At 39.9% G+C, this 268,214-nt stretch overlaps 3 protein-coding genes across 4 annotated transcripts; 2 read left to right on the forward strand and 1 right to left on the reverse strand.

Moving 5' to 3' along the window:
• Window positions 1-2,253: 2,253 nt before the first annotated feature.
• On the forward strand, window positions 2,254-124,369 carry STK3 (serine/threonine kinase 3). The gene is made up of 11 exons (XM_050315215.1): window positions 2,254-2,389; window positions 9,269-9,349; window positions 9,772-9,900; window positions 13,721-13,835; window positions 30,007-30,171; window positions 30,591-30,758; window positions 61,508-61,645; window positions 63,506-63,631; window positions 73,547-73,739; window positions 84,450-84,625; window positions 122,422-124,369. Exons 1-11 carry the CDS (start codon window positions 2,367-2,369, stop codon window positions 122,578-122,580), a joined length of 1,473 nt encoding a protein of 490 aa, XP_050171172.1. The 5' UTR covers window positions 2,254-2,366; the 3' UTR covers window positions 122,581-124,369.
• A 12,982-nt stretch (window positions 124,370-137,351) lies between these two features.
• KCNS2 (potassium voltage-gated channel modifier subfamily S member 2) lies at window positions 137,352-141,743 on the reverse strand. 2 transcript variants are annotated; one of them, XM_050315191.1, is made up of 2 exons: window positions 141,083-141,743; window positions 137,352-140,486 (listed from the first exon to the last, which is right to left on the reverse strand). In XM_050315191.1, the coding sequence occupies exon 2, from the start codon at window positions 140,447-140,449 to the stop codon at window positions 139,016-139,018; it is 1,434 nt and encodes a 477-aa protein (XP_050171148.1). In that variant the 5' UTR covers window positions 140,450-140,486; window positions 141,083-141,743; the 3' UTR covers window positions 137,352-139,015. The 2 variants fall into 2 exon arrangements, with proteins under 2 accessions (XP_050171148.1, XP_050171158.1); XM_050315201.1 differs by lacking the exon at window positions 141,083-141,743 and adding an exon at window positions 140,870-140,923.
• Window positions 141,744-199,011: 57,268 nt separating this feature from the next.
• On the forward strand, window positions 199,012-245,965 carry NIPAL2 (NIPA like domain containing 2). Its single transcript, XM_050315224.1, has 11 exons — window positions 199,012-199,116; window positions 216,987-217,055; window positions 220,147-220,318; window positions 229,181-229,240; window positions 231,250-231,371; window positions 235,746-235,842; window positions 239,597-239,732; window positions 242,132-242,220; window positions 244,012-244,075; window positions 245,394-245,488; window positions 245,800-245,965. The coding sequence occupies exons 1-11, from the start codon at window positions 199,012-199,014 to the stop codon at window positions 245,892-245,894; spliced, it is 1,104 nt and encodes a 367-aa protein (XP_050171181.1). The 3' UTR covers window positions 245,895-245,965.
• Window positions 245,966-268,214: the final 22,249 nt, after the last annotated feature.

Consider the following 268,214-nt stretch of genomic DNA (forward strand, 5'->3'; position numbering starts at 1 on the left):
CTGCTTCACCAAGTTATAAAACCAGGTTACCTAATTTTTTCTGTTTCTTGTTTTTTTTACGCACTTTTCTTCAATGGCATAGATGGAGGACACTCCTGCCACCCTTTTCCTCAGTTACTGAGTAGTCAGGGTATTTTTTGGATATGAGGATTGTGGTATTCAATAGTTTTGAATGAACAGAGAGAATATCTAAATCTGCTATTCTTCAACGGATTTTCTCTAGATGTGCTCTTGTCAGCTGTTGTTTAAGGGGGAGGTACGAGTGGCAGATTAGACTGTTTAGCCTAAATTTTCCAGAGAAATAAGTATTTGTGTGAATGGGTAGAGGGAGCACTTCTTGGCTCCCTTTCTTTGTATTGCTGTTACAACTAGAATATAGTACCTGTATTTTTTTTTTCTAAGAATCCTTTACCCTGCTTTAATGTACAGTTTGTGGCAGATTCGGCTTGAGAGGGGAAAGCAAAACCTGCCTCCCCTGAAACAACCTGGACAAAATATTGCCTTAAAAATTTGTGTTATAGGATGTGGAGACAGCCTCTGCATTCCATGAGTATTACAGCCAAAAAGGGATGTTGGACCTGTTTCACTAGGTGAAACTGGTGAACTGTAAATAATAACTGGTCAGTGGGTATAGCCAAATACACTGTAAAACCAAGCTGCACACTAGTCACATGGTATTTGCTATCAGCCTGACCTCACCTGTCCTAGAACTGGGAGATGGGAAGTTTTGTGGTTCTTCCCCACCACTTTCTAAGGCACTCATACCATACTGCATCTGAGGCATCTGCTGGCTGCTTCTGGGTGGTTTTTCTTTGGCACATCCTACAAACTGTTGTCTATGGTATGGGCGCATCTGGCAGTCCTGCTGGTGAGCCACTCTGGCTTGTGGGATGATACTTGGGAGAGCTCTGCATTAATTTGTTGTGCAAAGAACGATGTTCTATTGCAGTTTTTCCATGACTCAGAAAAACAAAGAAACCTAAAAGGTCATATGGTGGTGTGTGATTTGTTTTATGGGTTCATTCAATATTGCCATTGTGCATTTGGCTCCACCACAGTGAGTCAACTGGGTTGGATTGACTCAGACAAAGTAGAAGACTTGCACAACAGTAGGATTTCAGTCATTCAAAATTCCCTTGCTAATGCACATCAAAGAGATGAAATTAGGTATGGAGTGCACATTTTTTTAGGGGTGTTGTAATACTTGTATATTTAAAATCAGTTTGAAGTGGAAATTGGGCATCTCAATATTTTTATGGAACTTGCTAAAGTGTTTTACTACCTCAAACTTCCATTAGTTAGACAAATAAACCTACTGTCAGGAAAGAATATAGAAAATGGCTTGAACATTTAAGCTTTTCTTGTATTAACTTGACTGGATCTACTTGGATACAACAGATCCAAGTACACGAGCAGCAGCAGGTCAGAAGTTGTAATGCAGTGAAATTGCAGTAACTGTCACAGGGTGCTCTGTGGCCTATAATCTGCTTCTTGAATAATATCGTGACAGCTTCCCCCGGCCTTGCAGGGCGACTCGTGTGCTCAAGCGCCAAGCGCTCAAGCGCCAGCACTTCACACCTCCGAGCTCTGCCGTGCCACCCGAGCGGGGCAGCTGCCCCGTCCTGCCGTGACTTCAGGCTTTCCCCTAGCAAGCTCTGGAGCCAGCTGCCCACGAAGACACCCCCTTTCCGCGGAGGGGCTGGCGCGGCTCCTCGCCCCGCGCCCACAGGCGGGTGAGAGGCGCGGCCGCCCCGAGGCCACGACGGTGTCTGCGGGGAAGAGCCGCCCTCAGGCAGCGGCGCTGCCCCGGGCTGCCCTTGCCCGGCAGCGCAGCTCCCGGTCCGGGAGATGCCATGCACAGGCGGGACAGCGCCGCGGGGCTCCCGCCCGGCCCGGCCCGGCCCGGCCCAGCCCCTCCCCGAAGGGCCCCCCGCGGGCGGGGAGGGAGGGGACCCCCGAGGACTACACCTCCCGGCGTGCCCTGCGGGCCGCCGCGCGGGGCGTGCCGGGAGCTCGGGCGCACCGCCGCCTCCATGTTCTCCCCTCCCGCCGCGGCACCGCCCTCTCCGCCCGGGGGGCGGGGCCGCCTCCCACCGCCTCTCTGAGCGACGTCCGTCCTGCCCTATCAACGCCGGCGCCGGCGCGGCGGTAGCCAATGGGCGGCGCGGGGGGCGGGCCCCGCCGCGGCCGGAGGTGGCGGTGGCGGCGGGGCGGGAGCGCGGCCGGCGGAGGGCGCGGGCCGGGAGGGAGGGCGGCGAGACCGCTCCGAGCTGCGCGGGCCGGGAGAGAGGGCGGCGAGCCCGCTCCGAGCTGCGCGGGCTTCGGGGGCTCGGCCGGCAGCCCCGGGGGGCGGCAGCGCCGGCGGCATGGAGCAGGCAGCGCCCAAGAGGTAACGACCCTCCCCCTGTGGCCTCTCTCCCGCCAGGGAGCGGGGCGAGGCCTCGGTGCCGGGGCTGTGAGAGGGCGGCGGGACAGGGAGGGTGCTGAGCCCAGCCCGGCAGCCGCAGGGTTGTGTCGCGCTGGGGAGGGTCTGCGGTGCGGGAGCGTCCCGAAGTGCTCGCCCCGGTCAATGCCCAGGTGGAGGCGAACCCTCTGAGGCTGGTTGAGTTACGAGGGGAACGTTCTTAATGTGAAATGAGGGAAATTTGGTCACCAAACAGAGCGCTCTGTGTGCTGGGGGTCTGCGCACTCGGTAGTTCAGGTCTCTGGCAGGAGTCAGCCAGCACAAGTAGTTTCTCTTTCCATGCTGGAAAGTGCCCTGTGCCCTGCTGCTGGAGGGATGGATGCTTGTGGGGGTGGGCAGTGCATAGTTGCAAATGCAAATCAGGGAGTGGGAAGACGCAAAAATCAAGAGTATTCTCACAGTAGATGTATTTTCTGAAATACGTAGGCTATCAGGTCATATTAGCTACTGTGTCTGGTGGTTTTGTTTTCTTTTTTTGATGATTTGCCATACGACTTCTTAGTACGCAAAATAATTTTACTTTAATTGTATTGAATTTAAAGGTAATCATATATTTCGATTTGAACAATCCTTTCTTGGGTATAGTTGTAGACTACACAGGATTTAGTTGTGTTGTATACAGAATATAGGTAGACAATTTACATATATACTTACTGTTTTAGAGCTCTAATTTTACTTTAGCTTCCTGATAACGTAGTGAAAAATCTAGGGACTACACGATATAAATTTGTGGTAGTGGATAATAAACCAGTTTTTACGTTCTACTTTAAAACATTTACATTCTACTTCTAGAGCCTTTAAGATCCTTTAAAAGCAGCTTCCTGCAGGATGACAGGACTGGAGAAGAATGCAGTCTTGAACTTCCGATAGTTTCTCCTCTAACAGTACATTAAGTGACAGTATCTACTACAAAAAATTTTGACCAAGAATTGGTTTGTAGTTGCTGTGTTAGGGTGGTGTTGGCAGGCAATGGGATGAGGAGGGACAGGCCTACACTGTAAGTTCAGCCTGACAGTCCTGTATGTCTCAAATAAAGGAAGTAGGACAGGCACCAGCAAGGGTTTAGGAAAAGAAACAAAAATGTCTGGGTAATAGTCGATGTCACCAGCACCAGTGCAAAACTTGGGATCTGGTGATATGAAAGGATTGAAAATCAAACTGCAGAGTTAGCATGACCTAAAAGATGTTTTTGGGAAGATATGGGATTTGCTATGACCTTATTGTCTAGCTGGAGGTGTTGTGTCTGGCCTAACTGAAAGTGAGAAATTGTTTAAATCTTTAGATTCAGTCAGGAATAATTAGAAAACCAATGAGGGAACATCCAAACTCTGACAAATTTTTATAATTCACATGCTTTATGAAGCTTATTTGCTGAAGTTTGAATGTGATGAGAATTCAGTGAGTTTGGTTCTTTAGAGGAAGAAAAGATTTGAACTCAGTTTTTCATAAGAACTCAGGTTTGCATAAGATTTGAACAAAGTTTTTCATAAATGTGCAAATATATCCCCTTTACCTGTTGTTTTTTACAGTTTTCTGATTGTTGGCATTCCCAGCTATTCTTCTAGACCACCCCCTTCTTCTGCAAGTCCAGAAGGGGTGCAGATTATTTTTTGTAGGATGACTTTTTGATGCTGTCCTTGGTTGCAGGAGTGGCTTGAAGTGGACACACAGTGTTTACTTGGCAAAACAGATGAGAGCAGTAGAATTCATTACTTTGGTGCCCCTTGTCCATAGGAGCAGTTACTGGCAGGGATCTGTTGGCATCATACTTGTGGTGCAAGAGGTCCATTTAGAGGTAGGAAGAATCTCAGCACTTCAAAGCTGCATGGATGACCTAGAATCTCAGTGTTTCCTTAGAGACATAGGGCACTTTTATCCCCTCTTCTCTGTAAGGAACACACAGTCTGCTTGTGTTGTTGTGTAAATCTTTAAAACAGCCCTCTGGGAAGTAGCAGTGATGATGCCCAAGTGACAGTCCCATGCAAGGTGATGCCCATTGTGACTTTTCATGGGGGATGGTGTCAAAACAACTAGCTTTTCTTCTTTGACCAATGTACTGCAACAGTAACAGAGGACTTCTAAGGAGGAGTCCTTTTCAGAATAATTTTTTTTTGCTCTAAAAAATAGTTTAGAGCAGGTGTTCTGATTTTATGCTGAAGAGAATTTGTGCAGTAGTTGACACTATTTTCTCACATCTGAATTTCTAACTATACTTTGGATCTGATTTATACTTTTTTATCACACTAAAAAGGACATTCTCTCTTGAAATAGTTACAGAATTTGTCTTGTAACTTTCCTCTCATTGTTTTTCTGTATATGTTGGCATATTCACGTATGAGGAGATAGGTTGCATACAAAGGAAAAGCAAACTAGTTAGAGACAGAATTCTCTCAAATACATAGTTCTTAATCTTGCCTATTTCTTGCACACTGTTGCCAAATAAAAGGCTGCTTAACAAATATGGGGAGTGTTAATTAAGGTTATCCAACCCTTACTTTGAACTTGAGCAATTTAATTTTCACTGAAGTATAACTTTTCAGGTTTTGTGGGAAGAGGAAAAACTTGTTCTTAGAATATAAACTGTCTGTGAAAAAAAAAATAGTTTTTAATGCTTCTGGCAATGGACACATTGACAGTTGTCAAGTTCCTCCTGAAAATGATGGGACAAAAATGTACGTTTGTTTGGGTTTTATTGATGGAAAGCTGAATGTAAGCACACTGTGCAATGCTGTAGAATGTCTTAATCTTGCTTCTGTTTGTGTGAATGGTGTAAAGCAATGTCTCAAGGCTTTCATATGGCACTTCTACTTCTGATGAATGCAGTGATTTCTCTTACTACCTTCTCTTTTATTATATCAATATAATTGATCCCAGCCATTCGTTTTAAATGTTTCAGTGTGCTAGCTCTTCTGCAAAGTAAACCACATATATTCATGTTTCATGGAGCAGCTGTCCAGTTTTCCGTAACTCATGACGGTAATTGACGGTGTTCTGGTCTTTATTTCTGCTTTATTCTTCTTTTGAATCTCCTGGGTTTTTTTATGCCTACTTCAGTTGCATATCACCAATTTATTGTGTAAAATCTATGTATAATGACTGTAGGACACTAAACTCATACTTAATTTTTTCCATGTTAAGGCAGGAAGTCTTAATCTTTTTGCTATATGGCAGTTCTGGTCTTTATGCTGGGATTGGTGCCTCTTACTATTTCTCAGTTTTTCTGCATTTACTTTTGTGAAGTTTTGCTCATGTACTCAATGACACATAAGATTCTGGTCAGGCTAAGTATTAATGTTTACTCCTATCAACTGGATTTATAAAAGTAAAATTATTTGCTAGGATGTATTTTTCTTGTTGAGGGACTAGTTGTTACATAGAAAGTCAAACCTCCTTGGAACAAGAAAATATTTTTGACAGCTCTTGTCCCAGAGTTGCAGTTTAGTTAGTCCTTCTGATTTTGGGAACAGTTTTCCATCTGGAAGACCTCTAAAATAGCTCATACTCACTGCCTGATGATTGTCTAGAGAAAAGGAAACTAGAATGACTTTCTGCCCTCTCTGCTACAGAACTTCTCTGCATCTCCTTTAGACTTCTTCATATATACATATGTGTGTGTATTTATATATACACACACATATGTATATAAATATATGGCATTTGTGTCCTGTTGCCAGAAGAAAACAGTGCTTGAATTTACTGATTTATTTATTCTGTTTTAAATGTTTGTGTTATGAAAGTAGGGGATGAATGAGGGAGAGAGGAATAAGACACTCTTTCTTTCTGTCCCATTGTTCTTGAGCCCTTTGTCTCTTCATTTGTGCCTCCTGACCTCTCCTCCCATACCCCCAGTAATGAAGCTGATTCTGAAGTCTTAGCTGTGTTTCTCTATCCCTAGTTTTAGTTGCTTGTTTTTAACCAACAGTATATTTCTAGTCTCATCTCTTTGCATTCTGCTTGGTGCTTTACAGCCAGTTACACTGCTTGCCACCTTCTTCCTTGTTTCTCACAAAGTTTTCATAAATGCTTTCTTTATTGCAACCCTTCGGGGTATATCGTGTGCTGCTCTGTAGTTCAAGAGCTGAATATTCTATAAACATCTAGAAACAGAAATCATTAAACAGTCTGAGTCATTAGGATATTTCTATGGCTGAAGGAATTGTGGTGTTAATACCATCACTTGAACACGACACAGTGTTTGTGAAGAAGTGTGAGGTGCTTTGAGCAGTGTATTTGGTGATGACATTCCTGAGGTTGACATACCTTTCTTTCTGTAAATAGGTTTTGTATTTAGCTGTTAAGTACAATTTGGTCTCATAAAATGTTTGTCAGAGTTAAGTATCATGAAAATAACTTTAAAACTACTTCTTTGGTCACCTGGTTGCCTCTTAAGTACTATGGATAATCTGTTATTTGACAGTGACATTGGTTTTGATCAGTTTATGGCTGTGACTGTTTCCATAACTTTTCTCAGGGCACTCCCAATGCCTTGGCATTAATGGTGCTGTTGGAGACATTTTTGGTATGGATTTTTTGTTTCTCTTTCTAATTCTAGCTTATTTTGGTGAGTAGGTGGAAGTGTACTCTTTGTAGGCATCTCCGGTCAGGGTTACTGTATGTTTTCCCTTTTCTTGCTGTTCCTAAAAAGTTCAGTCCCTCTGCTGTTCTGTTACGTACATCTTCTTGTAAGCAGCCCTTCAGTCAAGCGAGAGACTCAACTAAAGCTCATGCTTTTTATTTTTTGGGGCTCTGCTTGTATCATAAACATACTTAGTGTGCTTTTTGTTGTGGGAATGCAGAGGAGGATTACAGCAACTTACTCTTGAATGCTGCCTTTAAGGCTGCATATAGCCTGTTCAGAGGGGAACAAATTTTATACAAAGAATCAAAGTTAATTATTTGTTACTTTAATATTTATCTGCAAAATATTTTTTCTTCTTTTGTCTCCACTGACACTTGTTCAGTAATGAAATACATGCTTCCCTCCTGCAAGATTTAAATTCTATCTTTCTGTTTTCTATTGTCAAACCAGCAGAGTGAGAGACCAAAAAACCCCAGAGTTTTGTTCTTGTGTTCGATTTGTAGGTCACTTTTGCAGACTTTATATAACTGTTCTTACTTGAATTTTCAGCTGTTTTGCTTCATTTTCATGTATTGTGCCTTTCCTCTGCTGTGAAGATTTTTATTTTCCCTAAACACACACGCTTTCCAGCTTCCTACCTGTTTGCTGTAGCAAAATACATGGTCTTTACTGTAGCTCATGCACCTTTCCTTACTGACTGTGGATGCTTTTTGTAAATGTGTCCACCTTTGTGCCTCCTCCTTGCCATTGCTTCCCTTGTTTAACACCAATCCATGTGACCTGTGTGCTTTTACAGTTATTTTAAAATTTTGTCTTTACTTACATGGTTGGCAATTAGAAGTCTCTTCTGACTCAGAGATTCCCTCACTAGTCCTTTCACTTTAATTTTTAATAATTCTGTATATCAAAGAGTTGCATCGCCTGATATGAAAGAGTTTCTCTTTCATCAGTATTCTTACCATATTAAGATCTGTGAATCTTTTCTGTCCATGCCCTCCTCCCTTCTATTTTGTGTTAATTTCCAGTAAAGTGTTGTGAGATAATATTTTCCCTAAGTTCTCAATGATCTGCTGTGTTTCAAAGTTGTTGTTTTTTTTTTTTTCCTTTTCCTCCTCTTGCACATGGAATGCATTGTCTATATCTGACGTTACAGCACCAACTATTCTTCAACTCATCTTCTGCTTTAACAGTACCCTTGGGTATCACGTAGGGTTAACTTGTTATTTCAATCTTGCACCAAAATTCCCTATAACTTTTAGGGTGAAAGATTTACATGTTACAGCCAACCTGCCTTGCTGCAATGTAAATATCTGTGGTTACATTCGTTTGTGGTTTTACTTTTCTGTGCTACGTTCAGTGTGTTGGCTCTATTGCAAGCTTGCAACCAAGTTGTGTTCTGAGATCTGCCAGAGTCTGGGGTGCTGGATAGATGGGCATGCTGGAAACTGGCAAAGGCTGGGACTGCTTGTGAAGGACAATGAATAGTGCTGAGAGGGAGTTGAAGGTGCTGGAAGAAATCATTGGGTGTGCTGAGGGGTTTGAGACTGTGTGAGAGAGAACTAAGGGCAAAATACGGTGGTGTTATGTAATTAGAGATTTTGTTGCACCTGTCCCTCTGTACATTCACAGAGATGCAAGAGGGGCTGCCCCAACAACTCTTACAGTGCTCAGCTGTTGGAATTTTGGTGTTCTGCTACCACCTGAGAAGGGGAAGTCCTACCACATGCTTCCAAAATCATCTTTACTTGGAGTTCTGCTTTTAGCAATGTCATTCACTTGCTTATGAGTGGTACAGTTTAAAAAAGTGAATACTTCGTGTGGGTGAAGGATTTCTTTATGCTTCCTTAGATAACAACATGGCATTCTCTAGGCAATAATGGGCATGTCGTTTGCTGGCTGCTTTTGATGGAAGGTGAACTCTACTGTGTCCTTTATCTGTTTCTACTTTAGCAAAGGAAGTGGTTTGGACAGTGAACCCATCCCATGCCACTTTGAATAGAGCAAACATTAGTGGGAAAGTAATAATGACAAAAGTTGTCATAACTTTATCCATCTTATATTATGGTTAAATAAAATTTTATTGCTACACATCAATTAAGTATTTTCTTTTCATTGAAATATATTTTTCTTTATAATTTTTTTTCTGTCTGCTCACTTGTGTGAAAATTTGCTTGAGTTTTGTCTTCCTCTTCCAAACAAACAAATGATTTTTGTCTTTCTTTTAGCAAACTGAAAAAGCTAAGTGAAGACAGTTTAACTAAGCAGCCTGAAGAAGTCTTTGATGTTCTGGAGAAACTTGGTGAAGGGTAAGTGCAGCTATTTATAAGAGGATTGGATCAGAGGGAAACAGTACATAAAGCATATGTTGGAATATTGTGTTACAGAGAGAGTAACTGTAAATGTCCTAAGGAGTAGTTCTAAAGACAAGTTTTAATAATAAAGCAAATGCATGCATCAGTAGATTTCCACAGTCCTCAAATATTTTATGCATTTTTGATGTCTGTTGTTTGTTAACACTGCAAAGGTGCTTGCATCTGTACTGGAATTAGATACTCTAAATATTGGCCAAGATGCATTCCTTCAGAGGCACATCTTCCTGAGGTTCCAGCATCCTGAAAAAACCCTGAAACTTCTGCATGAATGTATGACTTCTGTGACTTTTCGTGCATAATGGAAATGAGAAGCAGTTTGTCTTGTTTTTAAATAATGTTTCCTCTCTTATTTCTAGGTCTTATGGTAGTGTGTTTAAAGCAATACACAAAGAGTCTGGGCAAGTTGTAGCAATTAAACAGGTCCCTGTGGAGTCAGATCTTCAAGAAATAATTAAAGAAATCTCTATAATGCAACAATGTGACAGGTAGGTATGACATTTCTGTTCCCTTTAAGAGTCTATGTGAAAATGTATTTGTACTTGTGCATACAGCTGAAATATATGCAGCTGCAAACTTTTTTTCATGAAAAAGTGAATTGTACAACACAGGCTTTTAATTAAAAGAACCACTTTGCAGACTTCCTCCTGTCCTTACTTTGGATTGAAGGAAGTACAAATAGTGTACAGAACAGAAACTGTGGAAAGAATAAATACTCACCTCTGCTTGGAATTCTCTATGCTTGCTTCCTTTACTTGCACTGTCAAGCGTGAAGGTTACTGTTTCCTATAAATGTCTTTGTGAATTCTGAGTTAATCTGTTTCAGAAGATGAATAAAGATGTTTCTAACACAAAATTAATGGCTAGCAGTTAACTTTTCTTGGTTGCCATTTTTTGTGCAGGAACATACATTTTAAAAGGTGAACAGTCTTGTAGTAGTTCTGGTGGACTCTTGTTCATAAATAACATATCTTATGATGGCTTGTCTTGTAGAATTGGAGGCCTTGACATCAAGCATCTTCAAGGTTGCAGAAGTTAATTTGCATTTCCTGTAATCTGTGGAGTTTTGGGCTGTAACTTCAAAATCAGATTTTCTAGAGTCAGTTTGAATTCATGTCTGATCAGTGGTATGAAAGTCTGTTTTTGTAACTTGAAGTGCAACCAGAAAATGTTTTGTACTCTAGTTAGGCAAAGCTTTCATTAAAACACTAATTACTTTAGTCATTAACTTGGTGAATTGTATCATAGCAAGTGGTCTGTTACTTCTCAATTGTGTTTGTGCTTTTGTGGTGTGTCTTTTTGAAGTTCTGTCTTTAACTGAAAAATCTGCTCTTGTTTCACAGTGATCAGTACTCATCTCAAATTAAAAGCTAATCCTTTTAATACAGTCTGAATTAATTCAGATTTGCTACTGAGTGTTATACTGAGGTGTTACATGAAGCTTGACTGCACTGCTCCACAGCATCTTGATTGTACTGTTCCACAGGGTCATGAAGGAGGAGAGAAATTTCAAATATTTATCCTTAAATATAGGGATAGAGACCTCAGAGTACATTGTATCTAGCACATGAGAATGCGGTTGTTCTTCAAATGTTTTTAGAACTTCTACCTACAAGTCTGATCTGAGCATTTGTGACTGTTGAAAGCAGTGGACCTTGTAATTCATTCTTTTCTTTCATTGACTGCTCTCAATGCTGGAAACTTGTTGATTGTGTAGACAGGGGAATGAGAGGAAGAGGAGGGATTTGTGGCTTCTTTTTTTTCCCTCACACATTCCACAAAGATGTCTGGTAAAATTATTTCAGGTGATAGTAAAGGAATTTGGGACCCTTGAGTTTTTTGAGGGACCACTCTTAATCCGTTTCATCCCAATGAGACTATTCTTTTGTCTGGCCAGCCAAGTGGAGTTTTGTAATGGGTACAGATGAAAAAGGAAGCAGCAATCTTGTTTGTCTGCTTAATTGTGGAACTAGATTTGATGCCCAGAGTAGGTCCTCAACTCTTTCTGTACACTGAAAAAGAGTTAAAATATGTTTGTTTTGGTTCTTGTTGCTGTGCTCTTAAATGAAGCAGGGGGGGTGTAAAAATAATTATTTCCACTTAGATGAAGGAAGACATAAGTTGGAAAATGGTACCTTATAAATTCTCATAAAGACTTCTATCACTGACCCCACGTCAACCCTTAGTTGCTGCACAGGATTGAGCCATGTGAGCTGCCTGGAAGCAGTGGTGAAGATTGTAGTTTGTGTATGTCTGCAAGTACTAGACCAGGATTGAAATAAATACTTAAAACAAATGTCTGTAAAATATACTGACAGAGAAAAGAAGTGGTGACGCTGGAGAATTTTCTAAAAGTTTAATCTGTTTTTCCGTACTGTGCTTCTTGTGACACTTTCATTCATGTGTTAGGTGAGCCTCCTCAGCCTTATTTTTGTGTCCTCTGTTCTGTCCCTCTTTTCTCTGCCCTTGTTCTTTGTTTCCTGGTTTTCTTTGAACAATATACTTCATTTAGTATCTACTGGACATGTACTGTCGTGTGAATTTTTTTAAGACTTCAGAATTTCAGAACACAAACTCTTCCTTCACTGGACAAGCTGCAGCCATTCTCTGGTTAAAAAGGAAGTTTGGGCTGCAGATCTGCCTCATGTTCTTGTATAGGTGTCACGTGCCTTTGTGCAAATGCAGTGCTGTGCAGTACTGATGGGAGGGATGACACGCTTTTTAGTACTTGATTTTCACTTGGGATGATTCTGCAGATATTACAGGAAGGTACTGAGTTGTTGCAGCATCTCAAATAAAAGATGATTAAATCTTAGCACTTTAGTCTTTTGTTCTTCTCCATGCTCATTTCTAGCACTAATTGTGCTTCATGTACTGAAGCTCTTCTAAGGGGAAAAACATGTATTCCAAGACAAGCAGTTGATCTGGAAAAGTATGGTCTATATAATTAACTGGGACAAGGCTTTAAGTAAATGTGAACAGTGTTTTGAGACTGCACACTTGATGTTTTGAAAAGGTCACCTTATCCTGATTGATAATACCCATTTTTTGCTAGGAATAGGAACACAGTGTAAATCTGGCAAGAGACTGTCAGAAAAATCAGTGGGTTTTCTTCAGAAGTAATAGTAGCCTTCCTCACTTAATGAATTTTTAAGGAGCAGGATCAATATGTTGTACTTGTAAATGGTAGGCATTTTGATTAGTTAGGAGGAGACTGACCCGCCTTGCCTTCTGTAGAGGCAAGTTCCTTTAGTACTAACAGTTGCTCTTAAATGAAGTAGTTTGCTGATAGTTTTGACCTATCTTTTGTAAAGATAGCACCATGTTGCAGGAGGCAGCCATAGGTCCTCTCTTTTTACTGTATCAGTTTTCTAACTAAGAGTGTTGCTACCAGACATGCTGATTCTAAAATATAATTCCTTACTCCAAAACCAAATGGTCTTTGATTCACAATGTAGGTGTTCTGATGAGAAACCACTGTCTGAAATCTCAGTATCTTACTTTCCAAGTTTGTGGGAGATGGATGGCAATTGACCTGTAATCTCCGTTGTTCAAGTTCTTGCAAAAAAACCCTACTCCAAACCTTCAGTCTTTTGTTTCCATAAATATACCTTCTAATAACTCTTCTGAATCATGAACCTTGTTAGGTTTATCACATCTGTTTCTACCTTTCTTTTGCTGGTGACTCCAAGGAAACCTTATGTCAAGTCACAAATGCTGAGTAGTGAAGCAATATGTTCTGTTTATGACAATACTATCCCTTCACATGAATTTGAAAATGCATTTGCGAATCCAGAAGTCTTGTTCAAACCAGTGAGTCTACCTCTGTGCTGGAAATAAGTTCATGCTTGCAAACCTGTGAAAACATGGATCAGCTTCCATGTTATTTTGCTCAGGAGACAAGAAAACAAGGCAGTCTTTTTAAGAAGGAAAACATTCGATAGCTTTGTTAGATATTGAATGGAAGACTTAAAAATTGAGAGACCTTAGAGGAGGGAAAAACAAAGGTTTTTGGCAGAAGACTAATCTTTGGTAAAACTATTTGAAGATTGCTGGAAACTTGTTTTTATATATATATATATATATATATATATGGTATGTCATAGTGCCTTTATAATTTTCTTAAGTAGTCAGATTGTGCTCTAGCAAGGCATTGGTTAAGCTAATTACAACTTTAAAATGTATGTGATTACACTTGCTCTTTAGCTTGTTAGTGTGTGGCAAACTGTAATTTGTAACAACAGTTGTACTAATGAATTTTTTTCTACTGCTTAATTAATCTATTTATGTAACTTTTTTTTCGTCTAGTCCCTATGTTGTCAAGTACTATGGCAGCTATTTTAAGAACACAGATCTATGGATTGTTATGGAATATTGTGGAGCTGGCTCTGTTTCGGACATAATTAGACTGCGTAATAAAACGGTGAGTTTGTTTTTTTTAATTACTTAATTTTTTAAATTACTTACTTACTAAAATAAAATTGTGAATTAAGTGTAGAAGCCACAGTAGAAGTTGGAGTTATGAGACAAGATCTTGACTGATGCCAAGGGACCAGTCTGTGCCTTGGTTCCTCAGGAAACAAGCTCATGCGGTTGCTGACTATCTTTGTGTGTTCCTCTGCGGAGTGATCATCAGCAGAAGCAAAAGCATTTTGAATTATGAAGATCTTGTGAGTTTCTTGAAAATTACTGCTTTGTTCAAGGCAAAACTGTGGCTTCTTCCCCTTACTCCTTTCACCTCACAGTCTGTCAGCAGGCCCCTTAGTGCATGCGAGGTTTTGAAACAGGCATAAGATTGTCTTGTTCTCACTCAGTAATGAGGGAGCATGAGAAGTAACTAGCATTACTTAAGGAATGAGAAGGGAAGAGATTTCCATTGAAGAATGTGAGAGGGAACCAAAATGAGTTATTTTAAAGTGTCTTAGTGCATTTATAACAGCAGTAATGTAGAGGAAGCCTGTAGGAAGCAGGTTTTGTTATTTCTAATCAAGAAACAGCTTCTCTGAAAAGTGTTCTATTGTAGGTGTCAAACAATCTGTAGTTTCTTTGAGTCCTTTGTTTTCAGTAGTGGGCTGTATAGTGAGGTATTCCTTTTACCAGCAAGTACTCCGAGGTGACACTCTACTTGCTGAGCTTCACGTTTTGTAACTGCACCCTGCACCTTGCACCATACTTGGGAGCAGAGTGGAAAAGTGGAGGAGAGAAAATCAGTGTTTAAGCTTAGAAAATAAGACAAAACAGAAAATGGAATTAGGTTTGTTAGGAAGAGGAGGTGATGTCCAGCCCCTTTGGAAAAGGTGGCTTGTGTTGGTGCTGCTGTAATTTTCAAGTGATGATAGGAGACAAGCCAAAACTGATGGAAGATTTCTGGAGTTTTGCAGCCTTTAAAATTAGTGTTCTTGTTCTTGCAGTTGTATGTTATCCAGGAATCAGTAGCTCTGATAAGAGATGGTGCAAACTACTGCAGAATTAAAAAAAAAAGAAACAAAAAGCTTCCAATAAACGAAACACATTTAGAACATGATTTAGGAAAAAAGGAGGAAACTTTGTGTGTGCATTGATAGAAAATGCTTGAATTTTTATTTAAGAAAAGGTGTGCATATGTATGTCTGTATATTAAATAAATCAGGCTATCTAGTTTCTCTTATATGTATTTTAGGATATTGGCATAGCAGATTTATTAAAGATTTGAGGGGAAGAGATATTTGAGTCTTGGAACAAATGCATACTGATGATCAGACAAACTGCCTCTTCTACTGCTGTTTGTGGTTAAAGTGAATATGATAAAATATCATGAATTCTTTTTTAAGAAACAGAATAATCAGTAAATACATGGATATGTTTGATAAAGCTGCTATATCTTTTGTAAAGGCAAGTCATGCTGTGTGTGGCTAGTAGAGTTCTATAAAGTTGGTGGGGACACAATTAGTGCTGCTTGGTGTAAAGTTGGTCTGGATCTACTGAAGGGTTTTTGGACAGACTGCCACACCAGAGGCTCTTCAAGAAAATACACCTGTAATGGAGTAAACGGGGAAGTTCTGTCATGGGTGGGTAATTGTTTTAAATTTAGAAAAGAGGGTATAAGTGGTCATTTTGGGCCTACTGCATAGGTCTGTGCTATCTTCTTTCAGAAAGAGGGTAGAAATACTGATGAGAGAGGTTATATTCCTAGTGGTTAAAACTGGGAAAGACTTGAAAGGCTTTGTGGTACTGGGAAAATAAGCACGAGTAAATGTGAAAAAATACATTTGTCTTGGTGAGAGGGCTGAATTCTTTATGTTCAGATTCATAAGCACTTCAGCTTAACGTTTAGAAATAGTTGAGTAAGTAAAGTGGTTGTCAAAGATTACAATAGTACTGAGGACTTAGCAGAACTATGCAAGTTAGAGGAAGCTGACGAGTAAAGAATACTTCTGTAGAAGGAGATACCAAATGCATTTGGATACTTTTGTACTGAGAAGAGGTACCTGGAAGGAGAAATGTGGTGAAAGACTTTGAAAATCATGAGTAGCTCAAAGAAAGTAAGGTATGGGTATCTTACTGTTATTACAAACCAATAGATCCCTTGTGATAGTAGATGCAAAGCAAAAATTCTTTCTTTGCACATGATGATGAGGTCCACTGTATAGTTATAGAAGTTCACGTAGAGGTTAGAAGTTGGTTTTCAAAAGGCAGATAAATGAGACAAGGAAAAAAAGACTGTGACTGCGTGCAAATATTTAATGGCCGGGACAGGAAATCCATGTGCTTCGGATCTCCGGGAAGGTGAAGCAGGCAACTGTCACAGTTTGACATGTGCTTACATTCAGACAGGCTAGCAGGCTAGACAGAATTTTAGTTCTGGCTTAGGATATGGGGTGTTCTGGTGCCTATAACAAAAAAAAGCAAAGCAAACTTCTCCATTTCTCACTTGCAGTGCCTACGTCTTGCAAGTTTTGGAAGATATAGGCAGCGGCTTTGGACTTGTTTGTGTTCTCTTGCTCTTTGTGGAACAGTGGGCTCACCACCCAGATTGCTGTGTGATAGGAAGCTTGTGACTGTGTTACTGAAATGAGGCTTAGAGTACTTGAGCATTCTGTTGATGACCTTGCATTTTAGATATTTATTTATTTTTAAAATGGAAACAAGAAGTGGTTTCATAAGAAAAAAAGTGTCTTCACTTGCAAGCAAGGAGACAATTGATTCTTATTTTGTCAGAATATTTACTGAGTATGGTCAGACACATGGGGTTATGTCTTCTGTAACTTTCTTAAGCTGTCAGATGATGACTGTGGCTGGGCCAAGGAAAGGTTTATTTCCTGCTTCTTCATATGTAAGGAAAAGAAACAAGGTCACTATCATTTGGACTTGATGATCTTGATCTTAAAGGTCTCTTCCAACCTAAATGATTTTCTGATCATATCAAATTAAGTAATAGGAAAAGGTGGATATCTCCTCATATTTGAGGAGGAGACATTAATACAAACACATGTGTTTGCCTTTGTTGCTTGTCTCTAAGAATTTACTCACCTTCTTTTTCTGTAGCTGTGGTTCCCGTACTTTCTTAGAAGTTGTTTATCTAGAAAGTGAATTCTGGGCTTTGCTCTAATGGACCAAAGCCAAGGGAAGCAGAATTCAAAGCTGGGGAAATTTTTAGTGACTGTTGGGAGCCTATTCACGCAGAGAAGTTTTCAGCTTGACAGGAGAAGGGTCTTGCCCAAGAGGCCCAAGCCACTACTCTGAAGTTAAATGGACCCCTGGAATTCTGCCTGTATGCCAGGCAGATCAGCAGCACTTTAGCAAGTTTATGATGCCTGTTAGCTCATCTGAGGTGTGGTGTTCATCAGTCCAAGGCAACAAAGCTTAGATCTAGTTTTATCTGCTTTTCTCAGAGACTGGTTTGGGAAGTACTTGTGTCTTGTACAGTCGAACTGTGGGCTACTGCCAGAATGGGCAGTTCTGCTGTTATCTCTGACTGATGTTATCTATGACTGATGTGTTCCTGCCTTTTCCATGCCTCAGATGCAGTGCTTGTGTGTGGCTGCAGGGTGATCCTGGGTATGCTTGATGATGTGACTGGGGGAACTTTTTCCTCTCTAGTCTATCTTCCCCACCCATTCACATGAGCTAACTCAGGACTTAAAATGCCAGCACAGTGTCTTGATCTGATGTAAGAGAGACATTGGGAATGAGCAGTGGGGAAAGGGAAGGAAAAGAAGGTATGAGACTGACTTTTCCAGTGGCAGCTTGCAATAGAATGAGGTAATTACAATGTGAAGCGACACTTGAAGTCATGCTGGCATATGGGGGAATGTTTACACACCACCAACCATGCCCTCTCTAATGATAATTTAGAGTGCACTTGATCATCTACTGATGGTGATCAACTGAGTCATTCTAATCTTGACTCTTCTGGGGACCAAATTCAAAAGTTGACAGTAGCATACCATGTGGTGGCTATAGAGTAGGTTTGACAAAATCATCTTATTTGTGTCAGTATTGTGACAAGTGACAAGTATAACAATGTACTATTGTATAGGTAGTATGCTGTTGGGCCCAGGGTTCTGCATTTATATCTGAAATCACTTCCTTTATATGCCAATTTATTTGACAGATACATTACCCCATGTATTCTTAATGATTGTCTTCTGCCATATTTTCTTAGCTGATTACTTTTTTCATGTGTTTAAGCTCCAGTAAATCAAATGAATAGTGTATCTGAATCTCTAGATGCTGTGTTTGAATGTCCTCCTGGTTTTGCTTTCTCTGTATGCTACCATAAGGATGCAAGGTAAATCTTTTGTTATCTCTCTGGACTGAAGGCATTTTGCTCATGTGGATGCTGTTTTGCAGTTTTAAGCAGTCATGTTTCTCAGTAATTTCACAGTTAAAATAGTTTCAGTCTGTAGGCCTTTACCGCACTGAAGCACATGTGGTTAACGGCTGTAAATCAGTTATCTGAAGTCTAATAACTCTTACATTTTTTTTTGTTTAAGTAGCATTTATTGCAGTATAACTTCCTCAGTTGACCCCACATGGGTTAATTAGTAGCCAGACAGTCTATACACAAAGACTGACACTTCTTCTGTGCTGGCTACCTTGCTTAATTGATCTTGGTGACCATGGGCAAGTCCGTCCTGGATATGCTGCTGACCGTGTTCTGTCAGTCAGCCTTCCAGGATGTGAATCGAGTCAATGGACCAGTCAGCTTTGTTACTGTTCAGAGGCTGATCTTTAGGCCAACACTCTTCAAGTACTTTTCTGTGCAGCCAGGCTGTGAAAATCGAGGAAAGAAGTTGATTACAAATGTTGTGGCTTATTCTGTGTCTAGCCTTACAAAGCAAAGTAATTTACCTTCAGTTATGCAACACAGATATTCTTCAGTGCTTGTCTAATAAAATCCTTACTATGGCTCTGAATGGTTGACTGTTACATAAATACTGAATGGAACTATCTTAATTTTGGGGAATTATTTTTCCTTAGTTCTTTAGGGTAACATTGTAAGTTCCTTAAAAAATGGGTTGTAGTGTTTGAATCTCAGAATGGTAGACCTTTCTTTTAGACTTGCAGTAAAATTATATTCATCTGCTTGGAAATTAGCTCATAGGAGAAAATTTTCATCTCACTGAAAATAAGTATTTGTCTGTGTGCCAGAAATAAAGATGCATGTTATACATTGGCTGATTCTTGTGAAAGAAGAGGAAGTTCAAGCTACACTGTTATTCATCTGTTTCCAAAATAACTGTGTATATATTACATGCACATACAGTTGACCAAAAAAGTATTCAGAAGTTGGGAAGTTTCAGAATGAAGATTGACTGTGCAGCATCCTCTGGTACATGTGCAGTGGGAAACACTAATTGCCTGCTCTTCCCCCTTTTTCTATAGGACTCTGTTAGCAGACCATGCTCACTCAGTGAGGAATAATATAGTAGTAAAATAATACATGCTCTCAAGTCTGGTGTTTATTTGCAAAATACTATAGCAGTTGCTCTGAAGACAGAATTATCTTTCCCCAGACTTTACTTAACCTTTATCTTTTCATTAAAATAAATACTGTTGTTAACTAGTGCTGTGAACATCTGCAGGTCAGTTGTAAGGAGAATTGGCTTCCCTGATGATTTTGGTAGTTTCCTACCTATATTACACAAGGTAGGTACATAAAATGTTGGAATTCATTTTGTGGGCAGTCTTAAAACTGTTGATACCCACATAATAAAAAAAGGTCAACATCATGTAATTCACTGACTTTCTGTTTTAAAGTGTGTTTCTTGGAAGAAAGCTTACAAAATAGTTCTTCAGTTCTAATGGCTGTATTTACTGGGTTTCACAATCGCAGAATCACAGAATATTCTGAGTTGGAATGTTTACAGTTGCTACTGATCTCTCAGTAGCAGTTGGGTCACTGCTAAAAGCTGAGAGAAGCTATAATATGTTGAGGGAGAGATAGAATTTTCACTTTCTTTTCTGAATATGCAGCTAGACAGTCTGTACAGATCAACAGCTCTCCTTTCACTCCCCACCCTCCCCCAAGTTTCAGAAGACAAATTCATGGAACTTCTTAGGAGAATGGCAGAAGTTGCATCTGTGGTTCAAAGTCAGTTACTCTTTTTAGAATTACTTAATTACTTAATCTGAGCAGCAGCTTTTTTTTCTCCTCTTGTAAATAAGTCTTGGTATTGCCAGTTTTATGTTGCTGAAACAATAAAATGACCATGTAAACAAAGACTATAAGGAAATTTATAATAAAGTCTTCCAGTAAGAGATAGTTGCATAAATGAATGTTTAATCAGGTCAGTCATCTGTTGGTATCCTATATACAGCTCGCGTGGCAAAACACACAAAGTTTTATTCCTGTTATAATAAAGGGTTGAAGTTAAACCTTATTGCCTTCCCCCACTGCTCTTTCCCCTCAAAGAACCTCATCACTGTTTACCTTGGAGAGCCAGAACTATCAGCTGAATTTTTAATGTATTTCCCATTTGAGTCAACCTCTCTGCATATAAAGGTATAATCTAGGCAATAAAATGTGTTTCAATTCAAGGAATTAAGCCAAGTTTCACAGTCTTTCATATATGTTTTATTTTACAGTAAAAAATCTGTGTTTAAAGTTGGGATGGATTTATTGCTGTATACCATTGTGGTGAGGAAGTGGAGGAAATGTAGAAAAACTGCACGTAAAAGAAAGGTTACTCTTTTGAAATTGTATGTTTATTTTAGAGGTGCTGAGGAAAGAGGTGAACAGTGTGCCAGGGGTTTGGAACAAGTGATAATTTTACTTTGGAAGGGACCTTTGGAAGTCATCTATTTGAATCTGCTGTTCCAAGGAAGGGTAATTTTGAAGTCCAGTTAGTGTGCAGCATCTTGTTCAGCTCAGTTTTAACAGGCTGAAAAGGGGGAGATAGAACAGTCTTTCTCTCCAGCCCTGTGAACTTCTTTCTTCTTGTATCCTCTATGAGGATATTTTTGCTTTATCTGCCCTTTAAATTGTTTGAAATTGCATTGAAATATCTGCTCTTCTTCAAACAAGACAAATCATGCTCCGTCATCTTGGTACATCACATGTTCTAGCCCCCAGTGCTGCACCCCCCAGGCAGTTTTTCTTCTACATCTTCAGGATTCCTCAGATTTAGCTAAAAACAAGTATTATTGGAGACTACCAACAGGCTTTGTAAAGCCAAACTAAATGCCATTCACAGCTCTCTTCATCCTCATAGGAAAGTGACCAGGTTAATTTGGCACAATTTCCTTCTGGTCGACTTGTGCTGGCGGTTTCCAACCTTTTTACCCTTTGTGGGTCTAAAAATTAACTTCTGTGAGGATCCACCCTGTAATATCCTGTGGACTAAGAATGAGCTGACCAACCTGTAATTCTTCAGGTCATTCTTCCTGCCCTTTTTGAAGGTGAGGGTATCATAAGGGACAGCCTGATTGCTGTAACTTAGTAAGGCTGATAAGAAGTAGCCTTGAATTGGCATTAGCCAACTTCTTGACAGCTTTGGATGTGTCTCATTTACTCCCATGGACTTGTGTTTGTCCAGTTTAATAGAATAATTCCTAACTTGCTGCACTTTGCTAGTAAACAGAGACAACTGAGAGCCAGAGAAACCCTACTAAAAACTGATGCAGAGATGTTTAGGAGATTTCTGCATATTTTGTCAAAAGATTGACCACTCCATTTAGCATCAGGACATTTTTTTTTGTTTTGTTTTGTTTTGTTTCCTTTTTTCCCTACATATAGACCAATACAAGCTCTTTGTGTTATTTGTTTTACAGCCCAGTTGCAAGTTCACCCTAGCCTGGGCCTTCTTAATTCTGCTCCTTAGTATCCAGGCAGTGCTTCTTTATTTGTCTTTAGTAATCTGTTCCTGCTTTTCATATGCTTTCCTTTTTACACTTCAGCTCAATCAGGAGTTCTTAGTTCATTCAAGATGGCCTCCTGCTGTGTTTACTTGTTATCTTGCATGTCAGGAAGGACTTCTTTCATACTTGGAGGAGGTTGCCCTTTATACTGAACTAGCTCTGCAAGGTCCCATTACTCTTTAGGGCAGGTTGCCTGACATCCCACTGACTAGTTCCTTTAACAAGCTGAGGTTTGGTATCTGGAGATCTGGTTCTGCTATTTTCTTTTATTGCTTCCCTCCATAACTTAACCCCCACCATCTCATAGTTGCTTGCCAAGGCTACCTCTGCAGTTTTGTTGTTGTTGTTTTTTTGGGGTTGTTTTTTGTTTTTTGTTTTTTTGTAGTAACCTGTCATGTTGCTTTCCCAGCAGGTGTTGAGGTGTTTGACACAATGGCCTGTGATCAGAGGTCTCTCCCAGTGCTGAGGATGACTTCACCTACTTTATCTCTTTGGGTGATTTGCAGCAAATGTCATGGTGGCATCCACCATCTGGATGGCACCCACATCACCATTTGGCCTACTCTTCTGATTTTAACATACAAGCTCTCAACAAGTTTAAAGTCTATATCAGAGCTGCATGTTTGTAGTGCTCAAGCCTGCCTATCCTTCCCACTTGTTGCTTGTGAGGAGCCTGTATCCATCTGTCACAGCATGCTAGTTGTGTGAGCCCTCCCTCTGTGTCTCTAATTCCAGTGACATCTCAGCTGTGCACAGGCTGGCAGTTCTTCCTGTTTGCATCACAGACTGTATACTTTTGTACACAGGGTTTCAGTTCTACCCTCTGCCTTACTTCCTCTTAAAGGGAGCGAGAAAACCTTTGGAATCCCATGTGATATATGCTTCCTCATTCTCTGTTCCTCCACTTGCCTGAAGGCTTTGCTTTCTGTTCCCTGGTGAACCTTGTTTTAAAGCTCTTCCCACTAGGTTAGCAAAGATACTCTTGACCTCCTTTGTCAGGTAGATCCTGTTTCTTCCCAGTAGTCCTCATTCCTCTGAGGATCCTGTGTTAATAAAAACACTATTGCTTTTTGGCTATTAGCAGGCCTACTGGAAGGTGGTGATCTGTAGATGCTTCTGCTTGAGGCTTTACCCTTGTCTGGTGGGATCAAGACTACCATGCTGATCCTTGTTTGCTTATACAGGTTGTCCAAGGTTTCTCTTGGTGATGCTGTCAGGACCGGGGGAATGGTATGAGCAGGCGTGTAGTTTGTGAGCCAAGTGATCAGTTTGCAAATGTGTTTTATATAATGATAAAGTTGATTTTAAACAGTGACAACAGATTAGTTCTTCATGTTGGAAAGGTTGTATTGTTTTAGTGAACCTGTGGTAAGGACTTCATTGAAGTTCTAGACCTTATTCACAGTGCTTTGTCTGGAAAGGGCTTTGAACAACCAAACTGTCTAAATTGGTGCTGATCACAACTGTGTGTAGACATGACAAATGCATGTTGTTGTGCTAGTGAATCATAGTTAAATCTGTTTCTCATGTTAGCTGCGCTTAGTACAGTGCTGAAGAGGCTCTCTACTTCTCTGCATTACTTCTAAGGTTCTGCTCAACATCTGGTTCAGTACTTCATAGATGTCTTAGAGCAAGCTGGAACTTGGTAGTGAAGAATAAGGGCTGAAGAGTCTAGCTTTCATATTCTGATCAGTTCTTGATCCCCTTATGTCTGTGTATGTCAGCTAATGTTAAACATTGACCATGAGATGTGCTTAATATTTCCTGAAATAGTTTTCCATATGACCCAGTAGATATGTTTTAGATAATTTTACATTGCTGCTAGGCTCTAGTAATTTTCAAATTTCAGATAGAAGACTGATGTATTAGCACTGTCTTTAATTATCTAACATAAAATGCTAATTTAATGAGAAGATGGGGTCTGTTGCATATTATATTTAAGAAAAATTACTGAGATTGCATAATCAAAAATAAAAATCTGAAAAAATACCAACACTGATCATCACCTGTGCAGTGAATATTTGTTGTTATGTCTATTACAGCATATTTTCTGTAAGATTTTACATGCGGCTTGACTTGGGTTCAGTAAAAAAGAATAACTCTTGCTGCATCCCTTCATATGATCCTATGCCTAAGTTGTTATACTCGAGTAAAACTGGTAATTTTCCTATGATAGTGAGTTCTTGTTCCACCCTTTACAATAATATTGAGGTGTCTCCATGATATAATATAGGAGCAAGTAGAGATTATCTGAAAGTCTTAAACCAAATCTTGTTACCATAAGTAATTTAGATGATATGGTTTGGTATCTCACTCAAAGACAGGTTGTGATTTTGTTTGAAGAGCACTGTCTTCACACAGAGCCTGCAGATCTCACTATAAAACAGAGCTGAAATGTAGTTGTTCTGAAAGGGAAGCGATTTCATGAGAGTGTAGTCTCACTGAAGTTTGTAGCAGGCAGTGGGAATTAGAATCTAACACTGACTTCAGGCTAGAGCTGCAACCCTAACAGTTCTTTCTCCTTGAAGCTTTCTGCCTTAATTCCTAAGTTATATGTCAAATATTACAAGTGGGAATAGTATCATTGTAATTGTCATCTCTCCTCCCCTGCTTATTTGCTCACCTTCCTGCATCTCAGGTTTTTAGTTAGTCCAATTTCTTCTTCACATAAATGAAGGAGAGCTGTGTGATTATGATAAGATGGGTGATGTTCAAGATTCACAGCTTCTGGTGGAAGAATTCCTCCTTTATGTGCTATGAGTGTGGACCTACCCAGTGTGTTTAACCTACTCAGGCTGTTTAGATGCAGTAAGCTGATACTTCCTGGAAGCATCAGGCTTAATGTGCATGTGTTAGTGTAAAAAGAGCAGCTGGGAATGGACTTAGGCAGTGAAAGCAATTCAGCTGACCCAGACCCCTTTAGAGGGGCCCTCAGGAAGGAGAAAGACTGTGAGCAGAGAACCTGTAGATGAGTTGTCCCAACAGCTGCGTGGATTAGGTGGTGTGTGATAGATTGTGTAAGCGCACCCTTAAGTCTCCCTTGTGCGTGGCATCCATAACCAGTTAGACATAAATATGTGGATTAACTGGTCTCTTAGTAGATGTGGAACACCTGAATTTGCTGCCATCTGTTTTGCTCCAAATTTTGATTTTAAAATGCCTAATGTTTTTATGTGGGCTGTAGAGTTGTTCACCTTTATAATTCACATTCCTTTTAATACATAACCTGCATGTGGTTTTGATGATGAAGGATTAGATGTTGCTCCATGGCTGACTCATATTTAGAGGGTAGGACCAACCCATCAAAGGGACAGAGCATACAGAATTAGAACAGCTAGCAATTATAACAAGCAGCTGAATGTTCCTCAAGATTTTAAGTGAGGATCTTAACACAAATAGAAATCAGAAACAAAGCAGAAAGATTATGACTGTGAAATTATATTAAGATGCAAGGTATAGAGCATGCTGCGTTGATGGAAGAATGACACTTTGTGTTTAAAAGCTCAGAATAAAATAAAACAACTCTTTTACAGGAAACATATTGCCCACACAGTTTGATCAGGAACAGTATGGTATAAGTACAATACATCCAGATCAGGATAGCAACACTGACTGGAACATATTTTTACTATTAAAGTAATAGTAATTAGTAATAGTAATTAGTAATAGTTGTGTTTCTTCTGTTTGTTCTCTCTGGTGTTTATCAGTGGCATTACTTGTATGTCAGTGTAAAACTACTATTAGAATTAGTACTGGGTGTTGAGGAGATGGCAAGTTGTGTGGTGTGACAAAGCATGTTATGGGCTGATTCTCTACTTGGTTGTTTGTAAGTTGAAAGTCATTTGAAGGCACACAGACACTCCACTACGTATGTAGCTAGTTTTAACCATACTTATGAAGACAGGCTCTGATTTAGGGAAAAAAAGGGAGGAGGCATAATTAGGAAGTATTTTGATGTGGATTTTAAGAGTTTATTTGTGGTTTTGTAAGATTTTTTGAATAAATGAATAGTTGGAGAAACTTTGGATCTCTTTTTATGTACTTTGGTTCCTAGTTTCTTCCATCAGTTGGTAGGCTCAAAAAGTGTGTCTGCCTCCATTTATTCTCCCAAATTCCATCAGGTTTGCATTAGTTTATGTACCAACCAGTCTCTATATGATGTAAAGAAAAATTATGTTTTGTTGTATTTAAAAAAAAAAAGAGAAAAATATTTTTATCTATTTCCCAAAAGATAATTTTTTTCCTGTCTTGTAAATGTGAAGACATAAAACATTGATGCATTTACGTAATCTATCTTCAGGGGTATGTCTTTTTAATACAAGTTTAGAATGATGGAATGCATTGTAAAATCCAAATGATGTTAACTGCTATGCTCATCACAGGGAAAAAGTAGAATAGAATAGAATACAGTATTTCAGTTAATAATAATGGCCAGTCTTCGCGAGCGAAGATTTGGGGAAGGTCTTTACACCTTCCAGCCTGCGCATTGGATTTTTTAGGTGAGACACAGTGTGCGCGGAACTGAGCCCACCCTTTAATCCTAAGGTTCATCTGCCGGGGCCAAGCGAGCTTGGACGGTGGCAGCGAGGTCCTTAGGACATAGATGGGTTGCCTTTAAGGGCTGACGAGCCCCACCTGCCCGGGAGTGGCCCTGACCGGGAAAGTATTTCAGTTAGAAGGGTCCTAAAATGATCATCTTGTCCCACTTCCTGACCAGTTCAGGGCTGACCAAACACATGTTGTTAAGGGCATGGTCCAAATGTTTCTTATACTCTGACAAGCTTGGCTTATCCACCTCCTCTGGGAAGCCTGTTCCATTGTTTGACCATCCCCTCAGTAAAGAAATGCTTCCTAATGTCCAGTCTAAGCCTCCCCTGGCGCAGTTTTTGAACCATTCCCACATATCCTGTCCCTGCATACCAGGGAGAAGAGCTCAGCACCTCCCTCTCCAATGTCCCCTCCTCAGGAGGCTCTAGAGAGCAGTGAGGTCATCCGTCTGGTTCTCCAAACCAGACAAGCCCAAAGTCCTCAGTCCCTTCTCACAGGACATTGCCTCCAGCTCTTTCACCAGCTTTGTTACCCTCCTCTGGACACAACCTTGTTTAATTTAAGGTGAGGCCGCAGCACCGCTGTTACAGCGTGGCAGTCACCTCTGTTGACTGGTTGGTGTTGCCCAGTTTGATGCACTCCAGGAGGTGTTTGCCCTCTGGGCTGCCTGGGCACACTCCTGACTCCTACTGAGTCTGCTGCTGACCAGCACCTCCAGATCCCTTCCTGCAGGCTGCTCTCCGGTAAATCCTCTACCAGCTTATATTTGTGCCAAGCATTACTCCATCCCAAGTGCAGAATACGGCATTCAGTCTTGTTAAATTTTATGTCATTAATCATTGCCCAGTGCTCCAATCTGTCTGGATCCCTCTGCAAGGCTTTTGTCCAAACAGCATCTCCGAGTTTGATATCCTCAGCGAATTTGCTAATGGTGCATTCATTCAACTTCTGCATCCATATCACTGATAAAAATAATAAACAGAGCTGGCTCTAGAATTGAGCCCTGAGATACCTCACTGGTGACAGGTTGCCAGCCAGATGTAGCCCCATTCACTACAACCCTTTGAGTACTGCCCCTCAGCCTCCAGCTTGCTGTATACCTGCTCGTCTTGGAGAAGGATGCTGTGAGGGACGGTATCAAAAGCCTGTGTATCTTGATGTTTAAATACTACTTTCTTTTGTAACACTTAGTCATGCTAGGGTATTCCTTTGCTGATGGTTCCCAGGTGCATCAGGTTGCAGTACTCTAGAACTCTCTTCTGGTTTGATAGATTCTCACTCCGTAGATTCTTTGTTAGCCTCTTGGTTCCGGTGTTCTGTTAGCCTCTCCAAGAGCTAGATTTTGCCATGTAGCTGCAGAAGCACTTTTCCCTCTAGAGATGATCCAGAGATCTCCATGTGGTTTAACCACTAATTTTTCAAGAATTAAAGCTAGGGATTTACCTCCTTTGGAACACAACATATTGCAGAAAGATCTTGGCAGTGTCCTCTAGGCACAATTTCTCGTAATACTTGTTTCTAGATGAAAGTGAACAGTAAGTTGTATGCCTGTCTTGCTACACATTTGTCAGTGCTCAGGATGATTTTTTGTTGCATGTTCAGGATTAACTGCATGGAAGTATTTGAAGATTCAGGACATTTTATTTTTCCTAACTTGGGTGTATTTGGCAAAGCTCTGGCAGAAAGTGTTAACACTCCGCATGTCTTAAACCATTCTTGATACGGTGTTTGTTAATAGCAAGAGTATAAATTGCCTGTAGTATGAGTCTGCAGATGATCACAGTTTTAGTGATTCATTATGGAATTATTAGCTCATGTAATGAGAATTGTCTCCTTCTGCAAATATCCTTTTGACCATGCTTCAGTTTATCTTACGGTTGATTTAAAGTCCCTTCTTGCTTGACTCAAGAACAGGTATATGGTTTTACGCCCATGGCACAATGCCAGGAAAACCATCTTATTTGAGCTGTGTATAACAGTTCTCCTGCCATGCAGTCCTTTGAAACAGCATAGCAGTCAGCATAAAGTAGCACAAATAAAGGCTTTGAGCAGTGTGCTGCTGAATAGAAACACTGAAAGATCTCAGAGGTAAATGGCAGGCAAGGAATGCACAATGTGCAGCAGAGGCGGTAACTGCTTGGCTTGGAGCTAATGCCACCATCAATTGCATCCTCTGCTTGCATAGGGCAAGGTTTATAAAAGTCACTGGGACTCTTTGGGTATAACAACATGTGTACTTATTTGGAAAGCAGTGCCAGTTTGAGCAGCTCCTACTCTGTTTCATCCTTATCATAGAATCATGAAATCAGTCGGGTTGGAAAAGACCTCCGAGATCATCAAGTCCAACCCTTGATCCAACACCACCGTGGGTACTAGACCATGGCACTAAGTGTCATTTAAATCTGGGAACTGATTTGTTGGAAAAATAATTTGGCAGATGGATTTGTTTTTAACTGGGATCTGCTACAGTTGTTCAGTCGAAGGACTGACACGCAGTGGGAATTACTGCTGATGGTTGCAGTGAAGGGAGGAATTGGAGCTTGGCACTGCTGTTTAAATACATGTATGTGTAACTGTGCCCTTGGGCTCCACACCCAGTTTTATGACACTGGATAGAACCTGGAGTAGGTAAGTGGTTCTGTTTGTTAAATAATTAAAACTTGTTGTGAGCAGCTCAAGTGCAGATAATTTTGCTGACTAATATTTTTTTTCTTTCTGTTGAGTCATTCTTTTGGTTGGGAGTGATCATGAGTGGGTTTTTTGTTTCTTATGGGCTTTTGGTGGTGGTTGTTTTTCGGAGGGAGGTGTGAATGTATACCAATGCTTTTAAAACTGAAACTGGAAGGATTTGCTATTGCTTAATTTAATTTAATTTCTGTGTAGGATTGGAAAAGTAGAGAAAGAGGGGAAAAATGCAACCTAGCATTGCAGCCAAATTAGAGTATTCATCTTCTGTTTTGCAGTTTCTTGCATTTCTAAGAATGTGTCAAGTTCATTTGCTTGGTTCATATATTAAAGCATCACTGTACTGTAATTAAATGGCATTTCAGTTATATGAATACGTTCTTTGTATTTCCTTAAGAAATTGCATCACATGGAATTAATTATGTTTGTGTGTTTTGCTTTTAATCTAGAATAAATGTTGATGAAAATCTGAGCAGTGTTCTCAGGGGGTCTGCTACCTGAAAAAGAGGCTCTTACTGTTTCTTTGATAACACTTGTTCAGGAGCTTATGTATCCCTATTGTGTTGATCTAAAGCAATGAGGATAAACAACTGCTGACTGATGACTTACTCAATAGTGGTGTGTTGTTTATAAAGCCAACAAATGAAAGTATATCTCAAATTTATTTCACTATGTTGTGTTTTCTTTGGTAATGAAATGTCTGTCAACTTGTTTCCACTGGACTTGCAGCTTATTCTATCATTTGTGGTGGCATATGATTCTGCAACATATTAAAGTTAAGAGAAGCATTTTGGACTGTCAAGTCTACACATCTTTTTTTATAGTAGGTGTTTAATGATTGATTTTTTAATGATTTTGTTTTGTGTTTTATAAGTGAAGTTTTTCTGGTCTGCTAAAACAAAAAAAAAGCTAAACATCATATTATTTATCATAATCATTATGAAGTGATAATGTTTTAAATAGTTCAAATATATAGACCTTATGTATATACTGGAAAATTGTTTTATGTTTTCTTGCAGCTAACAGAAGATGAAATTGCAACTATTCTGAAATCTACTCTTAAAGGACTTGAATACTTGCACTTTATGAGAAAAATACATAGAGATATAAAAGCTGGAAACATCCTTCTTAACACTGAGGGACATGCAAAATTAGCTGATTTTGGTGTGGCTGGCCAGTTAACAGTAAGTACCTGTACAAAGATACTTTAAAAATGCTTTAGTACTCCTAACCATGTTCTTTTACCTTTGTCTCCTGCCTTGAATTTTGTGTCTGAGAAGTGACTAGTGGTAGTGGCAGAACTAACATTCCTTATCATGGTGAACTTTTAGTATATTGCAGGGCTATAATTGTTTTTGTAAACCAGTGTTACAAAGTTACGTCAAGTGCTTGATGATCTCACTTTAAATTTTAGTTTGTGGTTTATGATTATTCCACCTATTTGGCCTCTGTAGGATGATGGGCTGGATCTGTTTGGTCTTAATCGGAAGTCACTGCCATTTGACCTTTGGGTGGCTAATTTAACTTTTAGATATAGAATTGATATCAAAATTATCTGAAAATAAGCGTCTCTGTTTTAATTGCATAAATAATATAATTACAGGATACAATGGCAAAACGTAATACTGTTATAGGAACTCCGTTTTGGATGGCTCCTGAAGTAATACAAGAGATTGGTTATAACTGTGTGGCAGACATCTGGTCCCTTGGTATCACTTCAATAGAGATGGCTGAAGGAAAACCTCCATATGCTGATATTCACCCAATGAGGGTAAGTGTGTGTGCTGGTGTTTTTTGTTTGTTGTATTTTAAAAAATCCCTGCAGACTCACAAAATGCTTAAAAAACCTAATAGTGGAAGCATAAAACTGTATGTTTATGAATGGACATTTTAAGACTGACAATTTTTACTTTCTGTGTTGCTTCCTATTTACTCACTTGCCTGTGTTTTAACGCTTTTCTGTAAGGTTTCAGAGTGCCTTTATCTCCACTTGAGAGGGAGTTAAAGCAGTAAGCATTTCATTGGCTTGAAGGCAAAATACAGGGCCTTGTGCATACTGTATCTGCACTTGGAAAGTTCCACCACCAAGAGTCCATCCTCCTTTGAAAGGCAGTTTTGAAATAAAGGTGACCTAAAGAAGGATTCAGAATTGTCCTATGTAAGTGGTGCTAATATTAGTAACATCTGACAGCTTTTATTTATTAGTGACTCTTAAGTCTCTTACTGAATTAGTTTATTAGTTTATTTTTTAAAATAAAATGTAAATAGAATTAATCACTTGGTGAAGTTCATGGGGAACAATGTTTATCTAGGAATAACTTGCCACTGTTAGTCAGGCTTTTATTATTTTTGTAATGAGCTATAGAATAGCTATGATGATTGCACTGGGCATCAATAAACATTCCATTCTTAAATTTTTTATATCTAAAGCCCATTTTGTATTAATAAGGCACTTTATATGGCCTCAAGTGTATCTTTTTTCAAAAAATTCTTTGTAATTGGCTGCTAAAATGGCATGCATACTAGATTATTTTATTCAGTTTCCTTTTGCTGGTGCCTCATATATCAGGATCTTAATATAAGGAAACCACCACTATTGAAAGAAGAGGTCCTGTTCATATGTGATTACGGTAGGGTGTTGCTTATATGAGTTGAAGTGTATTTAGTGCTGCTGGGTTATTGATTTTTGTTTGTGGGGTTCTTGGTTTTTGGTTGTTTGTGCTCTTTGGAGCAGGGATGATTCCTGAAATTTCGTGGCAATGTGCATCTCTGTTAAAACTAGTTAGTGTTTTGCAATTTAGAAACATAACATAATTTTGTAAGCAAATTTTAGTAGGTTTCCTGCACCATACTTTTTTTTTGTGTAATTAACTGTTTTTAAATTACTGAAAATACTCAGATGAAATCTGTGAAGAAAATAAGTATCTCTGAAGCTTGTTTTTGATGGGAATTTAAGATGAAATAACATAAAAATAACATTTTGAAGAATGATTGAAAAATTAAACTGGTTATCAGGTGGCTGTGATTTCTGGTTATAATTTTTTAATGGCCAGTCTTCGTGAGCGAAGATCCGGGGAAGGTCTTTCCACCTTCCAGCCTGCGCATTGGATTTTTTAGGTGAGACACAGTGTGCGCGGAACTGAGCCCACCCTTTAATCCTAAGGTTCATCTGCCGGGGCCAAGCGAGCTTGGACGGTGGCAGCGAGGTCCTTAGGACGTAGATGGGTTGCCTTTAAGAGCTAACGAGCCCCACCTGCCCGGGAGTGGCCCTGACCGGGAATCGAACCCGTGTCTCAGCAGTGATAGCGCAGCGCCTTTACCACTAGACCACCAGGGGCTCCTATTTCTGGTTATACTTCTAATGAAAATGTCTTAATGACATCTCAGTAACATCACTATATAGTTGCACTAACTGTTGAAAGGTGAGGACTGCATAATCAGTGAGGATTTTTATGTGCACGACAATAGCTGCTTATAAATCAAAGGTCACTGAGTTTGAATGCTTGTGGATCTGTTCAATTCTTGCAATCAAGTGAGTGCTATCTAAGGCCAAAGCAATTTAACATGACAATTCTGGATTACATAGAACATGCGTTCTTGTTAATAAATTACGTTATGGTTTTTAAGGGCTTGTATGCAGTTAGTGCTCTTTTGTATATTTGATACCTACAGTTTTTCTTAATTTTTATTAGTGAGTTGTTACAGTGGTTAACAAGAAATACACAGATTTAGGTTGCAATAGATTTCCTGGTGTCATATGATACAACTTCACAGGACTTTTGGGCATATGTAGATGCTTTCCTACTTTGTTTTAGTTATGACACAGAATTGATACAGGCAAACATGAAAGCTTGGGCAAATTTTCATTGCTTTTTCTAGATGTTGCTTGAGTTCTGTGGTGTTTATGTAAGGCACAATTTTGTTGCCTGAGAATGCACAGTGAAATTACCGTGTGCACTATTTTGCTATAGGCTGGTTGGCACTACCACAAAGGTAATGCATTGCCAGTAGGCCATTTCCTTGTCAACTGCATTTACAGCTTAATAGAAATATTACATGACTTCTTTAAACAAGTGTTTTGGCAGGGAGGAAATAGCAGATTCATGCAAACAAGCATAGCTTCCTCTGCCTAACCACACTCTAACTACTCTAAAGAATTGTACTTGTTTCAGCTGGGAAAGAAGAAGTGGGGGGTGCAAAATGGAATTTTGGGGGTGAGGGGAAGAAAAAGCAGGTTTTTTTCTGTTTAGGTGTTCCTGTAGTAGTATATTTGACTGCCTAAGTATCATCAATGCTATTTCACTTGTTTCTGCTGCAAATCTGAGTTCAGCAGGACCTGTAGTTGTCACACTTGGTTTGAGACTCAAAGGTCAAGACCACTTGCCAGCTCAGTAGTTCTAATGCTTTATTCACCAAAGAATTATGAAATGCCTCACAGATTCTATGAGTCTGTTTCTGCTTTTGCTAATGATGAAAAGTGAAACTTCTTTATTTTCTACATTTGGGGTTTTTTTCCAAAGAAGGAGTGTTTTCAAATAGTTTTAAAGGAGGGAAAAATACAGACATCCTTAAAGTTACCCTAAAACATGGTGATACAACCACTAGAAATAGCAAGGAATTTGCTGATAAGTCAAAAACTCACTCAAACTTAGCTAATTTAACCCATCTAACAGGGCTAAAAGCATGTTGATTGCAGTAGACTGTGCAGCAGCCAGGGTTAATGTGTCTGGCAGTGTTTGCATCTGCCTTTGATTGCTCTGCTGGGATGAGCACTTAGGAATTTATAGTGGAGCTAATTAAAGGGGACTTCAGTTTGGTTCTAGAGCAAGACTCAATCTCTACTCTGAAGCTGCAGTGATGTTTTAACAGCTCCTGTGTTCCCCATTGACTGCAGCATGTATGCTGTCCTGTAGTGATAAGGTATTTGTCTTAACAGTGTCAAAATTTGATTCAAACCATTAACTGTTTTGTTCAGTCACTCCTCATCATATGCTATCTGTCCTTTTTAGTTTCTAAATTACTTTTTTTTTTAGTCTGTAGTGAAAGCATAGCGACTGGCACTGTTTTGCTATAGTAGTTGTGATGTTGCTTTTTTGCTGAAAATTGGTAACATTCTTTTGAAATATTCTCAGTCTTTGCTAATCAACCCATGATCTCAAATTATCATGTAAGGTTGTTCCTGGTGGAAGATTATTTAAGCTGCAGAGTTTTATTTGATCCATCTTCTGCTGATATTTGGCTTTTTTAACAAGTAACTTAATAACTCTTTGCTATAAAACTAATCTTAAGAATGACTGTTTTTTGAGGTCCTTTCTCTGGACCACCATTACCAAAATTTTTCCTTATGTTCATACAATGAATGAATCAGTTATTCCTGCAAGGCTGAGGATCAAGTGTGGGCTGCTGGTGTTAGAGACAGCCTGTCCTTAGCCAGGAGTTCCTGAGCTTTCTGTTAAGCAAGCACTCACTTGGAGTTGGACAAAGTAATTAATGCTCTGAAAAGTTAACCTGGTAGAAAACTGCTAGAACTGAGCTGGAGAAGTTGTGGGAGTCTCTAGGTGGACAGGAAAAATGGGTTGAGGGGAGTTAATGCTTTTGAGACCTATAGACGTACTATAGTACTGGAGACCCGGGTTCGATTCCTGGTCAGGGCCACTCCCGGGCAGGTGGGGCTCGTCAGCCCTTAAAGGCAACCCACCTACGTCCTAAGGACCTCGCTGCCACCGTCCAAGCTCGCTTGGCCCCGGCAGATGAACCTTAGGATTAAAGGGTGGGCTCAGTTCCGCGCACACTGTGTCTCACCTAAAAAATCCAATGCGCAGGCTGGAAGGTGTAAAGACCTTCCCCGGATCTTCGCTCGCGAAGACTGGCCATTATTAGTACTGCAAAGTGTGTTTTATAAAATTTGCTCTTTGCAAGGTCAACAGTTAGTGACAGCTTGGTGTGCTTCAAATAAATGCTGGTAGCTCACTTAAAAAGGAGAAGGAAAAAAAAGGCACCCCCCCTCCACCTCTTTTCTTTCATGCTTATCAAACATCTGCAATAATTCATGTTGCTGTGGTATGGAAGAAGCTGGTGGTAGATGTGTTTTTCAACACCTCACAGTATTGGTTTTTGTTTCTTTATGGTGAACTCTTTTGGAAGTGGACATGTGGGCATCACATGTTTTTAAGTGAATTGGAGAAAGCCAATTTGAACTGCTTCCATTTGCCTTAAGTCCAGTCATGATACTTATTTTTCCATGGCACTTACCCAGATTATCCATGCCTCCTGCTTAGCCCGTGTCATTTCCACCCTGGACTAATCTGTTTGTAATAACCTTTTACTCCTGATGTATCTTGTAGCAATCTACCATTTCCCAGTTTTTTATTCTCGACATATTGCATTAAAACTGGAGATTGAAGTGAGAATTATTGCTCTGTAAAGCTGTGAGAAAAAAGGAGGTGTCAGTTGGAACATATCAGTCAGATTGGGACCAGTTTTTCAGCCATTGAGAAAATGGTTTCCTGTATGCCTTTTGTGCCAGAAGTTGAGGAGAGGAAAAAATTAAAAACATTTCTGGTGATGTCAGTTGTCTTTCTGTGTAGTCACTCCTGCATTTCTTCTCTTCAGCAGGTGGTGTTATCAGTTTATTATTTTCTCTGAGAGTTCACCTATCTTATCTCAGCATTACTGCTTTTAAATTCAAGTAGGTTTGTAAAAGTATATTATATGGTTTTCTTATTTTAGTGCCTTTGCTTATCTTTAGAAAAGACTTTGAATTAACTTTTAAAAGTCCTTTACCTTTTAAGAACTTTCTGTGAGATACTTTGTTAATTTATAACTTGAGATCTTACCTGCTGTATCAAGATAGAGTGAGCTAATATTTAAAGAGTTTAAAATATGGATATTTAATTGTACATTACTGCTCATTATTTTACTGCTCTTCTAAATCTGGTGGAAGAATGACAGTGAGCTACAATGATACCAGGGGCATGTATTTGCAGTGGGGGCCTAAGACACTGATGTGATATGGTTGAAGCAGCTTGGAGAAGCATGTGTTTTGGCTGCAGGTTTTTCAAAGAGCTGTTGGAAGACCTTTGGACCTCTCTAGGCCTTTAAATGGAATTTTTCCATTTGCTTGAAACAGATCTAAATGCAGGTGATGGCTGCAAAGGAGTGGTATTCCTACCTTTCCCATACACTTTCAACACCCTTTTCTGCTGGAATGAGCATTTAGGTGGCCACATGATGAACTGAATCAGAAAATGAATCCATCTGAAAACTAACCAAGTAACAAGAAGTAGCTTTCACTAATGTTATTAATGTGGTACTTGAATTAGATGGGCTGGATGGCTGGAACTGGTAGAATTGGGTCATCTACTTTTGGCCATCAGCCAAATTGACAGAAGATAATTGCAAAACCAGAGTCTCAGCTGGCCATTTGTAAATTTATTATGATCAAAACTTAATAATTATTTAGGGAAACTCCTGCATACATAAACTGTAGCTGTAGGTGCAGTGCTACCATGCTGGTTTTGCTGCTCTGGATTGTTTTAACATTTGAATGCAGAGTCTGAGGGAAAGGAAGGGGAATCCTCTTCCTTTTTCTGCAGACTGCGGAGCTTCTCTGATGATGGCCCTTAAAAATGCTGACATTTTTGTAGCTGTTCTTCCTATCCTTTTGGACTTTTTCTGGTTGAGCATATCAATAAGATTAGACAGGTTACAGAAGAACTTCATGGGGGAAACTGCCAGTGGCCCTCAGTTTGCGTGCAGCTGAAGGCAGGTGTTGCTTCATAATATATTCGCCTCTGTGGTACTATTTATAGCCAAAATTTTAAATAGATGTTATAACTTTATTCAAGGAAAAAAAATGAGCACAATTAATTCCAGACAGTATTTGTCTCACAGAAAATAAAGTATATAGATTAAGGGAAAAAAAAAGTAAAAGAAAAAGAAAAAGCCAGTGTCAACTCTAAGGAAGTGTGACTTAGTTTTTTTAAGGGTTCTTAAAAAAGGAAAACGTTAAATTTTCATTAAAATATGCTGCTACTTCAAATCAGTAAGTAACCTGTTCACCTACTTTGATCAAAATGTGAATAATCATATGACTTTTTTTTGTGTGAATGAAACACCAAACCAGATGAGACAATACTATCAGCAGTACATGAAAAAAAAAAAAGGTACCAAATGCTTTTTTATTCAAGATTTATTTCACTTGTCAAAAGAAACTTATTTATTTATTTCTTTTAAATGAATGATCAATGTTTATAGTGTTTAAACAGACCTCCTCTTTACCTCAGCTGGTGTAGTAAGTTATTGCTGAGGTGCAGACCAGTTCCCAAAACCCTGTTCATGATTTGACTCCTTTCAACAAGGCTTCTGGAATGGACAGATGATAAATGTCAGGCAAATTAAAATGTCTGTGCATCTTCCATTTCTTGTGAGCAATTACCTGATGTGATACCTAAATGAAATATTTTCATAGAATTTGTTAGAACTTTAATATCTAGACAGTAGATGTACTGATCACCAGGGGAATTGCTCTTTCTGTGAGTTAGGATGACAGTTAGTACTTGCTGTAATTGTGATGAGAATTGGACTTGGTTGCTTCTTTTTTTTGTCAGCGTTCCTTAACTGGTATGTAAAAGCATGTTTTGTGGGGGTTGTTGTATGTTAACTTGAGGAAATACATTTCTAAATTTTCTGGAATACAATTAAGGCAACTATTAACTATTACAGTAATGTCATTTTTAATAGGTGATGAGACAGTTTTTAGGTACTTGGTAATGAGACCCGGGTTCGTTTCCCGGTCAGGGCCACTCCCGGGCAGGTGGGGCTCGTTAGCCCTTAAAGGCAACCCACCTACGTCCTGAGGACCTCGCTGCCACCGTCCAAGCTCGCTTGGCCCCGGCAGATGAACCTTAGGATTAAAGGGTGGGCTCAGTTCCGCGCACACTGTGTCTCACCTAAAAAATCCAATGCGCAGGCTGGAAGGTGGAAAGACCTTCCCCGGATCTTCGCTCGCGAAGACTGGCCATTATAATTGTTAGTTTAACATTATTTTTTGTTGCAGTTGAGTTATTTTTAGCAGTGAACTGAAAAGTAAATGAAGGACAAACTGTGGTCCTGCAGAAAAATCATGATTTGTCAAAGTTGCGCTTGTGGCTCCTGGATAAGGAACTCATAGAGGTGCAGAGATCCTGCTCTGTAAATTATTCTTTTTCATTTCAAGATATATACGGTTCTCCAAACTGAAAGTTATGATTTATGATTTTAGTTAAAATGTACTTGGTGTTCACTTACGTATATTTGCTGATTTCAAATGCTTTCTTCCTCTAGCTCCTATTGTTTGTGAAAATGCTGAGTATAGATACAGACATAGTACTTCTGAATGTAACTTCTTTTTTAGTATTTAATTCCTGCGGGATTAATGGAGACAGTGAATTTCAAAAGGATTTAATTTATTTATTTGTTTGTGATCAACCCGTCTATGGATTTATTGTAGAGGAGACAAGAACCGAGGCAAGTGCCCCCAGGATATAATCTAGTTTCTTGTGACACAGAAATATAATTTATTCCAATTTTTCAACATACCTAGCATAAAATTTTAAAGAAAATTCCTATATACCAAGCATGACTTAGGCAAGAAAGACAAATAATGTAAAAGAAATAGTATGTGAGTTGTGAATTGTCCTCGGATACTGCAGAGAAGTTTAGTGGTATCTGGTTGCAAAAAATATGAAGTGTAACCTGTGATATTTTACTTATTTTTTTAAATTGCAATTGATAGTTCATTGCTTGACTTTATCAGATTAAGTTACATGTACTGAGCCTCTGAGAGAATGATGTTCAACCTCGGCAGTGTCCGGTTTCCAAGACCTGACAGCTTGTTATGCCAAGGGATAGAATGCTTAATATCAGCCCATTTCATGTGAAAGGGGGGTGCTTGTAATACTATTTTGAAAGCAAGATAGGAAAAATACCATTTGTTCTCTGGGGAAACTTACTGATGATAAAAATTGTCTCCCTAATACCCCAGGGAACTTTTTGAAGAGGTTTTGCCACATGGCTTCCCAAGGAAAAGATTGAGGGATCTCCCTGGTTTACAGGACTCCTGAATGATACAACATTAGCATTGATACATACCCTATGAAAACATTAGAATACTTGAGATGTGTTTGATGATTAAATAGGATGACAACCTATTCTTGTCCATATTAATGCTTTTGAAAAAGTCTACAGTCTAATGTGTATAATTGTTACCTTCCTATAGGTACTCTTCTTTTTTCTTCCATCTCCCTATCTTTTTTTTCCCTTCAGTAAAGAGGTGTTGTGGAAGTTCACACAGTAGAACTGTTGCAATATAAATAAAGTGCAGTTACAAGTATTTGTAGGTACAAAATCTGACATAAATGTTTCACAGTGGTTTAGTGAATACATCTTTACTCCTTCACATCACTAGAATTTTTTTATATCACTAGAAATTTTGGAAATAGAATAAATGTTTATTACTGCCAAAAGTATAAATTCTTCACATATTTTAATGATATCAAGTTTACTGGTTGCATATGTGTGCAAAAAGGAAATGTTAATCTGTCATGTGTAATAAAGTAGCAGAAGCAGAGAATATTTGAAATTTGTACTGGAACTGGAGTTTAATTTGAATTAAATGGAAAACATTTATTTCATTCTCCTAAATGAGGATTTAATTAAAATTAAATTAGTTCATCTTTTTAGACTTACCCTTGAATAGGAAATTTGAAACGTGCTTCAGTTGATGGTTGGTTTTCTCTGATTAATCACTTTCAAAGTAAGTGGAGGATCAGTACAGTAATTTCATAATTACACACAAGTGAGTTAACTTGAAACTTTAACTAAAATAACTGTAAAAGAAGTTTGATCTTGGTTAGTTTCATGTAATGCTGTGCATCTTCTCTGAATGATTCAGATTTGTAGAAGTGCTAATTTAAAGAAAGGACCATACTATTGATACTACCCATTTAATTATGAGACACTTCAGTAGGGAAATGTTTGGCCAGGAAATACTGTTTTTCAGAGAACAGTAAGCAGAGGTTGAGTGAAACCATAAAATTAATGGAAATATTCTTGATGACTGGAGGGAGCGTTGCATCAAGCCTTACATCTGTAAGCATTGTTAAAGATTGTTTGATAGAATTGTTAATGCAGGTAAAGCCTGGAATGTATTGGCCAGACCCAGTGTGGCAGCAGTGTGCCAGACCCAGGTTAACAGCATCCTCTGTGGCTGAGCTGGCTGCTTCCTCCTTGGACAAATGTTACAAACAAACAAGCAAATAAACCCCCACCAAAAAGCTTATTCAGAAGTTTTGAATTACTGCATTTGCTCAGGCTGCAAAGCAAAATGATTTTGCAACTTGAAGATCTCCAGAAAATATTATTTGAAGTAGGTGATTCGTGGGAAATCATTGAGATGCGTTAAAAGTAGAATCACAATTTTAACACAAGACTTTTTTAATCAACTTGACGGTCACTGTTATTTGAAAAAAAAGTACCTTTCCATCATTTCTACATGTCATTGTATGCTGAATTTATTCAGTTTCTTTTTAGCTTGCCCTATGGACTTGGAAAACTACTTAGCAAGATGTTTATGCACAACTTTAGGAGAATTTATTTTACTTTATTTTTGCAGGATATTGTAAAATATACCACAGATTTCAAAACTTTTAAATGTAGAGCTATATATATTTCCTAGAGATGCTTCTATTTATTTTTATTTTTTTTATCTTTCAAGTTCCAGGATTAGCACAGAATATTCAAGATTAATTTTTATTCAAGGGTCTGGCAGCTAGCTTCATTGAAGAGAAGGGAATTTGTATATTGCTTTTAACTGAAATAGGTCTATTTGGATTCTTTTACGTGATTAATGTCTTGTTTAGCCATAAAAGAACTCGGTAAATAATTTTAAGACATTCTTGGAAGCTTGAATTAATGTTTATCTATTGAAATGAATTGTATGTTCATTTTTTCTTAAACATCTTTTCTGTCAGTATGGCTATTTGACTTGGAGGAAGTGCTTTAGAAACTTGACTGCTGTATTGCCAAATTCTATCATACTACCATTTTTGAAAGCAAAAATGTATTTACTTGGGTTTTAGTTAAAGGGATATTTGATTTTTTTTAATCGCGTGGGAGAGAACCGCAATCAGATTAGGAGGAAAATATTAAGCTTCTGTTGCAACTTACCATAAGATTTTTATATGCTTTAAGTCTATACTGGTGGTTTACTTTGTAAAAAAATCTAAAAAACTGCTTAGATTGAAAGGAAGGTAAAATTTGGAATGGAGAAAGACTATATGTACTCTGTTTCTGTCATGGTATTATATTGCCTTAAAATGTACACGAGGTACTTTTTAAAAAGGATGATGCGTATTTAATGGAGAAATTTATTTATTTAAAAGGAAGGGTTGCCAATCAGTCTAAATTTGTTTCAGTTAAAACTTGATGGTCTAAAGACAACTTATAATCCTTTTCTTGTTATAAAGTATTGTCAAATTTGTAGTAGTATCAGTTAAGTTTATGGAAACTTTGTTTTAAGGTGGTTTAAAATAGAACTAAATCTTTAATTTGTATTTGATGGCACCTGTTTTCATTTTGTTTCCCTGGCAACACCAGTGGTATCAAAAATTGCCCATAGACCACCCTGGTGTTAGAGAAGAATGAAACCAGCCTGGCTTTTTTGTTTCAACCTTTTATTTTACCGACTAAATACTTAGGCACAAATCTTTAGCGCACAGTCAGTACTTTGTGAACTAACTCAAATGATTTGGATATGCAATTTAGGATTTTTTTTTTTTTTAATTAGAATTTTCTGTACTAGTGCCAGTTTGTGTTGTTCTGCCATTTTGAAAATGCATTGAGATATAGGAAGTATTTTCTATACCCTGTGGCTGAAAAGGCTGTGTTTGAAAGCTGTATTGACTACCTGTAGAAAAGTTCATAGTTCTTTTGTAACATAGTCTGGTTTTAAAGCTTTACGGATCCAAGTTTTTATTCCAAATATAAGTTCTAATTATTTGGGAACATGGGAAAGAAATAAAGCCAACACGAGTGTTACCTCCAGATTCTACTTTCTTCTGTACCTCTTTATCATGTCTGAAATTTCACATTGATTATGAAAATTACCTATACAGCATTCCAAACATCACAAATCTTAAGGCATTATCAGTTTGTGTTTCAGAAAGTGAACACGGACATAATTCTTGCAAATACCATTTATCATTACTTGTTTGGCTGAAAAATTCTGTTTTACTGACAAAAACCTCCTCTGCAATGTATGTTCCTGAATTCCATGGTATATTATTGATATTTAAAAAAAAAGGTTGATATTCTGCTGGAGCAAATCAGATTTATAGTGAGAATTACAGAAACACTGTAGAGTCTGGGAAGTTTCAGGTGTCTTACATTTTCCATTCTCTACCAGAAATTTATAATAATTTTACAAGATAATGAAGTAATCTGTTCTCAGAAAAGAGAAAGCCTCTGATGGAATTCAAGGGAATTTTGGCCCCTGCAGTACTTCCCAGTGTCCTGGTGCTAGGACCGAAGGCTTGGCAATAGAGGTGGCAGCCCAGTGTTCTTGCTGCTGCTGCTCCTGTTTTCATGCTATGAAAATGTAAAACAGGTAGCATCAGTAAGTACAGGATTTATGGGCAAACTGATATGTGTGTGTTGAAAATGACATTTGTTTCAAGCAAGATGTTGCTTGTGAAATATAACAATCATGACCCTAAAGAGGGAGACAGAGAGAATGTCTACATTGGGCAGCTACATACAGACAAGTGAACCTTGCCTGTACTGTCCTCCTTTTGCGTTTTTCCAAGAGTTTCTCCAGAGCAACTGTGTGTGCACTCTAAATGTCTTGCTTTTTTTTATTGTTTCTCTGAATAATAATATTACTAATTTGTACAAACTGTGTTTTTTGCAATTCAGAAGTGGTTAGGATTTGATTTTTGGGAATGAACGTGAGCGTGTGCATGTTCATAACTTGTAAAACATGCTCTTGTCAAACAGATTAATTAAATTATTTAAAGAAATTGGGACAAAGTTTTAGAAATTGATCTTTCTAACAGTCATGTGAATTGCCACTTATAAATTGTGACTCTAGAGCAACTGGTTGCATTACCACTTGACTGGTGTGAAAAGATATGGAGTGTGAAGTAGCTGAAGGTTCTTTCTAGACTGGAAATACTACAGAAAGCTGATGGTGCTAGAGAAAGGTCTTACGGCTGTAGCCCTGGAAGAACAGTAGGACACTAAAAGCCAAAGTGCACGTCTTTCTGGATGGGTGTTGGAAAGTTGGTGGGTGCTCAGGTGGCTGTGCTGTCAGAGGACATGACTTGGCTCCAGCTCAGGAGCAGTGCCCTCTGTTCACGTGCATCTGTATCCAAAGTAAGATACATGGCCTCTGAGCTTGTTTAGCGGTTTACCTCTCTCTGGGGAAGAGATACCTTCTGTTTCAGGCTGTAATTCATAACCTTTCATACTGCATTCATTCAAAGTGCCTGGACTGAGTGTGGGCACAGAAGTGCATTTAACTAAGTGGCTAAAGCATGTGCTGCAGCATTTCTACTGCTGGCTTGTTGACTTTATGCAAGTTGAGGTTCTATTAAGATTTGGTTCAGCATAAAGTTAGCTGATGCAAAGCTTAGCCTATTAAGTTTCTCTTTTAAATTAATCGACTGGAGGAGGCAGTGTATTCTTTCGCAGTGATTCTAGTCAGTTATGATTCCTGAAGCTGCTTTAGTGTTGTCTGAAAAGGGCTCTGACAAAAATCAACTGGATTAGCATGCTCATAATCTAAGAGTTTGTTCTTGAGCCCTTAGTACTTTATCCTTTTCTCATAGATGAAGTCAGTGGGTATAATGTTCATTTTCGTAAACCATTACGGGTCGTACATGTCCTCCAGGTATTGTTTCATGCTCTGAGTGTATTCTTTTCTCACAGCTGTTTGATAGTCTAGTTAGCTGTTCCCTTGATTACTTACCTATATTCAGAAAATAGAAACATTGCTAGCTCAGCTTTCTTTCACACCTCAAGGGAACTTATTTTCTATAAAATTTAGGTTTACTGTTACAGAAAAACGTCTGCCATGAACATCATAGTTACGTTTGTGATGCAGTTGACTGACACGTGGTGACTAGAAGGAAACTGGCAACCCTGGCATTGACACAGGAACTTTTTTTTTTTTGCATTTTGTGACGTTACTTAGATCAAAATATTCGTCGTGATGAATGTTGCCAAAATAAGTAATTTCCAGAATTTCAGCAATTGATAAAAGTCTCCACATTTTTTGGTTTCCTTTGACAGTTGCATTTTTATAAATGGCCTCTCAGAGTGACTTTAAAGGCAGTAAAGTGGATTACTGGGGGCCAAGACACCAAATCTGGAGCTAAAAACAACCACTGAAAATATCTCCCTTTGTACTTAAATTGGAGAATTGTTACCTAGGCTCTACTGCAGTAGTGTACAAGAAAGATGATGTGACTTCTGCATTATTCCCTTCTCCAGCTTTGTTGTGTTTTCGTGATACGGATTAAAAACTCTCTTAGGTCCAGCGATCATGAAGTTATACAGTCTTTAATAAACAAAATTTTTTTAGTTTTTGTGTTTCACTGTTTATTTGTAAACATCCAGAGAATTTTAGTATTTTGTTTGTAAGAATTCTACTATGCTTTTGACATGGAAATGGTAGCTTTTGGTTGCTGTTGAGACTTCAGAATTTATTAACAAATAAAGATTATCATCTGTAAGAGAAATTTGTTCTACAGAGTAAAACATTATGTTTCTAATGCCTTTGCATTTCAGATGGTGATGGTTTAAATTATGACACCAGTCCTGTGCCTTAGGGCTTGCAATTCTGTAACTTTTTTCAGATGCATCAACTAAGCATTGCCTAATTTGTTATGAAATTGAAAGAAAAGTTGTTCAATAATTCTGACTAAGTTGTACTGCTAACATCTGTTTCATATAAAATACTGGTAATATGATAAGAATTGAAAGAATTGTGTGATTACTGGTTTCAAATAACCATTCCAGTGATGGTCAACCAAAGATGGCTTTTCTTTCCTTGAGAGTCATTTATATGTCTGGGGTGTTAAGTCCGAATGGCAGAGGAAGCTGATGCTCGGTGGCATGCAAAGGCAAGTTATGTTGGTTTTGGATGCTCTTCTTTACAGAACCTCTGGCAAATTTATGATTCAAGTTATTTTTTCACTTACTGAATTTATCATTAAGTGTATTTATAATTTAACTAAGGAAATTGCTTCACTAAAAGAAATGAAGGTGACTACTTGTTATGGACAGTTAAAATATGTATGCTTGGGTTTTTTATTTTTAATAAGTATTTTTAATACATAAACAATGGTTCTCAAAAAAGAAAAGAAAGATTTTTTGTCATTTGGCAGATGCAGGGTGTGTTCTGAAATTGGAGAGTATTAGATGGCTGTTTTGAGCCAGAGTAATGGTGGCTGGTCCCCCACCATAAGTTAGGGTCAAATTTTGATACATAGTCTGTGTTGTTAAGGTCAGGCAAGATATGCTCAGAAGTTTTGTCTTTTTTCCCTGATTTCCACATGAATTTTCATCTCCACCTTCCTTATCCCTGGTGCTTTGGCTAGGCAAAGGGGAACTCTCCAGCAGGCAAGGATGAAAAAGTAAGTAAAGCCAGCATTATATCTCTGAAGGCATTCAGAATGCCTAAAGAGGCATTATATCTCTGAAGGATTTTATCCTAGATTTATTCTGTCTAAAAATTTTGCTGCTGTTTTTAAGGTGTTTAATGTGTGCTTGAATTTCAACTCAGGCAGTTGACTTGCATGTCTTTTCTCTTTACATGGTTCTCTTCTAAACCATTGCCCGTGTCAGTCTGACATAGTAAGGCATTACAGCTCAGCAGTCTGTAACAGGCAAGTTGACACTTGCTCTCTTTAGTTTTCTGTGTAAAGGAAGGGTGGAAGAATCCCTCATCTCCCTTTCCTTTTTTATGTCAGCTGATTTAGGATTGTCTATGGAGTTTGCTACTGCTTAAAACAAAGGGCTACTTAAAATAAGTGAATAATTTCTTCAAGTCAGTGCTCTTTGTAGTGGTTGGATAGTTTGTTTAATCATCTTTATGCCATTTCTAGTTATGTTGTTTTTGTTCCCTTAAACTTATTGAAGGCTTGTTCCCTTCTTCAGTGGGCATGTCATTTATGGACAAAGAAGATAATTCACTGCACATGGGACTTGGTGGCCTTGGTTACGTAGTGCCTGGGGCTGTGCTGCAGGAAAGACCCTTTGGAGTGTGCTGTGCTGTTTTTGAATTATTGCTTGAGAGCACCACCCCACATAGCTTCTTGTAAGGAGCCAAGAGAAACTACCAGAGCAATAATCAAGATACCACCCTCTGTACTTTCTGATCATGCTGTCTGTTCTAGGGAAATCTTTGCTTTACCACTTACACTCAGTGCTCTCAGGCTGAGTGCCATGTCTTCAAGAAGCATGCCCAACCTTTCTCTACCTGAAGTTAAACCCAGTAGATTTCAGCAACTTTCCAGCTCTTACTGTCTTCCAATTCATTGGCTCTCATTAATCATTTGTGCAGTCTGGTGTTATGCTACGTGTGTAGGGTTGCAGAAGGAAGACTTAAGCTCTGAATACAGTGATAGAGGAAAGACGGTTCCAGAAAAACATGGCACTCTTAATGCAGTCTTATGGTAGCCCAGTTTTATATTAGCATATTGCTTTGGCCTGGACGAGTGGACTGTATTCTGGAATCTGCTCCTCTAGCTCGTAACTAACCTTGACAATCTGAGACTCAGGTTGCCTGATGCAGCTTCAACATCTGCCTGTTATAACACAACAATGACATCTACCTCTCATGGTTCACATCAGAAACTTTAGACATTGGAGCACCTCTGTGGCCTGAGGACATTGTATATACATATGACCAAGAGGAGTGATCTCATAAGAGGGATTGCTTTCTCTCAGTCTTTGTGGAGATGGTTATAGGAATTAGCTTATTGTTTTCTTACGTTGGCATTCTAACCAGCTGATACTTTTTTCAAAATTGTATGCATCCCTCAGCTAACATAGATGTCATTTGTGCTTTATTTTTCTATTTGTGTATGAACATCTCTTGCCTCTATTGTCTCTACTGCAAGGGAGCTCTTCAGATGCTATTATCTCAGGTTGGATAGAGGAATTTCTGTGAAGCTGCTTGGGTGGAATGAATACATACAATTAGAGCTAGAGAGAGGTGAGATCTTAATTGTTTTCAAAGTGTGCCTTTCTCAGATCTGCAAAGCCTTCAACTTGGTAGTTCCATATGTGTGCTGTAATGTATTGTGCCATTCAAAGGCTGTTTAAGCAAGATGAGTCTTGAAGATGCTTTTTGAGATGTTTTTCATGTGAACTATGCAGTTTACTCAGTGAATAGTTATCATATTGCTGGAGGAGCCAGCAGTATAAATGCTAACATATCATTTGAAGGAGAGGAAAGGCTATTTACATGTAACTGTATATGACTGCCGTGTCTTGAAGAACTTTCCCCCTTCTGCCCTGTGGTATTTTTTGTATAAACTGGGGACAAGCTGCTAGGAATTAAGGGTATGATATGGCCCATTTATATGATATCAGCATTTCTAGTTGCTGCTTCAACTATTGCTATATTGTTTGCATACTTGAGTGATTGCAACAGCCACATTGCTAAACTGTAATTTTTTTCAGTAATATAGACTGTAAATTTTTGTCCCCAAAACTGTTCGTGAAGGAATGTTATTTCTGTGTGTACCTATAGTAAGAGAACTCTACTTTCACTTGCCTTTTTTTCTCGTCAGTGTCAGTAGGGAAGGTGTGATATGTGCCTTTGAATGGAACAAAAGACAATAGGTAATCCAGACCCTAATAAAAATTTAGAAAATATGATTAATAAGTGTTTGGACAGGGTAGTACAACTCACTCAAACCCAAAACCTATGAAATGGTGTGAAATATGCTAGGTTAAATAATTTGGGAGTCTTGGTAGATGTTTGTTATTTTTTTTATCTTCTCCCTTCAGGTTTGTTTAAAATTTGGTTTAAGCAAAGGAATATAGATGCAAGGCCAATTCACACCATTGTGGATCTTTTCTCTCAGCATCTTGTATCTTTCTGGCATCCAAATGTTACATCCTATGCCATGAACTTTTTTTCTTAATTATGAAGACTTTTACTTTTCTATGTCCTTGATCCCGTGGAGTGATGTCATGTGCATGCAACTAAGCAGTTTATCTGCTTGATTTCTGTGCATTTCCTGTAGGGTGTGCAGTATTTGGAAGATGATGGCCAAGACTGGAGGACATCTAATTAGCGTTGGATACCATTAACATAATGCATTTTAATTAGCCCGTGTTGCATTATACTCTTTCCTGTATTGGATGAAATTTGTTAAAAGCTGAGCAGATTGTGTTGGGAGGAATTAGAGATGGGTACAAAACCTTGAGATGATACAAGTAATAACTAACTTATATTCTTCAGTGTGTTATAAAATAAACAACTAATGGGGCTAGTATTTTATAATATGTATTACATTTTACTTTAGCAGTTGATAATACTGTTTGAGAGGTGGATAACTTCTGACATGATTAGAAAGAATATAATTGACCGATTTACAGTCAGTTGCACTAAGTCTAAATGGATTTTTTTGCTTAATAGCATAGGTCTTAATTACCATTTTATAGTTAGAGTTTTTTTCAAAAGAGAATCAGTCCTTGATCACAACTAAGACATTAACAAAGATGTACTGTTTTCTTGTTTTTTGGAGATAAGTTTAAGGGTTTTTCTACTTCTCTGGAACTAGTTTCTCTGCATTATCAGTACAGGTTATTGTATGGCTAATTACATGGAAGTTCAGGTTCATTTAAGAATACAAATGTTTTTACAGAAATAGAAGAGGCTTTAGACCATTATTATTTTTAGTGCTCACTAGATCTACAGAGCGATGGTTTTCTTTTTTACTGTGGTGTGTTCAAATGAACAGGCTTGAAAAGGTTAGTTAACCACTGGGGATATTAAAAATAAATTGGAAACTAAATCATTTATACTTCTTATAATATTAAAAATGTGGGTTTTTAAATTGGGTGGAGAAAGAGGAAACAACAAAAACTTCTGGTGAATCTGTTCATATCTATCACCTCGGGGGGAAAGAGGTGGCTTTTAAATTAGTGCATTTCAATATGAGAAATCTAGAAGGCATACAAGAAAAAAAGTTAGTTTTTAGCTTCAGTTCGGTGTTTGATGTTAGTCAAAATGTAATTCAAACAATTGTGTTCTGTAGCCACTGTATGACCTACCCAGCAGCAATCAACCCCCCTCTTTTTTTTTGGGGGGGGGGAGAAGCCAATTGGCCCATGTTTAGCTTACTAAATGTCATCTGGATTCAGTAAAAAGCAAGTGACCTGCATTGAATTAGTGTAATTGTAATACAAACAGAACATCTCATAGTTTTGGTCTTATACAGGAAAAGAGAACGTTGGAGAGATTTTTCAGTCTGATAAATAAAACTGAAGATAAAGAGAGTCAACTTTGGCTCACAGTTCATTTTACCTTTTTACTGTCTCCTTTTAAAAAAATTATTGGCATTTGAATTTTCTGCATACATTTTCTCTTTGGAATATTTTCAGTTTTGGAAGAATCTTCCTTAGAATGTATGTTGTGTCAGTTATTGAATCATGAACAATCATTGCCAGTTACAGTTTCCTCAGATGCAATGCCATTTCAGAGAGGTATTTTTTTTATCTATCTGGCTTGTCCAGAATTTGGTATATTGTTTTACCTCTGTCATTTGATAGGATTGCTTTTGAATTCCATTATGTAGTTTATATTTTTCACTTTCTGTTCCAGAGAGCAATGATTACACCTACCAAGCTAACAAAGTGCCATGAAGAACTGAAGTATCAGTTCCAGCAGTATATTTGAATTTTAACTCTCAACTATGGTCTTGTAGCTGTAAAATGTACTTTGATTTGAAAGGGATGTTAGTTTTTTTAAATGTAAGTTGTGTAAGTAATACTGTGCCTTGGTTATATTTCTCTTTTTTTCATTTGGTTATTCAAATGTCCGGATTTTACTTTATGGTGCCTCCCACTGCATTTGTCTGCATCATGGCCTATGGAGTACAAAAAATACTTTTACTCTAGCAACTAAATTTCCTTACAGGGAAGGATGTGGCCAATTATGACAGTAATCTAACAATGGAATTTAAGGGATTACAGTGTAAATTGTATTTATTTGAAGCTATTAGGGAGAATATTGGAAATACTAGCTAAACAAGAACAGTAACACTGTTCTCTGTATATACCTGGCAGCTGGGAAAGCAACACCACTGAGTCTTGTATTTTCTTAAATATCCTTGAGTGTCAGTGGAGCAGAGACAGGAGAAGAAGTTTTCATTCTTTTCTGGAAGGTAGGTCAGGTTTTAAGATGTAAGAACTCAGTTACTCTTTCGTAGACTACAAAATCTTCTGTATAAAATTAGTTGTTTCCATTATTTCAGTGGGATGTTGGCATTTAGTATCTAGAATTTTGCAGTCTGTCAGTTTAATTTTAGTTCTTCATTTGAACACTGTGAGTGGGTCGGTTTTCTTTGTGCTGGTGGTTGGCTTTTGCTGCCACCTGTTCAGCTACTGCCATTGTAAGAGGTGAAGTGGGAAGCAGCAACCATTGTTATAAGCATTGTTCCTTTGTGTTTCATGTTTCTTGCTCATTCTGTTTCTGTAGCTAGGTGACCAAACATATTTTTTTCTTTTTTTTTTAAGCTTTATTTTTTTAGTTAATTTTTAATTCTAAAGTCAACTTTGGATATCCCAGTGACTTGTCAGCTACTAGATTTTTAAATGCACAGTGTGCAGATTATTTTTTTAGCAAGACTCTACTGCAGTTGAGACATGTCTAGATGAAATTCCCACTTTCTTTTGTGCAAACTGTAACCTTGCAAAGTATTGACTCTTTAAATGTAAGACTTTACATAATCCACATAAAATCAGAGGCAGGAGAGTTGTTGCAAGGGAGAGAGTGCAACTTGGGAAGAGGATGCAGCTGGAGTTTCATTTTAATTTCATTTCATCTTTGTGTAATGCACTCATCCATTAAATTTTCAGGTTAAAATATGGGGAAAATACTGTGTCTTATCAAGCTGCATGATTTGTTAGAGCACAAGGCAAATGGGTAGGTGGTGATGGTGAAAAAGACTTTTGAAACACATGCCTGGATTTTTATCATAAAATTCTGGAATGGTGTTTTTCTGTATTTTTTGATATAATAAAGTGACAAGTTCTGGAACTTCTCAGGTGGTTTGTGGACAGCTTTCCTACTATGTGACCTGAATATTCATTGTTAAAATTTAAACTCACTAGCTTTTCTCTGTAGACTTTGTCCCTCTTTGAACTGGCAATTAACATGTTGGAGACTGTTACCATGTTTCTCACTATAATTACCTCCTCTTTAGACTAAGCAATCCTAATTCATTCAATATTTTCCTGCAGTGTGTTTTTTAAATATCTAAGCACTATAGTTGCTGTGTTTTAAACCAGCTTCAGTTAGTTCACATCCCTGAAAGTGAACACAATACTGCTGCTGGAGAGCTAACATACCCTGAATGAAGAACTACCACATATTTCCTGAATGCCTTCTATCATTACTACTGTGATTATGTCACAGGTTTCACGTTTAACATCCAGTATGTTTACTGCAGCTTTTTCTCACAAATATAAGTTACTCGCTCCTTGACTCTTCTATTAGTAAATATAACTGCAAATGCAATTTTTCCACTTATGTCTCATTAAATGTTAGTATGTTTCTGGATGTACTCACTGCCTCATTTTCTCAGAAAATACTGTGGAAAGAAGAGAAAATGTTCTGTTATTAAAGTAACCTTTATTATTGACGTTTTCTTGGAGGGACAGTAAGTTTCATATTCTGGGTAGAAACTTAGAACCTTGTAGGCATTATGAACTTTCTATGAACTTTCAAGATAGTACTGAATCAGGAGTAAACAAATGATGGTGTAAGAAGAGTAAATTAATCTTAAGAATATTCCCTGGATTTGGTCATACAATGTGCAGTTCCTGAAACATTTCCTTGTTTTGTAACTGATAAGAAAGTAGTTGTTAAAGTTCAGTGCTGAAAAAAAGAAGAAGTTGTTCAGGTTCAAGATGGTGTTCTTGATCTCTTGGATTCTGTGAAAGGAGTGATAACACAGTGATTAAGTGATAGCAGGATGCTTCTGTCTGAGAGAGCTATCAGCATTCATGAAGACATCTTTTGATTCCTGGACAGCTGTGTGACTGGGAAATATCCCTTAGTCAGTGAATTGCCTAGCTCTTGAGCCAGCATCTATCCTAATGTACAATTTGGTTCTGAGAAACTGCTGAATGTTGACACTCTCTGAGGGTTGGCCTGAAGTGGCCCCAGCTCTCTGTTATGGTGATTTCCTCACAAAGAGGAGGTGTTGCTCATCACTATCAAAAGGAATTTTTCTCCTATACAACAAAGTTTAAAAATACTTTTTTCCCAAGTCTGTGTGAAGAAGTTTAAATCACTACAACTTCTTTTGATTTAAAGACAGTTAATTATCTATTTATTTTTTTTCTACCTGAAGTCCTTTCTTCACAAAGATTTCTTTCCCTCAAAAAAAATTTAAAAACTCACATGCACACACTGTGCACATTCTTCTTTCTTCTCCTGATTAAATGTATTTTGCTCATCCACTGCTGAAGTTGAGGGTGCTTTTCAGAATAATAGTAAGGAATTAATTTGCAGGTCATTTAGGTTTTCCTTTTGGTGGGTGAAATTATTGGAAATACTGTCCTAGATGGTGACTGAATGCTGCGGTTCCTTTCAGCTGTTTGAAACTCTTTTGTTTTTTGTAAGACTTACTGACTTTCATTGTCTTGTTTTCTGGTACCATTTGGATTTTTTTAGTAATCAAGATTTAAAAACTTTCTTTCTATGTCCCAGGACACAAAAATATGTAGACTTGTTGTTATTGTGGATGTGAACTTTCAATAAAATGTTAAGTACTTATACTGTTAAGTACCTATGTGGGATTATTTGCAAGTTAGGTATTTTTCTCTAAAAATTCCTGTACTTGTCAGTTAAAAAAAAACCAAACAACAAAACCTGGTGTGATGGTTCGGACCTGGCTCCCTGTCAAATGCCCGAACCCACAGCAGCAATTCCCCCCCTTCCCTTCTTTCCCCAGGGCGAAGAACTATGCAAACTGAAGAATCTGAAATCAAGCTAGTTATATAAAAATATGTATTTTATGTATATTACAGTTATATACAATTAAGATGCTATGTACACAGCAAAAGGGAATCCAAACACCCCCCTGAAGAGATAGGGAAAGGGGAAAAAGGGACAAAAGGGGACAAAAAGGGACGCCAAACAGATATATGCAATCAAACCCAAGAACTAGCAAAATAACTGGTAAAACAAATCTCACCACTTCCCTTAGAAAAATAGGATTGGCAGACACGGCCAACACTCTCTGAACCCCCACGTGTCAGGCCAGCGGTCGCTGCAGGCCTCAGCCTTAGATAAGCGAGACCAACGCAAGGACCTACAGTTCCCAAACCTCACCAGAAGGGAAGAGAGCGAAGGCCTCTCCTCCCTTCGTATTTATACCCCGATTTACATAAAACTCATATGGAATACTGGGAACACTGCCCCTTCCTTGGTTACAAACTGGTCACCAAGGAAGGCCTAGATTAAAACTACCACACCTGGGTAGTTTAAGTACAAAATCTCGAGTAGCCTGAAATTATTTTTGTTTACAGTGAATACCTTTCCTTGAAAAATGGTGTAATTTCACTTACCTAAAACAGTCTTCCCTTCCTTTTCAAAAAAAACCCCAAGAAAATAACAAAAAACCCTAGTGAAGCCAAAGAACAGTTAAAAAACTTTCATGAGATTGTAGCAATGAAAAATAAAGCATGGAAATAATTGCAGACTTTGGAAAGGCATTTGTTGCCTTCCTTCAAAGGCTTGTGGTCCAAGTTGTAGGAAGGGAGAATTTTGAGGATCAGGTTTCTGTGTTCTGTTCAAACATTACTACCATCAATGACTTCACAACCTTGCAGATGAGATGGAACTTGAATGTTAAATCTCTAAAGTAAAAGGAAATGAGAGGACAATGTTCAGTTGAATGGCAGAATTCAGGAATATTTTGTGTTGAAGAGCTGGGCTCTGGAAATGAAAATAGCTCTACTGGATAGAAACATCTGAGCTCTATTCCATTTTAAAGTACATGATGGAAAATTGGGACAAGATAATAGTAGAAAACTCCAGGCAAAAGTAATGAAGAGTTCTCCAAATCACAGGGAATTTTTCTTAATATTTTGGAAGAAAATGTGGAGAAACATTGATAGGTCTACTGGACTGTAAGGGAGAGGAAGAAGAAAGAAGCAAACACAAGCAGTTCACTGCAGATAACAAAGATGTTTCTTTGCGTACAACTCCATCAAGTAATTTTTGAGTAGCTTCCAGATATCTTTGGATAAGTCATGGCTTATGAGAGGTCAAGAAACTTTAGAAAATGAAGCAAAGCAATGGATAAATTGGTAAGAGCAGCACGCTGAGGAAAGATTGGTGGTAATAAATGTTTTTATTACTTATCTGACAAAAGGGTTTGATAATGAGCAGGCATATATGCAGGTGACATGATCCTTTTAGCTGAGTTAGCAGCTTTGTCTTGATAATGGGATAGCAGCCAGTGCAATAAATTCTGCCTTTTAAATATACCAGTGCAGGATATGGTAGTAGTTTAAAGTTATTAAATGTGGTAGGATTGAAAAATCAGTTGTATAAGTAAGCTGGTTTAAAAGCAGTTATAAAAAATCCAAACTGAATGGCCTTAGAATACCAGCTTCTTCAAACTGTTGTCACAGAACAAATTACCTTTAATATTCTTTTGAAATGTAACACAATTTTTTAGAATTGAAGAGTATGCCAGGTTGGAAGGGATCCATGGGAATCATTGAGTACAACCTTTAGTTGAAAGACTAATTCAGAGGTGAATCTTGAGCCACCATTCTGTTGCATGGTGGTACTAACAAGACAAGGGTTGATTCTTTTCAGTAGATTACAGTTGCACTTAGTATTGCAAAATGTTTGAGATTGGTATCTTTACATTCTTGACCTGTTGTAACACTGTCAAAATATTATGAGCTTCCCAGTAATAATAAATATACAGGTCAATGTAAATGGCTTATCTTTCAGTAACTCATCTTTGCTGTTAAGCATGTGATTATTCTTCCATTATGTATCTTTTCTTTGTGTTTATTACTTTATTACTTTACATCTTAAGTGAATCATGCATTGCTTTGATCAGCAAAGGTCATTATTCCAGAGGGAAGCTTATGACAATGAATGGCTGTTAAGCCACTGGTAACAGTTATGGTTTGTTTTATTTTTTTTCCCCTGTGGTGATTTATTTTATTTTTAAATGCTCATAGTGTTAATATGTGTCATTTCATAATAATTCAAATGTAATATTTATCTTATGTAGTGTTGTGTACATGATTTAATGCGTGCTCACTACAAAAAACTATCAAGTGAGCACAGTAGGATTGCGTGTTAAATTTCACATACATTTCCCCTCATTAGGCTTTAAAATTCCATATCAGTTATTGTTTGTCTAGAAGCTCTCTGGACTAAATCTCCACTTATCCCTTCCTGCACTTAGTCCTATGTTGATAATGCTGGTGAGAATCAACTTGGATCAGGCCTGGATAGATGTCTGATGGAAGCAGATCTATTTGTAGTTCTGCACAAAAGGTATGACTACACTAGATGATCTTCATCAACATCTATTTGTAGGTGGGAGGAGGAAGCTGGGGATTTTTAGGGGGCTTCTAACAGTGAAATTTATTATCTGCTCTGAAGCAGATGGTAAACTGATTTCCTTGACTTTAAACACGAAGTGTTGTTCAGTAACTTTGTTTTTCATATTTGTTGTTACAGTATCGTAGTTCTGAATTAAGAGCCACAGACCCAACAAACAAATAAAAAAAACCAAAAAGCCACACCAAGAAAAAATGCTCAACAAAACAAACCCAATGTAGAACCTGCTAGTATCTGACCCTTCTCCATGCTGGTGTTTAATGTATTTTGACGTTTGTTTCCTGTAGTAGATTGATAAACTAAGTAGTATAGTTGTGGTGTCAAAAACTGTGAAGTTACAAGCTAGTGTTGTGTATCTTTACGCTTCCTATAAAAATAAAGTTTCTGTCTGTAGATTCTAGCAATGGAGCTTGAAAATAATAAAAATGGCACAGTATAAAAATCTTTGCTATCTCCTTGTAGTGGGTAGACCCTGGCCAGATGCCGAGGACCCACTAAAAGTCTCTCTCCCTCTGCAACTGGACAGAGGAGAGAGAAAAAAAAACAGCTGAGGATTTATGAGTAGAGGTAAGGGCTGGGAGAAGTCATTTACTGATCACAGGCAAAACAAGTCAGAGTGGGGATAATACTTAAATTTATTACTAACAGGATAAGAGTCAAAGAGTGAGAAATAAGTTGTAAAAACACCACCCCAACCCTCCTTCCTTCTCAACTCTCCCTCGTCCCCCCCACAGCAGTGCAGGGGGGATGGGGAAGTGGGGGGTTTGCAGTCAGTTGTTGTTTCCCATGGGGTGCAGTCAGGTCTCTCACCCTGATGGTCCTCCATGGTCTACAGGGGGACAACCTGTGTCTCCATGGTCTTACCACAGGCTACGGGGTTGGGGCACAGCTCTGAGTTCTTCCCCTGCTTCCATGGGGTCCCTCCCACAGAAGACAGTCCTTGATGGACCACCCTTTGGGCAGGAGTTCTTCCCAGTCTGCTGTCCCGTGGGTCACTCCTCCATGGGGTGCAGTCCTTCCTGGATAAGGTGGACCAACGTGGGTCCCCCACAGGGCCAGGAGTCCCACCTGGGAAAAACTTGCTCCAGTGTGGTTTTTCCTCTCCATGGGTCACAGGTCTCCAGCAGGACCCTGCTCCATCCTGGGCCTCCCACAGGGTAATAGCCTCCTTTATGCATCCACCTGCTCCAGCATGGGCTCCTCCATGGACTGCAAGGGGGTCTCTGCACCCCAATAGTCCTTCATGGGCTGCAGCAGCCTTAGCCCTGCTCTTAGTCCTTCCCCTGCTCCCTGGGGGAGGGGAAGGGGCTCTGTCCCCCTCCTCCTGCACTGACCTTGGTGTCTGTGTTGTTATCCCATGTTCTCACTCTGCTATTCCTGGGCTGGAATTTTCTTCTGCACAACACTCCTCTGTCCTTAAGTATGTTATCATAGAGGTGTTACATGCTTGCTCATTTGCTCGACCCTGGCCAGCAGCAGGAAGTCTGTCCTGGAGCCAGCTATCGTTGGTTCCATAGGAGCAGGGGAAGCTTCTGGCAGCTTCTAACAGAAGTCACCCTTGTAGCCCCCCACGCTACCAAAACCCAGCCACAGAAACCCACGGCACTCCTTCAGTAGCATTCATGATACCAGGCAAATAATAACAGTAAAAGTTATACTTCTGATTTTCTGCTTTTTATTACAAGTAATTAATTTCAACTAAGCAATAGAGGTAAGTTATTCAGGAGCTAAAACCCAAAAGACATAGTACCTCTACCAAATTATTGTTGATCACTTAATGTGTTTGTGGGCTATGCAGAATACAAATGTATTACCCTGACTGACAGGAAGAATGAGCTGCAAGGATTTTCTGATTAGGAATTTCCAAGTGTGGTGCATGAGCGTCTCATTTTTCTTTTGGCGTTTCCTAATTCATCATCATCACCATAATTACATTTTCACGCCAATAAAACTGTCAGTAAAAGAACCTTCATGGAAAAAATGCCCTGTTTTTAGCCTGGGCTTAATTTAAAATACTAAACCCTTTAAGAATAATAAAAAGAACATTGTACTGACTTGCACAGTTCTGCTCTCATTTAAGACTGGTCCTCAGTCTGGTATTCAACTTAACTGTAACTGCTGGTGATTGGGCAGGTACATGCTACCAGGCAACAGGTATGGTAGAAACTGTGATGGGTTATCTAATGTCCAGTTTAGATGTGGCCCTAAAAGCTGCCTTGGATGAACTTTCCACCCCTTTTGTCATGCATAAATTATAGTCTGCCTTGCGTTCTGGTTTCACTGCAGAGTGTAGGATTTACCTTGGACCACTGTGGGAAGGATGATTCAAAGGGCTCAACATTCAGAGGTGGAAGGGCCAGTTCAGAACAAATTTAGAATGGGCTATTTTATTATAGGCAGGTGAAGACAAACACAGATTAAGTTACCATGATCCCTCAGGCCTGAGTTCTGACATCTTGCAGCTTAGAGATTTTTTTATTTTTATTTTTTTTTAAATATGATTGAATGGTTAAAACTGAAGACTGTGTCATGGAATCTAATGCCTTGGACGTATATTTGATGTGTTACTCATATAAGACTTGTCAATCTGTGTTAGAAGTGGAAGGAAGTGTGGAAGGTGGTGTTGAAGGTGGGAGAGAGAAAAGAATTGGCCCCAGTTCTTTCATAGTATGTCAGAGCCTGCCCCCTCTGTTTCACAATTTTGTCCTAATATTTCCTGCAGTTGTTACTGCCAGTTCAGCCCATGTAATTGGGTGGATGGTAGCTTGTATTTGATTTTTCTTTTAAGCAACACTTGCCTAACACTAGCTCTGTGAGCACTGTCATCAGCCCTACTGTGAGAGCTAGACTAATACCAATAGCTGTGGGAAAGTTTTGAGAAAATAAGGAGTGGAAGCAAAAAAATACTACAAGTAATAGTTTGAGAAAACACAGGGACTGGAAAAATCTAGGGTGAGATGAAAGAAGCATAAAAAAACCCAAACTCTTAGGTTTCCCACTTCCATTGGCACCTATGGAACAGAGTGACTGAAATAGTTTTGTTCTAAAGGAGTATAGAGTTGTTTTAGGATAGAAAAGATCTGTTTGACAAGAAATGGAAGCAAAAAAGAGGAAAAAATTTCTGTCAGATACATGTTTTGTTTTTATTCCTGGAGATTTGGGACTAGCTTTATAATTCTCCAGTGATTGCTTTGCAAGCTTCTTGGAAGGAAACAAAGTAGTTGAAAGCTGAATCATAGACTGTTTTGAAAGAGAGAGGGAGCTTAACTTTTATGCAGAGAAATATGGAAGCCAAAATGATTTTGTTAGAGAGGGAAGATGGAACTGAAAACTAGCATTTTAGGCTGGTTAAGGAAAGCAGTGCTGAGAGCTGGAGGGAGAGGTGCACACTAGCAAGAACATGACATGACTACCAAGTTGGACTAAATATTTGGAGTAAGTAGTTTCTGTGTGTTTTCTTGTATTACAAAACTGCATTTAATTTTTTTTCCAGGTAACACAACTCATGTGGCTTGGCAAGATTTTAAAAAAGTCTACAGTTTAAGCATTTCATAAATATACATGTTTCTGAAGTAGGTATTTCCAGCGAACATACAAAGTATAAATGTGGATTTAGGACTCTAAGACTTGAATATCTTCCTTTGTGAATTTTACAGTCTACCGTAGATTCATGAATTCCCTCTTTTTTCTCATTGTCCTTTGTGAATTACAAAGTCACTTTGCTGTGGTTCTTAACTGCTTTGTAGTTCACGAAAATAATTGGTAAAGGCAGACGTTTTTCCTAGAACTCTGGAGCTGAGTAGGACTCTGTAAGCTTTGCTTACCTGTGGGAGATAGGTCAGTGTTTATTATCAAATAAGAGGTACACATTTTGACACCAGATAAACAGAAGTTCCTAGTCTTCTGTTACAGCTGTGTGTTTTCAATAGCTACTGCAGAGTGAGCTGTTAAGAGTAGCTGAAGATAAGATCAAAAGTCATCAGTTCAAAGTTCAGAAAAAATCGTTAATTTCAAGGACAGAAACAGCTGAATTTGTTAGCCACAGCTTTATGCCAGAAGCACTTTACTTGTCCTGACAATCTTGCATCATAAGTGAAGTAGATAAGGCCAATTACCGAGTGCCACTTTTCCTCTCTTGAGTCCATATAGTAGTTTGGCACAGCTGCCCACTGAAAATATAAACTTATTTTAGCATACATCTTAATTAAACAAAATGACCAGGTCTTTTCTTGTGATTTTTGTGTTGGGCAGATAATGAAATGGGTTTTGTAAACGCTTAAGTGTTTGAATTGAAGCAACTATTCAGTACTGAACGAATTTTTCACTAGAATTATAGAAAACAGTTTTTGCATCATTTTGCGTGGATTCTACTTAGCTTTGGAATATGAGAAGAATTTTTGAATGAGAGTTTGAATGAGTTCAGCCAATTTTCAAGGGCAGTCAGACTTCTTAAGAAGTTACAGATAAAACCTCGTGAAGTTCCCTCTGCCTTTTTCCTGTGTTTCACACAGACTGAAGCTTCTGGTGTCTCTACTATGTTAAAAGTGTGCATAATCTCCCATGTCAGTGTTTTCCCCTTTTCTGCATATGCTTCTAGAAAAACAGATGAAGAACTTTTAATTTTTAGACTTTTTAGTCCCTGTGACTTTGGAAAATGTGGTTGAAGGGAACCTGGGTTTAGAAGTAAATAATAGCCTATTGTTTGTGTCAATAGACCTAGCTCTGAACAGTGTGTTGCTGTTATGTGTAAGTCTTAAGTGATGATACTGAATGCATTTGAGGTATTACAGACAGAAATTTAAAATTTTTCCTTGTTTTGCAGTAGTCTGTCAGAATTGTATGGCTTTTTTTTCATCTAAAAGTGTAAATTTATAATTAGAGGAAAACATGGAAAGAATCATATAGAAAATGGAACAATATGTATATAATCTTAGGTAGGATAAACTTTTTTTATATAGCATGAATGTTTTTTACTAGTTGAAAAATCTGTGTGCATATGGTTCTTGACAGAAGAAATTTTTATTATGTAGGTAAAATGTTTCCTTTTCAATTTCATGTAAATTCTTAGTGCTAGCAGACAAGTTACTTCATTATTTATGTTATTTTTTAAGTGTTGTCTTAGGTATTGTAGCATATATTTCTAAATGTTACTTGGAAAAGCAAGTTTTAAAGCTTCCTCTGATGAATTATGAATGCAAAAGGAAGTAGTAATCTTCCCAAATTTCCTAAGCAATTCTCATAACTAGATGCAGTTACGAGAGGAGAAGGTGAGCTTGGCTTTTCACAGCAACTTCATATGTGTTTGTTTAAACAAGCAGTGCTGTCATTTCTACTAAGAATTTCTGAAAGAATATAATAATCTCTTGAGATTGATGAATTGCAATAGATTAAATAATGAGTCTTGTGCTCGATGGGGTACCGTTTAAATAGAGAAAATCTAATGGGAAGTAGCTACATTAGTAGCAGATGGATTTACTTCCTGAATCTTGATCTGAGTGGAAATCCTCGCTTACTTAAAATTTGTCTTACAGATTCTTAGCCTGATAAGAAAGTTGGATAAAGCAGTTTTTTTTTTTCTTGGCTTCAGTGCTGTGATGATGTGTTTTGTTTAAACTTGCTATTGTTTGATTTTTATCTAGGCTATTTTTATGATTCCTACAAATCCCCCTCCAACCTTCCGGAAGCCAGAACTCTGGTCCGATGAATTCACTGATTTTGTGAAGAAATGCTTAGTGAAAAATCCTGAACAAAGAGCTACAGCAACCCAGCTGCTACAGGTCAGTAGTTAAGTTACTGAGGAAAGGCAAGTTTTATAGCTTTTTTTTTCCCCTTCAATCCAGAACTGTTCTGAAAATTTCTAAGGGCAAATTTTATTTTAACTATTATCATACCTTATTTCTTTTCCACTTTGTGGTCTTTTCTCTGTCAGCTCCTGTATCTCTACCCCTGTTTTATTTCTTCTTTGCTGCTTCTAAAAATTCATTGCTCTTTATATAGTTTAGGGCTGGTCCTTGCTGTTAAAATTGGACCCTTGCTTTGTGGTTAGAGGCCCTCGATGGATCTCAGAATTTAGACAAATGTTAAGTAAAAGAATTGAGCCCAAGTTACCCTCCGTGTAGACCACCCATGGAGGACATTCAATCTTTCCTTCTGGTCATGTCAAATTAAGCAGACAGGTTGCTCTGTGTCTTAGAAGGGTCCAATGCAAATGGACAGTCTAATGAGTTTGGTTTTGGGCTGAGTTATACCAGGTGGGCACTTTTAAATGTGAGATGCAGTTGGCAGTGTGGACCTTTGGAGCCAAGGCACGGTATGCCAGGCTTTTTCTTGCTGCGAAGCTCTCATGCTGGATTTATTCTGTGTTGACCTAGCAATAGCAGCCTTGAAAATTTAAATTCCAGTGAACTCCACTACAAGGATGAACATAAAAATTTTTCAAAGTATTTTCCGGTAATAGGTCTATCAAATTCAAAAGTCATGTTATGAATATTTAATTCTTTGCACTGCAAAACAGCAAGAGGTAGACTACAGGTGAGTAAAAATGATAGGTTTCCGTGTGATGTATGAATCAGTACTTGAGACCTTCAAGATTTGAAGTTCATATAGTTAGCTTAATACCAGCATCTGGGCAGAAGAGATTTGCATTACTGTACAAGGAAGGAGGAACAAACAATAAAAAACTTCAGTGTGGAGTTTCTTTCCACATACCTACTGACTAGAAAACCAAATATTATGTTCATCACAAGTACATGTTGCCTTTTTCCCCAGCTGGAATTTGGAGCATGTGTGATGGAGCTGGAGGTGCTGTATCTGTGAGTGGGAATGAAAGTACTGCTTGTGGGGAAAAGGTTACAGAAGAAAAAGAGAGTTATTGAATTAATAAATCAAGGGAGAAGTTAGATAATAGGTATAGGATACAAAGCTTCATCAATTCTGTTCTTCATGGAACCATTTTTTGATATTTAATGACGTATTTCTGAGGTGCTTAGTTATGTTTTGCCTAAATTGTATTTGCATATAATGATGCAAAAATCAGATTTTTTTCTAACAGTGGGTGTTTATTACACAGAAAAATGAATGTAAATGATATCATGCAAATGTTGTCTTAAAGGAAGAAGTGATGTTTTAAATGGCTGTGAATTGAAAATGAATCTTCCTACTAAAAGTAAGGTTCCACATTTCAGCATCATAGATCAAGAAATATTTTATGACATAGAAAGTGTAGGTTTGTTTAAATGAGCAACCATAGTTGAACTGCTGAGAGTCACTAATTTATGCTCTGCGTTTGTTAAGATAAATTAAATTCTGTAACAGAATATCTGAAAAACTTCCTTTTCCTGTGTCAGATCATCACCATTCTATTTACTGTTTACTGCACATTTCTTTTGAGAAGTTATATCCTTAATTATAAAACATTTGTTAAATTATTGTATTTCCCGAGGTTTGCAGTATTTAAAAATAGTTAAAGTAAAAATTTAGTCATGAAATAGCTAAAATATGTTGGATGTTGTTTTGGTATAATTTTAATTATTGTGTAAAGTACGTTACTGTTTATCACTGAAGTCTGTGGTGTTGAGTAGTACTCACAACTACTGTAATCATATTACATATTTTAATGATTTTTTTTTTTTCTCTAGCATACATTTATTAAGAATGCTAAGCCAGTTTCAATTTTAAGGGACCTGATAACAGAAGCTATGGAGATAAAGGCAAAGCGACATGAGGAACAGCAGAGAGAACTAGAAGAGGAGGAAGAAAATTCGGTGTGTACCTGTTTTCCTGTAACTATTTGTACTTCACAGATAAGTTGCCGTTTCTCCTCTACTTCCTGTAGTTGTGTTCAAATACTTTTCTTTACCAGTTTTCTGTGTGGTTTTAAGCCTACAAATTCTGAGTATTCCACTCTTAATTATGAGTAATGCTTCTGCTGTGAGTAATGCCATATGAGCCAACTTTCAGCACTATTTCATGAGATGTCCTAGTAAAAAGTGTTTTCTAGGGAGTGAGAAAAGAAACCATATCAAACTTTCAACTGTTCAAGCTAACATTAAAAAAACCCAAAAACTCTTAAGGTTCCACTTTCACAGGTGGACTTCTAGGCAAGTAGTTTAGTTTTCAGTTCAGGGCACGTGGGTTTTTTTCTTTGTGTGTTCCTTTGGTTTTTTGGGGGTTGTTTGTGTTTGTTTTGGGCTTTTTGTTTTTTTTTTTTTTGTAAAGTCTAATGCACAGACTAGTTAGTCACAACACAGTAAGTAGCAATTGCAATGTGGTTTGAACCAAGTTGCGCCTGTAATGTGAAAATGGTGAGAGAACTTCATTCTTCAGGTGAGGTCGTTAGCATATGTTTGAGGAGAGAAGCAGGTCATGTGATAAGTAGATTGTGTTTAGAATGGTTTGGCAATTCTAAAGTCCGTGTTCCTGGCATTATTACTCTTCCTACATGGTTTATTTCAGGGCAGCCTTGTGCAATGCAGCAGTATGTGCTTCAAAGAGAAGTGTGTTACCACACATGCAATGAGAACCAAGGTATTCAGGAAATAGGACATGGAGAAGATGGAGACTGGAATGTTAGTAGAGAACTTACAGCTTTAAGCAAACAGAAAAGAGGAGTGCAGTAATGCAGTTTACCCTATAGCAAGTTGTAGAATCCTTGTTACAGAGTGGTATGTGATGATCTATAAGTAGAAATACTTTTCAAGCAGATTATGTGGAGTGTTTTGTATCTCCAGCAGTCTATGTGGTCTTCTGTTTGCTGCATGTTTCTCTCTTCTAGGAGTATGTTCTAAGAGTATTGATAGCTTGGGTTTATAAACGTGGTTTCCTCTGGATTGTACTTGCTTAGCCAGTAATAAAACAGGCAGGGATGGTTGGGATTATTTTTTTTTATGTTACGAAACTTTCCTGTGTATGACTTGATGTATGGAGTTGATGTTTGTGACTTGACTTATTGAATAGTTGATCTCTGAAGAGACTGATTTTTTACTGCCATAAAAAACTAATGTCTTTACTAGCTTCCTTTCATTCCTACTATTGCCTTCTGAACTGTAGACCTCAAATGCTTGGGCATTCTTGATGTCTTTTGCATTAATCCAAAATTAGGCATGACATCTGATTAGTCTGAGCTTTGGATGCAGAATCAGATTGCCAGGCACAGTCCGTGCCAGTCAGTATGTGGTGTACACCTCCCTCTCCCACTACTGGATATAGGGAAGGGTATAACACAGGTTTGGTTCACCTCAGCTGAAGAAGCAATTAGGAACTCCTCATGCTTCTTGCATGAGTACAGAAGTCAGAATGTAACACAGCACTTTGCATTCCACCACCCCCTCACTCTCTCCCTCCATGCTTCCACCCATTCAGTGTTTAGTATAAGGGAACCTGAAATCCAGGACCGAGGCAGGAATCTCCTATTTGTGTTGCCATTGCAGAAGTTGGGAATTTTGCCATGTACTTTTGTGGTGCAGTCACGGAATACGTTATGAGTAAAAAAAGGCAGCAAGACTCTGCTTGTCACTGAGTGTAGAAGGTAACTGTGTCAAATCTGAAAATAACAGAAGTATCTTTGATTAGCAGGGCTGAGGGAGCAGAATCACAGCGTGGTTGAGTTTGGCAGGTACCTCTGGAGGTCATCTCTTGTCCAGCCCCCCTTAAGCAGGGCCACAGGGAGCTGGCTGCCCTGGACAGTGTCTAGATGGCTTTTGAATATCTACATGGAGGGAAACTCCCCAACCTCCCTGTGCAGCTTATGCCAGTGCTTGGTCACCCTCACATTAAAAAACTGTTTCCTGCTGTTCGTAGGGAACCTCCTGTGTTTCGTTGTGTACCAGTTGCCTCTGCTCCTGTCACTGGGCGCCACTGAACAGAGCCTGTCTCTGGCCTCTTTGCACCTTCCCTTCAGATATTTGCACACACTGATGAGGTCCCCCATGAGCTTTGTGTTCTCCGGGCTAAACAGTCCCATCTCTCTCAACCTCTCCTCATGGGAGAGGTGCCCCTCCCTTGATCATCTTTGTGGCCCTTTGTTGAACTCTCTCGTAGATGTCCATGTCTCTGTGGTACTGAGGAGCCCAGAAGTGGACCCAGCACTCCAGATGCAGCCTCAACAGTGCAGAGGAGAAGGAAAGGATCACTCACCTCTGGCAACTTTGTCTAATGCAGGCCCTAATTAGTTTAATTAGCCACCTTTGCTAAAAGTTTGATTTGCTCTTAAAAATAAGAGCAGTTGTAATATATGGAAATAGTTTTAATACGAAAGGTGAGGGTACAAGTGAATGAAATAAAGAATACTGATGGTGAGGTGAGGTGGAGGAATTTCCTAGTTGACTAATACAGTTTGTCAAAACTCCATGTTTGGGAGTGACCTGTGAATAGCTTTTGTGTGTCACAATGCAGAACAAGTCTTGTTTTGGACTGGTTTTAGTAATTGTTTGGTTGTAATACAGACTTCCTGTGTCTTGCAACTGAGTTCCAGTGCAGTACACTGTTGTAAGAAATTGCAGATTTAGTTGAGAGATGACACCAGAATCTTGTCCAGCTGCTGTCACTGAAGGTTCTGATCAGCTAAGTGTGCAAAAGCAGCCGAACTAGGAAACAGCAGTGTAAACTTGTACCAGTACCTGGGGGGGCCCTCCAAGAAAGCTGGAGAAGGACTTTTTCCAAGGACATGTCGTAAAAGAACAAGAGGTGTAATGGCTTTGAACTGAAAGAAGGTAGATTTAAATTAGATATTAGGAAGAAATTCTTTATGGAGAGGGTAGTGAGACACTGGAACAGGTTGCCCAGAGAAGCTGTGAATGCCCCTGAACATTCCTGAAGTGTGGTAGGCCAAGTTGGATGGGGCTTTGAGCAGTCTGGTCTAGTGGAAGATGTCCCTGCCCATGGCAGGGGGCTTGGAACTACATGATCTTTAAGGTCCCTTCCAATCCAAACCATTCTATGATTCCTTGAAACTGTTACGATTTTCTTTTTAATCAGAATTTTCTGTAACGTGTTTCTTGAATGCACATTGATCATGTACTGCATAGTAGAAAACTGAGCAACACTTAGGTGTGAGTGAAGCCTGAATTAACTGGAATCTGATCTCAGTTTGTAATTTTAGAAAAACAAAAAATCGATTCCCCCAGGGCCTCCACTTCAATTTGAAATGATATATGATTTGAAAATAAACACAAAGATTGTGTCTTTCATTTAATTTGGAACTTGCTTGTGGAACTGACAGAAAAAGAGCAAACCAATTCTTTCTGTACTTCTGAGTGTTTATTCTTTCCTTTCTGGAAAGGGAAGGCAGATAATATGAGTGCTGGTTTGGTATACTTGATGCACAGTTTGGTAGTGGATCAAGACAGCAGTCCAAGCATTCGAGTATAACAATAAATAACCATTGCACATTCCTCCTTTTTATGAATCAGTTTCACACACCCCTGAAGAAATACAGGGCTGCTTGTGTGTAGTTTGCATGACTACACAATCATGCAGTTCAAATCATAATACAGGTTTTGATAAGCCTGTAGTGATGGCAGCAGTCCTAGAAAGAGCTAATGACAGTCCCTAAGTTATCTTGTGTAGTAGTAGTGAGAGTAAATAATGCCTATATTTCTTCATATTTTAATATCTGTAAATGTCTTCAGGTTGTATATAGAATTGGAGTCACTGTTCAGTTGGAAAGTGTTAGCCACCCAGCACATAAATTTTGGAAAATAACACCTCAAAAATGGATTTTTTTCCCACTGATACCATTGTGAAGTCCTCACCATAGAATTGCAAAGGTAGACTCAGGCTTGGAGAAATGCATATTTAACACCTAAAAGTAAGAACAAATATTGGTGTTAGTGTTAAGTAGAGTCTGTGGATGTTAAAGGTCTCTCATGGGCAGTGAATTAATATACTATTGAAAAAGAATGGTTTCAGCTAACCTGTCGGGGGCTTGAATTTATTGATCTAACCCCCCCAAGAATTTCCTATGGTAAAGTGTGACCAGTTCTGCTCCTTGCTCCTTGGTACATGATTTGAGACCCATCAAGAAGAAAGGTGTAAAATGTTATAACTATGACGTTTATTTTAGGAAACCAGGTTTAACCTTAACAGTTACATTTGAATACGAATTTTTTTAAGCTTTAATTCCTTCTTAAAGCCATATATTGTATAGTAATAGACACTCAAGTTTAAAGTGACTGGCATAACTTCCAAGAGGAGGGGGTGGTTTTGGAGAATTAATAAGATGCAAAAAATTCACAATTATGTACTTAATTTTCAGGTCGATTCAGGTTGTTTCTTTCAAGTAAGGAAGAGTCACATCCCTAAAACTGGTTCTTATTTTTCTTTTTTAGCACTGTCTGTGAACATTTTATAGCACTTGAAGTTGTCAATTGTAATATAAATATTTTTTGCTGTTCAAAACTTCATAGTATATGGTTGTAAATAAATGGACAGGTTGAATACAGTCTTCATGTTTGTATCCATCCAGAGACATACAATATCATTACAAATAGTGTACTCAGAACTGATTTTATGCGTGTTATGAGAGCTGCTCGTGTGATGAGAATGCCTTCTGACAAACTGACATGTTTTGATAACTGCTGAGGTAGTTGTACAGACTTTTTTAATTAAGCAAGAATTGCGAGTGCTGTGTTCTGCAGAAGGATAATCCCAATATCAAAGTTTAAATGTTAGTTTAGGCATTACTAAACATGACCAATCTCTTCTCTCCTGCATTTTTTGAAGTGTGATGTGAGTTGGATGCTGAGGCTGGGCAGCTGTATTATGGGAATGTAAAGTAACTCGTTGCCTGGCAGCTCACGGAAAACATGTCTAAATATTTGTTTCTGTGGATCTTTAAAGGAATGAGCTAACAAGCAGCTCTCTGTATATTTTCTTTTACATTTTAATGTGTCTATTATGTGAGAAATGCTTAATTCTTTTAGAATAGTAAAACAAAGACTTCCTATTTTAGTACTCCTTTGTTTTTTCTTGGACACTGAGAGGTTGACAGCTATCAACACCAAAGCCACTTGTTAATATCAGTTGTTCCTATATGTAGGATTATTTATTCATTAATACAAAACTTTATTTGGTTAATCCTATACTAATTATGAAAAATTGGCATCTCTATTTTGAGACCTTAAGAAATAATTACTGTAATTACTCCTTTATATTTTTACAATATTTATGGGACTGTTCTAAAGGAACTAGTGAACCATTTTGAGTTATTCCATATTTTAAATCTTAAACACCATGCCATATTTTTCTGAAGGTTTTTGTATTTGCTTTCATGCTTCCTTCATGTGTTTGTATTTGTATATGATATAGCTGTGTATCTGTCTGTATATATGTGTAACTTTGCACAGCAGTGTCAAAAGTCTGGTTTTGTAGCATTTTTCCTTTAAACCAAAGAACACTTACGTGTTAATTAAATTTGATTGCTGTCCTTTAAGTGTCCTGAAGTTAGAAATATGTAAAGATGGCTTTGTTGAGTGAAATAAAGCATATTATTAAAATCCACAGCAGTGTAGAGCCAGAAATCTGTTACAGAAAGAGTAGACACAGAGAGGTAAGAATGCACAGCAAGTCGCTGATGCTCAGTGTATCAGTTAGATGGAGGTATAAAAAAAGCTTAAGTGCTGTTTTGTGTCATATGTCTATTGAATTTGATGGGATTTGACTGTGTGCTGAAAGTTAAGTTTTTACCTGTTTTACGGATGGGTCTAAGCTTTGTGTACTCACTATTAACCATATACTCAGGTTGTAGTTTGGCTTTGTATGTGTCAGGAGCTTTACAAAATCCTTGCGCTTGACCAAATTATATTATGTGTTTATGTAGCTATTACAGTGCTTAAAAAAAAAGATAGCTTTGACTGCAGCTACGTTTTTCAAAGGTGATGATGAGGTGTTAATAGTAAATGAAATTATTTTACAGGATACTAAATTTTACCAGTGTGTAAATCTTCCTTTAGTGCCTTGCAGCCGAGTTGGCCGTCTTTGCTGCCCTCTAGTGTTCTTTTTAATGCCAAACTTAGGGTGAGAGATTTTAAAGGCAAATTACTGCCATATTTTCTTCTCTTGTTTAGTTTTTTCTTTATCAACCCTTATCCGTTTTTTCCTATCAGTGTTAAAAATGCAACAGAAAAATCCATTAATCTTTATCACCTCAGCTTATTCACTTCTATCATGATGTAGACTTGGGTATGATGTGCAAGGCCAATTTCTCTGAGAAAACTTCTGTGTGATGATGGGATCTTTTGTTTTACGAACATATTGTTAAGTCTTGAGTGTGGTTTCTGCTGAAGTCTTTCTGAGTTTTATATTCTGATAATCAAATCTCCATGATTGCATTTTTATGCTTCAAAGGTTGGTTTTGTTAATTATAACTTTTATTTTTGGTAAATAAGAAGATCCAGAGAGTTAGTCCTATAGAGTTCCAGGATACTGGAGTGTTTTGCTTGTGCTTTACATTATGATGTTGTTCAAAATTTCTGTAGTTTCTTGTAATTTCTGTACCATTTCAAGAGATTTTAGAGTCCTTGCTCATGCACACCTTCTGTTGCTGTATAGTGGTGTAACAGAAACCCTCCCAAATACAAGCTTGGTGCTTATTACTTGTACACAGGAGAACAGCAGGCAGTTTAATTCCAGAGCTAGCTGTTTTTATTGTTTGATTCTTGGATCTGTTTTCATAAACAATGTGAGAACACGACATTTCATCTTTAATACCTTATTTTTTTTTCTCGTTAAAATCAATATTATGTTTGTTTTTATTTAATCAGGGAGTTTACCTTCTTTTAACAACAGATCAGAAGTTCTACTTCAATATTTATGAACTGTAAAGCATGAGTCAGAATTTGTATGAAGGAATCACTTTCATCTCTCATATAAATATGCACTTCCATAACTTGGATCCACTGGATATTTTTATAAAGTTACTTTTTCAGATCCAGTATAATCTATTGCCATATTAGCTAAATGTCATATTTGTGAGAAATACTGGAAGGACATATATGGGAAAACTCTGTACTAAGCCACAAAATTAATTATTCTGGGACATGCCCAGGACACAGAAAAGTTTTATGTTGTTCTGTCTCTGTACATCATTCCTGAATTAGGGAAAACACCATTCATCAAAGTTGTTGTGTTCTTCCCTCCTTGGAACAACTGTTCTGTTAGTACTGAGGAGGCCTTTTGTGATCCTTAGTCTTCTAGGTACTAAGAGATAACTGTTCTCTATGCTGAGAGACAAGAGTAAGGTAAAGGCTTTTGACACTCTTAGACTGGAAAATAAATGCTATTCTTTGGAACAAGTCCAGATACTTGGTTTGACTGAAGAAATAAAAGATCAATTTTTTTAAAATGAAGCAGAAGTTATGAAAATGGTCACTTAGGACTCCATTCCATACTAGTTCATATTGTTAGCCATTGCTTCCCTCCCTCCTAACTTCTGAAATAAAACTTTTGAGCTTCAGGAAAATGTTTGCTTAATTTCTGATTTCAGTTTAGGTAAGTTCAGGATCATATGCAGTGCAAATGTATATTAATATTAGACAAGCAAATCTGCAAATCAAGTGTAATTGCCTTAAAATCTACCTTAAACTCAGAGATTTGCCTGCCTGTATGTTAGAGATGCCACGATTTTAGTGTTTAGTACAAGAACAGCAGCATATAGTGTGTCGGTTTTGCATTGTTTTGCAGTACAGAAAGAAGCACTTGGGAACAGTAGCTGAACTGTTCCAGCATTTTTAAAATGCAGCGCAAAACCACTTTGTTTTCTGAGTACTCTTTTTAGAAGGGAAAAATATAGTTCATAGAAAACACGGATTAACAAGAACATTTGGTGCAGGGAAGTAGAGAAACTTAAGGTTACCACCAGGAGGAGCAGTACCAAAATATTCTCAGTTTTTTAACCGGTACAGCTGGCAAGTGCTGTAGCTGTAAGCTAACTGTATCTTTGGGGGTATCGTAATTTTTTTAAGGATAGGGTACTAAATAGAATGCAACTAAAAAACCCTCAGAAAGAATGCAAATGAAGAACGTCAAGATTTTAACAAATTATAGTCTGGAAAATTATGAGTCTTTTGACATTTGGAATTTTAATCACAGATGTAGGTCTGTATCCTGTTTTCATCATGGTATGCTGTTTGCCAAATTTTCTGAACCAAAATTAAATCTATTTTTATGTCTCTTAGTTGAGATGTAATAGAATTATTTTCAGGAGCTGGTGTATTAGTATTACGACTCTCTACAATTCACTGTCTCTGCTTAGATCAGCTCTTAATAAAACAGGTACTCTGTCAATGGAGCTGCTTGTGTTCATGTGCCTATATGAGAGGCAAGTTGTCTGCTGCGTCAGGGAATAAGGAGAAAGGAAAGGAAGGAGTTCAGTGAGAAATAGGAAGTGCCAGACCTTGCAGACATTTGAGTCTTGGGTTTATTTTTTCTGTCTCCCCCAACCCATGGCCTTATAAGTCTCTTCATAGTTAAAAATTTAAAATCTATAAAGCAACCCAAAGATGTAAGAAAAAGGGCAACTTTTCCAACCTAAACAATTCTATGATTCTATGTAGCATCAAGCATGTTATTTGTAATGGGCAAATTAAAAAACCCCACAGTGTTATCCAGTAGTCTTTCAAGTATGTAATGAAAATATTTTGCTAAGCAGGGGTAAAGTTTGTTTGAAAGGGAACTCGAAGTTTTGACACAATAGAGGAAATGCATGCCTATAGGATTATAAAACTGGTGAAAGTAGCATTTGTATTTAAAATGTAACAATTTGACATAGATTAATTTTGACATAGAGTAACAGTGATGTGTGCTATTTCTTACATGTAATCAACAAAGGAGAATGTCTAATTTTTTTTTTCCTTGAGTAATAGATCTTACTCATATAGAAACAGTCACAGTCCATCACATTACTCCTGAAATGCTGTGATGTGTGTATAAGCTAAATCTGAGTTTGGAAAGCAGTGGGATTTTCCATTAGTGTTTTCAAAACATGAATTTTATGTTTTGTTAACTGTATTGTCATAAGTTCCCTTTCACATTCCTGACCTATTACTGTTACCAAGTCAAGATGCTACCGTGTGTCTTCATGGTATTATCTTCCCCACCCACTTAGTGGGTAAGTATGTGCTGGATGGGTATTTTTATACATAGTATTAACAATTTATTTACTCAGTCTTGTAACGAAGGTTTTAAAAGGGAACTGAATACTTGAAGTGGATTTTTCTCTTTTCTGAGGGGGACTTTGGAAACTGCTGGAGGATTGTTTAATCTCTAAACTGAATAAGATCTTGTCATCTGGCCACTGTATGTAATGTTGGATGCTGGGCACGATGCTTGGTTAAGGGTGGTCAGCACAAATCGCTTTCTATAAATTGTAGTACTGATTTTTGGAACCCAGAGAGGTAAAATGGGCCATGAAAATCACAGAGATACTTAGAACTGGATGCTGATACAAAGTGGGCCACGTTATACTCACCCTGCCATGCATCTGTAAGAAAGTTTTTAGTTTTCCTTTATTTTTTTTTAATTATTTTTTTTTGTAATTTGCTTTAACGCTTTAAACCTGGAAGTCTAGCAGTACAACTAGGTCACATAAAGATATAAAACTAACCAATAAGGATCTAAGTGATTGCACGTTAACTTCTGTGTTTTAAATGATCTTCTGCATTCTGGCAAATGTTTCTCCATAGGATGAAGATGAGTTGGACTCTCACACCATGGTAAAGACCAACTCAGAGAGCGCTGGTACCATGAGAGCCACAAGTACGATGAGTGAAGGCGCCCAGACAATGATTGAGCACAACAGCACTATGCTGGAATCGGACCTGGGGACCATGGTAATAAATAGCGATGATGATGAAGAGGAAGATGGGACCATGAAACGTATGTTGTCAATTTACTTTCTTCTAATAATGTAATATGTTTTCCTCGTGCTGCACAACAGTGTTGTATCATCAGTGGCTTTTTAGTGTCAAGTTCTGTGGTTAAAACGGGGAGAGGGGTATTTGTGTCTCTAAGCACTCTCTATAGTTTGTGGATAAAAAGGTGATTATAGTAGGAAATTCAAAACAGAAGGCTGGTTTTGCTGCTTTGCTGCTTTCTCTGGAGGACTATCAAATTGGCCTTGTGTGAATTGTCCCTTTTACTGCTTGTGTCTTGCGTTTTGTCTCTGGTCCCCCATTTGGACCAGTTCCTTGGAGCTGAACTGATGTGATTGAGAGGCTGCTGTTTCAATGTCAGTAGTCCTGGGAACACATTGTGACTCTCCATGGGGTTATCAATCAGGAATATATCTTGCTGCAGAATTGCTTTGTAAGTCATGATCAATTAGCAGATTTGTATTTTATAAGTGACTTATTATTCAGACATTTGTTGAAATGTAATTCAGTAATGCTTGATTTAAGTCAATGATCGAAAGATTGTTGAAACCTACATACAAAGTTCTAATTGACTTGATGGCCTGAGGGAGTATGTAACAGAGAAAAAAAAATTGTGAATGTTTTTATGTCTAAAATTATAACTTACACTGAAATATTCATAAATACAAATTTTTAAATACTTAACTTACATACTTATATACTGATGTGGTCATTGTTTGGCTGAGGACTACAGCAGATTGAGGCCCACTGAATTTATTAGAATTATTTACTTGAGTGGGCAGCATCAATAGATGAATCTAACTCCAGGCTGTAGCTGCCTGAATTCATGAAGCACAGAAAGGTCTAATGTTTAACTCCAGGCTATTGTTTGGGGGTGGGGAGTTGTGTTTGTGCCTGTAATATAGAAAGCTAATGTCTCAAGAGTGAAAATCAGTGCCAAATAAAGAACTTTGTAGAATGTTTCATAGCAAACATAAAGCTGCATTTGTGTTTGCGTATTGACACCTGATGTGATTTGTGCAAGGTTAGTTGGAAGTACAAAGCAGGATTTTATTTTGTTTCAGTGTTCAGTGAGTTTGAAAGAAAAAGGTGTTTTGTTGATTTTATTTGTTTAGCTTTTATGTGGTTTTGTTTTGGGTTTTCTTTTGTTTTTCCTTTAGTGTTCTCAGCAATAAGATAGCACAAATGCCTCTTGATTAGTGGCTAGTTTAAGTGTGATGATTCACCTCATGAAAAGACTCAGTATGTGCTGTAGTTTGTTTTCATGCTGAAACAGAATATATGCCTGTTAGACCTTGTGTCTAATTGGAGGGGTCATTACAAGTGATCTCAAACCCATCGTTTCAACAAGCTAAGGGAAAGATGAGTGATTAAAAAAAAAAAAAGGGAGTTATAGTACCAACAAATTTGGAGTAAAGGAATTCTTAGGGTGGAAGTATCATGAATTAAGGGGTTTAGTACAGTTTCTGTGCTGCCTGATAAATCACTTCAGGCTTCATAAGTAAGTTCTCTATAAGTAGTGTACCAAATTGCACAACACTATTCATGTAGTATTTATATATGCTGAGAGAAAATACTGCCACTGTACCAAACAGATCAAAAAAGTATCATTAGGTTTGCACTACAATCTCTTATCTGTGTCCTACTTGTCTGCTATGTTGCTGGAGACATTGCTTTTAAACTGCACTGTTATTTTCAGTTTTCAATTGATTCCACTAACAATCTGTAACTAGAAAGGGAATTACCTTTGTACACCTTGATATTTGGCCAATATATTTCTTAATCCCGTTCTTTCTTGTCAAACAAGAATATATAATCTTTGGGACAGTGGGTTTTCTTCCCTTCCCTTCTCTCCCATAGATGAGTGTCTAGAGCCCCATAACTCCAGCAAAGCAAAGCCAGCAAACTGGAGGTAGCCTGATGGGAAGTGATGGTTTCATCATTCAGCTGTCAGGCAGCAGGTTTGGTTTCAGCACTTACTTGCTAGAAGTTCTTGTATTTTGCATTAAGCACCCCTTATTTGCATTTTTTTTACATTAAAAACTAGAAATAATTCAAGAACAGGACCTTCACATCTCTCAGCTAAAATTAAATACAAATCATGTCCACCATAGCTGGTCCTTTGGTTCTGTGATTGTTGTGCTATTGGCTGAAACAGGAGCAATAACAAGGGTCCTAAATAAATGTTAGTAGGAAGGGACATAAAAATCTTTGCTGTCTCTGAGAGGCAGACACAGATTTTTGCTTCTTTATACTTGACAAAGACTTTGGAGATTGTTTGCTTTTTCCAGTATACCTTTATAGTAAAAGTAGGCACTTTCTAGATGTTTGTGTGGTTTGATTATAATAAATCAGAACAAGTAGCTTAAAAGTGGTCTTTGATACTTCTGAATAATAGAACGTTGCAAGCAAGAAGCTTGGAGAAATAAACTTAGTAAACTAGGGAAGAGGGATTTCATTTCCTTCCTAGAGACACAAAATATTTGTGACAAACTTTTTATTTAATTGCTGTTGTGTTTAGTTTCATGTTTTGTTTCCTTCTGCCTTTTGTTTCCCCGCTCAAGGACAAAATAAGAAACAATAATATGTTTTTATTTATAAGTACCCATGCTTAGAGGCCTCTGGGAGCCATGACAGAAAATAACTAAAACCATATTTTTTTCACAAATGGGAAATTGTGCCCAGATAAAATTGGGATTTGGAACAAAAAGAGGCCTATCATCCTATCCCAGCATACATTATACAGTCTACCAATAAAAAAACATTTATGCCATCTTGCTCAGTATGCCCTGTCCATGCTCTCAACAGAGACCTTGGTGTGTACCTGGAAGGAGGGAAGAAAATGCAGAACACGGAGAGACGGAAGGATAGAACTTAATTTTAGGAGGTTTAATGTGGAGTAGAAGGAAGAGTGAGAAAGATGGAAGTATTACTTCTTTTGTTCAGTTGCCTGGGTTGTACTTACTTTTGTGTAGAAGCTTTTTCATATGTCAGTGCAGGGACCAGTGTTCAGACCAGCTTTCCCACATTCCCTTTGTGGTTTTTTGGCAAGGCTTAGTGTTAGGGCTTTCTGGTGCACCAAGAGTACTTCCGATTGTTCGCTTTTCTCCTTTGCGGTAACATTTCCCCTGCTTCTCTTTTTTTCCTGTTAAAGTTATATTTGCCATCTGCTTTGGGCTGGAAAGCAAGTTGTCTCTTAGTGCCATTTCGATTTATTCTGGGTTTCTAACTGTTGCTTCAGATTCAGTGAAGCTTCTAAATAGTTTATAGCTGGTAATGAATACATTAAAAAAAGAGGACAGTGAACTAAATGAGGTGTCATTTGACAGCTAGAGTATAGAAAAGTGCTCAGGTTTTTGTTTTGTTACTTTTTTCTCTGTGAGATGTGAATGTTTTAGGTTTAGTGAGCATAAGTCTCAAACACATTTTCCTTCTTATCAAACACAAGAATATAACCTTTGGGACAGCAGGTTTCTGTCCTCTCTCTCATCCTCCATAGGTGACTGTCTTGAGCCCCATAACTCCAGCAAAGTAAAACCAGCAAACTGGAGGTAGTTTGAGGAGAAGTGATGGTTTCATCATTCAGCTGTCAGGCAACAGGTTTGGTTCCAGCACTTAATTTGGGGAACTTTCTTGCCTTATTGTATAATGGTATTTTTGATTAGCGTGGGATAGGCACCATACTGTAGAACCTACATGTTGATAGAAAAATTAATGAGTTGGTTTATTCATTTTTTTTAAGTGATTTCAGCATCGGTAAGGGATTATGTGATGCTGCAAGTCAGTCTGCTCTGTGAGGTGAGGTGGATGCTTAGATAGCTCTGGAGTAATGCTTCAAAACTCTTAGAAAGGCCTAAGTCCTACAGCTCTCTTTACAACTGAAAAGCAAAAGCTAGTGATGTGTGTTTTATGACAACCTAGGACCTAAGTCCAGTAGGAATTCAGCAGGGAAATTTAATTATGGGCTGGTTTTAGTGGGGCTGTAGCCTGGACGTTGATATTGCATTGATGTAGTTTTGTTCAAGCATTTTTACTATACCCACAGTCAAATGGTTTGCTTGATGCCATATGGAGGGATCCTAATGCTTTACTCCTCTATATGTGTATGTAAAGAGATGATAGATGTTTTTCACTCCTCAGACCTTCTCCTGTGATGGTAATAAAGCTGTTAATTTATACTGCTACTAGTAGTATATTTTAAAAATGGGATTTTTTTTTTTTTTTAAATAGTGATGTTAACAATTCTGCTTTCAGAGCTGTTTCAAAATGCTAGTTTAACATGGATTGTCTTTGTTTTGCTGAAAGCAGAAATAAAGTATAACTCATCTGGAATAGACTAATGGGTTTATAATAGTAATGTCATTGAACATTTTTTTTCTTTTCTCCGGAAGTTGGAAAAATGGAACAAAAGTTATTAAACCAGTTTTACTAGTATTATTCTCAAGAAGCAAAGCAATGTTTTGTGCCGGAAACTTTTCCCCATGAAAAATTGTTTAAACTTGAGTTCACAGTCTTTCAAAAGTCTCTGAAGGCTTCAGCTGGTTGAATGTGGATTTTCTGTTTAAATGCCAGTTGCAGTTATTTCTGATAAATAGGTATATTATAAAACAAACAAACCAAAGGCTGAATGAAGCCTGAAATTACATGAAGACTCAGGTGTATGAGTCACTGTGATATGAAAGCTGTGAACTCAGTAGTCACTTTGTTACACAGCTCTCTGTAGTCAAACATTTCTTAGATCCATCCTTTGATAGATTCCCAACTGCTCTGGCCTAAGGAATTGAGGTTCCAGTTTCTGCTGATGATTCCTTGTGGTTCTGAGTAAGCTGACCTCTAATTCTCTGAGGTTATTGTCTAATAGGCATGTGTTAGCAGTAGAACTTGCCCACTCATAAAATATAGTCAAAATTTTCTGCTTAAAATTTGGCTGAAGGAGGTGGCTGTGGCAGCTTTTAGATGGTAATTCACTGTTAAGTGCGTTTGGCTGGAGATTGAGGTCAAAATTCTAGGCTCCTGTCTACCATTTCCTAGGAGAATTACTGCTACTCTGTTGTAGGCCAACTTGCATGGTGAGATAGGAATGGTAGGAATGTACAGAATATAAAACCTGAGTAGTATATGAGTAGCCATGGTAGCCCTTGTAGTAGTGGGGAGAGTAGGTAGGTAGGTCCAAAGGCTAAAGGCTGATTGCTGTGCAGCTTCTGACTCTAATAGTGACAAAGTAGTTTATTTTGACGGAATAAAAATAGTGACAAAATGTTCACAGAAGCACTTCACATGGGAGAGCCTGATCCCTAACGTCACCGAAGAGGCAGCAGCTGGAAATGTTCCTCAGCTGAGTGGTGGATGGAGATCCCCAGGATGGGGAAAGTTGTGGGAGCTCGTGGCTTTTGGCAAAGGGAAGAAGTCTTTCCTCTGTAGATATGCAGCTGCAGAAGAGGTCCAGTGCCCTGGTAGTAACAGAACGAGAGAAAGATTTAGAGATTTCCTGTAGGAAGTTATAAAGCCCCCACTCCAAAATGCCAAACAAACAAAATATCACCACCTGTGCCCTCCCAGGAAATTGTAGTGGGAGACTCCCATCTGTAGGAGATAGACACCCTCATCTGCTGACCTTACTTGCTAACTAGCAGCAGAACTTTTCAACTGGTTTAAAATCAATTTAATACTAATATAAAACTTTCCTGATGGAAATACATCACTAAAAAATATTTTTTCGTTATAGGGGACATCAATTGAATTTTATCAAAACATGCATTAGAATGACTTATTTTGAAATGTGTGTTCAGAATTATTTATTTTAATTGTGATATGTTTTTGAAACAGTGTAATAGAGTTGGTGTTGTGTTATGTTGTTGCCTCATTCATTTTATTGAGCGTACTTTTTGGAAGAAACTTGCTTACATAACTATTTGGGGACATCACTGTTGACTGTGTTCCTATCAGGGGTATTGCTGAGCAGCATCCATGGTGTTCTCTGTGTTCCAGCAATTTCTGACCACTGTTTTCTTATGGTTTTCTCCCCAAAGCCATCTTGAAGTCCTGCAGTAGGTGAGTGTAGGGATGGTAAGAGGCAGATATTCTGAAACACTGAAACTGGGACAAACATTTTTAAACATGATCATCTACAACTTTGTCATGAGGGGAGGAGGAGGGGCAGGCACTGATCTCTTCTCTGTGGTGCCCAGTGACAGAACTGGAGGGAATGACCTGAGGTTGTGTCAGGGGAGGTTTAGGTTCAATATTAGGAAAAGGTTTTTCCCCCAGAGGGTGGTAGGGCACTGGAACAGGCTCCCCAGGGAAGTGCTCACTGCACCAACGCTGACAGAGTACCAGAAGTGTCTGGACAACACTCTTAGGCATACGGTGTGACTCTTGGGGATGGTCCTGTGCAGGACCAGGAGTTGGACTTGATGATCCTTGTGGGTCTCTTCCAGCTCAGCGTATTCTGTAATTCTGTGATTCCTTGTTGAAAGTAAAGAATAATTAGATGAGCTGAAAAATCCAAATCCTCTTAGAATGGAACAGGCTATTTGCACAATAGACTTTTAGTGCATGTGTGGAGTGATACTGAGTGTGCTGCAGATTTTTTGTGGCAAATACATAGCTTGTATAAAAAGTTACTTATGGATAGATGAGTGAATTAAGTGTTCTTAAAGGAATCTTTATGTATTGTACTTCTAATTTTAATGGTTCTTGAAAGACAGTTGAGAAAACAACATTACTCTGTTGTTCATGGAAGTTAGAAAAAGTACTTTCAGACGAAAATGATCTTCTAATGATCTTACATTTTGCAAAGAGAAGTACAATCTACTTCAGTTTGCTCTGCCATAAAGAGAGAGTTTCTATAAAGTAAATATAAAATAGATAGGAGCCTTTACACTTTAAAGTAGTGTCAACCTATCCCGTTTCCCATGAAATGCTAAGTAAACTTGTTAATGTTAGGTTAACTAGAGATCTAAAAAGTGTCTCTTTTTTAATTTGATTAGTAAAATAAAACCTTGCAAATAAATCTTTAACTAAATACTTTATATTTTTTTTTACATTGGAGAAAAAAACCCACACAAACCTTGAAATACCTCTGGTCCTGTTGTTCTGCAGTCGTATTTCTGGTTTTGTGTGAGAGTTTTTATATTTGCAGTGAAGGTAAGCAGCTCTTGTTCTTTTAAATGGGTTAACTAACTGTATGCTAAATTGAAATCAGAAGCAAGTTCTAAATTCAAAATTTCTATTCAAAACAAATAAAACAAGTCCTCAAAGTGTAAAATAAATCCGCTTTTCTTGTTTTGGAGTGATTTTGGTCCTGTTGATTCACTTTCCGTAATATGCATTTGATAGGAAGGAATTTGTAGGGGTTAGTTCGTTTTATGGATGCAGGCAGTCTTCTATTACTTGTCTAAGGGAGATATTCAAAAATAGTTTTAAATCATAAGAGCAGTGCTTGGAAAATCTTTAGTGTTTTTTGTTACAGGAGAGGAGGGAGACTGTCTTACCTGTAACGTGCCAATATTTTGGTACTTGGAGTTTTGAACTGAGACACTGGTAATCTTTTTGTTTATAAGTATGTCTCAGGGATGGAATGTAAGTACAACCATCTCAGCAGGAGAAAAAAATTGATTGTGAAAGGCTATCTTTTTGGTAAAAATAGTTTCAGGGGGTTTGGGCAGTAATGAAAAGTTTGTAGTAAGAAAATGCATTGTATTTCTGTTTTTAATTCCACCTCCTTCATACTACTACTTTCTCTTGGATCTGTTTTCTAAATGTGTGCTTTTCTAACGTTTAGATTTTTCCACTTTTCTTACCCTCTACTGAGCTCTCAGGAGACCTCAACCCTGGGGCCCCCCAAAAAAGACAGGTATGTTCTTATTGGAGCGAGTCCAGGGGAGGACCATGAAAATGATTGGAGTGATGGAGCACCTCTGATATGAAAACTGGCTGAGAGACTTGGGGTGGTTCAGCCTGGAGAAGAGAATGCTCTGGAGAGATCTTACAGCACCTTGCAGTACCTAAAAGGAGCCTACAAGAGAGCTGGAGAGGAGCATTTGACAATGGTCTCTAGTGAGAGTGATGGCTTTAAACTGAAAGAGGGCAGATTTAGATTAGATATTGGGAAGAAATTTTTTGTTATGGGGGTGGTGCGATGCTGGAACAGATTGCCCAGAGAAGCTGTGGATGCCCCAGCCCTGGAAGTGTTTAGGGCTGGTTTGGATTGGACTTTAAGCACCTGTTCTAGCAGAAGGTGTCCCTGCCCATGACAGGGAGGTTGGAATTAGATGGTTTCTAAAGGCACCCTTCAACCCAAACCATTCTATGACTCTATGATTTTTACCCTTTAGAACCTATTTCTATAGTTACTTGGCATTCCTGCTGCTTACTTCTCATCCCTTCCTCAGTCCCAGACTCAAGAGGTCAAGAAACCTCCTTCAGGTGATCTTGCATTCCATGAGGGTAAACTTGGGAGATTCTGAAGAAGCAGCATCTTCTATCTGGTCTGTTAAATTCAACTTGAAGTTTAGTTCACTGAATTGTTACGGGCATGGTTGTTACTAATTAAAAGAGAGTGAGTAGTGATAACTATGAACTGGGATTAGAAACAATATTTTTAAAAAGAACATGGCAAAAACTGAGAGAAAAATTAGCTAAAAATGTGCAGAGGAGAAGGTGTGTATGGAAACATGGCAGATTGAATGAAGGAACTGTGGTGTGGTTGAAGAAAAGCAGCTGGAATCAAATGCAGTAAGGCCTAGAGTGAGGCAGTGGAAGAACTCATTAAAACAAGCCAGAAGAAATCCTACTAGAACAGAAAACTATGGGAAAAAACAAAAGAAAAGAAGCAGTAAAGATGAAATCTTTGCCTCTGTTAAGAATAGTGTCACCAGGAGGACCAGGACAGTGATTGTCCCCCTGTTTCTGACACTGGTGAGGCTGCACCTCAAGTCCTCTGTCCAGTTCTGAGACCATCACTACAGGAAGGATATTGAGGTGCTGGAGTGAGTCCAGAGAAGGGCAACAGAGCTGGGGAAGGTTCTGGAGTACAAGTTCTATGAGGAGCATCTGAGGGAGCTGGGAGTGTTTTGCCTGGAGAAAAGGAGGCTCGGGGTGACCTTATTACTCTCTACAACTACTGGAAAGGAAGTTTTAGCCAGGTGGAGGTCGGTCTCTTCTACCATATCTCAAGTGAAGGAACGAGAGGAAACGGCCTCAAATTGCACCAGACCAGATTCAGATTAGATATTAGGATTTTTTTTTTTTTTTTACTGAAAGAGTGATTAGGCATTGGAATAAGCCACCCAGGGAGGTGGTGGAGTCACCATATCTGGGAGTGTTTAAGAGGTGTCTATATGTGACACTTGGGGATATGATTTTATGTTTATTATGATGGTGCTTGGTCAGCAGTTGGACTAGATGATCTTGAAGGTCTGTTGCAACCTTGATGATTCTGTGAAACGATGGCAGTACAAAAATAAACATTAATGAAAAGAAAGTCATGCAGCAGAATTGGAATGAAAAAATCATTAGACAAAGAGACTGGGAAGAGAGGATGAAATGAGGTGGAAGGGGGGGGAAAACCTCACTTAATGAATGAATAAAAACAAGTGTAAAGCCAGATAAGGGGATTAGCAAGTTCTAGTGATCGTGTTAAACAAAAACTCAAAAGATATTTCTAGTGGTTCACCTTTTCACTTGTTATAACAAGTAGATCAAATAAAAAATTCTATTATTTTATTATGCTTATAATTTAAAAGTATAGTTTTGTCTGGTTTTTGGTGTTAGATTTTTCCCCCTACCATAGTTATTTATATCTTTCATCCTGTTTAATATTTTATTTGTGAAAATATATTTCGTATTTCTCTATGTAGAATGTGTTATGCTGTAAGCAAGTCAATGTAAGCTGTAAGCATTGATACACTTTTCATGTGTCAATGCTATGCAGAATATGGTCTGTGAGGGGACAATTATGGTTATTTATTGGGCTATTTAGTAATTCATTTGCTATGAAATCTCACAAATGGAAACAAATTTCAGTCATTTACGATGGAAGATAATTTTTTTTTTTTACTTTTAATTTCATGAAAAGAATAATAGAACAGGAGTTCATGCTGATCTTAGTCTGCTCTGTAAAGCCTTTGTAGTTACGTGGATGGTGATGAAAATCCCCCAGGGTTTCCACACCATGGAGACAGGGTGCTTTGCAACCATCTGTAGAGTATGACCCCATAATTTGCCGAGAACCTTCATTGGCAATGAATTTAATTAAGCAGCATCTAGACATGATTTGTGGGGTTGTTTTTTGAAGTTCTTTTTCTAAATAATTTTTAAATCACACCTTCGGTGAAACTCTGTTCCTTTCCTTAAAGTGCCTGTGGACTAGGCCTTGAAGGTAGGGGCGTTCTGCACCCAAAGGGATGCTTAGCACCTTGTGTTATTCAGTCTCTATAACAACAAATAGATATTGCATGAAGTAACTTCTAATATTATTTGTGTGTGCAACTCTGAAATGTCTTGAACGTTTCTCCACGTTGTATCTTGCTACAAAAATATCATTCTTCGGCTATGAGCTTTTATGCCAAAGATCCTCAGGGGACAAACAGAGGCTTGCATCACATACAGATGACTGTATTAGTTGCTACAAAATCCAAGAAAATTAATAAGTGAAGCCTATTTTATAATGCATTAAATCTTTAAATGGTTTTTACTCTTTCTTTCAACTAAGGAAATGCTACTTCACCGCAAGTTCAAAGACCTTCTTTCATGGACTACTTTGATAAACAAGATTCCAAGAATAAAAGCCCTGAAAACTGTAATCAGAACATGCATGAACCTTACCACATATCCAAAAACGTTTTCCCTGATAACTGGAAGGTCCCCCAAGATGGAGACTTTGATTTCGTAAGTACATTTTTATTGTTTAATTTCTTGCATGCTCTTTATTTTACTTATGCCAGAAATATTTAATCTCTTTCTGTAACTATGTTAATACAAGTAACAATATAAGTAAACTTTCCAGAATACTGTCCCATTATCTAATCTTAATGCCTCCTCGGGATTGTTGAGATAAGTACATTTAATTAACCCAGGATGTCTTTTAATGGGGAATGGCATGTGACATTATACTACTTTGTAACTACTCTTTTTTGTTAAAGTGTTTTTGGTTCCTTAAAATTTACGTGCTATAAGAACTTTTAAAATTGACTCAGTTGTTTGAAAAAAACCAAAATTGCCACAGACATGGAATATTGCTGTCATGTTTGCTGCATAACTCAGTAAAATGATAAGCATTTTAGACTGGGTTGGAGCCATTTAATCAATCTCCTTGGAGATGTTTAAGATCACCTACTGTTTTGCACAAGTCATCTTCTTGGTACTATTCCAATAGCACACATCTCTCTACACAGAATTATTCTATCTAACGCCAGTCTGTCTATTTTAGGGTGGGGTTTTTCCTCCTCCAAAATATGTGTAGCTTATTTCTCTTTGTCTATGTTGCACATTGTAACAGGGGCAAAAGAAAATGTTTGAGTTATAAGTTGCACTTGAAATGAAATAGTTACTGATTGGAGACTTGTAGGTAATTACATCTGGTTTTCACTTTTGTTAATTTTTTAGCATGTTTCAGTGAAAGAATTTAGTTTATCCATTGTGGATGAAAAGTTCTTAATTACAGTGCAGTAGCTAAATATGATCACATGACACCTTTTCAAAAGCACACTTGGGACTTGGAGAGAAATGTGTTTAATTTTAGGTGACAGCTGTAGGTGTGGAATTTTCTTCCCAGTTTTCACTTACTTCATTTCTACTTAAAGCTGACTCTTAAGTTTAAACTACTGGAGTAAAGCCAGTTAAATAGCACAGTACAAGCTGTTGCTGCTGGAGAGTTTTTCATTTAGTTGAATTTTGTTTTGGGTGGAGTTTTTTTAGGCTTTCCCTGATAATTGACTTACAAAAGAGTTGCACTATTCATTGGAAAATAACTGGCCATTATTTCAGTGGGGTTATTACAGTGCCAAAAAAAATTACCTTTAGAACAACTTAAAATTCATCCTATCTTTTCCAGTACATGTGAAGAAATGCAGGCAAAAATGATTCTCTTTGTAAATGCTAAGATGCAGATTCTGTAAGTGCTTGTTCATGAATATTTCACACGTGGATAATTATGTGGAACTTGTTGACATTGCTTTTACATATGAAGTTGCCTTCTTGAAATATGAATTTGTCCTAGAATCAAACCTGAGGAGTTCTTACCTTACACTTAACTACTCTCTCTAGGCAAACCTTGCTACTGATAGACTTAGACTAACCACTCATAGGCTTCAGAATCCTAGAATGGTTTGGGTTGAAAGGGTCCTTTAGAGGTTGTCTAGTCCAGCTTTCCTGCTGTGGGCAGGGACATCATGCACTAGTTGCTCAAAGCTGTAACCTTGAAAACTTCTGATGAAGGGGCAGCCACAACTTGTCTGGGCAACCTATTCCAGTGTCTCATGGAAGTTATGTGATGTGTAGTTAATCCTTGGCCTCCTGAAAAGGCAGTGTTGTAAGGCTTTTTGGTACAAAATTATTCTGATTGAAAACCAAATAGGATTTTTAAAAAATTGAATTGCTATTTGGATGGACAATGTTCGTGTGTGTATGTGTTGGATGGTATTTTGTTTTAAATATGATGAAAGCCAAATACTTCCATAGATAATGCAGCCTAAGAAAGAGTCTAGGAAGACTCTTCAGCAGTGGATGTACTGCTTCAGAGCAGTCCACTCAAAAATACATTTCTCTGAATCTATCCGGTACCAGGTGATATCACACGGGATGTGGGTTTTCACAGCCTGCTGATTTGAACCACAGGCAATTAGTTTTTATTTATATATGTATATTCTAGAAGCACTTCTATTTATGTTTTAGACAGCAAGTGACAGTATTGGCAAGTGGCCTGCAAGAGACTTTCTGAAAGGATAAATCAGTGGGCAGCATGCATTATATATTGTCTGCTCTTTGTGAGATCAACATGAATGTTTTCAGTTGCTGACATAAAGTCTTTAAATGATTCATGAAAGGAATAAATAATGGAGACTTTTTGTATTAAATAATTCCATTCTGTTTCGTTTGGAATTAGCCTTAGTGGGATCTAAAAAGGGATCCTAGCAGTAAATGATGACAGTCATAATTTTATTTAAAGAAGGAATTGATATGCTAGAACTAAATATAAATTATCAAAATGCAACTTAATGCTAGTATATTCCAATAGTACTCCAACTTTCTGTGTAGAAGAGATGGGATGCTCTGTAAATCAGTTTGCCAAACTCCTTTGTTGAATGATACTGTTATTCTTTCATACCCTTGTAAGCCAAACACATCATAACAATGCTGGCAGCCAGTGAGCACTTCACTTGTGAGCCAGTGAATGACGGTGCCATGCTAAGAAGAGATATTCAGGTGTATTGATTGAAAGATGTAAAAGTGGATGTATCTAGAGAAGCAGAAATGCCATTGAGGTGGGAGAGAGAAGGGAAAGGGAAGAAAATCCCAGCTTTATAAATCCCTGCAACTAATCAGTTTGCTTTTTTTGTGTGTTATGGGGTGAAACCTGCAGAATTGGAAGCTAATTCTTGTGTCCAAGTGGCATATTTGCTTTAGGTCACAGTGATATTTTATCCTATTCTTAGTCTATCTTACTGTTTGATAAAACAGTTACTATTTGATAAAATATAGTTATTTTATTTGTTTAAATGTGCAAATACATGTAATGCAGATTTAGCAGTCTTACACACTTGCTGATGTTTTTAGATAATGTAAATAAATGATACGATAAACTTTTCTCATAATGTGGATAAATGAATATATAAAATAATGTAAATTAATTTAGCGCAAGATCTGGTTTGAAAGTTGTTGTGTGAGCATAGTTTTCTGCTCTGACGTAAATGTTTTAAAAACTCCTTGCCAATGAAAATAGAGCTAGAAGACTTTCTCAAGAAAATAAGATGCTTTAGTCAGCAATCTGAGCCTTAAACGAAAAGTAATTTTAGCAGCATTTTTTGTTTTTTAAGTACATATTTATGCTTTGTTTTTTCACTGTTGAAGTACATCTGTTTTGCAGTTCAAAAGCTGATCTTATTTCTTTTTCACTGATGCCGTATGGGAATTTGAGATCCATCTCGGACTGTTGGTCCTGTGGGTCAGCCTGTGCTGGTTTTTGATGGCATGTTTCATGAATCGATAAGAAAAAATTGCTGCCACAGATCCTCAAGTTTTATGTTGTATTGCATCAGGTATATTGCAAATAACTTTTAACTAGACTTAATTCTGATATTGTATACTCACCTTGAATATTACATTATTCTAAATTTACCCTGTTGTGCATGCTTTAGGGCTTAAAGGTGCCGTTTTTTATGCATAAGAAGTGTTTGGAGTTTTTATACTAAATTTCTTCTTTCTTTCTAAAAAGAAACCACCACCAAACAAACAAAAGCATTCAACCCAAACACTTCGGAATGGTGTCTTTTCTGTGACTATATATAGAGTTGCTGGTTTTAATCTTTGTTTTCAGTTATTTTGTTGTCTGGTTCTGACATCTCATGATAAATTTTCAAAACCAAAAGTATGGATCTTTGATATTAGTGAATCTTAGGGAAATGTGTTTCTGGGGAAATACTTTTAAATATTTTGGGGTCTTTTTTCCACATCAGCCTTTCAAATGGAGTGTTGAAGCTCTGATTTGATATATACCTTTTTCAAAAAATCCAGATTAGTATTTATTAAAACTTCAGCTTTTATAATTGTTACAGTGTATTTCACATTCAAGGATCATTGTGAATTTTTGTTTTCAATTAATTCTATCAGTCTCTAGGCAATTCTCTTACAGATTTTACTTATTGCAGCAGATGGAAAAATTAAGGCAGTGTTTCAGTCCTAATTCTGTCAGTTTTACTTGGGGTTAACTGGTGTTTCATTCACAGCAAACCTCGATGCCAGTAAATGTAATGAACGCGATTCTACTCAGTGTGAATAAAAGTGGCACAATGTCACTGAATAAGTAAAAATGCAGTAGAGCTCTGTAGTGTATGGGTATGAGATTCCCAGAAGTGTTAAAGATGGATGGTATAATCAGCTTTTCATAATGAGGCTTAACTCTGTAGTGGGCCAACTTTTAGTCGTAGCTAAGAAGTCAGCAGTTTGGATCAGAGTGGTGAATTAGAACAAATGATGTGTTTGTTTTGCCCATCTGACTGACCAGTCCTTTAAAGAAGAGTTGTTTTTTATAGATATTATGTATTCATTTGACTGTGTTACTGTTGTGATGGCTTTGTTCTTTCTACGGGGAATGTTTCACATTAGATAAGTACGTGCTGGAGAGAGCAAGGTGGTGTTCAAACAGCTTGCTCAAATTTTTTATAGTCTTTCACAGCTGAAGATTTTGTGATACATTGTGATGCATTTATCACAAATTTATGGGCATTATAAAAATTAATTTTCACCAAAAAAGGTGCACTTTTAATAAGCAAGAAGTGCTCAACATTTTTATTATATGGGGATACCCGGATAAATCTTAGCTTCTAGATTGGTGTCTGTGTGCTGTCAAATAACCTGCTGCTTACATTTTTGCTGTATCGTGACATTTTAGATCTCATTAAGATGTAAAATTACTCTGTAAGTCCTTCTGCCCCTTAGTAATGTATGTCACTGTGGGACATGATGTTAATAAAGGATTTACATAAGCTACAGTGATGTGATAGCTAATTGATGATAACCTGTGCATTAACATGAGTCGGAATGAGTTGCTAAACTTCATTTGCACTGGTTGTATACATTATTTAATTTTAAATGAGTCATGTACTTTTTGCTATGAAATGATAAAATGTAAAAAGGCAAATCTATTTATTATAGCAATGCTAGGGTAATGATTTCTGCCTCTAGCAGAATTATTTCAAAACAGGAATGGTATCCAGATTGTTAAATATTAAACAGTGAACATGTAGATCATGTTTTGCAATAACTGCAGTATCATGTTTAAGTAGATGCATTTTGGGTGACTTAAAGATTCTGGAATAGCAACAAAAAACTACAAAGCCATCTGTTACCCTAGACAGAATATTTCCCTGGGTTTCAAAAGGAACGAATACATAAGAATATAACAATTGTGAAATAATAGTATTGCAGATATGCAGCATTTCGGTTAACATTTATAAATGTATAATGTGACAATTCGGTAAAAAAATAAATACCACAAAATGACTGAAGACCATCTAGAATTTAATTAAAACTGCAGTAATAAAGCTAGGCTGAGTTAGCTTCACTGGAAATATGTCTGGGTCCAAAACCTTGGCTGGGTTTATTCCAATTTTATTTAAGCAGCGGGTGAGTTTGCTTGGACCAGTCTTCTTTTAATTAATGGGAATGAACGTATTTCATCTATTTTCAATCGTTTCTGCTTCTCTTCTAAGTAATTTAAAAAGTTTAAATGAAATATTAACATAGTTTCATTTTTCTTTGTTTTTAATTAGTTGCTTGAATATCATGAAGCATTTCCAGATGCTGCCAGAAAAACGTGTTCTTAACTAAGCAAACACAAAAACTTAGGTTTCTGGGTTTGCCTAGGCCGTATGGATGTGAGATAAGCACATGTATTATTGGTGTTGACAGTTTCCATGCAGAATTTCATTCATTTCGGTTCCAACAGAGCTAAAAGGGGAAAGACTGTATATAATGAGTATAATATGTTCTATCTAGGTCATTTTTTGAGGACAGTGTGAACCTCAGCAGTGGAGATTTTCTGTACCTTTCATAATAGGTGGCTGTTACAGAATTTCTTGTGTGTTGAGTTTGTTTTGGTTTTTTGTTGTTGTTTGTTTTTTTTTTTTTTTTTTAAATAAAAGGTGTGTTGATAATTCAGTGGGAGAGATATTCGTATTAGGAGTCCACAGTGGATGGTTTGCAGGTTGTGGCCATGGTTTGTTATTCTTATCATGCAGCTGTTCAGGCAGGCAGTAGGGAAGGTTGCTGCAGCCTGATACGTAAAGTAAAAGTGTAGTACTGGTTGCTGGGCTTTTCCCCCCAACTCCTCACCACGCAAAGAGAAAAGACCTATTACACTTTTTTTTTTTTTAACCTGTAAAAGTCAAGTACTGACTGATTTAACTAAATCTTGTTTATACATTCTGATCACAAAAGGCGAATTCATTTTTGTACTGAGAGTGAGGGAATACAATACCTGAGCAGAGTGTTTCTTCAACTGGAATTGAATATAGGATCCTTTCTCTCTGGATATGTCCTCTTTTTTGTTACTGTATGAGTAAATAAGTCATTTTTTAGACTGTAAAGAGAATCAATCCTTTCTGTTTATCTTAAATTGTAGAACTATTTTAAAGCTGTTTCTTTGATCACTGAGTCATTCATGCCAAAGTGCCACTGCTGTACTTCGGCAGTTTTGGAAGGTGAATCGTGGCAAAGGTCACATGAATTTTTGTATCTTAAAAGAGTACAGAAAACACCTTTCTAGACCAAAAAGATTTTTGCATTTTTACATGTTAAAAACAGAATTAAAGGTTTTTACTTATTGACATACTCTGAAGACAAGGCAAGAACTCGGGCTTGAATTGCAACAATTTATTTGAAGTGAGATAGTAAGAGGAATGGATAACAACATAAACAGCAGATTGCCTCAGAGGGTCACAGAAGTTGCCAGTATTGTAAGTGTTGAAGACCTGGTTAGATAAACACATAAGGAACTGTTTTGATGGATTTAATCCCACTTGGAGCAGAGGATTGTTGTAGGTGACCTTCTGTAAATGTTTCCGATGGCCTTATTTTCTATGGCCTTTTAAGCTGCTGCTGATGCCTGATGTTTGTAATCATAAGAGATGTTGAGAACAATTAGGTCTTAAAAATCATCGAGCTCTCAGAAATAGTGACATACTAAATTTGTTTATTAGGAGCATTGATATTTTGGAGGAGCTAGACCTTGGGTAACCTTGACAGTTTTCACAATTAGCAGTCAACTATTATTTCCAAACATGAGTCTGCCTCTGGAAAATTCCAGCCAAGATTTAGTCAGTAGAACTTAACCATATTTTGTCTCCCAAAAGTTTAAAATATCCCTGCCATTTTTTTCTATCACATCAAATAGTTTCAATATGCAATATGTTTTTAAATTATAAAATAGTTTCTAGTGAGAAAACACTTTGAAACTTATTTTTCAGTGAACTTTCTAAGTGTAGAGTTAAGAATCAAACTTCTTCACACCAAAGAATTTAAATGCTTGCATCACCTAATGCCCTTCTTTTTTTTCCTCATTAGCTCGAAGGGAGAAGACTGAAGCATAGCTCTAGTGTATATATTCACTTAAACAAGTCTGTAATTGTGCATAGTTTAAGGAGAACAAAGGGAAGAAAGGAGTGAAGCTGATGAGCTGGCATAGTCCTACTGGTTTAAAGCAGCATCTTGTTACCTTAGTAACCAGTTGTCTGTACTAATATACCTCCTTAGGATCATTGTGTAATAGCTCAGTAATGTGTATAGCCTAGAAAGAGCTTTGAAACACTTGGAAAAAAGCAGTTGTGGCTGGACAAGTTTTAGATGTTCCTTTTTTTTCCCTCAAACCAATTCAGTTTCAGGTCTCTTTTCTGTTTTCTCTTACCAAAAAAAGAAAAGAAAAAAAAAAAAAAAAAGAGGGGGGATATTTAATCCGAAGAGTTTCCATGTTCCATGAATCACTGTTATGTCAAGACAGTGTACCACACCTTTGTGTGTAATGTCTGACCCCCACACTGAGTGCTCACACCAAGGGGTGCGTGTTCCACTTCAGGGTTTCAGCAAAATTCTTTGAAATCATCTCTATGAAAATATCATGCAAATCTACCACCAGGAAAATCTGCTCTCCCACTCTTTGCTGTGATGATTAATGCTAATGAAAAGGAGTAAAAATAAAACTTGCCTGAGGAGAGTGGGCGAATGGAATTTTTCAAGATTGGTTTAAGTTAATTTTTGTATCTTCTTAGTTTCAAGCAGGATTTCCTCATCTTGTGGTTTGGTAAAGAACATGGGATGTTTTTTTCAGTTTAGGATTCTTTTACACCCTTTTTTTATTGGACTTTTATCACCCCCTTTTTTTTATTGGACTCAAGTGTCAGATAGGATTCTAGCAATTTAACAGAAAAAATAATTTGGATGAGTTTAGTGTCTGTGTGGCTCTGAATAATCGCAAAGCTTGTATTAGATTTCTGTACCTCGTGTTTTGATTGTCAGCCAGTGAGTACCATGTGTCAACTATATATTAAGCGTAGATGTTAACAATATTTCATGAACAAAACACTGGAAATTAAATGGCTGACAATACTATTGAGCTTTATGAAGAATGGAAAAAAATCTGTCTGGCTTTTGTTTCCAAATATCTTGTAGAATGGGAAGAAAGAGACTTCTGCATTCAGGCATGGACTTCAAATAGAGGGCTCTTAACACCTGAAGTTCTTTGCTATTTGGAATAAATATCTTCAGATATCTGATTAGATTGAACTTAGTAAACATATATTAAAACCAGGGATTGCCCAGAAAATTATGATTTACATGTAAATTTTATTTTGTTATAACTAGCATAATTCAGACATAAAGGGGAACTCCTATGAAACATGAAAGCAGAATCTGTGTTTCTATAAGAGTACACTTATTACTCCCATTTACTTGTATTATAGTAGTGTATGAATTGTATGCATGGAAATTATCCAAATGTCATTCTTTTACATCAGAAGTCTGACTGTGAATGCCTTATAACCCACATTTACTTTTGTTTATTGGGAGTTGTAGCATTGCTATGCAATAGTCATTTGATTTTTGATGAAAAAGGTAAGATGTGTGCAGTGTAAATCTGCAATCTGACTGTTTGTAGACTTGTGTTTTTTCATTTGTTTTTGTTGTTATATGTGCCTCACAGACAGCACTAGTACCTAAAAAGGTAAAAAAACCATGTAAAATCACCCAGGATGTGGAGGGCAGACACACACAAAACCCCCCCAAAAATCAATTTGACAAGCTTTTATACCTCTTTTATATTTGCTATATTTAAAAATAAAGCCCAGTACATAAAGCTGCAGCTTTTGGCAAACACTTTATAGAAGACTTAATCTCATACTTGTTAAGGTCAGTGGCAAAACTGATGTCAGTGTTAAGTTTTGCTGCGCAGACCATTAAAGACACGCTTTCAATTGTGTCTAAATGTAGAACTGCATTTAGATTTAGGGTTAGAAATTTCTCAGACTTAGACTGTTTCTCTCATCATTCCTTAGTTTAGAACAAGTGCATCTAATTACCAAGAAGGAAACACTTGAAGAATTAACACTTCTCTAGCATCTGCTTAATGATTATGGTATTACTGACATTTACATTTGATATTAGAGGTTGTACAGATATAAGAATATTTCTCAGAAAATTCAGTTTCTTAACATAAATAAGATGTTCCAGGACAAAATTGCTCAATAGCAAAGCTCTAAAGGTACAGTAAAATTATATCTTTGAAGAAGCTGAGAACCCTGACTGCATTTGCATGACAATTTTTAGTGTGGCATAGTGAGAGCTAAAACAAGTTAACTTAAATAATTTTGAAGATTTTAACTTACTTTACTTTGCACTGCACAGACAAGGGTCATGGGCAAGGTTAGGTCTGCAGCTGAGAAACAGGAACTTAGCAAACTGTGCTACTTTGGGTGCATGATGCTGTGTGAGAATGCTGTAGTGTTTGTACATGTGAATTAGGTGGAACTTCCTAAAAACATGTTTGAATTTTTTTCCCTCATGGTGTCACTACAGCCCAGTATATGTCGTTTTTTTATATTTGAATATTATTCTTTCAAGTAAGAATAGAGGAAAAAGTGTACAACCAAGACACAGATCAAACTTTCATATTACACCAAAAAGTTATCTAGATGCAAAGTTCTCTTAGTAAAAGTAAGCTGTCCCAAAATGACTATCTGTTTTATTTTGTTGTATTCTCTTTGAAGATCATGCATTTTGGCACACGGAATTCATTGAAGAAATGTGTGAATGGAAGAGGAGGCTTTTTTACTGGGAACTCCTTTGGCATTGTTCTCACTGGAACCTGGAGAAAGTGCTTATTTTTTTTTAAGGTTGTGCTTCAAGTGCAAACACTTGGGTTACTTTAAGACTGCCATTAATTATAGTTACATGTTCTAAATGCCAACCACACACAAGAAGAATGTGTACTCTACAGAGGTGGATAATCACCTTAAGTTGAGAGCTGTTATTCATAATGTTCAGAGAGATAGAAATGTGGTATTTCCATGGTGCTTGTGATGTGTGTGTGTAGGATGGAATGGGTTTTTTGTTTTGCTTTTGCAAAGTTGTAAATTTCATTGCTATTTTTGTCTTTCCAAAGAGTTGCCATTAACTATTAGAATACAACTGTGAGGCAAGATAAAGAGACAATTGTGAGTAAGCTAGCATTCAGGCAGGTTCAGGTACAGTAGCGAAGACATTAAATTAAAAAATAAACCCAGTGCTTGTCCTTTGGGATTTTGTTTGTGACCTACGATTGGGCAAGATGTGAGCACCTGTGTGCAGTCCACCTTTAATACTACTGTTGGAGGAACAGAGAAAGAATTGGCAGAAGTTACTTGATGTGTACATGCTCAGCTGTTCCAGTTGTCGTCTCGAGCTGGTTAACTTCCTTGTCATGGGCTTTAAAGACCTAGTTTACAATGGTTGTTTTAACTTGTGTAAAGGTTTTGAATGATACTGTAACACAGAGCCTTTTGGAGTAATGAAATTATGGCCAAATAATGCACTTTTGACTTACGCCCAGCAGTTATCAGGATTTAACTCCAGATTTTTGCAATGGCTTTTTATTTAAAAAACAAAACCAAAAATCTTAAGCCCCAGAGAGTTTTCAGAGTAAGCAATATTTGCAGAGAAAAAGAGATGGAAAAGAGCTGATGCCTCTGAAGGGAATTTCTGAAGGATTTGGGGTAAAAGAGTGGTAGGTGGAGAGAGGCCAAACTCCATGTTACTTAAGCATCCCTGTGGCCTGTGAAACTCAAGAGCCTTGTTTTCTTCTCTCTGCTGGCTGATGACTCTATGGCAACAGCCCAGTGGTCATCTCAGAGGTGGGCTTATTCAAAACTACAGGGGAAAACAGTGACATTGGAAACAGTGATTAGTTTGAAACTACCTGACCTGTTTTTCCATGTTTTAAAGAGCTGTTGCTATGGCAACAGCAGCTCACTGAGGACCAAGCTCTGCTAAGTTTCAAAGGTTCAGCAGTCATGTGTGTGTGGAGGGCTGGATCACTTCCAGCATCAAACTGTGTTCCCTGCACCCACAATTTTTATAGATACCTGTGCTACCCTAGAATTAACACAGATGCTTTAGAAAACATATTATCCAAATCCTAGTGGATCTGTTTACTAATTTGGCTTGATTTCAACTAATTTCTTCCTTTGTTCATCTTGTCAGCTTATTGCAGCTTCCCAAAATAAAACACCTCCAAAGAATGATAGTACCCATATCCTGTGGTCCTCATACTGTCCTGTCACTGAACACAATGATAATTTTCTTCCACAATTCCATATCCTATGTTATGGAAGTCAGCAAACATAAGCTGTTAGACCATGGGTTAGAGAGAAATTAATTCCAGAGCTGAGATGCATTCATTGAAAAATAACCTGACAGTTTTAATCAGTGAATTGCTTTCTGAAATGCCTCTACAGCTGGCAGTTGCCATTATGACATATGGAGGAGAGAGGATTTTGCAGATGGACAATTCAAGAAACTATTAGACGGCTTTAAATTGAAAATCAGTGCACTGAACTTCACCTGGCATCTGGAGTGTACTGTGCTTCTTGTGAGAACTGTCACTTAGTAGGTGGACAGCAGTGTATAGTATGATAATGGAAATGTTTGGTTAGTAGAAGTGTAATACAGTTTTCAGTTTGGTGCACTTTACATGTTACAGAGTTAGAAGAGTGGTTGCAGTGTTGTCCATGTTTGAAAGGAAAGTACATTTTTGTCAAGCATAGATTGCAAGACAAGACCTTATTTAAACTGCTCCTCAGATTCACAGGAGTAGTTGGGACCACAAAAAAGCACCTTAGTTTCAGTGGTACTGGAGCCTCTACCTTACAGTGGGGGCTGTGATAGAATAGAATACTCTAGCTAGCTGCTTTTTTCTTGTCCCCCCAAATCTGTTGGCATTATTTTGGTCTTGTTCTTTTTGAGCCACAAATTGTAAACCTTCCTCAATCTCTAACAAGCAGATTATTAAATGAAATATGAAGGAGAGTGTTCACCTGTGATCTTTAATTTGTTGGTTGTGGGGAAAAAGTGATAATTGTGAAGGGTTCTCAGCTAATCTCATTAAATGCAAAAAAAGGGTTTAAAAAACTATGTTCAGTTGTGGAAATCAAATGGTCAGAAGTTAAGGAGTGCGATGCATTTATGATTGCTTGACCCATTATGGGCTCATTATTTATCTGAGTTTTAACCCACAGTCGTGTAATTAAAGAATCTGGTACGATGTTGTAATTTGAAAAAAAAAGTCAAATTAATGTTGCTTAAGGAATTGTAAGGTGTTCTTCCCTAATGTCTTTCAAGTATTTGACTTAACATACTTTCAAAGAGTTTTATACATAGAATCAGAATGTGATTTCATATCAGTTTAAAAAGGGGGAAGAAAAGCAACACTTATTCCATGCACACATAAGAGCCCTTCATTGCACAACATCAGTGAGGCAAAGGAATGAGCAGCTGGGTGGGAATTTGGCTGTTAGCAAGGCTTAACCCACCATACCTGGTAAGACTCATTTCAGCAATCTTCTGTAGCTAGAAGTTCATCTCTGTCTTCGACACAAGAGTAAGTTTTCATGGCCTGTATCAGCACTTCTCTATCTTTTCCTGATGCAGCACTTATGTCATGCAGCCACAGCTCTGTAACTGATAAAGCACCGTTGCAGATGCTCGCTTTATTGGAAAGAGCGCCAGGTCTGGTTCTCCCTCAGTGATCTAAAGCACGAATACCATCTGTCCTACCGTTAAGATCACTTCAGTGAGTTTCTACATAACTGCTTACACTTGCCAGATACAGAGAATCAGTCTAGCTGCTTTCTCATTTCTTCTTTTGGAACTGTCCTCAAATTGCCCCATATCACATGTACAGAAGTACTGCTTCCGAATTCCTACTCGTTAAAGTCGTCAGCTTTCTCTGGAACTTCTCAGAAGAAGGCCTTTTCTGCAGTGCAGGGGCTTCAGGGTGACCTGAATGCGTTTCTTGGCTTTTGAGTGGAGTGACTCGCTGTCCTCAGAACTGTAATCAAGTCAGACCCGGCTCAGAGTAGTGCTGGTATTTTGCAGCAGCTCGTCAGGTAGCTACACTCATGAATGTTTCAGTCTTACACCTGGTGAAGTTCACTGGGCAGGCACACCCTTTGTTCGGATACACGCCAGATGGGAGTTGCAGCTGAAGCAATTGATCCCACCTGGCCCACCCTACCATGTTCTCCACCCTGGCCATTGAGTATTAGGAACAGTCTAAGCCTCTGTATGCCAAGAACACTGAGAACATACCTGGGCAGTAATTTGTGTGAAAAAACAAGGAGGCATGAGATCTTCATGCTCTGCAGAAAAGAGGATCATTTGTGGAATTGATATATGTAGTATCGGACTCGTATTGACTGTTTTCTGAGAACCCTCATAATACTGGGTAATGGAGACTGGAGAACTGTAAGTAGACTTCAGAAAGGTACTCAAGCCAGTTTTGTGGGACCTGAACAGTCAAAAACAATGGGCCTGTTTTTCCTGATAAGAAAAAATATTTTTTATTAAGTGAATAAAAATTTTTGGTCTTGGCCTAGTTTATCCACAGGGTTCCATTTGGATACCTCTTTAATCCACTAGTCACAGTCATTAAACTCGTCTTTTGCTGTAAAATCCTCAGAAAGTTTTGATAGTCAAAAGACCTAAGTTTCCATAGCTTCATGAAGGCAATTTTAATTCTAGAATCTCTTCCACTTCTCCATAACCCATTAGTTTGGGATTTTCAGGCTCACAGTTACAGGACTTGGACTGCCTGACACTTTAGGTGTTAGTCTAGATTGTTGAAAGTCTCCTGATCTTACCCTGATCCTCATAGAACACCTTTATCAAAGAGTGTTAGGAAGTTCACTGTATGAACTCACAGAGCCAAGTGAACCAGTTTCTGTGGGTGGTGGCCAGCTTTGTACTCATCCTCTCTGTTTTGAGCAGGAAGTCTCCTTCCCCTTGATTGGAATATTTTTTTAAGGATATAAAAGTAGCAGTTGTGCTTTAGCCATTCTTAAGGAGTACACCTTGTTGCTGGAACTGTTTTCATTGTATTCTTCAGCAAAATTTTCCAAGAGCTTAATAGTTTTTTGGCTGATCTAATGAACCAGCATTTTATTGAGACTTCAATGTTACATTAAAGTCTCTCGATACATCCCCCTGCAGATTATCTGTATAAACTTATGGCTACACATTCACTTGTTCACTTTTTTAATTCTTTTACTAAAAATAATATTTTCTAGTGATTACCACGTACCTGGGAAAATATATTTTGAGTCATACAGGCTTTCTTTATGTTGGATAAAACTATGTAAGTTTGCATTTTATGTGGTTCCTGTAGTGTGTGAATCAAGCCAGGAAATCACCCTGCCTGTGTTCTTACCAAAGTCACACTCAGCCAGGGCTGAGACATCAGATTTTTTCTTTTTCTAAACAGATGGTAAAAATGCATGGATGTGTAATGATTTCCCCACAAGGAAATAGCGTAATAGTGTGCTAGGTCAGAATCTACTGCAGAAGGGCTAGAGGTGTGATTCATGTGCAACCACATGAGCACAAGTGTGCTTTGAGATGTGAGAAATGTGTCCATCCCTGAGATTTGCAGATTTGTCCCAGTGCGCCTTTTTTAAGCACGGTGTCATCACTGAGGGCTTCTGTGCATGATTCAGCTTGAGTGGTTCTAAAGTCACTGTTTTCCTCAAGGTTTTACATTTCCTCATCAGTCAGCTGATGGGTTCAGCTTGTAATAGAACTTCTTCAAGAAATTACATTCATGTGTATATTCTGAACGCTCTGTGAAGTCCTGTTGAAAATTACTGGGAATTCTGTCTGTGAAGAACCAAGGATGCACATTTATGGGTTGGTACCTCACATATGCAACCTCCACAACATGACCTTGAGTTTACATGCATAGAGCATCACATTTCAAAGACATTCTGGTTACTGCTCAATAAACTGGTTTAGGTGGTGATGTATATTCTTATTTATAAAAAAGGAAAAAGGTCTTTGGGAATTAAAGAGCAAATTTCAGGAAGGATACTTCTACATCCACTAGTTTAGTGAAGTAAGAGGAATTAAGAGACAAGAAAACATAAATTCAGAAGAAACTTCTACTTGAAGAATCCTACATCTGTATGCATGGTTCTTTATATAACAACCACTCAGTTAAGTTTTGGGGTTGTTAATTTCACACGCTATTGCAAGAAAATGAAAATAACGAAACCACCATGAGGCTGCAAGTCTTCTGGTAACATTGGAAACTGTAATGCTTGTTCTCTTTCACTGCCAGGTTTATGGTTTTGATTTCCTATCTGGGCATTTAGAAGAACTGGGATTTCTGTTCAGTAGTAAGGCATTCTGGGACAAAGATGAAGGGGAAAACTTCAGCAGCAATCAAAATTAGAGGACTGCGGTTATTCTCCATGGCAATACAATCTAATTGTAACCATACAAGAGAGGCAGAGTTGTAGAAATAAATAGTTGGTGTAATATATTGAGTTGTACTTCTACATATTAATATGACTATAGAAAGCATTCACATTCTTCTTATTTCAGCAGCTGTTGGTATTTTGGTTAAAACTAAAATTCTTTGGATATCCATGCAGTATGAAAAAATAAAGAAAGAATAGAAAGAAGGTTACTCTTGAAATTGGGTAGAAGGTGAGTGGGGTTTTTGTGAGACACTGCCTTGTTTCTGTTGTAATAGGTGTCAAATCCTAGTCACTTGGTAACTCCATAAGTAAAAAATTGAGTCAAAACTTGTTTTACACTTTCTGTATAAGACTAATGATAGCATTTGCAAACCTTGTTTTAAATATTTTTTCTTGTTTTTTGTTTCCTCTTGCTAGTATATGAACAGTTTTACTTTGTTTGGTCTCTTGGTTACACTTTTCTATTCACCAAAACACTGTGTTGATATCAGTTAATGAATGGTTAGATCAAATAATTTGTATTACAATAATCTGTGCCAACTGTGATTTATCACCATTTTTGGTATGAACTCTGAAGATGTGTAAACTTAATTCTAATGTAAGATTTTCCTGCCAGTAATTTGTACTTATCAACTACTTAAATTTCTTATTTCTGTAAGTTATTTTCCTGTCTCCAGCTTTCCTCTCTGAGAATTCATACTGGCATTCTTTGACCCTCTCATCCCTCTTGCTTGAAAATACCAGGTTTTTACCTGTAATTCAGCAAGGTGTTAATTTGGCTTGCCTGCATCATTAGGCTGTAATTTACAAACTTGTGTTTATAATACCACTTAGTCAGTCAAGAGTCTATCTTCAATTAAATGAAAAACCTTGCAGGATCTCCAGAGTAGTTTGTGTCTGCCACTAAATTGTGAATAGACAAGGTTATGTAAAAATACCTTGTATTTGAGGAAAACTTGCTTCTGCTGCTAATTTGTGGGCAGGCAAAATTTCTCCAAAGACATGTACCTGAATACACTAGTACTTGAGGATCATCCATTTATGATCTTATCTATTTGGAGTTTTCCAAAACAATATCTGGAAATACTTACTGTTTAAGTTATTGGGAAAGAATGTACAAGTTATTTTTCTCCTTCAAATGAAAATCAGAAAGGTCCAGTTTCTTTTTTTGTGTGTGCTACTGCATGATTTTTAGTTAGTAAGGTAGTTCTTGTCCAACCTACTGTTGGTCTGAAAAATAAGATATTAAAATTACTTACTAAATGATCTTTTCTATATCCCTACTAAAGTAAATGTGCTACCAAATGCCTTTTCCAGAGTAGGTTAACATATCTGAATTAAAGGTAACTTCTATCACTTTCCTCTGGGGCCTGTGTCACAGTTTATAGATCTGAAAGCTAAACCATATTTTTTTATCTTCAGTTTAAAATTTTATGATGTTGTGCCTAGTTATAGCTCTTTGAACATCTTCAACAATTCTTACTCCTCCAAGGAGGAATAACTTACTCAGGTTTTATAGATTATTAAATCTTCCCTTACATGTTTGTCTTAGGGAGAATATTGCACAACTAAAATAAAATATATGTAACTGTATAGATACCCACCCCAGAAATTATTATAAAGACTTGGCTCTCGTGTATGTTCAAGGTCTCTGGAGCATAACCAAGTTGTCAGTAGCTGCCAAGAACATGATCAGTTCCTCTGTGTGTCGATTCTGTACATCAATCATGAGCGTTCACAGGTGAGAATAGCTGGTTCTCTGGGAATAGGACACCTGTCATCAGGCCACTAATTTTGATTTGTGATAAATCATCCTTGGTTTTGTAACCACAGGGCAGGAAACCCGTGTAAAAATCCTTGTAAACCCTTTGATCACAGCCAGGGGAGATTAACTGGTCTATGTGTCATCTACTTGAAGGAGCTCCTTTCTCTCCCTACACATTGGATGGATTCTAGACAGGCCCAGAAAAAAGGTTTTTGAGCTCACAGTCTTTCTTTTTGGACACAAAGACAAAATAGTGTAAAGTTAAAAACCAACCAAACAAAAAATCTCTTTGTTGTTTTGTATGTGAACTGTTTTAAGATACCATGTAAATAAATTATTGGTCTCATGGAAGGAAGAGGCTAGCCACTGGCAGATAGCAAGGAATTTTTCCTCAAGGATGCTGCCAGAGTTATTAAAATAGTTGTGTAGTACAGAAAACATGGATAGAGCCATTATCTTCAGTGTCAGTGTTTTTCATTCATGTAATTCAGTAGGAATGCTTTTTTATAGGGGATGATTTTCTGCTTGTGATGTCTTAGGGCTGGTATTAAGGGCCTGAAAGAAGAGAGTGTCTTGTACTATAGATATATTGAGATAGATTAATTAAAGTTACTACTGTAAATTTGAATGTCAACTTAAGGAAACAGTCTTTGAAACTTAAAGTTTATCTCTTGGTTCTAGTACCGAATAAGAAAGACAATAGAGTTGAATTTGCACTGATTTTAAGGTTGTGTTCTTATTTTCACTGTAGATTTGCCTTACGATATTTTTGACAAGTATATTGTGCTGTCATTCTAGCTATAAAGTAATTAACTGTGTGCTTTGAACAGTTCAGAGACTAAATAGTGTCAGTTCATTTCTATCAGATTTAATTGAACAAAAAGATTCTCTTAATTTGCCTGTGTTGTGCTTGTGAAATGGTGATTTTGATTTTGATTTGATTTTCCTATTTGATTTCTTCAGGAAAAACTATTTTACTGCTTTTGACTTGCGGATGAACTACATTTTAATTGTTTCCCACTCATTTCAGAGTTTGTGAAATTCACCTATAGAGCATTTTGCCTGCACAGTCTTAAGGCTTTTTCTCCAGAGTACCTTTTTAACTGCTGGTGCTGATTTTATTCCTTTGTGCTAATGTAATATGCTTATTTGCTCCAGGTTATGTTTATGTCAGTGGCATTGTTTGATGGACAGAACTATTTTAATTTCAAAGTAGCACAGCAATGCCAGATCTGAAGAGAATGAAACACTGTTTGAACCTATGGCACGTTATTTCTGTGGTATGTTAGTGGGTGCCATATTTGTGTGTTTGGTATACCCTGTGTTGTGAGAACAGGGTTTTTCTTGTAGAGCTAAAGCAATATAATTGCAGTGACAGAAACCTTTTGCTCCACTGACCACGATGAGAAGGATTCAGATCTGAATATTTATTCAAGGGCTTTCTTAATTATAGCCTTGTAATGATTAAAAAAGAATAAATGTTGTTATTGGGAGAGATGGTGGCAGAGGCACATAGGAAGTGTGTGATTTCACATGGGCTCACAGAAGAGCTGGAATAAGATTTAGGAGTCCTGCCATCAGGTCTCATATGAAGCGTAAATTCTGCTCACTCCCATATATCTCATCTTCACTTTCTAATGATGTACTACCTGTGACAAATCTCATTTAGATCATGGCCCCTTCTGGGCAGTTGGGACTGTGTATGTGTCAGGCAGTGGAGTCTTGGTTTGAATGCTGTTGCAGTTTATTTAAATAATAAGTGACATCTATAATTATTTAATCATCATCTATTACATATATTTTTTATGTTGTAAAATAATTTCTTACTCTTTATTTTAATATATTTATTGAATTCTGTCTGTTGGGTATTAAAAGTTTGGGATTCTTTTCTCCTTTAGACAATCAATGTTGTTCTAATTTTGACAACCAAGTAAATTAAGGGATGGATGTTTGTCAACACTCATGATAACCTTGAATAGACTTGCTTATGTGTATAGGATACTTTCACATGAATTTCTTTAATCTATTGATGGGTGAAGAATTTTTTTTCTCAACAAGCATCAACCTATTCAGTCTTGGTATGCTTGCAGAACACACTGACTTTCTTGACATCTATGTTCAAAACACTGGCTGTGTCAGCAGATACAAGCTGAAACACTGTCAAAGTTTCTCATAACCAGCTTCTCAACTTCTTGTGCACTGGACTGTTCTGTGTTAGAGGTACGCTGGGGTCGGCAGTATGGAACATGGACAAGTATTCTGAGAGTACATCTTTGAAAGCAAGCTCTTTGTGAATTAGCCAGTAGTTTGGTAGATCTTTGCTGAGCATGCTCAGATTTTTAATTCCTGTCTTTCCTTAGTACTGTTATTGACATCATTTGCCTCAAATGCACTTTATATTTGCTGTTCTGGCATGCTGGGGTGGGAAGCTCTAGGGCTGTAATGATGACCAAAGTCACAAGTACAAGGAAATGACTAGAAATCTTTTGAGGAGAATGTGTATTTAAGTTATTCCTATATTAAAATGAATTTGCAATGTCAAAAAGGTATTCAACCAGGTCCCATATCATTTTACATTATATTACAGAAATTTTAGGTTTTATTGAATTTTGTGTAGGCATTGCATTCTTTTGACTTTAAATCCCAGTTGTTTTATTAAATTTACTTTTTAGCATTACTTGGTCACAAATAGGAGTAAAAAAACTGTATCAGATATGTGAAGACCATTCACTATTATGTTGAAGCATTCTTCTAAAATCAATCTGTCACTGAAATTCTTCAACACTACTGAAGAAGGAATTTAGGCACATACTCAGTTTTCAAGCAGGTAAGTAACCACATTCCAGTAGTAGAATATCTAATATATTTATTTAAATTTCTGGTATCAGAGCCCTTTGTTGCCTCTTTTGCAGCATGTCATCATTGCTGCAGCTTCATATTCCCTTTGTTGTAGTTGCAATACTCACACAAAAAGCACTAAGTTTCTGATTAAAACTTCCTTCAGCTTCAACAGGCTGCTGCTTGTCAATCTAGATTTAGTATAGTCTAACACATTAAACATATCAGTAGTGTGAACTTGGTGTTTACCTATAGAACTGTTTATAGCACTATTGAAATCTAAGAGGGATTTGCATTAATAATGAGGGAAACCATAAAGGGTGTGTACAGATGTTTCCTAATGCAGTAAGTCTGTTGCTCTAAAGGCATATGATCACATTTGGAAAATTGCTATTGCATGTCTTGGCAGTTTGTTAAAAACTGAAAATTTAAAGTTAACTGTTATTTTGATAGACTTAAGTTCAAGGTCACTCTTTGTTTAAATGATGTTTTGTTTTCTGTAATTAGACCATGCCAGGTGTATTAAGTTTGTAATTAAAACCACAAGGTTTGCCTAATTCAGAGTAAATGAGAATGAAATACAAGGTCGTTATTCGTCTCTAGTGAGACTCCAGATGAACAGCACACATGGAACTATTTATAAAACATTTTGCATGGTCAAAAATTGCTTTAGGTTGCTGTCCATGGCTTTTAAATTAAACTACTCACAGATTTTTGCAAAAGTACCTGTAACATAGAAATATGTTCCCATGCCTAGTGTTGAATTTAAATGGAAATAAAATATATATGATGTACAATTTTATGGCATAGATTTAAGAAAGAAAAAAAGTAGTTAGAGAGGCAATGGGGCAGTCTGTTATTAAGGTGAACTTCCACTGACAGCTGCAGTACTGAGCAACGGTTTAAAGCAACAGAAATAATACCTGAAAGGGAATGGACTGCTTTTCTACTGGTGGTTTGAATTTCTTTCTCTGCAAATACTTCGTGTAGTATGGTGGCAGCAAATTTCCTCCACTGTACGCAGTAATTGAACCTGAATGGATGCAGAATTCATTATGATATCCATTGCTTCTGCACCTCTGACCCACCCTGAGGCCCCTGTGGTTCTCTCAGAATGGAGCAGGGGTGGATTGTAAACTGTGGATCTGACCAGTCCAGGGCAAAGTCCATGGAAATTGGTTTAACCAGGGAGACTTTTGTGGTCTTCCATCTGCCAGGGTTGGCATCCTTTTTATTCATACCCTGTGTATAAACTGAAAAGAACTACAGTAAATGTGCTGCTTCAATTTCATTTTTGCAAGTGAAGTCCCTTAGATTTGTCTTCAAAAATTAAAGTAGTCCAAAGCTACAGGAATACATAAAATTCAGGCTAGTACTTGAAAAAGTGATATCTGATTGGCTCTTGGGAGTTTTGTGGGGGTTTATGTGGAGTTTGGTTTTTTAGTTGTTTTCTTTTGGGGATTGGGGTGTTTTTGGATTTGGTTTATGGGGTTTTTGGTGTGTTGTTTTTGTGTGTGTGTGCGTGTTGTTTGGTTGTGGGTTCTCTGTTTTGTTTTGTTTTGTTTTGTTTTTTTTAAGAAAAGTAAGTCCATTCTCCAAAATCCATCCCTTTGGAATAAAATTTACCTCGCTGAATTCAGGTGAAACAAGGAATATCTATACTTTAGTATTTTGAATATTGCTATGCAGTTAAAATTTAAAGAACTAGATCATTTACTTTGCAACCGGACTTGTCTATCTCGCATTGGCCTTTTTAGCCATCAGCGCGCTTGTAGCAAGCGTGGGTAGAGCCCTTTCAAATCTTTGTTCGTGAAGCCTAGCCATGATGATTGATGATGAGATCATTTACTTATATGATTTCTGTAGACTTCAATGTGCAGTGCTTTTTGGTGAGAGTATCAAAACCTTCACTGTGTTTCAAAGTGACCAGGAATTGATGAGAGGTGTCTTAGAAGGCCTGCAAAGAGTAGCCAGCCATATAAAAATGCAGTCACCAGAAGCAAGTTGGTGAGCATTGTACTTATGCCATGTTTCCAGAGGGAAAAATTTCAAAATGCTGACACAGAATATCTGGGCAATTCCTTTAGCCATTTGTTTTTATGTCAAGGAAGGACCAGAATTTCAGCAAGCCCTGACAAACTGTGACAAGTGAATCAGTATGAGGGGATAATTCTTTATCTTCTGTTTATGTCCCATTATCTGTTTTATAACTTAGGCTTGTTAAAGTTCCAGATGAGGAAGAAAGATTAACATGGTGTTGCTGGGCTGGTTTGGTTGTAATTGTGGGAACATGATAATATTTGAAATTGCTTTCATATCAGATTGCTGCTTATTTTTTTGAAGAGATCCCTATTTCGTTTCATTGTTTTGCATGGTTTACTGCTACATAACTAATCCTGATTCCTATTGTCTGTATTTTTGTTCCATAATCTTGTTTTCTACTGTAAGTGAACTCACTGTTTGTGCAGGTTATCCTGATAACCTTGGATCCACAAAACTATCCATTTCTTGGAACCTGCTGCCAACCAATTGCACTGCTTTCTTATTACATGATAATCTCTCTGTTAATTTGGAATATAAAGCAAGTGATCTAAGCTGTACATTTATAAAGCCCATCTCAAACAGCAGGCAAAGGTGGTGGAATGTACCTGTGCTGCATTTGCTGGAGCTGTTGTAGCTGCTGGTGAGCTGCAGCAGCTGCCCACGCTCCTCGGCAGCCCAGGAGCTGTACAGTGGGGGACAGGGAAACTCACTTACCCTGCACGTGTCCATCCTGGAGACAGTTCATACATGCACTGCTGTGCTGGCATCTAACCAGGCTTTAGAAGAAAGAGGATTCACAGGCTATACAGGCAGGGTCTCGGAATGTAACTGGGAATATGCAGTCCCCTTTGAAAAAGTGGTGCCAGAACTGTGGGAATGCCCCTATTCCCTGACCATGATTTATGGAATGCATCCTAGAGGTTTTCAGCTAAAAATTGAAGTAACTACCTGATGTATGAAACTACTGAGTCAGGAGCCTGGTGATCCTGCTAGCTTTTGCAGGACTGACTGCATTAAAAAACAAACAACCCCCAAAAAACCCACCAAAATAACCACCAACCAAAAAAACCCCCACCCACAAACACAAACAGAAAAAATAAACTCCACAAACCCCACAAAACCAAGTAGTTATCAATTTGGAATGCAGTGTTCCTGAGAATATATAAATACATAGCATAAATCATAATTTAAGTAAGATCTGGTTTACCTCTTGTTATTAACAATACAAGTTTCTTCAACTGAGCAAAGGTGAAAGATTAAAATAAGACACATTCCATTTCTGAAGCATGTTTGTGCTTGATGTGCTGGGAACTAGCTTGAAGAATATTTTATTCTTTAACTGAAAAAAAAAAGGAAGAAAGAAAAACATAATTTTAAATCTACCAAGAACGTTGTATGCAGGTGGCTATCAATTGAGTAAGTGTCAGATATTTAAGTGAAAGCATGCTGGCTTATCCATATGGAGTTTTTTAGGAGTAGTTTTATTTTTTTTATCTGATTATGCCATCAGCTACATGCTTTGTTTTGCCTTGTACTTGTCTTAAGTACATGGTGTTTGGTGCCAAGGCATTCCATGATCACAGCTCGCTTTTTGTGAAATTTAACTAGAATTGCTGTCTTCAATGCATTCATGAACATGTAATCTCTATTTTTATGTAGGAGTAATGCCTTTCATGCTTGATGTATTCTTCAAGGGAGTTTTTCTCCTTGTTGTGGTGGTTACTGTTGACTATTTGCTACAAATGTACACTAAAAACCCATATGTTGACTTACAAGGACAAAAGTACAGAGTCAAAATGATGCTTTTCTTTTTTTTTTTTTTAGTAGCAGCCATGTCTGCTTTGGAAACCAGCAAGAGATAGAATTTTCCTGTAAATACAGCAGGACTTTGTAGATCTGCAGGAGTAGGGAGATGTACAGAAGTCATCTCAGAAGTTTGGTAAATGTCATAAAGTTGTTTTTGGTAAATGTCAGGCTCATGCTGACACTGGTGCTTTAGGATCTAGATAGACAGTCATAGGAATAATTAATGGAGAGTTTCTTGACTCTTCCTTGCTAAAATTTCCTTTCTAGTTCTTCCTTTTTGAGTGGACATACAAGGCCACTTCACATTTTGAGTATAGAAGGGGTTCTAGTTTTGGTGTGTGGGAGTTCATGTTAAGAAGTGATATCTTACTTTTAGGGTATACATATTTATAGGTTAAACTGAGCCATGTTCAGTCAGAGCTTTGTTGTTGACAGTAGCCATCTGAGACTTCTTCTGATTTTGAAATTTTCGAAGCAGTCACCTGAAATTAGTTGTATCCTTTAAACTGACACATATGTCATGATGATGTGGGACAGGGAATATACAGAACATTTGCTGTGGGCTTTTGGCATTTAAAAAAATACTACGAAATAAGAAAAATGTTTAAAATTGCGTTTTCTAATTCTTCTATTCCCAAACCCACAAGAAATAACTGGTACAACAACTTTGCTTGCTGGCATTAAGTTTTCACTTACAGCTTGTTGGGTTTTCAGATGTCCTGCTGTTTTTTGGTCACTGTCAAATACCATGAATCCTAAAATGTCCTGAGGATACACCGTCTCTAAGTTTCTTCCAAAGTACTGTGAATACCAGGAAAAGAAAAACTGCAGTGTTGGTTGACTCCAGCCCTGCAGAATCCCCCACTGTTGTATTTAAATTTGTTTACAGTTCTGCAGGCAGACTGAATTTGAAGGAAACTACTAATCCTGTTGCCAGAGCTTTGTGGAAATATTTTATAAGATTTAGTAGTTGTACTGTATAAAATCAGTTTTATTCACTTTGTCATAAAATCACAGCCATCTTTCATAGATTTTTATGATCTACCCCAACCTATACTCATCCAAAATGTGATGCTCAGTTTTTACTACATGCTTTCTGCTAATATTTAATTGTGTTGGTGTTTCCAATTTGTAATTACCTTGTAAAAAGATTATTTTTGTGCCATCTAGCCACATATTATTGTTTTGGCTGTTTCATGAGAAAATTAAACTTATGTGACTGTGCAGGTGTCCTAATAACTTTTGAATTGTATTGTCCAAATTCAGCAAGGGTGAAGGCTTCAAAGGAGTTCATTTGCTCCAGTTTTCAATACTACCACCACTAATTTGCCTCTGAGAAGAGAGATCCTGATTGATTGACACCTATGCTCAGGTTGTAGCCTGAGGTCTTTGGCCTGCTGAAAGGTTGACTGTGGCCTCTGTAGCTTGGAACCAGGGACAGATGGGTGGCATACCCCAGGCACACGTCAGGAGATGGGAGCTATGAAAAGAGAGGCATGGCAGAATGTATGGAGCACCGGCTCATTCCTGTTTCTCTCCATGTGTCAGTCATAGCAGTGAGGTGGTAGCCAGAGAGCTGAGTCAATTGAACTATGTCTGACTCCTCCTTGTCCTCCTCACTCCTTTCTCCCAGCTCACCCTGCAGCTGCAGAATTGGTGGACCTCATGCAAGGAACTGGTCAGGAGCCTGAGGGTTTCAGACAGTGGGACTGACCCTTCAGGCTACCTCCTGTCACTAGGTTAGATTTAGTGTGGAATTAAGCTACTTCCTTAGTCTCTGTCATTTTTTATGCTGCTCCCAAGATTCTTGTCTTTAGTTAAGTTGCATCTCACCTGAATGTTTTTATGCAACAAGTCCTTTCTTTATGTAATGGTTTCCATATGTCTGCTGAATCAAATCTAAATATACCATCTTTGGTTTGAGCTCCATTTTAATCCCATCTGCTTTTTTGCCCTTTGAAGCAAGAGAGATGTGAGAAGAAGGTGTTTCTCCTGATTATGCTGTCAATACAAGGCAGTGGATAACATCCAAAATGGATTTTTACTAGAGAGAGATTCCATTTTAACTTGTTAATTGTTTAAACAAAGAGCTGTAAATGTACTATTTCTTCTACTGAACATAAACTTTTACTTTGGACTGGCCTGTGTATTGATTCTAGGTTTGATATAGAGATATCTGTATAACATTTTATTTTTATTTAAGGAGAAATAAATGCATTAAAGATGTTTTGCTCATAGGTAGGAATGTCATATTATCCAGCCTGTATGACTTCCATGTTAAACAAAATTCAGGCTCCAGGATGTTTCCTCTGAAAGGTCATTGGAAAGGTGAGGAGCAGAGATGAAATGATATCATCTCATGTTTTCATTTATTATACAGTGTAGTAGTGGGAAGTAGTAGTATTGACCTACAGGAAAATGGATCCCTACATTTGAATTCCTTCATAACTTCCTAAGTCAATTGTTAGTTCCTTCTGCTGGAGGGAGTTGTAGAAAACCGTGTAGAACTGGCAGCAATTTAGCTATTACCGTATTCAGGTTTTGAGGGCTTTTTACTATTTATATCATGCAACACTGCAGCAGTATTGTTATAAGCAAGAGATTTAAAAAAAAAAAAAGGTGAAACAAGTCTGACATAATCTCTGCTGAATTTTTATCTAATGTGTTTTAGTTTTCATAGAGGTTTTGATTAATCTGCATGTAATCTCTGTTGGAGAACATTGGCACTATGCCATATAGCTACGTTTTTGATTTCCCAACATTAACTGCCCTTTTCTATTTCTCCATCTCTTCATAATTTTGTCCATGAGGTTTTCTGTGCCTAAAGTTTTCCTTAAGGCTAGTACTGACACAACTTGTTCTATTCTTATCTGTTTCTATGGCATTTCATCCTTTATTGCTTGGTATTTTCTTACACAATTTTCTATGGTTGTTATGGCAACATTAAATAGCAAATTTGTCAATTTTCAAATTATATTGCTTCCAAAATTTTACATTATAGTGCTGAGAAAGAGGTGAAATATTTTCAGCATAATTAAACAAATTAATATGATTAATTTAAATTGCCCTGTAATTTTGCAATGTTGTTGCTTCTATGCAACTTGCTATGCACTGTGATGCTACTTAGGAGAGGATAAATAGAATACATTTGTTGAAGTAGGAGAAATTGTTAAATTACAGAAAATATTCCTTTACTATTATTATTCTAATGATCAAGGTCTGGTAAATGTGACTAGCATTCTAGCAACATCATCATCAACCACCTTAGTAGGCATTTAATTCATAACCACTAGAATTCCCTGTGCAGTACAGACCATCAGATGGCATAAATACAAACTCCCAGAATTGATGATGTTTGGAGATATTAATGGCAAAACCCAGCAAATTTTCTCTAAGATTGTATTTAAATCAATAAGAGATACTGATGGAGGAAAGAGGAAAGTGGTCTGAGGTTGAAATGAGTGAGGACTGCAAGAATGCAATACCTCTGTGAATGAGAGTACAAAGTCAGAATCACTAATGAAAATGGAAGCAAGTTATGTACATTACAAAATTAACTGATGGGCCAGTCCCACAGTTTTTTTTGTATGCAGCGTGGTTATGTTACTACTTTAAAATACCTCTTCATAATCGGTAATTTAAAATATTTTGAAGTCATTACTTGCAATCATTGTGCCTTTTAATGGAGCCTTTGGTGAATTTGACATTCATTGTAAGAAAATAATTTGCTTAAGTTACTTTTTGTTTTCTCTAGTGTGTTTGATTTTACAGCATTGAGAATTCTGATGGCTTATACAACATTTGTAATTTCAACTTCGCGCATATATATGTGTGTATGAGAGGAAGTAGGAATATTATAATGAAAACGTTGGCTTTTCACTGGTGTCAAAAAAAAACAACAAAACATTGCTTTCTTTGTGTCTATAGCATTCTTAAATTGCTAGTGTAACTTCTGTGATGATAGGGTGCTGGGACATCTAGTCTTTGATTACCCTCTGATTTCAGACCATAAGAATGCAAGGTCTCCAGCTGTGTCAGCAGCAGTGCAGTTCTCAAAGACATTAGGCAGAAAAAGTAGTCTGTTTTTTTCCCTCTCCAAACCTGAGCTGGCAGTTTGTTTATTCTGGGGGAAAAGAATTGACTAGTCGGTCCCCTACTCAATATTTGTGGTAGTTCAACAAGGCACTTTGTTTTCAAAGTTTTTCACAGTGACAGCATTTCAGACGATGGTGGCTTAAAGCCAAAAACCACTTCTCTGTCACCAGTAGAGTCTACCTAGAAAATCATTTGAGTTTGCAAATGAAAATACATTTCTCTGTTTGGGGTGAAAAGGAGAGAGGGGACTAGTACTGAGGACTCCTTAAATTATTGCATTTTTGATGTTCTTGGGGTTTGTTACTGAGTGTTACTTCTTAGTTTTAAACTATTTGATGTGGTGCTGTTTTCTGGTTGTGACAGGATCTAGATGTTTTAAAGATACTCATGATTCCTCCTCTTGCTAGTCCGGTATCCTTCTGCCACATAAGGTGAATTTCATTTGCATCAATTCAGGAATGTGTGCTATATATTTACATGTCTCTCTGAGAGTAGTTTTTCCTTGACAGTGAATTCTAGTGCCCACATCCAGACTTGTGCAATAACTGGATCAAGAAGTAATCCATGTGTGTTGTTAAATTAATATTTAAAGTCCAGGACAGATATGCAGTCATTTTGACATCAAACCTATGTTTTCCTGCATCTGTTTATGTTCTTGCATATCTGTCAGATCTGTCAGTGATGAGGGAGTTATTCACATGCTCTTTATTCTTACAAACTGAATAATGTCACTTAATACGTGACCAGTCCTATTATTTTGTGCTTTATCTCTCTTGAGTGTTACGGTTTTGAGTGCAGGATACCATTCCAACTGCAGAATTCTGTAAGCAGAAACCCCAGTGCTGTATTCTAAATAAACTAGGAGAGCACTTAATAACCTCAACTTTTACATTTTGATTTTTACTTTGGAAAAGCACTGCTATGAAGATGGTCAAAACAAGGGAACTGCTTTTAAAAGGCACTGTAAATTGAAATAAAATTTTCTTTCGCATTTAATTATTTCTGAAAGTGCAGTTGTGAAACACATAATTTTATTTACAGATGAGCCTGTGTAGTATATAACAGCTGACTGCTTTGAGCATGGATTTTGTTGGAGTTCTGACACCTTGCATTTGAGGAACGCATTTGTCTGGCTCACATTTTCATTATGCTTTTTATGTGGTCCAGGAATGTGCTGGATGGGAGCTCACATTATTTCCTGCCCTGGTAGTGAGGGTTGGAAATAATATAGATGAGGCCCTTGGTTCTACTTCAGTTTCCAAATCATGAACAGAAAATCAATTTTAAAAGCTGGATTAAATTCCCAACAGTTTTTCTGGAGAGGGATTTAGATTTGAAGTTACAGAACTTGAACATTACCAATGTTCTGCATTTGAATACTGAATTTAACCAATGTTCAAGTGCAACGTGTGTAGCCTTTTCATTGCTGATACACTGTGCAATGGATAAGATTTTATAATTATCTTGCTTTTCGTTATGGATTTTTAAGTCTAGAAAACTGAAGCATAACTGAACCCTAGGTAATCGCTGAAGAGATGAATTGGAAAACCAGCAGAGGCCAGAAAGATTCTGCCGAGACTTTGGTCACATCATAAGGGTTTGCAGAGCTCGGACCACTCCTGAATTGTGGGCTTGTAACTGGCATCATTTACTCCAGAGGTGCAGAAGGGGAATAGTGGGCACTCTAGATTTGGATGGGGATTAATTAACAGCACTGGCACAAAAGCTTGTTCAGTACCTGTTTGCATTGAGTAGTAAATCAGAACTGTATCTGCAGATTATGATCTGAAAAACCTAATTAAGTAACCTAGTGTTGTTCTGTCCTCTGTGAGAAAGCAAATAGATGAAATGCTGTAGACCTTCCTTGGAGGTAATACTGGGAACATAAGAAAGAACTGTGCTAATATTTGTCTTAATTGCACTAATGTTTGAGTCATGGAAAAAATGTTTGATAATAAAATATTTCTTTGGCAAATGATTTTGGCAGTTCTGGACTCAGTAAGTGAATATGCCACTGAATCATTGAATCTTGTTCAATCAATAAATGTAGTTTCTAAATTAATACATAGTGAGCATCACACTTTTCACAAGGTAGGTTGTATTTTAGAGACTAGATTTCGATTATGGTTAAGTGTGCTGTTCAGTGTTTCTTGTTTGTTAAGATGAAAGAGGTCAATTTTTTTAATTTAGTGTTACTTTTAGTTGTATGTTGGCAGATGGAATTCTTGATTAATGTGTTTCGACATGACAGATTCCGTGATTATCTAGTTCTGTATTTTCAGGATATTTCTTAGTATATCATTTGTAGTGAGAGTGGTCTACTACGTGTTTGTAAAGGAAAAAGATACTGTATGTTATTTAAAAGCTGCTAGCTAAGTAGTTGATAGCATATCCCTTTCTGTATTTGTTAATTTATTTTAGATCTAATTTAACAAGACGGTGGCTGTCTACCAGATTTAGCCCATCATGCAGTGGATTTCATGAGGTTCATTAAATCTTATTTAATAGTCAGTGTTTATTTAAGGTATGTTTCCCAAATGTGGGACCAGTGCATTTTGACAAAAGAAAAACTAAATCCACTTTAATGAACCAGCTGAAACTCTGCAGTATCTGTCTGATTAGTATGATTTATTGATAAGGCTTCAATAGAAGGCAGCATTAGGAAGAGTTAATAAACTGTTGTTTAAGGTGAATTCTTCCAGTGCTTAGGAAGACTGTGAAACACATCAAACTAAACAGGTAGTCAAGAAGTTCTGTGGGGAGGTAAAAAGATTTCAGGAAAATTATTGAGGAAGTAATAAAGAATTTTTGAGGAACTCCGGGCTGAGACGCATTCTTTAAAAACCAGCAGTGCTTCTCTTACATTTTTAAAGTTGTACAGAAAAGAAAATTTGATGCTGATCGCTTCAGTCTGGGGGATTTCTTCCCTCCCAGTTCACTGCAGTTCTCTGTGCAGCATCCATGGGCTGTGTGTTGGTGCTTGAGCAAGCTCAGGTGGTCTTGGCTGTCATCAGCCCCCCATCCCTATCTCGGGTGGTAACCTGCAGGCCTTTCTGAGGCAGGGATCTCTTCTTCGTGCCACGACTAAGAGCTCAGTTAAATCTCTCGGTTTAGCCCAGTCTTTGTTCCCTTGCTGCAAGTTCAGATTCTACACTTTTGATGTTTTGCAGGCCTCTTTCGACTGATGTCTCAGTTCTCCTGACAGTTTTTTGCTGCCTTTGCTGTATTTTCTTCCTTCTCCCAGTGATTAATAAACCTGGCATTTGTTGCCTATAAATTACTTTGAGTTTCTGGACTACAGGATTTTTTCTGTCTATCTTGTATCAAAAGTGGTTGAAACCCATCCTCTCTTGTACGTGACTACCAGAATGCTTTCTGCATGAAACAAACCCCAGCAAACAGTATGTCTATCATTTTTCCATTTATTAAGGATGACCTGTTATTTTCCTAGGTCCTTTCTGAATTGCCTGTTTTAAACTGAACTGAATTTTCTTCCTTGTAAAGAATATAACTAAGTCAGCATTTCCCAGCAAATAAGATACAAATTTGTGTGTGCATTTTGGGTTTGGAAGGTGCATCTCTCTTCCAACAGCCTTTCCCTGCTAGGAATATGTAGTTTTGTTGGTTTAGTTTTGAGTATCAACATTTTATGCCTCTAAGAAAATTGAGATTCACTTGCATTGTCCCTCAGGAGGACACTAAGGTTTGAGGTTTAAAATTCTTTTAGCCTCTTGCATTGCTCTTCAGGTTAAATGCTTTTCTGGGTCTAGTTTTAACTTCAAGGTTATTGCTGTGCATGCATCTTCCTGTGTCACAACTCATTATTATACATTTTTCTTCCTACTTGAAAAATAATCTTAAATGGAACTATTGAGAAAAAATGCCTTTAAAGTATATCATTATGCATTTTTTAAAAATTGTAGATTTTAATACAGCTCTTTTTTTTAACCTCAGGGTTCCTATTTCATGTTACTTACATTTAACTTCACTTTTCATTATAGATTTGCACTTACAAAATATTTTAGCAGAACTAAGAGCATCTTTCATTTTTTGTTTTATCATTAGGATGTTTGGGTGTCCTAAGTGAACATTTTTATTTTTTAAAATGTTTCTCATTCCTAATAGCTTGTATCTTTGTTCTTCATACAGCTTGCATTTACATGTAGATTAATGGAATTTTACAAAAATGTAATACTGGTATTTTCTGAGTATTTTAAAAATGATCTCATGAAAGAATCAGATGTCAGGGAGGCAGTGCCTTAACTTGAGAAAACTTTTGGATATGAAGGTAAGATTTGGGTTTTTGTAGTGGAATGATAAGTGCAGTTGCTGAAATGTGATGTGGTTAATTCAAAGGTAGTGTAATGTTCCTGCTGATAGCTGAGTACAGTACGAAAGAATTTAAGAGCACTTGCCCTTAACTGCAAGAGAGCTACAGATGAATAAGGATAAAATGCTGACTTTTTGATTCTACCTACTTAATACACTAAGAGCTCTAGCTAAAGAATTAATTTTCCTTTAAAAGCTTTATAACTTTGATAATATTTGAAAAGGCGTTTTGGGGGTTGTTTGTTTTTCTTCCCATAGCTTTTTTTTCTCCAAAAGCAGAAAGGGCTGGGGGGGGGGAAATCCTGTATATTTTTAGATCAGGTGTGGTAGCTACTTTGCCATCAGCACTGTGTGGGTATATTTGCAATGAAATTTAAATATCGTGATGAGTATCCAGATGGAGTGTTTTTCCAAAGTTTTAGCTTATTTACTCTATTGGGAACTTCAGTAAATATTTATAGTATTCTTCAGGACAAACTGTACCATTAATCTTGACATTCCTGGTATAGAAGATCACAATTTATAAAAACCACCAGGATCTTCTCTAAGGAATTTTAAACTGTCAATTTTTGCCTGTGATGCTCTAAAAGTGATTTTTAAAAATGTTTGTGGTGGATGATGCAATTGTAAAGAGAAAGTGATAGCAAATTAAAGTGTCATGCTTCAGTAGACTCAGGCGTGTAGTGTAACAATATACACTGTGTAAATGGCAGTGTATATTGTTATATGGTTATATAGAGAGAATGGTAGGATTTTTTCCTTCTGTACACTTAAATTTATTTTTTACACTTATCAGTCAGATACTAAAGAATTGGTCTCAAAGGTGCCTATTAATGGATGTTTACAGGCTGCCAGGTTTTTGAGAGACATTGCTTCAATTTATTTTTCCATGTTCAGTCTCTTCTGTGTTGCATTCTTAATTTTAGTGAAAATTATATACCTAACAGCTACACGAACACCAGTTGCTGTAGAAGGTAGAAACAATGTAAAATATATTTGAACTGTTTAGGATCTGATGAAACATTAATGCACACTACCTTACTGGTTTTGTCAGGAACTGGGTAAAATTGCAACAGGCAAAAGTTGACATTATTGCTAATTTTACATTACTTTTTGTGATAATCTATGTTTTTCCTTAGACTTCAGTTCCCAGAGAGTCAGAATTGCTCATTAAAGTTTTTGGCTACTAGATTTTTTTCCCCCTGAGCTTTTTAACCTTTTTTAGTTGCAGAAATACTTAGATTCTAGCTACCTCCTGATGACTTAGAAATGAAAAGGGAAATAAAAAGATACCTCTCGATCACATAAAAACATCTTATTTTAAGAATCTATTTTTAAGGGTAATTTAATGAAGGTAGAGGACTCAACTCATGATTTTTGAATTTTAGTATTGGCAGTATTTAATGTGTTCAAAGGAGAGTCCTGGGCAGTATTCAGAAAAGGTATGCAAATTATAGTATGCACTAATGCTGTAGAAAACTTGCTTTTTTTTCCTCTTGGTGGTTTCTATTGAAATGTCACTTTGTGTGAAGCTAAGCAAAGTCCTATAGAGCTGAAAAACATTGATGGTAGTGACTAAGATTTAGCTTTGTGCTGCTAAAATTATATTCACTTTTAATGTCAGAGCAGAGAGAATTCTACTAGTGAAAATAGGAATTAATCATGAAGAATTTGTATACAATTTTATCCCTAGAAAAATATTTTAAATTACATGAACTTGTCCATCTTTAACTTCCTCTTAGTGCTATGTGCTTATTTTACCCCTCAAAATGCTTAAGATAACTGCAGTCCTTGGAGTGGACTTTGGCTTTAGAAAGTTAGGTTGTCAGTCCTTCTCTCCCATAAATTGCAAAAACAGTTACAGTAAATGAGGTACTTTTTGTATTTGCATGACTTTGTGAGTTACAACAAGGACACTTGCTCTTCAGACAACCTGAAATAAATGCTCTTGCTCCACTCCCCATCCAGGTTTGTTTTCTTGTGTCTGTAGTGACAGCAGGAGTGGGGATGGCAGCAAGTCAGAGCTCTGATGTGTGGCCAGTGGGTGTCCGAGATAGCTCGTCATCACCTGACACTGCTTAGACAGGTCAGCAGGATTTGCTGGATAAGCAAACATGGAACAGTTTCCTCCTGTTGCTGCACAGGAGCAGCTAAACAGGCAACAGTAGCCGTGGAATATTTCCTTGTGCACAAGCATGTGACAACTTCATTAGTGAGATTCACAGATGCTGGGTGTGAACTCAGAGATGAACTGGTCAGAAAGGCCCTCCTTTTACCTTCTGGACTCTGACTCAAGTCTAACTTTTTATACCACTAAAATTAGAGTTTGAAGCCATCAGGTAGAGCTCATTCCACAACAGAAAAGAAAACTCAGCAGAGGGAAGTGAACAGTTGAAGAGAGTTAGGGTTCTCTTACCTGAGACCCTTAACACACAGCACAACCCAAGACATGCACTGGTTAAATCTTAGAGAGTGCTATGGGCAACCCCCTTTTGCAATTACCATTGTTGCAATTATTGTTGTTAGCCATTCTGTTGATCGTTCATATTGCAGGAATTACTAGCAGATGGGAAAATAGATGACTCAGAATATAGTATTAACAATCCATATTTTTTTAATCAAGCCTAATAAGGCTTGTTGCATCTGTAAGATTCATTTAAGCAGTTGCTAGGAAGAATTTGTTTTTTCAAGTAAATACAACAAACTTGATGCAGATTATTTTTTGATCGAATGTCTGTTTTCTTAACAATTTAAACCCTGAAAATACATTTGTTTGTTTCCGTTGCACCAGCTTAATAGCAGTGTTCCATAATTTAGTTTGATAGACTGGAGGCTTGCAATGGTAACTCATGCATTATGGAATTACTAATGAAATCTAATTTTATCATATTGAAAACATCATTGGCCTAGAGGTTTTATTTACCTCTGTTGCTGTCAAGGGTGGATTAAGATTATAGTGTGCTACGTCCACCAAAACTTTGGCTTTCACCCCTTGAAAAGTTTGGATGGCTACAGGTATGTGCTGGCCAAGTGTGGCTGATGAGTTCCAGACGCCTTCATCTAAATCCATGGACCCCAAGCACCACTGAGTATCTCAGATACGTGTCCTTGCTCCTGACTCCTGTGTGGGACACATGGAAGCCAGGAGTCGAGATTTACACTGCACCCTTTGACTTTGTGACTTCTGAGAGTCCATTTTTGGTTCTACATTATCTCCTTCCTTCTCAGCTTATTGCTACAGAATTCGGGTCTGTAGACAGGAACTCATATCTATTTTCCAAGTGCCTGTTTTGGCCAAAATTTTCATCAGTATGATTTGACTAGGGTTGTAAACAAAATATGTAAGGTGTGGTGTGCTCCTCCTGCAGGCAGAAGTAGTATTGACTGCAAGTAACTATTCTTTGGTTCGCTGAAAATACTAATCTAAATGAAGCTGGTCACATAGGATGCAAAAAGATAGACAAAATGACAAAAAAAGTAAAACGTGTTGTACTTCCCTGGCAGAAGTTTGGTTCTGGGAGGTGACAGCATCAGTACTGTTAGAAGACATGTAAAAAAAGCAATCAACCTGAAACAGTATTGACCAGAGTAAGAATGTGTTCTGCATAGGTGTGTTGGGTTTGTGTGGCCTGGTTTTGGTAGCAGGGGCGCTACAGGGGTGGCTTCTGTGAGAAGCTGCCAGAAGCTTTCCCCATGTCTGGCAGAGCAAGTGCCAGCTGGCTCCAGGGGGACCTGCTGCTGGCCAGGGCCAAACCAATCAGGAATGGTAGTAATGCCTCTGTGGTAACATGTTTATGAAGGAAAAAAAAGTATTGCACAGCTGTAATTGCAGCCAGAGAAAAGCAGAGAATAGTATGTACAATGTGGTCTGTTAGTAGAAGTCATAATACTCAGGTTTGGACTGTATGTAGCAGTATGTGTTGCTAATTTATATGCCTCAATCACTGATAAAAATAAAGATCAGTATTTTCCTCAGGGAAAACAGATCAGACTGTGTTGATGGAAGCCTGCCCTAGATTCATAAACAAAGTATTGACTCATTAGTAATTGATTCAGAAAATTGGTATATTTTTACCCATGAGTTAGGTAGTATGCTTGTTTGCAACGTCAGAATATTTGCAAACAAAATAAAGATTACCCCTTTCCTAGGAGGAAATTATTTGTGCTATTTGAAATTTGCTGATATTTTTCATACTCGTTGAAGAATAACTGGCACATAGGCAATTCTGACAATAGAGAAATGCAGAAAGGCAGTAAGCTACATCAGGAAAAAAATACATAGACCAGACCAAGGAACACATTTCAAATGTAGATTCTTCTCTGCAATAGCAGGTGGAGCAGGAGTGCCTGACATGCCCCAGTACCTAACAAAACTCCAGCCTTTATTGGCAGCAGCCAGCAAGACAGCAGAGTGATTTACTTGTTATATGACCAGTCATTTTTATTGAATGAAATGTAATGAACTGTTAAACATTGTGTAAAAACTATTTTTAGAAAGACAAGAACTTGGTCAAAGGTAACCCCCCCATGAATTGAGGAAGTTATTTCATGTATTATTTAAACACTTTGCTAGCAATTTGCTTTGACTAGTCTGTTGAGGAAGGCAGGTGCCTTGTCATTCTTATCAGAAAGTACCTCTGAATATCTGTCAGACTATGACTTACAGCAGCTGTCTACTTTTTTCTGGCTTCTGTAGGAGACTGATGTTCAGTAAGAAGTATTTGATTAGGCAGTATAATTTATATACTTGAATATAACTGTGTATGCTGTTATATTCATAACAGCCTAATGAGTTAAACTCCAGCTCTATATTTATTTGCAATTTATTTGCAAGGTTTGCAAAGTGATTTTTTTTTAATTAAATGTACTATGTGTGTTTGTTTTCATATGCTGTTAGATTATTTACTATGGAGCATACTGAGGCTTTTGGTTGTATTAACAGTTATATACATGTATACATACATTCAAAGTGTGTAAAAACACTACAACTGTAAATTAAAGGACTATGGAAGGTAGTGAGTTTCATTTTTATTGTAAACACTTTCTAATGTGGTTTTTTTTTGTGGTTGTTCTTTTGTTTGGTTGTTTTACAGTTAAAGAATCTGAGTTTGGAAGAATTACAGATGAGATTAAAAGCTTTGGACCCTATGATGGAACGAGAAATTGAGGAGCTCCGTCAGAGGTACACGGCAAAGAGGCAACCCATCCTAGATGCGATGGATGCAAAGAAACGGAGGCAGCAAAATTTCTGAGTTTGTTTAACTTTCAGACATAATACTATGAGTCACTGTGGACACTGGTAACTTTGTAACAGTCCGAAGGAATTGGATTATAAGAGTTTTCAAAAACCCAGTCTGTTGAAATTTCCTTCACAAGCAATGACAATTGGAGCAGTGAAAGAATATACATATGGTACTCTGCAAAGACAGAGAAACACATCACCACTTGTTTGCATTTTCAAATGTTTAATGTAATACAAGTTTTATCTGTTGCTTCCCAATCTTTTTCAGGTGTATAGTGGTAATTTGGTGTTGTACATTGGGAATTGTGTTTTGGAGCACCTGGAATGATTTCTTGATTGTGCAACACTACCGAGCCTTATATTGCAATGTATTTTTCTTCCACTTAGTAGCATATTTATTATGTAATCTGTGGTTATCCTATTTATTTTATGCCTGTTTCCTTTTATGTTGGGAAGTATTAGGATAATATTGTGGAGAGCAGAGTCAGATTAGATAAAACTGGTATTACAGTATAATGAAAAGTTGCTCACCACTCTTATTATCTTTTAAAAATTTCCAATTTCAGCGAGCAGCCCAATTCAGGACAGCATTTGAACATGTATCCAGCCCTTTTGTATCAATAGGATTTAAGCAGAAAGTAAGTAACAGGCACATGTTCTTCTGCTCTCCTGAATCAGGGACTGTGGTTGTAGTTGAGCAGTTACAGTTGTTACACTACAGAGGATTTTTAGAGTACTTCTGTCATTTCTACGCACACTGAGTCAGCTGTCATTAAACAAGAAAACAAGTGCCTAATCAGTTCTGATTTTTGTTATTCAGAAGAAGCAATACTTGCAGTCACTCCTTCAGTGTAAACTTCCAATTGCTATTGCAATTCTGACCAGTAGAAACCTCTATTTTGCACCACAGTTTTATAATGAAGTAACAGCTACACTTTTTGGATGTTTTTTTGGTTCATTTGGGTTTCTTTATCACTGTTTTGAGGGGAGAGGGGAGTTATTAGTGGTTTGGGTTTGTTTTGTTTTCACATTATAGATACAAAGGGATAGTAATTTAAAAGCCAAAGAAAATAAAATTAATACTTATATTTAATAAGTACAGAAAAGAAGCAACATTTTACAGTCCTTTTGAGAGTTTTGTCCTGCAGTCACTAAACATTCAATATTCCTGTAGTCTTTTCTGTTGGTAGATTTTGGGGAATCAGAAATGCAGGACCAAACTCTTAATAACTTTTTACAAGTTATTCTATCTGGTTTATATTGTGAAATACCTAGTAGGTAGAATTTGCAACATTGCAAGAAATATTTCATACTTAGCAGAAAACGTGACCCACTTTCTGAACAATCTACTGTGTTCTCTATTGAAATATTTACTATTGTTGCCTTTTATGTAAATAACTTCACTGTGATAGTCATACTTCTTTATACAGTACAGCTGAAAAGATCTTTACATTCAGCCTTTAACTGTTAAAATTTTAATGGTGACTACTGTATGGGCATCTTCTGTTAAATGTTTTCTGGAAGTTAGTAATCATCTCATACCTCTTAACATTTACTGTCATCATACATGGACCATTTAGATGGAACAGTGCAGATTTTGGAAATGGTGCATTATATCACAAAGCTTATGCAAAAGGAAACCAAAAGTTTTCATGAGGTCAGCATTCTACAGCCGTGCTGGGACCAGGACTTGGGTTTGAGCCGTTGTTGTGGTTGTCATTCTCTACGTGTTTGCATGTACACCACGCTCTGACATGTAAACCCTAGAGTCAAATAAATCTTGATTGATTGTTAGAACATCCGTACCCTCAACTGTCTTCGTATTTCCTACAGCAGTGACCATTCCTTGTGAAGATGCAAGAACACAGAAGATCCATAAAAGTTACTTTAGGCGAGATAAAATGAACCTGCTAGTCTTATGCCTCACATTTATACAGTGAAACGATGTAAAGTAAATAATGGTATGATCATGTCACTGTGTCGTTAGATTATAATCATAATGCAGGAAAAAATAACAGTACCAACATCCCCCTATCAATATGGTTCTTATTTATTTTAAATTAATTTCTACTTCTTGAACTTTCTGTTTTCAAAATTCAAAGATGTGCATGCATACATGCATACATAGATTTATGTAGCTATACACACATATATATGCATATCTATATATGTCAGAAAAAAATATAAAACAAATTTAAACCATCAGGAGAGGAACCTAGCTTGCCTTTTCTTGGTGTGCCTTTTAAGTGAAGTGTCGTTGTCCAGACACTCTTACCTGCATCCTTAGCTGCTAGATTTTCTCTTTCTCTATCTCAACCTTTTCACACCAAAAATAAGACTTTGATTTTGAATGATGTGGCTTTACAGTGTAATAGACGGTGTAACAAAAATTATCACAAAATTCATATTTTGCATATTCTGAAAACTGTAGTAATGTGGCACCCTAAAAATTAATTCCTTATCCTGAGGGACTCCAGTAAAAAGCCATTTTAGACTAGAGCTGTTGCAGTCTGACATCTGAAAGCTATCAGAAGGACATCCTTTCTTCAATCCTGATGTGTCTGCATAGAAACAAATCAATTTTTGCGCACATGCATGCACACAAGAATGAATTATGTATGCAGGGAAAAAGATCTAAACACTGTGGAATAAAACAAATGTAAACAAGCTACTTAAAATGGGTGAAAAATAGCATCTGGTGTACTGTAAACTGTGTAGATAGAGGATGTTTGTGACCAAAGAATACTTTCACCAATTCGTATGAAATCAGTAATGTTTCCATTCTGGTATGGTGCACACTGTGGTCAGTGAGAGCTGCCTTTGGCTTCAGCAGCCGGAGTATGGAGCTCTAAATTAATGTGCAAGCATAGCATAGGGAAATAAGTTTTATACTCAGAGATGGACACAACTTATTTTCTCTTTCTTCTGTTTATATAAATGAATCAAATCATCCATGTTGGTGACTGCACATCTCTACTGGAGGATGAGCATCTCTGTAAAGTCAATAGTACAATAAAGAAGATATTTTAAAAGCAAGCCTTGCAGAAAACCTGATAGAACTACTGACAAGTTAACCTTCAGTAAGATTTTAACCAATTTGTTTGCTTCTGACTTTGTATGTTTAGGTTTAGTAAGTTAAAAAAAAATTGAAAAATCATTGCTTATTACTAAACATTTGTAATAAAAGCTAATTTTTCATGTATAATTGTTGACTTGTTGTTCATTCTAACTGAAGCAAAATTATCTTAATAGTAACCATTAATGTTCACTTCCATAGTCATCCCATATGCTTTTGTTTCCTTTCTATAACACTGCAAGCCCAGTTGTGAGTGCAGAAACCCACATCTCTCAAAGTCAACTCTGGAAAGGATTTTTCCAGATCACAGCATTGTTACAAGATCTAAGTCTGAGGATCTCCATGAAAGCATAGCAGGCCCATGGAAAGAACTCCTCAGTCCTAGCAGACATAAGAGGCTTGTGTTGCTCCTTTGTTTTTCTCATTGCACTAAAAAATCAATAGCTAATGGATAGGCTTGAGTAGGAAAAGTGAATACGTTTAATGAATTTGATTCAATCGCCCATTTATTTTCTAATTTTTTTAAAAATTATTCTCTTAAGAATTTGCCTACAAAGATATTTTTATGAAAAAGTAACTCGTGAGCAAAACTCGTTAGTGATCCACAGTATGTTTGAAGTGGCAAAATTCTACTGGTAATCTGAAGTAATCTGACAATTAATTGGCTAGAATAATTATTTACTGTTTATTTATGCTAAATAATAGGTTGTCTGCATTTGCACAGTGTATTCCAATGAGAGTGCACAGTGGCTCAGGCTGCTTTTCCATCCAGTGTGTTTGTTGAGCTTCCAAATATAAATATGGCTCATGATGAGCGAACCCTTGCACAAATATGTGAGATAGCCTGACTCCCCATGAAGAGGCACTGGTGCTTCCAAGCAGATTGTAAACTGTACAACTTCTGTAAAGCGCTTTGTGTGCGTGCTGCTTTGTCAGTGAGATATGATGAGGGTTACATTTTCTCAAGTGTGGTTATAAAGCTAATTAAAAAGACCTCACCATGTGAGGAAGTCTTTATTTCTTTTCATTCTTAAATAGTAAAGTCTCCAGCTTACTGTTGCATTTCTTTCTCTGTTTCCAAAGATCATGATGGGTGTTACATAGTCATGTCACAGAATCAATTAGGTTGGAAAAGACCTCTGAGATTATTGAGTCCAACCTCAGTGCCACCTGCAGTCTTTTCTTAAACACCTCCAGGGCTGGTGACTCCACCAGTTCATGGAAGTTTTCCAGCTGGTTTAGGTTGGAAAAAACCTCTAAGATCAACGAGTCCAACTGTTAACCCAGCACTGCAAAGTCCACACTAAAATCTAAGTCCCTAAGTGCCACATCCACATGTCTCTTAAATACCTCCAGGGATGGTGACACCACCACTTCCTTGGGCAGCCTGTTCCTACAGGCTTGACAATCTTTTTGGTGAAGAACATTTTCCTAATATGCGATCAGAACCTACCCTGGCGCAACTTGAGGCTGTGTCATGCAGTTGGGTGGGAAATTTGCTTTGGGATATTTGTATACCAGTCTGTGATGCAGCAGAGTTATGCTCACTGTTGCCACTGAAAGCCTTGGAGAAGACATGTCCTGGGTAGCACACATTGTTTCTCACCGTTGTGTTGCTCCAGGTAAAGTCATAGCTTAAGCTTTTTGGGGAAAAGCAAATTACGTTGATGGTTCAGTGTGAAGTCATTAAGTTAGACTTGTAGTTTAACCCTTTTAAATTTGGTTTAAAATACCTTTTCGCAGAATGTATTTGTCCTCTCTGTTTGGTGTCATCATCATCATGGCCAGGCTTCGCGAACGAAGATTTGAGAAGGGCTCTACCCACGCTTGCTACAAGCGTGCTGATGGCTAAAAACTCTGTTTGGTGTATTCATTATGGAAAGGGTCCATCTTTTATATGGTGTCCTCTCATCCATTTTCGTTTGGTTGAATTTGTTAGGGTTTTTTAAGCATACTTGAAAATTCCACATATATTCCTTCTCTTCCCCCTGCTCAGGAAGATGTTTGTGGGCTTTACTTTGAAGACCATCCCCTGAGCCAAGAGTCCTTGGGACATTGTGCCCAAATGCAAATGTCAGCAACAGCTTCTATTCTCTTCTATTCAGAGATCACTGAAGTGAAGTCTCAGATATCCTGTTTTCCCTTCCTTTGAAGTGATGGGATGTTCAGATCCTAAGCAAATCTTTCTCTTTCAGAATATTTGTTAGTCCCAGACCAACAGATACTTGATACTTTTTTCATTTTTAGTTTCACAGATTCGTCAGGATAGATTCATGCTTAGTTCCACTAGGCCTTAGAGAGTCTTCTGGACTGGAGAAGAGTGATTTGTCACAGAAATACAAAGAAAGAAACAATTTTTTAAATCTTTGGGGAGAAAAGAAAAAGCATATGGTATCTGCACCTGGCCAGGCTGCCTATGAGGCTCAGTATGGATTTAAGGGAAAAAAAGTATTGGCTGACAAAAGCAAATTAGGTGGTCATCTCTGTAACTTACTGTTCTGTGTTACTGTTTCACATCTGATTTTCTTCCATTCGTGTTTATTGTCTTCTATGTTCATGCTTTATTTATTTCACTGCCACTTTCAAAGACAGAAGTTTTAAATTTTTCAGACTTTATAAATGGAAACATCCCATAACAGTGCCAAGGAAATAAACATGGAAAAAAACCCCAGTCAAGGTCATCAAAGTGATGTGTTTTCCTTTGCTTCCCCATTCATCTGGGGTGGTGGAGGCTTTTGGCAACAGATGTTGTTTGCCTCTGCATGGAGAGGCTTTCCCTGCTCCGACCCTGGGCAAGACATGGATGGAGATGGTTTAATGGAAAGGGCTGAATGAGCTGTGCACCTACTCGGGATGTATGTGTAAGTGTTGTGCCCTGCTGGGAACCGCTGTCGTCCTCCTGCTCCTGCAAAGCGTGAGGCAGCACCACGAAGCCGTGAGCACCACTTTGCCAGGAGACTCGGCGTGCATCTGTAAGCTGTTGATCCACATCAGGGCCAGCACTATGCTCAAACCAGTACCTGTGGAAGCCTCACAGGAGCCAGATTTTATCTCGAGGACGAGGCCATGCTTTGGTAGCAAACAGCTACTGGTGCCACTTCACTTTGTTGACAGGGCTGCAGCATGGCCATAGCACCCGATAAGGCACAACCACACCAAGGAATCTGAGAATCGTGTTTAACCCTTGGGAAGGATAAAGTTCCCTGTGTTTATGTTTTTATTGATATACGAAAAACATTTACTTAGGAAACTATCTCAGTGCAGTGGAAGAGTTTGTGTAACAGCATCAGCTAATGATCACTCCATGCCCCGTGCCAGGGTGTTCCTTAGTCCAATAATACTATTCCTTGGCCTCCAAGGTTCTTGCTGTGGGTGCTGGGTTTACCTTTACTAGAAGTGATAGTGAAGTGGAAGTTTTCATGTGATGTAGGCAAACAGCCAGAGTTCTTGTTTGGTGCTGATACTTGGTCAGTGAAACAGGCCTTTCTAAAGGCCACAGAAAATTCAGAGGGGATAAACTTGGCAGTAAGCAGGGAGCTGCCCAGAGCCAGGCAGTGGGAAGGCATTAGAAGGAATTAAACTAATCTGATTCTGGGCTCAAATGCTGGTTTTCTGTCTGCCACAATGGGGGAAAACATTAATGATATTTACCATTTCCCGTGGCACTACAAACGCCAGCAATCTTAAAATTTTTTTCTTTCACAGCTTCAGAAGTTAAATTTGTAAATATACGTGGCCATGTACTAATGTATCTGGATATTTTTTTTTCTGTCAAACTAATTAAACCATATATTGTTTCCTGAAGACATGGTCTTTTCTATCCAGGGATGTTTCTTCTGAGAACAGATATTTTATATTATAGTATCTCTCCCTAGTCAGCTTCCAGAGGAAAATGTAGTCCAGTTTCTTCCCTTGTGGACAGTATTTTTGGAGCTGACCAGTATAACTGTTCTTTCACTGCACCCAGGTGTGCCCAGAAACACATGCAAGCATCACCCCCATGCATCCTTTCGTTCCCTTGGTGTCACTGGAAGGTTGGCTGTATGAGAAGATGGCTGTGGCCCTCAGATGTTTCTAACACTTTTTCCCTTCTTAAGATCTTTCTGCTGCTTTGCACTCCTGGGCTCCCAAAGCCTGCATGGTTGCTGTTAAGGAAAGCCTTGCAGCCAATAGATCAAAGAGGGAGACCAAAAGCTTTTGAGTTGATTTATCTGACACTAAGCTTTTTGTGTGATGCATCAATTGATATTTCATTTTTATTACAGCACAATGGGGTATATGGGCTTAACAGCAAGAAGTGTCCTTTTGATCTCTCACTGCACATGAAAACAGGTGTCATAGTCCAGAGATTATGAAGGTCAGAGAATATTTGAGGAAGGATTAAGTAGAGTTGCCATTTTTCTTAGCAACCATATCCAAAAGCATGAGATTCTTTTCAAAGTACAGGTGTTATTTCAGTCTCCAGATAAGTTGTATTTATTTGTCATATACCAATTTTCCCTGCTGAAACTACAGGAGAAGACTAGAATTTTTCAGTGTTTCATATTAAAATATGAATATGCAGAAAGAAGTCAAATGCTGTACTGGTAAATACAATTAATAAAATAAGTTTTTCTGAGTTTCCTAATATCCAGGAGAAATTTTGGGTTGCTTTTCCTATTAGTTGATCTTTACAGAAGGTGGCCCTGAACCTGTCCAGAAAATAATGGGGTGAGTCTATTAATGTTCAACACTGCACTTCATATACACATACAGTTGCTTAATCCAAATCCTATTTACCTGAAAAAGTGAACAGAATTCTCTGGTGCAGTGAGTACTAGTTCAATATTTCAATAAATACAGCTGAAATCTTGCTCTGACTCATTCCAAGAGTCTCTCTTCCCATTATAAACTCCAAAACAACCAAAAATTATTTGGTAGCCACTATGGGTATGCTGGTTTCTCTCCTGCCAAGAGGAAGCACATCCACCACTGTTTGCTCAACTTTTATAGAAATACTTCAGTTTTTGGGGTTGTTTATATTCCACAATGTAAGGTGGCTAAAATTGATGGGAATAATGTTGTAGTAGATTCAACAAACTTATTTCTCCAAGTTAGTGTAATTATAAATTTTGCTGATAACCAGATGTTTACACAGTCCCCAAATTTGTAATTGTTGGAATAAATAGGAATTGAGGGTTTCCAGGATTACAAGACCAGTAATACAGTAGCCCTACATCCCAACAATTAATGCAAATTTATTCCATGAGTGGGTATAAGTTTGAAGCCTTTTAAATGTAGTTAACATTGATTTATTCAGCCCATCAACTGACATGAATTTTATACATCTCATAGCACTTATCTTCAGTTGCTGCCTCCACAAGAAGCTCGACAGTTCGGTCCTATCTTGCAGTTAGAGTAGGAGGAAGTCTTATTCGCAAAGTGTTTGACCAGTATGAACTTAAATGTTTAGTTCAGCTCTTTGCTCTGGAACGAGGAACAGTTCAGGTGTTTTAAGAAGAGATTGCTGCTGTGTTTCTGAGGTGTCTTCCAGCTTCTGTCCTGGTGGATGGAAATGAGGCTTCTCGGGGCTGATTGGGCCCTGTGCTGCAGAGCCAAACAGCTCCTGTGTTCCCTCATCACAGGAAGTGACCTTACTTACCCAAAATACCATAAGGCTTGACCTTACTTACCCAAAATACCATAAGGCTGCCAACCTCATGTTTGGAGCACCATGTTACTCACCCAAGTGAAGGAAGAGTGTGTCTTAACACCCTTGTTTGTGCTTAGAAATTTGGAAATCTACACTTTGGGAACCTGGTCTCTGATGTTTGGTCCAGATCTTTAAATGAAGCCATGTAAGACATGGCTGTCCTGTGCACTTTTCAAGGAAAAAACCTGAAACACTATAAATCTGTAGCTTTGTTTTCCATTCAGGTTTGTTCTTCTTTTCTGGGCTGCATTGGATTAACATTTTATTTTAAAAGCCCAGAACACAAGTAGACTGACCTTTCATTCACCATAGCTTTTCTCTCACCTTCTCTATCAGGATGGAGAAACACATTTTCCTTTTTCAGTAGTGCTTTCTCAGGATGAAAAGTTTTCAGGTATCTTGTTTCAGCAATCATTAACTGCCTCTCAAAATCTTTTTCTTCTGTATTCTTGGTATGTCTAGACTGACCTATCTCTGAATCTAAAGGGATTCTTAAGAAAATCAAATGCACCCAGAAACACCTGCCCCCTCCTGTTCCTGGCATGACTGCCATCTCCTGGCATGTTAAATGGTTTTGGTGCTTTGAGGCTCCTGCCAGCCGTGAGGAAGCACACTCCTGTCTTTGTGTGCTGGTGGATGGGCCAGTGTAACTTCTCCAGTAAAGCAGAGGTCTTTGTGCTCTCCAGCACTGCCCTGGTAGCACTGGTGAGAGCTCCAGTGCAGTTCCAGTTTACTGTGTTTGGTGAACATGAGAGCCAGGAGTGGAGCTACCCTCACCAATGTAGAAGGAAGCCTCAGTGCATTTTTGCCACCAAAACGTAAGCAAAATTTCCCTATATATACAAAACACTTTCAGTGATGCAGCTGAGATGCCCCATGCAAAAATGAGCTGTCAAACCTGACAGTTCCCTTGCCCGGCTGAATATGAAAGGATCAGAGAAGGAGCTGCATCCTGACTTTGGCTGGTTGAGATATCCCTGCTTTGGGACCTGCCTTGCCTATTTGCTGGCCATGCAAGAGAAGGGGAGATGTATAAGGGGGAATAGGATGGGGATAACCCACTCTTCCGGAAGGTGCTTGCAAGTGGCACCAGCCTCTTCCCTGATTTCAGCTCTCTTCTTTAGAGCATGCTCCTGCAGGGAATGCTGAGAACCAATTCACCAAACGGAAAATACATCCAAGGCTTCTTCCTTTGGGTTTTCAGGATAGGGATCGAAAGGTTGTAAAAGGATCATACTAACAGTGACAGTAGGAAGCTGTGCCTTGGTATGGAGAAGAAAGAAAGACACATAGAGGATGGATTTTTCCCAAAAGTAAACCACATTTTTGACATGTTATCTTTTGCCATACTTGGAAAACCTAATGTTCAAAGGTGCTAGCCCATGGGCTGGCATGCCTAGGCACTGGTACAATAGAAATAGATTATAATTTGCCTGGTAATTAAACAGATGGTCATTAAAGGGGCTATGCTAGTGTGTCAGTATTCAGAATACTTCCTAAAAGGGGACAGAAGTTGAATTTCAAAAATCGCACACTAATTTTAAAGGATAATTTCCACTGAAAGTTGGTGGGATTGGTGTTCCTAAGTCAGGAACTGCAAACCCTCATTTTGCTGTGTAACAACCCCACCACATCACCCATATGTCATAGGGGCTGCAGGAATAGGCATGTCAGGATATGGCAGATAGATGGAGAGGGTGAAATGAGGTACAGCAGCTGCTGGTAAGCAAACTGTGCTGTATGAGTACCACTCACATTACAAATAGGATTAAGAGTTTTCTTTGAAAGTTGCCAGTGTAACCAGTGGAATAGTCTGCTCAGAGCTACACAGACTTGTGCACCACACAGAGCACCTGTGCGTCAGGTGACAACAGGCAGATGTTGGACCGTGCATCTGAAAGTGGGCAGCTCTCTTAGGCTGCTTTAGATGCATAGCAGAAATTGTCAGATTTATAGCATGCTTTGTCCAATTACCAAAAAAACTTAGCCCTGTTTATTTCTGAACAGGGATCAGTGAGAAGCCAAAGACCATTGGTACCCTGGAAATAAAAATGCAAGAGTGGGAGGTGCTGATGTTTCTTCTGCACTTGTGTGAAGCTGAAATGTTGGATTTGTGCCACTGCCTCCTATGGCAGATGCATGTGTTTATCCAAGTGAGGACTTACATGATTTAGGGTTGTGTGTAAAGGGTGAGGTGATGTCAGATAAACAAATTTCTGCAGTGTCCAGCGGGAGGTCAGTTTGAGACTCAACACCTGTGAGATGATTCTCCACCCTCTGTACTAGCAGGAGAAATAAATTTCAGAGACTTTGCCAGCAGTGTCATGTGATCTTGGGAAATACTTTCTAGACTGTTTGGATGTTGCTTCCTCCAGCTGACAACCCATAATTTTATTTATGAGAGATGAAGAGATCCACAATCTTTAATGAGTGTGATGTTTCTTAGCAGCTTCGGTGATTACTCTGTAGAATTGTTTCTTTGAATAATGTATTGACCATTGCTCCATTGTTAACCCAGTAAATTATTCTCAGATGAGAAGCCTTTTTTTATTTGTTTAATGAAAAAGGTAGAATCAGTAAAAGATGCTTCATAAACTGGGTGGGAACATTCTTCTACCCTGCCTGAATAGTGGGCAACTGGAAAATTAGTTACAGGAGATCAAATTATTTTTTGGTGTAACTTAATGGGAAGCCAGGTGCATAAATTGGAAAATAAATCAAGAATAACATGATGAGAAAAGATTAGTTCTGGCACAACACCTCACCAAGGGATACGAGTGGTGACTTGGGTTGAATGTTGTTTGAAAGTACCATCAAAGGTAAATTAAAATCAGGAGTATTGTGAGAGGAAACGGATAACTAGTGCAGTGAGAGCAGTTACTCCAGGGGTTTTCTGCTGCTTATATGTGCACAGCTGGGGCCTCTAAGGATGGAGGTTGTTTTGTAAGAGATGAAAGGTCGTGTCAAGTTGATTTAGTGCCAACAAATGCTGGTGGTATGTTGCTCAGTCCCTAATCTGTCAGGTAGAGAATAAGAAACTTGCACTGTTTGTTCAACTGAAAAATGTTGGCTCCCCAACAAAACCACCAATTAAGAGCATTTCTAAAAATATAAATCTAGCCTGATGCATTTGTTTAAAAGAAACTTATCTTCACAATGAGACCCACACTTCTCTTTGATTATAATATATACTCAGAATATCCTGAAACTTAAATCAGTTCTTAATCCCTGGTGAAATAGCATTTTTATGCATTTAATTTTCATTTTGTGGCACAAAGTTGAGTTCTTGAGCGTGTTATACACTACTGGGACAAGAAAGACAGTACAAAGAGCACCAGATACAGTAGTTCCCTGCAGTCTTGTAAAGATCTATACGAAAAGGTACAAATATGGGAGGTATTAAAGTTGGAAAATTAAATGCCAAGTTCTTTGTTTTTAAGTTTGCAATGTGAAGTAGCTCATGCTCCATATAATATGGGAGGAAAAAACAGCCTGCTTTCAAAATGGGTAATCTGCAGGGAAAGAGAGAATTAGCAACTGATGAAAGTAAGTGAGTAATAAACCAGGCAGTAATACAAAATCTGAACATACATAAAAAGCTTAATCACAATCTATGTATAGATTTTACATCTCAGGGAAATAATGTAACATATTGCTTCTCAAGGGCATCTCCATCTCTCATAGTAGCCTAGATTTGTACTAGAAATTCGGATTCTCTAACAGTTTATTCTTGGCAATAAAGTGAGTTGCCTTATTCGAAATGGTACCACAGTCCTCATTTAAACAATACAAAGCTCTCAGACAAAAGAGAGTAGGCACAGCATTTTCACTGGTGCCAGGAAGGTGACTGTCACAGGCAGGAGGAGCACATGCCAATGCAATGTTCTTCAGTAAACTGCACACCCATAGTAAGGAGACTTTTGACCACAGCAATTTTCAAGTTTCAAACTCTGGAGAAAGTGACCAATCAGTCCTCTCATCCTTCGATTCTGACTCACTGGTTATGGAATTGCAGATGTCCTGCTCTTACACAAGAGTGAATGAAGAATTCTGGCAAAAGTACTGACTACTCAAAAAGCACACTGCCTCTTCTCCCCTCTGAGGCTTTGGAGAGATTGAATTTTTCCTTCAAAGTGCAAAGATTTTTCTGTAGTTTTTGTTTAATGAGAGATAAGGTTTCTCAGCACTTACTGCACTGAGAGCTAGAATAGAGGTTACTTCACAAAATGGCAGGAAAATTGTGCCTTATTCTTCCTTATCTAGATAGTTTGGGGGGAGCTAAGACAGAAACATTACTTAAATTGTTAAATTGTTATCCTGCTCAGTGAAAAATTCTGTTAGTCATAAGCAAATATTAAAACTGCTGTACAATGCTGTACCATGCCAGCTCAAACATAATAAATCTAGGCAGAAGTAAAGCAGAAAAAAGGCTACATCCCTTAGGATGGTCAGGGGAACACGACTTGCAGAAAGAAAACTGAAAGGAAGCTTGGCAGGTATAATCCTGTGAAAATAAGCATGTAAGAGCATATGGTTGCTGCCTACAAATACACCAGGAATACACGAAGAGGAAAATGAAACATTTAAGCAGTGTCGGCGTAAGAAAAAGAAACAAATTGGTATAAAGCATCCATTAGCAAAATTATGCTAAAAGTTGTGCAAGCCTTGTAGAGCAGCGCAGCTCTGGAATGGTCTTCAGGAGGAGGAGGGAGCAAAAATGTGATTACTTTTAACATGGAGTTAGTTAAGTTTATGAAAGGAATTCCTGTGCACTGTGTAAAGTCACTGTCATGATAATAAGAACATATTAAATTTCAGTACTTTATTTACTTAGTGTCTTTGATCCAAAGCACTTATATAAAAATGCAATAATGAAAATTCCTTTCAACCAGTACAATAAAAGTCGAAATTCCTTAGAGTATTTCATTTTCTTTAGTAAAATGCAGTTTGGACACGTTCCATTCAATATTGGCAGAAATGACAGAGAATCAGCCCTACAAATAATAATAAATCTAGAACATAAGATAAGCTATAGGTTATTGAAATGATGTGTTGTAAAGTTCGGATCCAACATTTGCAATGTTAAACTAGCAACAGCTGAGGAAATTTGTGACTCTTTGGCAAGTCTACAGGTCTCATCAAATAACTGCCCTGAAAGGCACTGGTTTTCAGCTCTGTGAACCTACTGTTTCTGAAACAGATTGGAGCTGGATTCTTTGAAGGACCCAAGCCAACAGAATTAGCAAGAGCTTGCAGTGTCCTTTGCATCAGGAAGAGAGCTTGCCAACCTTGCAGCAGGTAACCTGACCACAGTGCATGAGCTGCACATGCCCTCCTCTTCCTCCCTTACTTCTTTCTTGGTATTTCAGTCCAACAGGTGACCTCAGGCTGGCCCACGTTCTGGGAGGATGTTTGTAGGCGTGTGATAGTTGACACACATGCAATATGAATCAGGAACAAGAGTACTGAATTTAAACCTGTCACTCAGAAGAGAACTTGAACCAGCCCTCCAGAAGTGAAAACCTTAGCAAAGTGTTTCAAGTTTGGACACCAAATTCAGGTTATCTAGGTCTCCCCTCAGGAACACATATATGGCTCTTTGATTTTCAGGGACAGCAAGCAATGGCTTGCCAATGGACTTCATAACTTGTGCAGGCTCTGTTGAGATCTTTGGTGAAATTGGAAAGGACCATTTCCCTCATTCTTCATGGCCTAAATCAGGCACTAACTGACATGAGGGGAGAGTATTTTCAAAGGAAATGGGGCTAGGGGTAACTTATTTCACACCGTGTATTCTGTGATAGATCACTGGGCAAGGAGGAATGTGATCCTGGGTGCTCAGCTTCCTGTTTATAGGTGGAGCTGATACAGCAAAGCATCAAAAGATCCAGATCAGACAGCAACCTCTAGTAGCCTAAATGAGGCAATTACCTATTCATGCCATATTTCCTTTATTCTTCAGTTAGGCTGCCCCTTGTCATGGTATACAAAAACAGTCTTCCAAACGTGACAATTTTAGCTTTAGTATTTTATTTTCTCTTCTGACTAGTCTGAATTTAATTTCTGAACCTCTCTTCACAAGTAAAACAAACAAACAAACAAAATAATTGGAACATTAAATGCAATAAATGGGATGGAAAAGCAGCAGGATCTGAAGAGAAATGCTGTTCTGCCCACTGAGCACCAGTAGTTTGTTTTCTGGAACAGATCCCAAGAATTCAAAAGAGCCACCCAACAGTGGCTTCTACCTGTTGATTACAAGTGTTTGATCTCTGTAAAACTCTGAAAGGGAAGAGAATGAGCACTCAAAAAACAACTTTATGCAGATCCATGATTACTCTGGAAGTCCCAGATGATCTGTTCTCTCATGTCTTTTTTGGTTTTGTTTTCTTTTTTTTTAAAAAAAATACATGCCAGCCCTTGAAAGGATTTACATTGATTACATCACAGAGATAGGTAGGAAGATCTACCCACAGTGGGTGCAGTATTAAGCTCTTTTTCTTTATCTGTTCCCTTCTTAGGCCCTTATGCTCTCCCTTAGTTGTAAATTGTGAGTTTCTTTCTGAGGGAAAATGTGACTTACAGGGTGTTTTTTTCCTTATAGTTTCCTTGGCAGAAATCTTAATGGAATTGTCTGTCATCAACACCTGCTTTCAAGCTTTTCTGATAAAATTAGATTTTATATCTCAGCATCACATATGGCATCTTTATAATTAGTCTTTTTGCAGTATATGAATGTCAGTTCCTAAAATGCTGCCTATACAGTTCATGTGGGAATATTTCACTTCATTAAACAAATCCAAGTTTTTCATTGGAGCTTCTAATTGTTGAAAGCCCACGTCTTTGTGTGTCTAATCTCAGAACCATTTTGAGGGACTGATACAGCATATTGCAGCTGCACTGGGACCGAGCTGGGAACAGATCACTTCTGGAAATGGCATCCTGAGAGGTGTACGTGTGCCTCCATACCTAGAGTCATTTGTGGAAATGCAGTGTTTGAATATGTAGCTATCTGAACGTGAGGGGTTGCCTTCTTCAGAGGGTTCAGTATTGACCTAATCTTGGAAGCAAAGGAAAGTCTATGCTTAGGAGATTCTGAAAAATATTAGTATACATAACATTTCAGAACAAGAACACCCAGATTTTAACACACATACTCAAGAGTAAGCAAACTTAGTGGAGTTTTCAGACAAGTGACAATCAGAATTACTGGTTAGCAATATGGATAAAAGTGTTTCCATATCAGTGATTCACTGGTGATTGTTTTAAACTGTTGTAAAATGCATGGAAGTCCTACACTAGTACAGATACCAGTATAGGTGATGGGTGATTTTTTTCATTACTCATGTCACATCTGAAAATTTTTATTCCACTTGTCTACGTTCATTTCTCTGCTCAGATGAAAAAATGCACAAAGTAACAGATCATCTTTATACCACTAGCACTAATGGCATGGAAGTGGTAACATTTGCATGGAAAGGACAGCATTTAGTATCCAATGCAACAGGATGAAAATGTGCAAACTGTCAACTTGGAATAGAAATGTCTTTAGTTTCTCAAGTGCAAAGTGCAGTGTCAGCAACACTATGCTTTAGAAAAATTAAAAAAAAAAAAAGAAAAACATTTATAAACATAGCTCTTGATAGCTCTCATGCAAACTGCTGTCAGACTTGTACACTAATGCAGTGAATCATTCAGGCTCAGCTCACTGGGCGTGCTCCTGCTCATATTGGTCAGACTAGCCATAAGGGATTTAACTTTATAAGCATAATAGTCCCTTAAGTTGATGGATGGAACTTCTTTCATGCCATCACCAAAATCACAGCTTCTCATGGCACTCTCTAACTGCTTCTGACGCCTGTAAAAGTGGGAGAATTTATTGAAGATCAGTGTAATGGGAAGCACTACCACTAGGATACCAGCTAGGATGCATGCAGATGCCGTCAACTTGCCAGCGGTGCTCCCTGGCACAACATCTCCATAGCCAACTGTGGTCATGCTCACGGTAGCCCACCACCAACAAGCAGGGATGGTGGCTAGCCCCTCATTCTCTTCTTTCTCAATGGTGTAAGCCACTACTGAGAAAATGGAGATGCCAACAGAGAGGTAAAGTAAAAGAAGCCCCACCTCTCTGTAGCTATACTTCAGGGTGGCTCCAAGAGACCTGAGACCTGTGGAGTGTCTAGCAAGCTTTAAGATGCGAAAGATCCTCATGAGTCTCAGCACTTGTGCAACTCTGCCTAAATTTGCTAAAGTCGGACTACTTTCCACCACCAAGTTGACAATTAGTGTAATGTAAAATGGAAGGATAGACATTAGGTCAATCAAATTCAGGGCATGCTTGAAAAATTTTAAAAAGTCAGGAGCTACTGCAAATCTTGCCACCAGTTCAAAAGTGAACCATGCAATACCAAAATGTTCCACGATTTCAAAGCGAGGGTCTTCGTCGAGGTTCCCATTACTGTCAACAATCTGAAAGTCTGGGAGGCTGTTCAGGCACATGGTCACGATGGAGCCCAGCACCACCACTATTGAAAGGACACTGAAGATGCGGCTTAAAACTGAGTACCCAGGGTTATCCAAAGCAAGCCAGAGCTGCCTCCTGATGTTTCCAAAGGGTTGTTTATCAAATTTAGAGGCATCGTTGTAGAATGCCAAAATCTCATCAAAAGAAGATGTGGTACTTTCCTGGTCACTTTGTTCCTCCCATTTCTCTTGGTCTGGCTCCATTTTCCTCCCATGGTAGCTATAACTGCAGCAGGAGTCTATAAAGAATTCATTGATTCCCCAGTATTCAATCTCCTGGCTGAAAGAAAACACACAGAGTTCACCCATCACGTGGAGCTTGCCGGTGTTATAAAAATGTAGCACATAAGGAAAGAGCTCAGGGTTCCTGTCAAAATAAAATTCATTCTTGGTATCATCATAGTCATCGCAAAGCTCCAGTATCGACTCCTTTGAGTGGCAGCTCAGCAATTTGCCCAGCCTCGTCTCAGGGAACCTTAATAATGTGTTGGATCTCATCTTTTTCTTAAAGCCTCCAACGTTGATGCTAATCTCATTGTCTTCAAAATTCGCTTCAGATAAAGCATTCAGACTCTGCCCTGTCATAGTGAGCTCCTTCCAAAGGTGTGTAGGGAATGAATACCTAGGATGCAATTGCATAGAAAGTTGACAGAATGAACAAATCTACAGCACGTTCACCTATTGATGCTTGCTTTTCTTTCTTTTTCTTTCCTCCTCTTTCTGTCTTTCCTTCTCTATTTCTTTCTCTCTTTCTTTTTCTTTCTCTCTGTATTTTTCTTTCTCTCTTTTCTTTCCCCGTTTTTCTCCCTTTTCCCCCCGGTCACCAACTTTCCCCTCTTTTTCACCCTCTGCCTCGTATCTCCCCTTTTTCCCGTTTTCTTTTCTCCCACCTCCCACTGAAGACCCTGAAGGAGGCTCCTTTGTTCCCGTTGCAGGCTGCTGTCCCTCCCCGCACCCTTCACCTGGGCTGCGGATGCCGCTCCCCATCAACCCCCCGTTACTCACGGCCTTTGTGCCACCGGCTCCGCGCGGACCTTTCCCTCCCTTTGGCCGCTCCCGGCCCCACCAGACGAGAAGCCCCCCGGCCGCCGCCGCCCAGGTTCCCGGTCCCCGCCGCGCCTCAGGGGCCGAAGCCCCCTCTCTGCCAGGGGGCGCCGCTGCCCACCGGCCACAGGGGATCCCCCCGCCCGGCTCCGCTCGGCTCCGCGCCCGCCCTACCTGATGCCTCAGCGCCCGCGGCCCCCGCCAGCGCGCCCCGTCGCCCCGGCCCCCGCCCGCCATCGCCGCCGCCCGCAGGGGCCGCCAGAGCTCGCTTCGCTGCCCGGGGTGCCGGTGCTGCTGAGTGCCGGGGTGATGCCGGTGCCGGGGGGATGCCGGTGCCGATGGGATGCCGGTGCCGAGGGGGTGCTGGGGGGATGCTCTGCCGGTGCCTGGGGGATGCCGGCGCCGCTGGGTGCCCGTGCCGGCGGGGTGCAGGTGCCGGGCAGGGCAGGGCGGGGCGGCCCCGGCGGCCGCGCGGTGCTGAAGGGACAGCGGCCGCCCCGCTCAGCGGCGGGAGGCGGCGGCACGCCCGCTCGTCATGGCGACGACCCCCGAGGCTGCCGCCCGCCCCCGCCGCTCCCACCTATCCCCGGCCCGACCCCGCCGGCGGCGATCGGGGCTGGTGGGTGGGCGGCCGGGGGCTGCGCAGGGACGGCCCGGCGGGGCTGCTGTGCCGGCGGTGCCTCCGCTCGCCTGCTCCCGCTCCTGCCCCCGCGCACCGGCGGCAGCGGCGCCGCAAACTCGGTTTCCCTCCCCACCGCGGTCCTGCCTCACGCCGGCTCCCAGGGGGGACGGGGGACGCCCACCCGCGGCCGCCGTGGTTCCGGGCACCCGCGGCCCCTCTCTCGAGGGGCGTCACCCTCCTCTCTGCTCCTCATCCTGCCGGGAAGGGACCGGGGGAGGGGGTGCCTCTATTCCCCCCTCCCCGCCCATGGCACCAGCAGGTCCTCGCTGTGTCACCTGGGCAGGGTCCCAGGGGGGACTGACAGTGGGAAAGACGGGGGCACCCGTCCGGGCCATTTGGCGTGAGGAGAGCGGAGCTGCGTGTTGAGGCTGCTAGCCGCCCCCTCAGCTGCCGGATGGGAACCCCCGATCTCCCCACACTGCCCTGCCGGCCGTTTCGGGAGGGATGATCCCCAACGGCGGGACCTCGAGCAGGGAGGGTGGAAGGGCTGACCTCCCTGCGTTGCTGCTCTTGGTGGGGCAGAGTTTTCCGGCTGGCACGTGGAGTAATGTCCAGCTACATGGCCAGCGATAGCAGCGTCCCTGTCCATGCTGGAGGCGACTGGGAAGAAATCTTTTCCCTCATGCTGAGCCCGGCGTGGGGCCGAATTTCCCGGGGAGAAGCCTGGTCCTAACAGTCCCTGCGAGCAGGAGCCGACTGCACACCTGACTCCCCGATGAGAGGCCGGCTGTGCAGAGCTCAGGTGCTCTGAGACAGGTGCTTTATACTGAGGTATCCCGCATGGTCTCCTGGCAGCTGTCTCGTGACCACCTCTCACTCATGGTCCCACGCATCTGGGGTCCAGCTCCTGGAAATGAACTGCTGTCAGTTCTTTGCAGGATTAGGTGAGGCAAGGGGATGAAGACTCCTTGCTTGCTTCCCCCCACCCTGTCAGAACCCTGAACACTCTGGCCCTGTGCATCACCTTTGGCTTGTTCCTCAAACAAGGAGAGGGGGTAAACCTTTCAACTCCAGCAGCACATGAGCCCTATTTACAAGGGCCCTTCCCCCAGTATTAAAGAACAGCCCTTTAAGAGCCCAGGAAACTGAGTACAGACATGGAGTGGGGCAACTAAGTCCCCCTGCATGGCTCGTCTCCCAGACCCTGCTCAACTTTCCTGTCTGGGGTGTTTGATTACCCCCACATCCCACCAATGCTGGTGCATTGTGTGGCCAAAGACTCCACATCTCTGGGGACACTTGACAGCTGTGTGCATGGACCCATAGCATCCTCAGGCTCCCAGAGAGGATTCAGAAAATCCATGCTTCAGTGATACTACAGATGCTGGCCCTGCTTGCCTTTCCTTAGGTGGTGTTTGCTGTTGCTTTGCTCTCCTGCTGGTGGCTGCCTCCTGCCTCCCTTCCCTACAGATGCCCTGGCTCAGAGCTCTGTGTCCCAGCATGCTTCACTGCATGTCCAGTGACATCCCAGGGGACATTGAATTATGTACACCAGGCTGCCCTCCTGGCCAGGGAAAGTGCTGCTCCTCTCAGTGTGGTCCCCCCAGCTCTTCTCCTCCCGGGACAGGGCACAACGGAGACAGAGACGCCACGTAGCAGGGAGGAGGCTTTGAAACGCAGTGACGACCTTCACGTTTTCCTGTAACAATGGCTTTTCATGTCCAAAGAGGCATCTCCCCTGCTTCCGAGCAGCAGCGTAGCTGTTGGGTTACTTTGTGACAGCCGCGTCCTCTCAGGGCTCTGCTGGCGAATCACTCACAGGGGAGCTCTAATTGTGCTGGCTTTTAATGCCTGGGGCAAGGGATGGCAGGACACAGGACTGGGAACCACCGCGTTGAGATTTCTGAGTTGGATGCCATCCTAGGGCTTGGGTAAATCACAAATCTTCTCTATTGTAATTTCCCACTCGCTCTTAGGAGAACAAAAATAACCCATATTCCTCAGTGACGTTACAAGGAATAGTGAGCTGCTGCTGCTGGTAGTGCATTCAAGTGACGCCTGTGTGTTTTCACAAGCTCTGCTCTATCCTATGTATCTAGTGGAGTCTTTAATCATATTTAAATATCTTCAGAAAATTAGAGATCATTACTCTTCTTTCTTACTCTTAAATTAGATACTTTTTTCCCTAATGCTGCTTTGGAAGAAACCAAGTGGAGATATATTTAGAGGATTTCCAAGCTTTTATACATTGTTCTCACCTTCTAAGCCACTTTGCTGAGAAAGAAGGGTTATAGGTAGTCTCACTATTCATTTATCAATCTCTGTTCTTATCTTTACCTTGCAAAAACCATTGTTCACTTTTCTAACTTGCATTTTCTATTAAAAGACACAGTGAGGTTTATGCAGAGATACTGGAGATAAACAGCAAAGCAACATAACTGCATAAGGATACAACTCCCACTAGTCTAATATAACTGCTCCTGTAATGAGGGCTAATTGGATCAGCCTGATCATTTTGCTAATAAGGCTAAAATGCTCCCAGCACCCAAGTCAGTAATCCCAAATCCATCTGAATGTTTCTGCAAGGTGTGCTCTCTGCTCTACAGACACACAAGCAGGTCTGTTACTGAACGTGTACTTTTGCCTTTTCCAACAAGCACGGTACTTTTCCTGTAAGCACAGGAAAAATTACTGTGGACACACTATCACTGGTGGAATCCAAGGCAAAAGACGTGTCAAAAGAAATCAGATATGTCATTTTTGCACAAAATGAGCTTGTGATGTGTCAGAGAAGAGCAAATTTTGGAACAAATACAAAATAACACTTTATTTCCACTACCTTGTGGGTGCTTATTGGACTGGAGAATGCAAGAGGAGTGCTGAGGTGGGGCTGGGCTGGGAATGTAAGGAAGCATGAAAGAATTGCCTGTTGGAGTGGGGAGGTGAATGAGTGATTCCTATCCCCCTAGGGAAATAGCTAAACTAACTTTTGATTTGCTGGTTATAGCTGCTGACTCTGAGACTGTGTGAGAGAGACAGAGCTTGTTTTATTGGTACACATGGTACCAAGGTTTTTAAGGAATATGAGAAGGTGTCAGTGCTGTGTAAAAACATGGCATGTGTCCAGGTGTCTGCCAGGGCCTGGAGACCTGGAGACCTGGTAACTGCACTGTTTGACTGTAGAGTCTAAAGGAAGTTATGGTGAGTGGTTTTATTGGCATGTTGGATTTGGTGGATATATTCACTCTGAACTGAAAGACACAACCATCTATTAGGCTGATGGTGGAACTTTCATCTGAACTTCATACTTATTGAAAGGTTCCCCTCTGTCTCCAGAGCCAGATTCAAATGTACATTCTTGCTGAGTGTTTTATTTTGCTCCAGATGGATTGGAAAGTCCTGGAGTCTTAATGTGTTGGTTTAAGATCAATATAAAAGATCTGTTATTCTTTCCAAATCCTCACAGGTGGCTGAGACCCTTTTGTGACAGCAATTCTACTGCCATAACTATTGACTGTGACCAGTTGGTAAATACATTTGAAAGAAGTCAAAATAGTTTTGCACACTATGATCATTTAAATACCCAAAAAGGACTGTTGCAGAACATTGCCAAGTCTAAAAGAATGAGTAAGTTGAAAATGGATTTAAACAAAATCATAAAGGCTACATGCATCTCTGGATATTTATCCAAATGAACTGAGTACAGTCCCAGTTTGGCAGAAACCCTGACTGAGAGAGAACATTGCAGAGGAGGAACCTTTTTAAACATTTTGTTCTTATCCCCTCATGCCAGCAAGGTAGCCATTCTCATGGTGTTTGGACGCTGGCAGTCTATGGCCAGCCTTTTCTGACTGGAAGCTTAATGAAAGCTGAGATTATCCCTGCTTTATGATCTTTTAGCTGTTCTCAAATCTTCCACAATCACAGGCAGAGAAGAAGTGCTGTTTGCTTATGAATCTTCTCACCCTGTAAGAGCCCTGACTGACATACCTGCTTTTCACAGGAGGGAAAGGCTTTGCACAAGCTCTGTGGTGTTTGCAGTATAAAACTGGGGAGGGAGGAGAGTCAAGCAATTTACTAAGCAAGAAGTTTACAAGGCAGTGATAACCATATCTGAAAACAGACCTCTGCTGTGACAGAGTGGAACTCCAGTGGACCACAGAAAGGCCATCTGGCAGCTGAAGAAACTGAACCACGTACTGAACATCAACTGAACATTTCTTTTCAGCTGACAGTACCTGGGCAGAGTGACAAATACTGATCTTTTGTGGTGTGCTGACTGCATGAGCAATGAAGTTTTTCTGTGATGACTCTGTGGTATTCTGCCTTTTGGTGTGAACTGACCTGCTTAGTCACTGTTATGCCTGCTCCACCTGATTCTCGACTCTGAGGGACATGTGGCAATATAATCCTTTGCAAGCCCAGTGGGAACCTTTGTCTTCCTTAATTAAATCACCATATCCAGATTCATGGAGTGCAAGGCAAAAAAGCATCATTAGATACTTGTGACTTTCTTTTAGTTAGATTGTAGAATTTCAACCTCCTGTCCCCTACTGAAAACTGATGTCTGAGGTGGGTGAAACAAGCCATACCTACAGACCCGCCTGGGCACCAGCTGAGCTTCAGCAGTAAGCACTGACAGTAGCAGTAAGCCACGGGAAAGTAGGGGATTCAGAGCTGCATTTTTGGATGTAAATGATGACCTAATGCAGTCCAATGGTCACTTTCTCAGTGGTACTTGGTGCAGACAGCAGTGGGCATGACCACTTTGATATTTGCTTGAATGGAGGTGGGGAGAAAGAGGATCTTGCTTGGATCCAGGTAATGGCTACTAGTTTAAAATTATGACTAAAAAGCCTACTTCTGTGCTCTCCGTCAGCTGACATTTCACTTGCATTTGGAACCTACCCCTGTGTTTCTTCTGTTATACTTCTCACTCTTCTGTGTATCTAGAAAACAAAGCCATGGGAACTTCAGCTGCAGCACAGCATCTCTGGACAGATCCCCAGATCTGATATATTCTCAGCTGATTTGCTGTCGCTGAGAACATGCCTCATCCTTAGATGGTGCAGAGTGTTTTGCCTCCATTTTTCTTCTGTGCACTTTTAAAGAAGGTGAGGGAAATGCTTCTTGCTCTATGCAAATTGGAGAAAATTCATGCAAAACTAATCTGGGCCCCTTATTCTGAAAATAATAATTCAGATAATTTCTTGTTTACATATATATATGTGTGTGTGTGTGTGTGTGTGTGTGACACAGGAATCTCCACCTTACATTTTAAGAAAACCAAATCAACAAGTTGAACACAAGCAGGAAGTGCAGTTCCTACTTGGAAACATTTTACTCAATGAAAGCATGAAAAACCCCTTCCTAGCTTACATCTATTTCAGTCTTGGAGGAAAACTGATTTTGATTATGAAACCAGCATGCAGAAGGGAGGAGAAGCTTCTCAAGCTAGGTGAGCCAAGCTCACAGCATACCCTTTTTCAGGTATCACAAAGACCATGCAATACTTTACAGAGCTTAGTAGGCTTCAGGTCAGGGTTGTTCAGTGTTGCAATGATAGGTCAGCTCCAGTGTTGTTACCATCACCTCACATGTGAATCAGTATTATCTTCTTTCTTCCTCCTAACTTTTTGGGGGGAGTTTGGTGCTAGGAGACCCTTCGCTAATTCTGCGTTTTTCAAATAAATAGTAACAACATTGAAATGTTGTTGGTAACAGCCAGAAGAGACTGCTGCTGAACACAGTTTCTTAATCCATTGACTGTGCCTTCCAATCCCTTGGATGAATTTCTGATGGGTGTCCAAGTCTTTTCATCCCTAGAGTCACACCACACAGCATATGAGACCTGCCCTACTGCTCTTGCCTTTTGTTGCCCAGCCTCATCACTAGGCATATTGGCAAGGACAGACTGATCATTCCATGGCCAGCACAGCCACACAGCCTGAGGCTAGTCTGCAGTGCGCCAGGTAGAGTTTGGAATCTTTATAAGCATCTTTACTAACCTTAAAAAAAACTAGGGGAGCATAAGAGAATATGACACTTCATCTGTCCAGATGTATGTAATACAACTCAAAACCTTAATGGCCAGGTAGGTCAATGAATAAGATAAATAAAGAAGCAAAGGAAATAGGAGGCAGGCATACCAGTAGCATTCCCTGCACCTCCCAAAGGTGTTTCTACAGGCAGAGAGGAGAAGGTGCACTATCTACTTTCCACATCTGAGTTGCCACTGACATCCCTCCCTGGCTACCCAAACAGCTTGATGCTGCAATATCTGGTGTCTACAGCCATGTTATAGCCTGAGAGGAAGCTTTACTGGATCTTTGGATGAGACCATAGCAATTTAAATAGAAAGATTTTGAGGAGCTAACTTAATTATTAAGACCCTCTGAACACAGAGGACCATCAGGGGCTCCAGCCTCCTGCATCCCAATACTTGTGCAGATCAGCACAGATTAAGAAGCTACTGCTTCCTTGCTTCTAAACAAAGGTCTCAGATTCTTAAATATGAAATACTAGCATTTTCTGTTTTTTAATGAAGCCACCCAACATAAGATCCTTTGTTTTATCTTCACATTATTTGTGAAGGATTTAATTGTTGCCCTGAGGCCTCTGGTGTTCGCAGTTCTTCAGTACCCACTTTATTTACATCAGTTGCCCCACCAAGAAAAGAACAAAGTTTGCTTCTGAAGTCAGCCTGAGTATGAAGAAGCTTGAGGGTCCTGGCTGATTAATAGCAACATGGCCCTGAAAAGCAATGGTCCCAAAGTGGTAGTACAGGTATATTCTTACAGCCTAGCATCGCCAAAAAGGAGTGAGTGGAAGCACATCACACCGAACCAGTTTCCTGAAGCTTCCTAAAGCAGGTACTGTGAATACTCGCTCTCAGTTTGTGAACCATTCACGATTGCCTCATAAACCACTATGTGCAGAGTTTGCCAGACGAGATTTTAAGATAAATCTGTCTCTCCTTGAGCTGTTTGTAGCAAATAGCTTGGAAGGGCATGACCATCACACACTGCCAACAAAATATATTTCTGAAATGGTATGACCTCCAGCAGATGCCTCATTTTTTTTTTTTTTTTTTTAAACAAGATAAAACATGAAAATAAAACTTTTGTGCCACAAAAAGCCTCAAGATAGAGGTTTTCTTTAAATTCTGTTTAGTGAAAAACAATCAACCCTAATAATTTTTCCCTTAATAACTGCCCACACAGCAAAAGAAGTTTAATTTTTTTTTCCTAACCTGCGTAACAGTTATGTTCCATTTTTAAAATGGGAGAGCACCCCCCACTTGTTTAAAAATACTAATGAACTGTTTGCAGCAACAGTCTATCTCTGAGTCATTCACTGTAACTTTGCAATGGCAGTACCTTGCCTGAAATGTATCTCAAAGGCAGTTTGGTCTGTAATTTCTCCTAAGGTCAGACTTGCCTATCTAAGGATCTGATTGAAGGTATGCACATTCTTATATGCCTCCAAAAATATTTGGGTTGTAAAGAGGCCTCTCACTGGTGAATGAAAGATAAAGAAATTATTTCCTTTGGATTTGATTCACTTTGATATTTTTGGATCATATGTAAAACAAGAACAAGCCAATTTTAAAAAAACCAAAAGGATCACTAAATAAGATTCTAATTAATGTTTCCCACTGTTCCCACTGCTATCGTAGAACAAAAGGTTTTAAAATTTCTGGAACATGTTGGGACATCTGTGCTCAGTTTCTATACACAATGCAGAAAGTCCAAAACATCATGGGAAACCTTATTCTGAAGGGATGCCAGTCCAGATCCATGCTCTGAAGAGTTTCATATGGTTCAGATCAGTTTATAAGAAAAGCCTCTGAACTGTTTTATCCTTAGCTAACATGATTTTAAACTTCAAATTTTTTAACCTCAATTCAAGAAAGCACTTAACAATATGCTTAATTATAACCCCTCTGTTTTTCGGAATCATGGTTTTCTTTGGTCTCCTGGAGTTTGTTATTCCTATAATAGAGTAAGAGGAAATAATGAAGTAATTTTTTTCCAGAGCTTATACTATGAAATTATGAGAAAACAACAGTAGTTTAAACTTCACCATTTGGTTTGCTGACTGATTCATTTGGTATAAAGTAGAGTGAGGGCCAGCATGTTGTGAAGAAAACCTGAATTTCATTTTATTTGTTTTTCTTTTCAAGCTGCTGTTTTGTGGAGCAATGCTGAACTTTACTGCACTTGGAATATTACACTAACCAGCTGCTGATCAAAGACTTCATCAAATCTAGGTCAGGTCTAATTTGTGAAGCTCGTGGAGTTAGTCACTATGGCAGCTTTCTGAAAGGTACAGATGGAGAATCCATGAGCTGTGGGAACAGAATTACGGGGCTTCTTCTCACCATCAGTTTTAATGCAATTTGTTTTATTTCCTTTTCCAGGAGTTCCTTTTTTTTTAGAGTTCCTAGTAAAAGAGAGATTAAATGTGACAGCCACATCTGTTTTAGGAAATTCCCGTGGAGATATCAGATTGGTAGCTGACTCAAGCGATGTTAAAAGTGAATGCTTCTGGTCTGAGCAGGTGGTCTATGAACACTATGAAAAATCTGTAGCCTTTTATAGTGACTTTCATCTCAGGATCTCAAAGTACTCTGTAAATATCAGTTGATCAAACCTTACAATGTCCCTGGGAGGTGATCACTGTAGTTGAAGGGAGTGGGTTTTATGGCTCACAAGTTTGCTGCTGGCTGTGAAATCCTATTTTTGATTCACACAATCTGCCACAAGTAGAGCAGATGTATTGCTGCTGTGCCTGGAAATAAGAGCTGTTTGAGAGGTAGCAAGGCTTGTACCACTGGTAGAAAGGTTCTTCTTTCCTTTTGATCTGCTCCACTATCCCCTTTCCTCCCATTGCCTTCTCCTAGTGCTGCCTGTCAGGTGCACATACCACTTTTGTAAGTCATCTTGAGCAAATATTTTCTGGAGAGAAAAATCTGAACTTAGCAGCACAGAGACCATGCCAATAGTCAGAGAACATCTGTCTGAACAAGGTCCTGCAGCCAGCAGAAGCTGCCTTGTAAAGCATTCCTGTCTGACCTACAGATGGACTGGAGCATAGGCATCACCCAGGGCAGGTTTCCTTCAGTGAATATTACTTCTTTAATTCTCAAGAAACAATGAACAGGCTTATTTCAGAGTCCAGTCATAACATGACAAATAATATTTGTGTGTGTGCATCCACATATATGTGTGTGTGTGTGTGTGTAGGGACTGCTTATGTGGTTACCACCAGCACTTAGATTTTGGGACAGGATTTGAGACAAAATCAATCTTCCTGTGGTTTTTTTGTTGTGTTTTGGTGTTTTTTTTTTTTTTTTTTTGTTTTTGTTTTTTTTTTAAGTTTGGTTTGGGGTTTTTTTTTGTTTATTGGTTTCCATAGCTGTAGAGGCTATTTATGTTGAGCACACTTTGACTTGTACTGAACTTACTTAAATTCAGTCATATTCTAGTTCTAATTGTAACCTCCTGGGATTTTGCCATTTGGACCCTCCAAAACCAGTGTTACTTCCTTCAGTAAAACCTGGGATAGAGGGCATGGAGGAAGATCAGTATTTCCAGATGAAAATACAGGCAGTTGCTTGGATAGGGACATGAGGTTTGTTGTCTGTGTGATAACACTCAGATTATAAATATCAGCTTCTGACAATGTGGAACCACAATCCATTATGCTGGCTGGAAAATCCACATTTGTTGTTTTAAACATTCTGGAAAATATGATTGCCATCCAAGGCTGAAAGCAGAGTCTCCACCACTGTTAGTCTGGAACTTGTACTGCATATTATACCTCTTAGTCTTTTAAGGTTAATAATACCAACTCTATCCCCAACCAATATTTATGCACAAACAAATCCTCAAATGCAAAGATAGTTGAGGGCTTTATGGTGTTACACCTGGGAGAATTTGACATCAGGTATTCAAGTGGTTATAATTTTTCAATTTGTTTTCTAAAGGATTTTACCTTCCCATCCTCACAGCAATCAGCACATCTGGATCCCCACCCTGACTGTGACCTCTGGATATTGCCATAATATAAATATTAAACAAACACAATTATTGATAAAATGTGCGTAGGTAATTTCTTCCCTCATTTTGTCACTTAAAAGATTTTCATAGGCACATGTTGTTCCTAGTCTACAATTGCCAATAAATTAATACAGTGATCAGTATGTGAGCATAGTGCCACCAAATTAAAAAAGCTGAGGATTTTTTCCAATGGCTGAACCAAAGTGCTTGTGTTCAGCTTTTGCATTTTGGCTACATCACAACATGCAACAGATATCTTAGCAAAATGTATTGAATGGTCAGATGGAACTGAAAACAATCTGGAAGAAACTACAAATAGTACTGGAGGAGAGGAAGCAATCAGGAAGCTTACTATTGAAAAAATTTGTTCTGTATCCCAAAGAAGGGAGTAAGCAGAAGAGTTTTTTTGAGATTAAAATGTGTAATAGCAGGCAAATCTTTGTACACTCAGAGTATCCGTTTCTCAACACAGCAAACACTAACATATGTGATGAGCAATAACACTCATAAATCTTAAGAGATTATGTGTTCCTAAAGTAAGACTTCAGAATGATCCATTTTGTTAATTGCCAGACTTCACCATGATTCAATCAAGTTTTGCTTAATCTGAATTTATTTACTCTTTGTGGTGATGAATCACTGAAAATGTCTGTAGTCCAGTCTGTCCAACTAATTTATCAGGCATTTTGATGGACTGGTGATTTGTCTTCTCTGAATCGATCATGGTTTATTTATTTGTATCATCTGGATTGTGTAGAACAAAAACTGGAGTTCTGCCAAGAACTGAACATTCCTCAGTGATGCCTTTAGTAACAGGAAACTCTCTCTAGATAGGTATTCTTGTTGCAATATAGCCAAACAGCTAACCCAGGAAAACTCCTATCTACAGACCCAATACCCCAAAATAAATTAATTTGTTAATCTGGGCAGATTTGTATCAGAGATACAACCTTGCAAAGGTGGACGGACGACAGTGGGGAGGTTTCTCTGTGCAGGACACAGGGATTTCCTGGAGGTTGGCCCAAGAGTATAGGTCATCCCAAGAAGAAATAAGACATGAGGCGGTTTGCTTACACAGTCCAATTAATGTGCAAGTACTCTGTGCAGAGAGGCGGTCTCACACTGGCTGCTCTCTGGTTCTTATGGATAATGATAGTATGAGACAGGCCAGTCTGGACTCCAGCATGAGTTGGCAGCTTACACATTCCCAGAACTGTACTTGAATGGATGTTCTCTACTGAAATCTGTGTCACTATGACCACACTACTCTGGCTACTTGTTAAAGCTAACTTCAGCATATCTGCAAGGGGCTGGCATGCCTACCTTCAATGCAGGTATGTTGCTTTGGCCATCTCTTTTCCAAGGGAATGTATATCATCAGGTATTTTTCCGAGAGACTTCCGACTCTTTACCTGGGAAAGAATTAAAGAATAAACATATGGAAGTGGCAAATTATTTCCCAGAGTGGAAAGTTCTGATTTTCTGTACATACAAATGCAGAATAAGAATCCTCTCACTTCCAAAGAGGTGCCATCTGTTGGGTCTGAGCTCCCAAGTACAAAAGATGTGGACATAACTACAGTGAGTCCAGTGAAGGGGCATCAAGATGTTTAAGGGACTGGAGCATCTGTTGTATGAGGAAAAGGGATGAGAGTTTGGGCTGTTTGGCCTGGAGGAGAGAATCCTCTAGGGGATCTCAGTTTTTGGTATAAAATACCCAAACGGCTAAAGACATGAAAAAAAAGATGGAGCCAGACTCTTCTTAGTGGTTCTCAGTGAAAGGACTAGAGGCAACAGGAACAAACTGAAACACAGGAAAGTTTACTAAAAGATAAGAAAAAAAATTATTTGATTCAAGGGTGGTCAAGCACTGCCACAGGCTGCCCAGAGAGGTTGTGAAGATAGTCAAAACCTGACTGAACATGGTCATGGGCAACATGACCCTGATTTGGGCAGAGGATTGACTAGAGGCTCCCCAGAGGGACCTGCCAGCCTCAGCCATTCCATCAGATTAAATTAAAAAATCTTATGTATTTGTTATATTTTCCTGACAATAGATAGTGAACAGAGCATCTCAGTTTGTCAAATAGATGTTAACACTCTTTCTCTTGGGTACGTGATGTTCTTTTGGTGAGCACTCAAATAGTAGATATTAATTAGAGGTCAAGCATCATTAATGAAGCAACAGTACTGGAACACATGTGGTAGTAAATGTATGCACAGGTATGTAACTTGAGTATCAGTTAAGGGTATAAGAAGTAGGGATGTGATTCAAATACCAATCAGAACTGCTTTATTAGCTACCATTTAAGAACTGCTGTTCCTCCCACAGCACTGAACTTGATCAGTGGCGTCAGATTTTGGTTCGTATGATTATTGTTGCTATTTCATAGGCTACATCAGCCCTAGACTTTGCTCAAAGCTTCCTTAGGGTAATCTCATTTAGGGAATTTGCCATCATGAGAAACAAAGAAATTGTCAAAATCCCATGTTACATGGATTTATGTCATATATCACTGGAGCTGGAAGTAGCATTGAGGCCATGCTGCTGAGAACACAGCTGCTCTGGGCAGGGCATATCTCCAGCATGCAGGACTACCGCCTCCCTAAGATCGTGCTCTATGGGGAACTTGCCACTGGCTGCTGCAGGAAGAGGAGATACAAGGACTGCCTGAACAATCCCTCATCCTTGGCCATGTTGATCACCACCATTGGTCTACCCTGGCTTCCAATCAGGAGGCCTGGAGACACACCATCTACAGTGCTGCTGCTGCTTTTGAGAACACACGCAGGATCACTCTCGAGGAGAAAAGACAACGCAGAAAGAATCGCGTCTTGTCGATATCACCTGGGGAGTCTTTCTGCTGTGCCTTCTGCAACCGGACTTGTCTATCTCGCATTGGCCTTTTTAGCCATCAGTGCACTTGTAGCAAGCGTGGGTAGAGCCCTTCCCAAATCTTCATTCGCAAAGCCTAGCCATGATGGAAGTAGCAATAATCAGGCAAAAACATGTCCTTTTTTCATCTGATACTTCCTTCTGGCCCCTCAGTGTATTGAATTGCTCTGTAGGTTAACCAGCGCTAAATAACAAAAACCAACCAGTTTGTATCTGAGGACAGTGAAATGCTTCTGAGATATCCCAAACACACTTGGCATGTTTAAACACATCCTTTCAGCTTGTCATTTTTCACACAGCCTCTGAATTATGTTAATAATAATATCATTTATTTTGCATGATTTATCCTGTGATTCTTGCTTCTACATCTCAAATGCAGTACTTCCAGTCTTGGTTTCTTTTCTTCTACAGGGAAATGCATTTGAATTCTTCAGTTATTCTAGATATTTAGAGCTGGAAGACCAAAACCCATTTATATACAGGACTAAAGTTATTAAATAACCAGAGCTACTTTGGATCTAATTGTTTTATTAATGTTTCTATGTTGACTTTGATTGAGGTAAGAGATTTACATTGCCAAAAAAGAATAAATGAATTGGACTTTTATGTATAGACATATGTATTAGATCATTTGTGAATTTTTAGCATGGGAAAACAGCCATATTCAAATGGTACGAAATATTCATATATGAGTACTGTTACTTGCTGGTGTTTAATATCTGAAATTAACTCCACAGTAGTCAGTGTAATTGGAAGTATATAAAGCCTGTGGAAGATCAGAGCAGAGATGTATGCTTTCAGTCTTATTTTAGATTCAGAAATCGGCACAGGGACTATGCACAGTTTGAGGAAGAAGGTACTTAGTTTTCCTATCCAGTTACAGATCCACCGTGTGTTATTTGGCCAACTGATCCTCTTTTAACAATATGCCCTAATTTTTTATATCTGGAGGAGAGCCAATATGCTGTTAAACCTGTAAAATTAACCTAAACCAAGGGATAGAAGCTGGATTGACAGCAGGAGATCTCAATTTGTCTTAAGAGTATCTTTTTCAAGAAAGGATGTGCCACTGTTTTCCTGTGGAATGCACGAGTCGAGTCTGAAGATCTACAACTGCAAAAGCCATCTGATGATAACAGTGTATCAGTATTAGCAGCTCTGCCAGTGCCTCTCCACTCACCCGCTGAACTGTGGTGAGGACACAAAAGTTCCAGTTCTGCTGTTTACCCAGCTGTGGATCATCTGGTTCCATGGGAAGAATTTATCTTTCCAGTTTGCTTTTGCAAAAGCCTAAGAAATTACTTGAAGCAGTGCAGAAAAAAAAAAAAAGGAAAAAAAGAGCATAATAATTGCCAAGCCAGATTAAGGAATGCCAGAACTAAAACTGCCATAATTTGGGTCCATTGTGTACGTTATCTTCCAATTTCTAATGGCATGACCACAAATTGGTGGTTTCTTTGCCTTATTTTTTTCCCTCACCGCAGAGGACGGACCTGCTGTGGGATGAATCATGGTTACCTCATTGCAGAAACTCTGGAATTTAGAGGGTGATGGCAAAGGACTTCAAGATAGGAAAGGATTGTACTGTGGCTTGGGAAACTGAGTTGTCGTGGTATTGGATTTTGTTGCTATTATGGATTTTGTTGTTATTCTCCTGCACATCATTCCAAACCTAATGCTGGGCTCACTTAACTCACAACTTTTCACAGATGGTAACTGATTTTCTGGAAACCTTGACAACTGGAATCTGATATGGGATATGCAGAATACTCACGATTATGGGAAATTTGCTTTGGAGATATATTTTAGATGGTGAAAAAATCTATTCTTAAGCACCTCAAGTGAGAAACCAAAGTCTGTGGTTTCTTTTGGCAATTTTGACTCAGTGATCATGAGTAAACATAGAAGGTAATATTTCCTTCTCATTTTCAGGAGCCCTGGGAAGACAATTTGTCAGTGTTCATAAAACACGGGTGTCCTGCTGAGGAGAAGACCATAAAATGCCTTTTTTTGGAATAAGTAGTTGTTTCAGCACTGTGTGAGATGATAGGTGCCATACCTAGAATAACAGGGTAAGAGTTTTCTAATATAGATGCCACTATTTTTGTGTGGTGAATCAGCAGGGATCCATAGCAAAAGCCCTGATAGTTCATTAAATCCCTTCCCCTGCCTGAAAGCAGGATCCACTAGGCCAAATATTTTCCTGTTAGATACTGGTCTAAGCTCCAGTGGCAGAATTTTTATGATTGCATGGTTTCCCATCAGTTCACTTTCCATACCATTAAGAAGTTTTTCCCAGTAGCTAGTTGAAGCCTCCTCTTTGTTTTGCCAACCTTCAGAGAAGAGAGAGAAATGTTCATCTGTGGGACTGTCTCACAGCACACACACAGAGGGTGCAGAACTAGGATTATCCCTTTATTTCCAAAGAGATTTAAAAATTGTCCCAGACCAATGGTCTGCAACAGTACTTTTTGGGGCCTGACTGCCTGGAAAGCAGCTTGGTAGAAGAGGATTTGGTTGTCCTGGTGGATGGTAGCATGAGCCAGCAGTGTGTCCTGGAAGCAGGGAGGACCAACAGACTCCAGAGTTGCGCTGGGAGCACCTTGGGGCAGCTGATCTTTCCCTTTTGCTTAGCACTGGTGAGACATATCTGAAGTGCTGGGTCCAGTGTTGGACTCCCCAGCACAAGAAAGATATGGATATTATGGAGCTGGTCCAGTAAGGAGCCGTTAAGATGTCTAAGGGACTCGAGCATCTGACACACGAGAACAGGCTGTGAGAGCTGGAGATGCTCAGTCTGGAGAAGGAGTCTCACCAATGTGTATAAATACCAGACAGAGGGGTTGTAAAGAAAATGGAGCCCGACCCTTCTCTGTGGTGCCCACTGACAGCACTAGAGGCAATGGGGACAAAATGAAAAGCAGGAAATTCCATTAAAACACAATAATTATACTTTTCAATCCAAGAGTGGTCAAACATTTACACAGGCTGCCCAGAGATGTTGTGGGGTCCCAATCCCTGGAAATATTTAAAACTCTACTAGAGACAATCATGGACAATGTGGCCCTCTTTTGGGTATGGGACTGACTAGACGATCTCCAGGGTGCCTGTCAGCCTCAACTACTGTGTGATTCAGTGCCTCCAGGAGCCATATATAGAAAGCACGACCCTGGCATTTACCTCCTGCATATTGAAGGTATTGAGCAACTCTTCTTTGCAGTATAATTGGAAATGGCTGCTTCACTCATGAACTGTCTGTATAATAGGTAGAATCAGAGCAGAAATATTTAATGTTTGAATACCTTCTAGGATTCTGTATGGTGAGAGTTCTCCTTTCTTGTAAGGTCTTTAGTTTGGGTGTCTTCCCAGCTTTCTGGAGTAAGGCATAATTGTTTTTGTTGGGGTGGTTTTTTATTTGGTTTTAAAATTTATTGCTATCCTTCTGAGGTTTTTCAAGAAGACTGACTAATATCTGCATAAAGAAATACAGCTTGTTGCCAAGTCTAATGTTAATGATGTATTAACATTATGTTAATATGTTGCCAAGTCTAATGTTAATGATGATTATATGATGCTCCTCACTTTCACTTTTACCCTTATCTTTTCCAAACAGCTGGGAAGCCAGTTCCTGATGTCTCATGCCTGCAAACATGATTTTCAATAGATTTCTTTTTTCATCCCCTTCAGCCCAGAGTATAAGATGTTGTTTTACAATGCATTGTAGCTACTTGTCTGGGAAGAGTTACCTAAATGAAGGGTAATTTTCCAGTATATTCCAAATATTCATGTGGCACAGGAAAGAGGCCTAACGCCTTAAAACAATGATCCTGTAAAAAATTAGTGCTAGCTTAACACCACAACCAATACTAGACCTCAGAATTCCTTGCGTTTTCCTCTTTTTGCCTAAATTCCTGAGCCATCTACATTTCTGTCAGCTAAGTTTACCTCAATCATCAGCTTCTAGTCCTGCCTCCAGAGCCATCCAAATCCACACTGGGCTGAGCAGCCAGCTTTAAAGTTCACAATCTACACTGCCACCCTGTCCTTTTCTTCTTCTCATGTTTTTCAGGTTCCCTTCTCCTGGGGAAGACAGTAAACACATGAATGGGAGGGCTGGTAACCACACTCCCTCTTCTAGAATGCATGGTTAGGGCAGTTTTGGGGAGCTGGGAGATGTGGGCTCAACTTCAGCCTGACGAAAGGAACAGCAAGATCAGGTTGCTCTCATCCCTGAGGAATAGTGCACCCCCTAAGCTGTGAAGTGTCCAGGTCCCTGATCTGAACATGACTTTTTCCTAGGTGGTACCTGCTGTCAGGTCATTCACTTTCTCTTCTCTTGTTTTTGCTTCAGCTGTCCCCTGGTTTTATGATTTTTTTTCTTTCCCAGGCAACTGTACTGTGAGGGTAGTTAAGGGGAGAAAGAGGTTCACTTAGGATTTTACAACAGACAAGTCGCAGCAGCAGACAAACCCTGGCTGCCATTGCCCTCTATATCCATTCAGTCTCTCCTCTCAAAGACAAAAGCCTGTTTCCTTGGAGCCATTTTCTCACGTGTTTTTATACAATCTAGTTTTAAGGGATTTAGAGAAAGAAATGTCACAGGTAGTGGTTTTGCGGGGCAATACAGCTCACCCTGTCAGTGAGTCAGCCCATATTTCTTTTCATTTGTTTTTGACCCTTGTTCCTCCTCACTCCATAAATCAGTCCTTCTCCTGCTTTGTGATGTTTACACTGTCAAAACAGATAGACGTCTCCCGGGTATTTCCTCACCTCCAGCAGATAGTCTCAGCATTAACACCTGAGCACACTCTGCTCTCTTTGCTCACCTGTCATACAGCCAAACTTGTCTCATTGACTTAATTCCTCATAAATCAATAGGTCCAGATACTTACCCCATTGTTTCCCTTGGGATGAGTCTGCTCTACAAGATCACAGCCAGTTTGTTCATCTCTGCTGTTATTAGGACCTTCTGCCTCTTCTTTAAGCACATTTCTCCACTTTATGTCTGCATTTAAGGTTGAGCTTTCTCCTGTAGACTACTGCCTTGTGCCCATCCACTTGGCTTGTGTTTTGTTATTTCCAGCCTGTCCAAGTTTCTTCATGTTTTGTATCTGTCCCCATTGGTTTACACAACACCTCTCTAATTCATAGAAGTTGTTACATCAAATATAAATTGAATTAATGTGGTGTTTATTGCTTCCTTCCAGATTATAATAGGCATTAAATAAAAACAGACTTAGGGAAGATTTCTAGCCTGCCTTTCCTCTCCTCCCCTCCCCACACCCAATCCGTGCCCCACATAGTCTCCCATCGGCTCTTTATATTCATGTTTATCTCTTGTTCCTCTTTGTTTATGGACTCACAGCCTGTGTTCAATCTCTGTGACACTGCACATTTCCCAGCCAACTTGCATCCATTTTTCAAGTAATTTTGTAGCTGAGGCTTTTCTCTGGACTGGCTGTGGGCTGCTTCTTCATTCCCTTCATCAGCTGGTTTGGTACATCAATAAGAAAGGAGTGACCACGTTTATTTGGCAAGATTTAGCCTTTGTTGACCCTCTGGGATGACTTTCATGATGGTCCTAAGCAAAAGTAGCATTATTGATGATGAGGGATGTGCTCCCTTTTGCACAAGTAATGAAATTTCCCTAGGCTCTTCACGGACTGATTTTATTAATTCTGTTATATTTATTAATCCAGTCCCTTAACAATGTGAAATATGGGCCATGATGACCAGCTGGTTGTTGTTTCATGATGACTCTTATCTACCTCCTACTAGCAAATACTTTGTCCATCTGCTTAGGAATGTCTCAAATTTGTAGCAGTAGGAAAGAGACTGCCATTGAAAAATTCTGAGAAACAAATTGGGGTTTTTTCCCTCCTAGACAGATCTAGGAGAGCAGAGGCAGGAGGGAGATTCATGTGGTTAAGATGTCATCTCCAGCAGAGCCAACATCCCTCCCACATTGCAGTAGGACCTGTACTACAGCTTCAGCAATCTGGTCTCTGAAGGCAGGATCAGGTAAAAAGAGCTCTTGCAACCCATCACTTAACGGTTGGCACTCCATGGCTTGCCCCTGCTGGGGATCAGCCATACAGGCTGGTGCAGAGAAGGCACTGAGTGGAATCACTGAGATCTTTCAGGAGAGACAGGCACGTAGGGATGAAAATCATTGAGACCCAATGTTGTTCTGAAGAGAAACACTGTGCAGGGTTTCCATTCCACTGGGAGACATTTCTGTTCATTTTTCTACAGTCCATCAGAGCTGAGAAATGCAAGTTAAAAAAAATCTTGTCTTTCCACAAGAAACATGACTTACTTTCTTACCAATGTCTTCTTGCCCCTTAACACAGGAACAGAGTTCAAGCCTTTCAGCACAAAGAAATAATAAAACAGTCACGGTCAACCTGATCAGTGGTAGCTCAGCCCATCAGTGGGCTCTGCCCAATTAGTGGGCAAGTGTTTTCTGGGTAGACTTTGGGACAGAGGATTTGCAAGGAGGACTTTCAATGTGACCAGGGTGGACTCACCTGGACCTTCCAGACCAGGTGAATCAATGAAGGGATTCAGTGTGAGCAGAAGTATGGGCCAATGCCCTTTGAAGAGGGATAGTATGACTTGATGTTTGATCCAGCACTGAGCTAGGTAAGGAGCAGGGCTAGTGACCATAGTCCAAGCAGGATGATATCCAGAATCATCAGAGCAGGGGAACCATGCTCAGTGACCAAGTAGAGGATGCAGGACCCAAGGGAGGGTTCTGTGACTACAACTTGGTCAGTAAATTAAATGTGTGAGGGTTAAATCTCAGGCAATGAAACTAATTGGCAGAGGAGGGCCTTAGGTTTGCTTAGTTTCCAAAAAAGGATGACTGCATGAAAACTCGAGCTACATCCCAAAGCACGCTTTCAAATTGTTTAGGAGTGTTTGTTGGCACAGACTTGGAGCAGGACAAGGGTTATTCTAACAACCTTAAATTTAATGTGATTGAGTTCAGTGCCCAGGAGCAGTCTCTGGTGCTTTTCAATTTACTTACACAGAGATACTTTATACACAGCAAGGTACAAAGAGTGTAGGCCAGGGTCTGGAGCATTTGCATCACTTAAAGACACACACATGTGCCCCTCAGTCCCCTGTGCACACTGTGGATCCCCAGTAAGGTCAGACTCCAAGACTACCAAGAAACTAGCCCTTGCATCCTCTTGTCTCCAGCTCTCTCATGTCCAGACTTGCACATGTGTGCACTTGCACACACACACGTTTGTGCACTTGCAAAAGGGTTTGAGACCCCACGGTCTCTTCAGGAGCTGACCTGGATGTCCTGGTGCCTCCAGTGATCTCACTCACAGACATGCAGGTACCCAGCCCAGGCTTATGGCCATTTTGATACTTGATTCCCAGGCCCCTTCTATCCGCTAGCTAGTCCCTCTTGTTAATAGCTAGCAATGGCATCGTTGTATGGACCCTCCCTTGCTTGGCATGTTGGCACCCCAGGCACATGGGCCTTCGTAACTTTTGGTTCTGTGCTGGTTTCAGCTGGGGTAGAGCTAATTTTCTTCACAGTGGCTGGTATGGGGATGTGGTTTGGATTTGTGATGAACACAGGTTTGATAATATAATGATGTTTTTGTTATTGCTGAGCAGTGCGTACACAGAGCCAAGGCCTTTTCTGCTTTTTGTACTACCACACTGGTAAAGAATTTGGAGGGTTGGGAGGAGACAGAGCCAGGACAGGTGACCCAAACTGACCAAAGGGATATTCATACCATATGACATCATGCTCAGTATATAAATTGGAGGGGAGAAGGAGGAAGCGGGGGAATGTTTGGAGTGATGGGTCTGTCTTCTCAAGTAACCCTGTCAGGGCCCTGCTCTCCTGGAGATGGCTGAACTCCTGCCTGCCCATGGGAAGTGGTGAATCAGTTCTTTGATTTGCTTTGCTTGTTTGTGTGGCTTTTGCATTTCCTATTAAACTGTCTGTATCTCGACCTACAAGTTTTCTGGTTTTTACCTTGCCAATTCTTTACCCGATCCTGCTAGTGGGGGAGTGAGTGAGCAGCTGCATGGGGCTTGGTGGTTGTCTGGGGTCAAACCACAACAAGTTCAAACCCACTTGCTGGCACTTAGATGTCCCTACACACTCACATAGGCAGAAAAGAGCCCTCTCACCCAGGTAAATAGAGATGGAGGTTAATGAGAAGACAAGACAAACTGTGCTGGTCAGGTGCAGGGCATGACCCAACAAACAACCCACCAGCCACAGGTTTGTATGCAATCAGCACCTTTTATTTCCTTATCCCTCTCTTAACTCATGCTTATTCCTCCAAAACAATCTTGGTTCATCCCTTTTCTCACCTGTTGTCCTCCTAATTATTCCATATTAAGTCCCAGCCTCAGCTGGAAGGTGCTCTGGAGAGATTTTCCACTGACTCACCTTGCTGGGTGTCACCCCTGGCCCATGGGGCTCCATGTGCCTTAGTGCCCCCCAGCAGGTTTGGGCCAGGTGCTCTGTTTCTCTGATAACACACCTTAACAAACATAAAGCAGAATTCCCTGATAAAGGTCATGTTTTAGAAATAAAATACAGAAAAAATAGCAGGAAAATGTGAAGGAGTATATGGATGAAAAACTTCCAAAAAAGCCAAAACCTGGCTACCGATTGATCGGTACTGACCAAGACAGGAGGGTGGTCTGTTGGTGGTCTGTTGTAGCATCATGTAGACCAGACAGGCTGTGATATAGGAATCAGCTCTGCATCATTTTCACAAAGATAGCAATTGACTGGGTGTTTCTGGCTGAAACTAGAACTGCCTGTCTAAACCCCAGCACAGTGTGTTCCACTTAAACTACAACCAACAATACAGTTTCTTACGTCTCCGTTGTTGGGACCAGGACATAATTTTAAATTTTTAAAATTTGAAAGACAGTATTGGCACTTTGACCCTCTGTCACTGCTGTATGGCTATAGGCAGTCAGGCCATCAGCAAACAGGTCTAGAGCATCAGGTTTTGTGTCTGTTCCCCTGCAACTATGCAAGGAGGACAGGCAGTGGATGGGTCACCTTGTGAAGCACTTTTTCAGAATGTTGGGCAAGGAAGCTGCTGGGATGCACATGCAGGGAGATGAATGAAAACAGCATTTCCATACCTTGCCTTGCACTATTGAATGCGTGGGCGGGTTGGTTTCTGTCACTTGAGTTGGGGAGCAGACAGATCATGGACTGCTCATTTGGTTCACAGGTGTCACTGTAATGCTGGAGATGCTGATTATCCTGAATGAGATCTGGATCTCTTGGCCTTAACAGAGGTCCCTTTGGAGACATGCTTTCTGTAAGGATGTTTCAAATTATAAGGGCTACAGTCTGGAGATACTACTTTTGTGAATGAAGGTTACGAGTGATTTTGTCAGTCCCATGTAAATCCCATATAACCAAGACAGCTGTATTTGCAGATCCACCAACTGAGAAATGAGAAAATCAGGAGTTTTTGCTCTTCAGCATAGGTAGCAAAAATGTTGCACAGTGATCCTAGTTCTTGGATTACAAGGGAAAAACAGTGCATAAAAATCACATTTCCCTTACTTTTAGGGAGCAGATTTTCAGCTTTATTCTTCACATAAGCATGTAGCAGGAATAAGAGTATCAGGGTAAGGGTGGAGCGCTTTGTCTTCTAGTGAATCCTTTAGGAGTTAAAAGCATTAAATGGTATTAAGCTTTTCCAACTCAGTTTGAAGACAGAATATAACAGAAGATTAGAAGTCACTAACTAGTAGTCCATGCTGTCCCTATTCCTCAGTTTTACTAAGTAGTCTCAGCTACTATAGAGGATCAGGACTTTTCTTTTTACAAGTGAAAAATGTTCTCAAGGACCACACTTTTAAAAGCACAAAGCATCAATTGCACCAAGCCATGTAGCCTAAATGCTCTGTTTAAATGGGTAAAGCCACCCATGGTTTGAATGACATCTGCAAATGTCATTAAAACACTACTCTTCAGCCAACATGGTGATTCTAACGAGAGAGTCCCCAGTGCAGAGACACAGCATTAGTGAGCTGCCAGCGCAATTCCCAGCCCCACGCACTGTGCTGAAACCACATCTGCAGTAATTTGGACACCGGATTTGGATGGCTTGGTGTGGAAAGTTATAGCCAGCTTTGGTCTCTGGAGAGAGGAAAAGGAAAGGTTTTAGAGTGACTTTGCACCTGTGAAACAATGTGCTGCTATTACAATGCCCAGCACCAGCCAGCTTTTGCTCCAGGGAGGGCTAGAGTGCTTTAGGAAGCTTTTTGCAACAGCTCTAGTTGCTATAAACACAAATGGAGAAAGCAGCTATTAAAAGATTTTTGAAAGGCTCTTTCTTGGTTTCTGCTCTCTCTATCTGCCTTTGGAAACATCAAGGATGCCAAATGATAAGCTTTGCAGTCCTCAGCACTCCTGAGACCTGAAAGAAATCCGTTGGCAATTGTTTTAAGCTAATGATTTCCTGCCGGTTGATTGGTGCTTATGTGCTGACGGGTGAGAGGCTGTAGCTACAGAAGTTATAAAAACAAATTGCCTCTCTGTTAAGGAATGCCAAGCTGCCTGCTCAGTCTAACTCACTTCTACATGTTTTATTTTAAGACCTGTTTGCAAACTCTGAGCTTGGTCTCTGCTGATTAAATAGCCCCCTGCTAGGATTTACTGGGATAAATCCCTGAGCCACAGTAGGACATTGATAGCAGGATGCTGTCTCTCCTAATTAAATTAAGGGCACTTCAATGTGTTGCATTTAATGCAAATCACATTGGCTATTAGCTTCTTGGGAAACTCTTTCTCTTTAAAAAATAGGAAAAAGATGATCTTTCAACAGGAGGGTTCTATGTTTAGTCCCTGTTTGTGACTAAATCAACTGCTCCTCAATGGTATTAAGCTTGGGCTGGAGCTGGAAAATCACCTGGTCTCCAGAAAAGCCAACAAGAAGACTTCATTCTGGGTCAGGGTTCTCCAAAACACTTGGTTACACAGGTCCTGTCTGTGAGGATCTGAAGGAGTCCTAGCACAAAATGCAATTCCCAAATACCCTGGCTCAGGAACTGTCTAATTCTAGAGACATCTAAGGTCCCTGGGGAAAGGTGCAAGAAAAGCAAACTCCTTCAGGAACTTATCATTAGGTTCCTAAAATCTGAGTGGGTGCTCAGCCCTGTTGTGCAATATCTTTGCAGAGCATTAACCATGTGTGTCTGCCTGGACAGCAGTGCAGACACCTACAGACAGGTCAGAGGTTGCTGTCTTTGAAGTACCTGGCACACAGGGCCAGGGACTACCAACAGCTGTCCAGTAGGACAAGCTAAACCCGCATGTCCTAACCCTAGAATCCTGAGGTTAAGATATTTTGCTTAGCTCAGGGTAGCATCTCCAGGTGAAGGCAGATGAGATGTAGGCCATTCCCCTCGTGTTGGGTTGCCTCTTGGCTGCCTTGGGTGGCAAGCCACAGTCACACAGTGTGTCACCAGACACTGCCATCCCTCAGTGCTGTGCTTCCTGCAGGCTCCTTGCTAGTTCTCCAGCGAAAGCAGGTCCAGAAGCTCTGTGGCAGCACGAGGCTCTCAGCTGAGGGGACTGCTGTACAGTGAGCATAGTAAGGCTGTCATGTCCCTGGGCATTCCAGTTCTTCTGAGACAGAAAGCTGACATGACTTCTGATTTAGAGTTGGTGTTAAACAGGTACTTGTGAATAAAAGCAAGGTCTGAAAGCAAACAAGGAATCTTCTGATGGGGGAGGGATCTTTAGAGCATTACACAGAGAGTTAAGCTTGGCAGCCCACCCAGACCAGGCAGACGAGAAGAAAACTGTTCCAGGGAAGGGAGTCCTCCCCCCTCACACAGCCTAATGACCAGCAGTGCAGTAGGCACAAGGTCTTTTTCAGGAATATCTTTGCCAGAGAGACCAGGGCATGGCAAATCCTGTGCTCATGTGGCCACCTGCCCCTGACTGAGCAACTGCACCTTGATGTTGGTAATGGAATGTACCCAGCTAACTCCAGAAGGTAAAGTGAGAGCAAGTGGACCTGCAGGAGATCCAACACCAGAAGCTCAGTTAGGCTAGCAAAGAAGCAAGGTCAGCTGCACAAAAATCTCCACTTGTTCATGGCAGCAGGCCTGGGGGAGTGGCACTGGGGCTGTGGGTCCTGTAAGTCATGGACTGGGGGAAGGACTAGATCTGGGACTGCCCATCACCCACTGAAGCAGGTATAAAGGGAGATGCTTTGTTATCTTGGTACTTATGTGGAAGTAGAGGCCCCAGAAGTATGAAGTGAATGTATAGAGACCCAGATCTTATTTCTATCCATGGCTTGTCCTCTTCACCCCCTCTACCAACATGACAAAAATGTGTGATTACAATGTTGAAGCATCAGTACTGACCATTTTCAGCTTACTGGAGAGCTACTTGGGAGCTGGCAAGCTGGGCAGAAAAGAGTGGGTTTGGATTTTCTTCTTGCTCTCCTTGCAGAACTGAGAAGAAAAGTTGCCCACAGAACATCAGTCCCTGCTGCAGTTCCAGTGACTGTGATTCCCATCAAGTGTCCAATGAACATTGTTTCAAACCCACATAAAAACGTCTCTACAGCAGCCTTGTGTGCGTGGTATTAGCTGTGGGATGCCATTGCAGGAACTGATGGGGTAATCATTTAGTAGTGGACTCGTTTCAAGCAGAAGAGATCCAAGTGCTCTCCACTGATCGCATGAAATTCACACCTGAGAATGGGCATCTGCCCAACCTATATAATATACTGTTAGGTCCAGGCTTGGCAGGTAATATAGACATAATACCTGGAATTCCAGCTTCCTTTTGAAACTAGGTTTCATTTGGTCGATCTTAATTTTGATGGTCCACCAGTAATAGTGCTATTCCCATTATTATTTCTAACAGTATGTTTCTCATCACTACCAGCCTATGCATTAGTTCTAACACAGTAGCACGAGCCCTGAATTTTTTCCATCATGTGCAGGCATTGAAATCATTCTGTAAATGCCTCACCAAATAGGACACGAGCTTCTCTGGGAACCTGTGCATTTTATGTAAGATGAGTATGTGATCATTTTGAACTCAAAGGCTATTTTTGTGATGTGGGGGAGAGAAAGGCAGTTAGAGCTGAGAGCCTGGATGATTTCAGAGGCATGCTGAGCCCTACCAGGGGAGGTGAACTTTTCCCCTCTCTGGAGCTTGAGTCTTTCAGTGCAGTTGCTGCTACAATTTCTGATGAAGTCAGCTTTGGGGAAATGTTTTTTATTATCCACTGAGGAAAGAGACACAGAAGATACCTACACACAAGAACATGTTCTTTTCCTGAAAAATTTAAGCTGATCAGAGTGGGAAGCAGAGTCTTGAACACAGTATTATTATTCAATCTGTCGACATGAAACCTGCTCTTTCAGAATCAGCAGCACCTTCACAAATCTTGTAATAGGCAGCTGCTGCTTAAAATAACGTAACACAGACCAACAAGCCAGTTAAAGGCAGTAATGTAGATTGCCTACACATTCATGCTTTTCTTTTAAAATTACAAATTGATTACACCCCTCTCTGAGAAATATTCCTACCTATGGCAGTACTCTGTTCAGCTATATCTGGGCGTAAGCTTCCAAATCAAATAAGCTAGTAAGTGCATACACATTTATGTTTCTCTTGGTAATCATGACCTTTTCATAGTATTCTGCAGGCAAATGCTCTAGCTGTCACTGATATAATACAGATGCAAGCTTCTCTGTCAAATAAAACTGTGCAGTAGACATGCAATCTCATTGCTCTTGAAAAGAAATCAACATGAAAGTATTGTTGTTTCTCCAGTAACTTTAATTAGCAGAAAAATTGCAACTGACTATAATCCCCAAGCAACTAAATGGCATGTATTTTGGACTTGCTTATTTAATAAATTGACTACTGCAATCAATATGGTCTGCATCATCCACATGAAAGCAGTGCTTTCTTCCCATTCATACAATAAGGCACACAATCTCTTCTTGCAGGCCAAGAAATCATTTGGCAAATGTACAAACAAATATAACAGCAGAGGCTCACAACAAACATCTGAACAATTTCTATCAGTGATGCTTTTGATGGTATCTGTCACTTCATTTTAGATTTCATTATGTGATAGGTATCACTGACCAATCAAAAGTTAAAGTTACCCATTCCAAGAACATTTCTCTGCTTATTACACTTGTTAGGAGATGAGACAGTTTTTAGCAGTGCAGTTCGTAGATGCAGGGGATTTCTAAGCCCAGAAGGGACTGCCAAGTGAGCCTGATCTCCTGTCTGTCTCCAGATTTTCAATTACTTCCCATTGCTTCTGAGTACAACAACTTTTTTTTTTTTTTTTTTTTAACTAAAATTTAACTTGCAGAAAAGCATTCAGACTTGAACAGGGGGACATTAGGAGGAAATTGTGGAAAATCCATCCTTTCAATTTTTTTTCCCCATGGTTATTTGTTCTCACTGATAAGAATCTGTGCTTTATTTCCAGTGTGAATTAATTTGGCTTCATCTCCCATCCATGGTTCTCATTACACTTTTCTCTACGAAAATGAAGTGCCCTTTCAAAGTGGGTATTTTCTTTCATTAACATGCTGGTGAATTAGTTCTTTCTCTTCTTCTTTTAAATCAGACCAATCTCTTTAAGACTCCCAATATAAGGAATTTTCTCTGGCCCTTCAATGTCTCTTTGCATCTTCTTCAGTTTTCCAGAAGCCCTCTAAAAGACTTGAGAAAGAGAATGCTGATGATACACAGTATTGTGGTTTCGGTGCCCATACTCAGTGGCAGACCTCAGTTAGTTTTGTTCACCATCAGTTCTGGTATTTGTTTACTGGGACCTGTTCTGAGTCACCCACTCCAGACTAGGATACCTCTGCTCTGCAAAGATTTGGTCTCCATTCCTTATTCAGAAGTGTACAACGTACAATCTACCTGTATTAAAGGGTATTCAGATAGAATGAGCACAGAATCTCAGTGTTGCATAACTGTCCAGCCCACACACTTATTTACATTTCGGTTACCAAACATCTCATTAGCAATGATTTTATGCTTCCAGATCACCAATGGAGATATCAAACAGTGCCAGGCTCAGCACCCGGCCTGACAGAGCCTTAATAAAGCCAGCCTGATTTGATAATGGCTGTCACTATGATATGTTGGTTCCTCATCAGCTTAGTGTTCACTTTATTGATGTTTTCTAGCACGACCATGAGAGCATTGTGTAACACTAGATCTAACAACTTGCCAAAGTTGAAGGGCATTATTTATAATGATTGCCTTTTCCAATAGAAGATATGAACAAAAATACAGTGGAGTTGTTGGAAAAGAACTGCTCTTTACCCACATATAGTTGTGAACTTGCTGAATAAACCTTGATCTGATCTAGAAATTTAAAATTTAACATCTCCTATCTCTGTAGAGAGAGTAACTGTTCAGTGTGTGTCTTTGGGGTGTGGTCCCAGCCACAGGCTCATGGACAGCAGCATTTCCCAGAACCTGCTGAGGACTCAGCTTCACCCTCCATGGCCCATGCCAGAGCAGCTGCAGCCCCCATCACGCTTGCTTGTCTCATTCCACTTCAGCAGGCTGCAGAGATGGTGCCACTGGGGAGGAGGCTTTTTATTTACGTTCATTTCAGTTTAAGAAGAAGACACAAAGTGTGGGTTCTGGTCAGATTTGTGTTGTCCCCTGCGTGCCTCTTTAGCCCCAGCATGGTACATTCTCATCTGTGGTTCCCTTTTGTGATAGTCAATGAGTCTCCCCTGTGAAATGCCCTCTACTTCCCCAAGAGACAGGGGGACTTAGGCAGGTTATGGTAGCCCTCCACATGACCTCCATTCCTCTACAATCACAGAATCACAGAATGGATGGGGTTGAAAGGGATTTCTGGAGACCACCAAGTCCAACCTCCCTTCTAAGCTGGTTCACCTGAAGCAGGCTGCACAGGGTTGCCTCCAGGTGGGTTTTGAATATCTCCAGAGACAGCAACTCCACAACCTCTCTGGGCAGCCTGTTTCCCGAGCTCTCTATCCCCCTCACAGTAACGACATTTTGCCTCATATTTAGATGGAACATCCTGTGTTTCAGGTTGTGCCCATTGCCCCTTATCTTGTTGCTGGGCACCACTGAAAAGAGTCTGTTCCCATCCTCTTAATACCCACCATTAAGATATTTGTATGCATTGATAAGATCCTGCGGTGGGTTGACTTGGCTGGATGCCAGGTGCCCACCCAGCCACTCTATCACTCCCCATCCCAGCCAGACAGGGGACAGTAAGGTGGAAAAACAACTTGTGGGTTGGGATAAGGCAGTTTATTTAAAGTGAAAGCTTGCCTGTGCAAAAGCAAAGCAAAAGATAACATAGTTTATTCTCTACTTCCCATCAGCAGGGATGTCCAGCCACTTCTGAGAGGCAGGGCTGCAGCACGTGTGATGGTTCCTCAGCAGGCAGCCATGGGAGACAATGAATGCCTGCCTTCCTTCTCCTTGCCTTAGCTTTTACAGCTGGGCTGACATCATAGGGTATGGAATATCCCTTTGGTCAGTTTGGGTCAGCTGGCCTACTTGGGTCCCCTCCCAGAATTCTGCCTTTGACTGAGGAAGGAATGTTACAGTGCTGGTGCTGTGCTCAGCAGTAGCCAAAACACTGGTGTGTTATCAACACCCTTCTAGCTGCCAATGCAAAGCACAGCACTGTGAGGGCTGCTCTGGGGAAATGAACTCCAGCTCAGCCAGACCCAATACAGACCCCTTCCCAGTCATCTCTTCTCCAGGCTAACCAGGCCCAGCTCCCTCAGCCTTTCCTCATAAGAGAGATGCTCCAGCCCTCTCATCATCTTCACAGCCCTTCACTGGACCTGCTCCAGTAGTTCCCTTGTTTTTCTTGAACTGGAGAGTTCAGAACTGAACACAGTACTCCAGATGTGGTCTCACCAGGGCAGAAAGGCAGAATCACCTCCCTTGACCTGCTGGTCACACTCTTCCTATCACCCCAGGGTAGCCACCAGGGCACACTGCTGGTTCATGGACAGCTTGCTGTCCATGAGGACCCCCAAGTTCTTCTCTGCAGAGCTGCTTCCCAGCAGGTCAGCCCCCAGCCTGTACTGGTGCATGGGGTTATTCTTTCACATCTACTGCCTCTCCCCAGGTGCAGGACCCTGCACTTGCCTTTGCTGAACTTCAGAAGGTTCTGCTCTGCCCACCTCTCCAGCCTGTCCAGGTCTTGCTGAACAGCAGCACAACACTCTGGGGTATCAACCACTCCTCCCAGTTTTGTACCACCAGCAAACTTGCTGAGGGTACACTCTGTTCCTTCATCCAGGTCATTGGTGAATCAGTTGAACAGACTGGACCCAATGCTGACCCCAGGGAACACCACGAGCTACAGGCCTCCAACCAGACTCTGTCCTGCTGATGGTAACCCTCTGAGCTCTGCCATTCATCCACCTCCTGCTGATATAACCCACACTTCCCGAGCCTGCCTAAGAGGATGTTATGGCAGAAAGTGCCAAAAGCCTTGCTGAAGTCGGGGTAGACAACATCACTGCTCTCCCCTCATTTTCTCAGCCAGTCATGCCATCATTAGGTGGTTATCAGCTACATAAACCACCTTTAACTTAACTTCAGAGTGCTGGAACAGTACTAATAGAACCAGTGGAGCTGGAATTTGCTGTGCAGCATTTGGCTGGCAAGTGCAACAAACTTTTGAGTGACCAAAAAATATTTGGATGTGGGTTGCAAACCACGTGAAGGCTCCTTTCTTCTCTTTGAAACTTCTCCCCAAAATGTGATGGTTTCCCCTTGACAGGAGGGCTCTACTCTTTTCCTTTGTAACTGAAGAAGCTTATTGTTAGTCTGTGAGTTTCTGAAGAAGTGTCACCCTTTATTGCTCATGTGCAGTGATGATATTAAAAATAAACCAGCCAGTTGTCATATATCAGAAACATGTATATGAATTAGAAACAGACAGTAGGCAATATCTGGGAAAATCCAAATCATCAAAAGCTTGTAGCCTAGTTCAGGTAGGTCACAGGTGAAGCTTTTTGAAAAGGGGATCAATAAATAGGTTGTATGAACTGTGAGAGTATTTCTAGTGAAGCAAATTTTAACTTGATTGAGCCCTGCCATGCTGAGTTACTGTGGGAAAGGCAGGAGAGGAAATTGAGCAGAAATGAGCAATAAACAGAAATGAAACTAACTTGATTATTCTAAGTCCTGAGCCTGAACATAAAATGGATGCCATTAAAATATGGAAATTTTACACCACAATCGTTTTTCTTTCTCTTGGAAAAGTCTAGGGAATTCAAAGAATTCCCCCCTCACAGAAAGTTCAAAAGTACTGTTGCTGACAGTGAATATTCAGCATTGAATTCTGTCTTTTGTAGAGGATGTGATACCATCACATACCATCTCTTCTGAGAACTCAGTTCTGTGCAGAAGAACTCTGGTGCTGAGAGCTGTTCTTCGACTGGGAATGGGATCTGAGGGCTGGGGGAGAGGCTTGGAGGAGTTACAACAGGATTTGACTGATCCTAATGGGTCTTAGTGGTTTATCTGCTCAAATAAGCTGTGCATCCATGAAGCAAAGGATTGTTTTCCTCATCCATATGAGAGCCAAGGGAATTTATCTAATAATATAATAAACCCCTGGAATAAAGGGTAGTTGGTGAGCAGGCTGTGATTCTATGAATAAACTACATATTGCTCCATATTCTGGATTAGTGGCAAAGTTACTCTCTGTCATGGAAAAACTCAACAAATGAGACAATGCTGCCAACATTGATTTTAACACATATCTCATCAAATATCCTTTTTTTTTTTTTTTCTAAGAGCTACAAAGAAAAGTATTTGAGTGAAAATCTTATGCTTTATTTTAAAAAGGAAGGACAGTAGAGGAAGGACTTAGAATGTGAAGCACACACATCCTAATGTCTCAGAAGACAGAGAAATAAAACAACAGTGAAGGCCTTGGTTGATCTTTTAAAAATCTTCTACTTAAACTAATTTCATGACTTCTGTTTTTTTTCGGTGCATCTTTTGAGTGTTTGACAACTTTGGGCAATTCAGATGCTGGGTCAAGAATCCAAATGGCAAGCAACAGGGGAGCCTGAATTAGTGAACTACATTGTCATGGGCATTCCTACCAGCCCAGGTAAAAGAGCTGTCTGACTGTGTCTGCACATTGTTTTTAAGCAAGCATCTGTGTTTATGGCCATGCAGGGAGCAGCTCCATGCCAGCTGGGTGCAGGCCAGAGTGCGGCTGCCTCAGCTGTGGCCCGGGCTGAAGCCAAACCCAGCTCCTCTTTGCGCTGGCCCTGTGCATGAGTGGTGTGCAGGGGGCTCACATAAGACCTTGGGGCTGGAAAAGAGTGGGAAAAGTCTGAGGTTACACATTCTCTCGCATGTAAAAAGCTAGAGACTCCTTGCCAGCCTGCCTCACTCTGTGAGCTGCTCCTACAAGATGGGCTTGGGCAGAGGGCAGCAGCCCCCTGCACCAGCAGTGGGCTATGAGTTGTAAGTCTGGCCTCTGGGAAATATGAGTCACTTGATCCACAACTAGTGGCTGTATTCAGTCTCCCTGTGACATCTGGTAGTGGTCCTGCCTGCCTCACAGGGATGTTGCTATACCTCTGGTGCACCCCTGGGCTGCTCAGTCCTGTGGGGGCCAGAGAGGACACTTGCCAGTGACAGGGGGGAAGTGGGGTTGCTGGGTGAGTGTTTTCCCTTTTCCACTCAGGAGACACAGAGACACCAACCATGGGATGCCTCTTCAGGCGTGAAATGTGAGGGTAAGGGATGGCTACAAACAGGCCATAGCCAGTTTGGGTAAGGAAATTAACTCACAGCCAGTAATAATATCAAAAGGACAGTAGAAAAATTACAGCTGTGAGCCTGGAATACAAAACAAACACAAAATAAACCATAAGAGCCCCCAGAGAGAACTGCAGAGGTGCCTCCACCCTTTTAGGTTGTCAGCAAATATCTCAATGGCAAAGCGAGTGGAAGGCATTGAAATGCACTCAAAATTCTGCATCCCTCCAGGCCCATAATGTATGCACCTCGTAACTCCAGAAATGCAAGCACCAGCTCAATGGGCAGACAATATTTTTTAACCTCTTTTTTTTTTTTTTCAATAGGAGAAAAGAGACAATTGTACTAATGTATTACTAGGGCTCATTAATTTGTCTCCTCAAATGGCAAGATGAATGACAAACTCTTCCTCAGTCATTTCCCAAGTCAAGGAATAGATTTAAAATTTTCTTTTCACAAACAAAATTATTGGGGCCAAAATTTTTCGGTTGTTACTGGCAAGTCTCTTCCAATGAAAATAGGTGTCCTTCACGTACCGAAACCCCACGCAGAGCCAGAGCCTGTAAGCAGTGCCTTGCATTTCTAAGCCCTTTTGAGTATGGGCTGTGATCACGAAATCTGTAACATAAGAACCGTGTTCTGAATCACAGCACAGGGAATAATTGGCGGTGACTAACTTGCCTAGTGAACACTACTGGCCTTCCAAGTAGACTTGCTCCAGCATTCCTAAATGAGTTCAATGTGAGCTGCTCATGCACAGAGGTCCGCATCGCTCTGGCTTTGCTAACTCGGTTGGAAGCAATTAATGATGCTTGCATTTGATGCTCAAAATTCAGGCTGCAGAGGTCTCAGGAGTTTCTTTCCTCCCTTGGAGCAAATGGTTTGTGTTGCTTTGGAACCCAGCTACAGGAAGCATTCCAGCATGTGCTGATCGATGGACAGGGCTGAAAGCAGGCTTCCAGGATAGAAGTGTGCAAAATTCTTTGCTTTTCCCTTGTAGCATTTGCAGATGCTGTCCCATTGTGGTCCACAAGCCTGCAAATACACTCACTGGCCAAATTCAGTGCTCCAGGCAACTTCCTTACCAAATTTGCCAAAGATTCATGTTCCAAAAATCTCATATATCAGTTCTGAAAAAAGGATGTTTATAGTCCTCATTACTGTGGAACAATGTGAAAAATGTATAAAACATGTCAGTGTTGTCCTTAAGTCTTTGGTTTTGACAAGGGGAGCTCATTTGATACTCTAAATGCTCAGAAGGTCACGGTTAATTCCTGTCTCCCAGCTCAAACAAGCTTTGAATAAAAATCTGCGTGTCTTGGACTACATCTCCACTGTCTTGTAACAGCAGTCTCAGGACCCCCACTGAGAAGGGCTGTGCCAGCCACCCTTGCTCCTACTCTCTTTGACATGATCAGGGGTACAACCCACACACATGCTCCAGGGGATGTTGGAATACATGTCCAAAGACAGCCACATGATGACTTGCCAACAGAAGTGACCGGTCAGTGGTCACTACAGCAGCCATGTAATCCAGAGATGCACGGGCTGCTGAGTCCATCACCCTCCAGAGCCATGTAGACATAGACTGTGAGATTAAATGCCAAAATCATGGGGAAGACAGATGAGTATTTGAGACACAGTCTACTGAGAATGGAGCAAAGCACTTAAGAAAAGCAGTAGTCAGGCAAAGCACTTAGCATGCACTTAACTTTAAGCCTGTAAGCAATTCATTTTTGAGTATTCTTTCAAACTATAAGGAATCAAAAGAAGAAAAGCTGTCCTGTATTACATTGGTGAGCGGCTTCATAAGCAGTACAGTGTTCTCAGGATGGCCATATATTTTCCTTCCTTATTGTGTAAAGTCAGACCTTCCAAAGCTTTAAAAATGTCCTGTTAATAATTATTCAATTGATTAGTAGTTACTGAGAAGGAAAGTAAAATGATGATTGGATCTCTATTCCTATTCAAAACACTCCAGGTAAACAGCCACCCTCCTTCCCCAGTGCTCTTATCAATGTTCCCTTGTAATACTGCATACTAGAATCTGTGAATATAAAATACTGAAAGAGACTCCAGATCTGTGGAGTGTACAATCCATCCTTGTATCTCTATGGTGTATGAGTCACAGTGCATTTAGAGATCTCCTTCCATCTAAGTGTGATCTATTTACAAGCATGCGTAGGTTTTCAGAGTTTCACAATAGCTGGCAGAAGAACATAATTTATCTAGAAGTGAGCCATGTGAGTGTAGCTTTTTTTTTTTTAAATAGAGTGTCTGACTCTAAATTAAAAATAAAATTTTGATCCTGCTGTATCTGAGGTGCTCTGTTTTCAAGAAACTCTCTTTTGACAGGCTTTTGACATTCAACAATGAGTATTTTAATGCAGAATAAATTTGATCCTTGTGTTTCTTGTAGAATCCAGTATCTCCATGTACTGTGCATATTTCAGAAGTCAAGGATATAAAGGCAAATAAAAGCCACTGGATTGTGCCTAACACAAAGCTGGTACAGAATATAACTTTTACAAGCCTTACAAGATTAATTTAGACTCAGAAATCTTTATTATCCTCATTCCTTTGTTGAAAGTAATAACTGAAACCACAAACTAGCATCAGAAGAACCACCCAAGCAGCGAGTTGGTCCCTGACAGATCTTTTATATTAGACAACTGGGGCTAAATTCCATTTGCATTTCTGTGCTTGATGTTCCTATTGACTAGCTCCAGGCAGCTGCCTGCTTACTGCCTTATTTAGGTCCTATGAATCACTCTCTGAGGCTCCCCCACTGCCATAAGGAGGTAGGTGAAATTTAGCTTTTTCTACACCTACTCAAAGACAAGGCCAGTTTCAGTGCAGCTGTGCATGAGTGTGGAGCCAGGCCCACACAGCTGCTGGCTCTCTCTTCACTGACCTGGTTGCACATACCCTTTCTTGCAGGTTCTCCATCTGTGTGTCAGACCAGTGATGTTCTCTTAGATAACAGAAGCAAGCAAAGGCCTCTTCTGTTGCCTTCTCATCCTGAATTGTATCAGACCATGTAAACCAATAAGCTAAATTAGGAATATGGAAATTCCAGGGGCATACAGAAATAAAAGGGATTTGTGTTGCCTTGTGAAACATTTTGAGATGTATTGTTGAAGCATGCTATATACAAGTTAGGTGTTATTATCATTATTAGTGACTGATAATTCAGGCAGAAAATAAATTCAACAAATGTACCAGTGGTAGAAAAGTAGAGCTCTCACTTTTGAAGGCTTTGAGGATCACATTTACATTCACAAGTGGTCACTCTAAAATATATGTGTCCTACACACTGAGTTAGCATTAAATCACAGAACATTCTGAGTTGGAAGGAACCCACAAGGATCATCGTGTCCAGCTCTTAAGTGAATGGCCCACACAGGGATCAAACCCACAACCCTGGTGTTATTAGCACCATGGTCTAACCAACTGAACAAATCTCAAATATTCACACCAGATACCTGGACACAGTGGGTTCTGCCTGGACCCCATTTCTGGATGTATTTCTGGGGTGTAGAAGGGTACAGGAATCACTTGTAGGCACCTCTTGCCCAGGTACAGAAGGAGGACACAGCCTGGGTGTGTCCCTGGTCCAAGATGCTCAAAGGCATTCCCGAGTCTGGGAGTTCACACACAGCCTGTGTAATTTTTTTTCTTTTTACCAAAAGAAGCAATTTCTACCCTGAGGTACGTGTTCACATCTCACTCTTGGGAGTTTGCTTCCGTATATCTGATAGCAGAATTTAAACGCAGCCCAGATCTCTCAAATGAGAAACCACAAAGGATCCCTCTCATGAGGCAGAAATGCCAAAATCCCATGAAACAGCTCAGAGAAAGTCTCCTGCAGCCAACAACGCAGATAGTCTCTCTGTGGTTTCAGGCAAGGAAGAGCTGTGCAGTTCTCACCCTGTTGAAGTAAATAGCAAATGCCTCAATGACTAAGTGCAGCCAAGATTTCACCCAGGAATTTAAGTGCTGCAGTGCTACATAGCTTCCATTCCTCACAACTGGGAAACATGGACAACAGCTTGTTTGGCATATTTAAAAATATACTGTTGAAAGGGAATATAAAAGTCTCACTAAGACCCTTCAGGCATGTTCCTTATTTGTGCTATAAAACTGGACACAGTAAAGCAGGAGGATTTGTTTCTGAAAGTTAATGCTCTTTCTTTCATACCCAGCAATAACACTGTGCTGCACTGCTTTGAGGGCCCAAGTCAAACTTCCTCAGGCCCCAGACAGGTGAGAACATTGCTATATCTGAATCTTGAGCAAAATTGATAACTTACCTTAAGTATTTTCCTTTCTCCCATCACTTTTAAAACAGATCTTACCAGGTAGACACATGCAGACACATTTGTGATACTGGGTAGCGTTTAATGTTGGAGCAATTTATTTAGGCATGTATTTACGTTGCTCAAGTCTGCATATGGACATGTTCAACAAAAAGTTTGAGACATGGCACAGATATCAGCTCCTGATTTTCTGTGTCACATGACATCCATCTGCATGATTTTAAAATATCCTTCTACCCCTAGACTCTGCATCAATTGTTTCATACACACGTGGATCAAATGGGTTGGGGTTTGAGAGAGATCGAATCCTTTACGTTTGTGTCTGACTTAATTTTTTAATATATTTTTCCTTGTATATTCTCTTCCATCTCCTGTGCTCTCATTGCACACCAAAAATGGTTTTTCTTTGATTTCCTTGATTCTGAGAATTTTTGTATGGAGATAAACATTTTCCAATAATTTGGTAAGATTTGTGCCATTCTCGCAAAAAAAAAAAGGTAGCTCTAGTTCAAACGTATTAATTTCTATTCACATAGCTGAGCATGTCATTCATGTGAGTAAGATTCAAATGCAGCTCATAAGAAGTCTGCATGTATGCCAGGGAAGGGGATGGTCTCTTTTAGGTGGCCTCTTTAGTTTGGAATAGATTCCTCATTTTAGTACTGAGAGTCATTTTAACATGGGAGTTTTGTTGTGTCACTAGAGGTGATCCACAACGAAAGAGTCTGACCTGAGAAAAATTTGTAAACTATTATCTCGGAACAAGTTGGCCTGAAAACTTCTTTCTTGCTTTTCCTACTTAACATTCAGGAGGTGCAACACTCCTAAGAGGTCCCACTCTCCTATCTTGCTGTGTAGGCAGAATCACTGTGGCTTGTCTCAGTCCTTCTAGGAGTTGGTTCCACAGCTGGGAATTGAGCAGCTCCACCTGAGGCTCTGTGGGATGCCAGCATCCCTGCCCTGACATAGTGAGCCAAGACCCACTCAGAGCCAGAGCTTGCAAGCTCCTCACTTTTTGGAGTCGTTGGGTCTCCAGACTCATGGTGTGCTGCCTGGCATCCTCCTCTCAGTCCTGCAGACCGGGGCTGGCTGCCAGAGTCACTCACACTGTGGCTACCTTGCCTACAAGCAAAAGTCCCAGCTGCCAAGAGCCTGTGGCAGATCCGCATGTCTGGGCTGGCCCAGCATCACAGACTCAGAGAGAGGGGCCCTGCTTTTGCTTATCCTGCCCAGAATCCAGGCAGGGTTGTGCTTATTTAATTTGGTGAAAACTTGAATGAACAAGAGATTTTTCAAACTAAAACTTTGCAGGAGTAGAAACAAAAGATTTTCCCATGAAGTATAGTTTTGTCAGGAAAATTCTTTGCCATGTTTCCTACGACTAGGGTAGCCTCTAGAGCAAGAAAGATGCTTCTTGTCAAAGAATGCACACACAATCTAAGATATGAAGGAAGAAGCCCCCCTCACTGGTGTTTTCTATTAGCCACTACAGCAGTCTGTACTACCTTTCTCACCTCCTGTGGGTTTTTGAAAGATAAACTAATCCCATCATGATGGAGCCTGACCAGTCCAGACCAGATGCCCCTAAGAGCAAGGAGTTGCTCTAAAGACTCCTTCTGATCCTCAAAGGTTTGTAATGAAAACCTTTCGTAATTGTGCTGATCTTCAAAGAAGTGATGTGAAAATTCATGATGGGGATGTCAAGTCACAAGAGTCAATATTTTAAAAAAAATATATTATTTGCCAGGACTGCCAGCTGCTGGCCAGACCCTGAATTAGCTGCCTTCCTCAAACAGAGATGTCCCCCATCTGCTGAATAAAATGCTTCTTTTTGTGCACGTTTTCGCAGCTGAGGTTTGAACCAAGAGCCTTGTGGTCTGCAGACACCAGCTCCACAAAGACAGCCAAAAAGTTTCTTGCTCTGGACTAGACAGGCAGGAAACTAAAGCCTTTCTCAGCTGGAAGCATTCTTTGCCTATCTCACAACATCCCTTCCAATCATATAAAAATCTTTGAAGGAGAACATCTCCCTGCAATCCTTCACAGAGTGAATCCGCTCAGGCAAGGCACATTTTGGGGAAGGAGCCAGATTTGCTTGGTGGTCCTGGCTTTTGGCATCCACCATGACTCAGTAGGGAAGAGAGAATAAATAAAATACTATTAAGAGGTACAACAATGTTACCAAATGAGATTGTGCCTTTCCCAATTAGAGTTGTTTTTTCTATCTCCATATGTTGCATATTACAGAGCCCTTTTGTTGGTAAACATATCCATGGCTCCCTGCAGGGGTGCCAGGGCCACTCACCAGCAACTTGGAGACTGAAATTGTGCATGACGTCCGATATGCCATGCAAAGATGGTCTTGTTTCCATGTGTGCTCGGCTATAACACGGAGAGGCTCTGAGAAGCTGGAAGCTGCTGGCAGTTGGTCCAAGGCCTCTTCCACAGGTACCTCTCCTTAAGAAAAAGAAGGAAGGTTGGGAACAGTCTAAGTGATTCTTGTTTCTCTGTACAGTAGATTCACACTAATATTAAAGCAACTAAAACACTTCCAAAGGTCCTTGAGAAGCTCTGAGCCCTTACCAAGGACTATGGCAGCAGTACGTTTGTGAGTCAGGCAATGTCATCACAGTTCATAGCTGAGATATGAAGAAGCAAAGTGAATTTTCCCAGCACTTAAATACAGGAGCTGGTAACGGGAACTTAACTCACTGCACATCAGCTAAGCTGTGTCTGTGTTTCTGCTCTCAGCCCATGGCAGATCCAGCTTAACTGTCTTCCTCTGTGGACCAAGTAGAGTTGTTACCTAGTCTTTAGTGGCAAACTTAGAGGTTATAAACACATGTACAGACAGTTACTGGGGCTTAGTTGTTCCGTGATTATCTGCATATGATGGTAACTTGCTTTTGTGCTAAGCTTTGAAATCACCTGGCTCGTTGATGGCAGACCATGCAATAAAATTCCCAAATCCTGGTCCTTGGAGCTGTGCTTGTAAGTTCACTTAATGCCACAGTAAGCACTGGCCTGTAAGTTCACTTAATGCCACAGCAAACCAGGCACAACTTTGTAACAAAGCTTGAGCATGAACCACAGGAGACCGAATTTTCAAGTGTAGGTATACTATGGCTTTAAAATACGATGTTTCTGACTACAGCTGTTGTTTCGTTAGCCTTTCCTGGCTGAGTAAAAGCTGATAGGCACCAAAAAATTTCTTTGTTGTCTATTTCTCCATTAATTGCTCTGAATATGTGTGGTTCAAGAGTGATGTAAATCATCATCTCCACCTCACTCTATTTATCTGTTTCTTCAGAGGGCTCTCATGGTAACCAACAACTACTGTATTTAAAGTATGCACTGTGCCACACCTACAGCGCTTTGCAATGGAATAGCGGGAAAGAACAAAAGAAAGACAGGAAAAGAGGACAAAAGGAGTGAGAAAGAGGTGAAGGTTAGAAAAAAAAGTAAGGTAGAACCTCATGTCCTTTATCAGAAGAAGGGAAAGATTAGATTTATTTCTGGAGTGACTATGAATACCAGATCAGCTAACTGCAGTTTAGGAGGTCTTTCTATATAGTCTACTCAGTCCCAGTTATTTTAATTCTGTGTTGCCAGCTGGCCTCTGCAAAAATCTATTCAGGGTTCCATTCTAAACAGTAATGTTTGGGAAAAGCACAATCTAAAACAGACAGATCTGTATGTGTTTAGGTTTTGCTTTCTTTCCACTTTTAAATATTAAAAATTGACTCCAGCTGTGGGGTAAAGTAACGCCCAACCTATAAAGACACTGACAAATAAATCACAATGCTATTTGCTGTACATTTTCTGAGGTCTAAACACCATCTCTTGAAAGGAATTTTCCATGATTACATCTTGGGAAGATATCTTCACTACCAACAACTCATTTGACTTTTATACTTCTTAAAAAGTCATCACATTCCAGCAGGGCCAGACCTTGCCATTATTTCTCTGGCACATATCTCAGGAGTTAACTGAGCTATCTGATGGTACTTAGGACACGTACAAAGCTTCATTCTTCCTATCTATCATGCTGTTATGCAGAACAGTTACCCTGTCTTTACAAGGGTAAATCGCTGATCAACTGGTCAGTCCCCTCAGCTGATCAATTCTGTTTGAGTCCACTTCTTTGCTGTGTCAAGTTTAGGTAGCCTTGCCTGAAGCTAAAGCTTTTACTACTGTTCATCTCAAAATCACTGAGCAGCAGAAGGTTTCCCACTTCATTGGGATGCAGCCCAGAGAAATCAAGTTTAGCCCCTGAATTCTGATCCAGCTCACCCTGGCTCATTTTGTGGCCCGCAGCAAAATCACTCCTGCCTGTCCTATATTTCCTCCTCAAAAAAAGTATAAATATTTAGTGTTAGAGAGAGGAAGAAGATGGAAATTCCAACCTAAAGGCATTGCATGTCATTTTTTCAGACACAGAGGTCCATTAATCTACACAGGCTGGGTAATAATCTAGAAACAGAGATCAACATGAAAGATCACAGAAGTTCTCACATTTCCGTTTCCTAAAAGATGGGGAAGGGGTAATAGGCTGGCTTTGCTCTCCCATGATGGTGAGACTTTTCTTTACTGCACTACTGCTATAAGTTAAGGTGTATTTAGAAACCCCAGGAGGAAAGAATGAGGAAATATATATGCCCTTTGTTTTCTTAATAAATATCAGTACACCAATATCATGATCTTCTCTATTTTCCTGGCTGATAATATCCTGCCTGCATGGAGTTAAATCAAAGCAGGCTATCAGTGAGAAGCTAGCAGGAAATGAAACAATGTAGGGCCATAAGTTAGTATAAATATATAAGGTCCCATCATGGAGAACACCAAGACTCCATGAGAAAGCAATGGAAATTAGTCCAAGAGAAAATTGCCCTTTCTATGACTCTGAGTGTGCATGAGGTTTGTCATGCACAAATCCATGCACCGGGATTTTGTTTCCCAATGGGGAGGCACAGTGACCACCACAAGAAATGTTTGTCAAACGCCAGATTTGCAAAGGGTTATTCTGCCCCCATCCCAGCACAAGACCAAAAGGAGAGCAACAGGCCAGAAGGATGTTGGTGTAGAAGGCAATGTGGGCAGGGTCATCTGGAAAGAGCTCCTGCAGGACAGGCACTCTCCAGGGAGGGAAGAGGATGCCTGAGCTGCTGCTCTCACTCCCATTTGCTGCTCTGCAGCCCTGCATGGATGAAGAGATGAAGCTTTGTTTTTGTGGTGTTAATAATCTGGACTCTCTCAGGCCTGTTTACAGTGGCAGCTTTTTACACATCCTTACACAGAGCAAGGCAAACTCAGCTTTTAGAGCGACAGGAAGGTGGCTCAGAAGGCTTTCTTTGCAGAGCAGGATGTGCTGCCTACACCTTCCTCCGCTCCCCAGGGAGTGGGTGTCCTCTGCCTCCCCCACTTTTTGTGGTGGGGCTCTGCATCAGCTATAGTTTAAAAAAAAAACCCAAAACGTTCTAGTGGGTATAAAAGGTGCAGGCATTTCAGAGACCTTGGGAGTTAAGTGGGTGTAGGAGATAGTGTATATGTCCTACACAAACTGGCTGAAGACTGTGCAGAAAGAAAGGGAGAGACAGTGTAGTGCTGGAAAGACTGAATAAGTGACAAATGTTCTCCCTCTTAGTAAAGGAGCAAGCAACAAAAGAAAATAAATACAAATTCACTGTTTTAACTCAGAGGCAGCTCTTGCTGTCTTCAGTGTTCACACTTGTTCCTGGGCACTGCAGCCTCCAGAATTATGAAGTTTTAATGATGTCTTTGCAGCACACAGACAAATTTTGAGAAGATCAGTGGTTTTATACAGGAGCATGCACGGGTTGCTACCGTCTTCTTTGCAACCTGTAAGAAATTGATGGTGATTCTGCAAACAAGCTAAAGATCTCAATATTAACATGCTGCTTAGAACCACTCAGCAATTAACACCCACCCTTCCACGGATGGCTGTTGATTATAATAAAAGCTTCCATCAAAACCTCAAAGAATCACAGTATTAAATGCAACTACTCTGGAACAAATGGCACGTATTTTCCTTGTCATTATGGTGTAATGGTAAAATAGAGACATTATTTTACCTTCTACTAATTTCTCTGGGTTTGATTACATTATTAGTCCCACAAAGGCTATCAAATGGTCCCAGAGACAACCAGGTTTATGACAACATAACTGGCTGATATAATGAATTGTGGCTGTGTGGAGAGAAATGACAGTGTTAAACCAGTATTTGCTGTCTGAAGAGAGACACTATTTGCAGAGGAAACTCCTGTGCAGAGGTGTTTAAATCTAATTCAAGCACTTAAGATTTTGTGGATGGGTGATTTTCACTGTGTGTATTTACCTTCTCTACAGCTGAAAAAAGAGATCACTTCCATCAACTCTGAAGTATCAAAGTGCCTTTGGAGAGGAAAACTCCACGAGAGGGTGTCAGACTCCCATGGCCCTGCACACCAGCATGGCAGGTAATGGGGACGCCAGCACCTACAGCTGGGCTTTCCCTGCTGCCAGCAAACATTGCAGGGTGGAGCTGAGGGCATCAAACAAGGACTACAAGGTTGCAGCAATGCTTGTAGCCTGGCAAAGAGACACTGAATTCATATGACATATAAAAGGAATACATTTTACTTGCAGCTGTGGGATCGAACAGTTGCACTGAAATGCAAACACCAGCCTTTCTTCTTATAGCATCATTTTCTATGTCCAGGTTTTCTGTGTTTCTACCATAAATACAAATATATTGCCCCTCCTAGCTGCAAAATGTGAGAAATCCTAGAGTAGGAGTGAAGTGCTATCAAATGCTACGGGATTTAGGTTTCTTAAATTCTTCAGCTGAGATCATGGTTGTATTCCAAGACCATGATGTCTCTAGAGGTACGGGACTTCAGGCTGTGATGCCTTTGCTTGCCAACTCTAAAAGAAAAGGGAAGGATAAATGAATCTCTTATGTGCTGAGAATGTGTTCAGCGATCCACCTAGCTTGGAAGGAGTTTATGAAAAGGCTCGGTTGTACATTACTGTGCCATTTTTCTGACAGAAAATGTTGGCTTCCTATCAATTAGCTAGGAGAGAGAAAAATGTCCTAAACTGGGATCTTAACTCTAGATTCTCCTCTTTCTGTTGAGGAGTAAGAATTACAACAGCTTCAGTTTTTATTTATTCAGGTGTAAATCAGTTGCAGTCAGTAAAATTTTATGTAAGGAAAAATATCATGAGTGAAACCAAACAGATCAGATAATCCTTTGGTCTCCCTGTGGACAGGGTGAGGTCAGCGCTTGCTTTAGCCTTTGCTCCATACCAACTGCAAAGTATTATTATTGTTATTGCCATAATATTTTTTTCCTCCTGCAAAATGCTCCCAGCGTGGCAAGATGTTGAGTACATTTAAGTAATTTTCAGTGTTCCTTCTGTGCTCCACTGTCTCTGCATCTCCATCCCTCACTGCACTGTCCTGAGATGACTTTTTGTCAAGTGTAAATGTTAAGTTGTATGTGAAGCTGAGACTCTGTGATTTTGAAGTGTCTGATTTTGCTTGTAGGAAATCATCAAGCACCACTGGTCAGCTAAAGAGTCTGGGATTGTCAGTATTTGTTGGTGTACTCCTTATAAATCATAAAGTAACTCAGAGCTGTGAGACTGTATAAGTACCTACACTACCCAGGTCAATGCTGCTGCTGAGATCCATGCTCTCCTTTGCTCTGCTCACCCTTGGAGGTACTTAGTGCAACTTTCCACTCCTCTGCATGGACAGATATCCTATTCAAGATCCAGCTGTGTTGATGGAAAAGATGTTTGTGGCAGCTGTCCTCATTCCTCATCCCCGTGGCTGGCTCTTGGGGATGCAGGTGGAAGTGTTTTTAGCCTAACCCCAGTACTGCCTCAGGCCAGCAATTTTAACTGTCTTAAATCACACAGGATGATTTGGACTTGTCTGCTGGGAAGGACAGGGGTGCTTACATCCCTTCTGGTTCTAATAGAGGGGAGGACAGCAACCACAACTGCACCCAGAAAGGCAGGCTGCAACCTTGAATCTGAACAAGTGTGCTAGCTTAAATGGAATCCATTTAAAGCTGCCATAATTAAGCTGATGCATGCTCTGCACATGCAGAACAGATGTGAAGTCTCACCTGGGCTTGTTACAGTTGCATTACATTGGATTTGAAGCACACGAGAAAAGAGCTTGCACCTTCCTCAAACGGGCATCTTTGGACACTTCTGCAACACTAGCAACTAAGCCCAACAAGAATGTTGTGTGTTGGCCTTGAAACTGGAAAGAGACATCAGTGGGATGGTTTTTCACTGGGAAATTACATCATGTTAGAACATATTGCTCGAGACTCCTGGTGACTACCACCCCAGCGTAATTTCCCGTTATAAACAAGGCCTGTGAGGCAGCTGTTGGGAGGCCAAGCGTCCTCAGACCGGGCTGATCCTGCTCCTGTCCGAGCTGCTCGGGCAGAGGGTGACTCAGCTGCACACCACAGGCGCTGCAGCCAGGGCACGACTGAGCCCCAGCCCTCACCATCATTCCAATGGCATGGTGCAGGCATGCTCTGCTTGCTGGCTAAAAGTGCCAATAAGCTTTTTGTTTCTTTGTTTCTTTTGGTTTTGATTTTAACAGCCTTCAGATAAATAGATCATGCCTTTTTCTTAACAGTCTCAAAACAAGAAAAACCCCCCCTCTTCTAAAAACTTTGCCTATGAAACCTCTAGTAACTTCAAAGTTTTTGTCTATGATTATTTTCCACTGGATAAATCAGAAGCATAAACTATGGGTACACGTTTAGGTTTTGTAGGGCTACAATACTTGAGCCATTCCATGTGGAGCTTTCTCCACTAATTTAAAATCACCTCCCTTTCTATTCTCTTGTGGTGTGTATCACACACAATTTTACTGAGAAGCAGCTCACAACAAACCACTTCAAAGACAATGCTACATTTGAAAAGGAAGGAATTTCTCTCTGACAGTTCAGCAGCATCAGCATGTGCTGGAAAATAAGCATGCATCACAAGACAGTATGCTACTCGTGGGGAATCCTAAACAAAAAACTGCTTATAATGGGAGTGCATGCAGAGAGCTAACATGATTCTGAGGCAGCTGCTTTCAGTGCCTTGGAGCATTGATTCAAACTGCTCAGAGCAAAGAGAATTTGCTCTTGATCTCCATATGAAAATCATTATTAGGGGAATGAATTATCATTTTGTCAAGTTTGTATAGTGGAGTCTTAGTTGGTGCTATCAGAATGCAAATCTTTTACAATAATAGACCTCAAATTCCTCCTTCTTTCTTGAAAATGTGGGGGTTAAACAAATCTGTATTCACAATTTCAGACAACATAAAATTGAGCAACTGGCACTTAACTAATTTACTGCAAAAGCTTGATACTTAGAACATGCTATTTAAAACCACTGACACAGGGAACATTTGCAAGCCATACCTGAGGCTGATGGGTGACCTATAAAAGCTAGCATGCCTTGAAAATTTGTTTTACTTTGGCATTTTTCAAACTTAATGTTTGCTTTTCTTTGCTTTTCTTCATAATTTTTTGTCTTTTCTGTGTGAAGATGTTCTTTCCTGGACAATTTTTAAGTGTTCATTTGGAAACCTGAGACTGAATTCTGCTTTTTATTACATTTCAATTTAAAAATAAACAAAAAAGCATCACTGCAAAAAGAAAAAAAAAATCCATTTTACAAGCAGTGTTACCCATGCTGTGACTGCTAATGATAGGAAATTTACATTTTGTAAGATACATAAGACAAAAATAGCTCAAGGTCATTTTAGACTACTTAAACCTGAGTCTCTGTGCAGCACTACAAACCCAGAGCCCAGCCCAGCAGCCTGCTGCCCCAATCCCCATCCCCTGCACTCTGCGGCTCTGCAGCACTCCAGGCAGCTGCCCCAGCAGGCCGTAGCAGAAGCTGCCATGCAGCAATCCCAGCTGAAAGGCAGGGTATTCCAAATCACTTGTCCCTCTTACCACCCAGGACATACGTGCATATTTGGCCTGGGAACAACTTGTGACACTGGTGTGGTGCCTGCCTGTCCACTGAGATTTCCCATCTCCCAGGATAACCCTGCAAGCCTGTTAGCTAGCAATTAGAATTTTTTCTTGTTCTTCTTTTTAGTAGTCTTCATCTACACTTGGATTTTTAAAATTAGCAGTCTCAGGAGTTGCACAGGCTAAACAAATGCCATTTCAGAAGTCAGGCTTAAGGGCCTGATCCCTACTCTGCCATTTCCATATCCCAAGACAGAGAGGAAAAAGGAGGATGTACACAACAAAAAGATATATATATATATACACACATACATATATATATATGATACATATATATACACATATATAGAGAATATATAATGAAGGATAACATAAAAATAGAAAAGACAAGGGGAGGAGACAAGATTTTACAGAGATGGCAAACACAGCTTGCATCTAAAGTTAAGGAAAACCACTTATACCCTTCAAATTCTAAAATACAATTTCTGTCAGAGAATTAAAATCACCCTCTAGGAAAAAGGGAAAAAATAAAACCTCCTCAAAATGTCAAAGACCTAAATTCCCCCCAGCTTACAGTTTCTGTGCGGATTTGAGCTATTTATAAAGCCAATCTCCACGGTTTCTGTCATATGTTTCTGTTACACATGTCCTGAGCTAGCTAACTAGTGGATACAAACCTGATCAATATAACCATGGAAATAAGTGAAGGTATTTGTGCACACTCCAAGCTGTGCTTATTAAAATAACAGGAATTGCCGCATTTGATTTATAAAGAGATGAGTAGGTTTCTGCATGAAACTCTGCTAATAGTTGAAAAAGCCTGTTCTGGTATGGACTGAAAATGGTCTCTCCCCACCCACACATGCATCTGGGATTTGATCACCAGCCTTCAGGAGAAATACCCAAAACCTATTCCACTTAGCAGAGTATATTACAGAGCAAAGAAAAACCTTGCAGGCTCAAGATTTGGGTGGAATCCATTTATTCCACATGTGCAGAGACTGGATGAGGAACTGGAGGATCCGCAGCAACTAAACCGAAACCTCTCCATGTGTTACACACATAAGCCACTCTTGATTGAAATCCTGTAAATCTTTTCCTTATATAATATGTTTCCTTGTCTGGTATAGCTTGATTTCAATTTATACTGTTCTTTTTTTTCTTTCCATCATGTTCAAAACTATCATAAACAGTCTGTAAACTCTGTTTCGCAAATGGCTTTCTAATATTAAAAAAGGTATTTTCAAAAGAAAGATCAGTTCTTCGTGCCTATGTTGAAAAAGGGACGTTGTCATGCAGTCTGAACTAAAAAATTCTATTAATCTTAAAATTCTTATGATATGGTAAAAATCATAATAAATATAGGAAGAAATGTTCTGCAGCCTCTAAATAGGGAACCAAATTTGTGCCAACAAAATAAATACTTACCTCAAAGGAAGTTAAAACTCATGAAGCATCCCTGATGAAGGTATTTTCTATATGTATTATTTTTAAGAACTTGAATACATATTCTAACAAATCTATGTCTAAAAAAACCCAAATCACAGGCAAAATATGTATTTTTTTTCCATTAATGAAGTCAGCTTCCTCTTCAATTAAGTACTTACAATCCATCATTTGCCTGAAGAAAATGTAACACCTCCCCCAAGAGATAGCCCTGCAAAATCCTGTTTACTTGCACGGTGATAGTATTCCTCACCAAAGCAAACATCTGCACTTCTGCAGCAAACGCTTCAGGGATCTCTACTTGCTCTTTCAGGAAACATCTGTGTCAATACACCTCATTGAAGATGTTCTCTGTGAAAGAATTCTATCACCATGTTCTTGATTTATTATTATTTGCTGTTGTGCTGCCCAAATAATTCCAAAATTTTATCCCCATCTCTGAAGATCTGTATGGCCTTTGCTTGCTTGAATGGCTTTACAAGGATGAAAGCAGCATTTCCAAAACACTACAGTGAGTGTTGTTGTAGTTAAAGCAAAAAAACATGGGACTTTGATCTTTGGCACTCATAAAAGCTACTTTATAATCAGAATATCTTATCTGTTCTTAGAAGGCAAAATGGTACATTTATGAAAACAGAACTTCTAAGGAAGTAAAACTATTGAATCTTAATTTAAAACGCAAAGGTATAAAAAGATTTTGTCCTTTGTAATGTGAAGAAAGCTTGTTTCCAATTCTCCAAATATTTTAACAAGGAATAGGGTGTATATACAAGCTTTGCGATATCAATTGACTGGTTATTAAACATATTTGAACTCATCCCCTGCTCCCAGCACACACACACACAGACATATGTGATATTCATGTTAACAATTTATTTCTTGGAGGGAAGAAAGCAGTGTGTTCTCAGTCCAGTTATCCTGGAGGTTGCCTCAGGTTATTTTAGTTTTTATGTTTAATATTGCAGGGATTTTATGGATTTACCAAAATACCATAATTTTTATTTTTAAATCACCATTTTTTAAAAAACAGATTCAATCCAGATCAAATCTTATCATACTCTGTTTCAGTTCACTGACACCATATGTAAGTGTTGTCAAGGCTGTAATACATAAAGTATCTGGCTCCAGGGCTGGTTTCACTGTGGTTTTGGAATACAGATTTTATAATATGCAGTTTCCTTCCTCTGAAGTCAGTGGGCTATTCAGTGGAATAAGGTTTCTGAGGCACAGGTCAGATCTTCAAAGGCACATAGGCACCCTAATCCTGTTTAAGGATATTCCACTGGTTTGAAACAAGGTGCCTGCCTTATCCCCTTCAAAGGAGGGGAGATTTCCTAAAGCACAGACAGAGCCAGGTTAAATAGGCACTTGGGCACTCCATAAACAATCTCTTGACTACTTGTCCCCTACCCTTCTGCCAGGTCACTAACATGAGACATAGGCAGGACATGCCCTCCTTTTGAGACTCAATTGATTTAAACAGAACCATCCTCAGACTGATCTACCTCACGCCATGGATGAAACTGAAAGACCTGATGGATTTTTTTGCTCTTGGATTGCTTGAGTTTCAGCAATGTTACTGCACACACACACGTGCAGTGAGCTTGCACAGATCTTCTGCGTACACATGCCTCTCGTATGGACATCTGATGCTTCAGAGGTGTACCAGACTGGCTGAGCAGGAGCAAAGCAGCTGGATAACATGCAGGTAATGGCATTGATAGTGTCCAGAAGCAGTGTGCTTTTTGTGTCTTCTCTGTGAAAGTGCAACCTCTGAAGTTACCTCAAAGCATCGCATCTGCTGTGTTGGTGCGTGGTGACAGCAGCACGTGCCTCCAGCAGAATTACCTGCTGCAACACAGTAGTCAGGGCTGTGAAGTCTGGAGGGCTGCCAGTGCACTTGGAGCTATTGCACTGGACCTTCAACCAAAGCTGTGGTACACCCAGAAAGTCAGCCAAACACATGAAAATCTTGAAAACTAAATTAAAACTCCAAGAGAGAAAAACCAGGACATGCACTGGAAAACTCAGTTGTATGGCTTTTTGATTCACAGCTCCAAAGAACTGCCACCTTGCTTGGTTGTCCTGTGGTAGTGACCTTATTTGCACTTGTGCTTTCTGACAGATTAATGTTCTGTGCCTTCCCAGGATGTGTGTGGACAATGGCAGATTTAGGTCAAAACTTACAGCAGCAGAATAATGGTTTCAATTCTGTAGATGTTCATTAAGAAAAACAGTTTTGAAGGGATCTTGTTGCTTTAGCTGTTTTAAAAGGTGCATGTGACTGGAGGAAGAGGAAAATGTACAGTGTGTGTACATGTGAACAGAATTTAAATCACCAAGCCCTCAGGATGTGGATTGGCATGTTTGGTTGTATTACATGTCCTGCCATAAGACAGGTAATGAGAGGTAGGGAAGAAGCCTTGCTGCTGGTTCTCAAAGGTTGGTCCTTATTCTGAAGAGCTGTGTCATGATTTCAGTAGAAGGAAATACAACCCTCAGATAGATTATAGTAGAAAACCTCATTTGAGCAGGTATTAAACTGGGTCATCCAAAGGACAACTTTGGCCTTGGTGTTTGCCAGAGTGGGAAAGAGTACATCAGGGAATAAAAAAATTACATCATAATTTCCTGCTACTCATATTTTTTCCCTAAGTCATCACAAACCACTCTCTGCGCCCATCTGCTTGGTGAGTTCTCATGTTTGTTCATAGCCATGGCAGATACTCCTACAGTATTTTGGGATTGAGGTGTATCTTCTGTAACTACATATAAGAATAACAGGTGTCTTGATCCTCAAGTTCCCCTCTGCCCCTTGCCCTGGATTTGAGAAAGATGCAGGTCTTTGGATCCACGCTAGGAAGCCTCAGGGAGGTGGAGGTTGGGGACAGGGCCGATACAGGCCACTCACAGACCTATGGATGAGGAGAAGGGGTGAAGGGAAGGCAGATGGGCATGCCCAAAGGATGGAAGAATTAGGCAGATATTTGAGCAGAACCTCACAGCAATTTCTTCCAGCTAATTCCTGTCATTATTTTTCCCCTGGCAATGCTGACATGGTCCATCATTTCCATGAGATAGAATGCATTTTTTTTTACTGTTCACTTCTCAGAGGTCTTAGACACTTGCTTTTAATCATATAGTGTATGCTGACATCTGGTGGCACTCAGCAACCAAATCTTCATTAAACAAACATGTTTCGGTTTTAAGGAGTTGGCATTCTTACTTTCCCTTAGTTGGGTGTAGAAAAGACCATTTCAGACTGGGGATTAGTCTAACACGTGTATGGGACTGGCATGATCCTGGAACTCTTTTGAGACACGTACATGGGCACTGGCCTCCCGACAAGAAAGGGACCATCAGCCAAGAGACATGACTGTGTTAAAGCACAGTGGTTCAAGCACAAAACAGAGCAAGTGACATCTTATCATTCCCTCTTCTGAATGCAGAGAACTAATGAACTGAATAGGAATGATGTAAAACTACCATGGGTTTTAGCAGCAACAGAGCCATTGTAAAATCTTAGGTAGTAACCCTTCTCCTGTAATTTATTTTATCTTTATTTCAAATTGGAGAAAAAGAAGCAAAATAGCATGCATGAATAGCCAGTGAGATGTATGAAAACCTTGTTTCATGGTAAGCAATAAGTAGTATGGAATCAGCTGTCATGGTTAAAAGATACCCATGATGTAGCTGTTCCATTAAAATTCGGATTAAAATCATGTTTAGCTTTCATTTCCTCCAGTCCTTATCCTGCTTTTGATTAGTTTTAAGAGCAGTTGATGGTCTTGTGATTTGAAGATTTTGCATTTTAAATTTTGTGTACATGGTCTGGAATTTTATGTGAAATTGTGGGTTTGATCTTTGACCTCTGTTTACTATAGTCCTGATTTACCACTAATTTGATAGCAAGCTGTAAGAGCCTACTGTAAACAAGCCGCTCACTTTACATAGCTGTGTTTGGCTCTGAAATGAGGAAGAATGTATGGAATATACTTTGGGTACTGTAGCCTCCTAAAGAAATAATAAAAACCACATCACTGCTTAGCTCTCCAGGTAACGTTTACATTTGGAGAAAATAAGTTGCATGCCTAATAGAGAGAGAAAATGCAGTTCTCATCCATCTTGGGTTTGTTTGCTTTAAATTATTCTTTAAAGTATTTGAAAGCTCAGGCTGCCTCTTTTGAAGTCAGTGGGAACTTTGACATTGATTTTAAAGGATCAGGATTAAGCCTAAATTGGTTAGGTCTAAAAGTCAAAAATGAAAATATCCAAAGTCTACAAATCTCTCACTGATCCACCATCCAGAAAGAAAGGACAAAAGCCTTCTCCAAGGTCTGTAATGTATGTCTTGATTCCAGGGCTCCTGTTTTTTGTACATTTGTAGACTTCAAGATGGAAAGCAACTTCCAGTAAGGACTGTAATTGCTAGCATATGAAATAGTACATACTTGCACCATGGTCTTGTAAAGCTGCTGGGGGAAGGGAGATGAAAGCTGCTTGTAAAAATCAAGACACATCTTCCACAAGTTGTCCTTTGCTATCCAGTACACAGTATTCCCTGCCTGTGACCCACCCCAGGCAGATTCCCTGGTTCATGGGTTCAGTCCTTCAGGTACAACCTTACACACAGCAACTGACCCAGCACAAGTCTGCTTGTAGACATTTAACTCAGGAACATGTCTGATCATTCTGCTCAAGCTTAGCACTTTTGGCTCTAATCTACTGGCACTACCAGCCCTGTCCTCTGAACAGCAGGTAAAGCAAGGTCTTCAGCTCTCTCCTGTACCACCCAGCTGGGACCATCCCTTCCAACACTGAACTTCCCATCAGCTGGGCTCTATCCTCACAGTGGAACACCTAAGTACCCTGGACGAAGGGCTGTTTTCCTATAAGGCAGAGGAGGAAACCATTACCTCTTTCATCTTCTGGCTAAGGAAGTCTCAGAAACTGACCAGAGCCCAGTAGTCAAGGATGTGGACTCTGCTCAGCTGAAGAGTGTGGTTCATCCACAGTGACAAAGTCTAAGCTCAGAGAAGTGATGGGACATGGGCAAGCAAACATGAAAAGCCCATGTTTCCTCTTTGGACAAGCAAGTTCACTGAGTATCTGAAATGAAGGGATCCTGGTGCCAAGTCAAGCTCCCTGTGGATGACTTCAGGAGGATAAAGCAACTAGAGGTAGGACACTGCATAATGACTCTGTTGGTTTATGTGGTCCCAATGTCATACAAGCCAGAGTTCAGGGAGACACATGGATCTGGCACTGTTACAAATCATCTGAACCTGAGGCTGACAAAGCATCCATTGCAATCTCAATCTCCAAATCCTTGTGATCAAACTAGCGAATATTATCTACTGTTAACAGCAACTGTTGCTTGGCCAAATAATATCATATAGGAATACAGTATCCAAGTAAGGGAATCCATGCAATTAACGCTCAAAATAGTCTGTTGCATCTCCATGGCTGAGAAGTAACCCAAGTTGTTAAGAACTTGATGGATGGATGTAATTTCCCAGGCTGTGTAGCCCCTTCTCTTCTACCTAAAAATCACTGGCAATAGAATGAGAGGAGTCAAAGATTGCCACTTTGCAGATTACTCAGTTTAACCAACCTTGAGATTTTCCAGGAAACCAACTCAAGCAGCATCTACTCCATATACACAGATGTTCTGTCCTGCTGTGTGCTACTCAAAGGGAGTGAGCTGCTATTCAGAGGAAGCAACAGTCCTGTCTTGATACTGACAGGGTGGGTCAGCCACCACAGCCGGACACAAACCTGCACTCCTGTTGCCTTTGCTTAGGTGTAAAAAGAGACAGATCCAGCAACAGCAAGTCACGTCACCATTCTGTAGATACTTTCACTGAGGTATTTTTTGAGCTACCCCAATCTCCCCACAGTACAACAAGGACAACAACTGAAAATACGCACATAGGAAATAGCACGTGGTGCTTTCTGCACATGTCCCTGGTGATGTGACTCTGACCCAGGTGCCAGATCTCTGCTGTGTTGGTTTGCTAATGTATTGCAGTGCCCACTGAAAACACCTTGTATTTCCATGTTTTTAAAGTGGCTGTAGTCCGTTCTATCAGCCCAGCTGGCATAGGATAACCTTGATTTGAAGGACCCTCAAACAGAACTAGACTTTAACCAGAAACTTCCTGCACAACTATGTGCCACTGAAAACTGGAAGTAAGGTTCTCAGCTAAAACATCCTGCAGATCCTGTCTTCTGCTTCCACTTTATGGGACATTTCTGCAGGATATTTCAAGCATCAGTCCCAAGGACTTAATAAGTTTATGTCAAACACCCCAGCATCACTTTCAGCCTGCAAACAGAAATGCACAAATATGGAGACTTTTGCATGTATTTGTTTTTTCTAATGGAGGGTAGTAACTGAGCAGAAATAGTTTCTATAATATTCTTTACTTTCTTAACAGAGCTGGCTTACAATGTAAAGGACAGTTAAATTAATCTGAATAATTCAGGGCAGATATATAAGCAAGACAATCAGAGATACTTAATAAATAAAGGATGCCATAAGGACCCCTGGCATGTTTAGACAGAGTGGGTATGTCTGGACCCAAATGTGGAATGATGTGTCACTGCTAGATCAACCTCAAATGCAAATGAACAAGGGCTTCATATAGACAACATTGCTGAAAACCTGTTCTGATAGCTTTCTTATGCAAGAGAAAACCACAGTCACATTTGTATTTTAGGCAGTGAACCAACAAGAATGAAGCAAAACAACAGCAACTGTCCTCAAGAGATATTTTGGGCTGCTCCTCTCCTCCCACTCCCCTTACACTCCTTTTCAATCTCCTACCAGTTTGTGCTTTTTTGGCAACAGAGAACCATGCCATAAAGGTCACTGGCAGGCTGGTGGAGACCGCTGCAGCATTTGGCTACCAAAGACAATTTCCCCATCAGGCTCTTTGCTCCCCATTTTGAGCTGGGACAGGAGTGACTGGGTGAAGAAGGGTGGGGAACAGGAGAACTTTCCTCAGCCCAGCAACCTTTGACAGTCCTTGCTGCTTTTCTTCTTAGCCCCAGGATCTGCTATCCAAGAAGTGCAAATTGAGGATGACAAATAAGAACATCAGCCTGGTGTTTCTGCTAAAATGATCCGCCTTGAAGTAGCTGATGTTGACACTTAAATTGTCAGCAGACTTCCAGTTTAGAGCTGGAGTTAGAAGAATGGGTCCATTCACACTCCCCTCTGAGCTTTTGTCTCAACTCTCTCTAGACGGGGCAAATATCATTGCAGCAGTTTACACTCCAGTTCCACTTTAAAGGTTTATTTTGCAACCATAACCCAGATTGCCTCAAATTTGTTTCTTCAATGTAAACTTGGACTGCAGAGAATAATTACACAACACTTTAAAAATAGTCCGCAGCAATTTACATAGCCGTGAAATATTGAAGCTGTTTTTTTCCAGTGTACCTAGGTATACATGGCTGCAGCTAATTCCAGTATTTACAGAGGACTCACTGGAGCTGTAATCACAGAAACTGGTATTTCAAGTTAGGCCACACACATGAACAAAACATTTATTGTTAAAAGGCAAGGTTTTGTGTTTTGGGGTGTTGTATCATCCCCTAACTGAAGCACTACTTTGCCTTTTCTGCCTTTTCTATATCACCTCCTGTCTGGATTCAAATAACATCCTTGAGGCTCAGACATTATTCAGTCAATTCGGAGAGTGTTAATTTAACTACAGTTTCTTTCCTGTAATTGTATGTTCCTTCCATTTTTTGAACAAATTAATCATACTGAGGCGCTGTATCGTCATTTCTCTCTCTGCAGTCTGCTTTGCTGCATTTCTATTAGGGATCATATCTCCTTGCCTGCTGGAAGCCCAGTTCCCAGGCTGATATCCTGCATGCTGAGTTGTTCTCTCTTCTCTTGATGCATATTGCTGATGGTAGCATCACCAGACCCATTAGAACTACGCAATCAATGGCCATGCTTCTTAAGAGTAGGAGAAAACTCTGTTGTAGCAGGGGGCAGAATAACTTCTTGTTGACCCTTGTCTGCTACAGTAATTGCCATGACTTTGGACATTGTCAAGCCCAGCTAACCAACGGGATGAATAAGTTAGTTCTTCCAAGGTACGGTATGAACTCTCTGGATTTCAAGCAGTTGTATTGTCCAGAGCCTGAAGATGCAGTGTCTTAATATTCCTTTCTGTGCTTCTCTAGAAGTTTATTTCTGTCTCCCATGTAATTCTGCCAAGCTCCTACCTTGCTAGCTCTACTTTGCCATTAATGATACTGTTCAGCTTTTGTTTTCCCCAGGAGAACTTAAGCGATAAAATCAACAATAGAGAATGAATGGGTAAAGCCACAGGCTGGGGGAAAAACCCACTGCCTGAAATATCTGCAAATAAACTATTCAGGAAATACTTACAAAAGAACAATACAGGACAGAAGTCAGAACTATGCAAATGACTATATCCCTTTGAGAACAACAACTTCTAAATCTGGCAATCTAGCAGTGACGAGTTAATAACTGACCATTAGATTTAGGCATTGATTTGAAGGAGTTAAATTCCCAGGCTGCCTTTTCAGAGCAGGGTGGGGCATCGGGGAAGTCAGAGAGAAAAAAAGGCACCTGAATGCCCTGGGAAGGAGCAGCAAAAGTTTTTGTCAAGCTCCCCTTTCTCTCCTGTGCTACAACTGCTCCCCAGCTGAGGGTCTCCTGGTGTACACCTGCAGCCGCAGCCCTCGGCTGCAGACTCGGCTGCACCGGCAATCGCAGCCTCTACAGCTTCGTGCAGAGTGACCCCTGCCAGCAGCCTTTCCCACACCAGGAAGTGAGTGCCACGTCCAGGTCCTGTTTGGCTTTCCTCACAGCCACCCATCCCCACTGATGTGCCAGTGCATGGCATGGGCAGTGGCTGGGGCCTGAGGACAGGGATATGGGCATCATCCCAGTTTCAGAGAGGGCATCTTGGAATGCATCCTCTGGGGGACCAGGAACCGTGAATGGGCCCCTCTCTGGCCCCTGGTACAGCACACACAAGGTAAGTGCCCACCGTGTAGGACGGTGCTGGGGCCCAGGAACAGCTGGGCTTGAGGAGAGCAAGACAATAATTTCACCTTCTCCCCAGCGTCCCGTGAACTGCCCCCTTTCAGCAGTTGTGTGCTGCTGGCTCTGCTCCCTCTTCACCCTGTTGTTCAGCCTGCACCGCTCTGGCTTCCCCCTCCAAGCAGTCCTTTCTGAGTAGGAACCAGGCAGAGAGCTCTGCTGTTCTGCACTGGAGCATAACTGGTTTTTGTCATTGGTGTATCTGTCACTGTCAGTGCTGACAATGCATTTAGGCAACTGCACAAGAGAGACTGAAGTGGCCCCTGAAAACTAGCAAGCTGGAGCATCTGCTAGCAATAAAAATGAATTGGAGGTTGATTAAACCCTTTACCTTTTCCCTGCTTTTTGCTTCACAAACTAGAAGACATGGGAGGATACTCAACATTCTTGTTTTTCTCAGCTTGAGAGGCAAAAAACTTTCTTACAGTGCAAAGTATTGGTATAAATTGTGCATAAAATGACTTGGAATTAGCTGCTCTACTTCCTCTATGATCAGCCCAGTCGCAGGTGATAGCCTGAGGAAGGTCCCAGAAACTTTCCCCTCTGGGTTCTGCATTTGCTACTGGGTGGATATCCATAGAGCAGGAGGCATTTTTCAGCCCCATGTTCTCAGAGGGAAGAAAATCTGTGAATTCTCGTGCTCAGGTAGCTGATGCAACAGGACTCCTGGCTGATGGCTGGTGGCAGTGCTTCCTAGAACCAGAGCTGGGACTTCTTATTTGAAGACAAGAGTGTGGAGCCAACAGTTTTACTGTGGGTTAGTGAGTTAGGGTCCCAAGGCTGTGACCTCTGCAGAGCTGCCAGAGGAAGGCAACAACAGGGAACTCCCTTGGCATGGGGATATCCACCTGCATATCAAGGTGGGGTTATTTGTTTGCTCGGAAAACTTCCCAGCCCTGTTCCTGTACTCCTTGGGACTGTTGCACAAGGATTGCTGGGTTTTAAGCATGTTTTTGGGAAGACCTTAATCATTTTTTAGAGCTGTTTGGGTGTTTGTGGGCAAGACTGATTTTTAGTCTTTTATTTACTTGGTTTGTAGCTTTGGAGCAGGTGATGGGTAACTATGGGTCCTGTGTTGATGCAAACCTTAATTTTCCCAACACCCCCATTTTCACATTTTACACTTTTGGAAGCTTCAGAAACCATTTCCTCCTTCCTTTCACAGTTATCCTTGCTGTGATTTAGTGGATCAACCCAGTTTCAGGTCTTCATGCAGTGCTCTTTCCCTTCTCCTTTTCTTGAGGCCATTTCATAGAAACATAGAATCATAGAATTAAATGGGTTGGAAGAGACCTTCGAGGTCATCAAGTCCAACCCTTGATCCAACCCCACTGTGATTTGGTCCTCTTGGTTTGGTTTGAAGAGGAGCTCTTTGTTTTTTGCCTCTACAAGAGGCCATAACTGCACTGGCTCTCATCTGCCTGGAAACATTCTAGGAAAGCTGAGGTGAGTCGCTTTTGTGGGAGTACTTTTTAGCCCCTTCAACCCCATGAAAAATCAGGAGGTGAAAGAGTGAGATCCCCTTTCAAGATCTCCTAGACCTGAGGGTCTTGGCATGGCTGTCAGTCTCAGTTGCCTACTGCCATGTGAGTATCAGAAACATCCATATGGGATCAGCAGATCTAATACATTAATTAGGAAAATCCATGGCACTAGAGTAACCCTTAACTGATGGCTGTAAATAAGCAGCTCCCTGGAAAAAGTTGAAATGCCTTTGTGCACGTGGCTGTGTAGTATAACGCCCCTTTGTGCTGGCATTACATTTCTTTGTCTTTTTTTAATTGTGGTTATTCTCCTGCCAGGTCTCTGATCAGGCTACTTTGTGCCAACTGTTGGCATAAGGGTAGAAGTGGGAACACATGGTCGTGGGGAAAAAAAAGTGGAGGTAGGATTTCTCCTTGGTATCAGCGTGAATATTACTCCCTTTGATGGTGCTTGAGGAACCACATCTCTGAAATCAGCAATGCAGGAGCCCATGCTCCCACAGCCCACACTCTCCCTGTGTATGCATTGTATGTTATGGGATATGAATGTGTTTAATGGTGCAGTAAAATCTGATGAAATATATACTTTGTTACCTGAAGTATTTCCTGACAAACTAATATTACTGTAATATTTTTTGTGTCTGCTGAAGTAATGAGTGTAAGAGGCCACAACATGTGGACTTCGTCTGCTTAACAGAAAGTGTATGTAATTGCCTCAGTGTAATATTTTATTATTTCCCTCAGGACTTCTCAAAGGTTTTTTATTTATTTCCAATATTGCTGTTTATGGACAAAAACAATTTGCAAGATTAATTGAGATTATTACCTACAGTATTGGTCTTGGTTTGCCTTTGTATCAAAGAAGGAGAAAATGGCTGGGTGAGAATAGTCATTGAGAGCTTGGATATAACAGACTCACAGAATTCTTTGAGTTGGAAGGGACCTTATAGGTCATGTAGTTCCAAGCCTCCTAGCATGGGCAGGGACAACTTCCACTAGATCAGATTGCTCAGAGCCCCATAATACTTCTTCTGTAACTCAGCATTTCATATGTGTGTGGTGTGTAGACACTGTGTAGTTGTTCAAGTGCAGAAGCTGAGCTGGAGATAGAAAGATATTTCACTTCTGCTTCTTTTTTCTCCTTTAACTAGGTCTTAATAAACTCAGAGTTATTACTGGCTGCCCAGACAGTCACCTCAAAAGATTGTTTTATTTTGTGGGTTGTAGTAATAAATCATTTCCACTCTGTATTTAGAGGTTGCAAATGTTGACAGTTCCTTCAGATGGATTTGTGGCCTCTTGTCCCATGACAATATATCACAGCCTGTCACGGGCCATACATGCAGGTGGTGAGTATGTGCTGTCAGGAAACCTGATCCTTTGTGTGGTCTCACCAGTGGGCAGTGGTAGCTGCTAGCAGGTGTGATGAGAAATCCCACGGATTAAGCACAGTCTTGCAGAGGTATTTCTATGCTGCCTTCTGTCATATACATGAAATCTAGATTTTGTGTGAAGTGCCACACAGAGGTTTTTATGGTTTTTTAAGGTTTTTAGCTCATTCTGTTCAAGAAGAAAGTCTACAGTGCTTCCACTCAGCCCTCTTTACCAGGGGCTTGATGTCTAGTGCACCTGAGCCTCAGCACGGTGAGAGCATGATTTGATCCTGTTGTCTTTCAGTGGCAGCACAGTCCCTGCTGGTACTTTTGATGCCATGGGAGCTCCTTCACCTGGGCTGTGAGACACCGATGCAGGAGAGGAGGATTATCTCTCCATTTGCCTTGGCTGAGGAAGCACTCCAGACACAGTGAGGTTCTCTTCAGCCGGAGAAAATGTTGTCATGGCACATCCCTACAAATGTTCATCAGAATATTTTTAACACTTTAACAATGACATTTCCAACCATGGTTTTCTATTAGGAGAAGCCCTAGAGCAAATCAAGGTGTCCATGGGAAGTGTGGGTGGGAGTCAAAAGGGCAGCATGGCCACAGCACACATGGGTTTCAATCAGGACATCTATCCCATGCAAGAAGGAAGAGAAAGGCTATTAAAGGTGAAGGCAAACCCTCCTGGTTTCCTTTCCAATTCAAATGTTTTGTAGGGGTTTTTAATGCTATTTTATCAATCTCAATAGCGTACCTCATACTCCAGTCTTCTCCCTGATGCACTGCAGATGTTAGCGGTTTCAGATTAATCATTAAACCAGTCCCCAAGCATGGGGAAAGTATAGACAAACATGTCCTCTCTCAGCTTTCTGCTGCTGTGCTCATCTGTGAAGACTGTGGTGAAAAGTTTTCCTGTTCAACATCAACCCCCAGTTTCTTATTCTAAACCTGTTCACTGAAAGCAAACAAGGGTATCAAAACACTGACTCCATTTCATTGTGTTGTCCTTTACCTGTCAGATTTCAGAGTTCATACAGTTTCAGTTTCCTTTATTTTGTTGGGGAATGTGTATGGGAGAAAATGCATACTGTTTCTTATAAATGTTATTTTCAGTCCTTGTAAATCAAAACTTCAGAAGATGACTTTTTTCAGCCTTTCAGAAACAACTTTTTTGAATCTCTCATAGGGGAATTCAAAACTCAAAGCTTATATAATGAAGCACAGAATCACTGAATGGGTAAGGTTGGAAGGGACCACTGGAGGTCATGTCATTCAACTTCCCAACTCAACTCCCCTAGAGCACATTACTCGGGATTGTGTCCAGATGACTTCTGAATGTCTTCAGAGACGGTGACTCCACAGCCTCTCTGGGCAGCTGTTCCAGTGTTCTGTTACCCTCACAGTAAAGAAGTTTTTCCTCATGTTCAAATAGAATCTCCTGTGTTCCAGTTTCTGCCCAATGCAGTGCAAGGCATGAAAAAGCATTGCATGATCTTCTGGTGTTGTTCTGCTGTTGAGAATCCAGCGGCTTTCCATGGTTAGTCCCCATTTAATTAGTTTCTGCTAGAAATGAATTTGTGGCTTTGGGTCATAAATGCAGGACTGTCAACTGGGCCAGCTTGCACCAAAGATTTCAGGCTCTGCCAGAGCTATAGAGCTGATCTGCTGGGGGGTTATATTCTGATTAGAAGAAGCTGACATGAGAAGGCAAAATAGAACACTCATTAGAAAGGATCACCCATATCTTTTTTACAACCTCATACATCCATTCTGCCTTGCTGAAAATCAGCTGTTCCTGCAGATGTAAAGATCACATCCAGTCTGAAATGAACACACAGCTTAGATAAACTGCAGCCCCCTGGTTAAGGGAAGATGAGCTGCTAAATGGAAACTTAGTCATTACTCAAAGGTAAGGGATATAGTACAGGAGAGTGTTATCCCTTGCCTGTCCCCTTGCAGAGTACTATAAGCATGTCCGTATCATCTCAGCTCTCAGATTCCTTAGGGAAATGTAGGGGTTTTTCCATCAACCACTGCAAGCAGAGTGGGGTAAACCATGGATTTGTTTATACCTCTGAATATAGAGGAGGTTGGACATGGGGCACCAGCTCTCAAACAGATGCCCTAGGTGGGAAAGTAGCCCAAAAACTGGAGGCAGTATGCAGCTTTATAAGCCAGCCTGAGGAGTGACCTGCTTATCTGCTTTCCACCAGGCGATTCTCTGGGTCCCAGAACAGAATTTCCTAGTATGTGTTATTGGCAGGCCTCTACCACCCTGCTTATGTTAACCCTACAAAGCCTGGAAGGAGTCCTGTGCCTGTGGCAGTTTCCCTACTAAGGCCAGCATGGTGCAGGGCAGCAGAAACAGCAGACCAACTCAGCTCCACATTTTGAGCTTGGGGCACACAGACTCAAAGCAAATGCTGTTGGTAGGAAAGCTCATACCCCATCTATTCTGGACACTCATCTCTTCAGCATTGCTGGCAGACCTGCCTACATGATTGTTTCCTAGCCTGACAGACAACACAAGCTGGTGAAGAAAGCCCCTTTATTTAGGCTAATGACTCAAAGTTAATTTTGAAACAGTCTTGGTGGCTCCTCCTGGATACCTCATCCAGGAATTGGAAACAAATGCTCTCACAGGGCTGTGGCCATGCTGAGCATCAGCTATAGCTTGTACGAGTGTCTGTTACCTGATTCTCACTGGGCTATTTTCCCCTAATCTCAAGCTATTTTCAATCCTTCCCTTCCCAGTAGTTGCTATGGTACAATGAATTTTCATTTTTTTTCCTGAGAATCTTAAAGAACCTGTGTATTCGATTTTTTCTTTTTTTCCTTAATTTTTATTGATGATTGAGGTTACACCGAGTTAAACAGGAGCTTTGTAATTACGCTAATCTGTTTTAATAGGTTTGAAAATGTTAATTAGGAAATTTCTAGGCAATAAGGAACATTACAGTACTTGTAATTTGTCAGAAAGTGGAGTGCAGAAGACAAATGCAGAGAAGCTTGAGTCGCTAGTTACATGTCTCCTACCTGGTACAGAATTTAGTTTTGCTTTGGACTGCTTCAAAATGTTATTTTACAGAAAGATTGGAGCATAGTGCAGGCTATATCTGGTATCCAGCTTAGCCACTGACTAGAGAGCTTAAAACATAAGCACTGCTCTACAGCCCAGTGATCCAGTGCAACAGAATCAGATTTAATATGGAGCCAGCAGAGCAGGGTGAGTTCTCTTCTTCTCTTAGTCAGCACTGAGTCGGAAAGGCTAGGCATGGGATGAATCTGAATCCCTATGCTGCTTTGAAGGTGCCTGGCTCAGTGTAGTGCTTTACTCTCCCTGTCCCCAACTTCTATACTACTCTCCAAGTAATGGACTTTAAATTGGTTGTGGTTACTGTATTGATTTTGCTGTCTCACAGCCTTCTCCGTGACTTGCAGGGTGATGTAGGGTGAATGTCTGGCTGCTCATACCAACACCTATGCGCTCCTAAAATTTCATGAAATTGCTGTGTGGATCTAGGACATCACTGTCACCCAAAGCAGTGGTCTTGCTCCCTCCTTGAATCTGTGCTTGTTCTGCTTCATTTGCAGTAGCACTCATTTGACTCCTTGATGAGACAGTTTGTCGGGTAAATTGACTCACTGATATAATGTTTAAAATAAAGCTTGTGCTTCTTGTAAAATCTCACCTGTAACACTGGCCCCTTATGATTTTGTGATCCAAAGACTTCAATGCTCTTTGAAACTTTAAGTATGATCTTTTCTTCCTATGCTCTTGAAGTCTGCTTTGGGCATTGAAAAAAAAGAGATGTCTGAATCCTTGCTTGTCTCCAGCAGTCCACTGGATCTGATTAACTCCTATTTGATGGAATCAAAAGAACCCAAATTACTCAAGTAGAAATTTGACCACACTTAAGGCAAGGCTTTAGGAAGATGAAGAAACAGCAAACTGTGCACTTCAGTCATAAGGGAGGCGAGGACTTCTGGCTAACTGGAGACTGCAGTTACTCCATTTGGAGCTTTGGTGACATGTATAAACTGTTATGCTTGTGTTTACAATGTCACCACAGATTGTCCCAGGAGAATGGCATTTGTTAATGTGAGCAGCTGGGAGATATGCTTTCCATTCTTTGACTAATATGGACTTTGAAACATATGGCCAGCAGCTTCAAAGGACAACCAGTTGGTGTGTGAATCAACGCCAGGCCTAGAGCAGAGCTCTTAAAAAATATGACAGTGATATTTGCAGTGTGCTTAAAAGCAAATAGTCAATATCAAACTAAACAGACATGTACTGCTTAAATGGTGGTTATACCAGTATAACTTCATTCTCCTCAATGATGTCCAATGTTGATTTATGTCGTTTAGGCTAGAGGCTTTGGCCTCATTTGGTGATATGAACTGTTTTGCCCATAATGGGGAAATTAGAGAGATTGTGGAACTATGATAACAAGTCATGGAATTGTTGGAGTTTAACTCTTGAAAGAAGCACACAGTGACTCTCTGGTTATACTCCCCTTCATATCCTGCTGTTTCACGGAAACAACTCTGTAATGCAGAGACTTATGTTGAATGCAAGGTCTGGACTGTGATGAGGAAAACCCTTCACACATGGAAGAAATGACTCAGAGCAGAGCAAATACTGGCTCCTTGGATAGGGCTTCTTCATGGTGGCTGAGGTGAAGAAGTAACACAGAAGTACATACCTTTTTGTGGACAAACCTACTTCTTGCTGGCATTTAATTCCCTAGAACCAAATCAGCTTCATGAAAGCTAAACTCTCCACCAGAGTCCTAGCTAACATATCTGATGACTTAACTGTCATCCTGCTCAAACCAAATTAATTTTGTCCAGCTGGTATGGATTGCACTTCAAGCCTTTTTCTTCAACAACCAAGGATATCTCCATTGGAAAAAGGTTCCTGTGAAAACCAACCAAAATATGGGGTTTATGTACATAAACAGACTTGTATCGAGATATTTATCTCCCACTTGAAACCTAGTTTAAGTTTTTGGGGCTCCTGATAGGATATTGGGATAGTGACTCCAATTATTTTGCTTTATGATCCCAATGTACTATTTCTTAATGTTTCTCTTCCGTTTTTATGGACTTTTTTCCTGGGTTTGTTGGGTTTTTTTATTCTGCTTTTTAATTTTCACAAGGTTCTTACGTTTACTGACTTCTAATTACATTATTCTTTTTCCTTTGTTTCTCCCTCTTTCAGTGACAGTCTTTTGCACCCTGCAGTGACTAAAGCACCATTGTGTGTCTGTCTTACCATGCAGCAGTGACTCAATTGTCATGTCAAGATGACCGAGAGGAAAGCTTGTAGTGTTGTAGAAGTTTCAGTCAAACAAATAATATCAGCTTTTGTCTGGTCAGGACTCTAGCTCCTTCTCTTGACTATTATACTGGCTTTGGCCAGAGATAATTTTCTTCACAGTACCTTGTATAGTGCTATGTTTTGGATTTGTGATGAAGAAAGTATTGATAGCAGTCACGATGTTTTAGTTATTGCTGAACAGTTCTTGCACAGCATTGAGGAGTTTTTGTTTCTCATACTGCCCCAATGAGTAGGCTGGGGTTGCATAAGAATTTGGGAGGGGACACAGTAAGGATAGTTGACCCCAACTGACCAGAGGAATATCATCTGATGTCAACTCATCATATAAGGCAGGGGGAAGAAAGAAAAAGGGGAACATTTGGAGTGATGGTGTTGGTCTTCCTAGGTAACCCTTACCCGTGATGGAGCCCTGCTTTCCTAGAAGCGGCTGAACACTTGTATACCGATGGGGAGCAGTGAATGAATTCCTGATATTGCTTTGCTTGCACTTGCAGCTTTTGCTTTAATAAATTGTCTCTATCTCAACCCATGAGTTTTTCTGGCTTTTACCCTTCTGATGCTCTCCCCCATTTTGCCAGAGGTGTGGCTCCAGCTGTGTGGGTCTGAGCTGCTGGCTGGAGTTAAACCACAACAACCATACACCAGAGACTGCCAGGACAAACTAAAGAGCATGATTTAAAAAACATGCATTTGAGAGATGATAGCGTCTGACTCATTAAAAGACTGCTTAGTTCTCCTTCATGTTATTAATTCCTGAAAAGGAATTTATCTCCATGGCCCCAGTTCTGCAGTAATGGGCCCTGTCAAGAAAAGCTTTATAACCATTGCATCCTATACTAGCACTAAAATACCAGAAAAAAACCCAGCAAGTTCTATATGGCAGAATCCACGTAAGATACGGTTGCTGAAAGACCAGTAATACTCAAAACTGGGGAAAAACCCCTTGTCACCTTGTTATCTCTTTAGGTAGAACAGAGTATAAAAGGTACCTAGAAGGGATCATTCAGCTACATTGATCTTAGTTTTCTCTATCAGAAGGCAACTATGAAGTAGATGTTTTGGATTCTTGTGAACTAGAACTAGAACTACTCTTCATCTCAGCACTTGCCATGAACTGCAAAATGCTAACCAATATTTTAAACCAGGTTACAGTTTGTAGTGAAAGGTCAAAATGTACGTCTGTAATGTGTCACAGGGAGAGAGCAGAGCAAACATGAGCCCAGTGTCTGTATCTGGGGCCCCTGCAAGAAACTTGCATATGAGGCCATTTCTTTAAAGAGTTTATTTGTTATTCCCAGATTTGCATCTTACAGTTTTGAACATAAGTATCTGCAAATTAAAAGCATTCAGTTAGTTGTGTGGTTTTGTGTGTATGCACACATCTATATATGTCTGAATATTTTAGAGAGTGCAAGACCTCTTGTTTTTAAATCATCACTGATAATCTAGCAGTTGTTTATATTTAAATGAATAATTCTGCTAACCAGAAGGTTCTGCCTTCTGGAGTCCAGTCATTATTTTTGTGTTAGGAACTATCTGTAAATGATTAACACTCTCTGTGGAAATGAAACTAGGAGAGCCAAGTGCGTGAGGTGCAGGAAGGAAAGCAAGGAACTATTGTAGAGCAATCCTCCTCTGCAGGAACAGCAGACTGGAACAACCTTTGGGCTGCCCATTCCCCTGCTGTAAATCAAGTAATTCTTTTAACAGATGGACCAAACTTCATTTTAAATGCAGTCAGGTCTTTTCTTTTTTCCCTCCTCTGTTGTAACTCCTGTTAGAAGCAGTTCTGAAATGCCACTGGCTTGGAAACACTGTCATTCCCAGCCTGCATTTACCCCTGTCCCACAGATATGACACCAGGGTTCAACAGCTGAGCATGATCACTCAGGTTGTGATGTGGAGAAGTGTTTTCTGTGCACTTCAGAGGAAGGGTTAGTTACAGCTAACACAGGATTAATTGAGTCAGGATAGGAGACAAGCTTGCCTTTGTTGGAAAGTGATGCTGGAGAGGTGCATGCTGGAAGAGCCATGTCATTCCTCTCTTGAGCTCCTCTCAGCTGGTAAAGGGACATTTTTATATAAAAATTCTTTTGAGGATTTGGTAAATAATTTATTAAGCTGACTACATTTCTGTCAAGATTTTATGTTTCTGATTTAAATGAAATCAGAAGTAGCTCGTTTGTACTTCAGCAAGACTCGTACTACAATAACAAGAAGAAATGAGCTATCTCTGCTTGGTTTGGAAGCACGTTTGTGTGTACATGCGAAGTGAGGCATCTCTTCAACAGTACTCTCTGTGCCTTGCCCTGCCTCATGCAACACTTAACAGCACTATTTACTCAGTTATTCAGACAGCTCCCTTTTCAACTTACCTGTCTTTCTGAGCACAGAGCTCTCAGGACAGAAACTGATACCCTGCAGCTTCCTGCAAGCCTTGTGTCCCCTCCTTGGCTCTCAGCCTAGGGGTCCAGGGAGCCACATGAAACAGGGATAGAGCAGCACAGCCTCGCAGTGTGAGCCAGACTCTGGGGATTAATATACCTAGGCTTTGAGTGGTTTGGCTTGAACCTTCCCTTGTTCACCAGGTCAAACGAGAATATCCAGAAAGCCTGCTCCTGGGCAGCAATAGAAGAGCATCCCTGAGCCAACTGGCCATTTTGTGGAAGAAGCTGGTGAGGCAGTGCTGACTCGCCTCCTTGTTTCTCCTGTGGGACCTGGAAACTGGCAAAAGTTTATAACACTATTCTTATTTTTCCTGGTATGTAATTTCTGTAGTTGCCATGGAGATGGTACGTGATGATACTTGAGAAGAATCTTTCTATTAAGATGTTATTGGCTATGATTGACATTTTTATACAGTCACTTGAAGGGTTCTTATTTGTGTTCTAGCAGACGGTGTTTAAAGACATGAAATGGTCTTTGATTATGTAGCAAAATATCCCAGGAACTAAAGTGTCCCAAAGTATCACAGGCTATTCACAGGAACAGTGGAAAATCCATTCTGCCTTTTCCCCATTCTCACATTTATTTCTAATTTTGAGATTTCTTTCCTGAGAATAAGAAAATTAAATTTAGGTTTGGGTTTAACTCTTCAAAAAGGAAAAAACCCACAAACTACTCATAATGCTCTTTTACAACTATCTGGAAGTAGGTTGTAGTGAGGTGGGTGATGGTCTCGTCTCCCTAATAACAAGCAATAGGACAAGAAGAAATGGCCTCAAGTTGCATCAGAGAAGGCTTAGATAGTACAGTAGGAAAAATTCCTTCACAGAAAAGATTCTCAAGCATTGGAACAGTCTGCCCTGGAAAGAGGTTGAGTCACCATGCCTGAACATGTTTAAAAGACATGTAGATGCGGTGCTTAGGGATATGGTTTAGTGGTGGACTAGACAGTTCTGGATTAATGGTTGGACTGGATGATCTTAGAGGTCTTTTCCATCTAAATGACTCTATGATTCTATGTTTGTTAACATGATAGTGGATGGATATGTTCATATACAATCGTAGTAAGCATATCTAAAGTTACTTTAGTTACTCTATTTCACAATTCATATTCTTCAGCTAGGTTTGTTATCCACTGTGAATATTAATTAAAGTAATCAGACTGATGAATATAAATAGGGTCTCATGAAAAGAATTAAAGCATGGAGATAAATAGAAGGGTCTCACTTCCATAGTTGCTTTATCCCCTCAAGTTCCCACACCATTTCAAAATTTACCAGGCTCTTATTCCAGCCTTTACAATTTGTCTCTTTTCTGGAAAAAGCTATATTTTAAATTTGTGAGGTAGGGAAAGGTAAAACCTAATAAAGGTAAGTATGCTGTAATATTAATGGGATAAGAACTTTATCTACTATGGTCTGGAATGCAGCCCAGCAACTTGTGTAAAACCTACAAACTGTCTTATCTTCACTCAAATTTATCCTGACTTAATTATCAAGTAAGCTCTCTCTGTTCCTAACAGAGATGATGCCAAATGTTTTAATTCTTTCCTTCTTGTATATTGGACAATGTCCTTTTATGTCACAATGAAGAAATCAAATGTATTTTCATTTCATGTTTGCACCCTGGTAATTGTCCTTTTATTTCAGCTGTCCTTCAGTACTTCATATGGACCTGAACTCCTATATGAGTGTATGAATTGCACTATGAAAACCATTGAAACAGGGACCTTGTTTTCTTTATACATCTGTAAAGCAGTGAGTACAGCCAGAGCCCTGTGAATAATAACAGCTAAATGATAAGCCTCTTCCAATCCCACATGGTAGCCCTTTGAAAAACACGTTTTTTGTTAAGGACTCTGAATGCCCTTCACTTCAGAGTTAACTCATAGTTGGAAGTTTAGAAGGCATTCCCCTGCCTCCTTTTTTTTTTTTTTCTTTTTTTTTTTTCTTTTTTCTTTTCTTTTTTTCTTTTTGTTTAATAAGATCCACTGAGATCTGACAAAATCCTGATTACTGGAAATGATGTGTAGCCTTTGAAACAGTATATGTCATTAAATTTGTTGGGAACAACAGACATTTAAAGGGTTTGGTTTTTTTCCTGCTCATCAGTTCAATTTATAGGCATAGCAAGTTTCATAAATAATGGCGTATACATTTTATTCAATGCAAATTAAGTTCTTTTTTCAAAGTTTTCATTTCACAGACCTGGCAACTGTAGTTTGATGAGTTTTAGGAAAACATACATGTAATATAGATAAATTGCATTTCACTGTATAACTGAATCTCCAATGCAGATTTTAGTCTGCAAGGAATAAATTTATTAGAATTAGTGCCAAAGATATAGATTTCACCCTGGCTTTCATTTGCCTTAAACCCCTTACTTTACTTTGACAATAAATGGTGACTTTGCATGTAAAATGTAATTTTAAAATACTGTCAGAATGATGTGAAAAGGTGCTATGGTAAATAAGCATCAGGTACTACCTGAGTGCTCGATGCAAGACCATACACAGCAATGTGCCACTCTGCCACTCACTTCTTTGGAGTAGCAATATGCTGCCACTGCACTTGGCAAATGGATTTCTACTGACCAGCGGTTCAAACCTCCCTTCCCCACGCCTGGGCTTGCACTAGAGCTTCATGCAGCTGAGATGGGGGATGCCAGGTGAGTGCTCAGGGTGCCTTGCTCAAGCTGAATTTGCCATTTCTTGAACTTGTTCCCTCAGCAGCCCCTGTACAGGTCAGTGTCATCACTGGAAAACCACACAGGGTCCCCATTTTAAAACCCTTGCTGTGGCTTGTGAATTTTAATCTGCCTTTAGTGTTAAACATTGGCAGGTGACTTATAAAGAATGTAATGCTAATGGGGCATATTTTGGGAGAATTATTTCAGGCACTTAAATGAGGCAGTGAGGGAGTGGGGGGCCACAGGTAGGCATTCCTCAAGCCTGTTTTGCTATCAAGGAAAATGTGGGCAAATTCACAACCTCAGTCCATGGTCTGTGTGCTCAAGGATTATCTAGAAAGCACTGCAAAGTGGGCAGGTGACTTTCATGGCTTATTCCGAAACATGCTAAGGTGAAGGAAACAAAAAAAAAAAAGGAAATAAAAAAGTAGTGATTTTTAGTTTCTGGAAAACATAAGACTGTGACAAGACTCATGCATTTGGAAGCACTGGAAAAATGCGTCAACAGTTTGAAGTCTGGGATCTGACAAAGTGTCCTGTATGCTCAGACAGATGTTTCGGTGATGAAGAAACTTGCCTTTTATGGCAACATTTTTAAATATTTAAGGTTCTTTCCTGTAGAAGTCCTTAGCTGACTGAAGTAGTACCATGGTTCTGAAGTTGTGTCTGCAACTGAATTCCCCAGATGGGGTTTGTCTCAAGACTTATGCATGGGAAGTTCTGCAGTACTGCGGATGGTATCACTACTGGAAACTCAGAGAACATCATGTTTATTACTTACAAAACTGGCCATTCCACCAGTCCTTTAGGCTCTGAAGGATGTTAAGTGGCAGACACTGCACAAATAATGGAGGCTTTCACAGGACAAGGTGGGAACAGAAGGGCTATGGTGATCTTCAGAGCAATACAGCAACTATTTTAGTTTGATATGGTGATCTGTCCTCTGTTACAGCTCATCTTTCATTCATGCATGGTTTTACTAGCCTGAGATATGCCATCCTATTTTTCCTCTTCTCTTTGAGCACTGCTGTATGTGATATCTCTTGTGCAACAGGAATTTCCTGCTGATTTAAGATTCACTCTCATGTGTGATGTTTGCAATGTAATTTTCCTCTTTACTGCATTTTTTGTTCCCATTGTTTTATTTCGCATAGGCCTGTCTGAGTATGAACCTGTACAAGGCAGTTTTGCCATGCTGTAGCTGCGTGGCGTTACTGTACTTTCATCTCATCTCCCTGACTGGATCCATGTGATATTTGACCTCCTCAGGGCATCGTACTCTGCTTTTAATCTTCAGGGGTCTGTCCAGCCCTGGGTTTGAAAGTATGGTGCTATTGCCATACTAACCAGAGCTCATTAACACCTGTCAGCCTGGAGCAGGCAGAGCAGTATATATGCCAACAGCAAGGCTCAGGTGAAACATGTGGTCATTGCAATAAAGTGACCTGAGCCATGAGGGAAGGTTTTGAGCCCAGACTGCCACTATGCATTTGCCTTGAAAATACACATGCACTGTTCTTCCTTGTGTACAGACCAGGAGGTTGCTAAAGTTAGGCACAAGGGAGTGTCACAGGATAAGGATTTTAAACTAAAATAAGGTAAATGTAGCCTAGATATAAGGAAGAGGCTTTTACAATGAGGGTGGAGAGGTACTGGAACAGCTTGCCCAAAGAAATTGTGGATGCTCAAGGTGTTTTGTGGAAAAGTGGAAGTGTTTTGTGCTCAAGTGGAAGTGTTCAAGGCCAGGTTGGATAGGCCTTTGAGCAACCCAGTGCCGTGGAAGGTGTCTCTGCCCATGACAGGGTGATTGGAATTAAATGAAAGGTCCCTTCCAACCCAAAACATTCTGTGATTCTATGATTCTCTAAGAGGAGAGCTGACTTTTGTGAGATGGTTCCAGTTTAGACACAGGCTGGTCATCATGTTAGAAATCTTATGAGTCCCACAAGGATATCTGAGCCAAGCTCAGATACAGGTCCCTGATGAAGCAACCACTGTGGTACAAAAACAGTTGTTGTTCTGGGGAGGGCACCCATGATGCAGGGCACTGGAAGATTTACTGCTGGAGACCCAGTCCATGCAGTGTGTAAAGCCATCAAAGGGACATTTGATTCACAGCCGCTGGAGGCACATACTCACATCATCATCAGTACCTGTACATGGATCTGGTTTCACAGTTGTTTAGATGACAGAGGGAGCCCAGAGACTCTTCCTCTGCTCACCAGCTGCACGCTAATGTTACCTTCAGAGTTGGGTGGATACCCTCCTTTGGGCTGGCTCAAGATCAACTGTGTTTCCTTGCTGGGGTTCTGGCTGCCTCCTGAGCCCTGTGCAGTGTTTGTGACCCCCAGCTGAAAACTGGGAGGAAGGAGCTGCAAGGCATTATCCAGAGATGCAGCCATAAGGATAGGATCAGCCACTGGAACGAAAAGAGTTGCAGAGAGGCTGAACTCTCTGCTGGGAGTAGTGGGGATGTATTAAAATTACTGATGTGAAAGCAATAAAATGATGGGGTAAATGAGGTGGCAGTTTCTGTTTTCTATTCCCTGCTGTCTCCTTTTTCTTAAACACTTCATGACAAGGCTGACAAGGCCACTTCTCCGCCTCCTCACAAGGGAGCATGTTGTCATTTAAAAAGAACAAGACTTTGGGAGCAAGAAAACATTCAATTTAACTGCTGCTTTTTGAAGCTGCTGTGTGTGCAGAATTAAGTGGTCAAACTTTGTGCAAGATCAGTGCTCAGGATTTGATGCTACAGCATCAAGGCTGAAGGAAGGAAAACCCATCCCCTCTGCTCCAGTGGGGCCCTGTGTGGTGTCCATGGGACAGCATTTCCGCAGTGTGGAAGGAGGCTGCAAGGCTGCTTATATCCCAGTTAGTGCCTGATCTCAGCAAGGATGTCTGTGCTGTCGTGTGCTGAGATGTCTTGTCACTCTCTCCTCACTGATCCCAGTGAGGTGTATTTCTAGAGCATGGAAAATCCACTGGCATATGAGCCCGGGAAACACTGTTGGAGCATCCACTAGAGGATACTGGGGTGGTGGGAGAGGATACAAGATAGAAAAGACCAGAGGGCATGGGCTAAACTCTTGAGTAATGCTTCTCACTGAACACTTCTTGTACATAGGCTGTGGGTACTGATGCCGTAATAGCAGAGGGAGCCCTCACACCTCCTGTATTCTCCACTCTGCATCCACTCTGCATCAGTCACGTCTTGCTGACACCTGGCGGTCAGCCAAGCGTTTCACTCAGAGCAGTTCTGTTGTCTGCTTCTCCTTCCGAGTCTAAATCACTACAGAAACATATGGGATGGAAATGGTTGGATTCTGCTGCATCTCTTAAGTAAGAATATTATAGTCAATTTGTAATAAGGCTGTGTTTCTTCACAGTTTTGGGGATGCCATTTCTTTGTCTGGTCTAGCCACAACAATGAACTCTCCTCCAAGCATTTGCTGGACCATATGTTGCTCTTTATAAATGTTGAGGGGCAACAGTCTCTGTGGTTGCCTATTCACAGCTGCCCAGGGACCTTCTTGGGTAAGAGTCATGAAAGCTGAGGCTGCAAGCACAGAGTTGGATGCTGCTTTACAGCCTGCAAGCAGTAGTTGTGCTGGGTTATGTTACCATGACCTTGTTTATAAAAGCTTATAGTATGTTTGTCGTCTACTAAATAATGGGGCTTCTCACAGCACTATAACAGTGACCTTGAATGGGTCTCGACTACACTTACGAAGACTTGCAAAGTGTTTTTTGAAAATGTTTGTTCAACATTTTGAAAGTAGACTGGAAGCTCTGTCATGTACCTGTTATTTGGTCTTGCTTAAATGGCATCTTTAAGTGGCTGTTTTCCAAAATAACAAATCCTACTTGAATGTTTTTAGTTTATCAGCTTCATAAAAAGTCTGCAAATCTTACTGAAAATTGGACAGTCTGATTAGGAAATAATTTCATGCAATAACAAAATACATTAAAGAAACTATCAGGAGACCTGTTCCTGGCTACCCTGTCAAATAGCAGATATGTTAACATGTAAGACAGTTGTGTTCCAATAGGAATTGTTTGATTGCTGGTGATTTTCCTCCTGGATTATGTAACAAAACAGATCCTTTTTTTTTCTTTTTTTTTTTTTTTTTGATAAAAAGAACACCTGTGTGTAGTTTTCAACTGGGACCTGCCCAGTTTTTTCTTTCATGGGAGTTAAGGTGTTCTACTGAAGGACAGCAAAACCACCCCCTGCACTGAGATGCCCTTCCCATTCCCACCTGTTTGCTACTTAGGCCCTGGTCAACTGCGCAGAGGTATTTTTATCAATTTACTCACTGCAGCATGAACTCAGTGACTGAAAAGTGCAGTAATTTGTTTTTTACTGGCTTACAATGTGCTATCAGAAAGCCACTATTACACTGTTGTTCTTAAACTAATAAGTATTTTTGTATTTCTTTGTTTTGCGATCTTGCAGACTCAGCTCTTGGGAGTTTTACTTGCTGCTGGATCAAATTTGCTGATCAGTGTCTCTTTGAATATACAGGTATGAAATTGTTTCTCTTTATTTAGAGTTGTTTATATTTAGCAAATAACTTTTGTTGCAGTTTGGTTTTGATGACGTTCAAAATACAAATTTTGTTGCATTTAAGAAACATTCTCTTTCTTCAAGTCTGATTTAACAGTGCCCTGCTGTAGCTGTTGGGAGCTCTCAACCTATTTTGTGCTGTGATTCTCATACAGGAACAGGATAAAAATTCATAACTAGTGCCATAAGGAAATACCAGCTGTGACTCACTTGTGGTCCCACTGAACCTGTCTCAGAGGTTCGTCTCTAAAGTTGGATTGACCACGAGGGGTTGCATACTGCTTAATGAAGAGATTAATGCAATTAGTTGCATAAAGACAGAGCTTTTTCCAATATTTGGCCCCAAAGTAACTTTGACCAATTTAGTTTTCCTTCTGCAATTAGGATGAAATAATCTGAGTAAGTATTATTTAAGTCATAAAATAATGGGAGGTGCTGCCCTTACAAATATGGTAAAGGGTAGGGTGACATTTATAAAATCCTTTCTGCTTTAATAATTAGAATACATACTCAGTAAAAAGTTAAATAATTGATTAAAATCTGTATCTTGTAGACTTCATTGTATTTTTAGGTCTTCTAGAAGAAGTTCTTAAAGCACAGAAGACATTCTTATGTAACTTGTCCAGGAAAAGTATTTTTGCTAGCTTGTATTTTAGTTATATATGTCTCATGTAAAGCTGCTTCTTACATTTTCTGTAAAGGATGAAACAGAAAGCTGAGGAATATGACATTTTCTATTCCTAATAACCCATTTTAATAATGCTAGAAGGTTCTTCAGTGATTCACTCCTATTTTAAGTATCTCTAGTTGGACAATCCCATAGAAAGAAACGTGTTTAGCCGAAGGTGGCAGGCAGGTTGAGATGACTGCTGCCTTTCCAATATGAGTTCCAGTTTGCTGGTGTTGAAAGTGCTAGCACAGGCTCTAGGAAAATCTCTGAAGCTGAAGTGGAAAGATGAAGGTGATGCGGAAATTCAGTCTAGCCCATAATAATTTGATTGATCGGACTTGGTAACTTTTGTCTGCTGAGAGCACTGAGTGCCGAAGTGGGTGCTTTGCCAGGGGAGGTACTGAGGCATACAGAAACACTTCTTCTGACTTGTAATCATTAACAGCATTTACTAGATTTGAACTATCTTCCAGCTTTTTAAATGCTATTTAGGAAAACCTGATAGCTCTCATTGCCATTTGACAGACAGTTTAAACTGAAAATTTTTTAATCCTTTAAAGTAGGTTTTTCTCCGTTTAGTAACAGTATCTTCCAAATATGAATCACTACTTTCCCTAGACCTCAACATTTATTTTCATAATGATATTAAAAGGATAGGCTGAACTTTTTTGTTCTCTGCCCTTTTCAACCATGCGGTCCATTATCCTTCCTCTCTTCCCTCTAGCAGGTTGTTAGCTAAAGAACAGCTCATCATTTGCAATGTATTTCATCTGGGTTATAAACAGTCTCCACCTAAATGCCGTTCACACACATTACTGTGCAGAGAAGGCAGACATCTGGAGAAAGAAGGCTGTAAAAGAGTTGCTGAGTTCACCTTCCTGTGTTTGTGCTCATCTTTTTCAATTGCACCATGCCTTCAAGAGTTAATCCTGCAAGAATCTGGGGGAGAAAATACAGCTCAGGATTCAGTTGAGAAATTGATTTTCAGCAGAAACTTTCATTCTTGATTTGAATATTATTTAATATTAATTTCATTAGTATTTTTATTGGGCTTTTTTTTTCTTGTGTTTACAAATATGGAACACACAAAATCCTGGATGTTACTGTGAATAACATCCAGGTCTATGGCTCAAGGAAGTTTGATTTCCTTGTGCTCTTTTTCGCCTTGGAGGGCTGAACTTCCTAGGATTTCATCCCCTGAATATGTTCCACAGTGTGAAGCTGCAATAATGTGCTGATCCTCTCAATAGAAGAGTGACGAAGACTATGGAGTGTCACAGACATTCCTGTTTGGCATATACTTTGTAACATAGCCTACAAAGTAGAAAGGGAGTTTGTAGAAAATTCTTTACAACTTCCCCGGGGCTCTGCAGGGATACTTCTAAAATCAAATATCAAGTAACAGAGAAAAAAATTTATTTTACCACCATTTATATTGCAATAACTGTGTCACTTGATTTCCAACTTTTTTGACCCATGTGCAGAGAGGCTGGAGAGTAATTTGAGAAAGGAAACAATATTCTGCAGAACTAATGTGGTAAACATCGCATCATTCCTCATTATGACAGCTTCCTGATGGAGAATGCCTGGACTCTGTTTCAGAAGATCAGTGTGATCAGTGGCAAATTATTATCTTGTTATATACAGGTTCTTTCTGTACAGCCAGAGAGAAAACAATTACAACCTGTATTAATGATACCTTCTCCATGTAACAGAAAGTGCTGATTGGAGTATTCCTTGAGTATGTGTTATACCTGTTGTCACAGGTATAGCTGGTTTTCCTTCAGAAAGTAATGCTTTACCTATGCTCTTCTTCTAAGGTCAAACAGGAGATTGTAGCCAAATCCTAAATTCTATCTAATTAATTTAGAGTCCTCCCTACAGAAGATATGATTAAGTGCTGCCTTTTTCATTTTGAAGTTATATTCTGGCAAGGATATGTTTCATGGGCAGGAATACCACGTTGCCTGTTTCCCTTCTTCCACTTTGTTGCGGCAGTTTGGAGTCTGCCCCATCTCCTGCCTTTGAGTGCTTCCAGATTCAGAGCACAACTGCTGGGCTTCTGCCTTGAGACCAGAACAGATGCATGCAGGGATAGCTCAGAAGCATTAGTTAGTATTCACTTAGTATTTTTCAGGTTTATTCAGAGGCCTAATTTTTCAGCCATTTCCACCGTGGCTCAGGAAGCACACATCTGAAGTGGCACTGAGTTAACATAAAGCTGTGCAATAACAAGCTGAAAGCCACGCTTAAAAAGAAACCTTGACGCACCTGGAGTTTGAAGTTGACAGCCCCCTTAATTATTCCACTTTTTTTCAGACATAAGAACACAATGGAAGTCTTTCTACTCATGCCTGCTCCTAATAATTAATTTTCTAGAAATGCGCTCATCTCCGACTGGCTTGCCAAATTGAGCTGAAGCCCTACTACATGAGCAAGCTGTGGTGGTGTGGGATTATCCTCCTGGGGCTTGGAGAGGTGGGCAATTTCGCAGCCTACGGATTTGCCCCCATTGCTGTTGTCGCTCCACTGGGATGTGTATCTGTCATAGGTGAGATTTTTGCCATTTTTTGCTTGGGTACATGCTTTAATCAAACGCTTGCTTGTGACTAGGATTAAAACCGCAGAAACTGCAGCAGGAACACAAGAGGAAAATGTTAATGTTGTGGTTTGAAAAGAAATTACTCATATAATTACATGAGCTGACAGTTTAACAAAAACTGTCTACTTAACTCAGACGCTTTTCTAATATATTTCTTTTTCCACGGTTTTTTTCTTTGGTGTCACTCTGTGCTCTGCTAGTTCCTGCCAGTTGGCCACCCAGTGCTGAACCAGTGTCGCTAGCCCTGCAAGGACCCAAAGAGGGGGGCTGGCATCCTGCTGACTGCACAGAGCTGTGGTCTGATCCTGAGTACCTACATGTTTTCTGTGTTACCATCACACCAAGCAGTTTCTGCTGCCTGTCCCCTGCCCATCCCCGTGATTCATGTTAACACGGGCAAACTTGCTTGACTTTCTGCATTGTGTGACAAAAAGGGCCTACAAATTTAGTATATTTATGGACATTATTAAACCTGTGCATTTGTTCCTTCATGTACAGATTAACTGGACTTCAGCAGAAGTGATATGATCTTACTTTTTCCTTAATTTGTTTTTTTTTGGTAATTAAAGTATTGAGACAAGTGTGATGTTTCTTTGATAAATTACATACATTTTAAAATATGTTATCACGTTGTGCTAATGCAAAGCAGAGTGGACAGGGTGATATTGTACAGAGGCTGTGAAAACAGGAATTCGGGGTGCAGCTGCATCCCTTAACTCAGTCACTTCACATCCACAGGTGAAACATCCAGGGCAGAGATATCTCAAGATATGCATATCCTGGAGCTCATTTACTTGCTCTTGGCAGGCAATAACACTTCATGGTCTGTGTCTAGCTACCAGTTTCATGCTCAGAAGTGACATTGCAGTGAGTGATTCTGCATGGGAAGGTAGAAAAGATGAATTATCTTCCCAGTGGACTGCCTGGCTGTAGTGGAAGGAGGCAGCTAACCATATGTGGGTGCAATTTAGTGCAGAAAGGAAACTGCAGGCAATTTACTGTAACCTTTAATGTTAAACTATTGCAGAATTTCAGAGAGTGAGATGTAAAGCCATGTTAGTGGTAGGAAAGATTTCTCAAAGAAAGGAATGCAATATTACCTGAGATGGAAATGTAAATTAATATAACATATTTCAGGGTGATTCTGGTGGCAATAGTTGTATCTTTAACAATTGCAGACCTTTCCACATCTCTGAACCTAAAGGGATATTGACCAATCTAATTTGTTGCCCAAACTGAATAAAATGCAAATATAGAAAACGAGAAAGAAGAAGTGAAAAGCAGTGAGAAGGGGGAAGATCCCATTGATTATTAAACTGCTACAAAGAAGAGATCACATTTAGGGTTGATTTTTATCTGAGCAGATCCCTTCTTTATTTTTGCAAAATGTGAAGGAATGTTGCATCTGATGATTCTCCATTTCCTCTTACTTATTAAAAATAGCAAGAAATCATTTTCCTAATGGTTATGTTTTAACAAAATTCTCATCCACTTTTTTTTTTTTCTGACCCAAAATGCTTATCCAAGAAGGCTCCAAAAACCACTTTAATAGCTTATATTCCATTCCTATATATCAGCTGACAGTATCCATTTCATAGCCCAAACAATAGACATACCTGAAATTTTATTTAGTCTAGCAAACGTTTCCTTAAAGAAGGGAAAATTAAAATTATGTAAACAGCCAATTATAGTGGTAACTTCCAAGTAACTCTTTCTACTACTTTCCTGTCTTCTGAAATTAAAGCCAGAGAACATCCTCTTAATTTTAGAAGAGTTCATCATGTAGGCCAATGACAAACTGAACAAGACACATGTGCATCATCTGCTAACAACTGGGGAAAGGATACTGTAGACAACAGGTCTTACAATTTAAAAGATAAAAAATACTTTTCTTAGTAAGTTTTGACCTGTTTTAGATGGTGGAGGGTGGACTTCGCAGAGTCTGGCAGTTGTTTTGAGGTATTGTTGAATTTGTGTCTTTCATAAGTTAATTTTTAAAATTTATATCTGAACCCTAAGTCTGACCTTCTGAGATGCAATTTTCCCCAAATTCGGTGTCAACACATCCCATATGGTAAGAGCTGACTCTTACTGACATCGGGAATGCCGTACATATGGTTACTGAGGAGAAATGTGCTTTGCACAATGTCCAGTCATCTAGGGGGTTTTCTGCAGATCTCCGTCGCTCTGGGCCTGCATGGAAAGTTGCCTTTGCTTGGAAACCAGGGTTTTGGAGGAGGATAAGGCAGACTGGAGTATCTGCCCAGAATGGATTTGAGCTGTACCCATCATATATCTCCAGACTTCTGAGATGGGAAGCATCTTAAAATAGATGGAGCCAACATCTATTATGCTCTGCTACCACATTTAACTGCATCCAACTGCATTTTGCACTTAACCCGGTATCAATTAAATAGTGAAAAGTTTATGCCTCATTCTATTGAACTGGATGCTTCCAATGACTGGTTTTAAAAAGAATCCAGCTCCACAGACCATGAACTGGCATGGCACCAATAGATTTTAATTTTTTTCCTTAGAATTAAGCTAGAAAGGCTATATTTTTCTTCTTACACAGTGGAAGTATTTCTCTGTGTGGTTGCAATGATGCAAGCTCTACATCTGTTCAGGGTTTTAAATAGTTTGAGAAGACAGCAGTTGTTTTCTTCAAGAGAAGAAATTAGTAAATTTTAATTTAAAAGTGGAGGAGTAATACATGTTTGATGTGATCATTAAGAAACTTTCTATACTTAAAAAATAAAAATCATATTTTACATGTAGCTCGGGTAATTTTAGGTGGCAGTGGTTTTTAGCTCATCATCTTGCTTTTGCCTGCAGAAATAGCTTGGAGGTGGAGGGATGGGGGTGGTAGAGGCCAGTGGCATTTGAGATAATTTCTTTTTCAGTTTTCATCATGCTGTAGAGAGTTTCTTTACACTTGACTCACTAAGACTGACATTGCTGAGATCCCTTCGCATTTTTTATGTGCTCCTTGTAAATAGCTGTGGGGCAAGAAATTGCTTTAGGGTTTGAATATTGATATCACAGACGGTACTTCGGAAAGATCCTCAGACATTCTTGTAAAAGTGGATTTCTCCCACTCCCTATAATATAATATAATATCTCTGTGTCCCAAGAACTTGGAATTTTGAGCACTCTGTTGCTAATGATATCTGGGAAATGTTCACCAAACTATCCTTTAAAATACCTTTTTTGTGCTCATCTAGAAGATGCAACAAAAGAATTTTCAGAGTTTTTCCTTTTCTCTGCAGTGTCCTATAATCCATGTTCCAGAATTAAGCTTACCTTAGTAGTCTCTCTTTTGAGTAATTCCTCTGATATTTTCAATGTTTGTGTTCTTTTTTTAATCAGATGACATCTTGAAATGTAACTGGCAGCAACTGCATCTTCATAACTTGAGCACTGCTCAACAGATTTAGGGCAAACTCAACTGGGTCAACTTAAAACTGCTTGATTAGACAGAAGCAGACCCTTAAGTGGTCATAAAACAGAGTAAATGCTTGGTCTCAAAGTGAAACGCTGTTGTACAAACTGGGAGAGGTGCAATAGTTTTTGAATCATGGCTAGTACTTCTCCTTTGGTATTTCATCCAGACCACCGGTGAAATGGGGACAAAATATTCTGCTGAATGGGTAGTTTTAAATGCCTTTACCTGACTGAATCAGTTACACTTCATAAAATGAGATTTGAGGAAAATATTAAATTTGGTATGGGGTTATTTTAAATATTAGAGAAGACAGAAGCAGTACAGGCAGTCTATGCATTTATGAGAAGAACACTAATGTTTTTTAATTCGTACAGAAAGCTCATCTAGGAATTAAAAAGAGGAAAAGGAGGTACATACTAATATTTGAAGCTATGATCAGTTGTGAAAGAAAGGATTTAGTGTAAGACTTGACAATAAAAAAAAGAGGTTAAAAGGTCATATTCATAAATAGCCATAGTGTCAGGAAAACAGCTTGATACTGAAATATACCTTTTTTTTTTTAAATAGTTTTGGGTAGGAGAAATAAATGATGGACACTCATTTGAGTTTTTAAGCTGGATTGGACAAATACAGAAAATATGCACTATGAATCAGTGTGTATTTTCTACCTCTATCTTCTCCTGCTGCATATTATTCCTTTCTCAAAGAAGCAAACAAGAAACAATCCTAACTGCAGCTTTCATGTCTAGGATGTAGAGGAGTTATTTTGTGAGCTGGATTCTCACCATTCATTGTCTTCTCGTTGCAGAACCAACACATCACACTGCTCCTTATTTCTATTTGTGCTGGAGAAAACGTGCATATGGAGATAATTGTAAACGATCACTCTCCTAAGAGCATGAGCAGCTGACTGAGCCGTGTGTAGCACCATGAAAGCCTTCCCTCAAGGCACTTAATTGCACAACCTGAAGATACTCAATTGTTTTAATCCTTTTTTCAATTTAAATTGGAATTCATATGCTGCAGTGAATATATGTTTATTCAGTAATGTGAATATATAATCATTCAATATAAAGTGAATATATATACATTCAATAATGAATGTAAAACATCTTAGTTTATGCTGATGTATGAAAAGATGTTGTTTCAACATAAAAATTAAACTCCTGAACAAATTCTTTTTTTTTCCCATTTCCCACCCAATGGTTTTTATTTATCATTATTTTGATATGGTGTCAAGTCATATTTTCCCTTTGAGTTTCATGAGCATTCAGAAAGGCTTTGTCATATAGATACAAGCATTTTACAGGACATATTTACTTCTCAAATTATGGATATTACTATAAGCATGCAGTCGAGGCATGAAACATACTCAAGGATTACATTAGGATGTGTTGGTTCTGTAATGTTTAATCCTTAAAAGATCATCTCACAGATTTTCTGCCCTTCTCTTGATCTAGCAGGCTACCACTCTCAGGGGGAATGGGAGTTGGATCTGTGACTGCTTTTGAAAGTTTTACCTTAAGAATAAGTTAAAAAGCCAAAAATAGTTCTGGTTCACCCCAAAGTATACAAGTCTTCTCAGATGAGCAGGAATGTAGTCTTTGCTCTGATGATTTAAAGGCTGACAATGCAAGATTGGAATTGTGCATGTGTTGTATTCCCCAAACCAATGGTTCAAAACTAGCAAGGCTTCAGAACAATGATAAATTGCTTGTTTTGTTGCCGAGCTGTTGCCAGCTTACTCTTTGACACAGTTTTTGTCTGCATTTCTGTATTGTTAAATTCTATTGCTGACTAATTAAAAAAACGCAAACCAACAGAGACTATTTTTCACTTTGACATGGATCTCAGTCTCTAACTGTCTATAGGTTTGGGTGTTTTTTTTAAAAAAAGGCAAACAAAAAACCATTTGCAAAGACATATTAATACTTCCCGGCACAGCAATTGCCCAAGTTCCTCAGTCTATTCACTCATAGAGTTGAACATAATGTTCAATAATTTATTTCCCACATCACTGTAATGGTGGAGGAGGAGAACGAGGCACACAGTTTCTGTGACAGAGGGAGAACAAGAGGACCCTGGCATGGGAAAGGGAAAATTGGGGCTGAGTGGTAGGAAGTTAGACTCATGCTGTGATTATAGGGTGAAATCAAGGTGAAGGGCAAGTGGGCTAGGAGGAAAGTGTGAGGGAATAACATCACTGGTACTGGGTAGGAAAGGTGGGAAGATGCCAGGCACCTCACTTGTGATCTGAGGGATGATGGGAAAGAAATGGAGAGTCTGTAGAGTTTCAGCAGGGCTGCATTTAGGAACTGAGTTTGGGATACAGTAAGGGCTTAAATTCAGATATCTGGTAGCCTTAGTTGTAGCCCACTTACTCTACCGCCAAGAGTTCAAGGGTCCTAGGATAACTCAGGTTAGAAGGCATGAAAGTCCCTAACACAACATCCTGCTCACAGCAGGATCAGCTTGGAGGCCACCCAACAGAAAGGAGATGTCAGGGAGTATGTGTTGGCCATTTAACAAATTGTCTTGAATTGCCTTTTCTGAAGAGTTAATGTCTTAATCAACTGAATATACTTGAGGCTGAGTGGGAGCTCAAGGGAGTTAAGGAAGAGAAGCAGAACAACTGGGAGGGCTGTGCATTTCTCACTGGGCTCCTGGGATACGTTTTGGTGTTTGCCATTTATCTTGCCAGCCAAGGAAAGCTGCAAAGCCATCAGAAGTGAAAAACAGAAAACACCAGCTTGCGTTCCTGCAACTCACAGGCTCCCTCCGTATCCCTCCTCCTGGCCCACCTGGTTTCTTTGCTTTAACTTGATCCATCCCTACCTCAAAAATTGAAGAATATGAAAGGCTATCCAAAAGCCAAACTTGGGAGCTTAAAACCAAGAAAATTAAGAAAATGAAAATAAATTAACACATTATGTTAGTCAGTGTGCTCTCTTGGCTCTACTACCATAACTTGCTTAAAATTCAGCCCTGAAGGTAACAGCCAGAGTTTGCCAGGCTTCTGATCAGTCATGTACGTCTTCTAGCATCTCATCAGGTCTGTGTAACCATTCTCTGCTTCTTCTCTTAGATTTAGCCCCTTTGCTTTTCTTCTTCACTGGAATGCATATGGAGCATTGGCAGTTCAGCCACAGGGACAGTTGTCTTTTGTGCTCAGAGTATCTCCCAGGTCTTACTCTCCTCACCTTGGTGTTTCACCTCCTCTGCTACTTCAGTTTTTCCTCCAATCACAGATGGCCTAATATATGTTCTTCAAACCTCTGCTATTTTTAGATTCCTCTACATATTACTCTACATCATAAAGAGCATTAATTATACATACATTCTGTTAAGCTCATGTTCATTGGTGCATTACCAGCTATCTCTGGAGAAAGAGCTGGCTGCATTTGAATACATTATTAAAGCGGATGACAGGCTGAGTGACAGGCTTCATTATCTGGCTCCATTCCTGTGTGTCCTTGTGCCCACTGCCAGCCTCAGAGGTTGTGATCCCCCCAAGCTGCCATTTGTCATCTCCAGAATATTGAGCTCTGAAAATCTGGGCATAACTCATCTCACCCCAGATTGGATGCCAACAGTGAAATTGAACCCTAGATTGCATTTGCTAGATCTCTGCTGGATGCAGAGAGTACAGACAAAGGAATACTCAAAAAAACAAAATCACTGAAATTTCAGTGATTTAAGCAACAGGTCTTTGCTGTGACACTGACTGCCTGGGTGGTTGGGCTGAGGTGAGATTTGGGAGAGCTATGAGAGCAGGGAGACAGAGCGGTAATTAATTCCTGCACTGTCTTGGATGACGCTACTTCTTTCCTGGGTTTTGTCCTCTCTTTTTTTCTAAACCTAGGTAGCTCTGCTATTACCAGCGTTGCCTGGATACCACCAATGTCTTTGCTCCAGCAAAGTTGTCACTGAAACATTGAATAAAGAAAACTGTGTGAAGCACCTTACTTTCTGTGAGGCATTTTCAGCTGAAGATTCTTTTATTGCACTTATTCATTTGTATAGATCTCCATCGCTCTTGATACAGTTTAACTTTATAACTTCCACTAGGTCTGATTTTCTACTGACTGGATAACACAGGCATGATGCTGAATTCCATTTCTCTGTTTATGTCTTGGTGTGTACCTCTCCAGATCTATATAGAGTACATCTACTACCTAATCACAGATAAAATTTTCCATCAGAACAATAGAGGTAATGATGCAAAGATAGTTGCAAAAAGACTGAAATGTTGTTTCAAGAATCAAACAATAATGTCATGTTGTGGGCAGGAACAGAGCCCTTGTAACAGCATCCCATGACTTAGGTTCAGTGTGTGCCTTCACCATTGCTCCTGGGCAGAGACTTTCTTTGAGGTTTCTAAATGAATCCAGCATTACTGATGCACCTCTCCCAAAGGACTTTCCTCCTCTCTTTTACATAGGAGCTATCCAGCCTCTTTTGCTTCTTTTTAGAGGTAGATGCTCTATTGCTGTGTGCTGGAATGGAGCCATCTCTCCTAGGTGGCCAACATTTTAAGTTCAGACTCCTCCTTTCCTCTCTAGCACATGTCCACACTGGGTTGCTTATCAGAAATGCTGCTCACCTGCCTGCTACTGCCCACCCTAAACGGGCAGGGCTAGGAGCTGGCAGAGGGCAAATGCAAGAGCTGAACAAAGGAGAGTGTTTTCCAGGAAACGGGAGATCGTTTCCAGGGCTCACTTCTGGTTTTCGCCTTCCTCAGTACAAGTCCCTCTGGAAGACCATGGGCAGTGCTCCCATAGGGTACATATGTGGGGCTTTCTACCTGTCTGTTAGCAGACACCATGACCACTCTCTTAGTTCATATTAAATGCTATGCTTTTGCAGTGGCTTTCTTCCTCTCTATTGTACTGTAGTTACTTTACTTGTAAGCCTCTAAAGAAGCAGAATTTTATTGCTCCATGATGCAATTTGCCCTGAGCAAGTCCATATAGTGAGTTGGTAGCAAAATGGGGAGTGAAACAGTAAGGCTCATCGGTGCCCACTTTTCATGATGTTTGCACATATGACTGAATCAGAGCAGTTTAAGCAGTGTCTGCTTGGGAGATGGGAAGGGTATTGCATCTTTTCAGTCATGTAAGAGCCTACTGGATATATCTGAAATATTACAAAAACTTATCATTGGTTGGTTGTAGGAATGGACTCCTGGCTGTTTATATCATGGTATGGTGCAACAACAATAGTCATGAGATATATTTAAACTTGGCCCAAGACAGCTTTTTTCTATAGCACTTGATATTATAACATATATATATATATACATATATATATAAAAGGTCTTTATATTTGTATTTATATTTATATTTATATTTATATTTGTATTCTAGGTAGTGCATTTATTTCTGTCTTTTTCCTAAAGAAGACCATGAGGACTGCTGATATATTGGGTAAGTAAGCATTTGCTAATATGGACATGTGTGCTGCCGTATGCTTAGCAAGCTGTAACTCTCACATAGCCCCCCACCTTCACACTCCCACTTACCCAAGCAAGTGTTTCAAGGCAGATACTTTCACAATTGGGAAGAAGTGATAAAAAGAGAGAGAATCATCAATGCAGGAGGATAAGACTGAATTCCCAAATCCTCTGCTCTTACAACCATAACTCATTCCTTATGTGTGCTTACTGCTCAAATTTATTTTCGTTTTCTATTTTTGCCTCTGAGGTTGTCTTTAGTATTATCTTTATGAGTACAACCCAGTTTTAATAAAAATAGGGAAGTTATTGAGTTACTCATTCAAATATAAGATTTCTTTTCTTACTGCATAGACCTTGCACAAAAATTCAAGCTCAGTTAAAAGGGATAGCTTCCATTTAGGTATTAATTTTATCACTTCGAAGAACAAATAATCATGTTGCCAAGTGTTTTGTTGGGAAATGTGGTCTTCATTATAAAAGTGTGCCAACATTTTGTCTGTGTCCAAGATTTTTTTGCATATCAAAACTGCCCACCTTGAACACAACAATAGTGAGAGACAAGCACATTTCAGGGTTTGGCTTCACACCAAGCCTTCTCAACTGGGACAGCACACCTGATGCAGGGCACCTGATATTTCTGTGCACTCCTAACATCTCTAGGCCTGATTGTCCAAACTATAGTGAGGACAGCTGTTCTCATGAATGTTTTGGAGAGATCTGTTCAGTATCATTCCAGGAATACTATATACTATTTATTTAGGTTTGGAATCCAAGTTTGCCAGCTCAGCTGCTATATTCAAAACCCCCCTTCCCTTCACTGATCATGTTTCCCTTATGGTCTTATACACTGTGTGTTACTTTAACTAGTGTTCAGCACTGATTTATTTTATTTCTGTGAGTTTGACTTTGCAAGAAGGATTTAACAATGTCCCTACATTCCATAGGAATGAGCTGTATGATGGGAAATATGGTGATGGTTTTGCAAGCACATAAATATAGAACAGTTCTGCTTTTCCAAAGGCGCTGTGTGAGATAACAGTGCCAGCAAAGCCCTCCGGATGTGCTTTGTTTTGTATTCCTGAACCTTGTATTGCACACCAATTTATAGGTTTGCCAAGAATTGTAAAGATTACTTGAAGAAAAATTGATTAGCTAATATCTTCCTTAATCCAATACAGTTTATGAGCTCAGGATCAGCTCACTTATATCTTGATACTTCAGTGAACATCTGTGTTTGTCAGCTGGATGTCCACAAGGCAGAACTTCCAGATTTTTATTAAAAGCACAATAATGCAAGTTCGACCTTGAAAAGGGGCCCTGGCAACCTAGTGGCTGAATAGTCTTTGGAAACCAACTTTTTATAAAACAGTACATAGGCCTGAAAATACAACAGGGAGTGGCCAAAATGTTGGCCTCGTGACAGCTTCACATAAGCATTGGACTGTAACATATGGATTGCATCTAATGTTTCCAGGGCAGGTTGATAGCTGGTGTGGATCTCAGTGGCCACACTGACTTTGGGAGAGTTATGTTTATTTACATATAATTAATAAATTTATAAATAATAAATACATATGGTTAATGATCTGGCTGACTGCACCAGTAAGCAATTTGTCCTTTCAGTCTAGGCTAAGCTTATATGATGTGCTTTGGACCTGTGAGAAATACAAAGGATTGATTCTGCTTTGTCATACACTTGGTTTTAGAGTTGAGAATATTTGAAAATGCTTTGTTGAGTTGGAACCCAAATTCACAAGGCTTTACTGACAACTTTTTTCACATTTCCAAAATTCTTTGAGTCTTCAATAAAGATTAGACTAGGTAAGACCACAAATGCAAGACAATCCAATTACCTAAGTACAGATGTGCTTAAACAGGACTTAAATGTTCTAGAAACTATTTCCAAATCAGCTGGAGAGCAAGGATGACCATGATTGCCAAATACTGTATTACCAAAATAATGTATCCTTTTCTTTAAAGGAGGAACACTGACAGTAACAGGAACATACTTGTTGGTGACATTCACTCCAAATGTACCTCAAGAGCTCACAGCAAGACAAGTACAGAATTACTTAGTGAGCTGGCCTTTTTTGGTATATTCAGTGAGTATCTGATTCTTACTACTCCCTAAATCAGAAAAATTGGGGTTATTGGGCCTTTAATAGCATTATGAATTAGTGGCAGAAAAACTACTCCTGGGGATAAATTGTGTGATTTTCATAAGAGAGGGAGTAAGTCCCTGGGTCATCATCCTCATGCCCTGCAGCACCAGAAGATGTCTTTTGAGCTACATGCCAGGGGAAGGTCATAGTTGTGCAGGATTAACAAGAATTGAAAGATTTTGGGGTTTGGGGATCTTGAGGGAAAACCTAAAAATTGGTACTGCTTGTATTTCCTTTGTATGTGTTCATGCCACTGTGTCTGCATGTACAGCTAAGTTACAGGGCTTTTCTGGAATGCAATGTAATTGTGCTTTTTAAAAAAGGCTATGCAGGCTCTTGGTCCTGCTTTTTCCTTTCATATCACTCTGGTTTACCCCCATGTTGTTAAGCCTGGCTGAAAGGAGCTTTGTATGGAGTTGAGATGTGAAGGGGTGGCCTGCTTTAACCTGAGTTAGAATTCAAATGCAAAAATACCATTTTGATTAAAGTATCTGTATACAAACTTCAAATGCCATATGTCTTCTTTGATGTATTTAATTAGCATCAGAAACAAGACCAGAGAGTGTAGGAGGAATTTCTGTCTCTCTTTTCCTCTGGAAAGCTGAAAATGTTTTGCTCCAGCTGAATGTAAAAGATGCAATACAGAAGCTTCAAAAGCAATTACTTTTTTTCCCAGTAAAGTGACTCACTTGAATTAGATTCTAAATGCCCAGGCTTTTCTCAGTAGGACACTCAGTTAGAAAGCCACTGAGTAGACAGTTTTAGGACCTTAATCTTTTAGCCAAACTGCAGACTTTACATACATCTGACTATCCATGAGACTATGAATTAAGCTCAAATTACATGCTACTGTAAAAAGAAAGTTGATCCTCTCTTTCACTTTGTTGAGCATTTTAAACTCTCTTTGCATTTTTTGGTCATTTTAAGAGATCCTGAAAGATGGTGATACAGTTCAATAGAAGAAATAATGTTCATGTCGTATAAACCACAGCATGCACTTTCAATCAGGCAGTAGAGAGGCTTTTGAAGGCAGTGCCCAAGAGTTTTGGGGTACTCAGTAAGGATAGCTTCAGCTTCCACAAGAGCTTCAGCAATCTGCAATCAGTAGAGTGAGAGGGACTTCTTTAGGAGAGGGTTCAGAAGAGAGATCTCAGTGCTCACTGGAGGACCCTCTCTCTTTCCTTCTGAATATCCCCCTCTACAAGGCAGTTTTACCTTTAGATGATAAAGTAGCCTGGCATTTTAGGCACTGATTTTAAATTGTTGATTCACCCATTTGTATAGAAATGGTGGAGAGATAAAATTGTCCATCCACACCCAGTGACATGAGAAATTTCTGGGTGATGTGCAATTCACGTTTTGATGAAACCAGCAGGTTGCTGGAAAAGGGCTTTTCCCCATCAGAGGACTTTTTGACTCTGTTTTAGAAAAGTTTGTAAGAACACAGCTGAATGCCTAGGAAGACTGTGCTGTGTTATTCTTAGAAGACATTATGAGGTAGTGGTAGGTAACCCCTGGACTTTCTTTGCCGCCTTCTCTCTTTTCCCTGCCTCAGCCAGCATCTAATTCTACATGTACAGCATGGGTTGTAAGGAGGGATGGAGTAAGTACACAGCAAATCTTGTTGACTCAACAATATATCAAGCTTTATTTGTTCCTTCTGCTCCCTGGATTCATCTGTGTTGGGCTTCTTTTCTCCAAAGAAAAGGGAGGGAGAAGTGAAAGGCTCCACAAGAGACTGTGAGATACCGGACTGATTATCCTGGTATGCTGCTGGAAAATCAACCAAACCATGTTGAACACATTCTCTTTGGGCAGGGAGCTAGCTGTTCATAATTGTTTGTAGAACGCCTAGCACAGGTTGGCTGTTGAGTTATAAAAAAGTGCAGCAGAAGTTGCAGAGCTTCCAGTATAAATATATAGTGAGGAGACAGTTCAGAAGTATAACACAGTCCAACAGGCTTTCTAAAAGTAACCCCAAAGTGTTGTCTGCTGAGAAATACAAAGCCCCAATGGTACAAAATGTTCTCTGTGGGTGGTAAACCATCCCCACGTGGCACTCCCCACTGGTATATTGTGCAGAAATATCCTCTAATTCTCTCAAGACAACTTTGAGTCACCTTCTGAAACTTTGCAGTAGCATAATCATGTCTGAGCAAGAGTGACTAACCTAGCTTGCTTTTTTTTCTCTTTTGCTTATGTGCGCTTTGAGTCGCTACAGATAACATAAATTATAGAGGAAGCTCTTAGGTTTCCCTAAACAGAAGCATGGTAACTACTGGGTTGTTAATATTTAATGTCTGCAAAATCAGGTTCAAAGCATTTCTGCTTTTCTTTCAAAGTGCTTAGAAGACCTTCCTGGTTCATTGGTCTTTAGGTTGCTGTATATACCAGAAAACCACTTGAGGCAGGCAGTGTGGTATTTTGTTCTGATGCCTTCTGATAATGCTAAAAAAGGTAAAAACCATCATGATTATAAAAATATATTGATGAGATGAGGGCTTGAGGAGACTTCTGTAAAGTTTAGTTACAGTAGCCAAGATCACTGTAAACAGGTCACATTCCTTCAATTCATCTAAACAGAATATGTGAAGCTTATACCATCTATGCACTTCCCATTCCTGGAGTTCATATTTAACACTGCTTAAGCTATGAGAGCAAGCACTGTTTTGGGTAGTTCTCAGGAGACAGTCATAGGCAGCAGCTGAGGCACCCCAGGAGGGCTCCTGTCTGTGTGAGGTCCTGTTAGGAGCCATGCACTCTGCTTGCAGTGTGGCTTAATTGTCTCTAATTAACCCTTTGTCTTGTGATTAAAGGTGACCTGTTGGTGTTTCACCAAGTGCCAAAGAATCATGGAAGAATAGTTTGGCTGCTGGGCAGCACTAGCTGACAACTAATGTCTGAATTTCATGCACAGTATTTTAGACTTGGCAGAGCTGAATAAACTTAAATAGCAGCCCTGAAAAGCAAACATTTTTCTCTCTAGGTTTGACCACAGGACTGCCATCTCTGTCCCTATACCACTTCTGCTCTTGGGGCTTCCTCAGGAGGCAGAAGCAGCCATGAACTGCTTATTTAGCACATCTTTCTTCTGTTCTATTATCGATTTTTCACTGTCAAAATAGCAATTGAAGCCATTTGGAGGCTGTTGTAACTGCAGCCTGATGATGTGGTATTCTGTGCTGGCCCTAAGATGTGTTTGCCAGTGGCATGAAGAGCAAATCTGCTTACCTTTACTTCTCCTCTCAAGTTCCCTCAAAGCCCTATCACAGTTTTCCAAAGGGAGGCCAAGATGAACTCACCTGTCTGCAGATCTTAACATGTTGCACTGTTGAATAAAGCTGAGGATGCAGGCCAATTTACTTACTGTGGGACTGAGACTTCTCTTTCTTCGTGCTGTCTCAAAGGCTACCAGGCTTCTGAGCACCTCTCAGTGCGAAAGTCCATCACCCCTGTTTTCATAAGTCTTCTGGGCCTCACAGAAGCTTTATGGCTCTTGCACTTGATGCTTTCTTTAGACATAGAGGGGGAGAATACCCACACTTTTGAGATGGCAAAAGGCAAGAGTTACTGAGGGAATATGCAGAGACTCATTAACAGCAAGTCAGTAAATTTAACTGTCTGTCATTTAGCTGTCACATGTTATTGAAGGAGCAAAACCAGACCGTGCATGGTGTAGGTAAAGCTGCTTCAGCAGATGCTGCTGCAGCTGCAGTGTAGTCTGTTAGTGTGCCACTGAGCTTTGCCAGGTAAGCTGCTGTCATGTACCTTTGATTTGAGAACTACTGTATGATAAAGAAATGCTTTCCTCCATTTGATGTATGGCAGAAAATTTGAACAAAATTTTGAGGAGAGTTTTAGTAGGAATGGTGAGAGGGGCAAAAAGGGTAGGATAAATGAGGTTGCACATGGCAAAGAGTGACACTGAGAATATCATAGCTAAAAGTAGAGGCTGCTCTATCTTTAGCTAAGTGCTTTACTCCATAGGAATTATAAACAGAGTTTCCGTAAGAATTATTACAATAAATATGGGTACCTTTGCTGTCACATTAAAAAAGTCTTCTCAACATTAGTAGTGATAAAATATAGATAGAAGTGCAAAAAGAAAAAACTAAAGAAATAAGAAATGCTCAGTTTAAATTTTGCTATAATACTAAAGATAAATGACAACAATTGTTTGATAGCTCAGTCAACTGGCAATAAAGTTATTTTTTAGCAGAAGGTGCAATGAAAATTGATGTGACATCTCAGAGTTTGAATGAAGCCTTTATTACATAGTTTCACAGCTCTAACTTTCTTCTTTTTTATTTTCAGATCTTAGAAATTTTAATATTCTGCATTCTCCTCTATTTTTACAAAAGAAAGGCTGTGAAACACATCGTGGTTTTGTTAATGATGGTAGCACTACTGGGTAAGAACATATTACTCACTTTAATGTTCCTGTCTGTTACTTGATAATTCCTTTTCCCTCAGTCTCTCAGCTAGTTTAGATTAGGGCCATTTCAAAGCAGTGTGTTGAAGGAGAAACATTTGAAACATTTCACATGATTTTCACTGGAGTCTCTTTTTGGAGAGAAAACTGATTATGAAACATAGTTTCTATACTTATTGCTGGGAGTATTTCTCTTTGCAGATACCCTGAAATTACTGTTCTGTGTGGAATGGTATTCTGAAGCTTTTTTTTTTTTAGATAACACTTTAGGTTTAGATCCTGGAAAAGTGGACTGTTTTAAAATTTGTTTTGGAGAGCAGGCTGTGAAAATCAGCTCTTTAAAACAGATCAGCTTAAGACCTTGTAAACACTCCTTAAACAAATGCAGTGATATGCTGTGACTGTACAACAACTTTCCTTTGAATTATCAGTGACTGTTATCTGTGTTGCATATGCAACATTTAATATTTTACCACCTTTCCAGAAGCATAACAAGAACTCAGTGGGCCACAGAAGTTTGTCTTGTGGTTACTGTCACCACAATCAATAACCAGAGAAATAGGGAGGTCACTTGATCGGGTAGCTTTCAATAAAGTTAAGCTTGAATCAGTTTTGAGAAATGTCAGGAGGTTATCTCTGAAGCTCCACTGCTTCTATTAAGAATTTTCACCACCCCATTTGGCAAATTGTCCGGTCCTTATCTCCTCACTTTTCCATGAAACCCTCATGGGACACCACTCCTAAGCACTCCTAATGAGTTGCATAGCTTGTTGCATAGCTGGAAGCCTGAAGATCTCCAGGTGGGCTCCTACACCTCCCTGCCACAGTTCTGGTCAGGCCCACCGTGAGGGCTGCCCCCAGCAAGGTCAAAACACACACAGCTCCAGGAGACCTGGGTGCTTCATCTGTGTAGCCCTGCATGCTTACTTTGCTTTGGAGCTTGACAGCCCTGATGCTGCCAGTGTGAAAGGGACACGTGGAGGTGTTGAACAGCAGCAGGGCTGCAAACCTGTGCCCTGGCAGGCACCATCTGCAGCTTGGCAGTCAGGCTGCAAACAATCAAAAATACAATTTCAGCTGGTGGCTGCTGAGGTCTTGGTGAGCATATGCAGCTTGAGGAAAAATGTGTCATTACTTCTGCTCTATTAAAAAAGACACAAACAAACAAATCCTGGTTTATGGGAACTTCTGAAGTACTGACATTTCCCTTGAAGATGAAATACAGGATTTCATCTAATTCTGTTCCTACAGCTGTGGTGGTGCCTGGCAGTCCCCACAAAGTTCTACTGAGCAGAGGGAGGGGTTGAGAAATTGCCCACTAACTTTGCTCCCAGTGTCTGACATGTGACTCTTTGAAGGCCCTGCCTGCTGGAGGAGTAGATGAGGCTTGGGGTCCTGTTGGCAGCCTGGGCAACAGGATTTCATCTTTTTCTGTTCAAACTCATTCCTGGTGGAGTGTTCATACAGATGTAAATTAAATGTAGAAAGGTTTCTTTAAAGAGAGGGCAGCCCTTGCATTTCACTGGATATGCAAGCTACTTTCATCATGAAGAAAATACAGAGGTGATCATAAAATCTGAAAACGTTTTGCTTAGTACAACTGCAAATTCATTTGGTGAGAATTATCTTACCTCATGTATATACTGACAGTTATCATAAGTTTGAGGGGAAATATTTCAGATTAAAGTGGGATTTCAGAGTTTTCTGCCCTAACAGCTGGAAAGTGACATCATTTGTTACACTAGCTTTGAAGGGAGGTCGTTTCAACAGAGAAACGAAAACCATTTCCTAAGTTTTGAAACTTATTCCAGAGCTAACTTAGCAAAAAAGATCATTCCACTTTTTAAAGAAAGTGAACCAAACAACAAAACTAAACAAATGAAAACCCCTGGTTGCTTTCTTTTCTGCCTTATTAAAATTGTAAGGCATGGAAACTGCCCTTTCATCAGAAAAAAAATTCGGGAATCTGCTCTTAGGTGGACAGTTCAAACTACTAATTTTTACCTATAAGTGTTCCTTTAAAATAATAACTCCCCCATGTTAGAGTGCAAATCTCAATTTTTATCTGCATTGCTTGTTGGTGCTTGAGTATATTTTTGACTTTTTATCATACCATTTGCACCACTGCAGGCCAGCATTTGACCTCTACTCGGTGTTACAGCTGTGTTTGTTAAACCACTTCACCTGTTTCTATTACAGAGAAAGAAGTGAAGTACTTGGTGGAAAGGTTGTTATGAAAACAATGAATTTCATGGTGGTGAACAGGATCATCACAAGATGTGCGCAACTCTTAAACTCTTCCTGAACTTTTGGACTTGCTATAAGAAAAATACTTACAGTCAAAACCACAGACCTGAATTCATTCTTCTTCCCCCACCTTTTCTCCCAACCTTGGCCTGAACTTTTTGCATAGTGCAGGTCTCCTTGCCAATCTGAATGTTGCAGTTACAGGAGGATGAATCAGACCACTGAAATCCAACACTCCTCAGCTCTGCAGCAGGGTGGAACTGGATCCCAGCTGGGGAACAGTGCTCCTGACAATTAATTACCTTTCTTCAAAGGTCATCTCTTTGCAGCCTGACTCTTCTTAAAATTTTTAGTTTCTTTTGAATTTGTTACATTTTATTTGCAGTAATCACAGCCTACTTGGGTTAGCTTCAATAAACCAATAGCCCACTCCAAAAGGAAACCTAAAGTAACTCTTAGCTAAATTACTCTCAGCTCTTTTTCTAAAAGACCCGTCTTGCAAGACTTCTGTGAACTGCTGACTTGCCTTAAAACTGTCGCCTGCTGTCTGAGATTTGTTTGTGGTGATGCAATGAGAGTGATTCAATGGATTGACAACACACTACTGAAATATTCTGTTCTATGGGCTAAGCCCTGTAAATGTTCTTAAGAGCCCCACCCCTGAAACGAAGTGCAGACCCCTGTGTTGGTTGCCTGCCCTCCATACATAACCCATGGGGAGAGATAGGAGCTTTGGGTTGTGATCCCAGAAGTCAGCTTTGACCAGCTCCAATCTCAGCAGAGAAATCCTGAGGGTGAAGAGTTATTTTAGGCTGCCAGTGTCACATGCAGGCTGCTGTTAAGAGGTGTCCTAACTGCTTTGAACAGATAACCAGACCTCTCAGACCGCTCCTGAATAATGTAACATGGGCTTCAAAATAGCAGCTGGAGCTAAATAAAGTATAGAAGTCAAGGGGGCTGTTGTACCACCTCCACCTTCTAGTCCAGTGTGCTACAAAAACTTAAAAGCAAAACATGAAGCACATATGGAGCTAAGGCCACTCTGGGTTTTGACGTAGCTTAGCAAGCATTTACAAAATTATACTCTTGGTTTTAGGTGCCCAAATCCTACCTCAGTCTTATTTTAGGTAATCAGATCTCTGGCTCTGACCTGGAACCTTGTCCTCTCTCCCTGATGCTCTGAGGTTACTGCTGTGAATCCTGCCGAGACCCGGGTTCGATTCCCAGTCAGGGCCACTCCCGGGCAGGTGTGGAGCTCGTTAGCCCTTAAAGGCAACCCACCTACGTCCTAAGGACCTCGCTGCCACCGTCCAAGCTCGCTTGGCCCCGGCAGATGAACCTTAGGATTAAAGGGTGGGCTCAGTTCCGCGCACACTGTGTCTCACCTAAAAAATCCAATGCGCAGGCTGGAAGGTGTAAAGACCTTCCCGGATCTTCACTCGTGAAGGCTGGGCCATTATCATTAATCTATCCCTTTCCCTTTCAGCATCAATAACTGTCATTGCTGTAAAGGCTGTGTCCAGTATGATAACACTTTCTGTGAAGGGGAAAATGCAGCTAACTTATTCCATTTTCTATATCATGGTTGCTTTAATGGCAAGTTCTTGCGCCTTTCAAGTCAGGTAAGTGACCTTCTACTTATCTCCTAACCTTTATACAAATCTTATCTGTGAGTTTTATTTGGTACTGATAATGATTCTAGATACAAGTTGCATTTTGAAGCAAGAAAATCCTGGCAGAGCCTTGACAGATGCATTTATTGTCCCCAGCTGATTGTATTGCTTATTTAGGCTTTATTTCTTAGTTTATAATTGATTGTTATAGATGCTACCTCCTCTCCTTATCACCTTCTACAAGGCCTTCCCAAATTTGCTTTACTAGTTTTGGCACAGGTCTTAACTTATTTAATGAAATTTATGTGTATGTAATCTTTTGGGCGTTACTTTTAGAAATCTTTATTCCTGAATAATCAAATGGCCATGTTATCCTCATTATGCATCTCTTTTCCCCAGCTTTAAGTCACCAGTCAGACTGAAGAAGGGAGTTTATCCAAACTTTCTCCCTGCCTCTGTTAAATCTGCGTGTTGCACTTTGCTGTCCTGTATGTCTATACCTTTCTAGGAAATAGTTAACTTTTGGTGTGCAGGGGACATCCAGGTTTTCCCTGCAGGCCTCTGATCTGTTACAGGATTGGTTTATGCTGCCTTTGCAGATTGCTGGGTATGGCAGCGTGGTAAAACATGTCTTGCAGCTGAACAGAGAGTTTGTATTCTTTATGCCTGTCCCTCTGCTTCAGGTGCTGATAGCATCGTTCAGTAATCTCATCTAGACTGCTCCAGTGTGAGCCTGAGTATTTACTTGCATGATTATTTTCCGGTAGAAGAGCCAACCCAGCTTTTTCATGGCAGAACATACCATTCCCATGTGGAATCAGAAAGTCCATGCATTATTATGCAGTGACTCTCCATGGCTGACTCAGGAACTCCCCTGTAACAGATTATAGAGTGATTTACATCCAGCTTGTCTTCGCTGGAAGAACAGCTCAGGGCATTTAAAATAGGAAATAAGAGCTTGGTAGATAGGAAGCTGCTGAATTAACCTCCATCTTTCCAGTTGTTCTTTATTTCTTTTGCTGTGCCAGAATTAAAACAGAAGTGCAATGTGCCCATTTCATTCCCTGGGCTCAGTGTCCCTTTCTCTCTTTCTCTTAGATACATTTTCTAATGGGGACAGTACCGTCAGTCTAAATTTTTCATTTTATTTGTTTCCTCTCTTATTTTATTTGACTGTCATGTGTTAGCTCAGAACAGCCTGTGCTGGAACAATCTCCTGGATGCAATGCTGTGCCTTGGTATCACTGTTTTAGTCCCTGTGACCAAGTTTGTTGCAAATGGGAGAAAATAATGAGGTGTTTTCAATGACTTCGAAATCTTGACTATCCTGTGGATATGTAGGATTTCTTTATTTTTAAAGCACCATGGAGACTGTTCAACAGTTGCTAAAATAACCATGCTATTGCTTTAATGACTAAAACAGATCCAAGCTTGGATTTTTACTGTGCACATATATTGTGCCAGTGAAACATTCAAGTGTGATTCTTTTTATGGGTTAGAATATACTCTGAAGGCTCCTGATTTTTCTCTTTTGGTCTGAAATGCACCATTCACATAACAGAGTATCTGCTGGTGCATCCACAAGTTCACACTCATGGTTCGTCACTCTGTGGGTAAATGTTGATAACTGTTGTCTCTGTGAAAGTGAGTTAATTGCTTTGCCTTTTCAATCTGCTGATGAAGACTGCACAGTCTACTCCATGGCCAGTTTCTTGACCCTGCAGATTTGTGTGCAGTGTATGCTCCTGTGGTCCTGCACACTCCTGCTCGTGAATCTGGTGAGGATTCATGTTGCCTTTCTGAAGAGCACAGCAGACAGTTTCCAACCCAAGGAGCACAGGCTTGGAGCTGTCTTCCTGGACTTTCCCGGCAGGACAAAATGTTTCTGGGGTGTGATTGCAAGGATAAACATACAAATAGGTGTTTCAGCCAAGCTGGATTGAGCAGTAGCAGCAACGTGGACTTCAGCAAAGTGAAATAGTTCCTATAAGGACTCACATGTTCATGTTTGTGGTGTAAATATACCCTTACACAACCTGTTTAAATTAGAGCAACTTGTCCCTGGCTGCTTGCAGGCAGCACTGCTTCCAAGAACCGATGCAGACCATAAGAAATAATACCCTAGCATTCCTGCCTTATCTGTGGCAGACACAATTTTTCCAAAAATGCTTCAAAAATATGTCCATTGACAGCATGTGGCCAGAAGGATCCACGCCAACTCTCCTGTGTCTTGTTTGAACTCTGCAGAGTCAAAACCAGAAAGTAAATTCAATACACGTATGCTAGTTAGGGCTATTGTGGTAAGAAATGGTCACACTTATTGTTAAACTGACATAAAGTGGCTTAACCTGACTTAAAGTACAAGGAACCTCCTGTAGGCATGAGGTGCAATAATGCTTGTCTTGCAGGTTCTTGAATCAAGCAATCCATCTGTATGAAGCAACAGCAGTTGTACCCATTAATTTTGTGTTCTTCACCACCAGTGCCATCATTTCAGGTTTGTTTCCAGCCTTCTACCTCTACAGAATGACATTCTAAACATCAGGTTTTCAAGAATTACTACCTGTGAACAGGAACCCAAACCAACCATACTTTTTCTCTTCACAAAAAGAAGTTTTTCCTAAGTCACAGGTGTTAAAGTTCTGAAAAATAAACAAGTTCACAACTTTCGAAGCAAAATAAATGGCAGGGATGTTGGAACTAAATTATCTTTAAGGTCCCTTCCAACATAAACGTATTTTCTATGAAAAATAATCAAATTCTAGCTCTTCCAGAATAGATATGTGTGATTTACTGTGTCTTACTGGCTTACTAGAAGTACCTGCATTTATCCTAGCCTCATCTTGACATCCCGTAAATGCATTTACCATGTGCACACCAGCCTCTCTGTATACGAACTGGTAGAGTAATTTTAATGGCCTGGCAAACTACTCAAATGACAACCAGCTGTGTTTCATAGTAGTTAGCGTATATTCTGTTTCAGAAGGTGGAATTCTGGGTTAAGTGAAGGAAATAAAATTACTCCAAAGACTTTTTAAGCATTTAACATTTTATTCTGGGTGAGAACTTTGAACTCAGCATTGTTAAAGAGGGACTGCAAATCTTGGAAATGGTGCACAGCATCAGAACATGAGCAGGGAGGACGACTAAGATGCTGTATCAGCAACGAGCCAAAATGATCATGTTGTTAGAACATTTATGACTCATTTTAACACGCACTGGGGGCTTTCCTGTCATTGCTGTGCAGAGTTTCTCATGCAGAGCTGCCATTAATGAGAAGGGGAGTTAGCTTCATGCACAGATTGCCTCAGCACCTGTGTTAGAAGAGACCTACACTTTGTGACTGAGAGGAGACTTGTGCCGAAAAGGGGTTGCATTCCTATGACCATATGGGGAGTTTGGCCTGGTGCCTCCTTAAGGGATCAAGTACCTATTCAGGAATGGCTTAATAGCTTTGAGACTGGATACACATGTATTTGCACCAGGTTAGTTAAACCAGTGTAGGGCTTAGAAGAACAACCTCTGCCGAATCTTGCGGGGATGCTCATAGAAGGTACCTTGTCTCATGCCACTCCCATCCCCAGTTACAGCCTTTGAAGACACAGTCACTCTTCAGCTGCACTGGTTCACACTGGCGTTTCTAAGCAGAGCTATGCTCATCAGTGGTTCAAAGCTAATATAGTTGGCTGCTAATCGGGGCAGCTGAGATCCAGATACACATCTGGTTCTGTCACCTCCACTACAGAGGTGCTAATTCCTGGAAGAGGGGTGACCAGAAAGAGCTAGTGATCCCTGCAGCCAGAAAGATTTGGCGAACTTGGCTGCTGGAGCCCTTAACTTGGTATAAACATCAGGGACACAGTTAGTTATTGAAAATCTGTTCCCAATTGGAGTTGTCCACATGGTCTGTTGGAGTAGCTTAACGAAATCCATGAAGAACCTCTTAGCTATATTGGTATGTCTCTGGTTGTGAATGAGACCTTGAGTTTGACCTGCATAAAAACTGTTGCTGACAATGCAAAAAATAAGTGCATCTGTGCAGTTACTAACCCAGCACATGTTCCAACCTGATTGACTAAATCTTCACCAATCCCATACAGTATCTTGAAAAAGCCTAGATTATAGAATATAGGCACATAAAGTGAACACATCACAATGTGCATTAATACCTTATTTGGGATTTTTTTGCTCCATTTAAGCATGACACTGCTCCTGACCCTCCCAGCTGTAATTCATATCACTTGGAAGCCAGTCAAGATCTGCAATTCTTGTTTCTGTCACATTCCAGGGGTCGTATTTTATCGGGAATTCCACAGTGCAGCTTTCCTGAGTGTGTTCATGTTTCTGTTCGGGTAAGTGTATCAGCCTAAAATCTGCACTGTTTCAGTTTGTACTGAAACAGCATTGCCTTGTGCCTTCTTTTCTCAGTAAGAAGAAACCCACCTTGTTATTAAAGTATTATGGAATAGCCATTATAGTAGGATAAAAAACCACTAAAGAAAAAGATTGATGTCTGTGCTTTGGGCGTTTGGAGCCCAGTTTTGAATCCAAATATGTAAAAATGTGAGATACTTATGAACTACTAATCTCATGATGGAATGAAAAACAGCAGCATGTGTTACTCCGGCAGGAAGGAGAAATCACTGCTCTACACCAAATATCAAGTTATAGGGGATGCTTTTACAACTGTGAGACATCTCCTTCCATTTTACCTTCCATTTGTGTGTCTGGTTGGTCTTTGCTGCTGCTAGGCATGGGCAACTATATGAGCTGCTTGCCTATGAGGGAATAATATAATAACTCTCCCCCACCTTCCTGTGTCAAGAAGACACAGTGTGCCTGCAGAAGAATCCAGAGCACGCTAAATGAATTCCTGAAGAATGGCCTAAGTGTTGTGAGAGTAGGAACCTTCTGCTGGCTCTCAGCACCATAACAACTTTAGGGACAGAAAACAGTTACTTGATAATGGGTGTGAGATGGTTAAAAGCATCTCACAGAACTGCTGGAGGTGTCTTGCCACAGTGCTGTCAAATAAATGGGGCTGATAGCTAGAGACGTCTTCATCTTCTGCAGTTGGGCTGGAGTAGGTGCACAGAACTGCTATCTTGTCTGACTGCAGATGAGGAAGAGACAAAAACTGGAGATGAGCAACCATGTATTTGGCAGATAGGAATTAGGGGTAGTGTGTCCAACATAAAGCGGATAGAAGATTTGTCCAACCACAGCAGTTTTTCATTGCTTCTGGCTTACAGCTTGCCCCTGAGACACACAGTCAAATGAGAAAAACAACAGAGATGTTGATTGTCTGCAGCTAGACTGAGTTGTTAATGAAATTGCACATGCTAGAATGCTAGCTTGGACGCTCTGTGAAGATTTGCTCAGGGATTCAAATATTGTGGTCTCACACTCACAGGCATTTGATTAGGTATATATTGCTGAAAGTGTAATTTTGGCTGTGGAGCCTTTGGAACTGATAATAAAGCTTCAGGAGGCAAAAACTATACTGAAAGAAAGCCCAAAACGAATTTATAGAGCTGCCAGGAAGAAGTGTTTCTTTATAAACTCAGCAACTTGTGTTTGGAAGTCCTTGAAAAGGAAACATGGAAAGAAATTCTCATCTCAGATGCAGTGAACTGTTTCTAATGATACTCTGCCACTGTTATTTTGCAGGTGTCTACTGTCTTTCCTTGGTGTGTTTATAATTGCAAGAAATAAAAAAGAGGAGCATTTACAAATTCCTTTTATTGACTGTGGACATATTCCTGGTACGTAGGGCTTTTTTTCTGTCTCTGTTTAAATGAGGTATCAGATAATGGGATGACCTAGGAGAATTGAGTCACAAATGTTCTCTAGTCATATTTAATAAATATACTGTTCTCCTAATTTCTATTCCTGTTCCCAACAGATTTTTCGAAGAATTTTTCAGAGTTTTTTCAACCTATTGTTACAACCAGTCAAATGAAAACTATGATTACTAGAGCAAAGAATGTTTAAATGATGGGTTGGTGGGGGATTTGTTTTATTAAAATTCTTTACAGAGTTCTTGTTCTTCCCTTCTCTCACAACATTTCCTTAGGACACAAATTGACAGGGAAAATACAACCAGATTCTCACAGTTCAAGCTATGGCACACTGAATAAGGAAGATGACTCGGTGAAAAGTCAAAGCTGAAAGAAGAAAGAACCTTACTTGCCAGCTAACAGGAGGAATACCACTGGAATAAGGAGCAGCAGCACTTTTTTTGTTGAACATGTTGAAGTATACATTGAACTCCTGTATGTTGATGAGTCATAGTATTATTTAATCCTAATTAATTTATCCTATGATTCTACCAAATGGGTTCTAAATATAAAGGAAGCCTTAAGAAAAACTAAATAACCATTAATGATACAGAATATTCTCCTGGTATCAGTGCCTGTTGGGGATATTTTTAGAGTCTTAATTGCCTTGAAATGCAAATAGGCACAGAACAGGATTATAAAAATTCCCCTTTGAAACTCCTCAGATCTGTGTAGATGCTTAAAGACAAAGGTGGGAAATGAGAACTTTCATAACTGGTTTCAGAGTATTCTGCTATATGTACAATGCCTTTAAAATCTGTTCTTTCATGTTCAGGAGTTAAAACTGTAGGCGTATATACAGTGGACACAAATAGGTACACACAAAGAATTTTGTATTATATGTAGAGAGACAATCCTGATTATCTCCTACCATCAGATTGGTTCTGTTATCTTCCAAGGAAATAAACACTTGTGTGAGGAGGGGTAAGAGAGCATTTGTCATAGGCACATGGACATGTGCCCACATCTGAGGTGGCCAGCCAAGGCAGGTCTAGGGAATTATTCTTGACATTTTACATCCTTGGAGAAGATTCCTGTGCACTGGGCTCTATGGCCTGTTAGCATAGTCTGGCCTGAGTTTAGCTTCTTTTTCAGCAAAAGAAGGTTTTAGTGAAGAAAGTACATAGTTCTTCAGAGAAAGTGGGGTAGCCAGGCTCCCTCTCTTGATGTGTTTTGGAAAAATACTCTTAAAAAAGAAAAGTAGGGCAGCTCCTTATTACCACTGCTAAAGTTGTGTGAGGAAAGGCTGTAAAAACAGAACCACAAAGTGTCACAGTAACTGTACCATTTTTCCTTCATTAAATGGTAGTGTCTCCACACTGATTTAAAGAGCCAGCAGTAATGGGAAAGATGGCAATACAGGCTCTGTGTTCAGATTTAGGAGGTCTGTGTGTCCCTCAGTCCCAGCTGCCCAGCAAAAAAAGCTTCTTCTGGGTATTCATTGTGGGCCCACTTAACCCTGCCTGGTAGTACTGGTACACCTCTGCCAGCACAGTGGGGAGCAGACACATGCTCTGCATAAAAAGTTAAAGTGTTCTTGAAAAATATTCATCTCTTGTTTGAGGTTTAAGTTCATCTGCAGTAATGGATAAGGGCCATAGACTGTTTGTATTTTGTTTCAGTGGGATAAGAGGAAATAAGGTCTCTTTTTCCTTCTCAAGTATTTTTTTTTAATTTTAAAATAGGTACAGCTGAAGATCCATAAGGCAATTTAATTTCAAATGCTACAAAGCACACATAGAGCTGCAGTTTTTCCTGTGCAGCAATGTCCCAGGAACTAGGGCATGTGGAGACTTGTGAAACTGTTTTTCAATATAGACCTTTCCCAGCTGACACAGGACAAGGCTCTGTGTCTGCACCTTACTTGTACTAGCTGCCTGGCTTGGCCTTCCTTTCCCCTCTTGCAGCTTGAGTTGAAGTTTCTAAAGCTTAAATAAAAATTTTAAAAAGCACATTATTTTCACATGCTTTCCCCAGGGAGTAAGAGCATGCCACTCTCTTTGTTTTGCAAGTCAAATTTAAGCTTCTTTCTAAGTCTCAAGTGAGAATATGTGCTAAAGATGGAAATAGGAGGCCTACAGGCTTTCATTCTGTGACCTGGGAAACAAATGAGTGAAAGGATTTGGTTTTGTTGCTTTTTTAAATGATTGGTCTTGGGCATCTTTCCAAAATCTGTTTCCATGATTCAGGAGGTGTGGAGGAGGTAATAAAGGTTACCAGGTATAGGATTTTCTCATTAGAGTAAGAAATCAAATGTAAAAATCTGTGGCAAAAGTTATTATTTATTTTATATTTCTGTAGTTCTTCCTGAACAAGGCTTTTTTTTTTTTTTCTTCCTCTGGGTTTATACAAAAATTATAAGGGTAAAAATGTTGTCTTTAAACTCTAACATATTTGAAAGTAATTTATGGAGCAAAACACTGCTGAGAATTATGTGCAATTAAAAGTTGTAATTTGACATGATCTTTTAAACTCAAGTACGTAATGATCAGAAAAAACTCAGTGATGAGAATTCATTACTGCTCTGCCAAGAAAGAGACATGACTTGTTTCAAGAATCAGTTCCTAATAAATGCTGTTTTCAGATTCTGCTTGCCGTACTTAGGTAGCAAACACCACAGACAAAGCAAAAGCCTTTGCACTGGAATACAAAACCATCTCTGAAGCCCTTCTCTTTAATCATGAGTTATTTTCTTGCAACATTTTTCCTGACATCAAAAATGTGGGCTAGATAATAAGCTGCAAAACTTGTACCTGCAGACTGAATTTTCCTGAACAGATCCTCCGCAAGATATGTGGAAATCAAACCAGGGGAAGGCATGGTGGGCAGGCAGCAACCCTCCAGGCTCCAGCTTGGGATTTTTGACAGACCAGAATCAGAAGGACTCATTTAGTGCTTGTTCCACTGCTGGTCACGCTGCAGCAAGAGATGAAGTATTAACTGGCCGTGGGCCTGGAAATGGGAGCTCTGGAGTAGAGCGAGGCTGTTTAATTTTTGCCGTAAAATATCAGGATGCATTTACCAAATGGTTTCAACTGGCAAAAAGCAAGTGACCTTTGGACTGGATTTGTCTATCTGCCCATGGTAGGGGCCTGGTCATCTCCTGGTAGGCTGATTGCCTGCTCCTCACTACAACCCAGCTTTTGGCAGCATCATGCTTTTCATGTAAGGGCACTGGTCACCTAAGACCAAAGGAAAGAGGCTGGACATTATTAGGGTTGAGTTTCTGTGCTTTAAAACTATGGTTTCATGCACTTGGAAAGCTGCTTGAATGGTTCAGTGCTGCTGAAAGACTCATCCTCTTTTTCCTGGCTGTGAAGTCCTTTGGCTCCCTGTGAGCTAATTCAGCTCACCCATCCTGCAGACACAATCTGTGTCCTTCTGCTTGCTGGGATAGCTCTCTGAGCTGAGCCAATCAGGCTGACTGGAGAGTATGGTGGGAAGGATGTGAAAAGGAGGAGAGGCAGTGAGACCTTTCTTCTTCATTATTTCTCTCCTGAGAAGATCTTCTATACAGCAGGCATTCTTATAAGATCACTCTTCATGTATCACCATAACCCAAATGCAGTTACGAGCTTCTTGAAGCACTTTGAAGTGTCTGACTCCTGAAGCAAATCTGTGAGCCAGAGAACTGGCTTCTGTATAGAGAATGATGTGTGGCCCCAAAGGGGGCTGAGATAGGCAACTCGTGACACCAGCAGTATCCCAGGGTCAATTAGAGGCCCGGACACATGTCTGACTATGAATGATTCTGAGGATTAATTTTTTTATTTCCAATGACTGTTTGCTATAAGGTGTATAAACAGTGATGGAAGGATGGCCTGAAAAGTCTTCTAAACTCAAAATGGTTTCACTCTTGTGATCTCTCCTTCCAATCCACTTTATGCAGGATCGTTGGTTGCTTGCAGAGAAAAATGTTGCCTCTGATAACACTGGGGTGCAGATGATTAGGCTGAGCTGTCTTCCAGTTTGCCCTTTTGTTACTGTCCTCTGAGACTCGGCATTTTTCTTGCTGAAATTTATTCATTCCTTCTGCAGAAATCAGCTGGACTGTGTTAACAACTAGCCCAAAAGAGACAAAGGCTAACTACCTTAATTATATTCCATATATTGTATGTGTCTTTAGCTTGGCTTTTTTTTCTACTGATTTGGGAGTGAAGGATGACTATTCTCTGCCCAGTGAAGCAGAGAGGAAATATGATACTCCCTTGGCAGATGGGAGATGTTTTAACCTTTTGAAGATGGGAGATGCATAGAGACACCTTCCAGGCACACAGTAACCATTGAGTTACAACCCAAAAGGTTGCACTGGCAAATATATCACTGCATATTAAGCACTCATGACCATTTAGAAAGGATGCTGGTCCTCTTGTCATGTGTTACATCTGTTCAGAGCACATGTAGCTGATCTGGACCCTTAGGCTGCACATAAACATATTTTTGAAGCATGCTGAACAGGATGTCAGTGTCTCTTGAGCATGTACTGTCTTCCATGCAGAGCTCTTGCTGGGTCCTCCCTTTAGGGAAATTAGAGCGTGGGGTGGATATACACCACAGGATTACTCTGATAAGATATTCCCATGACCTGGGAAGTGTTCATAGAGTACTGCCTTACAAGGAAGTTGTGTAAACTTACAGTTACCTTTACTTTCTGCTTCCCACCAGAGTAAGCAAGGACAGTTTTGGGTATCCACAGAAGCAGGATTATTAGCACCTCAGGAACTTCAAGGTCTAAATAAAAAGCTAGATGGCTGCTGAGTAGGCTTCTAATTTAATCTAAATCCCAGTTTTGCAGTTAGGGCTCTAAAGCTTGTCCAGGTCTTTCAAAGTGCATTTCACAGTACAAATCTGCAGCAACATTTTGATTGCTAATGGACTCGGTCATTGGTGCCAGGAGAATTTGTGTCAGTTCACAAGGTAACCATGATGGGGATGGTTTTCAGCAGCAGACCCAGAAATCATGGTGGCAGAAGAGTTTTGCATGAGCACAGAGGGGTCCACACTACAGTGGTCTCCTGGACTCCTTGTTGACAGTGTCAACAAAGGATTTGTTGACAGTTTTTAAAGGAGAGCTACTGTAAAAGAATGATTAAACAGGTGGCTCTAACACTGACTGCTTTACATGAAGTTAATATTTCACTGTAGTCCATGGCACTAATACCTTAAACATGAAAAGTGGCCTGTGGCCATTGATGAAGGAGCCAGTTTTTGTACTTTGCTAAATCACATTGGGAAAAATAGAAATGATTGATTTAAGTCTCCAGCACAAACATGCACTTGCCAGCTCTCTAGTTGCAGATTTCCACTCTTGGAATAGGCATTGCCTTGCCTAGATGAAATCTTTGGAATCTGCTGCCAGGTCTTTTGCCAGAATTAAACTGGTTGAAATAACAGCACTGTCATTTGTCTTCCTTTTGATAGCTTGTGGGCGTAAATCCAGAGCAGCATGAACGTAAGATCAGGAGTTTTCTCTCCATTTGAAAAAAAAGTTTAAAGTTTTTCCTGAGTTTCAATAGCAAATGTATCAAGCTTTATGCTGTCTAATGCTCTCCAGTGCCCTCAACCAAGAGTAAGAGAGAAAGCTTGCATGGCACAGAGCCTGCTAATTAAGTAGTTCTTACCTGTCAATGAAGGTCACTGCTGGTAACACACTCTACAGCAATAGAATACAACAAACTACTTGAACTTCTATTCAATTTTCCAATAACTGCTGTTCTGTGTTTTGCAAGGGAAAAGAGCTGAGGAATATGATTTACTAAACATTGCAGTTACCCATGTGTTTATTTTTTCCAGACAATGTTTAACAGTTAACGGACTGCATGTCCTGACAATACTGACTGGATTCTGGGTGCATGCATGTGATGCAGGATTTGATTCAGCGGTGTGAATAACGGAGTTTGCTGATATAAGAAGGCAGCTTTATGTCATCTGGCCTGGACTCTTTTACAGTTCAAGTTAGGCAACCTCCTCTGAGCACTTCTGTGTGAACCCCTTGGCCCATCTATAGAAGGCAACCCATCCTCTCCTACTAGTCAAAGTAGAGGAACCACCAATGCCGTTAGTAACTTTTACTACCAATGAGTCATTGTTTGCTTTTCAACTCTGCCTTATGTCTATTTTAACTTGTTTGGATTTAGCTTGCACTATTCGTCTTTTGCCAGTGATTTAAAGCATTCAGTAAGTCCCTCTAGTAAAATACAGTATGACTTGGTCTTTTCACTAAGCCAAAGAGAAGGAATTTTAAGTCTCTCAGTGTCAGATCTTTCTTTACGCCCTCAAATTGTTTTCTGTGGTGGTTTTCTGATTTCTCTCCATTTTTCAGTGTCTGCATTTGGTCAAGTACAAAGTAAAAATCAGATCCTAGCAGCAGTGAAGAAGTAGCACAGAACTGGACCAGGCCCAGCACACCATGATCAAGTGCTTGGCTTCCCCTCTTCTCACAGCTGCAGCCCTGCCACCTCTCCCGGGAGGTGCCTGTGCTTTGTTTTGACACCGTATTTTGATGTCAGCTGTTTTGCATGCCCAGAGATGCAGCAGCATCAATTATTTTCAGTGATTTGATGCCTGACTGATTTCTGGGTTCAGTGGTGGTCCAAAGAGTAGGTACCCCTGCTCAGAGGTCCCCAGGAGGTCTGGCACAGCAGGAGACCTTGAAACCCTCTGGCCCAGGGTCTGACACAGACATGGTAGCACCTGAAAGTTGTAGTAAGCAACACTACAGAGTTGGTCTTTCTTCAGCACCTGAGAGTTTTGAGAGTTCAGCAAAATTTGGGAGGAGGATGACTAATTCAGTGACTGTTTAAGGTGTGGTAAGTAAATAGGACCTGTGAGAGATGTCTGGATGTGGGGAGACCCTGCCCGAATTGGTTGGTCTCTTCTCAAGGATGGTGATGGTGCACCAGAGAGAAAAGATGCTGATATTTGTCATATATGACAGAAAGGCTTCTGCTCCCTCTGTCCTTCGCTGCTCACAACCTCACAGTGAGCACGTGTTCTGAAAGCAGCAGTTTGGACTTCTCTGCTCCAAGAGGACACAAGCACCTGCCAATGCTGAATAGGACATCCAGATCCCAAGGAGTGCTTGCCAGCCCAGGCCTCTTTGGATCGTTCTGGTGATCAGCCATTTGCTTAGGCTGTGGATGTCCCATCCTGAGGTGCCCAAGGCTCCCCACAGGGTCCTGCTCCCAGGTGGATCTTGCCCTTCTGGTTCTGCTCCTCCCTGCACAAGGGATGAGTGTTCCCCAGCCCTTTTGTGGATATTGGATTTGAAATTCATCTGCGTTGGAGGGAATGTTGTGGTGCTTTTACAGCCTGAGGTCCTGTGTTACACCACAGAGCAGGCACAGTTATTTTGCCAGTAGCTTTGCACTGTGAATAGTTTGAATTCAGTGCTCTGAGGTGTTTGGGGTGGTTCTTACTTGGTATTTTCAAATGAACAGATCTCCAATGTCACCTCAATTAGCCTGAGATATTTTGTGGGAGAGTTCATTTGAAAAAAAAAAGGCTGCTTTTAATACTGAAGTCTTTGCAAATAAAAGACCCTGTTGGAGGACTTTGAATGTGATTACAGTGACTCACATTTTTAATGGCTTTTTTTTTTTAATCTCAAAAATGGCTTCTTTCCAAATAAAATCCTACAAGGCCTCATATAACAAACAAGGGTTACTGCTCTTTTCCACACATAACATGAAAAATATCCTTGAGTGAAGCAAACTGCAGCCCATCTGCTGTAGCTTGGCTGGCGTGCAGCACAGCTCCCTGACCATTACGCATTGCTCTTGGTAAAGCAAACCACCTGCTTCCTGCACGAGGTCCCGCCTCGAGCCTCCCCAGTGCTTCTCTGAGGAGGAAACTCATCCAAACTGCTGATGGGGGATGACAACCTTGGCATTCCCTTTCGCTGCATTTGTTCTTATGCCATTTGTTGTTCACTCAAGTGCTCCGTGGACTTGCGTCTTCTTTTCCATCCAGGCTAGAAAAAGGCAGGCTGTGCCAGAGATAAATAGACTCCTACCTTCCTGTCTATGGTGCTCCTTTAATCTCCAGCTGCAGTCAGCAAAGCCTTCATTTGGGAAGCCAAAAGGGCACCCTTGAAAGGGAAGGGAAAGGAGAGAAGTCTTGGGGCAATTTTGCTGAGGAGTGATCTGAATGTCAGCCCCCTCCTCCCTGATTTAGGGTCTGATGCTGCAGATGCGTAACTGAGCTGAGCCTTTCATGTATCCTACTTGTGTCAAACAAGTACTCACATGAATTTCAGAAGTGTCCTGGACATGTCCCTCCTAGACACATTTCCTAAACACTTATAGCACAGACAAACTGTAATTTTGCAAAGACTATACTGAGTAAAAAATGTCATTTCCCCCAGCTGCTTACCATCAAGCTGCATAGCTCTGGCAGCTGAACGGACCAAAGCCAATGCCATTACACAGCACATGCTGAGCATCCTCCCATTGCCATCACTGTCGTTGAAGGAAGAACTCCATTAATCTTGTTCACTGCTTAAAGCAGATTAGGGACCATCTGCATAGCCCTGTCCACCAGCCTCACCAGTAGGGTGCCCTGAAGCCCTGGGTATGGCTTCAAAGGACACAGCACTTGACAAAACAAATGGCTTTCTATGGCCTACGTGAGGTCAGGATACACACTGCTCCGGGTACTCTTACTGATCAAAATGTTAATGTGAAGCTTAAAAGTCCAAGGTGCAATCCTTTCCCAGTCTGAACTGGAGACAATTAGCTATGTCTTCAGGAACTGGAAGAACTGGGCTATTGGGGAAAGAGGGCTTCTTCTTGGCCATGACTCTGCTGCTGCAGTCCAGAGGGTGCTATAGTGGTGCTTCATATGGCTGTCAGGACAAGAGGTTTTTTCCTCCTACATTATAAAAAAAATATTCCAGTGCTGTTGTTTCTGCTAAAAAATAAACAGTTTTCACTAGCTTCTTCTCTGAAGTTAAACAGTATTGTTATATTCTCTAACTATAAATAACCATCATCAGCACTCTGAGGTAAACACCTCATATGAAAAATTCCCACTCAGTAGAAATTTGGCAGTTTTATGGTCAGCTCAAAATGTGATCTTAGAGCAGAGAGCAAAACCCTCTTGAAATAGTGTTATTTGAAGGGAAAAGTGTTTGTGGGTATGTGTGGTTAACTGTGTACTCTTGTGGCAGAGATTGGTATCTCGGTGACACCAGCCCTATCATGTGTTTGTTAGTGTGCAACATACTGTGCCACTCGGTTCTCAGAGTGCACCTTTTTATTATTTCTTTCTTAAAAATGAAGTTGTGCAACAAACAGTAAATATAACTAAAAGTGGGGAAAAAAATAGTTATTTATTGTACATAAATGAGTTTTCTAATGCAAAATAATATCACATCTTAAAATATGGAATTAACCACTGGCCAAAGCAAAATCATATCTTAACAATGTGTCATGTTTGTCTGACCAAAACTCAAACCTATGTTTATTTGTTTTGTTATTCTAAGTGGTGGCCTTAAACACACCAAGACACTGGCAGAGTGAAGCTGCAGCTGGGACTGCATGAAACAGAGTAAAAGGTGCAACATGCACTTCAGTAAAGCACTGCTTAAGGTTTTCTCAACATCAGCCTACAAGAATAGAGTGCTAAAAAAATTACAGGAATGGTCCTAACTCTGTTTCAGCAAATGTTGGTGCTCATAGACTGCAGAAGCCACAGCAGAGTCCTGTGCTTTCTGTCAGCTGCTTAATAACTAACAACGAAACTGCTGGTGTGAACTGGGGACTTACTGTGAGGATTCAGACTCTTGCCTTGAGCCTGTACTTAAAACATACTGTGTTCCAGCATGGGTAAGAGACAGGAATCCTGAATTCTTGGGTGATTATATGTAGGGCAGTATTTTGGTTCCTTTTTCCAAAGAGTCAAAATCAGGTGAAGTATGTATAGCTCTAAAACCTGGTTCCATCCTTTCTGGACCAACCACTCCTACTGAGTCTTCCCCATTCCCTCCATTTGCCTTTCACAGCAGAACTTTGGGGTATTTGTGTGTTCCCTGTGATGAAGGAGGCACAAGAGCATCAGCAGTCAGGACTCCAATCTGAGTCCTCTGCACACATTTTGTGTTTCTCATCTTCTGCTTAGACTGTCGTCCTGAATCCTTTTGGGTCAACTCTGTATGGAGCATTTCTGAGTGCTCAGCAGCACCTGGGTAGGGCCCATGGGTGTGTATGCAGTACAAATAATTCACTTAGATAAAAGGCAGCTGTAGAAGCCCAGAAGATAAGAGGCTAATGTGTATGGCTCAACATTCTGATAGCCTGATAGATGTGGAGCCAACCAAGGATTGCTGGTAATAACCACACCTGTGAGAAAGAACAGGATGTGGCTGGACAAGGGGATCATACAGAGGTAGGGTAGCACTTTTCTGGGACAAGCATCCTTGTTCTAGCTCCTGGAAATAAGCACAACACAGTACAGTGCAAGCACAACAATGAGATCAAGAAGCAGGCATGGACTGTTGACCAAAGGTCAACCCAGTAGAAGGGGATCAAGATCACCTAAGACCCCCAAAGTGCTCTGACTCATTTCCAGAAAGGTCTGAAAGAACAGACTGTGCATGATAATTAATTTGGATTAAAAGTGATAAATTTAGCTCCAGGGCGGTTTCTTTTCGAACGCAGGCATCTTCGAATCTTCCCCGTAAGGTGGGGCACCACAGCAGCATGAACAAAAGAATAAATAAGCTTACATGTGCCATAAAAATGTGTCTGGAGTTTCAGAGTTTCCAGCAAGCTCTGATAGAAGTAAGCAATGGAACAAGGTTCCAAAAAGCTTTACAGTAGAAACAGTGGGAGCAAGAAACCTGACTAGTCTTAGCATGGAGTCTGCAAAACATATGATGTGTTTGTCTGCAACAGTGCAGAAGCCCCTGATGTGAAGGTCACTCCCTGTCCTTTGTTCCACAAGCTGATTTAGCTGTTAAATTCAGCCGTGGCTTCCTGCAGCAATAAACCTGCAATGCTGTGAGGAAGGGAAAAGACTTGCATTTGAATGCAGTAGCTGAGATATTCCAGGAGCAATATTTATACTGGAAAGGTCAACCTGGCCTACTGCAACAGTGGTAGTAAGGGCTTCAGCAACATCTGTGGTGGTGTCCAGTAGGCAAAAGGAATGCAATAAGGTAATATTAACCTGCTGGTTTCATTGTTAGCACTGTTGAACGTAGTATGCTTCATTTGTGAGTATTAAGCACCTGGTGGAAGATGGAAGCCTGATGCAGCAATCTGTCATTGACTATAAGAGTACAGGCAAGGCATTTATTTGTGTCTTCACAAATAAATGAAATAGTGGACACACTTCTCCAAAGCAGTGGTTCTCCATGCTCCTTAATCCAAAGTTCTACCAACTTTCTGGAGCATTAAGCTGGAGACTGCTTGAGCAGTCTTAATGCAGCACTCTTCATGAAAAACAACTGAAAATTAGGCTGCCCATTGAAAGTTGAGGCAGCATGTGTGTGAGGGTTTGGGCAGTTTTGGGGTGGGGGAGACAGTGGGGAGAGTTGCTTTGTTTTAGAGTGATCTCAGAAACCAGGAGTGGCCCTCAGAGTACAGGCTGAGAAATACTCTTCCAGGGACACAATAACATCTGAGCACAGAACAGCATTGTTCCCTAAAGCTGCCAAGTTTGCCAGGGATGGCTTGGAGAGCAGGGGGTGGTTAGATCTCTTCACTGTTATTCACAGCTTTAACTTACAGCAAAACAGAAAATAGCACTAATTGTTATCATAGCAAAGGATATGTTTAAACTCAATGCAAATGTAATGCATGCTGTTCTGCTGCAAGCAGGAGTGGAAAGTTGAAGATGGAAGATCTCATGAATCAGAGTACAGTATCAGAGCTATACATTCAACACCTTGTACCTTCTGACTGATGTCTGTGATGATGATCAGAACATGCAAGAACTGAGAGAGAGTATAGATTTTAAGGAAATCATCAGCAAATGAAACAGCATCCCAAGGAAAAAAGGTGGGTGGGCTCTAGAATAAATGTGTGGATCCCTGAAAAGAGGTAGGTTTCCAATGGTTTTCTTTAACTTCCTGGATAGAGGAGTAGCCTTTTTGGAGTCTGGAAACATTTTCTCACTGCATAAGAGGCGTCTCAGAAATGAGACATAAAAGGACACTCTGACAAAAAGCAGAACTCCATTCTCCATCAAATTTCCTTTCAAATACTAATAAAATGTAAATTTTGAAGTCTTGTCTACTTAAAATGGTCTTGATTTTCTGCTCTTTTTGAAGAGCACTGAAGAAAGATATCTCCTTTCCCTTATTCTGTAGAAAGGCAATACAATTACAGTCATCTGAAAAATACTGGCATTAGCTCTGAAAAAGGATAATGCAGAATTATGTCAAAGAAAAAAATAATTTTTGTTACAGTCTAAGACATCTGAATTCCTCCAAATGAGTAGCACATTTATTATGAATGTCAGAATTTCCAAAGGTAACCTTCATTAAGTCTCTTAAAAAGTCAGCCATCAACACCCCTGTTGTTCAGAGTCTGTAGAGCAAAACCAATAATAAAACCAGGAGGCTGTTCTTTTCTCTCCCCATCACTTTCTCTCTTTAAACAAGAGTACATGCACAATGTGTGTGGGTCTGCATGTATGTAAAACAACAGAAATCTAGCAAAGAGCAGGACTTGCTTGTCTCTGCATTTATAATGCATTGCTGACTCCAAAATATATAATTCTGAAAAATTAAGAAGTCTTGCTTTTCCCATATTATCCCCCCTACAGGAGGCACTTTCTTTTTCCTGCCTAAATCATCACTTTAAAACCTTTTAGGATTAAAATATGACTAAACCTAAACCTTTTCATTTGGAAGAAGCATTTTCCAGCAGGTTTGGATGGTCAACTATGATCATTTGGCTTCTATGAAGTTATTTGCAAAGGAAAAAAAAAAAGGTTATTATAAGTGATTTCAGTTTTTCTCAAAGATTTCTTTCTTGATAATGTTATACAATAAGCCCCTAAAAGCTGGTTTATAGGCCAGCTCCACAAGACAAACAGTGAACAAATTGGCCTGGGCAAGGAAAGCTTTCCTAAGATAATTAAAACAACTTGTGCCGGCACTGTGAGAAAGAAGACAGCTTTCAAAATGTTTATCTTCAAGTTAAAATACAAGTCCCAAGCCTGAGTTTGAAAAGCAATTGAAAGATCATTGGCCCTGGCAAGGAGCTGATGCGCAGTGGGAGGTAGGTGGGCCAGGCTGTGAGCATCATGCAGGTGGGACTGGGGCCAGCGGGTCAGCTGGGATGGTCCTGAGAGGAGGTGGGCAGGGACCTCCTTCCTTTGGCATGTTCCCCTGGTCTCAGAGGTGCATCCTCTGCCAGCTGTCTCACAGTTCCTCCTCACATGAGGCTTCCTATTAACCCGCCACAGCACCTTTAGCCTCTCAGTTTGTTTCTCTCTTTTGGTTCCTCCATTCTGTGTATGATCATGCTGCACAGCTCCTCTGCCTCTCCTGCATCTTCTGAGGACAACTACACTGTTGATATATCTGAAATTCTCCCTTTTTTTGCCAACATATCTTTCTCCTGTTGCTTCTCTTCATGTTGGCTTCATGTAAGTTATTTAGGCAATCATTCATATGAAAATCCAGGGTGATAACAGAGGCCGACATAGTGAAAAGGCTTTGGTTGTAAACTCACTTTCAATTCCTAACTTTAAGATAGTGTTGCCTCCTGGTTCCAGATTTCCCAGTGTTGCAGCTGCTGGCAACTCGGTGGTTTTGTTTATTCTTAACACTTACTTCACAAGAAGAAAGCAAAGTTCTGCCATTACTGCATGAGTGGGAAGTGAAGAAACAAACCCCTCCTCATTAAAACAATATACTCAGTCCTTTTGCCTGCCTTTCCCCACCATCCAAGTAGGACTTCAAGCAGAGGGCAAGAACATGCAGTGATTATTTGCTATGGAAGTATGTTCGTGGAGCGCAACACAAGGCCAGATCCCAGAGGAAATTTTTGTTGTTGATTTGATAGTTACAAGGATTTGGAAATCACCTAAGGAGCATGGGAAGTAGGGTGTTACTGTCTCAGTCACTCGTTAAAACTGCACCTGGTGCATTTCTGTGCAGCAAACCACCACATGCAGGACTGCATCTCCAGAAATAAACAGCCTGAGGAAGCCAAGGGTCTGGAGAGAAGGACAAACCCCATGCCCAGGGTGAGCTGTTGCAATCACAAAATTGAACAGTAGTGGTGTTCAGTATAAGCCTCAGCCTGTCACATTTGACTAACTCTTCACTGCACATGAGAGCTTCACCAAAGGTTGTGGGCTGTCTCCTGCTCACTGTGTAAGTTCTGCCTGTGTTACCTCCACAGGCTGTTGGGCTACAAAAAAATGCAATGGGCTCCAAAAATGCAAAGAAGTTGGACATCTAACTAGAGAACATGGTCACAGTGGACTTAAGTTTTAAAGATCCATTTCTCTGAGAGCCCAATAAACAACGTGCAAGGATACAGTAAATACTGGCCATCTCTTCAGAGAAACCTGCACAGAAAGGTGACATCTTTAGACAGGGATCATCTCTTATTTGCATCTCTTGCTTTCTTTTGGCTAAGAGTGGCATTTCTACTTAGCAGATACCCTCAGTGCATTTTGTGCTACTAAATGGCTTTATTGCGACTGGAGATGGCACAAAGTTGTTTACCTGAATTGTAAGGGTGAACAGGAGGGCAATATGTCCATGGTTGTTACTGCTGACAAGTTAATATTCCATTAAAACCAGATTTAAGCCCCGAACACACTGGACACATGAGTAACCTGGACAGTTCTGAAGTTAAGAGGCTCCCCTGTTTGTTGCGTAGTTAACAGCTAAGGCTCAGGCAGAGTTGTTACATCTACAGCTGCTCTCTGCAGCCTTTCCTTGCAGACAGAGCAAAACACAAATATAAAGTATCTTAGAGGTCTGGAGTAATATGGGAAAGTGCCAAAATGGATGGTGGCAAATAGTGGGGGAAAGGTCATGAGAAAAAAAATGAGGGAAGTAAATTGTATTAGCAGAAAAACAGGGCATGACCCTACCATTTGGCAAAGTTACAGAAATGTTAACCTTTGGAAATGCTATTAGTTCATTGCTGTTGGAAAGTTGGCTAGAAAGGCAACACTCAGGACTGACTCAGTTCTAGGGTTTCTGCTGTGCTAAGCACAGTAACACACGAACACACCTCCCTCCCCTCTCCTCTCAGAGGCGTGCTCGTAAGGAACAGCCACTAAACTGCGTGTTATTCCCAATATTTTGCTACCCTAGGCAACCAACCATCAACTCCAGTCTGCATGACACAGCCTGCAAGAACTAGATAGTCTAGAATCAATTTGCTACTCCAGTTGAGTTTGATTTTATGATCTTAACACTTGTCATTTTGGGAAGGAACAAAACATTCACTGTTCCCAGGGTATGTAATGCTACTGGGAAGCCATAAATTTTAATTCAGTGCTTTATTTCCCTCATGAAGAGATGTTGTTCATATGTGCTGTCACAGCTGGGGGTTCCTCTTTTTTTCCTTGTCCCTTCATTAAGTTGGAACACACTCAGAAACACGACAGCTTTTGTTTCCATCAATGATGGATATTATAGTGAGAGTTTTGGTCTGGTTTCCTTGGACCCGGAATTGTTTCACATTAAATTTTCTACTGGATGAGCTGGCACTCCTGGCTCCCTCTCCAAGCTCTGCCAATCACTATTTTTTTCCTTTCAGCATTTGCCTTGAATTTGAAGTGGCAGGATATGGAGATTGATGGTTTTATTCTTAGAGGAAAGGAATCAATTCAGAGTGCATGCTGGTGCCCAAAAGAGTCTTAGGGAAGAGAAATGCTCTGTCAGTTTATCCAACTGTATTTCAGGGCTTGAAAGTGGAAACAGAAAACTTACTAAAAATATTTGTATTTTTATTTAAAATAATATTTTAATTGGAAAACCCATACTGCATAGAGTTTGCTGTAGGATATATTGCTTCATATTTGGGAAAAAAATACCCAGATGTCTAAAAGCTCAGAAAAATACCCGTTTTTTCATTCTTTCCCCTTGTATTTTCCACTTGAAAAAATTTTACCATGACAAAAAATGAAGGTACATACAGAAGAAGACCCAGTTAATAGAAAGCTGCCTACTGCAGTCTGTGAAAAAAGATAGGTGTTACACAAAAGGAAAGAAATTTTAATTATAGCAATCAAAGTTCAAAGGAGAATCTTTTACGGGTTTTCTACTATTTTATGTTATAGGATAAAAGTATATCCTATCTGTGAGGTCAGAAACTCTATTTAGCTCCTGTTTGAGAAGGAGACTCAAACATCAGTCAGGAGATTGGCTGAAGTTTTTAATATTTTTTAATACTCAGTGGTCTTAGCATTTTGAGGGTTGAAAAGGAGGAGACAGATACTGCAATTTGTATGTTTTCTCCAAGCTAGATCCCCACAGAGTAATTTATGTCCTTGAAAATATGCAAATTAATTTTACAAATGGATCTGGATAAGAATCAATTTTTAATGGTCATCAATTTAATGACCTTGCAGATAGAAGAGGTGACCTCTCTTACTGCTTAATGGACTTTAAAATCCAGCTGACATGTGGAGTCACTGTTTTCAATGGTGAAAGGGAAGTTATTGTTTTTGGTTGGATTTTCTGTTCCCATCTCTGAAGACCACATGAAACCTGGCTACTGTCCTGGGACTTGTAGTTCAAGTTATTGTCTTTGTAGTCCCTGGAGTTAACCAAATAGCCTGGGATCTTGACTGTAGAAAACATTTGGAGAAAAATGAATTTATGTTCTATTTCCTGCATATTTTTGATAGTTGCTTGGCCAGACTAACAGCATCCCTCCTTGTACTGTGGGACAGTAATCTTTCAGCTTTTGATGGCCTTTTACAGAAGGAAATCTGGATAAAAAATGCAGTGTTTCAAAATGAAGGCCAAGGTTTACTCAGAATAGGATCAAAGTAACACACATACAGCATAGATGTAGCCTTTTCCTCTTGTGGTCTTTGCTACACTTCTGCAGGAAAGTTGTCAAAAACTAAACTGTTCCACACCAAATGGGGAGGATACCGAGTATGAACTAGAGGGGGGAACTGAGTGTTCTAATCCACTTAGGTGCGGAGAGACGAAGTTTGCCTCGATCCACAGCATGGAGAGATGTTAGGTTCTAATGCACCTGAAAGCGAGATTATTGCACAAATGAGGCCAGATGTTGGATTCCAAAATGATAATTCAACTTTATTTTCTAAAACAAAAACAGAGGAGGGAAAGTAGGAAAACAGAATAGTAGGAGAAGCCAAGAGAAATTACTAGAAGCACAGAAAAGTGGTTACCACAACCATGGGCTCAGCACTGCCTTGTAGATTCAGTCCTCCTGAGTGGAGGGGATCTCCACTGGGCTCTGATCTCTGAGCTTCTGTCTTCTATCCCCAATCTCAGTCTTCTGCTGTCTCTCATCTTTGTTGATCTTCTTCTATGGTCTTCTCTTGTGATCTCTTGTCCTGTGCTTGCTCTCTGTGACCTGTTGGGCACTTATATGCCCTTGTAGCAACTGCAGGTCTCACAAGAACTTAATTTTGATAGAAACACACTTAGCACAGTAGGGTCTGGGTGCTCATTGGTCTGATCCATTGGTATACAAGAAAAAATCACCTGGTATACCTTATTTGGGAGAGTGTATTTAGCTGAAGCCCTTACCACAAAATAGTGTTTTAATTAAAGAGATTATTTTTTAATCAAAGCAACTTGTCTTTAACAGTTTTACAATTGAAGCAACTTGCCTTTACAGTTTTTCAATTAAATCTTTTTGCTTCATGGCTCAGGCAATGGCAAAGCATATATTGTTTTTAAACATGTTCTTCACATCAGGTTGGATGGGGCTTTGAGCAGCCTGGTCTAGTGGAAGAGGTTGGAACTAGATGATCTTTAAGAACCCTTCCAACATGAATTATTTTATGTTTCTATGATTTTAAAGCTGTGTCAAGCCCCTTTTGCTCCTCAGGTAATCAAAGAAAATTATTTGCTCCAAGGGAAGCAGAGATTTAAATGCATGTTTATTAGAAAGCCTCTTACCCTGCGTGTCATGTTTGCCCATGTGCAATCACTTCCACAGCCACATCTTGTAAGATTGGTGAGCTCTGGCTTTACACCAGTGAGTTGTACAACAAAAAGAGGTTGATTGCATATGATGTGAGAAACAAGCCTTCAGGCAGGGAATTGCTATTTTGGGATATTTCTGGTTTTGGTGGATAATCCAAAAAAGGATTAAAACTAGTCTTCTGCATGTCCACTAACCTAAAAAAGGAAAGTTTTTTACCAAAGGACTCCAGAGCTTCACCATCAGCACAGGAAGGACTGGCTTCCCCAGGTTTTGACAGAAGGTGCTGTCACACTGCTCCAGGAGCACGTTCTACTGCGGTTGTTTTCTCAGGCTGCAGCGCCTCTGTCAGCTGGTGCTGCTGGACACCTGCAATAACCTGGAAGCCTCCTCTCTACCAGCATCAGGTTTGGGGAAACTTCAGGGACCACAGAAATCTGCAGTTTTGGGGTTGCCATTTTAGAAGTTGTGCCACTGTGTGCCATCTATAGGCATAGAAGTAAATTCTTAAAGACACTAACAGAAATAACACCTAATTATTTTATAAAAATAATTTATTGTAATGAATGAAAATAATTAACTCCTCAAAATACAGTATCTCAGTGAAAGTCTTAAAACACTAATGGAAACTCCAGTTAATTCTATTTTAAGACTTTCCTTGGACTACTATGCACTAATGTTTTATTTTCATCTGCTTCTCTTTGAAAAAACCAAAACCAACTGGTTACAGTTCTTAGCCGATTTCGTACATTTTTGTGCCTTCATTTAGAACCTGCTTCATATATTTGCCAACTAACTTAAAAGAATTATTGCATTGCAAAAATATTCAGAAAACCTGGATGCAATTGATTCCTGTAAGACATTTTGTTCTACAGGAAAATAAATTATCTATTGTTAACCCTTTAATCCCTGCTGGTCTGTACCACAACTACTTCCACATGCATCTTTTAAAAAAAATGAAAACCCACCACATTAAGCAACCGTCCATCTGAAAAGTGTTTTTTTTTAATTGGAGATTTACAATTTGTTATTCTGTGCACATACTCTGGATTTTTGGAGCCCCAAGGAACAGTAACAGTCTTTGATGTGTCTTCCTCACCCAACCCAACTCATTCTGAGCAACTAGCTTTGCCCATGGATGAAACTGCCTTGGACAACACCTGGTACAACCTAGGTAAGATTTTTCAGAAGTAGATATGTGGTATTTATAAATAATTACAACTGTAGACACAGGATTCATCACTAGAGGCACAGTTAAAACAACTGGAGTGTCTCCTCCTGAGGTGGCATTTTAAGTGATAAAGCTCTAAATAACTGAGGTTTTACCTGTCCAAGTTTGCTTTCATTTCATCCTTTTGTTAAAGGACAAAAGAGAAAAAAAAGGCCAAAAAAAAGAAAGCCTTTTTTTTATTGCCCAATGTGGGAAAAAAGAAAAATAAATAAACCCAGAAATTAAGAGAAGTGATGTGCGAGAGTGAGCCCTGATGGGCATGTGGGTTTCCAGATGCTTGAGCTCTCCCATTCATCACAGCCATTTTACTCTTTAAAAAACAGCCTCCCCCCCATAAAAAAGGAAAAAAAACAAAAAACCCAAACCAACAAATCTTTTCTAAGAAATAGGGCTAAGAAACAGGATGCTGAGAGAAGGACTGAGCTGAAACAGCTTTCTCATCCTGGCTATTTATTTGATCTTGAGATGAAATGAAATACTGAATTGCATCATCCTTTCTAGAAATTACAGCAAATCCTCACATATTTGGATCAAGAAATTTGAGTCACTCTCTTCCTTCAGATTGCTTTTTCGTTCTCTGCTTTACTCTTGCTGTGTCCTGCATGTCTTTTTTTATTCTATTTCTTAAGAACTGGGCTTAGCCATGCAAGGCTGTCAGAACCGCAGCACTGCTGTGAGTCCATGATGAAAAGACAGTTAAAATGTGTCAAGCAAGCTGATGCTGGTAGATGTTAGGCACATCATGGAGCGTCTAAAAAAAAATTTAAAATAATAAAATAATTCTGTGCAGGCATTTTTCTTACTATAGAAGAAACTGTATTTCTTTAAGAGACCCAATGCAATAAATGAAAACTATATTTTGTCTTTTGTCACTCCACCTACTTTGCAAACTACCTTGAACTCATTAATTTTATTTTGTTCAGCGTTAAGCTGGCTCTGACTTTCAAAGCTGCCACAAAATGGTTTCAGCCTATATCCTCTGTCCTTTCTGAGTTCTCATTATTCACTACAAGTTTACTTGCTCTTGCAGGGATTTGATGAGACCAGTGTTCACAAAGAACTTTAGTACAGCTGAGTTGAATTTGCAAGAGGTAAACTGTGGGTGCTGTTTATATTGCTGACCTCTGGGAAGAGCATTTAGAAACATGGGATTTTGGGTGGAGCTTTTCTGCATGTTATATCCTTGGAAAATAGAACAATGCTATTGCTGTTCTGCTTTTCTCAGTCTTAGTGCTTCAGAAACCTGCCTTTGGTAGTTTACTCCCGCGAGCTCTGTTCCTACCACCTACTTCACGTGGACATGTGAATGGATCAGGTTTGACATATCTGGCTCTTCCAGATTTAGAGCACTGAAAGAAAACTGTCATGCTGCATTTGACAACTCTTTGGCTGTGTATTCCATGATCCCCCGAGGCTTCTACCTCCATTGAACAGTCTGTCACCCTGTCAATTATTTTTCCAGATTTGTTTCAACAACCCCAGCTGCCTTTCTGCCAGGTAACTTCTTCCATTACTTACAGGCTGCTAACCAGAGCGTCCTGAACATCTTTAACAAATACACAATCTGGACCCAGTCTCGCCTCACCTCATCCCACAGAGTAATCACCACCCTTCTCTGCAACCTCATTTTATGAATTTGCAGTGGTGAAGAATGTGTACCTTGGAGACTCTCAGCTTGATAGGCCCATCAGTCACTGCACTGTCAATGGGGCAGGAAACTACCATGCAAGTCATGGTTCAGACCAGGGAAAGACCCTGCCGCAGGTGAGTCTGATACAGCTGCTCTGAGGGAGCCGTAGAAAGAGCTACAGGAACAGGGTGTTACCATTCAACCTCTTCACAGTGCTACAGAGAATGCCAAAATTGCCTTCTGTACTTCATTTTAACTTCCAAAATCTCTTGCCAAGCACAGAACGAGAGCTAAGGATTTGTGCTGGCACCCATTTTGAGAAAGTTATCTGGAGGACATCATGAGAGCTGGAGAGCTCTCATGTGAGAGCTGCTTTCACCAGGCGAGAGCTTCCTAGGTTCCCAAAACTGCTCATGTATCACAGCCCACAGGAGCTGGTCCAGATGCTCTGGGGTAGTTAACCAACGTGTAGCAACTGCAGTAAGAGCAGATGTGTGCTGTAAACTACACCTGATTCAACATGATGAGCGCAGACATACTGTACAGCTGATACACAGATAGCACAGGTTTAATTATCCACAGTTTGATTATCCGGTGTTGACATGGTTTTTATGACTAAGTTACCCTTGAGACGCTCAGAATCTGGAAATTGCAACCACAGATAAAAATTTCCTTGCAGCTACATAAAGTCATAGTACTTTTCTGACAAATTTTGGCTGGGAGTTTTGAGCATTTTTAACTTATCGAGTTTGCATTGCTTTTTACAAGGAGTGAAGTCTTAAGGCATAAATCATTGACTTAAAGGAAAACAACTGTGTAACAATATTACAAGATATACAGAACAGGATGCGCTTGGATTCCAGTTTCTGTTCACTGGCTCACCAGAGACAAGGATCATAAATCAAAAATAAAGAATGGAAATCAAAGAAAAGTAACAGGAAGTGTCAAAATGAAAACCTGGCAGAAATTACCAATAGGAGGAAAAGAAAAAAGACTCCAGATGTTTTTTTAAAAACTAAAAACCTGGGAAAGATTCAGGGAACAAAAGATCTACAAGCAGAAAAGAAAAAATGATAGCTTGGAGAAGGGGGGCTTCTCCTCCTTCTTTCTCACATACAAGCCAGGCCTATAGTGAGGTAAGAAAATATGTATCTAGTAAGATGAGGGAGGCAACGATGGAAAAAAACCATATAAACATCACCTCCCCTTCTTTCTTCCCATGAAGCACAGCTCTGGAAAGTGTGATCCTACAAATATTTCAGTTGGGCTTACAATTCAAAAGGTTCATTAAATCCGGGATTATTACCATGAGAGAACTTGATCAGAGCAGCAAGGCTGTAACATTTAAGGGGCTCCTTATTCACACATACCTACAGGCTGCAGCACTCACAGGGCCAGGAGTGTGTGAATCCCAGCCCTGCCAGCACCAAGCTTTTTCCTCTGGGGCCATCTGCTGGCTTTCCTGCAGATGCTTCTCAGGACTTTTCTGGGACGGTGATTGCTTTATCAGGTGCATCAAAGGTGCGCAGGGCTGGAGCCATTCAGTATGATTTCTCACGGACCTGTGGTCCAAGCTGTGCTGGAGGCTCCATCTCTCTGTCCCACATGCCACCCCCACTCCCACTGGTGGCGCACATTCTACAATCCATCTTCTGAAGACTTAAAAAAAAAAACCCAAAT

Source organism: Myiozetetes cayanensis, unplaced genomic scaffold, assembly GCF_022539395.1.
Source record: "Myiozetetes cayanensis isolate MyiCay16 unplaced genomic scaffold, myiCay2020 scf1, whole genome shotgun sequence".
NCBI lineage: Eukaryota > Metazoa > Chordata > Aves > Passeriformes > Tyrannidae > Myiozetetes > Myiozetetes cayanensis.

Coding starts and splice junctions, on each gene's coding strand:
- STK3 (XM_050315215.1), top strand. CDS start 2,367: ATGGAGCAGGCAGCGCCCAAGAG. Junction 9,350..9,771: donor CTGGAGAAACTTGGTGAAGG/GTAAGTGCAGCT, acceptor TCTTATTTCTAG/GTCTTATGGTAGTGTGTTTA. Junction 30,759..61,507: donor CTGATATTCACCCAATGAGG/GTAAGTGTGTGT, acceptor ATTTTTATCTAG/GCTATTTTTATGATTCCTAC.
- KCNS2 (XM_050315191.1), bottom strand. CDS start 140,449: ATGACAGGGCAGAGTCTGAATGCTTTATCTGAAGCGAATTTTGAAGAC.
- NIPAL2 (XM_050315224.1), top strand. CDS start 199,012: ATGGGCATCATCCCAGTTTCAGAGAGGGCATCTTGGAATGCATCCTCT. Junction 244,076..245,393: donor GTGTTCATGTTTCTGTTCGG/GTAAGTGTATCA, acceptor GTTATTTTGCAG/GTGTCTACTGTCTTTCCTTG. Junction 245,489..245,799: donor TGACTGTGGACATATTCCTG/GTACGTAGGGCT, acceptor ACATTTCCTTAG/GACACAAATTGACAGGGAAA.